At 45.3% G+C, this 288,358-nt stretch overlaps 1 protein-coding gene across 1 annotated transcript; it reads right to left on the bottom strand.

The window, feature by feature from the left end:
- Positions 1 to 115,419: 115,419 nt before the first annotated feature.
- On the bottom strand, positions 115,420 to 247,036 carry LOC122935373 (peptidase M20 domain-containing protein 2-like). Its single transcript, XM_044291137.1, has 9 exons — positions 246,979 to 247,036; positions 242,749 to 242,779; positions 242,005 to 242,443; positions 149,134 to 149,282; positions 127,912 to 128,054; positions 125,999 to 126,153; positions 118,464 to 118,599; positions 116,818 to 116,925; positions 115,420 to 115,592 (listed from the first exon to the last, which is right to left on the bottom strand). Exons 1-9 carry the CDS (start codon positions 247,034 to 247,036, stop codon positions 115,423 to 115,425), a joined length of 1,389 nt encoding a protein of 462 aa, XP_044147072.1. The 3' UTR covers positions 115,420 to 115,422.
- Positions 247,037 to 288,358: the final 41,322 nt, after the last annotated feature.

Below are 288,358 nucleotides of genomic sequence, written 5' to 3'. Positions count from 1 at the left end.
CAGGGGTTAATTCACCATATTTCTTGCAATGGTGCCGTTTTTTCATGCCCTTTGGAAGCAGGAAAACTCAAGAACACCCTCCCAGGAGCGCGAAAATTATATCTACACCCCCCCCTAGAAGCGGGAAAACTAAGGACTGCCCACCAAGAACTTTGCAATGTGAGCCAAGGGAGTGAAGACTCCTCCCCATGGGCTCCACCCTCACTTCCTGTACTCATCCTGAGAGAGGAGCCAAGCAAGATGGCGCAGCCCCCAAAGCCAAGATGAAGAGAGCCTGTTTATGAGGACCACCCGCCAGAGATTAAAGTTTCCCAGCTGGTAAAGAGAAGTGGCCCCTCCATCTTTGCCGCAATCCCGGAGGCAGTGGATCCCTCCGTGGCTGCCGAGCCCGCAGCTCAGATTGCCACCAGCGCTGAGGACAAGATGGCCAGCCCGCACTCCAGGCCGCTCCCGTGGAAGCAGCTGCCACCCCTGTGAAGACACTGGAGGAGACGACTGCACCAACCACCTTACCGTCTGTACCAGGAACTGACGTCCCAATCCAGAATCAAGCCGCGACTCCTGCAGAACGGACTACAGGGAGATGAACGCTTCCATTGTGGAAGTTCATCTCCATAGTCATCTGTATCGCCGTCGAGGCAGGGGAGGGTGAGGCGTGTCCCTTTCCCTTCCTCTGATAGGCTGCAGGCACTAGGCCGGCACAGGCAGGGCAATGACGTCATCACGCCGCCTGAGCCGTACAGCACGGAACACAGGCCGGAAGAGGCCTGCATCGCATCGCTGCCAAGGAGGTAAGTATTTTTTTTTTGTGTACAATACTGGTGGCTACTGGCACATAATGGGGGGCTCTGGCTACTGGCACATAATGGGGGGCTCTGGCTATTGGCACATAAGAGGGGGCTCTGGCTACTGGCACATAACAGGGGGCTGTCATTACTGGCACATAACGAGGGGCTGTCATTACTGGAACATAATGGGGGGCTGTCATTACTGGCACATAGGGGGGCTGTCATTACTGGCACATGGGGGGCTGTCATTACTGGCACATGGTGGGGGGGCTGTTATTACTGGCACATAGTGGGGGGGCTGTTATTACTGGCACATAATGGGGGGCTGTTATTACTGGCACATTATTGGGGGCACTATAGGGGCATCTACTGAGGCCACAAAGAAGGGGTGTTTTATATGGGGGGCTCTGTACAGTAGAATCTTATACTGGGACACATTATGGTGGGTACTATGAGAAAGGGGGGAGAGGAGTACTATGGAGTCATCTACAGGGGGCACTAAGATGGGGTATTTTATACTTGCAAATTGTGGGGGACACTGAGGGCATCTACTGGGGCATTTTATACTGGTACATTATGGGGGGCACTAGGAGGAAGGGGGAGAGGCGAACTATGGAGGCATTTACTGGGGGCACTATATAGGGGTATTTTATACTGGCACATTATGGGGGCACTATGGGTACATTAGCTCAACTGGGGGCATTACAAGGGGGTATTTTTTGCACTGTCACATTATAAGGAGAATTATTTCTACTGGGGGGGGGGGGGCATTATGGTGGGCTTTATTACTCCACCATGGAATGAGCCCCTAGTAGCAGCACCATCATCTCCCTGCTCTGCTATCCCTCTGCCCCTTCTCCAAATCCTTATTATGAAATCATTCTCATTAGTATAAAACACATCAGCTCCACCGAGCCCCCGGCCAAGAGTTGAAGTGGTGTCCGAGATCCCCAAGGGCCAAGCCAAGTAATTGTAAGTTTTCATGTCAAATATGTTTGTTATACACATATAGCATACACTGTGCCATACAATATACAGTATACCTCTACACTGTGTAGTCTGTTCTATAAGCACCATTGTTTTGTGGTGGCGGACAGAAAATAATCTGGAAGTGCCCCTCCCAAGACCAGGCTCTGGCTCCGCCACTGCATGGAACTATGGTTCTCATCATGCTGCTGTTTCATATGTGCTTTTATATAACATTTTATACCTCCTATTGGATTACAATTAACTTTATTGTTCCTGTTAATTACAATTGACTTTTACCTATTTCCAGAGGATTCTACATCAAGCACTTCAAGTAAAAGGACTCAAGTCATATTTGAGCGTATTATTGCACTAATAAATGCATAACGTTTTTGCACTGTTTTCCAACATGTTTACATTCAACATTACAAGCTTGCACCCAAATAAACAACTCAAACGTGTACCTGAGCTCTTTGTGATCGCTATGTGATATTTTTGCACTATGCTTTCGCACTCATGTTTACAGGTTATGCAATGTTCAAGTATCATATGCCCATTGCATGTACTCTTTTACAGATGCCGCAATGTGACCTTCATGCACTTATTGTGAAATTGCACTAACCTTTGCACTTGTATGTAACACCTTACTTCTGTGTGCATTGCTTTACAGCTCTTGTTCTCTCCCCCTTTATACGGACTGCCTCTGTGGATGCTTAATACTAATGGCCTAAAACTCAGTGTTATATATCCTAGGTACCCAGGGTTCAGGATTGCTCCCATCCTGAGGTGTCTTCCAGGAGTTCCATATATTTTTACTTTGGTGCAGGGAAGGGAATACACAATAAAGCCACCCTTCCATTTGCGGGCATTTCATTACATAATGGTGGGATTACAGAGTAAAGACACTTCCATGCTTTCTTTGGTATTCGGATCCAAAATACTTCAAAGTCAGTCAGTAGTGATTGCTTAGTGCAGACCTTTGGTTTACTGGTTATACTGAGAGGGAAACTGTTACTTAGGACACCCTACTCATGCGGGAAGGAACCTCAGGGTAGCCGTTTTGTGTTTGTCTTTGTATGTCTTTATATGTATTACATGCAGCTCTTTGTATTAAATTGGGTACCCCAGAGCTGGTTCCTCCCCTTCTAAGCATAAACCGAGGGCGGCTTAACTCAATGTAAGGGGGAATGTAACACCACAGAGTTGTGTTACTACATGCCTCTACCCCGCTTCTATCTTCTAAGAACCTTTACATTGTCATCTGATATGATTTTGCTCATGTCTTCACAACTTTGCATTTAAACACTGCATTAATATACAATTATTGTTGTAGTTTTCCAGGTTGATGAGCAGGTGGCAGCAATGCTTTGGTAAGGAACTAGTTACAGTTTAGTGTATCTAAGCTGGAATGGTTCATTCTAGCTTAGCTCCCCCTCTGTGGAGGTGTGGACTGTTCTCACATCCTTCACCTTGGGTGGAGAAGGAAGTTAGGTCAGTGTGCCAGTCACCCCCATTGGAGAAGGCTGTGTGATAGCCTTTAGGAGTCCCCCTGCTCAGGGAAGAAAGCCAGGATCTTGTCTCGGCTGAGACATTGATCACATACCCAGACTGAGCCCTGCAGCCTCAGCTGGATGACAAGAAAGCAGACAACCCCAGAGTTTCAGGACGAAAGCATTCCCTGAGAGCCTATTCGTGAGTAAAGTCCAGAGACCTAGGAAAAGCCATATCCCTCTTCAGCTAGTCAGTCCCCACAAAGCAGAAGATAGAGAGAAGCGCAGAAGATAAATTCCTGCCACAGTTTCAGAGCTACTAAGCAGATGTCTTATCCTGCAAGCTCCAGATTTATAGTGCAGAAGATTTATTCCTGCCAACCATTGCCAAAACCTGCTGGGACCAAAGACCAAAGCTGTATTCTGCTTGGATGAAAGTTATATTCAGTAAAGAAAAGTTTGAACTTCACCTAAAGGTCTAGATATCAATTTCTGCTGCAAAATCCCTCTATTACTCCTACTATCACTACACTTAATTTATTGCAAGTGAGCCAGGAGTCCAGCTGTACCCAGGTAGGAGACACAGTTGACACCATTATCATCACCATACATGGACATTATAGGGAATCACACCACTCTGGCATTCCTAACCTGGGACGTGCGTTATAACACCTTGGAAGGGCCCTGTGATAGTACCCTGCGCACGCTGCAATTGCCGTCATGACAAATAAAGAACATTAAACAACCCGTACCTGGCCACTGCACATACTAATGCAGTGTCCCAGGGGGTCAGTAGTGTATGCTGGGCTTTGTAGTGCAGATTGACCACTAACCTGGGATCCACTGTCGTCTTCAAATCGGGGCGAATGCTGGAACAGGCAGGTAGTTGATGAGTTCGTGACGCCAGTGTCCATTAAACGGTGACACGCCGTGTATGATGTTATAAAAGAATGAAGCAAGCATAGGGTAGCCAACAAAAACTGGAACATTTACTGAATATCAGTGAATACAGCTGGTTCTTGAAAGTACAGAATGGCCGGTCTTAGCAAGGCATTATACAGAGTGTTGATTACAGGAGATGCAGTACAGGCGGCTTACTCACTATTCCTGACTGGTCCTGCTACATGTGACTTTCTCTCCAAGGTCTAATGCCCTTTATCCGGCGTACCCTTGAAGCTGTCCTTATCTAGTACCTCCTCTGTTATCTTGAGTACCTCTTGCTTTATCTGATCGGCCTCTGTGGTAATCTGTGTCTTGGCTGGTTAGCTATGCCCTTCTGACTTCTATGCATGGACTCAGGAGGGAATCCTTTCTGCACTGAGTCTGGAAACTTCTAACTTCCTGAGCTAGGCCCTAGCCTATTTATACTGAACTGGGGGCTCCCTCTGCTGGCTGTGATAAGGATTGCCGGTAACCGGCCTGACTGGCTTAAAGGGAACTACACACTCAAATCTAGCAGTGTCGGGTAGCCTACCCGTATGCTGCACACCCCCAGACTTTAACGTGAGTAAGGCCTCGTACTCACACACATGCCTGAACCAACATAAGCTGATGCATAAGTTAAACATGGCATTATAAATATAATAAACAACTATTTCACACAAAAATATAACATTTGCAATAAATGACGCGAGAAAGAGGGGCGTCTTCTTTCTCCTTAGGCACGGCCGCTGACCTGGCACAGCGGACTTAAGGTGAACCAGGTTAGTCTATTTTTCTTGACTGAGGTATAATAAGGAACTACACAGGATTTCCCCGTGGGTGTAGAACAGGCAAGGGCTCACGTGGAGGAGTCCATTCTTGCGCACAAACATCAAGCAGGCTATTTCCGATAGTAACTGTTCGGGAGGAGACACCACCAGCATAGTCAAAGTCTCTTAAATGGACTGGCGGACGTCCCCTGGTCATCCGGGTGGACCTTCTCAACACAGGGGTTTCCTCTTCCCTTAGCACCGAGGTAGAAGAGGGAGTAGCAACAGGAGGATCTCCATCCGTGAGACCTTGGTCAGGAACAACGGGAACAACAGGAACAACAGGATCCACTGGAGGGGGAACTGGATCCGGGGCATCTTGAACCGGCTCTTCTGGAAGTAAAGGTACAGTAGGTGCCGGAGCGGGCACCAACAAGTTCAACCATGGTGTCAGAAGCCAATGCATGGGATCGGCGTCATACCTTAGATTTCGGACAGCCTGCATAGGATCCTCAGGCTGTATCGATGACTCTGACACAGGGGGTTCAGATATAGAACTCTCGGCACTGGGTCCTGGTGTCAGGCAGAGCTTTAACCGGTTTCGGTGTACAATTTGGGATCCCCTGCCCTCCCGGGTGATCTCATAAGTGTGAGTTCCAACATTTGGGATTGCAGTGACAACATAAGGACTTTGCTCCCATTTACTGTCTAGTTTACTGGTACGGCGGTTATTTTTTAACCATACCACAGCCCCTATTGTCAAGGGTTCTGCATGGGCTGCTTGGTCATAGTCTCTCTGCTGCCGGTCTCTAGCATAGTCCATACGTTCCTGAACAATAGCTTGGGCCGTATTCAATCGCCTTTGGTGTTCAGCAACCCAGTCGGTATTAGGGAATGGGTTGATGCAATCAGGTACGAGTACATCCAAGGAGTGGTCAGCAGGCAATAATCCTTGGCGCCCAAACATCAAATAAAAGGGGGTATACCCGGTGGAACAGTGTATGGTATGATTGTATGTGAACATGAGCTGTGGCAACAGATTAGGCCAATCTCCCCTGGTTTCAGGAGGCACGGTCCTCAGCATCTCTATCAAGGTCTGATTCATTTTTTCACATAATCCATTACCTTGCGGATGGTAGGCCGTCGTCCGGATCTTCTTACAGTTGTGCAGGCGGCACAGTTCATGGAACAGATGGGACTCAAAAGCAGGACCTTGATCGGTGAGGATCTTCTCTGGACAACCGTAGGGCAGGAGGAAGTGTTTCCAGAACAGTTCGGCTGTAGTCTTGGCCGTCTGGTCTCTCACAGGCACCGCTACAACAAACTTAGTGAAATGGTCAATAATAGTCATAGCGTACACATACCCTGAGCGACTAGGCTCCAGTTTCACATGGTCGATGGCGACAAGTTCAAGAGGACGAGTACTTACAATGGGTCTCAGTGGTGCCCTCTGATCATGGTGTTCACCTCGTTTCAAGGCACAGGCTACACACTCCCGACACCACTTCTCCATGTCTTCTCTCATGCCCACCCAGTAAAACCGCTGGCGGATATTTGCCTCAGTCTTTTGGACCCCAAAGTGACCGGATTGATTGTGGTACATCTCCAACACCATACCTGCATCTCGTCGGGGTATGAGAATTTGATGCACTCTTTCGTTGGACACTGGGTCTAGGCTTCTCCGTAGCAGCAGGCCCTTTTGTATGAAGAGTTGATGGCGCTGTCTCCACAGTTTGATGAGCTCAGGATCTGTACTCTTACGCCGAATCCTCTCAGGGGTTCTGCCACTGGTAATGAAGTCCAGCAATTCACCCAGCACTCTACTTTCAGACTGTAGTTTCACCCACCTTTCTTCTTTGAGTTCCGGCCTACTGGAGGGTGAAGGAACTGCAGCGCTGTTACTGGTAGCCCGAGCCTGATCCTGTTGAGCAAATTTATGGTAGAAGGCCGGCATTTCTACATCTTCCCAGGCATCTCGCACATCATCAGGAGCTGTCTCTGTGGGAAGTCTGGATAAAGCATCAGCATTGTCATTAGTACGTCCAGCACGATATTTTACAGAGAAATCATAGTTGGCGAGGCGAGAGGCCCATCTTTGCTCCAAAGCCCCCAATTTAGCTGTATTTAGATGTGCCAGAGGGTTATTATCAGTGAATGCAATGAATGGGGTAGCGGCTAGATAATCTTTGAATTTTTCCGTCACCGCCCACACTAATGCCAGGAACTCTAGTTTGAAGGAACTATAATTCTGGTCATTTTTCTCAGCTCCTTTCAGGGAGCGGCTTGCATAAGCTATCACTCTTTCTTTTCCCTCTTGAATCTGGGCTAACACAGCCCCCAGGCCTCGTTTGCTAGCATCAGTATACAGATGGAAGGGCTTGCTGTAATCTGGATAACCTAACACGGGAGGCTCGGTCAGTTTCTTTTTTAACAACTGGAACGCTATCTCTCTTTCTTCATTCCACTCAATGAGCACTGGAGTTCTAGGACTTTTCTTGGGCTGCCCCCTCAAGAGTTCCTGGATAGGATCGGCTATTTGAGCAAAATGGGGGATGAAACGTCTATAGTAGCCGGCAAAACCAAGGAAACCCCTCACCTCTTTGACGGTAGTGGGTACCGGCCAGTTACGGACAGCCGCTAACTTATCAGGGTCAGGTTGTACGCCCTCTCCGCTTACCACATGCCCCAGGTATTTTACCGCAGGTTTGAGCAAGTGGCATTTAGATGGCTTTACCTTCAGGCCATATTTGACAAGGATTTCAAAGACCTCTGCTAGGTGTTTCAGGTGGTCTTCATATGTTTTTGAGTACACAATGACGTCATCTAGATACAGCAGCACTGTTTCGAAGTTTTTGTGACCCAAACACCGCTCCATTAGTCTCTGGAAAGTTCCTGGGGCATTACATAACCCGAACGGCATACAATTAAATTCAAACAGGCCCATGGGAGTGGTGAAAGCAGTCTTTTCCCTATCTGCCGGGGCCATGGGTACTTGCCAGTAGCCACTGGTCAAGTCCAATGTGGAGAAATAGGCAGCGGAGCCCAGAGCAGTTAGTGACTCTTCAATGCGGGGCAGTGGGTACGCGTCTTTGTGGGTTATTTGGTTAATCTTCCTATAGTCCACGCAGAAACGGATACCACCATCCTTCTTCTTTACAAGGACCAGGGGTGCCGCCCACGGGCTACGACTGTCCCGGATTACATTAGAGTCTTTCATCTCTTGGATCATTTCTTTTACAGTCTGATATGAAGTAGGCGGTAAGGGTCGGTATCTCTCCTTGATAGGAGGATGAGAGCCAGTAGGTATGGTGTGTTGTATGGCACTAACCTCTCCATAATCAGCAGCATGTTTACTGAAGGCCTGGTGGTGCTCTTTGACAAGCCGTAGTATCCCTTCTTGTTGATGTTGGGGGGTAGTCTCGTCCCCGACATGTAGCTCTTCCCACCAGGGTACTTGTGACTGAGGCACCGGCGGACATCCGCTGACTGCAGCTGGCGGCTTTTCTGTCACCGGAAGACGGATGATGTCTTGGAAGAACACCTTAGAAAGAAGGGCAACAGGGTAATGCTTAGTAAGCGCAACAGGATGGTCACTCAGGTTAATCAGACGGACAGGTACTTTACCTTGGGAGACATTCACCAGGCACTTGGCAGCTCTCACATAAGGGTAGTTCTCCATCTGGATAGGTTCCACCAGGGCTGGATAATCTTGGCCTTGGACTCCCAGGACAGCACGACACCATAAGAGAGTTTGGGAATTAGGAGGCAAAGTCACAGGCTTATTATCACGAATCTTGGCAGTACAAATTTCTCCTTTCCCGTTAGCAAACCTCTGCTGGGCACTTAACACAGTGATAGTCTTTTGAATCACCCTCTTGGATGCAGAGGAAGCGGTGGGCAGAGTCTGGTGTAATACGGCAAGGATTTCTGCATAACAGTTTTTGAAGACATTGGTGCCTAGAATGACAGGATGTCCTCCTCTGTCGCCGGCCTGTACTACTATCACCCCCTGTTGAGGCAAGGTTACTTCTCCCACCTGCAGGGTGGGTTCCCAGTATCCATGGATCTTTACCGGTTTGCCATTGCTGGCGATAATCTCTACCCAGGATTCAGGCGGCTGGGTCAATTGGTTGGTGTCCCAGAATCTTTCAAAGGCGGGCAGCTGAATAGTAGTGACCTGAGACCCAGTATCTAATAGGGCTTCAAAGGGGACCCCGTTAATCTCCACATTGATTTTAGGATGGGATCCTACATACCGTGGCATCCAATTTGGATCTTTTGGACCTAGTGTTCTACCTCCCGAGGGGTGGTCCTCAGCCTCAGGGGTTGCCCGTTTAACTGCCAGCAAGTGGATTCTGTGTGTCCCATCTTTTTGCAGTATGTACACACGGGCCGCTTGCGACCCCTAGTGCGCCTCCCAGGATCCCTGGGGTGAGTCTCTTGGTATGGAGGTGGGAACGGCTTAGAGGGTGACAGGAACTCCTCTTCTGACATCATAGGTTTTTCCCATTCCTCCATTTTTCTGCACACTCTCTCTAGGCTTTTAGTGAGGTGATTTACTTGCTCTGTCAGCATGGCGATAGTATCGGTAGCTGTAGCTTGAACAGCTTGACCGGCCTCAGCTCGGTTAATGATAAGCGGTTTTGACCTGCAGGCTGATAACTCAGGTGGGGGGCTCAACTCTGTAGATACTGCTGACCCCAGAATTTTTATAGCCAGTTCTTTAAAGTCCAGAAAGGTACTGTTAGGGTGTTGGGCGGACAGCATCTTTAATTGGGTCCTTATTTGCTCACTAGACACTCCGGTAATAAATTGTTCCCTCAGGGTCTGATCCTGGTTATCAGCTTCCTTGGGATCTATCTGGATTACAGCCCCCAAAGCCTCCTGAAGTGATAGGGCATAGTCACGGAGGGACTCACCGGACTTCTGTTTCTTGCCAAAGAAGTGCATCTTTATCTCTGAGGCAGTCCTCGTTTCAAAAGTGGCCCTGAGGCGGGTGAATATCTGCTCTAGAGTACTCCTTTCAGCAGCAGGCCAGGATAATACCTCTCTGCGGGCAGCCCCCTCAAGTTGCGCTAGCAAGATTTCCATTTGCTGATCGGCATTTATGGGGTACAGTTTGAATAAGGCCAGCAACTTTTCTTTAAAGTCTCTTAGGGTATGGGCCTCTCCGTTATAGCGGGGAAACCATGGGGCCCCAAAATAGTAAGGCATGGTAAAGGGCATCATGCTGGGGGCTATAGGATGATTAGGAGCCGCAAGCTCTCCCGGGTCCGGCCGCTCGGCAACTCCCGGATCTGACATGTTAACTTATTACGAGGTGGCCGCTGGTGACTAAAGGGGCCGGAACAATCCCCTTCCCTCCGGATACAAGTTCTTACCGGTATCGGCGGGTTCGCGCAGGCCAAATCTCGTGAGACTCCGGACGTCCTGTGTACGCGGTGACGTTGCTGACGCAGGAAAAGCAGGGCCGCGGCGGTGCGATGATGAAGAGGGGCGGGATTCTCTGTGTCTTTGAAGGGATCCGCCCACGGAGGTCCTCAGCAGCGCGGGAAACTTTACTCCAGGCGGCCGGTGGCCATCTTGATCACGATTCCCTGACAGCAAGCAGGGTGTTGCAAAGTCCAATAAATCACAGTCCACAAATACGATTTTCTCTCTGGGGGTAGCGCAACACAGTACAGCGTCTCTGATTCCTCCCAGGCACAATTTCAATCCACCGGCTTGGAAATAAAGGGTGCAGTCCTCGCAATACGGTGGTGGAATAGTTAAAGCACACAGTTCACACTTCTCTGCACTGTCGAAGTATGCGGATCCTGTTCGTGACGCCAAAAAGAGCAATGCAGTGTCCCAGGGGGTCAGTAGTGTATGCTGGGCTTTGTAGTGCAGATTGACCACTAACCTGGGATCCACTGTCGTCTTCAAATCGGGGCGAATGCTGGAACAGGCAGGTAGTTGATGAGTTCGTGACGCCAGTGTCCATTAAACGGTGACACGCCGTGTATGATGTTATAAAAGAATGAAGCAAGCATAGGGTAGCCAACAAAAACTGGAACATTTACTGAATATCAGTGAATACAGCTGGTTCTTGAAAGTACAGAATGGCCGGTCTTAGCAAGGCATTATACAGAGTGTTGATTACAGGAGATGCAGTACAGGCGGCTTACTCACTATTCCTGACTGGTCCTGCTACATGTGACTTTCTCTCCAAGGTCTAATGCCCTTTATCCGGCGTACCCTTGAAGCTGTCCTTATCTAGTACCTCCTCTGTTATCTTGAGTACCTCTTGCTTTATCTGATCGGCCTCTGTGGTAATCTGTGTCTTGGCTGGTTAGCTATGCCCTTCTGACTTCTATGCATGGACTCAGGAGGGAATCCTTTCTGCACTGAGTCTGGAAACTTCTAACTTCCTGAGCTAGGCCCTAGCCTATTTATACTGAACTGGGGGCTCCCTCTGCTGGCTGTGATAAGGATTGCCGGTAACCGGCCTGACTGACTTAAAGGGAACTACACACTCAAATCTAGCAGTGTCGGGTAGCCTACCCGTATGCTGCACTAAACCAGACATATCAGAAGAGCTTACATGCCATCCTGTCGGGTAAACGCAAATTATATTCCTATGCAAGGTGTCCCCTAGTAGGTGAGCTTCTGGCTGCACACTAAAATGTTTCAGCTTTTAGGCCTCTTTCAGACAAGCAAGTTTTTCACGCGGGTGCAATTCGTGACATGAACACATTGCACCCGCACTTAATCCTGACCCATTCATTTCAATGGGTCTGTGTACATGAGCGTTTTTTTGAAAATCACATCATGTTCTATATTCTGCGACTTTCACGAAGCCCTGGCCCCATAGAAGTGAATGGGGCTGCGTGAATAACGCATTGCACCCGCAAGCAGGTGCGGATGCAATGCGTTTTTCACAAATGGTTGCTAAGAGATGTTTGTAAATCTTCAGTTTTTTTATCCCGCGCGTGAAAAACACATCAAAACGCATTACACTCCCGTGGAAAAAACTGAACTTGATTGCAGACAAAACTGACTGAACTTGCTTGCAAAATGGTGCGAGTTTCACTGAACGCACCCTAAACACATCCGGACCTAATCCGTCACGCTCGTGTGAAAGAGGCCTTATACTGTTTAAACAAAGAGCTTCATGCCCTAGTGGAATGTATCCAGTGCATGCGCTCTAAAATTGTCACTGTGTATGCGTTGTTTATCTCCTATCACCTCAGATCTTGGAGCAGCCAACCCGGGACCTACATGCGGCCATGGAGTGGAACCCAGCGGCAGAGACCAGGTAAGTATGAACCCCATTGCGGGTCTGACCACTCTGAAGGGGTCTGCTAAAAAAAAGTATAAACCTGTACAACCCTTTACAAACAAGCCTTTACTTTTATATTAGGGAATTAAACATACTTCAATTCCTTTATACCCTCCACTTACCCAAATCTCTCCCCATACATGTGAGATGGATTCAGTCATTAGGGGATAGATACCGGTGGGCAGGAATATATTGCACTCTCTATTGCTACTCTCTCTAATGCCTGCATTTTGTCAATGAAGATAGAAGGGGTGTTGTGATAGTTTCTTACACAGCATAACACTTTCTATCCTGTCTCTGTTCAGCTTGTATGGATATCAGTAACTATCAGCACAGCAACAGTCAACTTTCTGGACACACCTTTTTTTTTTTTTTTTTTTTACTTTCTACATTGTAGACTCATATTGAATATCAGAAAACAATGAAGTAGTGCATATGGAATTATGTAAGAAATACAAAATTGTTAAATCAAAATATGTTGTAGATTATGCATTCTTCAACAAAGCTCCCTTTTGCTATGTAAGAGCTATTTGACCAAGAAGGAAAGTAATGGAGTGTTGTGTCAGATGATATGGCTTCCACAATAGCTTGACCTTAACCCAGGCATGTCCAAACTGCGGCCCTCCAGCTGTTACAAAACTACAACTCCCAGCATGCCATAATAGCTGTAAGCTATCCAGGCATGCTGGGAGTTGTAGTTTTGCATCAGCTGGAGGGCCGCAGTTTGGACATGCTTGCCTTAACCCAATTAATATTGGGATGCGTTGGACCTCAGAGTAAAGAAAAAGCAGCCAACAAGTTAAAAAACTATTCCAGACTACTACCTCATGAAGCTGAGTGAGAGAATGCAGTTAATCACTGGTAATGAGATTGAGGGTTCTTCTCAACATCAGCCCTCGTTGCATGAAGAGCTGTTTCCACTGTCTCCAAAGCTTGAGTAACTTTGGGTCTGCATTTCTCTCTGACATTCTTCCACTGGTGAAGAAGTCTTGTATGGTGGTTCTCCTAACACTCAACTTTCAGCTTGAAGCTTGAACTACCTTTTTTCTCAAATTATGGTTTTGGAAGTTTCTGCTTTTGGGATTTGAAAGCTTCTTTACCTTTGCCATTGATGGTGGTGGCATCCTGCTTGGCAAATTGCTTGTAGAAAAAAACTGCATCTCTACTTCTTCCCAGATGTCTTTCTGCTCAGTAAGGTCTTCTCTAGTAGGCAGACACAGACAGGATAAAGCATTTGCATTCTCATTTGAATTGTCTGTTTTGTACTTGACCACAAAGTTGTAGTTTTCAAGACTTGAGGCCCATCTCTGTTCTAGAGCTCCTAATCTAGCTATGTTGAGGTGCGCCAGCAGGTTGTTATCAGCATAGGCTATGAATGGTGTTGCTGCAAGGTAGTCTTTGAATTTCTCAGTGACAGCCCATACAAGGAAGTGCAAGGAATTCCAGCTTAAAGGAGCTGTAGTTCTGGTAATTTCTTTCAGCTCCTCTAAGAGATCGGCTGGACTAGGCAATTACTCTTTCCTTACCATCTTGCCCTTGAGAAAGGACAGCTCCTAGACCTTTCCTGTGCGCGTCTGCCATATCAGTCAGTCTTGAGTGGGACTTGCAGACTCCTCCCTCCTCCCATTGCTAGCATGGCTACATGCTGGAGGTGAGTTGTCTATGAGTCAGACCTCACGCGCCTGTAATTCGCCCACTGGCCCCTGGTATCGCCCATACGGCACAGGCAGGTGAGTGTTAGGACCTGAGCTACTTGAGAAACCTTGGCGCGGTGCTCGGGCTCAAACATGTCCTACATAGTAGGACATGTTTGCTAATCTCTCAATTTTAACATCAGTTTGCAGGTTTAGTAAGACCGCAGTGTGCACCGGTCTTTGCAAATATTATTATATTGTTATATTGGTTATTACATCCACATAATCTTGTGCAGTATGTTTATTGTGGTACTTGTGGTACGCTGTGGGAATCCTCCACTGTATGCGAATCCTCCACTGTATGGGATCGTCATTAGCAACGGGCCACTAGTGATGGCCCGAACTATTTGCCGGCGAACATAGCTTGTTCTCGTTCGCCGCGGCGGGCGAACATATGCGATGTTCGGTCCGCCCCCTATACATCATCATTGAGTAAACTTTGACCCTGTACCTCACAGTCAGCAGACACATTCCAGACAATTAGCAGCAGACCCTCCCTCCCAGACCCTCCTACCTCCTGGACAGCATCCATTTTAGATTCATTCGGAAGCTGCATTCTCAGTGAGAGGGGGGACAGCGCTGCTGCTGCTGATTCAATGGGGAAAGCGTTGGGCATTGTTCTGTGTCCACAGACTCATCTGCTGTAAGGACAGCGTCCTGACAGCACCCCAAAAAGCCATTTTCAGGGCTGGTACATCAGTGTGCTTTTTTTTATATATATATATTGCAGTTGCCTGGCTGCCCGTGTGTGAGAGGCTGAAGGCTCAGTCACAGACAGCACGTGCACACCATTCATACAGGGTGTGACAGAAAATACCTCGCAGATAAAAAAAAAAAAAAGATATTTAATTGGCTAGGCCTCCACTCATACCGTTACAGGGTGTCATTCACTCAAATACCTTGCAGATAAAAAAAATTATATTTAAAATTTTTCTGTGCTATAATGACATTTGCAAGCCCCTGTGTGTCAGGCCCACACCACTCATACCGTTACAGGGTGTCATTCACTCAAATACCTTGCAGATAAAAAATATATATTTAAAATTTTTCTGTGATATAATCACATTTGCTAGCCCATGTGTGTCAGGCCCACACAGACTGTACTGTGGCCACTGGCTAGGCCTCCACTCATACCGTTACAGGGTGTCATTCACCTAAATACCTTGCAGATAAAACAAATTATATTTAAATTTTTTCTGTGATATAATCACATTTGCAAGCCCGTGTGTGTCAGGCCGACACAGACTGTACTATAGCCACTGGCTATGCCTCCACTCATACCGTTACAGGGTGTCATTCACTCAAATACCTTGCAGATAAAAAAAAATCTATTTACAATTTTTCTGTGATATAATCACATTTGTAAGCCCGTGCATGTCAGGCCCACACAGACTGTACTGTGGCCACTGGCTAGTGGCTAGGCCTCCACTCATACCGTTACAGGGTGTCATTCACTCAAATACCTTGCAGATTAAAAAAAATTATATTTAAAATGTGTCAGGCCCACACAGACTGTACTGTGCCCACCACTTATATAGGGTGGCAAAGTACCTTGCACGCATAGTACCACTTATCTAAAAAAAAATTACAGGCAGAGGCAGGCCACCCCGAAGGGGCCGTCGTGGTGCTGTGATTTCCACTGGCCCTGGAATGATGCCCAGTGTTCAGAGGCCACTTACCCTAAACCCAAAAAAATTGGAGAAAATAGTTAACTGGCTTACACAGGACACCCAATCTTCAACAGCTTCCGCTAAGAACCTTGACGCACCATCCTCCTCCAGCTCAGCTTTGGTCACCTGCTCTTAAGTTACCACTCTCCCGCCCGCAGCCACCACCACCACTACCACCACAGCCACCACAGCCGCTTCACTTGATCCCTCAGAGGAGTTCTTTACACATCAGTTGGATGAAATTAGTGATGCGCAACCATTATTGCCAGAGTATGTAGATAACAGGGATATGTCTCAGTCAGGCAGCATTACACACATGGACGTACAGTGTGATGATGATGATGATGATGTTGTACCCGCTGCTGCTTCCTTTGCTGAGGTGTCATATACAAGTGAAGTGGTTGATGATGACGATGTGTCCGTGGATGCCACGTGAGTGCGTGCTCAAAGAGAAGAAGAAGATGGGGAAAGTTAAGAAGGGGAGACAGAGAGAAGGAGGAGACGAGTTGGAAGCAGGGGGAGGTCATCGCAAGGAGCTAGTGGCACAGTCAGACAGCATGTATCGGCACCCAGGGTCAGCCAGACAGCACGCCAATCAACGCATGCTGTTGCCACCACCAGAATGCCGTCATTGCAAAGCTCAGCAGTGTGGCATTTCTTTTGTGTGTCTGCCTCTGACAACAGTGATGCCATTTGCAACCTGTGCCAAAAGAAACTGAGTCGTGGGAAATCCAACACCCACCTAGGTACAACTGCTTTGCAAAGGCACATGCTCGCACATAACAAACGCCTATGGGATCAACACATGATGATGAGTAGAAGCAGCACACAAGCTCAAAGCCACCATCCTCCTCCTGGTTAGCATCTTCAACCACCGCTGTCCTCCTTGCCCCCTCTCAACCACCCGCCACTCCGCCTCTCACCTTCAGCAGTTCCATCTCATCTGCCCACAGTCAGGTGTCTGTAAAATAAATGTTTGAGCGTAAGAAGCCAATGTCACAGAGTCACCCCCTTGCCCGGCGTCTGACAGCTGGCTTGACAGAACTCTAAGCCCGCCAGCTTTTACCATACCAGCTGGTGGAGTCTGAGACCTTCCAAAAATTTGTCGCTATTGGGACACCACAGTGGAAGGTACCCGGACTAATTATTTTTTTCTAATAAGGCAATTCCAACGCTCTACTCAGTGATTGAAAAGGAAGTCATGGCATCTCTGGCATACAGTGTTGGGGCAAGGGTCCATCTGACCACTGATACCTGGTCTGCAAAGCACGGTCAGGGCAGGTATATCACCTACACTGAGCATTGGGTCAATCTGCTGACGGCTGCCAAGCATGGAATGCGTGGCTCTGCAGCGGAGTTGGTGACACCGCCACGACTTTCAGGCAGGCCTACTGCCACCTCCTCTACTCCTACTACTCCATCCTCTTCCATAACCAACTCGGCTTAGTCCTCTTCTGCTGCGGCGTCTGGCTGCACATCAACTCAATCCCCCCAGCTCCCCAGGGGCTATTCCACATCCCGGATACGACAGTGTCACGCTGTCTTGGGGTTGACTTGCCTGAAAGCAGAGAGCCACACCGGACCAGCACTCCTGTCCGCCCTGAACGCACAGGTGGATCAGTGGCTGACCCCGTACCAACTGGAGATCGGCAAAATGGTGTGTGACAGTGGAAGCAATTTTTGGGCGGCATTGAATTTGGGCAAGTTGTCACATGTGCCGTGCATGGCACATGTGTTGAATCTCATTGTCCAACGCTTTGTGTCTAAGTACTCAGGTTTACAGGATGTCCTCAAGCAGGCCAGGAAGGTGTGTGGCCATTTCAGGCGTTCCTACACGGCCATGGCGCACTTTTCAGACATTCAGCGCTGAAACAACATGCCAGTGAGGCCGTTGATTTGCGACAGCCCGACACGTTGGAATTCAACACTCCTAATGTTCGACCGTCTGCTCCAACAAGAAAAAGCCATCAACCAGTATTTGCATGACCGGGGTGCTAGGACAGCCTCTGCGGAGCTTGGAATTTTTTTGCCACGTTACAGGACGCTCATGCGCAATGCCTGTAGGCTCATGCGTCCTTTTGAGGAGGTGACAAACCTAGTCAGTCGCACCAAAGGCACCATCAGCGACCTCATCCCATTTGTTTTCTTCCTGGAGCGTGCCCTGCGAAGAGTTCTGGATCAGGCTGTAGATGAGCGTGAAGAGGAAGAGGAAGAGTTGTGGTCACCATCACCACCAGAAACAGCCTTGTCATGATCGCTTTCCGGACCTGCGGCAACGCTGCAAGAGGAGTATGAGGAAGAGGAGTCAGAGGAGGAATGTGGCTTTGAGAAGGAGGAAGAACAACCACAGCAGGCATCCCAGGGTGCTCTTTGTTGTCACCTATCTGGGACCCGTGGTGTTGTATGTGGCTGGGGGGAAGAACAGACTGTCAATGACATCTGTGAGGGCGAGGAACAGGAAATGAGTAGCTCGGCATCCAACCTTGTGCAAATGGGGTCTTTTATGCTGTCATGTCTGTTGAGGAACCTTGTATAAAAAGGATGAAGGAGAACAACCTGTACTGGGTGGCCACGCTACTAGACCCCCGGTATAAGCAGAAAGTGGCGGAAATGTTACCAAATTACCGAAAGTCAGAAAGGATGCAGCAGTTCAAAACCAAACTAAAAAATATGCTTTACACAGCTTATAAGGGGGATGTCACAGCACAACGGAAATCTAACAGGGGAAGAGGTGAAAGTAATCCTCCTCCTACCACGACCACGGCGGCAAGGACAGGACGCTTTACAGATGTGTTGTTGATGGAGGACATGCAGAGCTTTTTCAGTCCTACAAATCGCCACAGCCCTTCGGGATCCAGCCTTAGAGAACGACTCGACCGACAGGTAGCAGACTACCTCGCCTTAACTGCAGATATTGACACTCTGAGGAGCGATGAACCCCTTGACTACTGGGTGTGCAGGCTTGACCCGTGACCTTAACTATCCCAGTTTGCGATAGAACTTCTGGCCTGCCCCGCTTCAAGTGTCCTGTCAGAAAGGACCTTCAGTGCAGCAGGAGGCATTGTCACTGACAAAAGAAGTCGCCTCAGTCAAAAAAGTGTTGATTACCTCACCTTCATTAAGATGAATGAGGCATGGATCCCGAAGGGACTGACAGTGGGGGATACGTTTGACTAACAAAAGGCCTGATGACATGCCTTGGCCTCAAAATGGTCCCCACGCTGCTGTATTTAATGTCTGCATACCAGATGACTTTCGTGAATTCTCCGCCACCAACTAGGGTTCAAGCCACAATGTTTTAGTCACCTTTCTGCCTGGAAAGCATCAATTTTTCTGGCCTCTAGTGCTGCACTGTGGCTGCAAAAACAAAACAAAAAAAAGGCACATACATGTGTCAATTCCCCTTCGTGATCGGTACCTTGTTGTGGTGAAGGGGCTTGCGTATCACAATGAAGCGATCATCACTTCTACGAGTGTGTTGGCAATGTTGCCACACCCCAGATAAGGCCGTTGCTTCATTATGATCAGACTAAAAGCGATCGGCTGGATAATTTTTCATAGAAAAAACTTTATTTTTCTTAATTTTTTTAAGTTGTATGGGTTTTTAATACATAAAATAAACTATTAAGAGACGTTATTATGATTTTTTTATTAGAAATAATGCAGACAATTTAAAAAATCCCCATCAATTCCAATACAAAGCAAGTACAGAGCTCAGGACAAAATTATTTCAGGATGTCGTTAATTTGACAATGATTAATCAATTCGACACACGTCCTCAGATAGGGGACGCAACAGGGATTAAACTGATGAGAATAGTACTACAGAAAATACCACTCATATCGGGTGTTACAGTAAATTACACGGCGCAGACGCAGTGACCGTGGCATGGATTCAAAGGGGAGGGAGCCAACGTTTTTTTTAACCATCTCTCCATTCGAAAAATCAATTCAATTCACCTTTCGGGGACCCTTGATGTTGTACGTGGCTGGGTGGAGGAAGAAACCTTCAATGACATTAACGGGACATGGCTAGCTTGGTATTCAGCCTTGTGCAAATGGGAAGTTTGCGGTTGGGCAAATGGACTGTTTGCGGTTGTTTGCAGTGCATTAAAAGGGGAGTTTGGTCTGTCAATGTCTGTGAAGCGGGCGTAACCCTTACACTTAAACAAGCAAGTGGAAGTAATGTATCAAAATATCAATTTATTATAAAATATAAATATGGGGAAAAGACAGGATGGTATACAGTATACAGAGAAGCAAAGGGCCATTAAACACTGTTGCATACACATATCTACCCATGCATCAAATAGGCACTAGATGGTTTAACAGGTAAGAAAGGGGGCTATAGCTCGGGGACAACCAAATCTGCATAACAGTAAATAATCGCCACAAATGGGCTGTATAATATTAATGCAGAGGAATAATGGCTGGGTGTCCGTGAGCTATCCCTCAACGTCCAGGGGTCATGGGCAACAAGACTGACAGGTATGATACAACAAAATATCTCAAGTCAAATCGGTACCCAGATCTCAAGGTATAGCGATGGTAAATCGAAAATATCGAAGGCACAATATGGATGTATATAAGTACCATATGTAGGTAACATGCTATACTAAACACAGGACGTACCTGAAGACATGGTGAATGCAAAAGGATGCTGGACCCTAAGCGCGAGACCTCGACGCGCGTTTCACCTCAGCGGCTTCGTCAGGAGGTACTAAGTGGTATGTAAGCAGGGTATATATAGTCTAAATAGAGGTGGGAGGGATTTACCTGGGTTATGAACACCTGCAGTCTACTCCAGCGGGCGCGGGAACATCATGATCCACGGAGCCATCTCTCAGCGCGTCTATGTCCGCGCGCCAGTCAGGGGAAGGGGGAGAGCTATCTATACATCGAAAACATCCATATTGGGCCTCGGACATTCACATATATCGCGATATCCACAGACAGGCTATAGATGTGCCTACATGCACAAATAAAATATAATGCATACATATGTGAATATGGATAGAACCACATTGCCAGTCCACATAGTGGTATGTCAATATGGTGCATAGTCCGCAGTAATGGAAATACCCAGATAAAAGGAGATTGCTCAGAAGCAAAAAACAAAAACAGTGAGAAAGTAAAATACAAAACCGAAGCACCATATAAAAAATTTAGAAGAGGTGCTGTAGTGATACATACGTAATAAGTACGTGATCAATGTAAATCAAAAATATTAAATAGATCATACATTTATAGTTTACAATAAGCGTATCATATAAACATCAAGTGAGTGTCAATAGAATTGTGATTATACGGTAAAAAATTGTCTGATATTAAAAAATTACTCCCAACTAAATAGTGAGAAAAACTCACTGGTGCTCTTAGTGGCAACATGGCCAATGCACCACGTAGGTGGTTGCAGTAGCCATGACGCTGTGACTGCATCAAAGGTTACACAGCCTCATAAATATCTAGGGCCACAGAAGTATAGGGCGAGAGTGACGGGGGCGGCCCCACCGGTGGCACTGGCCGCCAATGGGGTCGACCGAGACACTCCCGACCCACCACACATGAGAGAACCATAGAAAATGGTCCATATGGGCATCCTCCCCAACAATAAAAGACATCTTAAACTAACAGTACAAAGACTGCCCCCAACCGAATGGGCAAGAGTAACCCCAATCGATAATATGGGGAATATATACACTCAATACATATAGTTTTCCATATGATATATATTCTCCCATGTATATGTTATTTGATGTTCCTTTCAGGTCGTCTCCTTCATCCTGACCATATCTTCCCCTAGTTGGTTACTGGATCCATCACCACCATATCCCAGAAGTACAAGGATAATTAATCTCAAGAAAAGAAAGAAAGGACAAAATATTATAATAGAGAATACAAAAATGCTCAATATAAAAAAAGAGAAGAACTATACCCTGCAAATAAAATTTGCGCAATTCTTAAATGAAGGAGGAGAAGCTGTTAGACTCATTCAGGCCATACGGGGTGACAGTATCCAGGGTGACTATCCATCTAGTTTCTCTGCGAAGTAGGGCTACTTTGATGTTACCACCCCTAGATCCTAGATGGACTCTATCAATGCCTCTCACTGTCAATCCCCGTGGGTCAGACCCATGGAATCTACGGAAATGTTGTGGAACTGCTTATAATGTTTCCCAATCCCTCTCAGGTATCTCTGCAGCTGCACGGATCTTGCCAATGTGTTCTAATACCCAGACCTTGAGGGCCCTCATTGTCATGCCAATGTAAAAGAGATAACGTGGGCATGTAACCAGGTATACCACTCCCTCTGTGTTACAATTGATGTTATGTACGATCTTGAAATTCTTTTTACCAGAAGAATCACAGAAGGCAGATCCCCTCAGTTTGTAGGACTGGCCAGTGCCTGCGTAAAATATTTTGGATAAACCGCCACTTGTTGTTAAATGGGGTAATAAATCTCACCCCTGATTCCCTATTTTCTTTAGCTTTGATTCTACTTACCAGCAAGGAATCTCTTGTTGTTTTTTTTAGCTCTCTCATAGCCTTGCTGGATCGTATTAGGGTGGTATCCTCTTTCAAGGAATCGCTGTGTCAAAACAGATGCCTGCTGTTCAAAGTGCTCGTCATTGGAGCAGATCCTATGAGTTCTTAAAAATTGCCCTGTAGGTGTTGCCTGTATGGTTTTCGGATGATGTGCAGAGGAGGCGTGGAGAAGGGAATTGACAGCCGTGGACTTCCTAAAAAGGTTAGTAGACAAATATCCGTCAGGCTCCTTCGTGATCATGATGTCCAAGAACTCAACATTCGGGAGACTATACTTCCAAGTAAGTTTGATGTTACGTTTATTAGTATTCAGACAAGCCAAAAAGTCCTCCAGGGTAGGAACAGTGTCCTGCCACAGGAAAAACACATTGTCTATATACCTCGACCATAGGAGTGTGGCATCGTATCCAGGGGTATTATGAACAATCTCTCTTTCCCACAGCCCCAGGAACAAATTGGTATATGAGGGGGCGCAAGACGCCCCCATTGTTGTCCCCTGAAGCTGTAGGAAAAGACGGTCTTTAAAAAGAAAATAATTATGCGTCAACATAAATTCTAGTAACGCCATGATGAACTCGACCATATTGTTATCATAATCAGTCATGGATAGAAAGGATCTAGATGCCCGCACTCTCTGGTCGTGGTATATAGATGTGTATAAGATTCTATATCACATGTAACAAGAACCACCTCTTGATCAACGTGGATCCCATTAAGCTGTCTCAGCATGTCTGTAGTATTTTTCACGAAGGAGGGGAGAATCTCCACACTCTTTTGGAGAAAGAAGTCAATAAATCTCCCCACATTGGTGCACAAACCCCCAATCCTCGAAACAATCGGACGTCCGGGGGGATGGGTTTGACTTTTGTGCACCTTAGGAAGCAAATAGAGGGTTGGATTGACAGGAAAGTCAACTCGCAGGTCGTCCATCATTTTAAGGGTGATGATACCCTGATCACAGGCATCCATCAAGATGTCATCCAACTCTCTTTTATAAAGAGAGGTGGGGTCCCTATCGATTCTCCTATAACATTGTTTGTTATTAAGTTGCCGAAAGACCTCCTTCTCATACATCTGCACCGGCCATATCACAACATTACCCCCCTTATCGGCTGGTTTGATCACTACAGCTTTAAATTCCTGCAATTCACGCAGTGCCTGTCATTGCCAGCGGGTCAAATTGTCTCCCCTAATATATGGGTGCCCAATATTTAAATCTCGTTTGACCAGCTTGACAAAGACATCCACCGCGGGACATAGAGTTTTAGGGGGGAACGTACGTGAGCGCCGGTGCAGATGTATGGGAATTTTGCTCGTCCTTGCCTCCACCTGATCTTCTAGGAGGGATTCCAAGTCCCTAACCACTTGCCTCTCGGCTGGTGACATGAGAACAGTAGTCTCATGGCCACGACTAAAATATTTTTTGAAAAGCAACTTCTGGGCAAATAATTCAAGATCTTTGACCACTTCAAAGTAGTCAAATTTGCCAACCGGGGAAAATGATAGGCCCCTCTGCAGAACCTGCTGCTGTGATGGAGTAAGCTGAATGTCAGAGAGATTGATTACCTTTAGTTCTTTGCTTTCTTCCCTCGGCCATTCCCGTTCCAATATTTTCTCTTTTGTGCTGGAGTATGCAGGTTGTAGCCTGTCCTTTCGGGGTCCGGACCACGTCCGGTGGCCAAGCACCCATCTAAAAAAGACGCGCCACATTCCTCTTCGGATATGGAGGATGCTAGTGATTGAGATCTTGAACGTGGTTCGAACCTAGTGTTGGTTCTCTGCCACCTAAACACTTTGTTTTGCTGGTAATCCCCCAGATCCCTCTGAAATTTCTTGATTTTCATAGACTGTATTTCTCTCTCCCACTTAACAAGATCTTCTTCTAGACTTTTGTCAAAGCCATCCAGTTCCTCCTTAGTCAGGAGTTGCTGAATGCTTTCCTTGTGGCTTTCAATGTCCTTCTCCACGGTCTCCTATGATCTACGGTCTGCTCCAATTAACAATTAAATTAAGGTCTGTGAACACTTCGTAAGGGTCTCCTCCCATTTACTTATAAACGTGGGATCATCGCCCTCCAAGGTTGGAAATATCTGGACCCAAAGTCCCCGTGGCACAATATTCCAATTAAGATAATTCTCTAATGCGGCCTTGTTCCACCACAACTTCGTACGTTTTCTAAGTGCCTCTCTGATCTTATGTTTTAACTCCTTGCTATCACATTTCTCTGTATCTTGTGCCATGTTTTCACCAAAAACTGTTCCCAATTGTGACACCCAATCTTTGTCACATGATCGAAAATCCATATATGAGGTATTACCTAAGAATATATAGAATACTAGTTAACCTACAAAAACCTCTCTGTCAGACTAGACAGAAACAAATTCCACCTGTACGGCATCCAATATAGAATTAAACAAGCAAGTGGAAGTAATGTATCAAAATATCAATTTATTATAAAATATAAAATATGGGGAAAAGACAGGATGGTATACAGTATACAGAGAAGCAAAGGGCCATTAAACACCGTTGCATAGACATATCTACCCATGCATCAAATAAGCACTAGATGGTTTAACACTACCTGATCGATACAACATCATACCTGATCGTATACACACACTGGATGTTTTAAACCACGTTGTTCAAAAAAAATTAGGATTGTTAGGTGATTTATGTCCTTCATGGATTAAAATCCAACTCTGCTTCAACTATGTAATTTTCCATTGGAGTTTTGCCATGGATCCCCCTCCGGTATGCCACAGTCCAGGTGTTAGTCCCCTTGAAACAACTTTTCCATCACTACTGTGGATAGAAAGAGTCCCTGTGGGTTTTAAAATTCCCCTGCCTATTGAAGTCAATGGCGGTTTGCCCGGTTCACCCGTTTGCGAACATTTGGAGAAATTTGCGTTCGCCGTTCGCAAACGGAAAATTTTATGTTCGCGACATCTCTACTCCTGTGAACTAGGCAGACATAGCAGAGCTGGAGAGGGTCCAGAGGAGGGCAACTAAAGTAATAACTGGAATGGGACAACTACAGTGCCCTGAAAGATTATCAAAATTAGGGTTATTCACTTTAGAAAAAAGATGACTGAGAGGAGATCTAATTACTATGTATAAATATATCAGGGGTCAGTACAGAGATCTCTCCCATCATCTATTTATCCCCAGGACTGTGACTGTGATGAGGGGACATCCTCTGCGTCTGGAGGAAAGAAGGTTTGTACACAAACATAGAAAAGGATTCTTTACGGTAAGAGCAGTGAGACTATGGAACTCTCTGCCTGAGGAGGTGGTGATGGTGAGTACAATAAAGGAATTCAAGAGGGGCCTGGATGTATTTCTGGAGTGTAATAATATTACAGGCTATAGCTACTAGAGAGGGGTCATTGATCCAGGGATTTGTTCTGATTGCATGATTGGAGTCGGGAAGGAATTTTTTATTCCCCTAAAGTGGGGAAAATTGGCTTCTACCTGACAGTTTTTTTTGCCTTCCTCTGGATCAACTTGCAGGATGACAGGCCGAACTGGATGGACAAATGTCTTTTTTCGGCCTTATGTACTATGTTACTATGTTCCTTAAAATAAATTACGTAAAAAAAAAAATAAAAAAAAATTGATCTATAAGGTGGAGGTCCATATGGAGTAGAAGGTTGAGGCGGCGGTTGTAGGACGAGGTAGCCAACACTGGATTTTTTTTAATATATATTTTTTGTTTAAATTAGGTTACACCCCAAAAGAGTGGGAAATGTAAAAAATGTAACAATGAGCAATTGCGCTGTAGTATAACAATGGCTGGGCAAGGTCGGTATACATGTTTATTCTACACAAGGTACGGACAAGTCCTGTGGGATCCATGCCTGGTTCATTTTAATGAACGTGAGCTTGTCCACATTGGCTGTGGACGGGCGACTGCGTTTGTCTGTGATAATGCCCCCTGCCATGCTAAACACACGTTCAGATAATACACTGGCTGCAGGGCAGGCCAGCACCTCCAAGGCGTAAAGGGCAAGCTCAGGCCATGTGCCCAATTTGGAGACCCAGAAGTTGAAGGGGGCAGACCCATCAGTCAGTACGTGTAGGCGTGTGCACACATACTGCTCCACCATGTTGGTGAAATGCTGCCTCCTGCTAAGACATTACATATCAGCTGGTGGTGCTGGTTGTTGTGGTGTGCTGAAAAAGCTTTTCCACATTCCGGCCATGCTAACCCTGCCTTCTGAGGTGCTGGCGGAGCCCCAGCTGCGTTGGCGACCTCCTCCTCATCCTCTGCCTTTGCCTTGTGCTTCCACTGTGCCCCTGCTGTCAGGAGGGAATGCCACCAGCAGCGCGTCTACCAGCGTGCGCTTGCACTTGCACTCGTGCATCTTACGATCACGCTCCAGTGACGGAATTGAGGACGTTACGTTGTCCTTTTTACGAGGATCCAGCAGCGTGGCCACCCAGTAATCCGGCCGGGAGGAGACACACTTACACTCTGCCCTAACCCCTGAAGACGCCGGTACTCGGCGAAACATGTCGGGGGTAGCGTGAAGCTCTAGTTTTAATACAGCACATTGTTACAGCCAGCATTACAGGGATCAATGAAACACAGTGCCTATACTACACTGGCAGCGCACAGCCAGAAAGGCACTAGTGTGTCTCACCCTGGACAAGCAAATCTAGTTAGGAGACCCCTAATAGGAAATCAGGCATACGCCAATGGCTGCGATGTACTGAAATTTTAAATACTTAGTTAGTTATTAGAAACACTATTATGAGCATACCAATAAAGGTTAAGTTTTAGGAATAGACGTAGGTGTAGGATTAACAGGTGTAAGGCAGTCCTAGGGACATCAGTTTAATGTTTATTGTATAAAACACTGTATCCTAACACTTAAAGGGAAAGTCTAGTTTTTGAAGTCACCCAGTAATCGGCACAAGTTAGAATGTGGCCAACTCAGCGGTCGTTGCGGAGACACTTCAGCATGTAATCGCTCATGTGTGCCAGGCTGCCCAGAGGCAACGACAAGCTGTCCTCTGTGGTAGGTGTATTGTCTGTGTCCTCTGTAATCCCCCCCCAGCCACGCACCAGTGATGGCTATGAGCTGGTTTGGGTGCCACCCTGCTGTGAACACAGTTCATCCTCCTCCTCCGTCTACTCCTCCTCATCCTCTACCTCGTCATACTCCAAAACTGTGCCCTTGCTGGACAATTGTGTACCTGGCGCTTGTGGGTGCAGGAACCCACCCTCGGAGCCACTTGTGAATGACTGGCCTGAAACCCTTGGAAATGATCCCTCTTCCTACTCCTCCTCCTGTGCTACATCCTCTTCCATCATCATCTGAAGTGTTTTTTAACCACTTCGGTGTGTGAAGAGGTGAGGAACCGCACTCTATTCAAGTCTTGATACCGGTGCCGATCAAGGGCTTATTAGGCCGTATCCAGGTAATTAATTATTGAGGCACTCAGTCTGGAAGTTATGCAAATAAAGTGAATTTTATTCTTTCATTCTTTCTATGCCATCCATAGGCCCGTTATATGTTAAAGAATAACAGATTATTTTCTGACCAGACGTTTCGGTCACGGTGGACCTTCATCAGTGGTCATGTTATCTGGAACATTATCAAATACATATATATAAGGTACTTTTACATGGATGGCAGAGTATGAAATTACATAGATATGAACATAATAAAAATGAAACAATAAATAATGTACAAGTAATATTTGATAGGGTTATAGCAGCAGAGTAGATAGGAGCCCAGAGGTTATATATACATATAAAAATGCACATATAAATTCATATTTACGAACATGATTAAATGGGTATACTCAAGGAAAACATGATTCTATTGGGGTTCCATGAAAACATAGTTCAGAGAGTGGTTGCGTCGTCTATGTCCACTGCACTTGATGTCAATATAGAACATGACAAAAAATACACTTAATGTCAACACTTGATATCAACATAGAATATGGCAAAAATATGGATCAATTCATATTTATGAACATGATTGTATCGGTATACGCAAGAAAAACATGATTTTATTGGGATTCCATGAAAACATAGTTTAGAATGTGGTTGCGTCGTCTATGCCCACTACACTTGATGTCAACGTAGAATATGGCAATGTTTGTTGGGGTTTGCTAGTAAAAATTGTGTATATCAGACTCCATGGGTCCTTGTGTAGTTGGCATAGACGATTAACCACATGCTAACAATATTAAAGCTGATAGGAGGGGAGTAGAAAGGCAGAAAGATACTGAGTAAATCGATTGTCATATGGATATATAGGAATACATTGTTGTAGTATGTTGAAAACAAATACTCAAGCCTCATGTGGTATATTCTGCATATAGAAGTTGGCAGGCATGGGAATATCCCATGATACTATTGTGGCCGCATAGTTGATCAACATAATCAGAAGAGATGACATCATTATGGCAACCTGTGAGAAAAGGAGTAGAGGTGGTTAGTTACCTGTGTCTGGAATATGGGTTTGCCTGGGCGCTGGATGCAGAGGTGTATAAGGTCTGGGACGCTGTTTAAATAGCATGCTGGCCGGTGAGCAGGGTCATATGACAGGAAGTTGTGCGCTGTGTGGAACGCACGTATGCGTTCCACAGAGCGGAAGTACTGGCTGATGTAGTGGGACATAGTGATTCCGGTCACCTGGCCGGAAGTGGTGCGTGCTGTGTGGAACGCACGTATGCGTTCCACCGAGTGGAAGTGCTGGCTGATGTAGTGGGGCATGGTAATTCCGGTCACATGGCCGGAAGTGGTGTGGTCTGGAAGTGTTCATGCGTTCCATATGATGTCATATGGGTGGAGTCAGTGTAGTTTATGTGTTCCACTGTGGATAAAGTAGAATCTATGTGCATATATATGTATGTTCTAATTGATTATATGTTTATTAGGCTGTGTTATAACATCCAGGTTGGGAGATGAAATCTTAGTAAGATAATTGGATATAGCGAAAGGGAGATATGGGGAAATATGGCAGATGTGGTAAGATCTAGAGGAGGAAATGGCGTAAGTCCGGGATTGGATGTAAATATGGGTAAGGGTGAAAGTATAGATATAAACATAGACTGAAGAGGTTTATATTAGGGGGTGGGGGTGGTGATAAGTAGCTCACTTGGTTTTAATTATGTTGTTAGCTCCCTTGGCTCCTATAGAGGACAATATCATAGTACATTGTGAGACATAATGTTATCTAGGTGGGAAAGAGTTCCGAGGGAGAGCGGAGGGGGGGGGGGGTTGGGGGGGGTTTGGGGAGAAAGGAATGGAAGCGGGGGGGGAAAGGGGGAGGGGGAGGAGGGGGGGAAAGGGGGAGGGGGAGGAGGGGGGGAAAGGAAGGAAGGGGAGGGGGGGAAAAGAAGGAAGGGGGGGGGAGGGCTAAGGAAAAAAGGGGGGGGGAAAGGGAGAAGAAAAAAGGGGTCATTGGGAACAGGGGCCAATACATCACCCTCACCCGTTGTGGACAATTCAATGCGTCTGTAAAGAAAATGAGAGACCGATCCGGGCACTACGAACCACGTTTTTTAGGCAACGCCCCAAGGAGGGGCAGATCAAGACGAGGAGGACCAGGAGGGGCGGGAGGAAATCAAGAAGGACGCATCCAGACACGCTCCCAGGTAAGGAGGACAACCTAGTCATCAACATTTCATCCTCTAACCTATCACCGACACAAATCACAGTTCTACAGAAGGGTCTATCATTCTGTCCTACACCTATATTCAATACGTTCTCACTAGAACAAGAGTTGCAAAAGTTCTACCGAACTATAAGGCTAAAAGCCCATTTTCAAGAACTAAGACCAGAACAATCGACCCTCGACACCACATCAGGACCCCTTTCAATCAAAAACCTGGGACTCAGGAACAAAAGTTCCTTCATGCCCCCTAAGAACAAACATCCCATTGAGACATATATCTCTCTCTCCCAGAAACTAGTGGGTGACATTCTCACAGCAAACACGGAGGGTCACTTCAAACACACTAACAATTTGTCCCAAGAAGAGAAGATAGCATTAAACTCATTACAACAAAATAAGGACATAATTATTAAACCGGCAGATAAGGGTGGGGCCCTCGTTGTCATGGATAAAAAAGATTATCTTACAGAAATTCACAGACAACTGTCTGATACTGAGACATACGAAATACTGTCATATGACCCTGCTCACCGGCCAGCATGCTATTTAAACAGCGTCCCAGACCTTATACACCTCTGCATCCAGCGCCCAGGCAAACCCATATTCCAGACACAGGTAACTAACCACCTCTACTCCTTTTCTCACAGGTTGCCATAATGATGTCATCTCTTCTGATTATGTTGATCAACTATGCGGCCACAATAGTATCATGGGATATTCCCATGCCTGGCAAAAGACAACTTTTCCCATTTTTTTATACAAAGTTGGCATTTGACCAAGATATTTTTCTCACCCAGCATGGGTATATGTAAAATGACACCCCAAAACACATTCCCCAACTTCTCCTGAGTACGGCGATACCAGATGTGTGACACTTTTTTGCAGCCAAGGTGGGCAAAGGGGCACATATTCCAAAGTGCACCTTTCGGATTTCGCAGGCCATTTTTTACACATTTTGATTGCAAGGTACTTCTTACACATTTGGGCCCCTAAATTGCCAGGGCAGTATAACTACGCCACAAGTGACCCCATTTTGGAAAGAAGACACCCCAAGGTATTCCGTGAGGGGCACGGCGAGTTCCTAGAATTTTTAATTTTTTGTCGCAAGTTAGTGGAATATGAGACTTTGTAAGGAAAAAAGAAAAAAAAAGAAAAATCATCATTTTCCGCTAACTTGTGACAAAAAATAAAAAATTCTAGGTACTCGCCGTGCCCCTCACGGAATACCTTGGGGTGTCTTCTTTCCAAAATGGGGTCACTTGTGGCGTAGTTATACTGCCCTGGCAATTTAGGGGCCCAAATGTGTGAGAAGAACTTTGCAATCAAAATGTGTAAAAAATGCCCTGCAAAATCCGAAAGGTGCTCTTTGGAATATGTGCCCCTTTGCCCACCTTGGCTGCAAAAAAGTGTCACACATCTGGTATCGCCGTACTCAGGAGAAGTTGGGGAATGTGTTTTGGGGTGTCATTTTACATATAACCATGCTGGGTGAGAGAAATATCTTGGCAAAAGATAACTTTTCCCATTTTTTTATACAAAGTTGGCATTTGACCAAGATATTTTTCTCACCCAGCATGGGTATATGTAAAATGACACCCCAAAACACATTGCGCAGCTTCTCCTGAGTACGGCGATACCAGATGTGTCACACTTTTTTGCAGCCTAGATGCGCAAAGGGGCCCAAATTCCTTTTAGGAGGGCATTTTTAGACATTTGGATCCCAGACTTCTTCTCACACTTTCGGGCCCCTAAAAAGCCAGGGCAGTATAAATACCCCACATGTGACCCCACTTTGGAAAGAAGACACCCCAAGGTATTCAATGAGGGGCCTGGCGAGTTCCTAGAATTTTTTTTTTTTTGCACAAGTTAGCGGATATTGATTTTTTTTGTTTTTTTCTCACAAAGTCTCACTTTCCGCTAACTTAGGACAAAAATTTCAATCTTTCATGGACTCGCCATGCCCCTCACGGAATACCTTGGGGTGTCTTCTTTCCGAAATGGGGTCACATGTGGGGTATTTATACTGCCCTGGCTTTTTAGGGGCCCTAAAGCGTGAGAAGAAGTCTGGAATATAAATGTCTAAAAATGTTTACGCATTTGGATTCCGTGAGGGGTATGATGAGTTCATGTGAGATTTTATTTTTTGACACAAGTTAGTGGAATATGAGACTTAGTAGGAAAAAACAAAAACAAAAACAAACAAAAAATTTCCGCTAACTTGTGCCAAAAAAACGTCATGCGGACGTCTGAATGGAGCCTTACAGGGGGGTGATCAATGACAGGGGGGTGATCAATGACAGGGGGTGATCAGGGAGTGTATATGGGTGATCACCCGCCTGTCATTGATCACCCCCCTGTAAGGCTCCATTCAGACGTCCGCATGTGTTTTGCGGATCCGATCCATGTATCCATGGATCCGTAAAAATCATACGGACGTCTGAATGGAGCCTTACAGGGGGGTGATCAATGACAGGAGGGTGATCAATGACAGGGGGTGATCAGGGAGTGTATATGGGTGATCACCCGCCTGTCATTGATCACCCCCCTGTAAGGCTCCATTCAGACGTCCGCATGTGTGTTGCGGATCCGATCCATGTATCCGTGGATCCGTAAAAATCATACGGACGTCTGAACGGAGCCTAACAGGGGGGTGATCAATGACAGGGGGGTGATCAATGACAGGGGGTGATCAATGACAGGGGGGTGATCAGGGAGTTTATATGGGGTGATCATGGGTGATCAGGGGTTCATAAAGGGTTAATAAGTGACGGGGGGGGGGTGTAGTGTAGTGTAGTGTTTGGTGCGACTTTACTGACCTACCTGTGTCCTCTGGTGGTCGATCCTAACAAAAGGGACCACCAGAGGACCAGGTAGGAGGTATATTAGACGCTGTTATCAAAACAGCGTCTAATATACCTGTTAGGCTACTTTCACACTAGCGTTCGGCTAGCGTTCGATCGGATCCGTTCTGAACGGATCCGATCATAATAATGCAGACGGAGGCTCCGTTCAGTACGGATCCGTCTGCATTATTTTAGCAAAAAAAAGCTAAGTGTGAAAATAGCCTAGTACGGATCCGTCCAGACTTTCAATGTAAAGTCAATGGGGGACGGATCCGCTTGAAGATTGAGCCACATTGTGGCATCTTCAAACGGATCCGTCCCCATTGACTTACATTGAAAGTCTGGACGGATCCGCACGGATCCGCACGCCTCCGAACGGCCAGGCGGACACCCAAACGCTGCAAGCAGCGTTCAGCTGTCCGCCTGTCCGTGCGGAGGCGAGCGGAGCGGAGGCTGAACGCCGCCAGACTGATGCAGTCTGAGCGGATCCGCCTCCATTCAGACTGCATCAGGGCTGGACGGCTGCGTTCGGGTCCGCTCGTGAGCTCCTTCAAACGGAGCTCACGAACGGAAACCCGAACGCTAGTGTGAAAGTAGCCTTAGGGGTTAAAAAATTCTGATCTCCAGCCTGCCAGCGAGCGATCGCCGCTGGCAGGCTGGAGATCCACTTGCTTACCTTCCGTTCCAGTGAGCGCGCGCGCCTGTGTGCGCGCGTTCACAGGAAATCCCGGCCCTCGCGAGATGACGCATATATATGCGTGACTCTGCGCAGGGCTGCCACCTCCGGACCGCACATCTGCGTTAGGCGGTCCGGAGGTGGTTAAAGGAGGCAAAGAAGTGGGATAGTAATGCTGAGAATGGCGTCATCGGCACTGGCCATGTTGGTGGAGTGCTCAAAACAGCACAACAAGACACACAGGTCTCGCATGGAGGCCCACTCATTGGTGGTGAAGTGGTGCTGTTCCGCAGAGCGACTCACTTGGGCGTGCTGCAGCTGAAACTCCACTATCGCCTGCTGCTGCTCGCGCAGTCTGGCCAGCATGTGCAAGGTGGAGTTCCACCTTGTAGGCACGTTGCATATGAGGCAGTGAGCGGGAAGGCCGAAGTTACACTGCAGCGCTGACAGGCGAGCATCGGCAGGGTAAGAACGCCAAAAGCACGCACAGACGGCCCACACTTGCAGCTCTGACATATTGGGGTAATTTTTAAGGAACATCTGCACCACCAAATTCAGCACATGTGCCAGGCAAGGGATATGCATCAAACCGGCTAGTCCCAGAGCTGCTACGAGATTTAGCCCATTATCGCACACTACCAGGCCGGGCTTGAGGCTCACTGGCACCAACCACTCATCGGTCTGTTGTTCAAGGCCCGTCTACAGCTCCTGCACGGTGTGGGGTTTGTCCCCCAAACAGATACGTTTTATAACGGCCTGCTGTCGTTTACCCCTAGCTGTGCTGAAGTTAGTGGTGAAGGTGTTACACTGACCGGATGAGGAGGCGGTAGAGGATGAGGAAGCGGAGTAGGAGGAGGAAGCAACAAGAGGCAAAGAGAAGCACCCTGCAATCCTCGGTGGTGGAAGGACATGCTGCTAACCGCCTCAGGCTCTGCTGTCACTGCATTTACCCAGTGTGCTGTTAGGGAGATATAACGTCCCTGACCATGCTTACTGGTCCACATATCCATAGTTAGGTGGACCTTGCCACAAATGCCATTGAGCAGTGCACACATGATTTTGTCCCCCACTTGGTTGTGCAGGGAAGGGTAGGCTCGGCCTGGAAAAGTAGTGGCGGCTGGGCACGACGTACTGTGGGACAGCCACCGCCATAAGGCTTTTAAAACTCTCTGTCTCCACCAGATGGAATGAGAGCATTTCAAAGGCCAGTGATTGTGGGTGGGTAGAGGGGTACTTCCTCTTTCGCTCCAGTGTATGGGAGATAGAGAATTGAACGCTTCCATGGAACATTGTGGAGATGCTTGGTGACCCAGGTGGTGGCTTTGATGGCAGATCTTCTGTTTGTGGGGTGGCAAGTGCCACTGTCACTCCAGAGGTGGATGAAGAGGCCGAGACTGTAGCAGAAGAGGAAGCAGGAGGAGACAGAGACCTTTCTTGGTTTTTGAGGTGTCTACTCCTCTGCAGCTCATGCTTTGCACTTAGATGCTTGGTCATGCAGGTTGAGCTCAGGTTGAGAATTTTTATGCCTCGCTTCAGGCTCTTTGTCGTCAGCACATTGTCTGAAGAACTGCCACGCCAGGGAACTCCTTGGAGCTGACTTTGGTGTGCTCAGTCCTATGGTGTGGTGGGCAGTAGCAGGCATACTGTCTAGGGGACGGCCGCTCTGCTTTTGCATCCTGCTCCCTCTTCTGCTGTGCTGGTGGCTCTCACATGACCTTGATTCCATGTGAGGTTGAGGACCTCATCGTCCTTCACATCATCTTCCACCCAGTCTTCACCCCTCCCCTCCTTGTCGGTCTGCACACTGCAGAAAGCCCCAGCAGTTGGCACCTGTGTTTCGTCATTATCCGAGACGTGCTGCAGTGGTCCTCTCATGTACTTATCCTGAAACATAAGTGGTTGGGCATCGGTGCACTCAATCTCTTCCACCTCTGGGGCAGGGCTATGTAGATGGCCCTGGGAAACCCTGCTAGCAGAGTCATCAAAAAGCAGAAGAGACTACTCCATGACTTGGGACTTAGACTGCTTGGCTGATTTTCAAGGGGGTGAGGTGAAGGACTGATGGACATGGGCTGCAGGTGCCAACTCTGATCTTTCGGCAGGAGACTGGGTGGGAGACAATGTGAAGGAACTGGAGGCCTACTATCGCCTGTACTTGTTCTAGTCTTACCATTCAAAGAGCCGCATTCGGCCCTACCAAATAACGCTGAAGGTTCTGTCGCCTACTCGCACCTTCACTTGTGCATGTAGCTGACACAGATCGACCACGTCCTCTCCCTGCAACTGGAGCTCCACCAGCAGCACCACGATCTGGGCCACGTCCCTTATTGACTCCTCATTCTTTGCGTTCACCCACCAAACTAACAGATGGTTTATGTCAGGTGGCAATGTAACTGCCAATAGTCAACAATTAAGTTCACTGAGAGTAAGGCAGTGGCGGTGTCATAAAGAGTAAAAATTTATTGAGGTCACACAAGTGTGTGACAGGCGAATTTTATACAATTACTTCACGGTCCCAAAAAATTTTAATTTGTAACTGCAGTATTGACTGGTTGTATTTGACTGTGACAAATGCAGCAAAGGCCCCAAATGTAGCGTCTTGCCCAAAATGGGTGTTTTTTTTAAACCAGAATATATAACAGCAGTATCTAACGCTTGTATTGGACTGTCAGAAATGCAGCAAAGGCTGTAAATGTATTATCTTGCTCAAAATGGGTGTTTTTTTTTTTTTTAAACCGGAATATAACAGCAGTATCTAAAGCTTGTAATGGAGTGCCAGAAATGCAGCAGAGGCCGCAAATTTATTATCTTGCCCAAAATGGGTGTTTTTTTTAAACCCAATATATAATTGTAGTATTTAAAGCTTGTATTTCACTGTCAGAAATGCAGCAAAGGCCCCAGATGTAGGGTATTGCAAAAAATTGGTGTTTTTTTATACCCAGAATATAACTGCAGTATTTAAAGATTGTATTTGACTGTCAGAAATGCAGCAAAGGGGGGGGGGGGGGGGGGCGGAGCTAGCGCCGAATCGTGATGGTTGCATAGTCCGCTGCTCTCCTAGGAGAATCGACTATAACACCAGCCTACAGCAGCACACTCGGACGAGAATGGTGAAAATTGGCAACCAGAAACAAGGAGACCACCCCGCTAACTCTAAGGGTCAGATTCCTCCCGGCGATATGGAGAAATTCCTTAAAAAGGCTGCAGCTACGGTCGCAGCGAGGGAAACAAAGATGGCGCCGGCAGCACATCCTAAGGCGCCGAAGCGGGCCCCTACCCTCTCAGACGACGAGAGCGAAACGGAGGATGCACAGGTTAGCACTGATCTACCTCTAACTAGGAAATACCTGGATTGTGCCCTACATAGGGTTATGGAGCCCATCCTCTCCGAGCTCTCAGCCTTCAGGCAGGAGGTGCGGCAAATAGGAGACAGGGTAGAGACCCTAGAACTACATCAGGCAGCGTCCCTGAACCATCATTCAGCTGTGTCGGACGCCTTTCGCCGCTGCTCAAATTATCTCAACGAGATGCACAGCACTATCGAAGATCAAGAAAATAGAGGGCGCCGGAGCAACCTACGGTTTCGTGGGATCCCAGAGGCGGTTTTGCCCGGAGATATATCGGCGGCTGTTCTTGCTATCTGCAGCTCGCTACTAGGCCCCGACTTCCCGCAAGATGTGGTCATAGAACGGGCCCATAGAGCCCTCCGCCCTAAACCCAAGCCCTCCGACCCGCCCAGGGATGTTATATGCAAGTTCCTACACTTCCCGACGAAATCCGCCATCTTAGAAGCTGCCCGCAACAAAGCCGACCTGTCTTATGAAGATTCAAGGTTAGAGATCTACCAAGATCTGGCGCCTTCTACCTTAAAGAAACGCAGGGCGCTCAAACCCCTGACCGACTGGCTCCGATCCAATAAAATACCATATCGTTGGTCCTACCCTTTTGGACTTGCGTTTTCGGCTGCAGGGAACAAGTTCTTCATCAAGTCCTTCACTGACCTCCAAGCCACCTACAGCCTGCTGAAAGTAGACCCCTTGCCGATCGAGAATTGGGAACTTTTCCAGGACCTGCGCGATCTTCCGGACCTCCCCAAGTTGGTTCCGTTTGAAGTCCTTCGTACCCCGAAGTCCTCCAGATCCAAGAAGAGAAGCCTGCAACTAACTCCTAGAAGCCTCTCTCAGGAACATTAAGTAAACCATAGGAACTCTTTCCCTTCTATCGTTATAACTGTTTGAACTCCCTAACTTGATCTAGACTGCTAATTTCGTGCGATCAATCTGTCATAACGCTGGATTCCCACCGGTGTAAAGATGTCTGCTTTGTCGTTTAGACAGACCCATTCTCCCCAATAGTCCATTGGCCTCACTTGAGGTGTTACTCGACCTCCTCACTGGTCTCTAGACCATTCTATCCCCCCACATGTATGCAGCATGTTCATTAATGCTGATTTATTGTTTGTTTGTACTTTTATGTTTTGTTCTACGTTCTTACCCTGTTCTTCCCTCAAGGTATGTCGTACCCAAACTGGCTATAAGAGACCCCAACACCGCCCTGATCCGGATTGTGCACTTGGAGACAAGTCCGCACACTTCCTGCTATCTCTCTTGGAGGAGGCACTTCCAGCTCAGAGGTATCTCCACTCACACCTCACCAAATGGCTGATCTACACATTGCATCTTACAATGTTAAAGGCTTCCACTCCCCATCAAAAAGGAGCCAAGTCTTTACCATTCTAAGAAAAGCCAAAGTAGAGGTTGTGCTCCTCCAGGAGACCCACTACCGCTTTAATCACTATCCCAATATGCAGTTCTCCTACTTCTCAGACTGGTTTCACTGTGGAGGCAATTCGTCTGCATCTTGTGGGGTTAGCATAGGGTTCCACAAAAAAGTTCCATTTAAACTCATTGACCAAAAACTCGACCCAGACGGAAGGTTCATCCTCATAAAAGGCTCAATTGGCCAGCAAATATACACCTTTGCAAATTTATACGCCCCCAACTCCAACCAATCCCAGTGGTTGTCTAGCTTAATCCCAATTATTACCCCTTTTAAAGAGGGTATAGTGGTATTAGGAGGAGACCTAAATGTTGCACTTTTCCCACAATTAGACGTTTCATCCCACAAGACATCCCTCTCAGGCAGAGCCCTTAAATCCATTAGAAGTAACATTTGGAGCTTAAACCTGGTTGACTCCTGGCGTGCCCATCATCCTGATACTCTTGACTACACATTCTACTCTTCCACCCATGCCACCTACCATAGGTTGGATTACTTATTTATCTCCAAAGAACACCTTCATTTATGTAGTACATCCACGATAGGCTCTATACATTTATCGGACCATTCCCCTATTTTTATCCAGATACTAGCTCCTACAAAAAGCCCCTCCTGTTTTAGCTGGCGCCTAAATGAGTCTTTATTAGGCTTCCAGGACTCAACAGAACAGATCTCCAAGCATTTAATAGACTACTTCTCTCTAAACAAAAGCTCAGAGGTTTCTACCAACACTCTCTGGGACGCTCACAAACCGGTCGTCAGAGGCCATTTCATAAGCATTGGATCCTACAAAAAGAAACTTAATGACAAAGCCATAGATGAAACCCTCAAAAAAATTCAGTGTCTAGAAGCTCGCCATAAACTCTCCGCCTCAGACCCCCATTTTAAAGAGCTATCAGAAAATAGGGCGAAACTAAAATCCCTCCTTTCCTCCAAGGCAGCCAAATACTATATGAGCACTAAGCACAAGTTTTTTGCTCATGGTGACAAAGCTACAAAATTTCTGATGAGCAGGATTAAAGGGAGACGGTCCTCCAACTATATCCATCAACTAGCCACACCGGATGGTAAACCGATTTTCTCCCTATCCCAGATCACTGACCAGTTTCGGACCTTTTATAACACCCTCTACAATCTCCCCCCCCCCCCCTGAGATACCCGAGGAGAGAACGTCTGCTATAGGGAGCTTCTTGGATTCATCCAAAATACCTCACCTTTCCTCCGATCAAAAACTGAGTCTGGAAGCCCCTTTTACCATAACAGAACTCAAAACTGCCTTGTCACAAACTCCATCAGGAAAGAGCCCAGGCCCGGATGGCCTTCCCCTTTCATATTACAAAACCTTCGGGGAGATTCTCCTCCCCTACCTCCTAGATGTCTGTAACCAGTCACTGTTGGGCCACCCCCTTTCCAGAGACATGACCACGGCACATATCTCCCTCATACCAAAAGAAGGGAAGGATCCCGCACAATGCTCTAACTATAGACCCATATCCCTCCTAAACACAGACCTCAAACTCCTGGCCAAAATGCTAGCTAATAGATTAGCCCTTCTCCTCCCCTCCCTCATACACGGGGACCAGGTTGGCTTCATCCGCACCAGAGAGGGGAAAGATAACACAGCCAGGGTGATCAACATCATATGCCACGCCAAAAGAACTTAGTCCCCACTGCTTCTCCTTAGTACTGATGCGGAGAAAGCATTAGACAGGGTCAATTGGCAGTATCTAAAACACACCCTGGTGAGGTTTGGCCTACCTGGTCCCTTCGTACAAGCCACTTTTGCCATGTACGAACAGGCGTCAGCAAGGGTGCAAGTCAATGGAAATCTGTCCGCCCCATTCCCAATAAGCAATGGGACTCGACAAGGTTGTCCCCTTTCACCCCTCCTTTTCATCCTGGCACTCAAACCACTTCTTGCTAACGTACGATTGGACGGGGAGATTTCAGGTCTGTGTTTGGGAGGCAGGGAACAAAAAGTGGCAGCATTCGCCGACGACGTCCTAATGATGACCACTAACCCCAAAACTTCCTTACCTCGGATTCAGAGCTATCTCAACTGTTTTAGCTTAGCCTCCGATTTTAAAATAAATGCTGGCAAATCTCTGGTTTTGTGCATGGGAATTCCCGACCCCACAAAGAATCTTCTTATGGTAGATTCACCATTTAACTGGTCCTCGACAACAATCACTTACCTAGGAGTCAAATTGAGTCCAAACATACATGACCTCTTCTCTCTTAACTATACCCCTCTCAGGGAATCCATTTTTGAGGCTATTGATAATCTAGCTAGATCTAATCCAACCCTCTCGTGGTTTGGACGCAAGAACCTACTTACCTCCCTGATCCTTCCTCGCCTTACCTACCTCCAGCAGGTGCTACCTATCCCAGTTCCCAAACATTACTACGACCAAGTTTTTAAAAAATTCAGGTCATTTATCTGGAACGGCAAGAGAGCGAGACTCCCATTCTCTTTACTCACCAAACCTAGACACGCGGGGGGGATCGGGCTACCTAATCCCGAAATCTATGGCAGGGCCATCCTCCTGACTCGAGCAGTGGCCTGGTTGAGATCCACAACACCCTCCCTCCTAGTAGACATGGAGTTAGATATCTTGCAGAAATCCCCTAAAGCGCTGATGCTTGGTAACCAGACAGTTTTCCCGGGGCAATTTTCCCACTATCCATTAATAAAAGCTACATTAGAAGCTTGGAAATGGTTCTCCTCTTCACACTGCGCCATACCATACCCTTCTCCCCTCCTGACGGTAAGGGATATAGTTGACACAGCCCCCTTACCATTAAAATCCGCAACCTCCCAGGCTCTTAAGTCTTCACCCATTCAGATAAACACTCTGGCCCTCCCCTCGGGAGAATGGATCGAGCTACAAGCACTCAATTCTATCTTAAATCCGCATCCATGCGATATCATTACCATAACATATTTAAGAGCTTATTTGAAACAACACATTAATATAGGAGACTTAACTCGACCCATAGTCTGGTTCGAATCAATTATATCTCAAAAATCTACACCTAAGAAATTAATTTCACTTATTTATAGCAAGTTACGCCTACCACCTTTACTTGCCAAACCCTCATTCGTGAGTAGCTGGGAGAAAGACCTCAACATAGTCTTCTCGTTTGATAGTTTACATGGTCTCTTTAGTTACCCCCACGGTGCCTCACGCTGCGTTCGAATTCAGGAAAACTGTTATAAAATTCTCACCAGATGGTATAACACGCCCGATAAAACATCACTCTACTCTGACACCGCTTCGGACGCTTGCTGGAGGCACTGTGGGGATAAAGGCACTTTCCTACACATTTGGTGGACTTGTCCCAACATACACAGGTGGTGGATGGAGATCTTTGCATCATCTAATAAGATCTGTGGGTCTATTGTCCAACCCTCTCCACAGCTTGCCCTCCTATCCCTTCATACTGCAGACCAGAAGGTACAACCATCATATCTCTTTATGCAAATGTTAATAGCTGCTCGCCTATTGCTTCCCACTTACTGGCTTCAAGCCCAAGTCCCAACCTTGGAGGATTGGATCCAAAAAGTGGACCAACTCCACAGGTTTGAAGAACTTTCATCCTGGGAAAAGCGATCCCATAAGGAATTCCTCAAAAAATGGTCACCAAGGTGGAACTTCAGAAACCCAGACTAGAGAGTTGTAAGCACTACTGTCTGGTCTCTTGGCTCCCGAGCCAAAGACCTGCTTGTCCAGAAGAACCCACTCCTCTTGCAATGCTTCATTTGTTCCCATAACATTGTTCTTCACCTCTCTGTGTCGCCTAGATGATGTTATAAAATGCTCTATGTGTATTGTCTGGATCCTTGCTGTATCACCCATGCATCTGCATAATATCTGTCTCTTTAAATGCCCAGATATGTAAAGGCTTGCACGCCTATGCCTTGATACCTTGATTCTTGTAATCCCCTGTTTTATGTTGAAAAATAAAAAAATTTAAATAAAAAAAAAAAAAAAAAAGAAAAGAAATGCAGCAAAGGCCCTAGATGTAGGGTCTTGCCAAAAATGGATGTTTTTTTAAACCCAGGATATAATTGCAGTATTTAAAGCTTGTATTTCACTGTGACAAATGCAGCAAAGGCCCCAGATGTAGGGTATTGCAAAAAATTTGTGTTTTTTTATACCCAGAATATAACTGCAGTATTTAAAGATTGTATTTGACTGTCACAAATGCACATATGCTATGCTGGTGCACTGAACTTGCCCACCTAACTAACAGATGGATAACAGTTATTTTTCTGTGTCACTGGGCTCAGGGCAGGGTACAAAAAATGGTGCACTGCATCCACAAAACAAAATCGCTGTAGATCACTGAGTTAACAAGCACTTCTGATAACAGATTCTTTCCTATTCTCTCCCTCACAGTAGCAGCATCCTATCCCTACACTAGTAAGAGCAGAGTGATGTGCAGCGCTACGTGACTCCAGCTTATATAGATGCTGGGTCACATGCTGCACTGGCCAATCACAGCCATGCCATTAGTAGGCATGACTGTGATGGATTCTAAGGGCACACAAGCTCTGCAGCCTTTTAAAAAGCGCCATTAACTCGTCGAACACCGAACTCGAACCCAAACTTTTATAGAAAAGTTTGGGTTCGGGTCCGAGGTCCAAAACTCCTAAAGTTCTGTATTTGTATGCACCCGAACTTTACAGTTTGGGTTCGCTCAACCTTACAATAAAGTTAAGTGAATAAAAATAAACTAAAAAAAATAAATAAATGATAATCAAATAAAAAAAGTGTTTAAATTTAAAAAAATATATATATTTTTTAATATCCACACCCCTGCAGGAGGCTGTGTGGGGTCTATGGTGAGTTTTGCAGGTTTCATACTGGGCTGCTCCGACTCAGGTGGACTATAGGGGGGTCTATGGGTGGGCTATGTGGCATCTCAGTTGGCTGTGCAGGTTCTTTGGTGGGCTGTGCAGACTCTCAGGTGGGCTGTGCAGGTTGTATGGTGGGCTTTGTTGACACTCATGTGGGCTGTGCAGGTACTGTGGTGTGCTGTGTAGACTCTTGGGTGGGCTTTGCAGGTTCTGTGGTGGGCTGTGTGGCTCTCAGGTAGTTGTGCGAGCTCTATGCAGGGCAGGGTTAGTGGCAGGCTCTGCAGCCCTATGCTGGGCTTTGAGGTATCACTTGGGCTCCGGGCATTGGTGAATCTTTACTAACAGTATTAAGCATGGATATAAACATCAAAATATTGTAGATCTTTAATAATCAGTTCAAATTGAACATAGTCAACACAGTTGTAGTCATAATGGTTCATGGTCTACCTATCAGAGCTCATGTTTTCACAGGGTCTTATGGCACCAGTTACTCTCCATCTGTCAGATGCTTGGAGGCACCACCTTTGAAATTACTTTTTAGTAATGTATCAGTGTCAAATAAACACATGAAAACCGCTCTAATAAATGAAGACGCTGTACCACATTAATGAGCGGCAGTCCACTGTGGTGCAGACAAATACACCCCGGCACCAGGATGCAGCTCCATCTGCAACAAGATAAATTCCATATTAAGAATTAGATATCAAGCATAAGAATTTAAATAAAATTATTTTTAAACTTAGTTATTAACAGTTCTACTAACAATATTGAATGCTGTGTTAGCAATTATAGCAATACTGTGTTAGCAATTTTAAATAATAGATCTCTCTATGTTTCTACTGCTTAAATACCTATCTTGTAACATATGTAGTCAGACATATTAATCTGAGCCCTGAGCTGAGGTAGACTGAAAATGACTAACAAGACCATGTCTTTATACAATACTTCTCTACATGTTTCTTATTGAATACGTTGAAGTAACTTTAAACTTGCTAATTCAGTCCTGTGTGAATTTGTTATGTGCATTTTAAATGGCACTGAAAAGAAAATTCCCCAGGAAATTCAGGTGTAGGAAAAAAGCAAACCAACCTGTTTAGGCTTAGAGTATGCTGCTTGACTTTGAGAGGATGAGATGGATTCTGATGAAGAGGATGGTGTGGGGACAAAGACCCCGTACTCTAATTCATGCTGAGTTTCAAATTACTATTCACCATAAATTAATAATGAGTACCCATTTGGAGCATTGATTGACCGACACTCAGTGATCAAACAAGTCTATGTTTATTCAAAGCAAAATGCACATAATATTATACTGTCTTGGTGGGGGGTGGAAAAACCACCCACACACGTCTCATGAAGGTCATGACCATATTTGTATATATATGCTTACAGAAACAGAAAATATAAATGTCAATTAACCGCAGATGCATACAATTCAGAATAAAGGAAATAAGTGTTACAGCTAGCAGTTTCCATCTATCGAAAATAGCAAAGGTGGGGGCTAAGTTACTCTCTGCAGAAATGTTGACATTCAAGAAAAGTCCATGATCTATTAACTTCAAAAAGGTCATACAATGTAAAATGGCTGCTGCAGAAACCAAGATGGAGTCTCATCCCCCACATCTTCCCCATTTGAGACCATGGTGAGACGGTAGGATCCGGACAGACGGACCCCAGATGTTTCACCTCATGGATGGAATGAAAATCTGCCGGCAGCTGTGCAAAGGTCAGTTGCACCAGGGTTCCAAGCTCATCCATTGTCTCACTACGGAATTGGTAAAAAGTGACTTCTGTCTGCGGTTTTTTCAAGCAGCCTTCGAATACATGGCAGAATACAATATACCACTATTACAAGCAAGATTATAACAACAAGCAGTGATACAAATCAGTGGCGTTGCGAGGGGGGTGCGGGGGGTGCGGGCCGCACCGGGTGACACCAGTCTGATGGGAGGGAGGGGGCGGGGCGGGGGGGGCTCTCTCCCTCCCCCTGTGCTGCTGCTGCCGCTGCCTCCGCCAATGAGAAGAGGGATGGGAGGAGGAGGGGAGGGGCTGTGGCCACTGCGCCACCAATGAAGAAAACTGACCTGTAATACAAATACAGGAGGCGGGTGCCGGAATCAAATAGCCGGCACCCGACCTCTATGACAGTGAGCGGCACCTGAGGGGTTAACTGCCACTGATCGCAGCCCCCTATCATAGAGGTCGGGTGCCGGCTATTTCATTCCGGCACCCGCCTCCTGTATTTGTATTAACATTGAGTGCTCAGTATAATTAACATTTTGTGCACCCCCCCCAGTATAATAAAAATTTTGTGCACCCCCCCCCAGTATAATAAACATTGGTGGCGCAGTGGGAAGTGCCAATGAGGGTTAAAAAAATAAATAAAAAATGAACTCACCTCCTCCAGTTGATCGCATAGCTGCCGGTCTCCTGTTCTATCTTCAGGACCTGTGGTGACATCACTGAGCTAATCACATGGTCCATTACCATGGTGATGGATCATATGATGTACCATGTGATGACCACAGTGATGTCACCACAGGTCCTTTCACAGGTCCTGAAGATAGAACAGGAGACCGGCAGCTGCGCGATCAATTGGAGGAGGTGAGTTAATTTTTATTTATTTTTTTAACCCTCATTGGCACTTCCCACTGCACCACCAATGTTTATTATACTGGGGGGGGGGGGCGCTCTCAATGTATATTATACTGGGGGGGTGGCCGCACTCAATGTTTATTATACTGGGGGGGGGGGGCGCTCTCAATGTATATTATACTGGGGGGGGTGGCCGCACTCAATGTTTATTATACTGGGGGGGGGCGCTCTCAATGTATATTATACTGGGGGGGTGGCCGCACTCAATGTTTATTATACTGGGGGGGGCGCTCTCAATGTATATTATACTGGGGGGGGTGGCCGCACTCAATGTTTATTATACTGGGGGGGGCGCTCTCAATGTATATTATACTGGGGGGGTGGCCGCACTCAATGTTTATTATACTGGGGGGGGGCGCTCTCAATGTATATTATACTGGGGGGGTGGCCGCACTCAATGTTTATTATACTGGGGGGGCGCTCTCAATGTTATATTATACTGGGGGGGGCGCACTCAATGTTTGATATACTGGGGGGGCGCTCTCAATGTTTGATATACTGGGGGGGGCGCTCTCAATGTTTGATATACTGGGGGGGGCGCTCTCAATGTTATTATACTGGGGGGGGCGCTCTCAATGTTTGATTATACTGGGGGGGGCAGCTCTCAATGTTTATTATACTGGGGGGCGCTCTCAATGTTTATTATACTGGGGGGGCGCTCTCAATGTTTATTATACTGGGGGGGCGCTCTCAATGTTTATTATACTGGGGGGGTGGCCTCTCAATGTTATTATACTGGGGGGGCGCTACTCAATGTTATTATACTGGGGGGGGGCGCACTCAATGTTTATTATACTGGGGGGGGCGCTCTCAATGTTTATTATACTGGGGGGGGCGCCCTCAATGTTTGATATACTGGGGGGGGGCGCTCTCATGTATATTATACTGGGGGGGCGCTCTCAATGTTTATATACTGGGGGGGGCGCTCTCAATGTTTATTATACTGGGGGGGCGCTCTCAATGTTTATATACTGGGGGGCGCTCTCAATGTTTATTATACTGGGGGGGCGCTCTCAATGTTTATTATACTGGGGGGGCGCCTCAAGGTTTATTATACTGGTGGGTGCACCTCATTGTTATTATACTGGGGGGGGCGCTCTCAATGTTTATTATACTGGGGGCGCACTCAATGTTTATTATACTGGGGGGTGCTCTCAATGTTTATTATACTGGGGGGGCGCTCTCAATGTTTATTATCGGGGGGGGCGCACTCAATGTTTATTATACTGGGGGGGGCGCTCTCAATGTTTATTATACTGGGGGGTGCGCACTCAATGTTTATTATACTGGGGGGGCGCTCTCAATGTTTATTATACTGGGGGGGGCGCTCTCAATGTTTGATATACTGGGGGGGCCGCTCTCAATGTTTATTATACTGGGGGGGCGCTCTCAATGTTTGATTATACTGGGGGGGCGCTCTCAATGTTTATTATACTGGGGGGGCGCACTCTCAATGTTTATATTACTGGGGGGGCGCACTCAATGTTTATTATACTGGTGGGTGCTCTCAATGTTTATTATACTGGGGGGGGCGCTACTCAATGTTTATTATACTGGGGGGGGGCGCCTCAATGTCTATTATTACTGGGGGGTGCGCTCCTCAACTGTTTTATATACTGGGGGGGCGCTCTCAATGTATATTATACTGGGGGGGCGCTCTCAATGTTTATTATACTGGGGGGGCGCCTCTCAATGTTTATATACTGGGGTGGGGGGCGCTCTCAATGTTATTATACTGGGGGGGTGGCCGCTCTCAATGTTTATTATACTGTGGGGGGGCTGCTCTCATATGTTTATTATACTGGGGGGGCGCATCTCAATGTATATATACTGGGGGGGGCTGCTCTCAATGTTTGATTATACTGGGGGGGGCGGCACTCTCAATGGTTTATTATACTGGGGGGGGGCGGCTCTCAATTGTTTATTATACTGGGGGGGGCACTCTCACTGTTTATTATACTTGGGGGGGGCACTCTCAATGTATATTATACTGGGGGGCGCTCTCAATGTTTATTTCTACTGGGGGGGCGGCTCTCAATGTTTATGATACTGGGGGGGCGCATCTCATGTTTATTATACTGGGGGGGCTGCTACTCAATGTTTATTCTACTGGGGGGGCGCTCTCAATGTTTATTATACTGGGGGGGGTGCTCTCAATGTTTATTATACTGGGGGGGCGCTCTCAATGTTTATTATACTGGGGGGGCGCTCTCAATGTTTATTATACTGGGGGGGCGCTCTCAATGTTTATTACTGGGGGGGCGCTCTCAATGTTTATTAGTACTGGGGGGGCGCTCTCAATGTTTATTATACTGGGGGGGCGCTCTCAATGTTTATTATACTGGGGGGGCGCACTCAATGTTTATTATACTGGGGGGGCGCACTCAATGTTTATTATACTGGGGGGGCGCACTCAATGTTTATTATACTGGGGGGGCGCTCTCAATGTTTATTATACTGGGGGGGCGCTCTCAATGTTTATTATACTGGGGGGGCGCTCTCAATGTTTATTATACTGGGGGGGCGCTCTCAATGTTTGATTATACTGGGGGGGCGCTCTCAATGTTTATTATACTGGGGGGGCGCTCTCAATGTTTATTATACTGGGGGGGTGCTCTCAATGTTTATTATACTGGGGGGGCGCTCTCAATGTTTATTATACTGGGGGGGGCGCTCTCAATGTTTATTATACTGGGGGGGCGCTCTCAATGTTTATTATACTGGGGGGGCGCTCTCAATGTTTATTATACTGGGGGGGCGCTCTCAATGTTTATTATACTGGGGGGGCGCTCTCAATGTTTATTATACTGGGGGGGCGCTCTCAATGTTTATTATACTGGGGGGGCGCTCTCAATGTTTATTATACTGGGGGGGCGCTCTCAATGTTTATTATACTGGGGGGGCGCTCTCAATGTTTATTATACTGGGGGGGGCGCTCTCAATGTTTATTATACTGGGGGGGCGCTCTCAATGTTTATTATACTGGGGGGGCGCTCTCAATGTTTATTATACTGGGGGGGCGCTCTCAATGTTTATTATACTGGGGGGGCGCTCTCAATGTTTATTATACTGGGGGGGGCGCTCTCAATGTTTATTATACTGGGGGGGCGCTCTCAATGTTATTATACTGGGGGGGCGCTCTCAATGTTTATTATACTGGGGGGGCGCTCTCAATGTTTATTATACTGGGGGGGGCGCTCTCAATGTTATTATACTGGGGGGGCGCTCTCAATGTTTATTATACTGGGGGGGCGCTCTCAATGTTTATTATACTGGGGGGGCGCTCTCAATGTTTATTATACTGGGGGGCGCTCTCAATGTTTATTATACTGGGGGGGGCGCTCTCAATGTTTATTATACTGGGGGGGGCGCTCTCAATGTTTATTATACTGGGGGGGGCGCTCTCAATGTTTATTATACTGGGGGGGGCGCTCTCAATGTTTATTATACTGGGGGGGCGCTCTCAATGTTATTATACTGGGGGGGGCGCTCTCAATGTTTATTATACTGGGGGGGGCGCTCTCAATGTTTATTATACTGGGGGGGCGCTCTCAATGTTTATTATACTGGGGGGGCGCTCTCAATGTTTATTATACTGGGGGGGCGCTCTCAATGTTTATTATACTGGGGGGCGCTCTCAATGTTTATTATACTGGGGGGCGCTCTCAATGTTTATTATACTGGGGGGGCGCTCTCAATGTTTATTATACTGGGGGGGGCGCTCTCAATGTTTGATTATACTGGGGGGGGGCGCTCTCAATGTTTATTATACTGGGGGGGCGCTCTCAATGTTTATTATACTGGGGGGGCGCTCTCAATGTTTATTATACTGGGGGGGGCGCTCTCAATGTTTATTATACTGGGGGGGCGCTCTCAATGTTTATTATACTGGGGGGGCGCTCTCAATGTTTATTATACTGGGGGGGCGCTCTCAATGTTTATTATACTGGGGGGTGCACTCAATGTTTATTATACTGGGGGGGCGCACTCAATGTTTATTATACTGGGGGGTGCACTCAATGTTTATTATACTGGGGGGGGCACTCAATGTTTATTATATTGACCTTCTACTAAGCATTCTGTATTCAGAATGCTATTATTTTCCCTTATAACCATGTTATAAGGGAAAATAACACAGTGAATAGACTTTCATCTTAGCAACCAAGCGTGAAAATCGCACCGCATCCACACTTGCTTGCGGATACAATGCGATTTTCACGCAGCCCCATTAACTTCTATGGGGCCTGCGTTGCATGAAAACGCACAACATAAAGCATGTTGCGATTTTCACGCAGCGCACAAGTGATGCGTGAAAATCACCGCTCATCTGCACAGCCCCATAGAAGTGAATGGGTCCGGATTCAGTGCGGGTGCAATGCGTTCACCTCACGCATTGCACCCGCGCAGAAATCTCACCCATGTGAAAGGGGCCGTAAGGGTGAATAGGACAAGGGTTCCAGCCCCTAAGGGGGCTAATAGTAAGTGAAAATAAAACACTAAACACTAAGGCTACTTTCACACTTGCGGTAGTGTGATGCGGCAAGCAGTTCCGTTGTCAGAACTGCCTGCCAGATCCGCCGATCTTGATGTGACTGAAAGCATTTATGAGATGCATCCGGATGCGGATCCATCTCACAAATGCATTGCAAGAATGAATCCATGTCTCCGCTTGTCATGCAGACAGACGGATCCGTCTTGTATCTTTTTACACATTTTTACCGGCATGCGCAGACCGGAAGGACGGATCCTGCATTCCGGTATTTTGAATGCCGGATCCGGCACTAATACATTCCTATGGGGAAAAAATGCCAGGATCCGGCATTCAGGCAAATCTTCAGTTTTTTTCGCCGGAGATAAAACCGTAGCATGCTGCGGTTTTATCTTTTGCCTGATCAGTCAAAATGACTGAACTGAAGACATCCTGATGCATCCTGGACGGATTACTCTCCATTCAGAATGCATGGGGATATGCCTGATCAGTTCTTTTCCGGTATTGAGCCCCTAGGACGGAACTCTATGCCGAAAAAGAAAAACGCTAGTGTGAAAGTACTCTAAAATATTAAGTTTAAATCCCCCCTTTCCCAATTTTACATATAAAAAATATATACAATAAACATATTACATAGCGCTGCGTCCGAAAAGTCCAAACTATTAAATTATTAAAAAATATCTCCTATGCGGTGAGCATTTGCCATTTTTTAGTCACCTTGTCACCCCAAAAAATAGGATAGGACTGTTCTATTATGGGCCGAACGTTTCATAAAATGCGAAATGCACGTGGCTTTTTTGCTTGGTATCGAGTATCGCAATACTTTTTTATGGTGATGAAAGCGAATCAAAATTTTGGTATTGAAACAACCCTACGCCGATCTGATCGGCGTAGCGTTGTCACGATACCAAAATTTTCATTCGGTTTTGATTTGGCGACTAAAAATGTAATTTGGCTCCTAAATTTTTCAGTTCAGGAGCCAATGGCTACTAGGTATTTTTTATAGTTTGGAGCCCTGCTATCAGAGGCCGGCGCAGGCGGCGCGATGACGTCATCGCGCCGCCTAAGCCCTGAGCCGTACACAGCGCGGGACACAGGCCAGAAGAGGCCTGCATCGCATCGCTGCCAAAGAGGTAAGTGTTTTTTTCCTTTTTTTTTTTTTTTCTGTACAATACTGATGGCTAGTGGCACATGATAGGAGAGGCCCTATGGCTAGTGGCACATGATAGGGGGGGCCGCCTATGGCTACTGGCACATGATAGGTGGGCCTATGGCTACTGGCACATGATAGGGGGGCCCTATGGCTACTGGCACATGATAGGGGGCCCTATGGCTACTGGCACATGATAGAGGGGCCCTATGGCTACTGGCACATGATAGGGGGGCCCTATGGCTACTGGCACATGATAGGGGGGCCCTATGGCTACTGGCACATGATAGGGGGGCCCTATGGCTACTGGCACATGATAGGGGGCCCTATGGCTACTGGCACATGATAGAGGGGCCCTATGGCTACTGGCACATGATAGGGGGGGCGCCTATGGCTACTGGCACATGTTGATGGGGGGCTTAGGCTACTGGCACATGATTAAGGGGCATCTATGACGGCACATTTCACTGGCACATTATTGGGGGACATCTATGGGGGCACTTCTTACTGGCACATTATTGGTGGCACTATAGGGGCATCTACTGAGGCCACAAAGAACGGTTATTTTATATGGGGGCTCTGTATAGGGGCATTTTATACTGGGACACATTGTGTTGGGTACTATGGGGAAGGGGGGAGAGGACTACTACGGGGAACTGAGAAGGGGTATTTTATGCTTACAAATTATGGGGGACACTGAGGGCATCTACTGGCGCACTATATATCGGGCATTTTATACTGGTACATTATGGGGGCACTAGGGGGGAGAGGAGCACTATGGGGGCATTTACTGGGGTCACTATATAGGGGTATTTTATACTGGCACATTATGGAGGCACTATGGGGACATTAGCTCAACTGGGGACATTACAGGGGGGTATTTTTTGCACTGACACATTATAAGGAGAATTATTTCTACTGGGGGGGGGGGGCATTATGGTGGGCGTTATTACTCCCCATGGTATGACCCCCTAGTAGCAGCACCAGCCTCTCCCTGCTCTGCTATCCCTCTGCCCCTTCTCCAAATACTTATTATGAAATCTTTCTCATTAGGATAAAACACATCATCAGCTCCGCCGAGCCCCCGGCCAAAGTGTGGAAGTGGCGTCCGAGATCCCCAAGGGCCAAGCCAAGTAATTGTAAGTTTTCATATGAAATATGTTTGTTATATACATATAGCCTCCACTGTCGGGTGTCACCCAGGGGGGGTGACACCATTTTCTACCGCACCGGGTGACACCAGCCCTAGCAACGCCACTGATACAAATATTCAAGATGGGCCCTCCATCTTTGAGAAATCTGTGGACTGTCACCGCCCAGAAGTAGAGTTGAGCGGACATCTGGATGTTCAGGTTCAACGGGTTTGGCCGAACTTCAGAAAAAAGTTAGAGTTCGGGACCCTAACTTGACCCCGAGCCCGAACCCCATTGAAGTCAATGAGGGACCCCAACATTTTGAGCACTAAAATGGCTGTAAAAATAATATGGACAGGGCTAGAGGGCTGCAAATGTCGTCAAAATGTGGTTAAGAGCATGGCAAGTGCTCTGCAAACAAATGTGGATAGGAAAATGACTTAAAATAACATAAAATACATAAAAATATAAAATAATAATCTTGATTTAGGAGGACCAGGTCCATATGGAGTAGGAGGTTGAGAAGGCGGTGGATGTGGCGGTGTAGGTGGAAGTGGCGGTGGAGGAGGAGGAGGTAGCCTACACTGCTTTTTGTTTTAAAATTTATTTATCTTTTTTTAAATTAGGGTACACCCCAAAACATTGGGAAATATAACCCTCCAGTCGTGCTAAACACACGTTCAGATAATACACTGGCTGCAGGCCGAAGTTACGCTGAAGCACTGACAGGCGAGCAGCAGCAGGGTGAGAAGGAGTATATTCAGACCATGGTCTTGTTACCAGTGGGGTACCTCAGGGATCTGTTCTGGGACCCATATTGTTTAATATCTTTATCAGAGAAATTGCAGAAGGCCTCGATGGTAAGGCGTGTCTTTTTACTGATGACACAAAGATTTGTAACAGGGTTGATATTCCTGGATGGATACTCCAAATGGAAAAGGATTTAGGAAAACTAGAGGAATGGTAAAAAATCTGGCAACTAAAAGTTAATGTTAAGTGCAAGATAATGCACCTGGGGCGTAAAAACCCAAGAGCAAAATATAAAATCAGTGATACAGTCCTAACCTCAGTATCTAAGGAAAGGGATTTAGGGGTCATTATTTCAGAAGACTTAACGGTAGGCAGACAATGTCATAGAGCAGCAGGAAATGCTAGCAGAATGCTTGGGTGTATAGGGAGAGGCATTACCAGTAGAAAGAGGGAGGTGCTCATGCCGCTCTACAGAGCACTAGTGAGACCTCATTTGGAGTATTGTGCTCAGTTCTGGAGACCATATCTCCAGAAGGATATTGATACTTTGGAGAGAGTTCAGAGAAGAGCTACTAAACTGGTACATGGATTGCAGGATAAAACTTACCAGGAATGATTAAAGGACCTTAACATGTACAGGTCCTTCTAAAAAAATTAGCATATTGTGATAAAGTTCATTATTTTCTGTAATGTACTGATAAACATTAGACTTTCATATATATTAGATTCATTACACACCAACTGAAGTAGTTCAAGCCTTTTATTGTTTTAATATTGATGATTTTGGCATACAGCTCATGAAAACCCAAATTTCCTATCTAAAAAAATTAGCATATTTCATCCGACCAATAAAAGAAAAGTGTTTTTAATACAAAAAAAGTCAACCTTCAAATAATTATGTTCAGTTATGCACTCAATACTTGGTCGGGAATCCTTTTGCAGAAATGACTGCTTCAATGCGGCGTGGCATGGAGGCAATCAGCCTGTGGCACTGCTGAGGTGTTATGGAGGCCCAGGATGCTTCGATAGCGGCCTTAAGCTCATCCAGAGTGTTGGGTCTTGCGTCTCTCAACTTTCTCTTCCCAATATCCCACAGATTCTCTATGGGGTTCAGGTCAGGAGAGTTGGCAGGCCAATTGAGCACAGTAATACCATGGTCAGTAAACCATTTACCAGTGGTTTTGGCACTGTGAGCAGGTGCCAGGTCGTGCTGAAAAATGAAATCTTCATCTCCATAAAGCTTTTCAGCAGATGGAAGCATGAAGTGCTCCAAAATCTCCTGATAGCTAGCTGCATTGACCCTGCCCTTGATAAAACACAGTGGACCAACACCAGCAGCTGACATGGCACCCCAGACCATCACTGACTGTGGGTACTTGACACTGGACTTCAGGCATTTTGGCATTTCCCTCTCCCCAGTCTTCCTCCAGATTCTGGCACCTTGATTTCCGAATGACATGCAACAGTCCAGTGCTGCTTCTCTGTAGCCCAGGTCAGGCGCTTCTGCCTCTGTTTCTGGTTCAAAAGTGGCTTGACCTGGGGAATGCGGCACCTGTAGCCCATTTCCTGCACACGCCTGTACACAGTGGCTCTGGATGTTTCTACTCCAGACTCAGTCCACTGCTTCCGCAGGTCCCCCAAGGTCTGGAATCGGTCCTTCTCCACAATCTTCCTCAGGGTCCGGTCACCTCTTTTCGTTGTGCAGCGTTTTCTGCCACACTTTTTCCTTCCCACAGACTTCCCACTGAGATGCCTTGATACAGCACTCTGGGAACAGCCTATTCGTTCAGAAATTTCTTTCTGTGTCTTACCCTCTTGCTTGAGGGTGTCAATGATGGCCTTCTGGACAGCAGTCAGGTCGGCAGTCTTACCCATGATTGCGGTTTTGAGTAATGAACCAGGCTGGGAGTTTTTAAAAGCCTCAGGAATATTTTGCAGGTGTTTAGAGTTAATTAGTTGATTCAGATGATTAGATTAATAGCTCGTTTAGAGAACCTTTTCGTGATATGCTAATTTTTTGAGATAGGAATTTTGGGTTTTCATGAGCTGTATGCCAAAATCATCAATATTAAAACAATAAAAGGCTTGAACTACTTCAGTTGGTGTGTAATGAATCTAAAATATATGAAAGTCTAATGTTTATCAGTACATTACAGAAAATAATTAATTTTATTACAATATGCTATTTTTTTTAGAAGGACCTGTATAGCTTAGAAGAAAGACGAGACAGAGGGGATATGATAGAAACATTTAAATACATAAAGGGAATCAACAAGGTAAAAGAGGAAAGAATATTTAAAAGAAGAAAAACTGCTACAAGAGGACATAGTTTAAAATTAGAGGGGCTTAAAAGTAATATCAGGAAGTATTATTTTACTGAGAGAGTAGTGGATGCATAGAATAGCCTTCCTGCAGAAGTGGTAGCTGCAAATACAGTGAAGGAGTTCAAGCATGCATGGGATAGGCAAAAGGCCACCCTTCATATAAGATAGAGGCAAGGGCAAGGGCTCATAGTATTCATAGCTAATAGTATTCAGTATATTGGGCAGACTAGAGTGAGCCAAATGGTTCTTATCTGCCGACACATTCTATGTTTCTATGAGAACACCGAAAGTGCGCACAGACGGCCCGCACTTTATGCAGCAGCTCTGACATATTGGGGTAATTTTTAAGGAATCTCTGCACCACCAAATTCAGAACATGCGCCAGGCAAGGGATGTGCGTCAAACTGGCTAGTCCCAGAGCTGCTACGAGATTTCGCCCATTATCGCACACCACCAGGCCGGGCTTGAGGCTGACTGGCACAAACCACTCATCGGTCTGTTCAAGGTCCGTCCACAGCTCCTGCGCGGTGTGGGGTTTGTCCCCCAAAGAGATAAGTTTTAAAACTGCCTGCTGTCATTTACCCCTGGCTGTGCTGAAGTTGGTGGTGAAGGTGTTACGCTGACCGGATGAGGAGCTGGTAGAGGATGAGGAAGCAGAGTAGGAAGAAGAAGCAACAGGAGGCAAACTGAAGTGCCCTGCAATCCTTGGTGGTGGAAGGACATGCCCCAAACTGCTATCCGCCTCAGGCCCAGCCGCCACTGCATTTACCCAGTGTGCTGTTATGGAGATATAATGTCCCTGACCGTGCTTACTGGTCCACGTATCCGTAGTCAGGTGCACCTTGCCACAGATGGCGTTACGCAGTGCACACCTGATGCTTGGTGACCAAGGTGTTGGTGTTACTGGCAGATCCTCTGTTTGCGGGGTGGCAGGTGGTACTGTCATTCCAGAGGTGGATGAAGAGGCCGAGACTGCAGCAGAAGAGGAAGTAGGAGGAGCCAGAGACCTTTCTTGGTTTTTGAGGTGTCTACTCCACTGCAGCTCGTGCTTTGCACTTAGATGCCTGGTCATGCAGGTTGTGCTCAGGTTGAGAATGTTTATGCCTCGCTTCAGGCTCTGATTGCGCAGATTGCAAACCACTCGTGTCTTGTCATCAGCACATTGTCTGAAGAACTGCCACACCATGAAACTCTTTGGAGCTGGCTTTGGTGTGTTCGGTCCCTTGCTGCTGTGGGCAGTAGCAGGCATACTGTCTAGAGGACGGCCGTTCCTCTTCTGCTGTGCTGGTGGCTCTGTGCGACCACTGCCTCTTCCTCCGAACTACATAGGTCACTCGCATGTCCTTGATTCCATGTGAGGTCAAGGACCTCATCGTCCTCCACATCATCTTCCACCCAGTCTTCACCCCTGCCTTCCTAGTCGGTCTGCACACTTTCGAAAGCCCCAGCAGTTGGCACCTGTGTTTCGTCATCATCCGAGACGTGCTGCGATGGTCCTCCCATGTACTCATCTTGAAAGATAAGTGGTTGGGCATTGGTGCACTCAATCTCTTCCACTTCTGGGGCAGGGCTAGGTGGATGGCCCTGGGAAACCCTGGTAACAGAGTCATCAAAAAGCAGAAGAGACTGCTGCATGACTTGGGGCTCAGAATGCTTGGCTGATTTTTAATTAATAGAATAGAATGACGGTATGTAAAGGGTATATCTCACAAGGCCTGACCCACTGTAGGCCTTAATTAAAGATTTCTTTGCCCAAAATGGCTGTATATCAAATGCCTGAATCAAACCCCTGTATGTAAAGGGTGTATCTCACAGGGCCTGACCCACTGTAGGCCTGAATTAAATATTGGTGCACCAAATGGCGGTATTTCAAATCTCTGAATCTAACCCAAATGTATTAAGGGTGTATCTCACAAATGACATCTGTATCAAAGGCTGCCAACTAAATTTCTTTTGCCCAAACAAGTGTTTAACAACTGAATTTGACAGCAGTATATAAGCCTGTAATTTCACACGTGTTGATGCTGCAAGGCCTGAAAATAGTGTTTTTGGGCAAAAAAGGGTGTTTTTAAAACCACAGAAAATGATGGGTGTATTTCTAGCTTAAATTGCACACTGACTAATCCAGATGTTGTATATTGCCCCAAAAATATGGGATTTACACTAAACACAGCAGAGTGAGGTGCAGTGCTACGTGACTCCAGCTTATATAGAGGCTGGGTCACATGCCACACTGGCCAATCACAGCCATGCCATTAGTAGGCATGGCTGTGATGGCATCTAAGGTCAGACAGTTAACCGCTTGTGTAACATCCTGGAGTTATCTTACCATACTCTTTTTCCATGCCACCACATGTGAAGTGTAATTATATTGTCATTATTGCCATTATGTGCATTTTCTAGGCCTGTTTCATGTTTATGCTGTAATTTCCATGTGCACCAGCAGGTGGAAGCAGTATGTAGCAGGACCTTAGCCAGTTTAGTATTGCTAGACTGGAATAGTTCATTCCTGTTTAGTCTCCCCCCTTTGTGAGTAGAAGTGGGCCGGTCCCATGTCCTGTCTCATGGGGAGGAGAAGGAAGTTAGAGAGTGTAACAGCCACCCCAGCTAAGGGGAAGGTTGTGTTAATTGGAGCTCCTAGAAAATAGGGATCCCAAATCAGGACCCTGTCTCGGTTGAGACCAGAGAACTGTTCAAGCCTGAGCCATCAGCTTCAGCTGGTTGATAGGCAAGCAGCCACCTCCAGCCTCCAGGAAGAAGCATTCCCTGTGAGCCAAGCTGTGAGTACATATCCAGAGTCCAGGAGAAGCCCAAATACCTCCTCAGCTAGTCAGGCCCACACCAAGCAGAAGATAGATACCTGCCATATTCTCCGGGCATATGATCAGAAGCAGAAGAGATATTGATCCCTGCCACATATTGCCAATATCTATCTGCTGGGACCTAGATGACTACTGCTGTAACTCGTATGGATTTATGCTGCATTAAGTAAAGACAAGTTGGATTATATCACAAGTCTGGATCTCATTTACTGCTACTAAGTTCCTCAATTACTCCTACTAGCAAAGCACTCAATTTATTGCAAGTGAGCCAGGATCCAGGAGTCCAGCCGTACCAAGGTAGGAGACACCGTTGACACTATATCTACTGCTACACAGAGATGTTATCCCCCTCTGGCATTCCTCACCTGGTACGTGAGTAATTACATCTTAAAGGGCCCTGAGATTATAACCTGCGCATCCTGCAATTGGCGTCACAAACAAAAACTATTAACTATACCTACACCTGACTCAGTCAGCACTTAGTATTGCGCCAGTGTGCATTAGTCCCAATCCGGCTTATTGCATAAAATGACGTCACTGGAACAGGATTCGGATTGAATTGTGTGCCTACCCCTGTACAACAGAACCGGATCCAATTTTATGTTTAAACGGATCAAATCACATGTTTCACAGTATTGCAAGAGCTGCAGATTGTGCAAAAACGTTGAAAATGGTCTTTATTACTTTTATTGCTGGACTTGAAAACACTGCATTGTGTGTGTCAGCACTGCAAGGGTTAATCAGCCATATTTCCCTCATGGCGCAGCCATAACCTGTATGTGGGGGATCAGGTAGAGTACACCCCCATGCACTCCGTACAGGGCCCCTTTGCTGCTGGCGTAACCCTTTTGGACAAACCACTCACCCCTGCTGTCACCCCAGAGACCTGGCAGGAGGACCCAGGCTCTGCGGGCAAGGTGAAATGTCTACAAGAGACCCCGGATGGCAGAATGCGATTCAGAGAGTAGCCCCAGCCTGAACCTGCTCCACTTATACCTGACCTGGCCGCGCCACCAACCCTGCGGGTAGGCCAGATCAATAATTCTGTTCTAACATTCAATCCCAAGGTGCAGCCGTATATTCTGCCCTGGAAACAGGCCCAGGCACCTGCTGCATGCCTGCCAGAGCCCCTTCGGCCAGAGGTTCTGAGCCCCTCTGTACGGCTAGGGATTCCGGTTTACAGCAAGTCACTGCAGCATTTTCTAGGCTGTCAGCACAGCCAACTTCAGCCACCACTAGAGGTCAGTGGCGCACTACCACAGCTGCTACTATGAGCTACCAGAGGCAGGATCGTCCCCTGATGCGCTTTAGTAGCTCGAGCAGCGAGGAGGATATGGATGCCCTCCTCTAAACTGTGTCCTCTACAGAAAAAAAATATGACATTTGGGAGCCACGTCATGGACTACTCCTGACGGATGAGGACCTGTTGGCGGCTGTGTGTTGCTAATGTTTTTATGTTTCAGGTTGCCTAGTTAGTCCTCATCCTGATGGTCATGCTCTGTTAGGACTCCCCCCCTCAAACAGCATTTAACCCCCTAATTTCCAAGTTCATTGTTTTACCCCCTTTCTCAGGTTACTTGATAGCCTGGTGCTCTTATATGACATTTTATACCTTTTGGATTACAATTAACTTTTATCTTTGTAGATTACAATGGACTTTTATCAGTTTCCAGAGGATTCTACAACTTTAAACACTTCCAGGAAAAAGGACTCAAGTTATTGTTGAGCCTCATTTTGCATTAAAAATTTGCACTACTTTTATAAAATGTTTTATTGCAACATAAAAGCTTGCACCTAAAGAGAAGACTCAAATGATACATGAGCTCTTTGTGATTTCCATGTTATTTAATATTTTTGCACTTATTGTTCCAGTTACCTGTTATGCAACGTTCAAGATAACATGCCCATTGTGTGTATTCTCCTTCTAGATTCTGCAATGTGAATTTATGCACGGTTTATGATGATTGCACTTAACCATTGCACTTAACAAAATTGTAGCAAATTACTTAAGTGTGCCTTACCTTAACAGCACTTGTTCTCTCCCCTCTTTATACGGACTGTCTTCATGTGGACGTTGTATACTAATGGCCTACACCCGGTGATGTATAACCATAGGTACCCAGGGTAGGACCAAGTGGTAAATCCAGGAAGATCCAGTAACTACACAGGTACCCCTACTGATTCGGGAATCATTAGAAGTCCTAGACTGCTCCTTCCCGCTTTTAAATGTTCAGGATTGTTCCCATCCTGAGGTGTCTCATTTCCAGGAGAGCGACGGGATTATACTACCCTCCTCCTGCGACATTGCCAGAAGATACGGAGACAACAAATACCTCCCCCTCTAAGCCTTTTGCCTAAGGTAAGGCGCCTCAAGCCTTAGTGCCATATTTTAGTATCCCCCTCAGTCATCATAGTGATCGTGCTACAAGCCAAATTTCTCAGGCTATGGTGCAGGGAAGGGAATACAGGATAAAGCCACCCTTCCATTTGCGGGCATTTCATTGCACAATCGTGGGATTACGGAGTAAAGACACCCCCATGCTTTCTTTGATGTCTACAGCGCTTAGGACATACAAAGTCAGTCAGTGATGTTTTGCTTTGTGCAGTATTTAGGTTACCTGGTTATACCAAGAGAAGGAAACTGTGTGTTGGACACCTTACTCTAGCGGGCAGGAACCTGGGGAAAGCTGTTATATGTTTGTCTATGTATGTCTTTTTATGTATTTCATGCAGCACTTTGTATTTATTGGGTACCCAGAGCTGATTCCTTCACCCTCCTAAACATAAGCCGAGGGCGGCTTAACTTAAAGTAAGGGGGAATGTAACATCCCGGAGTTATGTTACCAAACTCTTTTTTCCCTGCTACCATATGTCAAGTGTAATTATATTGTCATTATTGTCATTATATGCATTTTCTAGGCCTGTTTTATGTTTTTGCTGTAATTTCCATGCGCACCAGCAGGTGGCAGCAGTATGTAGCAGGTCCTTAGCCAGTTTAGTATTGCTAGACTGGAATAGTTCATTCCAGTTTACTCTCCCCCCTCTGTGAGCAGAAGTGGGCCGGTCACATGTCCTGTCTCATGGGGAGGAAAAGGAAGTTAGAGAGTGTAACAGCCACCCCAGCTAGGGGAAGGTTGTGTTAGATGGAGCTACTAGAAAATAGGGATCCCAAATCAGGACCCTGTCTTGGTTGAGACCAGAGAACCGTCCCAGCCTGAGCCATCAGCGTCAGCGGGTTGATAGGCAAGCAGCCACCTCCAGGAAGAAGCATTCCCTGTGAGCCAAGCTGTGAGTACATATCCAGGGTCCAGGAGAAGCCCAAATACCTCCTCAGCTAGTCAGGCCCACACCAAGCAGAAGATAGAGCAGAAGATAGATACCTGCCATATTCTCCGGGCATATGATCAGAAGCAGAAGAGATATTGATCCTTGCCACATATTGCCAATACCTGCTGGGACCTAGATGACTACTGCGGTTACTCGTATGGATTTATGCTGCATTAAGTAAAGACAAGGTGGATTATATCACAAGTCTGGATCTCATTTACTGCTACTAAGTTCCTCAATTACTGCTGCTAGCAAAGCACTCAATTTATTGCAAGTGAGCCAGGATCCAGGAATCCAGCCGTACCAAGGTAGGAGACACCGTTGACACTATATCTACTGCTACAAAGAGATGTTATCCCCCTCTAGCATTCCTCACCTGATACGTGAGTTATTACATCTTAAAGGGCCCTGAGACTAAAACCTGCGCACCCTGCAATTGGTATCACGAACAAAAACTATTAACTATACCTACACCTGACCCAGTCAGCACTTAGTATTGCGCCAGTGTGGATTAATCCCAATCCTGCTTACAGCACTTGTTGATTGGCTGTTCTGCAGCCTTTCAAAAAGCGTCAAGAAAGCGCCGAACCCGAACTTTTACTGAAAAGTTCAGGTTCAGGTCTGGGGTCCGGAAAAAAAATCCTAAAGTTCGGTATGAACCCGAACTTTACAGTTCGGGTTCGCTCAACCCTAATTGTGACGGCTTTTTTGGGGTTATGACACTTAGTGTTAGTGAAGTTATTAATCTGTTCACTGTATGGATACTAGTATCAAATGTTCTTATATATTAAAATTATATTTATTTTATAGAAAATTTAATAAGCATGTTAATTTTGGGTGATGCACATAATAATATTTTTCTGTGAAAAAACATTTGGTATTAAACCTTGAACTTGGCACTATTCACTTTGGTCACTACTTGAGAAATGTCCCATTGTGTTGACGAAAAAGTTACTTACTGTTTAATAAACACACAATTTCAGTTTGAACTTACGGGGTATTTGGTTTATGTTATATTATTTATTGGACTATTTTATATTGGCCTTTACAATCTTAAACAAATACATTTTCATGTGAAAAATATTTTAGTTTTTATCCATGGGAGAACACTCCTGATGTAACCAAAGAACAAACATGCGGCTGTTGGGGTAGTATAATTTTTTATAGTTATGTACCTCGTCTGCCGGTGGCACATTCCTGAGAACACTTTCCTGCTGCAAAGTAATAACATGCTGCTGTCTGTTCCTGCTGACTTCAGCCGAGCTATGTGTAGGCCTTAAACTACGCTAAATAACTGTCACGGCCATGTTTATGGCCGTGACTCCTTGGGAGCCGCATACAGTTGCCCACAGTTTGGTTTGTTGTGTCAACCGCAGCTGGGGGCACTTTGCTGTCTGCCTCAAGTGCGGTTGCCGCGGACAACAGGTATGTGTGCGGTTGCCTTGGAGTTGTGTGTGTGTGTGTGTGTATGTATGCACTTTGAATGTCTGCTGTGCACTCTGTGTTATGTTTGGTGTGCACTGTGACATCTTCCCTTCACTGTAGCTGCCCATGGCAACGTTTGGTGTTTATACATGTGGTGGCAGTGTCTCAGCCTTTTGGCCGGCTCCCAGGACACGTTTGCCACACATGTCGTTGTCAACGGTAACAGCTGCAGTGAGTATTGGTGTGTATTTCCCTTTATGTGGTCTCCCTACACTTCCTGGTGTTGGAAGGGTTAATTCCCTTCTGTGTGTGTGATCACTGGGTGTGTCTGTGTGGGTGTGAATACTTGGGCCTATAAAGCCTCTGTGTTTATCTCCAGTCAGAGGGGGTACTTCAGCCATGGTTAGCTGGAGTAGCCTCCTGTCTTATATTACCTGCCAGTGGGGGCCACCCTTGTGGCCATAAACAAGTTTAAGTTTATGTGTGATGTTTAAGTTGATGTTTTACAGCTGTGATCTACAGCTGTGGATCATTGAACTGCTGCTATTCAATTGCTCACTGTTTTTAGGCTGCCCAGAGCGTTTTTCATTCACTTTTTTCTGGGGTGATCGGCGGCCATTTTGTGTCTTGTGGTGCGCCAGCACAAGCTGCCACCAAGTACATTTAACCATCAATAGTGTAGTTATTTTTTGGCTATATCCTATATCAGTGTCAAGCTGTCACCAAGTGCATTTAACCCTCAATAGTGTGGTTATTTTTTGGCTATATACTACATATGGGGAAAGCTGTCACCAAGTGCAATTAACCATCAATAGTGTGGTTATTTTTTGGCTATATCCTACATCAGGGTCAAGCTGTCACCAAGTGCATTTAACCATCAATAATGTGGTTATTTTTTGGCTATATCCTACATCAGGGTCAAGCTGTCACCAAGTGCATTTAACCATCAATAGTGTGGTTATTTTTTGGCTATATCCTACATCAGGGGCAAGCTGTCACCAAGTGCATTTAACCATCAATAGTGTGGTTATTTTTTGGCTATATCCCACATCAGGGGCAAGCTGTCACCAAGTGCATTTAACCATCAATAGTGTGGTTATTTTTTGGCTATATCCTACATCAGGGGCTTGGCTGTGCTTGCTATTTTATTGAGGGGTGAAAGACAATTGCCAAAATAGCAGTACCCTAAATCTGGTGTTTCAGCTGTGGCCAGCCAATTGTAATACTGTCTGCTGTCTGGCAAAGGAAATATTTTTGTTCAGGGTTGAAATACAATTCCCAACTTAGCAATTTCCTAAATTAGTGGTTTCTGCTGTATCAGGCCTACTTTAAATCTATCCCTAAAAGGGTATATTAGTTTCAAGGTGCAGATAGGGTCATTCTCAATAACTTCACACACACGCTACTGTGCAATTCCAAGTCTAATTCTGTGTGTAAACGTATACCTGTCACCCAGTGCCTAAAAAATAGGCCTCAAATTTATATTCATCTAAATCTGTCATTATTGCTGTGGCTGGTCAAGTTATTTAGTGTCCGTCAAAGCACAGTTTTTGTTCTGGGTTGAAATACAATTCCCAATTTTGCAATTCTCTAAATTAGTGGTTTCTGCTGTATCAGGCCTACTTTAAATCTATCCCTAAAAGGGTATATAAGATTCAAGGTGCAGATAGGGTTAATCTCAATAACTTCACACACACACGCTACTGTGCAATTCCAAGTCTAATTCTGTCCGTAAATGTATACCTGTCACCCAGCGCCTAAATACTAGGCCTCAAATTTATATTCAGCTAAATCTGTTGTTACCGCTGTGCCTTTATTAGTGTAATACGGTAACTAAATAGATAGCCAGATAGTGTTAGGTGTCTGTAAAAAAAAGCCTGAATTTGAATTCAATACATTGGGCCAAATAATATTTTTCTTATTGTGGTGAACGGTAACAATGAGGAAAACATCTAGTAAGGGACGCGGACATGGTCGTGGTGGTGTTAGTGGACCCTCTGGTGCTGGGAGAGGACGTGGCCGTTCTGCCACAGCCACACGTCCTAGTGTACCAACTACCTCAGGTCCCAGTAGCCGCCATAATTTACAGCGATATTTGGTGGGGCCCAATGCCGTTCTAAGGATGGTAAGGCCTGAGCAGGTACAGGCATTAGTCAATTGGGTGGACGACAGTGGATCCAGCACGTTCACATTATCTCCCACCCAGTCTTCTGCAGAAAGCGCACAGATGGCGCCTGAAAACCAAGCCCATCAGTCTGTCACATCACCCCCATGCATACCAGGGAAACTGTCTGAGCCTCAAGTTATGCAGCAGTCTCTTATGCTGTTTGAAGACTCCGCTCGCAGGGTTTCCCAAGGGCATCCACCTAGCCCTTCCCCAGCGGTGGAAGACATAGAATGCACAACCACTTATGTTTCCTGATGATGAGGACATGGGAATACCACCTCAGCATGTCTCTGATGATGACGAAACACAGGTGCCAACTGCTGCTTCTTTCTGCAGTGTGCAGACTGAACAGGAGGTCAGGGATCAAGACTGGGTGGAAGACGATGCAGGGGACGATGAGGTCCTAGACCCCACATGGAATGAAGGTCAGTGCCACTGACTTTCACAGTTCGGAGGAAGAGGCAGTGGTGAGACCGAGCCAACAGCGTAGCAAAAGAGGGAGCAGTGGGCAAAAGCAGAACACCCGCCGCCAAGAGACTCCGCCTGCTACTGACCGCCGCCATCTGGGACCGAGCACCCCAAAGGCAGCTTCAAGGAGTTCCCTGGCATGGCACTTCTTCAAACAATGTGCTGACGACAAGACCCGAGTGGTTTGCACACTGTGCCATCAGAGCCTGAAGCGAGGCATTAACGTTCTGAACCTTAGCACAACCTGCATGACCAGGCACCTGCATGCAAAGCATGAACTGCAGTGGAGTATACACCTTAAAAACAAGGAAGTCACTCAGGCTCCCCCTGCTACCTCTTCTGCTGCTGCTGCCTCGGCCTCTTCCTCCGCCTCTGGAGGAACGTTGGCACCTGCCGCCCAGCAAACAGAGGATGTACCACCAACACCACCACCTCTGTCACCAAGCATCTCAACGATGTCACACGGCAGCGTTCAGCTCTCCATCTCACAAACATTTGAGAGAAAGCGTAAATTCCCACCTAGCCACCCTCGATCCCTGGCCCTGAATGCCAGCATTTCTAAACTACTGGCCTATGAAATGCTGTCATTTAGGCTGGTGGACACAGACAGCTTCAAACAGTTCATGTCGCTTGCTGTCCCACAGTATGTTGTTCCCAGCCGGCACTACTTCTCCAAGAGAGCCGTGCCTTCCCTGCACAACCAAGTATCCAATAAAATCAAGTGTGCACTGCGCAACGCCATCTGTGGCAAGGTCCACCTAACCACAGATACATGGACCAGTAAGCACGGCCAGGGACGCTATATCTCCCTAACTGCACACTGGGTAAATGTAGTGGCGGCTGGGCCCCAGGCGGAGAGCTGTTTGGCGCACGTCCTTCCGCCGCCAAGGATCGCAGGGCAACATTCTTTGCCTCCTGTTGCCTCCTCCTCCTACTCGGCTTCCTCCTCCTCTTCTTCCACCTGCTCATCCAGTCAGCCACACACCTTCACCACCAACTTCAGCACAGCCCGGGGTAAACGTCAGCAGGCCATTCTGAAACTCATATGTTTGGGGGACAGGCCCCACACCGCACAGGAGTTGTGGCTGGGTATAGAACAACAGACCGACGAGTGGTTGCTGCCAGTGAGCCTCAAGCCCAGCCTGGTGGTGTGCGATAATGGGCGAAATCTCGTTGCAGCACTGGGACGAGCCGATTTGATGCACATCCCTTGCTTGGCGCATGTGCTGAATTTGGTGGTGCAGAAGTTCATTCACAACTACCCCGACATGTCAGAGCTGCTGCATAAAGTGCGGGCCGTCTGTTCACGCTTCCGGCGTTCACATCCTGCCGCTGCTCGCCTGTCTGCGCTACAGCGTAACTTCGGCCTTCCCGCTCACCGCCTCATATGCGACGTGCCCACCAGGTGGAACTCCACATTGCACATGCTGGACAGACTGTGCGCGCAGCAGCAGGCCATAGTGGAGTTTCAGCTGCAGCACGCACGGGTCAGTCGCACTGCGGAACAGCACCACTTCACCACCAATGACTGGGCCTCCATGCGAGACCTGTGTGCCCTGTTGCGCTGTTTCGAGTACTCCACCAACATGGCCAGTGGCGATGACGCCGTTATCAGCGTTACAATACCACTTCTATGTCTATGAGAAAACACTTAGGACGATGATGGAAGAGGAGGTGGCCCAGGAGGAGGAGGAGGAGGAGGAAGAGGGGTAATTTTTAGCACTTTCAGGCCAGTCTCTTCGAAGTGACTCAGAGGGAGGTTTTTTGCAACAGCAGAGGCCAGGTACAAATGTGGCCAGCCAGGGCCCACTACTGGAGGACGAGGAGGACGAGGATGAGGAGGAGGTGGAGGAGGATGAGGATGAAGCATGGTCACAGCGGGGTGGCACCCAACGCAGCTCGGGCCCATCACTGGTGCGTGGCTGGGGGGAAACGCAGGACGATGACGATACGCCTCCCACAGAGGACAGCTTGTCCTTACCTCTGGGCAGCCTGGCACACATGAGTGACTACATGCTGCAGTGCCTGCGCAACGACAGCAGAGTTGCCCACATTTTAACGTGTGTGGACTACTGGGTTGCCACCCTGCTGGATCCACGGTACCCTGCTGCCCACCTTACTTCCTGCACTGGAGCGTGATAGGAAGATGCGCGAGTACAAGCGCACGTTGGTAGATGCGCTACTGAGAGCATTCCCAAATGTCACAGGGGAACAAGTGGAAGCCCAAAGCCAAGGCAGAGGAGGAGCAAGAGGTCGCCACCGCAGCTGTGTCACGGCCAGCTCCTCTGAGGCCAGGGTTAGCATGGCAGAGATGTGGAAAAGTTTTGTCAACACGCCACAGCTAACTGCACCACCACCTGATACGTAACGTGTTAGCAGGAGGCAACATTTCACTAACATGGTGGAACAGTACGTGTGCACACCCCTCCATGTACTGACTGATGGTTCGGCCCCATTCAACTTTTGGGTCTCTAAATTGTCCACGTGGCCAGAGCTAGCCTTTTATGCCTTGGAGGTGCTGGCCTGCCCGGCGGCCAGCGTTTTGTCTGAACGTGTATTCAGCACGGCAGGGGGCGTCATTACAGACAAACGCAGCTGCCTCTCTACAGCCAATGTAGACAAGCTGACGTTCATAAAAATGAACCAGGCATGGATCCCACAGGACCTGTCCATCCCTTGTGCCGATTAGACATTAACTACCTCCCCTTAACCATATATTATTGTACTCCAGGGCACTTCCTCATTCAATCCTACTTTTATTTTACTTTTACCATTATATTGCGGGGCAACCCAAAGTTGAATGAACCTCTCCTCTGTCTGGGTGCCGGGGCCTAAATATATGACAATGGACTGTTCCAATGTTGGGTGACGTGAAGCCTGATTCTCTGCTATGACATGCAGACTGATTCTCTGCTGACATGAAGCCAGATTCTCTGTTACGGGACCTCTCTCCTCTGCCTGGGTGCCGGGGCCTAAATATCTGACAATGGACTCTTCCAGTGTTGGGTGACGTGAAGCATGTTTCTCTGCTATGACATGAAGACTGATTCTCTGCTGACATGAAGCCAGATTCTCTGTTATGGGACCTCTCTCCTCTGCCTGGGTGCCGGGGCCTAAATATATGACAATGGACTGTTACAGTGGTGGGTGACGTGAAGCCTGATTCTCTGCTATGACATGCAGACTGATTCTCTGCTGACATGAAGCCATATTCTCTGTTATGGGACCTCTCTCCTCTGCCTGGGTGCCTGGGCCTAAATATATGACAATGGACTGTTACAGTGGTGGGTGACGTGAAGCCTGATTCTCTGCTATGACATGCAGACTGATTCTCTGCTGACATGAAGCCAGATTCTCTGTTACGGGACCTCTCTCCTCTGCCTGGGTGCCTGGGCCTAAATATCTGACAATGGACTGTTACAGTGGTGGGTGACGTGAAGCCTGATTCTCTGCTATGACATGCAGACTGATTCTCTGCTGACATGAAGCCAGATTCTCTGTTACAGGACCTCTCTCCTCTGCCTGGGTGCCTGGGCCTAAATATCTGACAATGGACTGTTCCAGTGTTGGGTGACGTGAAGCATGATTCTCTGTTATGACATGCAGACTGATTCTCTGCTGACATGAAGCCAGATTCTCTGTTATGGGACCTCTCTACTCTTCCTGGGTGCCTGGGCCTAAATATCTGACAATGGACTGTTCCAGTGTTGCGTGACGTGAAGTCTGATTCTCTGCTATGACATGCAGACTGATTCTCTGCTGACATGAAGCCAGATTCTCTGTTACGGGACCTCTCTCCTCTGCCTGGGTGCCTGGGCCTAAATATCTGACAATGGTGTTCCAGTGTTGGGTGATGTGAAGCATGAATCTCTGCTATGACATGAAGACTGATTCTCTGCTGACATGAAGCCAGATTCTCTGTTACGGGACCTGTCTCCTCTGCCTGGGTGCCTGGGCCTAAATATCTGACAATGGACTCTTCCAGTGTTGGGTGACGTGAAGCATGATTCTCTGCTATGACTGAAGACTGATTCTCTGCTGACATGAAGCCAGATTCTCTGTTATGGGACCTCTCTCCTCTGCCTGGGTGCCGGGGCCTAAATATATGACAATGGATTGTTCCAGTGTTGGGTGACGTGAAGCCTGATTCTCTGCTATGACATGCAGACTGATTCTCTGCTGACATGAAGCCAGATTCTCTGTTAAGGGACCTCTCTCCTCTGCCTGGGTGGCGGGGCCTAAATATCTGACAATGGACTGTTACAGTGGTGGGTGGCGTGAAGCATGATTCTCTGCTATGACATTAAGACTGATTCTCTGCTGACATGAAGCCAGATTCTCTGTTACGGGACCTCTCTCCTCTGCCTGGGTGCCTGGGCCTAAATATCTGACAATGGACTGTTACAGTGGTGGGTGACGTGAAGCCAGATTCTCTGCTATGGGACCTCTCTCCAATTGATATTGGTTAATTTTTATTTATTTTATTTTTATTTTTATTAATTTCCCTATCCACATTTGTTTGCAGGGGATTTACCTACATGTTGCTGCCTTTTGCAGCCCTCTAGCTCTTTCCTTGGCTGTTTTACAGCCTTTTTAGTGCCGAAAAGTTCGGGTCCCCATTGACTTCAATGGGGTTCGCGTTCGGGACGAAGTTCGGATCAGGTTCGGATCCCGAACCCGAAAATTTCCGGGAAGTTTCCGGCCGAACTTCTCGAACCCGAACATCCAGGTGTTCGCTCAACTCTAGTAGAGACACCAGCAAATTATCAAACGCCTCTATGGACATACGGCAGTAATTCTGGAACTTTAAGGGGTCCTGACGCAGGTCGCTGTATATTGTGTGGAATTGTCCTTTCAGATGACGCTGAGCGACAATAGGATGAACCCAATGTCGCCTCCTCTTCTCTGGTTCTTCGTCCAGCATCACTGCTTGCTGTCCAAATCGGCGAGAAAGGAGCCAACGGAGGAGAACTACATTTAAATCTTTCGGCATGATATAGTTTCAGAGAATGCTAGAAAAAAATGCCTATATCAAGCAAAGTTTTCACACAGAGCTCTTAACGACACGATGAACCAAACAAAATGGCACCTGAGTTAAACCCAGTCATTACTTTTAATATTTTTTTTTTTAGATAAACCATTCCAACTTTATTAGCATTTTTAATTTACATCATGTTATCCGTTTTTGCAGATCCGCAAAAGCGGATAACATACGGAAACATTTTTGCCGAACAACGGATCCGCAAAAAATGGGCCGCAATTGCGGATATAAAAATGCGGACGTGTCAATGGACCCATATAGCCAGTCCCGACGAGTTTCCTCCTCCAGATGGACAGAGGATTCCTCAGGGGATTAGACCGAAAAGTTAAACAGCAAAAAACAATAAGACAATAAGATACAAATGATCCACAAATAGTTATTCATACCATGTGTCATTATAAGGCCACCATAGAGGATAACAGATAATAAAGTTATCCTACCATTATGCTGGGTGTTACCAGATGAGTCATATACTCGCAGACCCGCTATGTGGATCAGCAGATGTGGTTCCTGGGGCAGATGATAGCTCCAAACATATCAAAACTGAGACACAATTAAAGCGGAAGGGTGGGAACTTGTTTAGCATTCATCAGGGCCTGATAGGGGGAAAAAATCATCCATCAAAAATAAGGGTGCCTTCATAGGTGTACTGATATGTCAATCAAGAGCAATGCTTGTTTAGCATCTATCCAGGCACATAGGTGGACTCCACAAGATAAGAGTGGCCTCATAGGTGAGATAATATGTCCATCACAATCACAACCATTGCCTATTGCACACCTATCAGGGCCATTAACAGGGCTGCCAGATAGAGCAGACCCACCCCTCAGCACACCTTCACTTCCCAACAAACTTATTGCGTGCCAAGCCTCTGTTCAAGCGAGGCACATGGACAAGCAAGGGAGGAGGTGTCTCTAGACCCGAACAACAAGCAACACCCACTCCGCCGACACATACATAGCAGAGACAACGTGAAGCACATGCCACTGCAGAGTCAGAGGGCGTGTGCTCGATGGGCGGTTAAGCCCCCTCTCCTAGTCATTAGAAGGCACGCCAATCAAGTATTACAGGCGTGCGCTGCACAGCATGTGCTCAATGAGCGGTTAAGCCCCCTCTCCTAGTCATTAGAAGGCACGCCAATAAAGTATTACAGGCGTGTGCTGCACAGCGTGTGCTCGACGGACGGTTATGTCCCCTCTCCTAGTCATCGGAGCGCACGCCAATCAAGTATTACAGGCGTGCGCTGCACAGCTTAGACTATGGCATGGGAGGCGTGCCAGACCATACCCCAGAATAAATATGCATCCAGGGTGGAACACATAAATGTAATTGCTCCTACAGTTACTTCAGATAACACAAAATGCTCCCAGTAACACATAATACTATGAACTAATACTCAACTCATACAGGATACTAATGTGCAATTGGATAAAGTAGCGTACCTACATATTATAAGGTATAAAACATACTAGTAAGGCCTCATGCACACGACAGTATTTTTTCACTGTCCGCCAAACGGGGTTCCGTTGGTCCGTGATCCGTGACCGTTTTTTCATCCGTGGGTCTTCCTTGATTTTTGGAGGATCCACGGACATGAAAAAAAAGTCGTTTTGGTGTCCGCCTGGCCGTGCGGAGCCAAACGGATCCGTCCTGAATTACAATGCAAGTCAATGGGGACGGATCCGTTTGACGTTGACACAATATGGTGCAATTGCAAATGGATCCGTCCCCATTGACTTTCAATGTAAAGTCTGGAGTCTCTTTTATACCATCGGATCGGAGTTTTCTCCAATCCGATGGTATATTTTAACTTGAAGCGTCCCCATCACCATAGGAACGCCTCTATGTTAGAATATACTGTTGGATATGAGTTACATCGTGAAAACTCATATCTGACAGTATATTTTAACACAGAGGCGTTCCCATGGTGATGGTAACGCTTCTAGTTAGAATATACTACAAACTGTGTACATGACTGCCCCCTGCTGCCTGGCAGCACCCGATCTCTTACAGGGGGCCGTGATCAGCACAATTAACCCCTCAGGTGCCACACCTGAAGGGGTTAATTGTGCGTATCATAGCCCCCTGTAAGAGATCAGGGCTGCCAGGCAGCAGGGGGCAGTCATGTACACAGTTTGTAGTATATTCTAACTAGAAGCGTTCCCATCACCATGGGAACGCCTCTGTGTTAGAATATACTGTCGGATATGACCATTACGGCTTGAACCCTAGTTGGTGGCGGAGAATTCACGAAAGTCATCCAGTATGCAGACATTAAATACAGCAGCGTGGGGACCATTTTGAGGCCAAGGCATGTCATCAGGCCTTTTGTTAGTTAAACAAATCCCCTACTGTCAGTCCCTTCGGGATCCATGCCTCATTCATCTTAATGAAGGTGAGGTAATCAACACTTTTTTGACCAAGTCACTTCTTCTGTCAGTGACAATGCCTCCTGCTGCACTGAAGGTCCTTTCTGACAGGACACTTGAAGCGGGGCAGGCCAGAAGTTCTATCGCAAACTGGGATAGTTCAGGCCACAGGTCAAGCCTGCACACCCAGTAGTCAAGGGGTTCATCGCTCCTCAGAGTATCGATATCTGCAGTTAAGGCGAGGTAGTCTGCTACCTGTCGGTCGAGTCGTTCTCTAAGGCTGGATCCCGAAGGGCTGTGGCAATGTGTAGGACTGAAAAAGCTCTGCATGTCCTCCATCAACAACACATCTGTAAAGCGTCCTGTCCTTGCCGCCGTGGTCGTGGTAGGAGGAGTATTACTTTCCCCTCTTCCCCTGTTAGATTCCCGTTGTGCTGTGACATCCCCCTTATAAGCTGTGTAAAGCATATTTTTTAGTTTGGTTTTGAACTGCTGCATCCTTTCTGACTTCCGGTAATTTGGTAACATTTCCGCCACTTTCTGCTTATACCGGGGGTCTAGTAGCGTGGTCACCCAGTACAAGGAGTTCTCCTTCATCCTTTTTATATGAGGGTCCCTCAACAGACATGACAGCATGAAAGACCCCATTTGCACAAGGTTGGATGCCGAGCTACTCATTTCCCGTTCCTCCTCCTCACTGATGTCATTGACGGTCTGTTCTTCCCCCCAGCCACGTACAACACCACCGGTCCCAGATAGGTGACAACAACAAGCACCCTGGGATGCCTGCTGTGGTTGGTCTTCCTCATCCTCAAAGCCACATTCCTCCTCTGACTCCTGTTCCTCATCCTCCTCTTCCAGCGTTGCCGCAGGTCCGGCAAGCGATGATGACAAGGCTGTTTTTGGTGGTGATGGTGACCACAACTCTTCCTCTTCACGCTCATCTACAGCCTGATCCAGCACTCTTCGCAGGGCACGCTCCAGGAAGAAAACAAATGGGATGAGGTCGCTGATGGTGCCTTCGGTGCGACTGACTAGGTTTGTCACCTCCTCAAAAGGACGCATGAGCCTACAGGCATTGCGCATGAGCGTCCAGTAACGTGGCAAAAAAATTCCCAGCTCCGCAGAGGCTGTCCTAGCACCCCGGTCATACAAATACTCGTTGATGGCTTTTTATTGTTTGAGCAGGCGGTCGAACATTAGGAGTGTTGAATTCCAACGTGTCGGGCTGTAGCAAATCAAGCACCTCACTGGCATGTTGTTTCGGCGCTGAATGTCTGAAAAGTGCGCCATGGCCGTGTAGGAATGCCTGAAATGGCCACACACCTTCCTGGCCTGCTTGAGGACTGTCCTGTAAGCCTGGGTACTTAGACACAAAGCGTTGTACGATGAGATTAAACACATGTGCCATGCACGGCACATGTGACAACTTACCCAAATTCAATGCCGCCAACAAATTGCTTCCATTGTCACACACCAGTTTGCCGATCTCCAGTTGGTGCGGGGTCAGCCACTGATCCACCTATGCATTCAGGGCGGACAGGAGTGCTGATCCGGTGTGGCTCTCTGCTTTCAGGCAAGTCAACCCCAAGACAGCGTGACACTGTCGTATCCGGGATGTGGAATAGCCCCTGGGGAGCTGGGGGGATTCAGTTGATGTGCAGCCAGACGCCGCAGCAGAAGAGGACTAAGCCGAGGTGGTTATGGAAGAGGATGGAGTATGAGGAGTAGCGGAGGTGGCAGTAGGCCTGCCTGAAAGTCATGGCGGTGTCACCAACTCCGCTGCAGAGCCACGCATTCCATGCTTGGCCGCTGTCAGCAGGTTGACCCAATGCGCAGTGTAGGTGATATACCTGCCCTGACCGTGCTTTGCAGACCAGGTATCAGTGGTCAGATGGACCCTTGCCCCAACACTGTATGCCAGAGATGCCATGACTTCCTTTTCAATCACTGAGTAGAGATTTGGGATTGCCTTATTAGAAAAAAAAAATCGTCCGGGTACCTTCCACTGTGGTGTCCCAATAGCGACAAATTTTTTGAAGGCCTCAGACTCCACCATCTGGTATGGTAAAAGCTGGCAGGCTAAGAGTTCCGTCAAGCCAGCTGTCAGACGCCAGGCAAGGGAGTGACTCTGTGACATTGGCTTCTTACGCTCAAACTTTTTCTTTACAGACACCTGACTGTGGGCAGATGAGATGGAACTGCTGAAGGTGAGAGGCGGAGTGGCGGGTGATTGAGAGGGGGCAAGTAGGACAGCAGTGGTTGACGTGGCTGAAGATGCTGGACCAGGAGGAGGATGGTGGCTTTGAGCTTGTGTGCTGCTTCTACTCGTCATCATGTATTGATCCCATAGGCGTTTGTGATGTGCGATCATGTGCCTTCGCAAAGCAGTTGTACCTAGGTGGGTGTTGGATTTCCCACGACTCAGTTTCTTTTGGCACAGGTTGCAAATGGCATCGCTGTTGTCAGAGGCAGACACACAAAAAAAATGCCACACTGCTGAGCTTTGCAATATCGGCATTCTGGTGGTGGCAACAGCATGCGTTGATTGGCGTGCTGTCTGGCTGACCCCGGGTGTCGATACATGCTGTCTGTCTGTTCTTTTTTTTTTTTTTTTTTTGTATTTTATTGGTTTTTCCAACAATAACAGGGGGTAACAAGGTACCAAGGTAAGGCACGCAGGCCTGACACAAATCAATACAGAGTACAGTGCATTATATTTAGAAGCATAACATAGATTCATAGATTCATAGCATGCAATCTGGACTTGGACCCAGAGCATTACACAGTCAGGTAAAGTGAGATTTGATTTGATTTGAAGAGAGACAAGTATATGAGCAGACTTGAACAATAAATCATAAAATATATCCTAGGGCGAGGGGCAAACACATTTTCAGGCCTTAATACCGGCTTAACCCTAAGGCTACTTTCACACTAGCGTTCGGGTTTCCGTTCGTGAGCTCCGTTTGAAGGAGCTCACGAGCGGACCCGAACGCAGCCGTCCAGCCCTGATGCAGTCTGAATGGAGGCGGATCCGCTCAGACTGCATCAGTCTGGCGGCGTTCAGCCTCCGCTCCGCTCGCCTCCGCACGGACAGGCGGACAGCTGAACGCTGCTTGCAGCGTTCGGGTGTCCGCCTGGCCGTTCGGAGGCGTGCGGATCCGTGCGGATCCGTCCAGACTTTCAATGTAAGTCAATGGGGACGGATCCGTTTGAAGATGCCACAATGTGGCTCAATCTTCAAGCGGATCCGTCCCCCATTGACTTTACATTGAAAGTCTGGACGGATCCGTCCCAGGCTATTTTCACACTTAGCTTTTTTTTGCTAATATAATGCAGACGGATCCGTTCTGAACGGAGCCTCCGTCTGCATTATTATGAGCGGATCCGTTCAGAACGGATCCGCCCGAACGCTAGTGTGAAAGTAGCCTAAGCTGGGTATGGTATCAAAGAGGGGAAAGGTCCTAATTTCATGGATGGCCGGACAGCTCTCAGATCACATTTCCATCCCCAAGAGCTGCCAGGAAAGGAGGCTATCTAAGGGGTGGAAATCTGAGGTGGGGGTTATTCCCTTGGAGCAGGGGGCACAGTGACATTAGCAGGGTATATGGTTTACTTCTGGGAGTTCCTGAATACCGACCAAGGAAGCCACTTCTTGAGAAAAATGGCATGGGATCGCATTTCCCATGAGGAAAGTTCTTCGAACCTATGAATTTGGTCCATTTTTTGGATCCAATCATCTAAAGTTGGTATATGGGATTGCAGCCAGTGCTTGGGCAGCAAAAGGCGTGCGGCTATTAGCATTTGGGTGAACACATATGGCGGTTTTACAGTGTGATCCGATGGGGGGAGGGACAGGAGAGCAAGCTGCGGAGAAACTTGAAAGGAGGTCTTACAGATCCTATTTGCGGAAGCAAAAATCTCCGTCCACCACTTGTAAATGAGAGGACATGACCACCATATGTGGAAAAAGGTACCTTTCTCCCCATGGCACCTCCAGCAAACGTCAGAAGCTGACTCCGAATAAAATGAAGTCTTATCAGGCGTGTTGTACCATCTAGTGAGGATCTTGTAATTATTTTCCTGAATTCGTACGCAGCGGGAAGCCCCATGGGGAGAACTCAGGAGAGCAGGCAGGCAGTCAAACGGGACTACTATATTAAGATCCCTTTCCCAACTACTAACAAACGATGGCTTGGCCAGCATGGGAGGTGAGCGAAGTTTACTATAAATCAGTGATATAAGTTTTCTAGGGGTAGGATGAGTGGAGATAATCGACTCGAACCAACCCAAGGGGCGACACAAGTCTCCTATATTTATGTGCTGCTTCAAATACGCTCTAAGATATACAATAGTGAAGATGTCACATGGATGGGGGTTTAGGAGAGTGTTCGTCGTCTGGTGGTCCATCCACACTCCCGAGGATAGTGCTAAGGCGTGTACAGGTAACAGTGAGGACCTGAGCCCTTGTGAGGTCGCGGATCTTATGGGAGAAGGGGCTGTGTCAACAATATCTTTTACCGTCAAGAGGGGAGAGGGAAAGGGGATGGAGCAGTGCGAAGACGAAAAACCATTTCCAAGCCGCTAGTGTGGCTTTTATTATTGGGTAATCAGAGAAGTTTCCCGGAAAAACCACTTGGGAGCCTAGCAGAAGAGCCCTGGGGGATTCCTTAAGGATGTCCACCTCAATGTCCACTATGGGTGATTTCGGGGAGGGCCGCAACCAGGCAACCGCTCGGGTAAGGAGGATAGCCCTACCATAGGTTTCGGGGTTTGGCAAACCAATCCCTCCTGCCTGTCTAGGTCTAGTTAAAAGGGAGAACGACAGTCTCGCCTTTTTATTATTCCAGATGAATGCCCTGAACTTTTTAGATATTTGCTCGTAATACTGTTTGGGAACCGGTACAGGCAACACCTGTTGTAGGTAGGTAAGTCGTGGAAGGATTAACGATGTAAGGAGATTCTTACGGCCGAACCAGGAGAGGGTTGGATTAGATTGAGCTAGCTTGTCTATGGCCTCGAAAATGGATTCCCTAAGGGGGATATAGTTTATAGAAAAAAGGTCTTGTATGTTAGGGCTGAGTTTGACCCCTAAGTATGTGAGAGTTGGCGACGACCAATTAAAGGGTGAGTCCACCATCAACTGGCTCTTTGTAGATTGGGATATGCCTCTGCAAGGGACCAGAGATTTACCTGCGTTAATTTTAAAATCTGAAGCTAGGCTGAAACTATGTAGGTGTGTTTGAATTCGTGGTAATGAGGTTCGGGGATTAGTTGTCATCATAAGGACATCATCCGCAAAAGCCGCCACTTTCTGTTCCCTGCCTCCCAAACATAGACCTGAAATCTCCTCATCCCGCCTTATGGTAGCAAGGAGGGGTTCTAGTGCTAAGACAAATAGGAGAGGCGACAAGGGGCAGCCCTGTCTCGTCCCATTGCTTATCGGGAGGGGGGCAGATAGGCTTCCATTGACTTGTACCCTAGCTGACGCCTGCTCATACATTGCAAAAGTTGCTTTTACAAAAGGATCAGGAAGGCCGAATCTCTGCATAGTTTGTTTTAGGTATTGCCAATTGACCCTGTCAAACGCTTTCTCCGCATCGGTACTGAGGAGAAGCAAAGGGGAAGAAAGCTTTTTGGCATGGCAAAGGACATTGATCACTCTGGCAGTGTTATCCTTACCTTCCCTAGCTCGGACGAAGCCAACCTGATCTCCATGTATGAGAAGGGGGAGAAGAGCAGCCAGCCTGTTGGCTAACATTTTGGCCAGGAGCTTGAGGTCTATGTTTAGGAGGGATATGGGCCTATAGTTAGAGCATTGTTTGTGGTCCTTTCCCTCTTTTGGTATTAGGGAAATATGTGCCATAGTCATGTCTCTGGAAAGAGGGCAACCCAGCAGGGACTGGTTGCAAACCTTCAAGAGATGGGGGAGAAGGAGTTCTTGAAAGGTTTTATAGTATGAGAGTGGGAACCCGTCAGGGCCAGGGGTCTTCCCCATCGGCATTTGAAGCATAGCGGATCTGAGTTCCGAAATGGAGAATGGAGCCTCCAATTGTAGCTTCTGGTCCGGGGAGAGATGTGGCACTTTAGATGAATCTAGGAAATCTCTTATGGCTGACATTCTCTCATCAGTAGACTCAGGGGAGGTAAGGTTATAAAGGTTACTATAGAAGTCTCGGAAATGTGCAGCAATCTGTGAGATGGAGAAGATCGGATTGCCATCAGTTGAAGATAATTGGTGAACATAGTTAGAGGACCTCCTTCCCTTGATCCTACTCATCAGGAATTTAGTAGCCTTATCACCATGAGCAAAAAACTTATGTTGCATGCTCATGTAGAATTTAGCTGCTTTGGAAGAAAGCAGAGATTTGAGTTTCGCCCTATATTCAGAAAGTTCTTTTAATTGGTAGTCAGTGGAAGATGATTTATGGCAAGACTCAAGACCCTGTATCTTTTTGAGGATTTCATCTATGGCTTTCTCCTGCATTTTCTTTTTATATGACCCAATCTTGATAAAGTGGCCCCTAATAACTGGTTTATGGGCGTCCCAAAGTGTGTTAGAAGAGATGTCCGTACTTTTATTCAGAGAGAAATAGTCTGTTAGGTGTTTGGAAATTTGATCTACCAAGTCCTGGGAGCCTAATAGGGTCTCGTTTAAACGCCAGTTAAAACAGGTAGGGTTTTTTGCAGGGGCTAGCAGCCTGACAAATATAGGAGAGTGGTCTGACAAGTGAATGGAACCAATCGATGCCGAACCACATAAGTGGAGATGTTCCTTGGAAATAAAAAGGTAGTCCAGCCGGTGGTACGTGCCATGGACAGGAGAGTAGAAGGTGTAGTCTAGGGTATTGGGGTGAAGGGAACGCCAGGAGTCAACCAAGTGGAGGTCCCACAGTTTTTTCCTGATGAATTTAAGGGATTTGCCCGAGTGGGACGACTTATGTGAAGAGATGTCAAGCTGTGGGAATAGGGCAACGTTTAAATCTCCTCCCATTATCACTATTCCTTCCTTAAAAGGGCTGACAATTTGGACCATGTTGGCAATCCAATGTGACTGGTTGGAGTTGGGACCATATACGTTAATAAACGTGTATACTTGTTGGCCAATGGAGCCCTTAATTAGCATATACCTTCCCTCTGGGTCAAGGATTTGATCGCTAAGTTTAAATGGGATCTTTTTATGAAAACCAATGCTAACCCCACATGAAGCAGATGAATTGCCCCCACAATGATACCAATCTGAAAAATAAGAAAATTGCATGTTGGGGTAACGGTTAAAGCGATAATGTGTCTCTTGGAGGAACACCACTTCGGCCTTGGCTTTCCTCAAAATGGCAAAGACCTGACTCCTTTTGGAAGGGGAGTGAAAGCCCTTGACATTATAGGAAGCAATATGGAGATCAGCCATAATGTGGAGTATGAGTGGAGTTACCTTCAAGCCTATGATGTCTCCTCCAAGAGAGCAAGGGGATACCGTGCATGTCCATCTCTAGGTGTGCAAGTAAGGCCCAGATGCAGCAAAGATCGCGTACAGCGACTGGGGGTGTCTCATACCTTGGAGAAAAAATAGGGTGAGAATAGAAAACAGAACATAAAACATTGAACAAAAACAAAAAAGAACAAAGCATATGCGTATATGCGACATACATATGGGGGAAGTGTGGTCTTGTGACCAAAAGGGAGGTCGTGTAACACCTCAAATATAGCTATTAAGTTGAATTCTCAGGGAGAATGGATCTATCTGATCATAGAAACGGGAATATACAAATTATGTCAAAATCAGCAACAGCAGATTAGCAGACAAGAGGGACTATAACCTACTCAGGAAGGAAAAATGAGAACAGCAGGCCAATAGTCCCAATCATGTAGAGGGGAACTACTGGGGATTGGACTGATGATCCCGTGATAAGCTTCTAGGGGTGAACTGCAGGCCTCTTTTCCTAGATCTGGAGGTCTTCGGGGTCCGCATGACCTCAAAAGGTAGTACTTTGGGAATTTCTGGAAGGTCACCCAGGTCTTGATATAGCTCCCAGTTCTCGATTGGCAAGGGGTCAATATTTAAAGTTTCGTAGGTGGCATGCAGATCAGTAAAGGACGAGATGAGTAATCTTCTCCCCGCAAAAACAAACGAAAGTCCAAATGGGTAGGACCAGCGATACAGAACTTTATTGGACCGAAGCCAGTTGGTCAGAGGCTTCAGTGCTCTGCGCTTCTTCAAAGTGGATGGGGCCAGGTCCTGGTAGATTTCAAGCTTGCAGTCCTCATAGGAAAGGTCTTTATTGTTGCGGGCTGCCTCCAAGATGGCGGCCTTAATCGGAAAGTTCAGGAACTTGCAAATAACGTCCCTAGGTGGATCCGAAGGTTTAGGTTTCGGACGGAGGGCCCTGTGTGCCCGCTCAATGGTTACTTCTTGTGGAAAGTCGGGGCCCAGCAGTGAACCGCAGATAGCTATGACCGTTGCTGGTATGTCTTCCGGCAGTACTGTTTCAGGGATCCCGCGAAACCTTAAGTTATTGCGGCGCCCTCTATTTTCCTGGTCCTCAATCGCGTTGTGAAGCCCATTCAGGTAGGTGGAACATCGGCGCAGGGCATCCGACACCGCTGTATGATGGGATAGGGACGCTGTCTGGCGCGACTCCAAGGCCTCAACCCGGTCCCCAATGTGCCTCACCTCCTGTCTGAATGCCGAGAGTTCTGTAAAGATGGGTTCCATAACCCTATTCAGGGCTTGATCCAGGTACTTTCTGGTAAGGGGGAGGTCGGAGCAGGCTTGAGAGTCCTCCGCTTCGCTTTCCCCCTCCGAGATAGCTGGGGCGCGCTTCTGTGCTTTAGATTGTGGCGTCGGCGCCATCTTTACTTCTTTCAGCGCGACCGTTGTGGCTGCCTTTTTAAGGAATTTCTCCATTTCTCCTGGCGGAACTTGGCCTTTAGAGGAGGTGGAGTGATCACCCTGTCTCGGGTTGCCGATCTTGACCATTCTCACCCGATAGTGCTGCTGTAAGCTGGTGTTACAACGATCCTCTTAGGAGAGCAGTGAACTAAGCTGCCATCTCCGTCCGGCGCTAGCTCCGCCCCCTGTCTGTCTGTTCTTAGCAGAAGCTGTTGAAGATTGGGTGTCCTGTGTAAGCCAGTCAACTATTTTCTCAGTTTTTTTGGGGTTCAGGGTACGTGGCTTCTGAACACTAGGCATTATTCCAGGGCCAGTGGAAATCACAGCACCACGACCACGACGGCCACAGCGGGGTGGCCTGCCTCTGCCTGTCATATTTTTTTTTTTTTATGTGAAGTGGTACTATGTGTGCAAGGTACTGTGCCAACCTATATAAGTGGAGGGCACTGGGCAGTGGGCACAGTACAGTATGTGTGGGCCTGAGGCCTGACGCACACGGGCTTGCAAATGTGATTATATCACAGAAAAATTTTAAATAGATTTTTTTTTTATCTGCAAGGTATTTGAGTGAATGACACCCTGTAACGGTATGAGTGCATGCCTAGCCACTAGCAGTATACAGTATGTGTGGCCCTGACACACGGGCTTGCAAATGTGATTATATCACAGAAAAAAATTAATATAATTTTTTTATCTGCAAGGTATTTGAATGAATGACACCCTGTAACGGTATGAGTGCAGGCCTAGCCACTAGCCAGTGGCCAGTATACAGTATGTGTGGGCCCGACACACACGGGCTTGCAAATGTGATTATATCACAGAAAAATGTTAAATCAATTTTTTTTATCTGCAAGGTATTTGAGTGAATGACACCCTGTAACGGTATGAGTGCAGGCCTAGCCACTAGCCAGTGGCCACAATACAGCATGTGTGGGCACCTGACACACACGGGCTTGCATATGTGATTATATCACAGAAAAATTTTAAATATAATTTTTTTTATCTGCAAGGTATTTGAGTGAATGACACCCTGTAATGGTATGAGTGCAGGCCTAGCCACTAACAGTATACAGTATGTGTGGCCCTGACACACACGGGCTAGCAAATGTGATTATATCACAGAAAAAAATTAAATATAATTTTTTTTATCTGCAAGGTATTTGAGTGAATGACACCCTGTAACGGTATGAGTGCAGGCCTAGCCACTAGCCAGTGGCCACAGTACAGTATGTGTGGCCCTGACACACACGGGCTAGCAAATGTGATTATATCACAGAAAAAATGTAAATAGAATTTTTTTTATCTGCAAGGTATTTTTCAGTGAATGACACCCTGTAACGGTATGAGTGCAGGCCTAGCCACTAGCCAGTGGCCACAATACAGTATGTGTGGGCCTGACACACGGGCTTGCAAATGTGATTATGTCACAGAAAAATATTAAATATAATTTTTTTTTATCTGCAAGGTATTTTCTGTCACACCCTGTATGAATGGTGTGCTGTCTATGACTGAGCCTGCAGCCTCTCACACACGGGCAGCCAGGCAACTGCAATATATATATATATATATATATATATATAAAAAAAAAAAGCACACTGATGTACCAGCCCTGAACAGGGCTTTTTGGGGTCCTGACAGCAGATTAGTCTGTGAACACAGAACAATGCCCTAGCTAACGCTTTCCCTATTGAATCAGCAGCAGCAGTACTGTCCCTCCTCTCACTGTGAATTCAGCTCCGAATTGAATCTAAAATGGATGCTGTCCAGGAGGTGGGAGGGTCTGGGAGGGAGGGTCTGCTGCTGATTGGCTGGAATGTGTCTGCTGACTGTGAGGTACAGTGTCAAAGTTTACTCAATGATGATGTATAGGGGGCAGACCGAACATTGCATATGTTCGCCCGCAGCGGTGAACGCGAACAAGCTATGTTCGCCGGGAACTATTCGCCGGCCAATAGTTCTTGACATCACTACTAACCACGTCCCTGGCGGTGTTGGGCGTGTGAAATGGCTATGGACCAATCTATCTCTGAAGGACCTCCCCCGCCTAAATGTAATACCGGGCCTAGGAGGTAGAGCATCAGCCACATCCGGATCCATAAGTAGAATGGGCCAATATTTTGGAAGTATCTCTCTAATCCGATCGTTATTCACATCAAACGTGGAGATAATTCTGATAACCTCCTTTTCCGAGACGGATCTCTTTGGTACTAAGAGGGAACTTCTGTCGTAGTCCCTCGCTTTTTGAAATGCGTCTTTCAATACCTTTTGTGGGTACCCTCTAGACTTAAAATGATCCTGCAACCTCCTGGATTTATGATGGAAATGTTTCCACTCCGAACAATTTCTCCTGACTCTCAAAAACTGACCTCGGGTTATCCCCTTCTTTAGATTTCTTGGATGGAAGCTGTCTTAATGCAATAGGCTATTAGTTGCAGTGGACTTCCTATAGAGAGTAGTGGCCAATTTGTCCATTTGTTTGGTCACCTTCACATCCAAGAAAGTAAGTGTATCAGGATGAAATTCAAAGGTGAATGAAAGACCCACCTCATTTGAAATTGCATGAAAGATTTAAACTGGTCCAAATCACCATTCCACACCAAAAACACATCATCTATATATCTGGCCCAAAAGATGATTCTATCACACCACCAGGGTTGGCTATCTGGGAAGACTACTTTGTCCTCCAGCCAGACCAGGAGGAGATTTGCATAGGTCAGAGCATAGGGACTCCCCATAGTGGTCCCCCTGAGCTGGTGGAAGAACTTGGCATAAAAAAGGAAGTAGTTGTGCATTAGGACAAATTCTAACATTGTGAGAACAAACTCATTGTATGCATTAAAGCAAACCGCCTGAGTCTTTAGATATTCAGCCGTTGCCAGCAAGCCTTTCGAATGGGGAATGGAGCTATATAATGATTCAACATCTATACTAGCAAGGGAACACGATGGATCTATATTGATGGTCTCAATTTTTCTCAAGAAATCCATTGTGTCCCTTGTGTATGATGGTAATGCTGACAAAAACGGCTTCAAGATCTTGTCAATATAGATCCCACTGTTTTGTGTAATAGAATTGACCCCAGACACTATTGGGCAGCCTTTCAACAGTGAGGTCCCCTTATAGATTTTGGGGAGCCCATAAAATGTAGCAATCTGGGGTAATTTTGGTTTTAAAAAAGAGTATTCGGCTTTACCAATAATTTTATTAGTGAGTGCTGTATTAAGAATGCTCATCAGGTCTTTCAAAAACAAATCAGTGGGGTCTGAAGGTAACACATGATAGCACTTCCGATCACTCTGTAGCTGTTCACACATCAGCCTATACTGATCTACGTCCAATACCACCAAGTTCCCACCATTATCGGCAGGTTTTATCACTACTGACATATCCTGTTCCAGACTAAGTAAGGCTTTTACTTCTAAGCTAGATAAATAAAAACCTGAATCAACCTAATTGCAAACCGAATAAGCTGTAGTTTTATTCTTTACTAAAGATGGGGTTGGAAGCCCTACTTACAGCTCCTAACAGAGTGTGACAAAGATTTATCTGAGTATAGTGTGCATGTCATGTCTGAGTTTATTCTACCATGTATGAAAAAGACTCACCAATTTTGGCAAGACTGGCTGACCATCTAATAAGGGCTCATGCACATGACCTTATGTATTTTGCGGAACGGAACAGCTGGCCCCTGATAGAACAGTACTATCCTTGTACGTAATGCGGACAATAATAGGACATGTTTTTTTTTTTTGGTGGAACGGCAATATGGACATACGAAAACGGAATGCACGAATTTGAAATGAATGGTTCCGTATATAGTCCGCAAATAAAACAGAACGGACACAGAAAGAATATACGCTTGTCTGCATGAGCCCTAAGTATGGTGGCTTTCAGACTATTCATTAAAGACAGATGTTGGAACGTTTCAACCTGCCTGATCCTTTAGTTCTCAAGGGAGACAAAAGTGCCTGGCAGCAGTTTATTCCCTTCCCCCCTACTGAGAACAGTTGCACACACATGGCCAGGCTGAGCATTCACGTGCATGGGTGGATAGCTGTAGGCCAAACAAGCGAATGGGTGTGGCTAGTCTTAAAGTGGTTTTCCAGTTTGCATTAACATTCTTTACAACAGTCATGTATGAAGCTGTATTTTTGTAGTGTAATTCTGTTATCTTTATTGCTCCTATCTTCTGTTCTATTTTGCATTGAGTTTGGTTGGCTGCACAAAGTGCTACATACAGAAAGGAAACATGCGAGAGTTATTTGCTAACATAGAAAAAACAGTTCAGGAGAGTCCAGACTGAATAGAAGTATGGTGAAGATTTACCTGAGATAAGTAACTACATAAACATATCTGTTAAAAGCCATAGTGATCCTGGAAATCCCCTTTAAAACGGACATGTATATGAGTTTCCATTTATAAGTCAGGTATTGTATGGTTTGCCTTTTTAAAGTGTATGATCTAACAGAGAGATACCTTTATGCCGAAGTTTGTAATATTACCATTAGAGATGAGCGAATTTTTCAAAAATTCGATTCGCCGGTTTGGCAATTTTTTAAAATTTTTTTTGCTTCGATCTGAATTCATTCTCGGCGAATTACGTTAAAAAAACGGCTATTTTTGGGCTGCAAAGAGCCTTTATAGTGGTGTAGAACACTGTGCCTTGCAGTAACATGCATAGGGAGTCTGTTGTGGTAGTGAAAGAATACTGTGAGTCCGTATGACATGCAGATGACAGGGGTTGCTCTTAGAATCACTGCATACTTCACTTATTTGGGCAGTCACGAGGCCAGAATTGACCAAATAACTGAAGTATCAACTCAGCCTTACAGGTCGATGTTAGCGTCAAGAAGAAGCAGCAGTCCTTTTACACCGTCAGCAGCTGATTCCACATAGATGTCTACAGAATCTGTTCTATTAAACGCTTATACAAGTAGAGCCCCCCTAACAGAGTGGAGAGGGTGTCAGCAGTAAGTTTGTGTTGACATCACTGATTATTTTGCCCTTCCTCTGATCGATCAGAACAATAACCCACAAAAAACTGATCCTGTCTGTTGAGCATCCACCTTCACTCGGTCAGCATTTGCTCAATAATTCATCAGTATTGCTAATGCCAAAGAAAGCAGGTTTGGATCTAAGACAGAGATGACACGTAACTGGAATACTTGCATGTCTTCTGTGTTTTGTACCCACTCCTGCTTTTGGCTACCAAATAATACGCCAATTCTGATGGGACCATACAGGCCTTACAGCTGCTGCACAGACAGGATCCGTTGTGCGTCTCATTTTTCATTCCTTCTGACAGATTAGAAGAAAGGTCAAATAAATGTGGATGTCAGCCAGGCTGAAAGGCAAAATAGTGGCCCAGTCATGAAGTGGGGAGGGTGGTAACAGCATGAGAAGTCCACAGAGTAGACCTATGACATATCGATGAGGTGGAAGCAGCATGAGGAGACCAGAGTGGCCAAATAATCATGGGTGTGGAGGTGGCGGCAGCAGCATCAGGAGGATACCACAGAGTGGCAAGGTGAAATAGTGTGAAGATGGCAGTAGCAGCAGCATCAGGATACCACAGAGTGGCAAGGTGAAATAGTGTGGAGATGGCAGTAGCAGCAGCATCAGGAGACCACAGAGTGGCAAGGTGACATAGTGTGGAGATGGCAGTAGCAGCAGCATCAGGAGACCACAGAGTGGCAAGGTGACATAGTGTGGAGATGGCAGTAGCAGCAGCATCAGGAGACCACAGAGTGGCAAGGTGACATAGTGTGAAGATGGCAGCAGCAACAGCATCATCAGACCATAGAGTGGCAAGCTGACAATGTGGATATGGCAGCAGCAGTAGCAGCAGAAGTATACCATAGAGTGATAAGGAGACATAATGTGGATATGGCAACAGCAACAGGATACCACAGAGTGGCAATGTGACATAGTGTGGCGATGGCAGCAGCAATATCAGACCACAGAGTGGCAAGGTGACATAATGTGGAGATGGTAGCAGCAACATCAGACCACAGAGTGGCAAGGTGACATAATGTAGATATGGCAGCAGTAGCAGCAGGAGTACACCACAGAGTGGCAAGGTGACATAGTGTGGAGATCGCAGCAGCAGCATCAGGAGACCACAGAGTGGCAAGGTGACATAATGTGGATATGGCAGCAGCAGTAGCAGCAGGAGGATACCGCAGAGTCGCAAGGTGACATAATGTGGAGATGGCAGCAGCAGCAGTCTCATCAAACCACAGAGTGGCAAGGTGACATAATGTGGATATGGCATCAGCAGCAGGAGAATACCACAGAGTGACAAGGTGACATAGTGTGGAGATCGCAGCATCAGGAGACCACAGAGTGGCAAGGTGACATAGTTTAGAGATGGCAGCAGCAGCTGCATCAGGAGACCACAAAGTGAGCAGGTGACAGAGTGGGGAGGTGGCTGGCAATACCAGCACCCGCTGATGAAGGTGGCTGAAAGAAGAAGCACTTGGCATCAGATATTTGGCATCAGGCGGGTGGCAGCAACAGAGTAGTAGCTCAGGCAGGTAGTCAGAAGAAACATGTCTCTTTTATGAAAGTGTTGGTCTGGCACCATGGATGATCTAGTCTGATGCATCAGGAATTAGTGGTTTAAAATCCTGGCTAATTCATGCCTGATTCATCTTGACAAATGTCAGTCTCTCCACATTTTGGGTGGACAGTCGAGTTCTCCTTGCGGTAACGATGGCCCCCACCGCACTAAACATCCACTTTGATGCCACACTACTGGCCGAGCAGGACAGTTTTTCCAGGGCAAACTCTGCTAGTTTCGGCCACAAATCCAGTTTGGCTGCTGAGTAGTCCAGCGGATCTTCAATGAATGGCTGGCAGGGTGCACTCCAAGTATGCCACCACCTGCTGGTTCAGGTTCTATTTCTACCTGCTGGTGAGTAGCTTCTTCATTATGCGGGTGAAGAAATCTGCTCATCAGCGACTGTAGACTCAGGATGCTGGTGCTGCTGTCACTTGCAATGAAGTCGAAGATCGAGACAGCCAATCAAGAACAGCTGGGTTGCTGGTCAAGACACGACTGCTAGCTGACACTGGGAGCTCAGGCCTTTAGAATGCACTATTTCAGATGACCCACTCAACCCAGGAGGTCAAATCAATATTCCAATAGTCTGCTGACTATAATTTCCTGTTTCTGGTCTTATATTAAAATATAACTTTTATTTTCCTTTTATTAAACTCTATATTTCACACACAAAAAAACACTCTTGTTAAAATGTATATGGAGGGCTTGGACCTGTGGGCTCAGTATCCGTGTTTTCTGATTAATCAGGAGGACAGTCTCTCATAGACATCATATGTGGATTTCTCTATATTTAGTCTGTGTAATTACACTTCAGTGCCTGTAGGTGTCAGCCGACACCAGGCACATGTCGCACTTAGTAACAATGTTGCGTCCTAGGCTATGTCTTTATTGCATTGTCCCTCTCTGACAATTTCACAGTTCCTATATTACTTGTATACTTCTGATCTGGCCCTCACACAGGTTCGGCCTCTGCAGATCGCCTCTCCCTAGTCCATCCTCAGCCCTACCATTCTAAGTCTATATACACATAGAAAAATAAGAATATACTATGGATACATGACAATTGATCTGATAGATGTGGATATCTACCTATATAAGAATATCCTGGGACTTTGAAATAGCAATTAAAGTGTGTATTATCCCCATAGAATAAACTGTAAACTGCCGGAATGAAGATCTCTGGGGCTAAAGTCCGAATGTAGAAGCGTGATTAATATCAGGGGAATATAATCCTAGTTCCAACATATGTGAATGCGATTATGCTACTGGAAAGAAAAGTGAGAAAAAAATGAGTGTCATCACATGCGCTGTATAATGGAAGATCTGGTAAATTAAGAAATCGGATTCAACATGGGAAATTTAAAACACCAATATATGCGCATTAGAGGGATATACTGATATACCAAAGTATAAGTATTAACGCATTCGCGGATATAATGAAGAAGGAGGAAATAACCTCTAAGTCTGGACATAACCGATGGCAAGATAGGTGAAATCGCATGACTCGGCAGCTTCAAGTCTGATCGCAAGCGCAGAGGACATGGGGATAATCGAGTAATGTAGAAAAATTCAAAGTCTTGGAGCGTGCGCTCTGAACTTAGACTCTCTCCTGGTTGCATACCTATCTCCCGACGCATGCGCACAAACCCCCCACAGTTCTGTATGTAAAAGTTTCAAACACCACACGCAAGCGCAGAGCCCACCCTGAAAGTATGTGACTGGCCGCTAGTGGACATCAATCAACATGAGAGTGCAACGCAATAGGTGGCTTCTAAATGAGACCCACCCCTTTGACATAAAAGATCGCAGACAGGAAGCACTCGTGTTGATAGTAGCTCCATCCCCCTGAAGACGCCGCGTTTGCAGTGAAACATGTTGGGGGAGCTGTGTCTGTAACATTTTAATAATAATGGTAGGGCTGAGGATGGACTAGGGAGAGGCGATCTGCAGACGCCGAACCTGTGTGAGGGCCAGATCAGAAGTATACAAGTAATATAGCAACTGTGAGATTGTCAGAGAGGGACAATGCAATAAAGACATAGCCTAGGACGCAACATTGTTACTAAGTGCCGCATATGCCTGGTGTCGGCTGATACCTACAGGCACTGAAGTGTAATTACACAGACTAAATATAGAGAAATCCACACATGATGTCTATGAGAGACTGTCCTCCTGATTAATCAGAAAACACGGATACTGAGCCCACAGGTCCAAGCCCTCCATATACATTTTAACAAGAGTGTTTTTTTGTGTGTGAAATATAGAGTTTAATAAAAGGAAAATAAAAGTTATATTTTAATATAAGACCAGGCCTCTAGAAGTGACCCCTGCTGCCAAGCCCCCTTACTCTGCTGTGACCTCTGCTTGCGCCAGAAACATTCAGGCACTTCTCTGCCTGACATACTTGTAGCTGAACTAAACAAGTGAAATGGAAATTAAGACACCCCTTAAAGCGATGAATATATTTATCTTTTTATACTGAAATAGTCAACTAAACGCTTTCACCACAATTAACTTCAGAAATGCACTGAGAATATATTTTTGTTGTTGTACGGAAATAGGACCCTATACACTTTGACTAGAAAAAACTCAAAGAGTGAAGTGAGTATATATTTTTCTAGTAGTACTGAAATACGCCCCTATATGCTTTTACCAGAAATAACTGAAGCAGTGAACTGAGAATATATATTTCTTGTTGGACTGAAATACCGTAGGCCACTATATACTTTGACAACAAAAAAATTAAAGAGTGAGATGTGTATATATTTTTCTTGAAGTACAGAAATACACCCCTATACGTTTTCACCAGAAATAACTGCAGAAGTGACCTAAAAATATATTTTTCTTGTTAGACTGAAATAGGCCACCATACGCTTTGACCAGAAAAAAATTAAAGAGTGAAGTGCGTATATATTTTTATTTTTTTACTGAAATACTCCCCTATATGCTTTCACCGGAAATAACTGCAGAAGTAGTGACCTGAGAATATATTTTCCTTGTAGTACTAAAATACGCCCCTATACATTTTAACCCGAAATAACTACAGATGTGATCTGAGAATATATATTTTTTTGTTGGATTGAAATATTCTAGACCACTATATGCTTTCACCAGAAAACAATTAAAGAGTGAAGTGTGTATATATTTTTCTTATAGTACTGAAATACACCCCTAAATGCTTTCACCAGAAATAAACTGCAACAGTGCAGTGTGTATATATTTTTCTTTTTTTACTGAAATACACCCCTATATGCTTTTCAACAGAAATAACTAAATTTATTTTTCTTGTTGTACTGAACTACGCCCCTATACTCTTTCAACAGAAATAACGGCAACAGATCAGTGCGTAAATATTAATCTTTTTTTTTTTTACTGTAATATGCCCCTATATGCTTTCAACAGAAATAACTGCAGAAGTGTGTACTGTTTCTTTCAAATTTAATTCATGCACTGTATTATTATATCTTCTTTCACTATGTTGTTTCTATTTATTGTTCTCTGCTGCCATCTGCTGGCCGGAATTCGTATGCTGCACGCCTTGTTCTTGTTAAATAAAGTTTTTATCTGCTGGGCGTGGTTTTAGCAGCCTTTGTCCTTGTCACTTCCTGTAGCCATTTTTCAGTACTGCATTCCTTTGTGACTGGAGACTCACACCTTGGCTTGTGAAGGCATCAGTTTTTGACCAGCAGTTAGCCTCAGAAAAGACATCCATATGACAGCATCTACTCTGTTACTGTATCACTGTATTGCATCATCGTATGTCGCTGCTCTGGATCAAATAAACCCGCGTTTGATTGCATCCTCATGTCTACGTCTGGATCCATCTAACCTGAGCATCTGCCGGTCCGGTCTGTTCCACTGCTTGGATACGAAGGTAGGACAGTCACAAAGTCATTATCAGTTACACCTTCATTCGCCTTTATGTGGGGACAGGAACAGTCAAAAACTGCCTTAAAGCCTTATACCCTAGTCAATATCCGTCTCAAGTCCAATGCTCGGCTACAGATTCCCTCAGAGCCCAGTGCCACACTCAGCAACCTCCCTTGCAACAGGCCCACTCACAGCGAATCTGCCTGGCAACAGTGCACGTCCCACAAGCCCAAGGGGAAGCACGGCGTGTCCGCAGTAGATATATTCTTGCCTGGAAGTCCTCCACTACTCGCCAAGCCATTTTCTACATCCTATGTTAACCCTTGCCCGCATGATATAAGAGCTGTTCACGCACGCGGGGCCTCCCTCAAACCAAAACCCCGCAATTCACTCAAAACACTTTAGGAACCTCACCGGGGTGCCTCATCCGAGCCGCACTGCAATTTTCAGCCCCCGATTCAAAAGTTCATTTTCTTAAAGAGACAGTGCACCTTAAATCAAAATGTCCGAAAAGGACCTCCGTACAGTTCCCCAGTGATGAAACAAAGCAAATGCAACCTGATACTGATCATTATGAAGAGCTGGAGGTAGAACCCACACTTCCAGCAGACCAAGTCACGCGACCAAGGCACTCTCTCAAACCAACTATAAAGATCATGTAAAACAATCACACCAGGAAAGATGAGCTATGTGACAACCTGAAAGAGCTATGGGAACGAGTTTCCTCCTTGATATCAGGACTTAAGTCCTCCTCAGGCGATGCCACGAGCTTACAAGTTGCCGTCGGGCGGCTGAACGCAGCCCATGAAAGATACAAGAGACTGTCCACAAGGTATATAACCTTTCTAAAAGACTCTAATATTGAAGAAGCCCCGTCAGAATTGTGCAAGGCAGAATCAATAGACAGACAAAGAGACGCCATGGTGCTGGATGCTAAAGATAAAGTGGAACTCCGCATCTCTCATTTGCAAGAAACTAGCTCACACAGATCGCATTCATCCAAACATTCCTCGCAGTCCTACAGATCATTATGCTCTAGAAGCTCTGCCCTGAGCGACAGATTACTAGAGGCCCGCATAAAGGCAGAGCAATCCAAAGTGAGGCGTTCCTTCACCGAAAAAGAAGTCCATGCGAGGGCAGAAGCGGAGGCAGAAGCCAAGAGGGCAGAGGCAGAAGCCCAGAGGGCAGAAACAGAGGCTCGAATAAAGATCCTCAAATCAGAGATAGAGGAGGAAGTCGCATTAGCAAAAGTAAGACTACTTGAGCAAGTATTGAGCCAAGGCCTTGATTCAGCCTGCTTACCACCAGAGGAGATAGACGAACCAGTTGATCGCACCAGCGCTTATGTACTGAAACAGTTATCTGCAACACCTCCAGTGTGCAGTACCGTCCAAGCAAACAACACTGAAACCTCCAAGTCAGCTCTACCTGCAGTGCCAGCGATACCCACAGCACCCGAGCAATCCAATAACAGTCGCTCAGACGCGCCCTCTCAAGGGCAGTTATTTCAGCAAGATGGTTGCCAGGTGTTTCCTGGCCTACCTCCACAGCTCAAGCAGCAGTCATCAAAATCTACAGAGGCTAGACCACAGCTCAACCCTGCAGCAACATCATTCTACCCGGAAGCATCTCATCCTTTCACGCCACGCAGCCTATATGCCCCAGGGGCATCACAAGTTGTCATGGCAACAAGCAGTGAGAAATCAGATATGTCTGAGTTTGCCAGGTTTATGGTGCGCAGAGAGCTAATTAACACCAGTCTCTCAAAATTTGATGACCGTGCGGAGAGCTACAGAGCCTGGAAGGCAACCTTCAAAGCCGCCATCGCCAACCTCAACCCAACCGCAGAGCAGGAGCTTGATCTCTTGATCAACTGGCTGGGCCCAGGCTCCACAAATCGCATCAAGAGCCTTAGAACTGTCTATGTGGGACAAGCAGAAGCAGGTCTCGCTGCAGCCTGGCAGAGACTCGAACGCACCTTTGGCAGTGCAGAAGCAATAGAGAAGGCACTATTCAGGAGACTGCAGAACATTCCCAAGATCAGTCTCAAGGATGTCCATAAGCTTCAGAATTTAAGTGATTTGCTCATGGAACTGGAGCTCTCCAAAAGAGATCCTCGTCTGTCCGGGCTGTGCTACCTGGATACTGCCCATGGGGTGAACCCAATTGTCGTGAAGCTACTATACAGCCTGCAAGAGAAGTGGGCGGCATCAGTCTCAAGGTACAAAAGAGTGCATGACGTCACCTTTCCCCCATTTATTCATTTCTGTAGGTTCATCGATGAACAGTCCCAGATGAGGAATGACCCCAGCCTCGACTTCCTGGAGTTCAATACTACAGCTTCAGTGACACCATCATCAAGGTATGAAAGTATTGTGCATAAACACAGAGACTTTAAGAGCAGCGTGAATGTTAGAAAGACTAACCTACCATCATCTGCGGTACCCACTGGTAAACAGTACACTACCTCATCAGGAGACAAGGCCTTCAATCGTGAATGTCCCATTCATAAAAAAACACACTCACTGAACAAATGCAGAGGATTTAGATCCAAAACCATACAGGAGCGCAAGAAAGTCCTCACCGAGCTTGGGGTATGTTTCAGGTGCTACACCTCATTGGAGCACATGGCTAAGGACTGTAAATCCATTATCAAGTGTGAGGAGTGTCATAGTGAAAGACATGCCTCAGCTATGCACCCTACTCCACTCACAAGGGATTCACCGGCTGTTGTCACCACCAGTCCTGCTCCAAGTCATGGCGGGGAGCCCCAGAATCACGCTAACGCAGCCACTGCTGTTTCCTGCTCATGCTTGGACGTATGTGGGGAAGGCCAGAGTGAGAAATGTTGTACCCGCATATGCCCTATCAAGGTCTACCCGGAGGGGCTACCAGAAAAGGCAGTAAAAATGTATGCCATCATTGACGACCAAAGCAACCGCTCCCTAGCAGGACCTAAATTCTTTGAAGCCTTTGGAATAAAGGGACCGTCAGAACCCTACATCTTAAACACCTGCTCGGGTCGCATAGAGACTAGCGGCAGGAGGGCACAAGGATTCATCGCTTGTTCCGTCAGTGGGAATACATTAATGCCTCTACCGACGCTGATCGAATGCGATCAAATACCTAACCATAGGGATGAAATTCCTACCCCGGAAGCTGCATTTCACCAACCATACCTAAGGCACATAGCCAACGTTATCCCACCTATGGACAACAACGCCGAGATTCTACGCCTGCTTGGCAGAGACAATCTAAGGGTACACAAGGTGCATCATCAGTGTAATGGTCCCGACTATGCACCATACGCCCAGAGACTGGACTTGGGATGGGTAGTCATAGGAAATGTATGCTTGGATCAACCAAGAATCCGCTCTTTCAAAACGTACGTGCGTGGAAATGGACTCACAACTTGCATTAAGCCTTGCCCTCATCACTACTAGTGATGTCCCGAATTATTTGCCGCCCCCTATACATCATCATTGAGTAAACTTTGACCCTGTACCTCACAGTCAGCAGACACATTCCAGCCAATCAGCAGCAGACCCTCCCTCCCAGACCCTCCCACCTCCTGGACAGCATCCATTTGAGATTCATTTGGAAACTGTATTCACAGTGAGAGGAGGGAGAGTGTAGCTGCTGCTGATTCAATAGGAAAACTGTTAGCTAGGGCATTGTTCTGTGTCCACAGACTCATCTGCTGTAAGGACAGCATCCTGACAGCACCACAAAAAGCCCTTTTCAGGGCTAGTACATCAGTGTGCTTTTTTTATATTTATTTATATATATATATATATATATATATATATATATTTATATTGCAGTTGCCTGGCTGCCCTTGTGTGAGAGGCTGCAGGCTCAGTCATAGACAGCACTGTGTGCACAGTGCACACCATTCATACAGGGTGTGACAGAAAATACCTTGCAGAAAAAAATTCTATTTAGTATTTTTCCGTGACACAATCACATTTGCAAGCCCGTGTGTGTCAGGCCCACACATACTGTATACTGATAGTGGCTAGGCCTGCACTCATACCGTTACAGGGTGTTATTCACTCAAATACCTTGCAGAAAAAAAAAATTCTATTAAAATATTTTCTGTGATATAATCACATTTGCAAGCCAGTGTGTGTCAGGCCCACACATACTGTATTGTGCCCACTGGCTAGGCCTGCACTCATACCGTTACAGGGTGTCATTCACTCAAATACCTTGCAGAAAAAAAAATTTCTATTGAAAAATTTTCTGTAATCTAATCACATTTGCAAGCCCGTGTGCGTCAGGCCCACACATACTGTATTGTGCCCACTGGCTAGTGGCTAGGCCTGCATTCATACCGTTACAGGGTGTCATTCAATCAAATACCTTGCAGGAAAAAAAATCTATTTAAAATTTTTCTGTGATCTAATCACATTTGTAAGCCTGTGTGTGTTAGGCCAACACATACTGTATTGTGCCCACTGGCTAGTATTGTCATGGAACCATGAACCAGACGTACAACAAGAGATAAGTGGGAATAAGAAGGCTTTATTGAAAATCAAGCTGTAAGCAAAAGTCCAAACGGATGGCTAAACCGAAGCAGGGTCTTGCGTAGCCAGAGGTCAGGAACCAGAAGGGTAGTCAGACGAAGCCAGGATCAGGAACCAGCGGGGTAGTCAGACGAGGCCAGGATCAGGAACCAGAAGCAGCAGCAGTCTTAGAAGCATGTGAACACAGGAGGACCAAGCAAGGAACTGAAGCCACAGACCTCCTATATATATGAGCTAGGCATCCAGCTCCTCCCAGTGGGAAGGAGAAGCCGCAGGGTGGGAGCCTACAAGAAACCCAGAAACCAAGATGGCCGCCAGCACATGTCAAACGAAGGAGAACAGCAAGAAGGTAAGACCATGACAGTACCTCCCCCTCAAGGGCCCCTCCTCCGCGGAGTAAGGAACGGTTTCTGAGGGAAGCGTGCGTGGAAGGCTCGGAGCAAAGCAGGAGCATGGACATCTGCGGAGGGAACCCAGGAACGCTCCTCTGGACCATAACCACGCCAATGGACCAAAAACTGCAACCGACCGCGGACCAGGCGTGAGTCCAGGATATTGCTCACCTCATATTCCTCACGATTGCCCACTTGGACCAGACGGGGCCGAGGAACCGAGGAAGTGAAACGATTACACACCAATGGCTTCAACAGGGAGACATGAAACACGTTGGAGATCCGCATGCCAGGAGGAAGCGCAAGGGCATAGGCTACCGGGTTTACCCTGCGAAGCACTCGGAAGGGACCAACAAAGCGAGGCGCCAGCTTGGGAGTGGGCACTCGAAGGTTGAGGTTGCGGGTGGACAACCATACACGGTCTCCGACCTGGTAGGAAGGAGCGGGCGCTCGTCTGCGATCAGCCTGGAGTCTCTGGCGCTGCGCAGAGACCTCAAGGGACCTCTGGATCTGTACCCAAGAAGCACGTAGGACGGAAAGGTGATCCTCCACAGCCGGAATATCCTGGGGAGAGAATACCTCCGGTAACACGGCAGGTTGGAACCCATAATTGGCCATGAAGGGAGACGTCCCAGAGGAAGAGTTCACCGCCGTGTTCCTGGCAAACTCAGCCCAAGGCAGGAGGTCAACCCAATTGTCTTGGTGATCGGAGACATAGCAACGAAGGAATTGCTCCAAGGCCTGATTGGATCGTTCTGCGGCCCCATTGGACTGAGGGTGGTAGGCCGAGGAGAAAGAGAGATGAATCCCCAACTGGGAGCAAAAGGCGCGCCAGAACCTGGACACAAACTGACTCCCCCGATCCGACACAATCTCCTTGGGCAAACCGTGCAACCGGAAGACCTCCCTGGCGAAAATCGTGGCCAACTCTTGTGCAGAGGGTAACTTCTTGAGAGGAACACAGTGGCACATTTTGGAAAACCGATCCACAATCATGAGAATGACCGTATGGCCTCGGGATGCAGGGAGGTCCACAATGAAATCCATCCCCAGGTGTGACCATGGGCGCTCCCCGGTGGCTATGGGTTGCAAAAGGCCCAACGGAAGGTGCCGAGGGGACTTACTCTGGGCACAAACGGAGCATGCCGCTACATATGCGGCGATGTCGGAACGTAGAGAAGGCCACCAGAACAGACGTGAAACAGCCCAGGACAGCTGATTCTTTCCAGGATGCCCCGCGGCCTTGGAGTTATGGTAGGTTCGCAACAACCGAGTGCGCAACTCCTCAGGCACAAAACATCTGCCGTTGGGTCTCCCAGAGGGAGCACCAGATTGAGCCGCCAAAATCTGCTCACCCAGGGGAGAGGTCAGACTGGTGCGAATGGCGGCCAGGATCTGATTCGGAGGTATGACCGAAGTCGGAATCGACTCCTCCCTGGATAGCTCGGAGTACTGCCGTGATAAGGCATCCGCTCTGATGTTCTTGGAACCGGGTAGGTAGGAGACCACGTAATTAAAACGTGACAAGAACAGAGCCCATCTGGCCTGACGTGGTGTCAATCTCTTGGCCTCAGAAAGGTAGGTCAGATTCTTGTGGTCCGTCAGGATGAGAACCGGAACCACCGAACCCTCGAGCAAGTGCCTCCATTCTTTAAGGGCCTGCACGATGGCCAATAACTCCCTGTCACCAATCTGATAGTTGCACTCCGCGGAAGACAGTTTCCGGGAGTAAAACCCACAAGGAAGCAGAGGACCCTCTGGTGTTCTACGCTGAGACAGAAGGGCGCCTACTCCCGTCTCAGACGCGTCCACCTCGAGGACAAAGGGCAACCCAGGGTTGGGATGCGACAGAATCGGAGCCGACACAAAGGCGGACTTTAGAGCCTCAAAAGCTCGGATGGCCTCGAGCGGCCAGACCTGGAAATTACTGCCCTTCCTGGTCAGATCCGTGAGAGGCTTGGCTAGCATAGAAAAGTCCCTGATGAACTTCCGATAATAATTGGCGAAGCCCAAAAAGCGCTGCAGGGCACGGAGACCACTGGGCTGGGGCCACTGTAAGACAGCCGAAACCTTCTCAGGATCCATGGAGAACCCCTCAGCGGAAATGATGTAACCTAAGAAGGTTACCTGGGATCGGTGAAATTCGCATTTCTCAAGCTTACCGAACAGCCTGTTCTCTCGTAACCGTTGCAACACTCGTCTGACATCCATAATGTGGGCCTCCATGGATTCAGAATATACCAAGATGTCATCCAAATAGACCACCACACACTGCTGCAACAGGTCACAGAAAACATCGTTGATGAATTCCTGGAAGACTGCGGGCGCATTGCACAACCCAAAGGGCATAACCAAGGATTCATAATGACCGGTCCTGGTGTTAAACGCGGTCTTCCACTCATCGCCCGCCTTGATCCTTACCAGGTTATATGCCGCCCTCAGGTCGAGTTTGGTAAAGACTGTGGCCCCTTTGAGGCGATCGAACAACTCGGAAATCAAGGGTATCGGGTAAGCGTTCTTGATCGTGATGCGATTGAGACCCCTGTAATCGATGCAAGGCCTCAACTCACCGCCCTTCTTTTCCACAAAGAAAAATCCAGCCCCTGCCGGGGACGAGGATTTGCGAATGTGTCCGCGTGAAAGCGCCTCCCTCACGTACTCCTCCATGGCCTCATTCTCCGCTACCGACAGTGGATAGACTTTGCCACGAGGAGGAACGGCACCAGATTGTAACTCTATGGCACAATCGTATGGGCGGTGCGGAGGTAGGGCAACCGCGCGCACCTTATCGAATACATCCCGGTACTCTTCGTATTCAGGAGGCAACAGAGAGTCCGAGGAAGTACACAGCAACTTGACAGGCCCATGGATGCAACTAGCCCCACACTGCGGTGACCACGAGAGGATCTCGGCCGATCTCCAATCGAAAGTCGGATTATGCTTCTGGAGCCAGGGGTACCCCAAGACCACCGAGTAGTGTGGAGACGAAATCACCTGGAGACAGACCGACTCTCTGTGAACGGCACCAATGGCTATCCCCACTGGAAGGGTCTCATGAGTCACGTGTGGCGGCAGAAGGGGTCTGCCGTCTATCGCCTCAAGAGCCAGTGGGGAACCTCGAGGCTGCAGAGGAATGGAATTGGCGGCAGCGAACACTCTATCAATGAACAAACCACCAGCACCAGAGTCCACCAACGCCTGGGTCGTCACCGAGCCCCCGACCCAGGAGAGGACAACAGTGATCAGTGGTTTGTCAACACTGGAAACCGGGGACGAGGAGACTCCACCCAAGATCTGCCCCCGACAGGATCTCAGGTGCGAGCGTTTCCCGGACGGTTCGGACATGCCAACCGAAAATGCCCACCGAGACCACAGTACATGCATCGGCCCTCGCGTCTCCGGAGTACCCTCTCCCCCTCGGACAGGCGAGCAAACCCCAGCTGCATGGGTTCACCCCCAGACAAGTCATCCCCAGGAGGCGTGGGAGGAGAGGGAGGCACGGGTGGGACAGCAAACGTAGGCGCCAATCTGTTAGAAGGCCTCCGCAGGCTCTCCTTAAAGGAAGGTCTCTCCCTGAGTCTGGTGTCAATCAAAATCAGGAAAGAAATAAGAGACTCGAGCTCCACTGGTAGGTCCTTAGCTGCAACCTCATCCTTCAAGGCATCCGAGAGACCATGAGAGAAAGCAGCGACCAGAGCCTCATTATTCCAGCCCACCTCTGCTGCCAGGGTACGAAACTCAATGGCGTATTCAGCTACGGATCGTGAACCCTGTCTGATGGACATAAGGAGCTTCGCAGCAGAGGCAGCACGAGCCGGCACAACGAATACCTTCCGAAGAGAAGCAACAAAACCGGAAAACTCGGCAACCACCGGATTGTTGTTCTCCCATAAAGGGCTGGCCCAGGCCAAGGCCTTGTCCGAGAGCAGCGAGATCAAGAAGCCCACCTTTGATCTCTCAGTAGGAAAGGCATGTGGCAGCAACTCGAAATAAATGCCCACCTGGTTAAGGAAACCTCGGCACTGAGTTGGCTCTCCCCCAAAGCGCTGTGGAAGAGGGGCAGAACCGGTCATACCCCGAGACACCGCAGGCGCAGCAACAGGTGTCGGGGTAGACTCTGGCACAACAACCGGAGCGGCAGTAGGAGCGGGCCCAGGAGCGACAACCGACCCATCGGCAACGGAAGCGAAATGAGCCGTGCGTTCAAGCAGGGTTTGCAACGCCACAGCGAACCGACCCAACAGGTGATCCTGCTGATCAAGTCTGGCAATCAGCGTAGGTAGCGAGGATGGCCCTGTACCGTCAGAATTCATGGCTTGGTCCTAATGTCATGGAACCATGAACCAGACGTACAACAAGAGATAAGTGTGAATAAGAAGGCTTTATTGAAAATCAAGCTGTAAGCAAAAGTCCAAACGGATGGCTAAACCGAAGCAGGGTCTTGCGTAGCCAGAGGTCAGGAACCAGAAGGGTAGTCAGACGAAGCCAGGATCAGGAACCAGCGGGGTAGTCAGACGAGGCCAGGATCAGGAACCAGAAGCAGCAGCAGTCTTAGAAGCATGTGAACACAGGAGGACCAAGCAAGGAACTGAAGCCACAGACCTCCTATATATATGAGCTAGGCATCCAGCTCCTCCCAGTGGGAAGGAGAAGCCGCAGGGTGGGAGCCTACAAGAAACCCAGAAACCAAGATGGCCGCCAGCACATGTCAAACGAAGGAGAACAGCAAGAAGGTAAGACCATGACAAGTATCTAGGCCTGCACTCATACTGTTGCAGGGTGTCATTCACTCAAATAACTTGCCGGAAAAAAAATATATTTTTAAAATTTTTCTGTGATCTAATCACATTTGCAAGCTCGTGTGCGTCAGGCCCACACATACTGTATTGTGCCCACTGGCTAGTAGCTAGGCCTGCACTCATACCGTTACAGGGTGTCTTTCACTCAAATACCTTGCAGGAAAAAAAACCATTTTACAATTTTTCTGTGATCTAATCACATTTGCAAGCTCGTGTGCGTCAGGCCCACACATACTGTATTGTGCCCACTGGCTAGTAGCTAGGCCTGCACTCATACTGTTACAGGGTGTCTTTCACTCAAATACCTTGCAGGAAAAAAAATCTATTTAAAATTTTTCTGGGATCTAATCACATTTGCAAGCCTGTGTGCGTCAGGCCCACAAATAATGTATTGTGCCCACTGGCTAGTGGCTAGGCCTGCACTCATACCGTTACAGGGTATCATTCACCCAAATACCTTGCAGAAAAAAAAGAATTATATTTAAAAAATTTCTGTGATCTAATCACATTTGCAAGACCGTGTGTGTCAGGCCAACACGTACTGTATTGTGCCCACTAGCTAGTGGCTAGGCCTGCACTCATACCATTACAGGGTGTCATTCACTCAAATACCTTGCAGAAAAAAATAATTCAATTGAAAATTTTTCTGTGTTCTAATCACATTTGCAAGCCAGTGTGTGTCAGGCCCACACATACTGTATTGTGCCCACTGGCTAGTGGCTAGGCCTGCACTCATACCGTTACAGGGTATCATTCACCTAAATACCTTGCAGAAAAAAAAGAATTATATTTAAAAAATTTCTGTGATCTAATCACATTTGCAAGACCGTGTGTGTCAGGCCAACACATACTGTACTGTGCTCACTGGCTAGTGGCTAGGCCTGCACTCATACCGTTACAGGGTGTCATTCAACAGCTTCCGCTAAGAACCTTGACGCACCATTCTCCTCCAGCTCAGCTTTGGTCACCTGCTCTCAAGTTACCACTCCCCCCCCCCCCCCCCCGCCGCCACCACCACCACTTCCACCACAGCCACCACAGCCGCTTCACTTGTTCCCTCAGAGGAGTTATTTACACATCAGTTGGATGAAAATAGTGATGCGCAACCATTATTGCCAGGGGATGTAGATAACAGGGATATGTCTCAGTCAGGCAGCATTACACACATGGATGTACAGTGTGATGATGATGATGTTGTACCCACTGCTGCTTCCTTTGCTGAGGTGTCAGATACAAGTGAAGTGGTTGATGATGACGATGTGTCCGTGGATGCCACGTGGGTGCCTGCTCGAAGAGAAGAAGAAGAGGGGGAAATTTCAGAAGGGGAGACAGAGAGAAGGAGGAGATGAGTTGGAAGCAGGGGGAGGTCGTCGCAAGGAGCTAGTGGCACAGTCAGACAGCATGTATCGGCACCCGGGGTCAGCCAGACAGCACACCAATCAATGCATGCTGTTGCCACCACCAGAATGCTGTCATTGCAAAGCTCAGCAGTGTGACATTTTTTTTGTGTGTCTGCCTCTGACAACAGTGATGCCATTTGCAACCTGTGCCAAAAGAAACTGAGTCGTGGGAAATCCAACACCCACCTAGGTACAACTGCTTTGCAAAGGCACAGGATCGCACATCACAAACGCCTATGGGATCAACACATGATGACGAGTAGAAGCAGCACACAAGCTCAAAGCCACCATCCTCCTCCTGGTCCAGCATCTTCAGCCACGTCAACCACTGCTGTCCTCCTTGCCCCCTCTCAACCACCCACCACTCCGCCTCTCACCTTCAGCAGTTCCATCTCATCTGCCCACAGTCAGGTGTCTGTAAAGGAAATGTTTGAGCGTAAGAAGCCAATGTCACAGAGTCTCCCCCTTGCCTGGCATCTGACAGCTGGCTTGACGGAACTCTTAGCCCACCAGCTTTTACCATACCAGCTGGTGGAGTCTGAGGCCTTCAAAAAATTTGTCGCTATTGGCACACCACAGTGGAAGGTACCCGGATGAAATTTTTTTTCTAATAAGGCAATCCCAAACCTCTACTCAGTGATTGAAAAGGAAGTCATGGCATCTCTGGCATACAGTGTTGGGGCAAGGGTCCATCTGACCACTGATACCTGGTCTGCAAAGCACGGTCAGGGCAGGTATATCACCTACACTGCGCATTGGGTCAACCTGCTGACGGCTGCCAAGCATGGAATGCGTGGCTCTACAGCGGAGTTGGTGACACCGCCACGACTTGCAGGCAGGCCTACTGCCACCTCCTCTACTCCTCCTACTCCATCCTCTTCCATAACCTCCTCGGCTTAGTCCTCTTCTGCTGCGGCGTCTGGCTGCACATCAACTCTAATCCCCCCAGCTCCCCAGGGCCTATTCCACATCCCGGATAGGCCCAGTCTCACGCTGTCTTGGGGTTGACTTGCCTGAAAGCAGAGAGCCACACCGGACCAGCACTCCTGTCCGCCCTGAACAGGTGGATCAGTGGCTGACCCCGCACCAACTGGAGACCGGGAAAGTGGTGTGTGACAATGGAAGCAATTTGTTGGCGACAATGAATTTGGGCAAGTTGTCACATGTGCCGTGCATGGCACATGTGTTGAATCTCATCGTACAACGCTTTGTGTCTAAGTACCCAGGCTTACAGGACGTCCTCAAGCAGGCCAGGAAGGTGTTTGGCCATTTAAGGCGTTCCTACACGGCCATGGCGAAACATTCAGCGCCGAAACAACATGCCAGTGAGGCGCTTGATTTGCGACAGCCCGACACGTTGGAATTCAACACTCCTAATGTTCGACCGCCTGCTCCAACAAGAAAAAGCCGTCAACGAGTATTTGTATGACCGGGGTGCTAGGACAGCCTCTGTGGAGCTGGGAATTTTTTTGCCATGTTACTGGACGCTCATGCGCAATGCCTGTAGGCTCATGCGTCCTTTTGAGGAGGTGACAAGCCTAGTCAGTCGCACCAAAGGCACCATGAGTGACCTCATCCCATTTGTTTTCTTCCTGGAGTGTGCCCTGCGAAGAGTGCTGGATCAGGCTGTAGATGAGCGTGAAGAGGAAGAGTTGTGGTCACCATCACCACCAGAAACAGCCTTGTCATCATCACTTGCTGGACCTGCGGCAACGCTGCAAGAGGAGTATGAGGAAGAGGAGTCAGAGGAGGAATGTGGCTTTGAGGAGGAGGAAGACCAACCACAGCAGGCATCCGAGGGAGCTTGTTGTTGTCACCTATCTGGAACCCATGGCGTTGTACATGGCTGGGGGGAAGAACAGACCGTCAATGACATCAGTGACATCAGTGAGGAGGAGGAACGTGAAATGAGTAGCTCGGCATCCAACCTTGTGCAAATGGGGTCTTTCATGCTGTCATGTCTGTTGAGGGACCCTCGTATAAAAAGGATGAAGGAGAACAACCTGTACTGGGTGGCCACGCTACTAGACCCCCGGTATAAGCAGAAAGTGGCGGAAATGTTACCAAATTACCGGAAGTCAGAAAGGATGCAGCAGTTCAAAACCAAACTAAAAAATATGCTTTACACAGTTTATAAGGGTGATGTCACAGCACAACGGGAATCTAACAGGGGAAGAGGTGAAAGTAATCCTCCTCCTACCACGACCACGGCGGCAAGGACAGGACGCTTTACAGGTGTGTTGTTGATGGAGGACATGCAGAGCTTTTTCAGTCCTACACATGGCCACAGCCCTTCGGGATCCAGCCTTAGAGAACAACTCAACCGACAGGTGGCAGACTACCTCGCCTTAACTGCAGATATCAACACTCTGAGGAGTGATGAACCCCTTGACTACTGGGTGTGCAGGCTTGACCTGTGGCCTGAGCTATCCCAGTTTGCAATAGAACTTCTGGCCTGCCCCGCTTCAAGTGTCCTGTCAGAAAGGACCTTCAGTGCAGCAGGAGGCAGCCTTGGTCAAAAAAGTGTTGATTACCTCACCTTCATTAAGATGAATGAGGCATGGATCCCGAAGGGACTGACAGTAGGGGATTCGTTTAACTAACAAAAGGCCTGATGACATGCCTTGGCCTCAAAATGGTCCCCACGCTGCTGTATTTAATGTCTGCGTACCGGATGACTTTCGTGAATTCTCCGCCACCAACTAGGGTTCAAGCCGCAATGTTTTAGTCACCTTTCTGCTTTGAAAACATCAATTTTTCCGGCTGCTGCTACAACAGCGGCAACAATGACATTGTTTTTCAGGCATGTGTACATGCCTCTGGTGCTGCACTGTGGATGCAAAAACAAAACAACAACAAAAAAGGCACATACAAGTGTCAATTCCCCTTTCGTGATCGTTATCCTGTTGTGGTGAAGGGGCTTGCGTATCACAATGAAGCGATCATCACCTCTATGAGTGTGTTGGCAATGTTGCCACACCCCAGATGATAAGGCCGTTGCTTCATTATGATCAGACCAAAAGCGATCGGGATGGCTGGATGTTTTTTCATAGAAAAAATAAAAAAAATTATTTTTTTAAGTTGTATGGGTGGGTTTTTAATACATAAAATAAAAAAATCATAATAAAGTCTCTTAATAGTTTATTAGAAATCATGCAGACAATTTAAAAAATCCCCATCAATTCCAATACAAATCAAGTACAAAGCTCAGAACAAAATTATTCCAGGATGTCATAATGGTTCGTTAATTCGACAATGGTTAATCAATTCGACACACATCGCCGGATAGGGGACGTAACAGCGATTAAACTGATAGGAATAGTACTAGTTAAGACACCACTCCGTGCACGCGCAGTACCCCAACTTGGGAGTAAGAGGACCGACCAAGCTGCTTTTTCCATCCCCCGGTTCCTAAAATCAATTCAGTTTGGTGTATCAGAGTTTGCTCTGTCACTGTGAAGGCAGTCGAAGGTACCCGGCCTAAATGTTTTTTCAAAAAATGCAATCCCACCCTCATATGGGACGTAACAGGGAATAGTACTACAGAAAATAGCACTCATATCGGGTGTGACAATAAAATGGCACGGCGCAGACGCAGTGACCGTGGCGTGGATTCAAACAAAGGGGAGAGCGCCAACGTTTTTTTAACCACGTCCCCGTTCGAAAAATCTATTTAATAAATGGACCCCAGATTGGGGATGTCACGTAACAGGGATTAAACTGATGAGAATAGTACTACAGAAAATAGCACTCATATCAGGTCTGACAGTAAATTGCACGGCACAGACGCAGTGACCGTGGCGTGGATTTAAACAAAGGGGAGGGAGACAGCATTTTTTTAACCATCTCCCCGTTCGAAAAATCCATTTAATAAATGGACCCCAGATTGGGCACATAACAGGGATTAAACTGATGAGAAGAGAGAACTATAGAAAATAGCACTCATATCGTGTGGGACAGTAAATTGCACGGCACGTAACCCTTACATTACCTGATCGATACAACATCATACCTGATCGTATACACACACTGGATGTTTTAAACCACGTTGTTCAAAAAAATTGGGATTGTTAGGTGATTTATGCCCTTTATGGATTAAAATCCAACTCTGCGTCAACTATGTAATTTTCCATGGGAGTTTTGCCATGGATCCCCCTCCAGCATGCCACAGTCCAGGTGTTAGTCCCCTTGAAACAACTTTTTCATCACTATTGTGGCCAGAAAGAGTCCCTGTGGGTTTTAAAATTCGCCTGCCTAAAGATGTCAATGGCGGGTCGCACGTTCGCGAACATTTGTAGAAATTCGCTTTCACCGTTCGAGAACGGAAAATTTTATGTTCGCGACATCTCTAATCACTACGAGGGAAAGAGAAGCCTCCAGACCTCATACAACCACCTGACGACATTCCTCCCTTCTTTGCCGACAAATTGGGAAGATTAGTCTTTCACACAAGCAAGGACGATGATAAAGTAGCTTTGTCAGTAGAAGACAGAGAATTTATCAAGATAATGGACAACGAGTTCCTTAAAGACGAAACCAATCACTGGGTTTCTCCATTACCCTTCCGAGCTATCAGGGTGAGACTCCCGAACAATAGGGAACAAGCTCTGTCTAGATTTAACTCTCTTCAGCGTACCATGAACAGTAAGCCTGAGATGAGAGAACACATTGTTGCCTTTATCAACAAAATATTCCGCAAAAACCATGCAGAACCAGCTCCATCCTTAGGGAAGAACGACGAGTGCTTGTACTTGCCTTCATTTGGAGTGCATCACCCACGGAAACCTAATCAAATTAGGGTTGTTTTCGACTCAAGCGCCAAACATTGAGGTGTATCTCTTAATGATGTCCTTCTTACAGGTCCTAATCTGACGAATAACCTAGTTGGAGTGCTGATGAGGTTCAGAAAAGAGCTCATTGCCATCACCGCCGACATTGAACAGATGTTCCACTGTTTCGAAGTCAGAGAGGACCACCGGAATTTCCTCAGGTTTCTGTGGTACAAGAATAATGACACCAACGCAGAGATGGCAGAATATCGAATGAGGGTACAGGTATTTGGAAACAGCCCTTCACCCGCCGTGGCAACTTACGGCCTTTGGCACACTGCATTAGAGGGAGAATCCGAGTACGGTAAAGACGCCAGAGACTTTGTAGAAAAGGACTTCTACGTAGACGATGGACTCAAAACACTACCGACTGAAGAAGCGGCTATTGATCTGCTCAAAAAGACTCAAAGTATGTTGTACCAAGCTAAACTTAGACTACAAAAAATTGCTTCAAATAGTCTGGCCGCTCTGAGGGCCTTCGAATCAGGCGATCATGCACCAGGATTCAAGGACATTAACTTGGGACTGTACAGTCCACCTGTGCAGAGGAGCTTGGGCCTCAGATGGGATCTCTAGGCTGAATCCTTCGGTTTTCAGATAAGTTGTGCAGACAAGCCATTTACAAAACGAGGCGTCCTATCAGTGGTAAACAGCCTATTTGATCCGCTGGGATTTGTAGCGCCCATCACCATACAAGGTAAATCTCTACTGAGACAGTTTTCTGAAACAGTCAAGGATTAAGATACCCCACTTCCCTCCGAGAAAGAGCAAAAATGGGAAGCCTGGAAGTGATCCTTGTGTGCCTTGGATGAGATCCACATCCCAAGATGCTATGTTAAAACCTTACTTTCCTCTAGCATAAAGAAAGAACTCCACGTGTTCTCGGAAGCCTCCACGGAGGCCATCGCAGCGGTTGCCTATCTGAAGGTGACAGAACCCAACAACCAAAATCACGTTGGATTCGTCTTTGGTAAGGCTAAGTTAGCCCCCAAGCCCGATCATACTATTCCCAGACTGGAACTTTGTGGGACTGTGTTGGCAGTGGAGATTGCGGATTTTATACAAGAACTGGATGTCGACATAGCTGAAGTCCAGTAGGTTACATCCACTATCGGACGAAGCGATTTTATGTGTACGTTAGTAACCGCATAGAGAGAATCAGGAGGTCCTCCAAACCTGAACAATGGCACTACGTACCATCCGAACTTAATCCAGCAGATCATGCCACTAGGCCTATGTCTATAGGTTCCTTTACTAACTCAACTTGGCTTACAGGTCCAGAGTTTCTGCTTGGAGAGGCGGACGAATGTGTACAGGAAGTTTTCAGCATGCAGGATCCAGATAATGATCCAGAAATACGCGCTGAAGTTAGTGCGTTTGTCACTGGAACAAAGCAAACCACCAGCTTCGGTTGTCAGCGCTTTGAAAGTTTCTCCAGCTGGATGAGACTCGTCAGAACTATTGCAAGGTTAGTGCACATTGCAAAATGTTATCATAATACTCACCAAGATAAAGATTGTCATGGTTGGCACACCTGTCATAAACCCTTCTCTGCTGAGAACATCTCTCATAGTGAGTACCTCATAATACGTCACGTCCAGCAGGAAAATTTCAACATAGAATGGAAGTGCTTGTACAACAAACAGCAGATTCCTTTAAACAGTCCTCTCGCCAACTTAAATCCAGTTATCAACAGTTTTGGCTTGCTGAGAGTTGGTGGTCGTTTGAATCAAGCCCACCTGGGAATTGCAGAACAAAATCCTCTCATCATTCCCAGCAAACATCATATCACCGTCTTGCTAATCCGACACTACCACAAAAGGACCGAACACCAAGGCAGGCAAATTACTGAGGGCAAATTTCGGTCTGCAGGGCTTTGGATTATAGGTATGAAAAAACGTGTGGCCCAAGTACTGCATCAGTGTGTGCACTGTCGTAAAGCAAGAGGAAAACAACTACACCAACAAATGGCCGACTTGCCTGCAGATAGACTATGTACAGAGCCGCCTTGCATCTATGTTGGCCTAGATGTCTTTGGGCCATGGATGGTGTCCCCACGCAGGACCCGCGGCGGTCACGCAAACAGTGAGCGTTGGGCTGTACTATTTACTTGCATGAGTGTGCGAGCAGTTCACATAGAGGTGATAGAATCTATGGACACATCCAGCCTTATTAATGCCTTAAGACGGTTCTTCGCAATCAGAGGACCAGTAAAACAATTGAGGTCTGACCAGGGAAGCAACTTCATCGGAGCCTGTAGAGAACTCAACATCGACACCAAGTCCATTCAAGATCAGTTGGCGGAAAAAGGTTGCACCTGGATTTTCAACCCTCCTCATAGTTCCCACATGGGGGGCTCCTGGGAGAGAATGATCGACATCTCACGCAACATCTTAAATTCTATGTTGATGGATGTAAACTCGTCTAGACTCACACATGAGACTCTAGTTACCCTTCTCGCTGAAGTTTCGGCCATTATCAATTCAAGACCCCTTGTGTCAGTGTCTATGGATCCTGAAACACCAGCCATACTTACTCCGGCTATTCTACTTACCTAAAAAACTGAGAGTACGCTAATACCTAGTGGAGAATTTACTCATGCTAATATCTATCAAAAATACTGGAAACGTGTACAATATCTAGCAGATTACTTCTGGAACAGGTGGCGAAAGGAGTACCTCAGTATTCTTCAAGGAAGAAGAAAATGGTAACACCACTAACCAAACTTGAAGGAAGGAGACCTTGTATTGATGAAAGAGCAGCAACCCGTAAGGATTGACTGGCCTATCGGACTAATTTCAAAGGTTTTCCCTAGCAAGGATGGTAAGGTCTGGAAGGTGGAGTTGAAGATCTTCAGGAAAGGCGAGCTTAAAACGTTCAAGACCAATCAACAAACTCATCTTAATATTACCCATCGAGAACGTCCCTGCTGGGTGAATAGGACTGTATCTAGCTTCGCAGATCTTCTCCATTCCAAGTTGGAAAACAGGACTAATCTATGTTTTGCATTCTAACATGTTTTTTACAGGTTGTTTATATTTTATGGACATTCGTCATAGTGAAATTCCCGAAGTGAATTTCAGACGCGGAGTGTGCTGTTTCTTTCAAATTTAATTCAGGCACTGTATTATTATATCTTCTTTCACTATGTTGTTTCTATTTATTGTTCTCTGCTGTCATTTGCTGGCCAGAATTCGTATGCTGCATGCCTTGTTCTTGTCTATAAAGTTTTTCTCTGCTGGGCGTGGTTTTAGCAGCCTTGGTCCTTGTCACTTCCTGTAGCCATTTTTCAGTGCTGCATTCCTTTGTGACTGGAGACTCACACCTTGGCTTGTAAAGGCATCCGTTTTTGACCAGCAGTTAGCCTCAGAAAAGACATCCACATGACAGCATCTACTCTGTTACTGCATCACTGTATTGCATCATCGTATGTCGCTGCTCTGGATCAAATAAACCCACGTTTGATTGCATCCTCATGTCTACGTCTGGATCCATCTAACCTGAGCATCTGCCGGTTCGGTCTGCTCCACTGCTTGGATACGAAGGTAGGACAGTCACAAAGTCATTATCAGTTACACCTTCATTGACCTTCGTGTGGGGACAGAACAAAGTGAACTGAGAATATATTTTTCTTGTACTGAAATACGCCCCTATATGCTTTCAACAGAAATAACTGCAACAGTGCAGTGAGTAAATATATATTTTTTTTTTACTGTAATATGCCCCTATACGCTTTCAACAGGAATAATTACAGAAGTGAAATACGGATATATTTTTCTTGTAGTACGTATAAAAGATTCTAAAGATACTAAGATATAAGCCACTAAAGGCTTTTCAACATAACACTTACAGCCCAATAACAAAAAGCTGGAATGATAGAGCTGTCTAATGACTATTTGGATCCCCAAATAATTGTTCCCTGCACTTGTAAATCACTTTCCTATCAATGTCTCTAGGATGGCCTTCTGACGTCTCTCTCTGCACTAAGATGCTATGAAATGATTCCTCCCTATCCTTTCCCTGCACTTATAAATCGTTTTTCCTATTGCTGTCCCTAGGCTGCATGCAGGCATGTCAATCTGGGTGATCCCGCCTTCCAAGAGTTCCTTGCCCCATGTTCTCAGTACTCACAAGTGTAGCTGCCCTTTTAGCAAAATTGTGATTCGTTACCATGAAGCGCGAGGAAATTCGCATTCGTTGCGAATCAAATTTTTCCTGAAATTCTAAATGAATTCCACTTCATCAGCTTCGATTCACTCATTTCTAATTATCATGGTGTAGATACAATTATACTGCTAAGACATAAATGGCAATGAGTATTAGAAGGGTTGTGAATGTAAGCATTATACATTTATTTCACTGATTTGCTGATTGTTATAATTGTGTTATTTACATTCGTACATAGAAAGCCATAGTTGGAGCAAAACTAGTAAAATTATACCATTTAGATAGAAGAAAAGGTAGAAAGACATGAAAGTATACTAGGTATTGTTTAGATTAGTATCTAGCAAAAAAAATGTGCACTTGTCATAATTTTAAAAAATGTTTGTGCCACGGAGCTTACTACCAGGTTCTCCGTGAATTTTTTGATACTGTGATTGTAAACACAACAGAATCCACAAATATAACTTTTTGGGTTTCACCGTAAATACTATGGTAAAATGAGTGATGTCATTACAAGACTCTACAGACTCTAATATGCAAAGAGACAAGGCACTACAACGCCCAGTATGCAAAGGGACAAAGCACTACAACTATTGTTCCTTTGCATACATGTTTTGCTCCTGGACTTTAAATTATATACAATATATTACCAGGGCGGGCACTGAGGGCAGACAGGCACTGAAGAAACTTAGGCAGCAGGTGGAGTAACACAGGCCGGCGCTTGCTCCCTTGCATTAATCCCGCTGGGGGGGTCACGTGACAAAGCAGACTTGAGTCATGCATGTCCGCTACCCCGGCAGCCCCTGCCCTAGCCTTAAAGTACCCTGTCGCCCTGACCCTGCACTGGTGAATAAATTGTATCGGAGAATAAATTGCGCTTCCGCCGACGGGATGGAGGGGAATGGGGGCGTGGGGACTTGCAGCGCAGCGTGCCTGTAGTGGGTCAGCTTGGGTAGGGCCATCTTTAATATTGATTGGAACCTGGGCAAGAATTTACTTGGGCCCCCTGGATCCCCCCTTCCCACACCCTAGCAGGCAATCAGGCCCTCTACCACTATATATAATATAGCTTACAGTGAATAACTGTAATTACTTACAGTTCTGAAGACTCCAGCAGGCTCAGGATCAGTGCTCTGGGCAGCTGGGCTCAGGGCTGGAAGTGGGCACAGCTCTGCAGTTCAGGAAGGAGACTGGGGCTCGGCTCACCCTAGCGTTACAGTGCACCCCACAGTATGCAGTATAGCACTCTATAGCATATAGCACCCCACAGTATGCAGTACAGCACCCTATAGTATACAGCACCCCACAGTATGCAGTATAGCATCCTATAGCATACACTATAGCACCCCACAGTATACAGTAGAGCAGTATAGAATTCCACAATATACAGCACCACACAATATACAGTAGAGCAGTATAGCACCCAGTATACAGCACCCCACAATATACAGTAGAGCAGTATAGCACCCAGCATACAGCACCCCACAGTATACAGTAGAGCAGTATAGCACCCAGTATACAGCACCCCACAATATACAGTAACGCACAGTATACAGTAGAGCAGTAGGGCACCCGGTATGGAGCACCCCACAATATACAGCACACCACAGTATACATTAGAGCAGTATAGCACCCAGTATACAGCAACCCACAATATACAGCACCCACAGTATACAGTAAAGCAGTATAGCACCCAGTGTAAAGCATCCCACAGTATACAGTAGAGCAGTATAGCACCACACAGTATACAGCACCCCACAGTATACAGCAGCCCCCAGTATATAATTTCATACAGCAGCCCCCCAGTATATAATCTCATACAGCAGCCCCCAGTATATAATCTGATACAGCCACCCCAGTATATAATCTCATACAGCAGTCCCCCACTATATAATCTCATACAGAACTACCCCCAATATATAATCCCACACAGCAGCCCCCCAGTATATAATCCCACACAGCAGCCCGCCCCTGTATATAATCCCACACAGCAGCCCCCCCGGCCCCAGTATATAATCTCATACAGCAGCCCCCCCAGTATATAATCCCACACAGCAGCCCCCCAGTATATAATCCCACACAGCCTCCCCCTGCATTCAATCCTCAGACCCTCCCCAGTAGTCACATCCGCCTCTCCAGCGCTGACAGACTCTCTCCCCTCTACAGATGCTGCTCAGCAGCCATCCCTGATCTTCCTACTCTGCAGACAGTAGTCGGCCAGTATAGACGAGTAATAGTGGCTCTCCTGGATCTCACCCTGGGGTGGTGCTCTGTCTAAAGTGGTTCACCCAACCACTAGTAGGTAAAGGAATAGTAAAAGTAAAAAATAGGCAGGCACTTTATATCTGGTTTTTATAAGATATTTTATTTATTTATAGTTGATTATTACAGAGGTTTTAATTATTAAAAAATTATTAAATAATTATTAAAAAAATTATTACGATGGTTATTTTACTATTTTTAAAATATGTGAATTAGGGCGATAAAGTGTGGTTGGTGGCCTTAAAGGAGTCGGCCAGTGCCTGTGAAAGCAGAGCACTGCCAACCCACATGACCTACCCTTCTCCTGCAGGCTGCAGCAACACAAACTCCTGGAAGAAAGAAAGGACCTTTGATTACCTCATAGCCATGTGACCAGTAATATCGCTATGTTACTGGTCACATGGTGATAATGTCATGTAAGGTCCTTTCTCCCACAGCTCTTACTCTCTCACAGTTCGCTCTGGAGTGCCGATGTTCTGTAAGGGCATTAAAGGGGCAAGGGCAGAAGGGAGCAGGGGCTCAAGCCCCCTTTGAGCCCTGTGTGTGTATGTCCCTGATCTAGCGTATCTATAGTAAGTAATGCTACTAAATTACATGATGATATAATCAGTGTAGTTATATTCCCCAATTATTACACATTATTGTGTTGTGTTTTTAATATGAACTGAAGAGCACCCTGCCATTTCCTTCGCCATCTTCCACTCCTGGCGAATACTTTCTAGCAAATCCGGGTTAAAGATCACATCTAATGCAGTCATTGCCAATGATTTTGCAATCCGGAGTGTGTAATATTGAGCTTCTTCTGAGCCTGTTAAAATGGAAAATACAATAACTGAAAATGAATACAGAATAATTTACATGTTGAAGATTGGAAAGTTATTTAAATAGACTTATTGTAGAGACACTGATGTTGGCTTATCTTTATACTATTGAAATATCTATAGAACATTCTCTTAAACAGGTTGTCTGGCCTTGGAGCTGAATAAACCCCACTCGCCTGTCCAAATACCCGCTGCTGCTCCATTCCCACCCACTTCTTGTCCCCCCAGGACCAGGAAGTGGCTAAATCCCTTGGCTACTGCAGTCAATAGCAGGTCTCAGCAGTCATAGTGGCTTAAATGCTACTTCACAGCAGTGACGTACCATTCCAGCCACATGACTGCTGAGACCTGTGATATGCCAGGTCCTGTGGGAAGTCGGTTTTTTTTCATGTTCAGGTACACAAGTTACGACTGAAGCCCAGACAACCCCTTTAACCCCTTAAGGACTTGGCCCTATTTCATCATAAGGACTTGGCCATTTTTTTGCAAATCTGACCAGTGTCACTTTAAGTGCTGATAGCTTTAAAACTCTTTGACTTATCCAGGGCATTCTGAGACCGTTTTTTCATCACATATTGTACTTCATGACACTAGTAAAATGAAGTTAAAAAAAAAATCATTTTTATTTATAAAAAAATACCAAATTTACAAAAATATTTTTAAAAATACAAAATTTCCAAGTTTCAATTTCTCTACTTCTATAATACATAGTAATACGTCAAAATATTGGTTGCTATGACGCCGTGCGCCCCCTGCTGCCGGCACAGTACAGTAATACACTGGTATAGATCATACCAGTGTAGTACTGTATTGCGGCGGCAGCAGGGAGCGCACGGCGTCATAGCAACCAGTGACGCCGTGCGCTCCAGCTCACAGGAAGGGATCCAGGCCGCGGTTCCACGGCCCGCACACGGCCGTGAACAACGGCCGTGTGCATGGGGCCTTATAGGAATGAATCGAGAAGTAACTGACTTCCTGTCCTGTGTCAGTTGGAAATCAGAGAGTTGGTCAAATGACACAGCTGAAGATCAAAAGGGAGGGGATAACCCAGCATCGTGTAGACCTCAGAAGAAAAGAGCGAGATGAGGAGCCCCAATGCTGTGTAGATAAATAAATGAACCCACACAACAAAAATGACCCCACTATTACATACAAAGCAGGATTTTTCCAAATAATATACTTTTCCCTAACAGTCTTGATTTAAGTGCTTACCCGCAGCTTCAGTAAATTCTGCAGAATGATTAAAGGTATTCGAACCAATGCCAAAATAGGGATGAAGTCCGGGAACTACATAGGTCACATTTCCAAAATCCGTTGACCCTAGAAATACATTGGATGCAAAATAAAGGTTACACTTTCTAATGATAAATGTTTATGAAATCTGTTTGAATTCTACATCTTTGATTTTATTTAGTAATTTAAAAAGGTTTTCTGAGACTTTACAACTGATAGACTTTTACTCTGGAGAGGTCAACAATATGTGATCAGTGGGGGATTGATACACAAGACCCCTGTGGCTGTCTCCCTGCTTAAAATCATGTAAAAAAATATAAAACATCCTGCACCGCGGGTGACGCTAGGGAGGCTTGTCCCCGTCCCCACCTGCCATTAGCTGCCCCCGGCGGACACCCGATGTTTTCATCCGTGTATGGGTTGAAGCAGCAGCGGCGGTGCAGGGACCAGGAGCAGCGCAGTGAGCGGGACCCGGGTAAGTATATTCAGCGTGGGGGCCCAGCATATGGGGGGGTTAGGATTGGATAACCACTTTAAATGTCCTTCTTTTAGGTCTGAGATACAGATTTGTATTATTACATTTTCAATATTGAATGTGTTTTAATGTTTTCTAATTATATATTAAAGCCCGCCTTGCATGTTATTTCATTGTTTGATGCAATTTGGTTTTTAAAATATAAATATGCAGGGAAAGTGGATCTTTCACACAATAAACCATAAGTGTCCCTCTTTAGCTGTCCAAAAAGTTTGGCGGTATGCTTTCTTGAACTCCTATAAATATACTAGACACCACACAAAATAATAAACAAAAATCTTTATTGATGAACAAACATCAAAACAATTGTATAAATAATAAAAACATGTATTAGAGAAGCGTAAGAATGTGAGAAAAAGATCCCTCGAACCACAGGACTGAGTGCAAATCAATAATCCAGCTCAGCAGCTTTAGTGGTATAATACCACACGGCCATAATATTGGCAGTAAACGGTACCAACAGGCATCCATAACCTACATGTCACTAGGAACGACTGCAGCACTCAAAAGGAGCCGCAGAGTCCAACACATATGGCTGAGAGCTATGATAACATATATAGTACATACCCAGGTTCAAGGGAAAGCCCAATGTCCGTTTCGTCAAGGGCACCAACCAATTCTAATCGTGATCAACACTATTCGTGAATGCAAATATATAGAACTATATGCTAAATATTCGCAAATTCTCAAAGTAGCGATATTCACAATTAAAATTCACGATTCGAATATTCGCTCTCAACACTAGTGTTTAGCAGCAGCTTTCTTCCCTCTCCCTATTGAAAACACATATGTTCAGCAGAACCAAATGTGTATAGGGAAATCAGGAGAGATAGCTGTTGGCCATATGGGGGCCTTAAGGAAAGGCCTTAAATATTGTTATCATGGGAAACAATGGTGATACAGTTTTATATCTCCTCAACAAACAGATAAACCCACAGAACACACCTCATAAAAAATAATCCGTTTCTGGTTACAAAATTGTGCTGTTAAGACACTATATATATTAACGATAAATATGCTGGATTCCCTTCCCCTCCACATGAAATATTTGAAACTACTCACTAAAAGTTTACCCATACTCAAACTTTACCTGATATAGATTTTAACTCCAATTCTTCACTAGCAAAATGCATTCCCAGTTGCTTGCCATTCTCCTTGTATGTTTTTGAGAGAGTTTTGTTCAGAAGCACATCATAATAATCATGGTTAGAAGAGGACAGCTCCACCTGGAAGGGACGGGACAGCAGGAAGAAAATAATCAGTGGTAGCATTGTGTTAATTTACAGTTAAAACGTATTGGCGTCATAAATAAGTTAGAAACACTGGATTTTGTAGCATATTATTATTTTTTTGGTTATGCAAAGAATCAAAAGGGTGATATACAAATATACAAATAAATTGCCAGGATGATTTTCCCTCCTAAATAGTCACAACAAAATAAGGTTAGCAAACAAAATACCTATGTGAAAAAGAACAATGTATATACTGTATTTGACTAGGCTAAACTTCAACACCAGCCACTAAATGCATTCTTTTGCCAAAAGTATTTGGACACTCTTCCTAATCATTGGGTTCATATGTCGTGCACATTTCAAACAAGCATGAAGAACTTGGTAGCTTTAAATGTAGCATTGTTCTAGGATACCACTAGTGATGGACGAACATTGGCCGGGACGGTTCGCGAACGCGATCAAATGTTCGCGAACCGCAAGTTTGCAGAGGGCCCCATTCACTTTAATGGCAGGTGAACCTGAAAAACCTTCAGCTCATATTTGCAGCCAGCAAACACTTACTAGAAGTACACAAATAGTCCCATAACATGGACAGTATAATACCAGAGGGAGATCATTGGCAACAAATCCCACAAAAAATATGTATTTTATTCAGGGGCCATTTTTATGCGTCCTAAAAAGAAACTCTCAAAAATGTGCACTGCTGGAGCCTAGAAAATTTTTATTTCCTATCGGTTTGATGTATACAAATGTGCAGCACTTCACGTTTTTGTATCCTGCAGAGTCTATAAAAAATATGCATACGTTAATGTACATTTTTGGAACTGTATGGTGAATAGACGCCACTGTACGGCATCAGTCTGAGGCATCTGTTAACGCATACATTTTTGGTATGCATTAAATGGATGACAGAAATATGATGTGAACCCAGCCGTAGTGTCAGAGTAAGCACCAGTACACATCGGAGCAGCGTGGCGGATAGGGGAGGCTGCCATGTACTGACAGAGCGCTACCAGGTCCTGGTGGTCAGGGATGAGGACTGTGTTTCCCAAGGATCATTTTCTACTGGGAAATACAAGGCAAAGTATAATACACTAGAATCTATATAATATAAAGATATTAGCCCTTCCCCCCAAATGATGATACAATTAGGTGATAATTTATTATATAGAAATATGTCTATGTTGGGCGTATTTCTGACACTTGTGGCTCAAAGGTCCTTAGCACCGCAATCTGCATATTTTTCCCGTTCATGCCAGGTCTAAAAAAAGATGGCGTGGGCAGGAAAAGGGATACAGCTATGGCCATCCAGATATTGGATACCACTGCCATACATTGACCAGATAACACCTCTGCTCAGTGACCAGATAACACCGCCATACCATGACCGGATGTGGTAAGGGGCTGACTAGGGGCACTGCACAGGGTGTGGAGCTAGAGGAGTAAGACAAGAGTGTGATTCCCCAAAATGTAGGCAATAGGCGTTCACCTGTCAGCAAAGAACCTTGGATTCTGGGGCTTGAGGTACATTAGCCAGTCACAGGATAAAAATGTAACTGTCGGCCAGTACAGGCCCCAAAAATTAGCCAATAGGCATTCACCTGACAGCAAAGAACTTTGGATTCTATGGCTGGAGGTACATTAGGCGGTCACATGATAAATATGCAACTGACGGCCAGTACAGGCACCAAAAATTAGCCAATAGGCATTCACCTGACAGCAAAGAACTTTGGATTCTGTGGCTGGAGGTACATTAGGCGGTCACAGGATAAATATTTAACTGACGGCCAGTACAGACCCCAAAAATTAGCCAATTGGCATTCACCTGACAGCAAAGAACTTTTTATTCTGTGGCTGGAGGTACATTAGGTGGTCACAGGATACATATGTAACGGTCGGCCAGTCCAGGCCCCAAAAATTTGGCGATAGGCATTCACCTGACAGCAAAGAACTTTTGATTCTGTAGCTGGAGGTACATTAGGCGGTAACAGGATAAATATGTAACTGTTGGCCACTATAGGCCCCAAAAATTAGGAAATAGGCATTACCTGACAGAAAAGAACTTTAGATTCTGTGGCTGGAGGTTGTAGAACGGCACAAGGGACCATCATAGAAGGAAGATATGTGTCACCAAGGTTCCTGGCCTCGGTGAAGTAGGAGCCAGTAGTGTATTTGTCCTCGGACACTTTGATATTTAGCATAGCTGTGAAAAGCTAATCCGGGCAGGCTCTTACTGGGAGCAGCCAAAGTGCAGGGGGGGGGGGGGGGTTGGCTGTTCCCCATGGTCCAGGCCGGGTTTTGACGGGCTTACAAAAAGTCAGCCACTAAAAGGCTACTGTGTATTTATCTGAAGGCTACCATTTGGGAAATCCCTACAATTGGTGTCGGATGCGGGCACACCCAGGATTGCTTGAAGCAGCGACAAGTTAAATGTCAGAAGCAGTCTTTTTTCTCTGGTTGGACTCTTAAAGGGCCAGTAGCCTAAATTACTGAATGGATTTTTTTGTTGAAAGGAAGTTTTTCAATTGATGTCATGGGTTAAAGCAGCAGCGGAGATTCAACAAGAGTCAATGAAAATGGAGGATATTATCAAGGAGATGGTGCAGAGCAATCTACAGCAGCAACAGGCATTGGAGCAACAACGGCAGGCTAATGTCCTTCAGCAGGAGACGAACCGCCCACTAGCAAAGCAAATTGCAACCCTAAGAGAGAGGGTGGCAGCACAACCAGCGGGGTATGTGGCTGAACAGAATGTGGGCAGAAGAAAAAACGTGCAATCTGCCTTACAAAAAATTACCGCAGAGGATGACGTAGAAGCCTTCCTCACCGTCTTTGAGCGGGTCGCTGAGCTTGAGAGACTACCAGCTGAGCAATGGGCCGAGGTGCCAGCCCCCTTCCTCTCAGGTGAACCCCAGAAGGCGTATTATAACTTATCATTGCAGGATGCACGGGAATACTCCCGACTAACGGCAGAAATATTAGCACGTCTGGGGGTAACCATCACCGTCCGAGCTCAGAGGGTGCACCAGTGGGGGTTTCAGAGAGGCAAGCCTCCCAGGTCCCAAATGTTTGATCTACTGCACCTCGTCCAAAAATGGCTACAGCCGGATGTCTGTTCCCCAGCCAAAATGGTGGAGCGGGTCGTAATGGACCGATTCCTTCATGCTCTCTCTAAGCCGGTACAGTGCTGGGTTGCACAAGGAAATCCGCAGACTGCAGATGACTTAATAGGTTTGGTAGAGAGGTACTATGCCATAGAGCCAACCATAGCTGCCTCAGGATCCTTAAACTCCCCCTACTGGAAGGCACGGGTTGACACTGAAGTGCAGAAAAAGGGACTAAAACCCCCCCGGGGTGGACATTATGAGGCCAAGAGTCTATCAGAACCAACGCCACGACCGTCCTTAATAGAGGTCATCTGCTGGAGGTGCCGTGGCCTGGGACATATGGCAGCCCAATGTCCCATCAGCCCAGAACAAATGGACTGTTCTGTGGGGAGACGAACCTCACTGTTTGCGTGTAGTGCGGTTCCTAATGTTGAGGGAGGACTCCCCTTTTTGTAAAATTAATGTGAATGGCAACCCCACAAAGGGACTTCTGGACTCGCGGAGCCTGGTCACGCTCCTAATGGCCCGTATTCCTCATTAGTGGGTTCCTGGGAAGACCTTGGGATTCACCTGCATTCATGGCGATACCAAGGTCTACCCAATAGCCCAGGTGACCTTAAAAAACAGAAGAGTGTACGGTATACCACCAGGTAGGGGTAGTGCAGGGTTGATGCATGAGATGATCATGTCTCAATAAATTACATATATTTTATATGTGTGTCTCCCACTTTTCTTTGGGGTTATTGGTTCTGTTTTTGGGTTGGTTACAGAAAAAGGAAACACGAAAAAAAAAAAAGCAAAAATGCTTTATGTTAAACTGAAACAAAATAAAAATAAAAGTTGACATATTTGATATTGTCGCCTTCATAGCAACATGCTCTATAAAAATATCACATGATCTAACCTGTCAGTTGAACACCGTAAAAAGCAAAAAATAAAACTTTTAATAAAAATCTTGCCTCACAAAAAGCGGAATATAGAGCAATCAAAAGTCACAAAATAGTACCAATAAAAGTGTCACCTTATCCTATAATGGGTCCGCTTTTTTGGAGTTTCTACTCTAGGGGTGCATCAGGGGGTCTTTAAATGTCATATGGCAATTTAAAATTATCTCAGTCAAATCTGCCCTCCAAAATCCATATGGTGTTCCTTTTCTTCTGTGCCCTGCCGTGTGCCCGTACAACAGTTTACAACCACAAATGGGGTGTTTCTGTAAACTCAGCTTACAATCAGACTGTCTGAGGAGAGAATGAGACAGAGTGGCACTGCCTGTGAAGATATTTATTAAATACAGCACCTGCAATGTGATCACTATGATTCGTTCTCATGGTGATCACATGATCAGGGGACACTGCCAGTTGGTTCCCTGTCACTCCTGCCAGTATCTGGGATCTGAGCTCTTCATGGGACAGCTTTCCCTGATTGCTACTGCACATGCTTGCTCATGAAAGGGCTTTGTAGCAAGTGGCGCTTGCTCACAACCAGGTTAAGGTGCTATGCAAACAATAGAGTAAGTAAACCTAGCCCAATATTCAGACACTCACCCAGGTATACTGGTTTAAAGGTAATCTGAAGAAGCGGAAGTGAAATGTGAGTCAAGGTGCTTTCTATAATGGGAATTAGCTATGCTCAGTGGATTATTCCTGTTTTTATAGAATATTTTATCATAAACAATACTGGTTACAAGTGAGTCATTTTGGAGAAAAATCTTTACTATGTCTTATGGTTACTGGTGGATTAAAACAGTGGTGACACACTTTTTGAACAGCCATGTATGGGCATTAAATCAGCAGATGAAATCAAGCAGCCTGTAAAATTTTGTAGCGTCTACCCCGGGATAAGCTACTGTGATATCACTATAATGTTAGAATGATAGGCAGAGGTGTGTTTCCATGAGGTACTGTATGCTGATATGACATTACAATTGTTCTTCAAATAGCATGCTGAGACATCAGGAGTAGGTTTCAGGCAGGTACACTGATGTGACACCACAACTGTGTTTCTGTCAGGTAAACTAGTATGACTTCACAAGTAGGTTGCAGGAGGTAAAGGGCTACCAGCTTCTGTATATTAACATGAGGTAAACTGCTGTGACATCACAAGTGGGTTTTCAGTAGGTACTGTGAGCTGCTTTGACACCAAAGCTGTGTTTCTGTCAGGTGAAAAATTGTGACATCACAAGTAGAGATCAAGTTTCTCAAAAATTTGATTCGGACGGTTCGCCAAATTTCCCAAAAAGATTTGATCCAATTAAATTCAATCCAAATTTATTTGTGGTGATTTGCTTTAAATACAGCTATTTCCTGGCTGCAGAGAGCCTGTATAGTGGTGTAGAACACTGTGCCTTGCAGTAACACGCATAGGGAGTCTGCTGTGGTAGTGAAACAATACTGTAAGTCCGTATGACACGCAGATGACAGGTATCGCTCTTAGAATCACACTTCACTTATTTGGGCAGTCACGGGGCCAAAACTGACCCAAAAACTCAAGTATGAACTCAGCCTTACAGGTCAATGTTAGCTTCAAGAAGAAGCGCACTCCTTTTACACCGTTGTCAGCTGATTCCACACAGATGTCTACAGAACCTGTTCTGTTACACGCTATATACTTTTATATAAGAAATAAACACACCCCAAAACTGGTTGTATCAGATCGCACTTTCAACCCAAAAGCAAGGATGAATGGACGTACTTTTATATATGAAATAAACACACCCCAAAACTGGTTGTATTAGACCGCACTTTCAGCCCAATAAAAGATGTCAGGATTGCTGCAATTGCTCTGTAAAACAACCTAAAATCTGTAGTAATGGATCACCTTTAGTAACCCCAATTATTGCAGCAAAGAATCCCTCCTATTACCCAGGCTTTACACTGTCCTATTGGACCCTGCTCTCTCCCTACAGTGTGGATAATCCCTCCCTACTATATATACCCTTTCCTAATCACTGTCCCTAGTGCCCCTAACATCTCTCCCTGCACTAAGCGCACTGTAAAATGGCAGAGACAGAGTAGGCTGAGACTTTTTATAGGGCTGTGACATCACAGGGGATGGCTGTCTGCTGATTGGCTGTCTGCATGGCATTGTGGGTGCTGCCCTCGTTCCCGGACTTCTTACTTTCACTTTGTAACATGTGCAGCAGCCCTTTTAGAAAAAATTGCGATTCGTTACCATGAACCATGATAACCATGATATTCGGATTGAATTCTACTTCATCAACTTGGACTCGCTCATCTCTAATCACAAGTGGTTCAGCCAAATAAGCTCAATGGTGGATAAACCATGTTTACCGTCAAATAAGCAGTTGTAAACCAAGGAGTCCATACACTGTTCTTGAGTCCGCTGATGTTGTTGTTTTCCCTGGATCCATGAAGCAAAGTTTATTTTTCCCTTTCAGAAGCCGCTTTCTTGATTTACATTTTATGTTATCATCAGTTGCAGATGATAACATTTCTCCAACTATAAATTCAACAAATGTAGCCCCAGAAGAAGCTAGACGCAAAATGTGCATTGGGGTGTGATGTATAACTGGTCGGTATCTAACACTTGTTCCCCCTCTTTGTCCTGTACAGGTGAAACTCGAAAAATTAGAATATTGTGCAAAAGTCCATTAATTTCAGTCATTCAAATTAAAAGAAATTGCATAAATGCAGCTTAAAATTAGAATTTTTTGAAAAGGTTCAATATTCTAGGCTCAAAGTGTCACACTCTAGTCAGCTAATTAATCCATACCCCCTGAGCAAAGGGAACCTCAAAATTGTGAATTTGGGGTTTTCATAAGCTGTAAGCCATAATCATCCAAATTATAACAAATAAATGCTTGAAATATCTTGCTTTGCATGTAATGAGTCTATCTCATATATTAGTTTCACCTTTTAAGTTGCATTACTGAAATAAATGAACTTTGCATAATATTCTAATTGTTAGAGTTTCACCTATATTATACCTTTTGTCTGTACTGTGCCACTATGTATTTCTAGTGAATCTATTTGGTACATCGCCACTAGCAGGGTATGTAGAGAATGTGTGTATGGGGGTTAAATAATATCAGGTTAGTGTAACCACCATTAGTCTTCTATTATCTCTTCTGTGCCTGTCATTACGATTTTAATATGTATCACTGACTATTTATTATATACTGTATTAAGGATTTGTGATATTTATATGTTTCTTGTGTTATATTTGAGTTTGGTGGTGGTTCAAGCTTTTAGGTTGAGGCAAAGCATTTGAATTCCTCCAGTATCATGTTCCGAAATAAGGACAACTTAATATACAAACTGACCTACCTTACATCCAGTTGCTGTAGCTGCAGAATTAAAGCAGGCATGTGCCTTTTCCCGTAAATCAACAAGATCTTTGCGTGATGGTGCGCGCAGATAAAACTGTAGTTCAGTGTAATCTGGGATGATGTTAGGTTTCACTCCACCATTTTGTATTATTCCTGAAAGACAAAATATCTGTAGGTGAATCCGGGAAGTGTCGATCTGCAGGATACTAAAGTATTACATGAATGTGACAGAGCTCTATAGGCTAAACTTGTTATACTCTGTAATCTGCATCTGGGCTCTGTAAAAGTATATTATATACAAAATAACTTATTTATCTGATCATCTGGTTGTTCAAAAATCTGTAACAATACATTGTGATGGAATAATGTTTTCTCCGTGCACTGTTCTCAGTGTAATGGATCATGCAAACAACCGTACTGGCTCAGTGCCTATGCTTCAGACCGCAAATAGTGGTCCGCTATGCATCGGCACCAGCTGTGTGCACTCCGTATTTTGGTACGGACCCATTGTCTTGAATGGGTCAGCGATCCCCAAGATATGGCCAAAGGTAGAACATGTTCTCTTTTTGCGGTGCGGAGGCAAAGACACGAAAGCCCACTGAAGCGCTTCATAGTGCTTCCATAGGCTTCTGATCCGTGCCACCTCTCTGTAAAAGACAGGTGAAGTCTTATCTTCGGTTGTATATTGCAGATCAGGTATCTATTCAAGTCAATGGTTCAGCATCCGCAGCACGAAGTGCACACGGCTAATGCCCGTATATTGTAGACCCCCATTTACTGTCCACAATGCGGGCACTAAGCCCTCAAGTTCATGTGCATGAGCCCTTATACTGACCAGAGGCCATACATCAGACGTCTATTACAAATCTAAAATTAACATGCACATTTGGTCAGTGGGTTTTTCAGTTGTAAGCCTGTAAAGCATTTTCTATAGTCCTTTTTTCTATGTTACTGCCTTGTAAAAGGGATTTTCCAGGGTTTTAACATCTAACCAGTTATGTAATACACGCACCTCTGATCCCCCTTCTGTTATCCCTTCATGTGCACAGATGTCATTTTCCCTAGTGAAGACACATGAGGTCCTTATTGATGTCTCTGCTGTAGCCATTGATTGGTTGGTACATTGGCACAAGTTTTTTACTATAGCTATAGCTTTATAGTGTACATGTTTTCAGCAAAAGTGGGGACCAACTGGCCATGTGCATACATTTTTTTTCCAAACGCTTGTGAGTACTCTTGGCTGTAAATTATAGAAAGCCTTTGGCCAGATTAATGCGTTTCTATAGCATGACTCCTCAGTGAAGTGGTACAGAATTAGGCAGTAGGGGCAAGTTTATTGTTGGGGTACGATAACACAGTCAGGTGTCCAAATCAGAAGTGGATCATAAGGAGAGAACATATAAGGAACAGCTACAACTTCTCTTTTTTTTATTTAATTCCTGGTTTTGGCTTCCAAAACTGCATTAAGAAACCTGAATGTGTGGCCTTACAACTAATAGATAAATGTGAATAAAATATTGAAACATATAATATGCAGAAGTCCAATCTCTGCGGAATTCTTAACACTATTAGGCCTCATGCAAACGACCGTGACGTTTTTTGCAGTCCGCAAAAAACGAAAGGCGTCCGTGTTGCCTTCCGCAATTTGCGGAACGGAACGGGCGCCGGCAATATAAATGCCTATTCTTGTCTGCAAATCGCAGACAAGAATAGGACATGTTATATTTTTTTTTGCGGGGCTGCGGAACGGAGCCACGGATGCGGACAGCACATGGAGTGCTGTCCGCATCTTTTGCGGCCCCATTGAAATGAATGGGTCCGCATCCGAGCCGCCAAAACGGCGCTCGGATGCGGACCCAGACAACGGTCGTGTACATGAGGGCTTAGAAAGTTAGTCAGTTCACTTCTTACCATGAACTCTCCAGGTGGGTTTCATTTGCTGTCTTAAGACAGAGATATTGTTGTATGCAAGAATAGCAGCATCTAAAGCGTTAATTCCTTCCCATGGGTATGCAGAAGCATGAGACGCTTTTCCATAATACTTCACAGTCACTCTAGGAAATAAAAAAGACATTTTAGCAATTATTTCTCTTTTCTATGGAATATAACCAGTGCACAAGTTAAAAGGGATGAAGATATGAAGACAAGGCCTTTGTTAATTTTAAGTGGTATATATTTATATACATACTGTATGTGTGTGTGTGTGTGTGTGTGTGTGTTTGAGGTGTGTGTGTGTTTGGGGTGGGTGTGTGTGTGTAAATGTATTATGAATGATGTTTCTGCTTCATATTGCAGGGGTCATCAAATGCTGCAGAAGTGGAAATAAGAAAAAAAGGAAGGTTCCCAAATGTAAGTGCACTAATGGTGAATGCACGTGGCAGGTTTTACCTATTGTAGGAAGGCGCAAGGTTCCGTCATTGACGGAAGGTGTGTGTCACAGAGATTCCTGGCCTCGGTGACGTAAGAGCCGGTATTTTAAGTGTCAGCGGCAGTTAGTGCTGACTGACACTATTTGTTAGTTAGTAAGGCTGTAAAGCCGATCCGGACCGGCTCTTATTGGGAGCAACCAAAGAGCAGGGTGGGTGGCTTCTCCCCTCGCTCCAGGCCGGGTTTTGGCTGGGATAAAAACCCAGCCAGCAGTCTCAGCTGAGGGGATTATCTTCCACTTCACAGTGAAGCTGTGGAGACGCCTTGGTTTTGGGAGCTCTCTGCGCTGAGGTCTGAAGGCCGTGTGTCAGACGAGCAGGCCGCCTTACAGCCTGCACGTGAACTTTCTGAGGCTGAGCATTCAGCCGGGTGTGAACTGACACCCAGGATACCAGGTGAATGTTATTAAGTTTTTTCTGTGTGTGAACAAGCACCAAGCCTGAAAAGGGACTGTTCTGTTTGTTATGCGTGTGAATAAACACTGAAGATTGATTTAAAACCTGGTCCATTGCCTCTATTGCGTCCGCTAACCTGCCCACCAGAGCGAATCCCCACACTATGTATTTGTGCAGAAAAAAATCCACAGTGGATTAAAGTACAAGTAACTTCTGCAGTTTCTGCGCTGACATACTCTGCATGAAATTACATGCTTATTGAGGATTATCAAATCGTTCAAGGATTTTCACCATGGATCTCAACACTTTCAATGTAGAAAGGGTGAAATTCACAGTAAATCCAGAGCACAATCTGCAGCAGATTTGTGGCTATATTCACTGAACTTTTCTGCCACATGTGGAATTACCCCTTTTTACTGCGGCACTTCAGCCCAAGTGAGCACTAAAATTATGCGCTGTAGCTCCATGCCCGCAGCTACGGGAGGTAGCTGAGGACTTGGGGCAGTGATCAGAGACTGCAACAAGTGGTCATTGAAAATTCCGGCAGATCGGGACCCAGGGAAATCTGGGTCCCGATCCTCACCCCTCACCCTCAAAAAGATGGCGGAGGCGGCCCGGCACATGCACACACTGTAAGTCGGCCGCCGCCGCCGCCCCTGCACAGGTTCTCTATCCTCAGGAGAGGAGAGAGAGCAATTATTATGCCCTGATCGGGTCCCGCAGCAACCTGATCGGGGAAATATTGCCCCAGTGCAAATAAATAAAGGGCAGGAGCCCCCCCCAGTAAAAAGAAAATATATATATATACACACACACAAAATGGTGCACACATGTGCACTGGTTACTGTGCTGAAGATCTGCCTTCAGAACAGTAACCATCAAGGACCAATAATAATGGACCCTGATCATGTGGTCTCCATGATAAACGTATCAAGGAGGTTCACATCCATTATATTTACTAAACACAGCAAGGACATGGGCTGTGCTTCTCTCTCCCCTCAGTGCAGTTGTTCTTTGAGGAGAGATCAGACTTACTGTGCGATTTACTGTGAAAAAAAATATATTTATAAACTGTCCGTCAGTAACTGGCAGTCAGTAGGTGTCCGTCATTAGGAGTCCATCATTAGGCGTCCGTCAGTGACGGTCAATTGTTTTTATTAGGGACCCTGAGTCCGTCTGTTACTGGCGGTCAGTGGGTGTCCGTCACGAGTCTATTAGGGACGGTCAGTTATTTTCATTTCTTTCTGAGCTTTTTATTAAAAAAAAAATGGCTCAGAGATTATTCAGTGCAGAGCAGGCATATGAATTTCTCTGCTCTGACTACTATGAATCTAACACAGCTTCAGAGACGGAAATATTTTCAGATAGCAGCTACTCTATTTCCGCTTCCATCCCCAGACCCCATAGCCCTATGGTGGTAGAAGTCACCACCTCATCTCATCCTCCACCCAGCGGTCCCGTCCCTTCTACTACGTGGGTTTCTGCCACTTCATTTTCCCTCCCAAGTACCCCAATTTTTATCCACTCCCCAAATTAATGTGGACTTCACCAATTTTACCCCTTATGATTTTTTTCATTTATTTGTGGACCGTAAAGTCCTCGAGTTAATTGTGCAGCAAACTAATCTATACGCCACACAGTTTGCTGTACAAAAGTCCAGGTCTATCCATATAAGACGGTGGACTCCCACAAGTGTCCCTGAAACGAAAAAAAATTTGGGGCTTACCCTGGACATAGGCATTGTAAAAAAAAGCCATCTGTATGATGGTATTGGGCTGCGAGTACTATCCACTCAACCCCTGTGTTTGCAGCAGTTATGTCCCAAAACCGCTATGAAGCTCTAATGCGGTTTATGCATTTTTTCGGACAATTCCCAAGTCCCCCCCAGAACTGACCCAGCCTACGATCATCATAGAAAAATGATTAGGATTATAAAACCTGGTCAATTCACTGGAGACGTATTCTGTGATTACTCACGGTTTGCTGAGGTACTGGAGACGTATCCTATGGTTACTCACGGTTTGCTGAGATACCAGTGTATATGGTGCTTCACAGTTTGCTGAGATACCAATGGATGTGATACTTCATAGCCAGGTGGGGGTCCAATACTGGTGAAAGGAACAATCAGGCGATTATTTAGTACTGATGATATCCGACGTGGTCCGGAGGCCATGGTAGTGATGGTACAGTTCTGAGACGCAGTGTCCGATAATTAAAGACACTCCAATAGGAAGTAAATAAAGGAAACCTATCCTACACAGTTCCCTCCGCGACCCTCGTGGGGGTGGGGGAGCACCCACAAGTTTTTTAGGGAAGGGAGGGGAGGATCAAGTTGGTCCCCCCCTACCACCTGAGAGACAGAGATCCAATACAGAAAGAGGAAAAACGCAAGTGAATGAGAAATGTATCATCAACCTTACAGATAAGGTGTTGACAGCTTGTGAATTAGAGATCCTGTCAAAAGGTCTTTCCTTTGTACCAACGGTAACTTTTAATACATTCTCGTGGGTGAAGGATTTAAGTCTTTTTACACGCAAATTACGTTGGCACAAGTTTTATAAAAACAACGATAGGGAGGAATGCATAAAACTGGGCATCCCGTTAGATTGTCTAGTGGATGCTAGACTCCTCCTCTCCATCAATGATGGTCCTTACCAACAAGATGGTTTGGGCCCTTTCACCAAATTGCGTCCCAAAAGTAACAAAATGCCGCCCCCTCAAGAAAACTCAGCAATTGACATCTTTTCCAGACTGGTTATTCAGGATCTGGAAAAAATCAGACCGCAGCAAGTACCGCGGTCGAATCTTACCAAACGGGAAAGAGATGCCCTAATTGGACTACAAAAAAACAACAGCATCATTGTGAAACCCGCCGATAAGGGGGGGAATATCGTGATTATGGACCACACTATGTATAATGGGATGTGTGAAAGTCTTCTCAATGATAATGGGTGTTATGGTCGATTACGGGGCGATCCCTCTAATTTATTTATAGAAGAATTGGATCAGATCCTCCTGCAGGCATGACTCCTAAAAATCTGCAGATACCAACGTTCTATGCACTCCCGAAAATCTGGGGTGGCTCCGTTGAAAGGGAGACCAATAGTATCTGGGGTTGACTCCCTCTCTCAAAATACAAGTATCTATATTGACCAGGTTCTGAGACCATTTGTCTCAGCACTGCCCTCGTATATAAGGGATATGATCGATCTCCTTCTGCGCATTCAGGATACTGCTGTGGAGGAAAAGATCTTTTTGGCCTCTATTGATATTGAGGCCCTCTACAGCAGTATACCTCATGAATGGGGTGTCAAGGCAGTCGAGTCTTTTTTGATGACTAGGGGTGTTCAGTTAAGGGCCCACAATTCCTTTATGATCTCCATCCTTAGATTTGTTTTAACACACAACTTCTTCCTATTTAAGAATGTGTTCTACCGCCAGCTGGTGGGAGGACCAACTTGTATTCAGCGATGTGGAGGAACCCTGGACCACCCACATTACCTTCTGGGGAAGGTATATTGATGATATCTTTCTATTGTGGGATGGTCCAGAGGTTGCCTTCAAGTCCTTTGTCACATCGCTGAATAACAATCCTATAGGCTTGAGATTTACCTATGAAATTAATAACAGGGAGATCTCATTCCTAGATATTAATATTTCCAAAAGGGATGGAATGTTGTGTACCAAAACATTTAGGAAGCCAACGGCTACCAATAGCCTTCTACACTGGGCTAGCTTCCATCCAAACCCAGTAAAAAGAGGCATTGCGAAGGGCCAGTACATCCGTATTAGAAGGAATTGCACGGACACCCCTACATTCATGGCACAATCCAGGGACCTAAGGGATAGGTTCTTGAACAGAGGCTTTCCGGATGAGATATTAAAAAAGGCCTTTAGACATTCCCTTACTCATAATAGAGAAGAATTTTTGGACCCCCCAAAAATGGGCAAAATACAGGACAAGATCATAAGGGTTATCGGGACGTTCGATGATTCTCATGAAAGGATTTTCGAAATCCTGAGAAGACACTGGGATATTCTCCGTACAGATAGGGACCTTGCAGATGTACTCCCATCCAAACCAGGGATTACTTTCAGGAGGGGAAAATCGATAAGGGATCTCCTGGTACATAGTCTCTACACAACACGAAAAACCTCTGGAGCCTGGTTGGATAGGAGACCGTTGGGAACATTTAAATGCAGTGGCTGCATAGCATGTCCATTTATTACTACATCTAAAACTTTTAAAAGTGTCACAACAGGCAGAACCTTTGAGATAAGGGATTTTGGTAATTGTAAAAGTTGTGGAGTGGTTTACCTGATAACATGTTCATGTCCCTTGAATTATGTGGGCAAGACTAAATGGGAGCTGAGGAGGAGAGTAGGAGAGCACCTAGGAGATATCAGACATGGACAAGACAAACCCATGGCGAATCATGTACTTGAGTTCCATGGGGGCGATCCCAGATCCCTGGGCTTCCAAATTATTGACATCATTCCTCCCTCTCCACGTAAGGGAGATTGGGACAAAAAGATCTTACAGAAGGAATGCCAGTGGATATATAGATTAAAAACATATAGTCCATATGGTCTGAACGAACAATTATCATTTGGCTGTTTCTTGTGAATTGGGTGCTCTCCCATTCTCACTTTCACCTCCCCTGCAAGCTTCCTTACCATATCCCATATATGTTTCTATTTTGCCCACTCGGACACGACTACCAAGTTGGTTATATGTTTTATAGTGCCCACTTGACCACGATTATTAACTCTCTTATAATGATCGTATGTCTAGGGCCCACTTTTTTTGTCCCTTTCTCTGCCCACTTTGACACGACTATTAAATATGTCATAATTAGAGTTGAGCGAACACCTGGATGTTCGGGTTCGAGAAGTTCGGCCGAACATCCCGGAAATGTTCGGGTTCGGGATCCGAACCCGATCCGAACTTCGTCCCGAACCCGAACCCCATTGAAGTCAATGGGGACCCGAACTTTTCAGCACTAAAAAGGCTGTAAAACAGCCCAGGAAAGAGCTAGAGGGCTGCAAAAGGCAGCAACATGTAGGTAAATCCCCTGCAAACAAATGTGGATAGGGAAATGAATTAAAATAAAAATTTAATAAATAAAAATTAACCAAAATCAATTGGAGAGAGATCCCATTGCAGAGAATCTGGCTTCACATCACCCACCACTGTAAGAGTCCATTTTCATAAATTTAGGCCCAGCACCCAGGCAGAGGAGAGAGGTCCCGTAACAGAGAATCTGGCTTCATGTCAGCAGAGAATTAGTCTGCATGTCATAGCAGAGAATGAGGCTTCACGTCAGCCACCACTGCAACAGTCCATTGGCATATATTTAGGCCCAGCACCCAGGCAGAGGAGGGAGGTCCCGTAACAGAGAATCTGGCTTCATGTCAGCAGAGAATCAGTCTGCATGTCATAGCAGAGAATGAGGCTTCACGTCAGCCACCACTGCAACAGTCCATTGGCATATATTTAGGCCCAGCACCCAGGCAGAGGAGGGAGGTCCCGTAACAGAGAATCTGTCTTCATGTCAGCAGAGAATCAGTCTGCATGTCATAGCAGAGAATGAGGCTTCACGTCAGCCACCACTGCAACAGTCCATTGGCATATATTTAGGCCCAGCACACACAGGCAGAGGAGGGAGGTCCCGTAACAGAGAATCTGTCTTCATGTCAGCAGAGAATCAGTCTGCATGTCATAGCAGAGAATGAGGCTTCACGTCAGCCACCACTGCAACAGTCCATTGGCATATATTTAGGCCCAGCACCCAGGCAGAGGAGGGAGGTCCCGTAACAGAGAATCTGGCTTCATGTCAGCAGAGAATCAGTCTGCATGTCATAGCAGAGAATGAGGCTTCACGTCAGCCACCACTGCAACAGTCCATTGGCATATATTTAGGCCCAGCACACACACAGGCAGAGGAGAGAGGTCCCGTAACAGAGAATCTGTCTTCATGTCAGCAGAGAATCAGTCTGCATGTCATGGCAGAGAATGAGGCTTCACGTCAGCCACCACTGCAACAGTCCATTGGCATATATTTAGGCCCAGCACACACACAGGCAGAGGAGGGAGGTCCCGTAACAGAGAATCTGGCTTCATGTCAGCAGAGAATCAGTCTGCATGTCATAGCAGAGAATGAGGCTTCACGTCAGCCACCACTGCAACAGTCCATTGGCATATATTTAGGCCCAGCACCCAGGCAGAGGAGGGAGGTCTCGTAACAGAGAATCTGTCTTCATGTCAGCAGAGAATCAGTCTGCATGTCATAGCAGAGAATGAGGCTTCACATCAGCCACCACTGCAACAGTCCATTGGCATATATTTAGGCCCAGCACCCAGGCAGAGGAGGGAGGTCCCGTAACAGAGAATCTGTCTTCATGTCAGCAGAGAATCAGTCTGCATGTCATAGCAGAGAATGAGGCTTCACGTCAGCCACCACTGCAACAGTCCATTGGCATATATTTAGGCCCAGCACACACACAGGCAGAGGAGAGAGGTCCCGTAACAGAGAATCTGGCTTCATGTCAGCAGAGAATCATTCTGCATGTCATAGCAGAGAATCAGGCTTCACGTCACCCAACATTGGAACAGTCCATTGGCATATATTTAGGCCCCGGCACCCAGACACAGGAGAGGTTCATTCAACTTTGGGTAGCCTCGCAATATAATGGTAAAATGAAAATAAAAATAGGATTGAATGAGGAAGTGCCCTGGAGTCCAATAATATATGGTTAAGGGGAGGTAGTTAATGTCTAATCTGGACAAGGGACGGACAGATCCTGTGGGATCCATGCCTGGTTCATTTTTATGAACGTCAGCTTGTCCACATTGGCTGTAGACAGGCGGCTGCGTTTGTCTGTAATGACGCCCCCTGCCGTGCTGAATACACGTTCAGACAAAACGCTGGCCGCCAGGGCAGGCCAGCACCTCCAAGGCATAAAAGGCTAGCTCTGGCCACGTGGACAATTTAGAGACCCAGAAGTTGAATGGGGCCGAACCATCAGTCAGTACGTGGAGGGGTGTGCACACGTACTGTTCCACCATGTTAGTGAAATGTTGCCTCCTGCTAACACGTTGCGTATCAGGTGGTGGTGCAGTTAGCTGTGGCGTGTTGACAAAAGTTTTCCACATCTCTGCCATGCTAACCCTGCCCTCAAAGGAGCTGGCATTGACACAGCTGCCTTGGCGACCTCTTGCTCCTCCTCTGCCTTGGCCTTGGGCTTCCACTTGTTCCCCTGTGACATTTGGGAATGCTCTCAGTAGCGCGTCTACCAACGTGCGCTTGTACTCGCGCATCTTCCTATCACGCTCCAGTGCAGGAAGTAAGGTGGGCACATTGTCTTTGTAGCGTGGATCCAGCAGGGTGGCAACCCAGTAGTCCGCACAGGTTAAAATGTGGGCAACTCTGCTGTCGTTGCGCAGGCACTGCAGCATGTAGTCGCTCATGTGTGCCAGGCTGCCCAGGGGTAAGGACAAGCTGTCCTCTGTGGGAGGCGTATCGTCATCGTCCTGCCTTTCCCCCCAGCCACGCACCAGTGATGGACCCGAGCTGCGTTGGGTGCCACCCCGCTGTGACCATGCTTCATCCTCATCCTCCTCCACCTCCTCCTCATCCTCGTCCTCCTCGTCCTCCAGTAGTGGGCCCTGTCTGGCCACATTTGTACCTGGCCTCTGCTGTTGCCAAAAACCTCCCTCTGAGTCACTTCGAAGAGACTGGCCTGAAAGTGCTAAAAATGACCCCTCTTCCTCCTCCTCCTCCTCCTCCTCCTCCTCCTGGGCCACCTCCTCTTGCATCATCGCCCTAAGTGTTTTCTCAAGGAGACATAGAAGTGGTATTGTAACGCTGATAACGGCGTCATCGCCACTGGCCATGTTGGTGGAGTACTCGAAACAGCGCAACAGGGCACACAGGTCTCGCATGGAGGCCCAGTCATTGGTGGTGAAGTGGTGCTGTTCTGTAGTGCGACTGACCCGTGCGTGCTGCAGCTGAAACTCCACTATGGCCTGCTGCTGCTCGCACAGTCTGTCCAGCATGTGCAAGGTGGAGTTCCACCTGGTGGGCACGTCGCATATGAGGCGGTGAGCGGGAAGGCCGAAGTTACGCTGTAGCGCAGACAGGCGAGCAGCAGCAGGATGTGAACGCCGGAAGCGCGAACAGACGGCCCGCACTTTATGCAGCAGCTCTGACATGTCGGGGTAGTTGTGAATGAACTTCTGCACCACCAAATTCAGCACATGCGCCAAGCAAGGGATGTGCGTCAAATTGGCTAGTCCCAGAGCTGCAACGAGATTTCGCCCATTATCGCACACCACCAGGCCGGGCTTGAGGCTCACCGGCAGCAACCACTCGTCGGTCTGTTGTTCTATACCCCGCCACAACTCCTGTGCGGTGTGGGGCCTGTCCCCCAAACATATGAGTTTCAGAATGGCCTGCTGACGTTTACCCCGGGCTGTGCTGAAGTTGGTGGTGAAGGTGTGTGGCTGACTGGATGAGCAGGTGGAAGAAGAGGAGGAGGAAGCCGAGAAGGAGGAGGTGGCAACAGGAGGCAAAGAATGTTGCCCTGCGATCCTTGGCGGCGGAAGGACGTGCGCCAAACAGCTCTCCGCCTGGGGCCCAGCTGCCACTACATTTACCCAGTGTGCAGTTAGGGAGATATAGCGTCCCTGGCCGTGCTTACTGGTCCACGTATCTGTGGTTAGGTGGACCTTGCCACAGATGGCGTTGCGCAGTGCACACTTGATTTTATCGGATACTTGGTTGTGCAGGGAAGGCACGGCTCTCTTGGAGAAGTAGTGGCGGCTGGGAACAACATACTGTGGGACAGCAAGCGACATGAGCTGTTTGAAGCTGTCTGTGTCCACCAGCCTAAATGACAGCATTTCATAGGCCAGTAGTTTAGAAATGCTGGCATTCAGGGCCAGGGATCGAGGGTGGCTAGGTGGGAATTTACGCTTTCTCTCAAATGTTTGTGAGATGGAGAGCTGAACGCTGCCGTGTGACATGGTTGAGACGCTTGGTGACGGAGGTGGTGGTGGTGGTGTTGGTGGTACATCCCCTGTTTGCTGGGCGGCAGGTGCCAACGTTCCTCCAGAGGCGGAGGAAGAGGCCGAGGCGGCAGCAGCAGAAGAGGCCGAGGCGGCAGCAGCAGAAGAGGTAGCAGGGGGAGCCTGAGTGACTTCCTTGGTTTTAAGGTGTTTACTCCACTGCAGTTCATGCTTTGCATGCAGGTGCCTGGTCATGCAGGTTGTGCTCAGGTTCAGAACGTTAATGCCTCGCTTAAGGCTCTGATGGCACAGCGTGCAAACCACTCGGGTCTTGTCGTCAGCACATTGTTTGAAGAAGTGCCATGCCAGGGAACTCCTTGAAGCTGCCTTTTGGGGTGCTCGGTCCCAGATGGCGGCGGGCAGTAGCAGGCGGAGTCTCTTGGCGGCGGGTGTTCTGCTTTTGCCCACTGCTCCCTCTTTTGCTACGCTGTTGGCTCGGTCTCACCACTGCCTCTTCCTCCGAACTGTGAAAGTCAGTGGCACGACCTTCATTCCATGTGGGGTCTAGGACCTCATCATCCCCTGCATCGTCTTCCACCCAGTCTTGATCCCTGACCTCCTGTTCAGTCTGCACACTGCAGAAAGACGCAGCAGTTGGCACCTGTGTTTCGTCATCATCAGAGACATGCTGAGGTGGTATTCCCATGTCCTCATCATCAGGAAACATAAGTGGTTGTGCGTCAGTGCATTCTATATCTTTCACCGCTGGGGAAGGGCTAGGTGGATGCCCTTGGGAAACCCTGCCAGCGGAGTCTTCAAACAGCATAAGAGACTGCTGCATAACTTGAGGCTGAGACAGTTTCCCTGGTATGCATGGGGGTGATGTGACAGACTGATGGGGTTGGTTTTCAGGCGCCATCTGTGCGCTTTCTGCAGAAGACTGGGTGGGAGATAATGTGAACGTGCTGGATCCACTGTCGGCCACCCAATTGACTAATGCCTGTACCTTGCTCAGGCCTTACCATCCTTAGAACGGCATTGGGCCCCACCATATATCGCTGTAAATTCTGGCGGCTACTGGGACCTGAGGTAGTTGGTACACTAGGACGTGTGGATGTGGCAGAACGGCCACGTCCTCTCCCAGCACCAGAGGGTCCACTAACACCACCACGACCATGTCCACGTCCGCGTCCCTTACTAGATGTTTTTCTCATTGTTATGGTTCACCACAACAACAAAAATATTATTTGGCCCAATGTATTGTATTCAAATTCAGCGGGATATAAATTTGAGGCCTAGTATTTAGGCGCTGGGTGACCGGTATGGATTTACTAACAGAATTAGACTTGGAAATGCACAGTAGCGTGTGTGTGAAGTTATTCTGAATGACCCTATGTGCACCTTGAATATTATATACCCTTTTAGGGATAGATTTCAAATAGCTCTGATACAGCAGAAACCACTAAATTTTTAAATTGCTAAATTGGGAATTGTATTTCAACCCAGAACAAAAAATGTGCTTTGACGGACACTAAATAACTTTCCCAGCCACAACAGGACAGCGGTAACGAGAGATTTAGCGGGATATAAATTTGAGGCCTAGTATTTAGGCGCTGGGTGACAGGTATGGGTTTAGTGACAGAATTAGACTTGGAAATGCACAGTAGCGGGTGTGTGTGAAGTTATTCTGAATGACCCTATGTGCACCTTCAATATGATCTTACCCTTTTAGGGATAGATTTCAAATAGCTCTGATATAGCAGGAACCACTAAATTATGAAATTGCTAAATTGGGAATTGTACTTCAACCCAGAACAAAAAATGTGCTTTGACGGACACTAAATAACTTTCCCAGCCACAACAGGACAGCGGTAACGAGAGATTTAGCAGGATATAAATTTGAGGCCTAGTATTTAGGCGCTGGGTGACAGGTATGGGTTTAGTGACAGAATTAGACTTGGAAATACACAGTAGCGGGTGTGTGTGAAGTTATTCTGAATGACCCAATGTGCACCTTGAATATTATATACCCTTTTAGGGATAGATTTCAAATAGCTCTGATATAGCAGGAACCACTAAATTATGAAATTGCTAAATTGGGAATTGTATTTCAACCCAGAACAAAAAATGTGCTTTGACGGACACTAAATAACTTGCCCAGCAACAACAGTACAGCGGTAACGAGAGATTTAGCGGGATATAAATTTGAGGCCTAGTATTTAGGCGCTGGGTGACAGGTATGGATTTAGCTGACAGAATTAGACTTGGAATATGCACAGTAGCGTGTGTGTGTGAAGTTATTCTGAATGACCCTATGTGCACCTTGAATATTATATACCCTTTTAGGGATAGATTTCAAATAGCTCTGATATAGCAGAAACCACTAAATTATGAAATTGCTAAATTGGGAATTGTATTTCAACCCAGAACAAAAAATGTGCTTTGACGGACACTAAATAACTTTCCCAGCCACAACAGGACAGCGGTAACGAGAGATTTAGCAGGATATAAATTTGAGGCCTAGTATTTAGGCGCTGGGTGACAGGTATGGGTTTAGTGACAGAATTAGACTTGGAAATACACAGTAGCGGGTGTGTGTGAAGTTATTCTGAATGACCCAATGTGCACCTTGAATATTATATACCCTTTTAGGGATAGATTTCAAATAGCTCTGATATAGCAGAAACCACTAAATTATGAAATTGCTAAATTGGGAATTGTATTTCAACCCAGAACAAAAAATGTGCTTTGACGGACACTAAATAACTTTCCCAGCCACAACAGGACAGCGGTAACGAGAGATTTAGCGGGATATAAATTTGAGGCCTAGTATTTAGGCGCTGGGTGACAGGTATGGGTTTAGTGACAGAATTAGACTTGGAAATGCACAGTAGCGGGTGTGTGTGAAGTTATTCTGAATGACCCTATGTGCACCTTCAATATGATCTTACCCTTTTAGGGATAGATTTCAAATAGCTCTGATATAGCAGGAACCACTAAATTATGAAATTGCTAAATTGGGAATTGTACTTCAACCCAGAACAAAAAATGTGCTTTGACGGACACTAAATAACTTTCCCAGCCACAACAGGACAGCGGTAACGAGAGATTTAGCAGGATATAAATTTGAGGCCTAGTATTTAGGCGCTGGGTGACAGGTATGGGTTTAGTGACAGAATTAGACTTGGAAATACACAGTAGCGGGTGTGTGTGAAGTTATTCTGAATGACCCAATGTGCACCTTGAATATTATATACCCTTTTAGGGATAGATTTCAAATAGCTCTGATATAGCAGGAACCACTAAATTATGAAATTGCTAAATTGGGAATTGTATTTCAACCCAGAACAAAAAATGTGCTTTGACGGACACTAAATAACTTGCCCAGCAACAACAGTACAGCGGTAACGAGAGATTTAGCGGGATATAAATTTGAGGCCTAGTATTTAGGCGCTGGGTGACAGGTATGGATTTAGCGACAGAATTAGACTGGGAATATGCACAGTAGCGGTGTGTGTGAAGTTATTCTGAATGACCCTATGTGCACCTTGAATATTATATACCCTTTTAGGGATAGATTTCAAATAGCTCTGATATAGCAGAAACCACTAAATTATGAAATTGCTAAATTGGGAATTGTATTTCAACCCAGAACAAAAAATGTGCTTTGACGGACACTAAATAACTTTCCCAGCCACAACAGGACAGCGGTAACGAGAGATTTAGCAGGATATAAATTTGAGGCCTAGTATTTAGGCGCTGGGTGACAGGTATGGGTTTAGTGACAGAATTAGACTTGGAAATACACAGTAGCGGGTGTGTGTGAAGTTATTCTGAATGACCCAATGTGCACCTTGAATATTATATACCCTTTTAGGGATAGATTTCAAATAGCTCTGATATAGCAGAAACCACTAAATTATGAAATTGCTAAATTGGGAATTGTATTTCAACCCAGAACAAAAAATGTGCTTTGACGGACACTAAATAACTTTCCCAGCCACAACAGGACAGCGGTAACGAGAGATTTAGCGGGATATAAATTTGAGGCCTAGTATTTAGGCGCTGGGTGACAGGTATGGGTTTAGTGACAGAATTAGACTTGGAAATGCACAGTAGCGGGTGTGTGTGAAGTTATTCTGAATGACCCTATGTGCACCTTGAATATTATATACCCTTTTAGGGATAGATTTTAAATAGCTCTGATATAGCAGGAACCACTAAATTATGAAATTGCTAAATTGGGAATTGCACTTCAACCCAGAACAAAAAATGTGCTTTGACGGACACTAAATAACTTTCCCAGCCACAACAGGACAGCGGTAACGAGAGATTTAGCGGGATATAAATTTGAGGCCTAGTATTTAGGCGCTGGGTGACCGGTATGGATTTAGTGACAGAATTAGACTGGGATATGGCCAAAAAATAACCACACTATTGCTGGTTAAATGCACTTGGTGACGGGCGCAGCTTGCCCCTGATGTAGTATATGGCCAAAAAATGAACAGACTATTGCTGGTTAAATGCACTTGGTGTCACAGCTTGACCAACCACACTACTGAGGGTTAAATGCACTTGGTGACGGGCACAGCTTGCCCCTGATGTAGTATATGGCCAAAAAATAAACAGACTATTGCTGGTTAAATGCACTTGGTGTGACAGCTTCACCCTGATGTAGGCTTTAGCCAAAAAACAACCACACCATTGAGGGTTAAATGCACTTGGTGACAGGCGCAGCTTGCCCCTGATTTAGTATATGGCCAAAAAATGAACAGACTATTGCTGGTTAAATGCACTTGGTGTGACAGCTTCACCCTGATGTAGGCTTTAGCCAAAAAACAACCACACCATTGAGGGTTAAATGCACTTGGTGACAGGCGCAGCTTGCCCCTGATTTAGTATATGGCCAAAAAATGAACAGACTATTGCTGGTTAAATGCACTTGGTGTGACAGCTTCACCCTGATGTAGGCTTTAGCCAAAAAACAACCACACCATTGAGGGTTAAATGCACTTGGTGACAGGCGCAGCTTGCCCCTGATGTAGTATATGGCCAAAAAATGAACAGACTATTGCTGGTTAAATGCACTTGGTGTGACAGCTTCACCCTGATGTAGGCTTTAGCCAAAAAACAACCACACCATTGAGGGTTAAATGCACTTGGTCGCAGCTTGGATGCACTTGGTCGCAGCACCGCACAAGACACAAAATGGCCGCCGATCACCCCAGAAAAAAGTGACTGACAAACGGTCTAGGCAGCCTAAAAACAGTGAGTGAGCATTTGAATTTCAGCAGCTCAATGATGCACAGCTGCAGATCGATCGATTAATCAAGTGAAGTCCTTTGGAGGAGTTAATCTGCCTAATCTCGCCCTACTGTCGCATCCGCAACCTCTCCCTACGCTAATCAGAGCAGAGTGACGGGCGGCGCTATGTGACTCCAGCTTAAATAGAGGCTGGGTCACATGGTGCTCTGGCCAATCACAGCCATGCCAATAGTAGGCATGGCTGTGACGGCCTCTTGGGGCAAGTAGTATGACGCTTGTTGATTGGCTGCTTTGCAGCCTTTCAAAAAGCGCCAAGAAAGCGTCACAAAAGCGCCAAGAAAGCGACGAACACCGAACCCGAACCCGGACTTTTACGAAAATGTTCGGGTCCGTGTCACGGACACCCCAAAATTCGGTACGAACCCGAACTATACAGTTCGAGTTCGCTCATCCCTAGTCATAATGACCGCATGTCTGGGGCCCTCCTTATTGAGTTGGCCCCTCCCTCTTCTTCAAATTAACCAACCACCAATGGTGACCTAAATGGTATCATTAATCCTGTTATCAGTTAAAATATCGTATCAAAAGTGATCCTGTAATGTATATCTTGCTGCCGGAATGGGGTGTATTTTGTAATTTAAGTTTTCCCCATAGATGGCCTGAAAAAAAATTCTGCCCGGTGGAACCTAGTCAATGTGCGAATAATTGTTTAATCCTCATCATCTGTTAGTTATATTTATTCCCCCTATACCTCCACCGCTCCCCCCCCCCCTTTTTCGTCTCCTCTCCCCCTTTGCTAGTAGAATATACTTAAATTGGTGTCTCAATTTTTTTTCATTAATCGATTCCCATTTAGATATCCTGTAGAAAGGGAATATCATGCTATAAATATCGGTATATCTTATTATTAAAATATTGAGATAACTGTTAGCTGTATGTATCGCCTCCCTGCATCCTCTGAATCGCATGGTGGAACGCAATTTGCGTTCCAGAGTGATTTCCGGTTATCGGACTAGGAATACGTACGTCACTTCCGGTTTAATACGTCACGTCCGGTTTAATACGCCACTTTCGGTCTGTGGAACGCATATGCGTTCCAAATCGGTGTTTACATGCTGTATCAATGGGGCATTCGATTGCAAGGTGATTTATGATATAATCTTAAATACAGTATTATTATGCATATGGGGGACTATAATTGTATTAGAGGATAGCTGTTAGAATGTAGTTTTTTCATCTATAGTAGGAGAATCGTTTTCTAAAGGGGAGGGACCTTTTTTGGGGTGGATACTTTATAAGGCGCTGATTTTGATTAGGAATTGGGGACACCGGTCATCTATTTCTTGCCTATCTGGGCTCCTACTCCTGGAGGGTCTCGATTGAGGGACTCAATATCAGAAATCTCTATTATGAGACACTGCTGTTAGAGCATTGATCTCCACTTCCCCTGACGAACCAGTCAGAAGTCATACTGGCTGGGGAAACGTAACGTTGGGATCCGTGTTTTTTCTTTGTTTTCTATATTGTTTTTGTTATGTTATCTATTTTTGGTCATTGAGGACAGGGTAATACAGGGAGAGCCAGATTAGGCACGAGGACAGGGAACCTCTACCTCCAAGGGGTGAACCTGGGCTGAGTTCAGCTAGGGTAGCGGAGGGAACTGTGTAGGATAGGTTTCCTTTATTTACTTCCTATTGGAGTGTCTTTAATTATCGGACACTACGTCTCAGAACTGTACCATCACTACCACGGCCTCCGGACCACCCCGGATATCATCAGTACTAAATAATCGCCTGATTGTTCCTTTCACCAGTATTGGACCCCCACCTGGCTATGAAGTATCACATGCATTGGTATCTCAGCAAACTGTGAAGCACCATATACACTGGTATCTCAGCAAACCGTGAGTAACCACAGGATACGTCTCCAGTACCTCAGCAAACCGTGAGTAATCACAGAATACGTCTCCAGTGAATTGACCAGGTTTTATAATCCTAATCATTTTTCTATGATGGTCTTATCAAGATCAGGTCATCACTGAGCTGTAAACATCGTTTCATGTATTTTCGACTGGTTCCTCAGCTATCTTTGACATGTATACTGAGTAATCTCATGTGGGTGTAATTATATATACTGCCAGTATACCTCTTGACCAATTGATGACATAATTTGTATTGTTTGTATTCTCGACTCTCCTGTTACATGTAGTCCGGCTGTAGGCCAGATTTTAGTAGACGATTAATAAAAGGTATATTTTAATTGGGAAGGTGTTCCAGTGCATATTGATTTATTCTTCCCTTATATATATTTACTGCAAAGCGGTTTTTTGATGTGGTAGGATTTCTAAGACAGTAACAGGGTTACCCATCTAAAAATATATTTTCTCCAATTTCCTGTGGAAATTGTATTAACAATTTGAATTACAACATATACCTGCCAATAAGACGCAACTGGGTTTTTGAGGAGAAAATAAGAAAATAAATATTTTGAACCAAAAGGTGCGCTTTTGGTGGGTTTTGAACTAATGGTGGTCTGTGGATGACACTATTATGGGGGGATATGAGGATCTGTGGATTACACACTGTTATGGGGCTCTGTGGGTGACACTGTTATGGGGGATCTCTGGATGGCACTGTTATGGGGGATCTGTGGATGGCACTGTTATGGGGGATCTGTGGATGGCACTGTTATGGGGGCATCTGTGGATGACACATACCGTATATAGCATCTTATGCTATATATGTATCATCCACAGATATCCCCCCATAACAGCGGCCCTGCCGTGTGTCAAGACATGAGATTAGGGCTACAATGGGGATATTTCTGAAGACAGGAGAAATGAGGTGATACATTTTGGGGTGTACTTCTTCATTTTCATATGCTTTTGTGTCGCCTCCTTAGCATTATTTCTTTAAAAGGCTAGTGGGTCAAAAAACTCAGTACACCCATAGATGAATACGTTAAAGGGTCTAGTTTTCAAAATGGGGTCACTTTTGGGTGGGTTCTATTTTTCTGACACTTATAAGCCTCTGCAAACTTGGCTTGTTGCAGGAAAAAATATGTACTTCAAAAATTTTTACATTTACAGTACAGACCAAAAGTTTGGACACACTTTCTCATTCAAAGAGTTTTCTTTATTTTCATGACTATGAAGGCATCAAAACTATAAATTAACACAGTTTGGGCAACCTTGTTATTCATCATGATTTTCCTGTATAAATCGTTGGTTGTTACGATAAAAAATGTCAGTTAAATATATCATATAGGAGACACACACAGTGATATTTGAGAAGTGAAATGAAGTTTATTAGATTTACAGAAAGTGTGCTATAATTGTTTAAACAAAATTAGGCAGGTGCATAAATTTGGGCACCACAAAAAAGAAATAAAATCTATATTTAGTAGATCCTCCTTTTGCAGAAATTACAGCCTCTAAACGCTTCCTGTAGGTTCCATTGAGAGTCTGGATTCTGGTTGAAGGTATTTTGGACCATTCCTCTTTACAAAACATCTTTAGTTCATTCAGGTTTGATGGCTTCCAAGCATGGACAGCTCTCTTTAAGTCACACCACAGATTTTCAATCATATTCAGGTCTGGGGACTGAGGTGGCCATTCCAGAACGTTGTACTTGTTCCTCTGCATAAATGCCTTAGTGGATTTTGAGCAGTGTTTAGGGTCGTTGTCTTGTTGAAAGATCCAGCCCCGGCGCAGCTTTAGCTTTGTCACTGATTCCTGGACATTGGTCTCCAGAATCTGCTGATACTGAGTGGAATCCATGCGTCCCTCAACTTTGACAAGATTCCTAGTCCCTGCACTGGCCACACAGCCCCACAGCATGACGGAACCACCACCATATTTTACTGTAGGTAGCAGGTGTTTTTCTTGGAATGCTGTGTTCTTTTTCCTCCATGCATAACGCCCATTGTTATGGCCAAATAACTCCATTTTAGTTATTCCAAAAGGAAGCTGGCTTGTCCAAATGTGCCCACCTCAAGCGGCACTTTTTGTGCTGTGGGCGGAGAAAAGGCTTCCTCTGCATCACTCTTGCATACAGCATCTCCTTGTGTAAAGTGCGCCGAATGGTTGAACGATGCACAGTGACTCCATCTGCAGCAAGATGATGTTGTAGGTCTTTGGTGCTGGTCTGTGGGTTGACTCTGACTGTTCTCATCATTCGTCGCTTCTGTTTATCCGAGATTTTTCTTGATCTGCTACTTCAAGCCTTAACTTGAACTGAGCCTGTGGTCTTCCATTTCCTCAATATGTTCCTAACTGTGGAAACAGACAGCTGAAATCTATGAGACAGCTTTCTGTATCCTTCCCCTAAACCATGATGGTGAACAATCTTTTTATTTAGGTCATTTGAGAGTTGTTTTGAGACCCCCATGTTGCTACTCTTCAGAGAAAATTAAAAGAGGAGGGAAACTTACAATTGACCCCCTTAAATACTCTCTCATAATTGGATTCACCTGTGTATGTAGGTCAGGGGTCACTGAGCTTACCAAGCCAATTTGAGTTCCAATAATGATTCCAAAACCTTTAGAACTAAATAAAATGACAACAGTGCCCAAATTTATGCACCTGCCTAATTTTGTTTAAACAATTATAGCACACTTTCTGTAAATCCAATAAACTTCATTTCACTTCTCAAATATCACTGTGTGTGTCTCCTATATGATATATTTAACTGACATTTTTTATCGTAACAACCAACGATTTATACAGGAAAATCATGACGATTAACAAGGTTGCGCAAACTTTCGCATCCCACTGTACATAACAAACAAGTGTGAAACAACTGAAAATATGTCATATTCTAGGTTCTTACTGCTTTGCACACTCTTGGCATTCTCTTGATGAACTTCAAGAGGTAGTCACCTGAAATGGTCTTCCAACAGTCTTGAAGGAGTTCCCAGAGATGCTTAGCACTTGTTGGCCCTTTTGCCTTCACTCTGCGATCCAGCTCCCCCCAAACCATCTCGATTGGGTTCCAGTCCGGTGACTGTGGAGGCTAGGTCATCTAGGCAGCAACCCATCACTCTCCTTCATGGTCAAATAGCCCTTACTTTCAAAGTTTTCCCAATTTTTCGGCTGACTGACCTTCATTTCTTAAAGTAATGATGGCCACTCGTTTTTCTTTACTTAGCTGCTTTTTTCTTGCCATAATACAAATTCTAACAGTCTATTCAGTAGGACTATCAGCTGTGTATCCACCTGACTTCTCCTCAACGCAACTGATGGTCCCAACCCCATTTATAAGGCAAGAAATCCCACTTATTAAAGCTGACAGGGCACACCTGTGAAGTGAAAACCATTTCAGGTGACTACCTCTTGAAGCTCATCAAGAGAATGCCAAGAGTGTGCAAAGCAGTAATCAAAGCAAAAGGTGGCTACTTTGAAGAACCTAGAATATGACATATTTTCAGTTGTTTCACACTTTTTTGTTATGTATATAATTCCACACGTGTTAATTCATAGTTTTGATGCCTTCAGTGTGAATCTACAATTTTCATAGTCATGAAAATAAAGAAAACTCTTTGAATGAGAAGGTGTGTCCAAACTTTTGGTCTGTACTGTATGTTAAAATGGTGCGTCTCCTAAATAAAAAAAAGTTAAAATTATTTGTAAGTGCAGCCAAAATAAAGTAAAGATGTGGAAATATATTTCTGATAAAAATATTGAATAGTATTTATGTATGTATGTGAAATATTGCAGTTGAAAATAGAAAAATATGCCAATTTTTACAAATTTATATAGATTTTTTACGTTTATTTTTCATAAAGAAACGCATATTTTATTGGTAAAATTTTACCAGCTAAGTAAAGTATAATATGTGACGAGAAAACAATGTCAGAATTGCTTTGATGTCCAAAACCTTTACGAAGTTATACTCTGCTAAAGTGACACATGACAGATTTCCAAAATCTGGCTTGGTCATTAAGGGGTTAAGGTTATAACTAACAGGTTTTGCAATTGAAATGTTCTGATCTTTTTTACCATGTTAACACTGTCAATATCAATACTGTGTTACTCACTCATGCATGGCTTCAGCTGGAATATAACCTGTATCGCCTTGGGCAGGATGAGCCATAAGCACGACATCCATATCTGCAAAGGCTCCAGCCTTGATAAGATCAATTTTCCCTCCACCATCTTCCTCAGCAGGTGTTCCTAACACTGTGATCTAAGAAATGGCAAACATCTGCATAAATATAAACTTACAATTTAAATGTCTAATAGTAATAAAAATGTAATATGTGTGCAGCATTGGAATGGGGTGCCTTGGGTCCACCAGTAAAATTCGTTCTTGGGGCCCACTGTACTGCTACATGCAAATATTATCTGCTTACACCTCAGAAGACAGCTAGACCTTAAAGATGATTAATAAGAGGGGCCCCTGTAGAGTATTCCAAAAGGCAGGTCCCGGATGAAAGAGGATTCAGAATGTCCTGCTTCTGTATCTATGTCATCTGAGCCATCCAATGCATCTATACTAATAAACTGGGTAGCTCGTCAAATAAACTACCCAGTTTTTCATATAAACATAGGCTGGTTGAGATGTTATGTGCTGCTATCTAGCAAAGGTCACACCTTTGAAGACAGTCAAGTACGCGTTTTGGATAAGGAGGCCGATTGGTACAAACGAGGTGTGAAGGAGGCCATCTAAGTAAAAATTGAGAAGCCAAGCTTAAATAGAGGCGGGGGGGTTAGACATCTATTGTCTGCCACATACAATGCTGTCTTGACACCTTTTTCTGGGAAATCTTTAACATCTACTGACTCCAATTAGGATAATGGGATCAACACCTCTGACACCATGCTGGGTATAATTACCATATGTTGATTCAGTTACATATTTATTCCCAGAGAATTCTTGTACAGTCACTCAGAATTGAGAAAGCTCGTTGGAAGAACGAGTAAAACGTTTTCAAGAAATCTACAGTACGTCCAGTTGCCTTGATTTATTCTTTACAGATATTCCATACTAGCTGTTTATCTTAAGCCTCTTCCAATTCAGTTCTTTAAGATACATGTCCATAGGATTCTTTTCTATTTTTTTATATGTGCATTCATCATTTAATAACCTCATCCCCCATCTCCACATATGAGTCCCTGTCCATGATCACCACGTTGCCACCTTTGTTGGATGTTTTAATAATTATATTTTCATGTGCGGTTAGCTCTTCAAAGGGGTTGAGATTTAAGAGATATCAAAAAAAAGGAGAAGCCTTAAAGACATTGGAGGAATTGGCCAAAGAAAGCGAGGGAATCCTTGCCCAACATTTGGATATCTCATTATTTACTTTTGACACTGAACTAAATTTACTCCACAATTTTCCAATATTGAAATCTTTGTCACATTAATTGCAAAACATTTAAAAGAGATTAGAAATTCAAGAAATTAATCAGAGAGTAACCCAATGCAGGAAGAAAAACAGGCCATTAAAGAAGTTGTCCGGGTTCAGAGCTGAACCCAGACATATCCCCATCTTCACCCCTCCAGCCCCCCTGATATGAGCATTGGAGCATTTCATGCTCCGATGCTCTCCTTTGCCCTGCGCTGCATCGGGCAAATGTGCAGTGACCCAGTTTGGGGTTGCCCCAACACTACGCTTAGTCCTCCAAACACTGTTGAGGTGTCACCACAGGTTGCTGCTCTCCAAAAGAGATGGTAAGGCATAGTGCACCCCAATGGGAAATAAGTCTGTTTTTACTGAACTAATTCAGGTGCAAAACAATACAGGCAAGGCATAGGGCTGGCTTCTCCAGTCCCTGGCAGAAGAAGGGTTTAATGCTGAGAAAAGGCCTGAGCTAGCTGTCCCTCTCTCTCTCTCTTTCTCAGAAGGATGATACCCTGGTCAAAGGCTGGTGAACCAGGGTCTATGGCAGCGTATTCCTGTCTCATCATCTTCTTCTGGTCACAGTAGACTGGCAGAGTCTCCACTTCTAAGCACTGTTCCCTAGCTGCAGAACACTAGGGGCTCTGACTGCTTTCCTTATATACCATTTATGGCTATACTGGAACCTTATAGTGGGAGGGATGGAGTGGAGACACTCAGCTCTGAACCTCGACAACCCTTTTAAGGGTCTGTTTTTCTTCCTGCATCGGGTTACTCTCTGCTTCATTTCTTAAATTTCCAATTTATTTTAGATGTTTTGTAATTAATGTGACAAATATTTCAATATTGGAAAATGTGAGAAAGGTGGAGTAAATTTAGTTTGCAGTTTCAAAGTAAATAATGAGATATCCAAATGTTGGGCGGGGATTCCCTCACTTTCTTTGGCCAATTCCTCTAATGTCTTTAAGGCTTCTCCTTTTTTTTGATATCTCTTAAATCTCAACCCCTTTGAAGAGCTAACCATGTATTTTATGTAAAGCTAACTTCTGCGCATCTGTGAAAAAAATAAATACTGGATCCGTTTTTCCAGATGACACCGGAGAAAAGGATCCGGTATTGCAATGCATTTATCCGACAGATCCGCATAAGGACCTGGAAACAAATGATATCCGTTTGCATACGGATTTCCCGATCCGGCAGGAAGTTCCAGCAAAGGAACTGCCTGCCGGATTCTTCTTTATATCTAGTCTTTATATCTAGTCCATATCAAGTATCATTGTGTACCCAGCTTGTACTCAATTCTTATATATATTCAGCTTGCACATAGCCCTTTCATGTATTCAGTCTGCATTTAGCACTTTATTGTACTCAGCTCACAAAATTAAAGCTACACTCAATCTTTAACAACCTAACAAAGAAGGAAAGGGAGGCAATGAAACAATTGCAAACAATGGAAGAAATTACAATCAGACCAGTTGACAAAGGAGGGGCTATAGTGATATTAGATTCCAGCAATTACAATCAAACGTCAACTTACAGATAGTGAAACATATAAGAAATTAAAACATGATCCAACAGAGGAATACCAGGAAAAATGTATTGAATATTGCACTATAGGTCAAAATAAAGGCATCCTATTGGAAAGGGAATATAAATTCATCACATCCGCCCAAAAAAGATTACCAGCATTCTATTGTATACCAAAAATACATAAAAATCCAATCACACTGCCCGGGAGACAAATTATTTCAGGAATAGGATCAATAACATCAAATCTATCCCAATACATTGATAAAATTCTACAACCATACGTTAAAATCATTCCCTCATATATAAAAGACACCACAGATATCATTACTACTTTAGAAGCAATAGAATATCAAGAAAACTGGACCCTCGGCATACTAGATGTAAATTCCCTATATACCATAATAGACCATACACAGGGCACTAAAGCACTAAAAAAGCATTTAACAAATAAGTCACCATTAAAAGAGGTTCAAATTGATTTTATCATCGCTGGTGTCTATCATATACTCACACATAACTATTTCATATTTGACTTTGAATATTACCAACAACAAAGAGATACTGCTATGGGCACCAGATTCGCCCCAAGTTATGCTAACATCTTTATGTCCCAATGGGAGGAGGACATCATACAGCCTCTACTTGGGAGGAGTCTGGTGCTCTGGAGACGTTATATTGACGATGTCATTTTAATCTGTCAAGACACAGAAAACGCTTTACAATCGTTCTTAGCCAATATTAATATAAATGATCTAATTTTACAGTTCTCAACAAATATAACCAAAACACAGATAGAATTCTTAGACCTAATTATCCAAGTAAACAACAACCGACTAATATGCAGAACTTACCAGAAGCCAGTAATGAAGAATAGCCACATACTTTTTTCTAGTTGCCACCTCCCACAATGGCTAACCAATATTCCAACAAATCAGTTCAGAAGATTGAAAAGAAACTGCACTAACAATACTAAATTCGAATAAGAAGCCACAGAAATGAAAGAAAAATGTATAAACAAGATGTATCCAGATAAACTAAACTAAACTAAACTAAACTTCACTCAACAAAGTAAAAACAAATGGACAGATAAGAATTTTTTTAAAAAGAAAGAGAAAATTACCCAGCAAAATGATGAAACAAGACTGATCCTACCATATAATGCCCAACATAAAATCATCGCAAAAATCATTAATAAACACTGGCATAATCAATTAAACAATAAGATTATAGGTTCACTACGAAACACTACTCTGTTGATTGTATATACCAGAGCCCCCAATTTAGGCCTTAAAATAGCCCCCACAATAAAACAAAAAACAAAAGGGACACCCAAAAACTGGCTCTCATTAAAGGGTTTCTTCCGGTGTGGATGTTGCAGCAACTGCAAATCAACAAATTTCCCAAGAAAAACAACACAAGTCCGCTCCACACAGAATTCATTCAAATTACAAATTGATGAGTGTCTAACATTTAATACAACTGACGACATTTACATGTTAGAGTGCCCGTGTTCCAAACAATACATCGGTAGAACAAAAAGATAAATGAAAAAAAGAATATCTGAACACATGGCCAACATCAAAAAAGGATACAAACAACATACGGTATACAAACACTAAGACCCACCACAACAGTGACCCTTCATCATTAAAGTTCATAGCCCTCAAACCCTGGAGAGGAGGTAATCATATAGAAAACATGTCAAAAATAGAATCAAAATGAATATATGAATTTGACACTCTATTACGTACAGGCCTCAATGGCCAACTCAAAATTTTCGAATTTCTATAAATCTTTTGGGGGCGGGGGGTGCCTCTTGATGACAGAGAGATCGAGGTCAGGCTGTTTTACCAACACCTCTATCCCCTCTCCTCTCGAGGCCCCTCTCCCTCACTCTTCATTCCTCCCTACATATACAAGAATATTAGAAGAATAGATCACTACTTCATGAAAATACTAAACAAAACAAAATCGGAGAATATACCAATAATTGAAACATACCGAAAAACAAACTATAATCTAGATAATATATGTTGGAATGCATAAACCGATACCAACACTAAAATAATGAAAACGAAAAAGAAAAAAAAAAAACACACAAAAAACGCATACCAAATGCATCAATGTATTTTGCGATTTTAAATAAAAAATTATTATGGTTTTAGTCCATAGTATATACCAAATAAAATAAATTGAAGAACACACCACAAAGCAAAAAACACTGAGAAATGAATAAAAATTTAGACAATAGATGTTGGAACATATAAACAATTAGTAATATTGCAATGATCACAATGAGTAACAACCAAAAAAAACGCATCAATATTTTTTTTGTGATTTTAAATCATAAAACAATCATAGTTCCAGTCCAAAGTATATAACAACTTTCTGGAGTAAGATAATCCTCCAATACAATATACAGTTGCAAGAAAAAGTATACTACTATAAGAAAAAGGATGTGAACCCTTTGGAATTATATGGATTTCTGCACAAATTGGTCATAAAATGTGATCTGATCTTCATCTAAGTCACAACAATAGACAATCACAGTCTGTTTAACCCCTTAAGGACCGAGGACGTACCGGTACGCCCTATTTCCCGAGTCCTTAAGGACCGAGGACGTACCGGTACGTCCTGACTTAAAATCTGAATTCCGGCGCCGCGGGGGTTAATCGAAACGGGATTTCGGCTGAAATCATTCAGCCGGCATCCCGTAACAACGCAGGGGGGGGTCATTGGACCCCCCCGTATCGGCGATCGCAGAAAACCGCAGGTCAATTCAGACCTGCGGTTTTCTGCGTTTCCGGTCCATTCGGGTGTCCTGTGACCCGATGAACCGGAAAAAGACTGCGATCGGTGGCGTAATTTTACACCACCAATCGCAGTCCGAGGATTTGCAGAGGCGGAGCTGGCCCTGGTGCTGAACGCCGCTGTCCAGGGTGCTGATTGGTGCAGGGGAGAGAGGCGCGAGATTCAAACTTCCTGCGCTCCTCTCTCCCCTCCTCTTCCTGTCCAGCACCCTGACCGTGCAGCATCGTCCAGCACCAGCTCCTGTGTCCCCCTAAATCGGCATCCATCACCCTCCTGCACCCATCGCCACCCAGGTAGGTTAGGGTCAGTGAGGGAGAGGCACCTTTAGGCAGGGATAGAAGGGAAAAGTTAGAAAAAAAAAAAAAAAAAAAAAAAGCACATTTATTCCAAACTTTTTTTTTTCAACTTTCAGACCCCAGACCCCCCCTGCCACTTGCCCCCCCCGCATCCCCCCCACCACCAGCCATGATACGTCACCGGTTTGAGGCCATCCGGAAATGTCTGCATTATTCCGATAATGCAGCATGTCCACCCCGAGGTGATCCTGCCTATGACCGGCTGTACAAGATACGGCCGGTCATCGATCACTTTGGGGCCACATTTCAGCAGGCCTACGTACCTGGAAGGGAGGTCGCGGTTGATGAGTCTCTCGTTGCGTTCAAGGGGAGACTCAGTTTCCGCCAATACATTCCCACAAAGCGGGCGAGGTATGGCGTGAAGCTATACAAAATTTGTGAGAGTACCTCAGGGTACACTTACAAATTTCGTGTGTACGAGGGGCGAGATTCCCGGATTCAACCACCAGAATGTCCCCCCACTCTGGGTGTTACCGGGAAACTCGTGTGGGACCTTATGTACCCACTGCTGGATAAGGGTTACCACTTGTACGTGGACAACTTTTATACCAGCATTCCCTTGTTCAGGTCCCTTGCCGCCAGATCCACGTTCGCTTGTGGGACCGTGCGGAAAAATCAACGCGGCCTCCCTGCCTACCCCCTCCAGGTACCTATCCCCAGGGGTGAGACCCGTGCACTTACCAGTGGAAACCTGTTGCTGGTCAGGTATAAGGACAAGAGGGATGTCCTTATGCTGTCCACAATCCACGGTAACAGCACCACCCCAGTCCCTGTGCGAGGTACCGCGGCAACGGTCCTCAAGCCCGATTGTATCGTCGACTACAATCGGTATATGGGAGGAGTTGATCTCTCTGATCAAGTCCTCACGCCATATAACGCCATGCGCAAAACCCGGGCATGGTACAAAAAAGTTGCGGTCTACATGGTGCAGGTTGCCATGTACAACTCTTTTGTACTATCCCGAAGCGCTGGCAGCACAGGGACATTCCTCCAATTCTATGAGGCAGTCCTCAAAGACCTGATCTTTTCGGACCGGGAAAGAGCAGGCCGGAGTACCTCGGGAACTGGAGGCGCCCGGATCGTCCCTGGCCAACACTTTCCAGGTGTGGTCCCCCATACTGGAAAGAAGGGACGAACCCAAAAAAAGTGCAGAGTGTGTCACAAGAGGGGGATACGGAAGGACACCACAACTCAATGTGACACGTGCCCCGATCATCCGGGCCTCTGCATTATCGATTGCTTCAGGGAGTATCACACTTCCATGGAGTACTAAATTTTTATAATCCCCAACAGTTCACTAGAGAACATAAAACACTATGGCTCTCAGACTTTGGAGACACGAAAACAATTTTTCTTTCCCCAAAAAATATTAGTTTTAGTGCAGGCATCCTCAAACTGCGGCCCTCCAGATGTTGTAAAACTATAACTCCCAGCATGCCCAGACAACCTACAGCCATCATCAGGGCATGGTGGGAATTGTAGTTTTACAACATCTGGAGGGCCGCAGTTTTAGGATGCCTGCTTAGTGTCTCCAAAGTCTGAGAGCCATACATATTGGGCATCGTCGCGTGCGTAAAAGTCGTCGCTATAAAAATAACTTTTTACCAAACGCCTCGGATGAACGGTGTTAAAAATATAAAATAAAAATGGTGCCAAAACACCTATTTTTGGGCAAAATTTAAATTTAAATCCATTTCGCCGGTAATAAAGCAAGGGTTAACAGCCAAACAAAACTAAACATTTATTGCCCCAATTATGTAGTTTGCAGAAACACCCCATATGTGGTCGTAAATGGCTATATAGCCGCACGGCAGGGCATAGAACGAAGGGAACTCCATACGGTTTCTGGAAGGCAGATTTTGATGGACAGTTTTTTTTTTTTACACCATGTCCCATTAGAAGCCCCCCCTGATGTAGCCTAGACTAGAAACTCCAAAAAAGTGACCCCATCTAAGAAACTACACCCCTCAAGGTATTCAAAAATTACTTTACAAACTATGTTAACCCTTTAGGTGTTCCACAAAACTAAATAGCGAATGTAGAAACAATTTTAGAATTAAATTTTTTTGTTACATTGCCTCAAAAAAGAGTAATATAGAGCAACCAAAAATCTAATTTACCCCAAAAATTGTCCCAAAACAACAACCACCTTATCCCGTAGTTTCCTAGATGGGGTCACTTTTATGGAGTTTCTACTCTAGGGGTGCATCAGGGGGCTTGAAAGGGTACATGGTGTAAATAAACCAGTCCAGCAAAATCTGCCTTCCAAAAACCGTATGGCGTTCCCCTTCTTCTATGTCCTGCCGTTTAGCCAAACAGTAGTTTACGACCACATTTGGGGTGTTTTTGCAAACTACAGAATCAGGGCAACCCATTTTGAGTTTTGTTTGGCAGTTAACCCTTGTTTTACTCCTGGAAAAAACTGATTATATTGGAAAATTTTCCAAAAAATAGAAATTTCTAAATTGTTTCTCCATCTGCCATTAACTCTTGTGGAACACCTAAAGGGTTAACAAAGTTTGTAAACCCAGTTTTGAATACCTTGAGGGGTGTACTTTCTTAGATGGAGTCACTTTTTTGAAATTTCTATTCTAGGGGTGCAACAGGGGGCTTCAAATGGGACATGGTATAAACAAAACCAGTCCTGCAAAATCTGCCTTCCAAAACCCATATGGTGTTCCCCTCCTTCTATGTGCTACCGTTCGGCCAAACAGTAGTTTACGACCACATATGGGGTGTTTTTGCAAACTACAGAATCAGGGCAACCCATTTTGAGTGTTGTTTGGCAGTTAACCCTTGTTTTACTCCTGGAAAAAATTGATTATATTGGAAAATTTTCCAAAAAATAGAAATTTCTAAATTGTTTCTCCATCTGCCATTAACTCTTGTGGAACACCTAAAGGGTTAACAAAGTTTGTAAACCCAGTTTTGAATACCTTGAGGGGTGTACTTTCTTAGATGGAGTCACTTTTTTGAAATTTCTATTCTAGGGGTGCAACAGGGGGCTTCAAATGGGACATGGTATAAACAAAACCAGTCCTGCAAAATCTGCCTTCCAAAACCCATATGGTGTTCCCCTCCTTCTATGTGCTACCGTTCGGCCAAACAGTAGTTTACGACCACATATGGGGTGTTTTTGCAAACTACAGAATCAGGGCAACCCATTTTGAGTGTTGTTTGGCAGTTAACCCTTGTTTTACTCCTGGAAAAAATTGATTATATTGGAAAATTTTCCAAAAAATAGAAATTTCAAAATTGTTTCTCCATCTGCCATTAACTCTTGTGGAACACCTAAAGGGTTAACAAAGTTTGTAAACCCAGTTTTGAATACCTTGAGGGGTGTACTTTCTTAGATGGAGTCACTTTTTTGAAATTTCTATTCTAGGGGTGCAACAGGGGGCTTCAAATGGGACATGGTATAAACAAAACCAGTCCAGCAAAATCTGCCTTCCAAAACCCATATGGTGTTCCCCTCCTTCTATGTGCTCCCGTTCGGCCAAATAGTAGTTTACGACCACATATGGGGTGTTTCTGTAAACTACAGAATCAGGGCAACCCATTTTGAGTGTTGTTTGGCAGTTAACCCTTGTTTTACTCCTGGAAAAAATTGATTATATTGGAAAATTTTCCAAAAAATAGAAATTTCAAAATTGTTTCTCCATCTGCCATTAACTCTTGTGGAACACCTAAAGGGTTAACAAAGTTTGTAAACCCAGTTTTGAATACCTTGAGGGGTGTACTTTCTTAGATGGAGTCACTTTTTTGAAATTTCTATTCTAGGGGTGCAACAGGGGGCTTCAAATGGGACATGGTATAAACAAAACCAGTCCTGCAAAATCTGCCTTCCAAAACCCATATGGTGTTCCCCTCCTTCTATGTGCTACCGTTCGGCCAAACAGTAGTTTACAACCACATATGGGGTGTTTCTGCAAACTACAGAATCAGGGCAACCCATTTTGAGTGTTGTTTGGCAGTTAACCCTTGTTTTACTCCTGGAAAAAATTGATTATATTGGAAAATTTTCCAAAAAATAGAAATTTCAAAATTGTTTCTCCATCTGCCATCAACTCTTGTGGAAGACCTAAAGGGTTAATGAAGTTTGAAAAAACAGTTTTGAATACCTTGAGGGGTGTAGTTTCTAGAATGGGGTCATTTTTGGGAGGTTTCTATTATCTAAGCCTCACAATATGACTGCAAACCTGAACTGGTCCATAAAAAGTGGGATTTTGAAGATTTCTCAAAAATTTCAAAATTTGCTTCTAAACTTCTAAGCCTTGTAACATCCCCAAAAAATAAAATATCATTCCCAAAATGCTACAAACATGAAGTAGACATATGGGGAATGTAAAGTCATCACAATTTTTGGGGGTATTACTATGTATTACAGAAGTAGAGAAACTGAAACTTTGAAATTTGCTAATTTTTCAAAATTTTTGGTAAAAAATGTATTTTTTTATGCAAAAAAATTAACTTTTTTGACCCAATTTTAGCAGTGTCATGAAGTACAATATGTGACGAAAAAACAATCTCAGAACGGCCTGGGTAAGTCGAAGCGTTTTAAAGTTATGAGCACTTAAAGTGACACTGGTCAGATTTGCAAAAAATGGCCTGGTCCTTAAGGTGAAAATGAGCCTGGTCCTTAAGGGGTTAAACTAATAACACACAAAGAATTTAATGTTACCATGTTTTTATTGAACATACCATGTAAACATTCACAGTGCAGGCGGAAAAAGTATGTGAACCCTTGGATTTAATAACTGGCTGAACCTCCTTTGGCAGCAATAACTTCAACCAAATGTTTTCTGTAGTTGCAGATCAGACGTGCACAACGGTCAGGAGTAATTCTTGACCATTCCTCTTTACAGAACTGTTTCAGTTCAGCAATATTCTTGGGATGTCTGGTGTGAATCACTTTCTTGAGGTCATGCCACAGCAGCTCAATCGGGTTGAGGTCAGGACTCAGACTGGGCCACTCCAGAAGGCATATTTTCTTCTGTTTAAGCCATTCTTCTGTTGATTGACTTCTATGCTTTTGGGTTGTTGTCCTGTTGCAACACCCATCTTCTGTTGAGCTTCAGCTGGTGGACAGATTGCCTTAAGTTCTCTTGCAAAATGTCTTGATAAACTTGGGAATTCATTTTTCCTTTGATTATAGCAATCCGTCCAGGCCCTGATGCAGCAAAGCAGCCCCAAACCATGATGCCCCCACCACCATACTTCAGAGTTGGGATGAGGTTTTGATGTTGGTGTGCTGTGCCTCTTTTTCTCCACACATAGTGTTGTGTGTTTCTTTCAAACAACTCAACTTTGGTTTCATCTGTCCACAGAATATTTTGCCAGTACTGCCGTGGAACATCTAGGTGCTCTAGTGCAAAATATAAACGTGCAGCAATGTTTTTTTTTGGACAGCAGTGGCTTCCTCTGTGGTATCCTCCCATGAAATCCATTCTTGTTTAGTGTTTTACATATCGTAGATTCGCTAACAGGGATGTTAGCATATGCCAGAGACTTTTGTAAGTCTTTAGCTGACACGGATTCTTCATCATCTCATTGAGCAGTCTGCACTGTGCTCTTGCAGTCATATTTACAGGACGGCCACTCCTAGGGAGTGTAGCAGCAGTGCTGAACTTTCTCCATTTATAGACAATTTGTCTTACCATGGACTGATGAACAGAAAGGCTTTTGGAGATACTTTTATAACCCTTTCCATCTTTATGCAAGTCAACAATTCTTAATCGTAGGTCTTCTGAGAGCTCTTTTGTGCAAGGTATCATTCACATCAGTCAATGCTTCTTGCGAAAAGCAAACCCAGAACTGGTGTGTGTTTTTTACAGGGCAGGGCAGCTGTAACAAACACCTCCAATCTCATCTCATTGATTGAGGTGACACCTCACTCCAATTAGATCTTAGAGATGTCATTAGTCTAGGGGTTCACATACTTTTTCCACCTGCACTGTGAATGTTTACATGGTGTGTTCAATAAAAACATGGTAACATTTAATTTTTGTGTGTTATTAGTTTAAGCAGACTGTGATTGTCTATTGTTGTGACTTAGATGAAGATCAGATCACATTTTATGACCAATTTGTGCAAAAATCCATATCATTCCAAAGGGTTCACATACTTTTTCTTGCAACTGTATATACAGGTTAGAACAAACACTTTGTATCTCTTTTAAGTATAATCTTTTTTAAGTATAATTTCCTGTATATCCATTTTTTTATATTCGTATATATGCACATATACATTTCTCCTTTTTATATCGTCTTAAATTATTTATTAAAGCGAACACCTTTTTTAAATTGTTTTAAATTGTATATTAATTCGAATATTTACAAATATGTATCAACACTATATTATATGACGTATATTATATGATGTATCTAGTGATAATAACCAAGAATATTATCATCGGTCTCCAGGACTTAGAAATGACCTAATACAATTTGGGGAACACCGCTTTTGAAGAAGACTATATATAAAGCCTCACTTGTTCCCAGTATACAACTATTAACCACTGAGGAAGGGGCAGAAATTCACCCAGAAACGCGTTTGGAACAAAGAAACTGTGGGGATTATAAAGACAGGGACAACTACAAAACATTGAATTTATTCGCTAAACCAACTACATCACGCGAAAAATAACAATCACATTCCTTTTAAAACTTTGAAACAAAAAATAACCTATCAGGAATCCTGGATTGAGTGACACACCGCCCCGCCAGAATAACGTGGGACGCCACGTGATAAAGCAAGACACCATGTGGGACGCCGCGTAAGGTCCTTGCAGGACAAAGGAAAGCACAAATTGGCGTGGAGTGGTAACGCACTCCAATTTTTTTCTCAATTTTTCTCTATTATTTGCAGACTATTGATTTGAAATATATACAGACTTACATATCTGCAACCAAATTGTTCCCTCCTTACAAATTGGGAATTTTCAGGACTGGAACTCTTCTCAATTAATATACCATAACCAATCTGGTATCAACAGTAAACGTCCAATCTATGTGACATTATCGGTCCCCATTATATATTTTTTTATATTCTTTCTCTGGACACATCTTAGTGCACCGAATTTATACATGTACCACAACAAATTGTTTATATATATTTGCCTGCCGGATTTTTCTAACGCTAGTGTGAAAGTACCCTTACCTATGAGGCTATTTATCTGCTCCCTCCAGGGATTATTCTTGGAATACAGAAACCACCGCTGCTAATTTTAATACCAAGTATCTCAAAGTGATTATTTATTTCATATTTATAATATTTTTACAGTAGTAGTAGCTGCATACATGTACTGGATGGATGAATGAAATTGCATAGTTGGCATAGAGACTATTTACTGTAACCTCTATTGACATGACTGTTTTAGAAATTCTTCTATTCCCTAAGCAAGAACAATTGTGGAGTTTCATCTTTTACAACTCTAGGGTAAGTACAATCTGGTACAGTCCAATTAGTGCTGATACACAGAAGAACAACCTAACAGAGTTGTAAGGAAAAGTGCTACAGCATTGCTTTCTTATGGGGCATATAAATGTTTACTAAACCAGACAAGTCAGGAGAGCTTACATGCCATCCTTAAAGGGGATTAGTAAGTTTAAACTTTTTTCTATGAGCTGATGATGTGCATTTATATGGTCTCATAGAGGCATTGCCAAAGTCTTGCAAGATCATGCGACCCTCAGCCTAGCATACAATATCACCCAATTTTGTAAGACTTTGGTGATAATTCGCACTGAGGCTACTGGAGCATTGGGACTCAATGAAATAAATGATCTTAGTGTTTTCATATAATGACAGTCCATGCTCCACATAAGAGGAGCAAACAGTTAACTCGTGAATGCAATCACCTTTGTTTTTAATTGATGGGCGTCACATGTAGTCTCTGCAGATGATGCATAAAAGAGGCGCAGATACACTGCCCCTCTGTCAGTAGCCAGAAGAAGCGCACAAGCGCAAAACTGCCGTCGCTACCTCGGCGCTCTGTGATCTGGTGTCCTGTCTCAGCCCTTACTTTGTGTCCATGTGTGTTGGATGAATAAAGAAGCATTTTAACTGCAGTGGTGAGTGGCACCTGTCATTTCTTGTACCTGCAATCAAGTTTCATCTTGTGATTCCCTGAGCTGAGCACCATGTATACTGCATATTTAAAGTTTGCTGGATATTTGTTTGGCAGTAACAGGCCTTACGGTAAAATATGTATTTTAATCAGGGGTCAATTTTTATGCAACTTGATGGAAAACTCTCAAAAATGTGCCCTGCTGGAGGCTAAAATAATTTTATTTTAGGCCATGGGAGTTCAGGCCGCAAACATTAGGCATTCACCAGACAGAAAAGATCAAGTGATTATGTGGCTGGAGGTACATTAGGCGGTCACTATATAACAATTTTACTGTTGGCCAGTAAGATTACAGGCCTCAAAAATTATGCATTCACCGTACATAAAAGATCAAGTGATTATGTGGCTGAAGGTACATTAGATGGTTAATGGATATCAAAAACCAGTGGACTACAGGCCCCAAACATTTTATTACAGGCCCCAAAAATTATGCATTCATCGGACAGAAAACATCAAGTGATTATGTGGCTGGAGCTATATTTGATGGTCATTGGATATCAATTTTACTGCAGGCCAGTACAAATAAATGTCAAATACATATGTTTAAAAGAAATAAAAATATTAAATTGGATTAAAAACATAGCTAACGAAATCCCCCTCTTGAATAAACCCCAAATGATAATAGTTGAAATTCGAGAACACATGGTCGTCAAAGGTGTTGAATTCCTCCCAGGCCCCAAAAATTATGCATTCACCGTACGGAGAAGAACAAGTGATTGTGTGGCTGGAGGTATATTAGATGGTCATTGGATATCAATTTTACTGCAAGCCGGTGGAACACAGGTCCCAAACATTAGGCATTCACCGGACAGAAAACATCAAGTGATTATGTGGCTGGAGGTACACTAGGCGGTCACCATATAACAATTTTACTGTTGGCCAGTTACATTAAAGGCCCCAAAAATTATGCATTCAATGTACAGAAAATATCAAGTCATTATGTGGTGGGAGGTACATTAGGCAGTCACCGTATAACAATTTTACTGTTGGCCGGTTAGATTACAGGCCACAAAAATAATGCATTCACCATACAGAAAAGATCAAGTGATTATGTGGCGAGAGGTACATTAGGTGGTCAGCATAAAACAATTTTACTGTTGGTCAGTTAGATTACAGGTCCCAAAAATTATTCATTCACCATACAAACAAGAACAAGTGAGTATGTAGCTGGAGGTACATTAGACGGTCATTGAATATCAATTTTACTGCAGGCCAGTGGACTACAGGCCCCAAAATTATGCATTCACCGTACAGAAAAGAACAAGTGATTATGTGGCTGGAGGTATATTAGACGGTCATTGGATATCAATTTTACTGCAGGCCACCAGTGGACTACAGGCCCCAAACATTAGGCATTCACCGGACAGAAAACATCAAGTGATTATGTGGCTTGAGGTACATTAGGCGGTCAACGTATAACAATTTTACTGTTGGTCAGTTAGATTATATGCCCCAAAAATGATGCATTCCCCGTACAGAAAAGATCAAGTGATTATGTGTCTGGAGGTATATTAAACAGTCATTGGATATCAATTTTTCTGCAGGCCAGTACAAATACATTTCAAATACATATGTTTAAAAGAACTAAAAATATAAAATTGGATAAAAAGCATACAAAATCCCCCCTCTTGAAAAAATTAAATTACACGTGTTCATCACAGGTGTTGAATTCCTCTGAGATCCATGCCTCATTCATTTTAAAAAATGTGAGGTAGTCCACACTATTGTGAGCTAGGCGAGTGCGCTTATTGGTCACGATCCCCCCTGCTGCTCTGAATATCCTTTCGGATAGGACACTCGGTGAGAGGCAAGCTAAGAGTTCAATGGAAAATTGTGCCAGCTCTGGCTACAGGTCAAGCCTGTACACCCAGTAGTCCAGGGGTTCTTCGCTTCTCAGAGCATCCACATTGGACACCTGTCGGTCTAGGCGTTCCCTGAGTCTGGATCCGGAGGGCGGCTGTCAATGGTTTGGCTGCAAGAATTATCTCATATCCGAAGTGACCAACACATCTTTAAACCGCCCTCTTTTTGCATGCACGGTAGGATTGGTACCCGCAACTGTTTCTCTGTGGGTGGGAATTCCTCTGCCAGCGCCCGCAATTGCAGAATGCAGCATCTCTCAAAGCAAGGCCTTGAAATGCTGCATTCCTCTGTGATGCTGGTATCATGTCCGCCATTTTGTGTTTGTACCGGAGGTCTAAGTACGTTGCCACCCAGTACCGGTCCTTTTCCTTTATGCTTTTTATACAGGGATCCCTCTTCAAATGTTGGAGCCTGAAGGCCCCCATTTGCACTAACTTGGAAGAGGTGGAGTGGCCTGGCTCCTGCTTATTGCCCAGGAGAATGTCATCCTCGGTCTCCTCCCCCCATCCACAGACAACACCAGGGATCCCAGAAAAGTTTAAAGCCTGCTCTTTTTGCTCCTCCTACCCCCAGGCACCATCCTCCTCTGACTTCTTATCAGACTCCTGCTGACTTATCTCAGATGCAGTAGCCCCCCTGGGAATTAATTCAGCATTACGACTTCCTCATCTTCCTGCTCCTCGGCAGCTTGATCAATGACAAGACACAATGCACGCTCCAGATAGAAGGCGTAAGGTGCAATGTAACTGATGGCAACCTGGCTATGACTGACCAGTTTGGTGATCTCATCAAATGGTCTCAGAAGTCTGCATGCATCGTGCATGAGCAGCCACTGGCACAGTGGAAAAAAACAAACAAGCACCCAGAACCTGTCCTGCCACAGAGTTTGTACAGGTAGTCATTAACGGCATGTTTCTGCTGGAGCAGTTTATCAAGCATATACAGGGTGGAGTTCTAGTGCGTCTGGCTATCACAAATCAGACATCTGACGGGCAAGTGGTGTCGAATGCTGAACGTCAGCAAGACAAGCCATGGCCATGTAAGATCTTCTAAAATGATCAGAGATTTTTCTGGCCTGCCACAAGACGTCCTGGACCCTGGGGTATTTGGCAACGAATCACTGCACGACTAAGTTCAGGACGTGTGCCATGCACGGCACGTGTGTCATTTTGCCCTGTTTCAGCGCGCTCAGAAGATTAACACAGTTGTCGCACACCACTTTACCAACTGTCAAAAAGAGCGGGGTTAGCCTCTGATCGGCCTGTGACCGCAGAGCTGAAAGGAGTGCAGGACCGGTGTGGCTCTTGGCTTCCAGGCACAACAGCCACGACACAGCATGGCAACGTCTCACCTGGCACGTCGAATAGGTTCTGTGGAGCTGGGGGGGTGCATCGGAAGAGGTGGTAGCAGTGGAAAAGGAGGAATCATCCTAAGAGGAGATGGAGGATGGAATAGGAGGAGGAGAAGAAGAGGCAGGCCTGCATGCAATCCATGGAGGTAACACCAAATCCACATGGGTGCCACAGGTTGCATGCTTAACAGCTGTCATAAGGTTCACCCAGTGGGCAATAATAGTTATGTACCTTCCCTGCCTGTGTTTGCTAGACCACGTGTCTGTGGTCAGATGTATCTTGGCACCGACAGTGTGCCAGAGATACATTCACTTGACGCTGAACAGGCCATATAGCTTTGGGATGCCCTTCTGGGAGAAATATTTCCTTCCAGGGTCCTTTCATTGTGGTGTGCCAATGGCCAAAAATTTTCTACAGTCCTCCAAGTCCACCAGTTTATATGGCAGTAGTTGGCAGGTTAGCAGTTCCGACAAGCCGTCGGTCTGCCATTGGGCAAGAAGGTTATCCGGCGTCATCAACTTTTTACGTTCAAACATTTGGGCCACGGAATCCTGCCTTTTTACAGATGAACGTGATGAAGGCACAGTGGAAGTTGGAGTGGAGGACAAATGGGAGGAGAGAGGAAAAGTAGAAGGAGAAAAGGCAGGACGTGGAGTGCCGGGAGTGTAGTTTTGTGGGTTCTAACATTGTTGCTCCCACTGGGCTTGGTGAGGCCAGGTGCCTTCTTAAGGTGGTCGTCTCTAGGTGAGTGTTGGGCTTACCGCGTCATAAGCGTTGACAGCACAGGCTGCACATGGCAACACAATTGTCAGCAGCTGACGCGTTGAAAAAAAAACACACTGAGGAGTCATAGTTCTGCGTCCTGGGAGTGCCAGATGTGACCATGTATGGTGGATACATTAGCAGTCTGCTTTTTGCCTCCTGTGCACTGTAAGTTCTGCGTGCTTCTCCTCCTTCTACCCCCTATCTGCTGCTCCGTCTCTCCCTCTGAAGTCCTCTCCTCTTCCTCTCTTTTGGGCACCCACATGACGTCCATTGACACGTCATCATCGTCACCTTCCCCAACACTGACGTTAGAGATTTCAGAGTAGGCAGCAACAGCGGGGACCACTCTCCTTGGGCTGATCTGGGTACTGTCTTCAGACCGCTGGGTGATGGCCATTACTATCTCCTCTTCCTCATCAGATGCCAAGAATGGCTGCACATCGGTAAGGTCTGGGAATAGATGGCAAAATAATTCCTCTGACTCGAGTGGAGGGGCTATGATGGTGGTGTCTTTGGGGGTGCACACAGCAGAGAGTGAGGAGGGTGCAGATACAGAGGATGAGGGGGGTGCAGAAGCGGAAGGCTGAGTGAGCCACTCAAACAACTCTGGTGCAGCCTTTGACATAGTTGCACGCATCTTCTGTAACTTCCCACTTAGGCTCTGGCCTGGTGCACCTGCCTGCCCCTACCACCCCTGCGGAATGGCTTGCCTCTTCCTTTGCCTGTCATTTTCAAAATGACCCTGTGCCAAAATCCCTAGAGAAGAAGCAGTATTTGTAGAAGCTGATATATGACAGGCCTCAATCAGTTGTTAGTTGAAGCTGGTATATCACCCTCAAGCAGTAATTTTGTGGATATAGGTATATGGAAAACCTCTATCATTATTTTGTGGAAGCTGATATATGGCAGGCCTCAATCAGTTGTTAGTTGAAGCAGGTATGTCAAAACCCACAATCTATATTTTGTGGATGCAGGTATATGGAAAACCTCTATCACTATTTTGTGGAAGCTGATATATGGCAGGCCTCAATCAGTTGTTAGTTGAAGCTGGTATATCACCCTCAAGCAGTAATTTTGTGGATATAGGTATATGGAAAACCTCTATCATTATTTTGTGGAAGCTGATATATGGCAGGCCTGATTCAGTTGTTAGTTGAAGCTGGTATATCACCCTCAAGCAATAATTTTGTGGATGCAGGCAGGGGTAGACTCACCATTCAGGCACTCGGGCATGGGCCGAGGTCCCCCTACCTCCTTAAAAATGGGTACACGGTACACTTTCATTAGCGATTAAAAAAGATGTCCCCCATGGTTTAAATAATGCCCCCATAGTGTCCCGCAGCCAAAAACAAAAAAAATACTCACCTTTCTTCATTGAGCAGTTATCCTGGACCTCGGTGGGGCTGGACGCAGGTCAGTGGCACATCTAAATGTATCATTCTATCAGTGAACTATCCCACTAAAGGTATATATATATATTTTTTTATATTTTTTTCACCAGCCCCACTTTTATCTACAAACCCACTTTTTTGTTTTATGCAAGCACCCGTCTTTTGTACCCCCTGATGAACCTAACGAGTGGGGGAAATGCATCGGGGTGACGGGGTACTTTCTTCAGGGCTAACTAGGGTTATCCAGGATAGGTACGAGGAAGGGGGGTCACTACCATTAGGTGATACCGCTGGGCTGAGGATCAATCAGGAAAATAATAAGGATAGTAATGTCCCTTTAACGATTGATATTCTCGTGTTAACTCAATCCTGGACCCTTTATCATCCCATTTAGGGTATATGTGTATTGTTTGACCGGTCAAGGTCATTTTAAGTGTATTAATAAAATCTATAGTTTTAAGGGTTCTTTAGTTTATTCATATTGATTTCTTCATTGAGCAGGACCTGCAGAGGGACCTGCGATGTGTATGGTGATGTAACCACATGGGAGCGCGCAGTGATGTCATCGCGCACATCGCTAGTCCTGTTCAGTGAAGATAGAAGAGACTGCTGCAGCGCAAGCAAGTGGATAAGGTGAGAGTTTTTTTGTTTTGTTTTGTAAAATCAACAAAACAAAAACAGCGGTGGGCCATTATGGGGGCATTATTTAAACCATGGGGGAAATTATTTAAGCTGGGGTAATTAAAAAAATAATTACTACACTATGAGGGACAATATTTAATATGGGGACCTACATTGGGGGCATTATTAAAGCTGGGGACAGTAAAAAAAAATCCTACATCATGGGGGGCATTATTAAAGCTGGGGTCCTACATGGGGGCATTATTAAAGCAGGGGGCACTGTAAAAAAATGATTTACACTGTGGGAGACATTATTTTAACTGGGGCCAAAATAGGGAGCATTATGAAAGCTGGGAACAGCAAAAAAACAATTCCTACACTGTCCCTGTGTGTGTGTGTGTCTGTCCCCGTGTGTGTGTGTCTGTCCTTGTGTGTGTGTGTTCCTGTGTGTGTCATCATCACCATGCCCACAGTGTTCCTACACTCACCTAAAGAATTATTAGGAACACCATACTAATACGGTGTTGGACCCCCTTTTGCTTTCAGAACTGCCTTAATTCTACGTGGCATTGATTCAACAAGGTGCTGATAGCATTCTTTAGAAATGTTGGCCCATATTGATAGGATAGCATCTTGCAGTTGATGGAGATTTGAGGGATGCACATCCAGGGCACGAAGCTCCCGTTCCACCACATCCCAAAGATGCTCTATTGGGTTGAGATCTGGTGACTGTGGGGGCCATTTTAGTACAGTGAACTCATTGTCATGTTCAAGAAACCAATTTGAAATGATTCGAGCTTTGTGACATGGTGTATTATCCTGCTGGAAGTAGCAATCAGAGGATGGGTACATGGTGGTCATGAAGGGATGGACATGGTCAGAAACAATGCTCAGGTAGCCCGTGGCATTTAAATGATGGCCAATTGACACTAAGGGGCCTAAAGTGTTCCCAGAAAACATCCCCCACACCATTACACCACCACCACCAGCCTGCACAGTGGTAACAAAGCATGATGGATACATGTTCTCATTCTGTTTACGCCAAATTCGGACTCTACCATTTGAATGTCTCAACAGAAATCGAGACTCATCAGACCAGCCAACATTTTTCCAGTCTTCAACAGTCCAATTTTGGTGAGCATGTGCAAATTGTAGCCTCTTTTTCCTATTTGTAGTGGAGATGAGTGGTACCCGGTGGGGTCTTCTGCTGTTGTAGCCCATCCGCCTCAAGGTTGTGCGTGTTGTGGCTCCACAAATGCTTTGCTGCATACCTCGATTGTAACGAATGGTTATTTCAGTCAACGTTGCTCTTCTATCAGCTTGAATCAGTCGGTACATTCTCCTTTGACCTCTAGCATCAACAAGGCATTTTCACCCACAGGACTGCCGCATACTGGATGTTTTTCCCTTTTCACACCATTCTTTTTAAACCCTAGAAATGGTTGTGCGTGAAAATCCCAGTAACTGAGCAGATTGTGAAATACTCAGACCGGCCCGTCTGGCACCAACAACCATGCCACGCTCAAAATTGCTTAAATCACCTTTCTTTCCCATTCTGACATTCAGTTTGGAGTTCAGGGGATTGTATTGACCAGGACCACAATCATTGAAGCAACTGCCATGTGATTGGTTGACTAGATAATCACATTAATGAGAAATAGAACAGGTGTTCCTAATAATTCTTTAGGTGAGTGTATGTCTTTAAGCAGCTGCATCGGGACATTCTGTGTGGGGCAAAAAGAAGAAGATGGAAGAGGAGGCAGCGCCACCAACATGGAGTCCATGGGAGAGACACAGGAAGGCACACTAAGGACTTTGGTGACACTACCACATTATCAGCACAAGTGTTATCTGTGTTTTTACATAGAACCTGTCACGACTGAGGATGGGGGAAACCCTCAGCCGTGCGATGCTCTGAAGATGTCCGGTGACAGCGAGCACCTAGCAACCGCTCAGGCCGCTCCACTGCCAACAACCTTATGTTGCCAGCGGCAACCACACGTGAGGCAAGATACAGAGCCCACACCTGTGGAAGACAACATCAGACAAACCGCTGACAACAGTATGAGAACCAAGGAGTGGCTTTGAGGAATGGTCGTGACACTCCCACTCCTCAAAGCCCCCCACCAAAAAAAAAAGGGGAAAACTAGTGAGGGACCCAACAAGAAGATAGGAGAAGGGGAAACAGCGTCATAACATGCGCGTCTCCCCAGGAATGCTGCCGGCCCCTGGAGCAACACACAGGAACCAGGAGCCGACTGCCAAGCTCCGGAGCAACACACAGGAACTGGAGACCAGCAAAGAAACAGCCAAGGGAGACCCCACTAACACTGCGTCCACTCTCCACTGACGTCCCCACTCCAGTCGCTGCCAGCAGACACTCCTAACCAGCACGCAGCCGGAACACTAACGGAATGCTGCCAGCAGACGACCAGAGATAGGAACATGTAGAGGGACGAGGGATCACCAACACAGACACGGAAGGTAAGGTGGTGGGGAATAAGCCACCAACCGCGCCGTTAACGGTGATCCCCAAAACGCTCTCCCTCTGGAGAACGCGCTGGCACCTCAAAACAGATGAGGATGCATGCTGCACCCTCTTCCGAAAGCCGGATCCAAGCAAGGAGCCATTTTGGTCATACTGTCACGACTGAGGATGGGGGAAACCCTCAGCCGTGCGATGCTCTGAAGATGTCCGGTCGCTACCCGGCCAGGACGACAGAATTAGGGAGCAGGTCACCTCCTATTGCGTCCTTAACACTGACCCTGTCTCCTAGCCGTATGAGCCGACCCCGATGGTAGGAGGGCTCATACTCTGGAACCTAAAAGTCCCTAGAAGCCCTCAGGCTGGCCCTGAACTAGAAGGAGGGTAAGACTACCTATTCCTCCTAGGCATGGAGGAACAGGAGTCTCACTGGCCAAGCAGCAGGGAGAAGGCGAACATGAACAGACCTATGAATATGACAGGTGAACCAAACAGTTCCACACTAACCTGCCACAGCATTGCTGACTGGAACCCGTGCTCAGAAATGCTGTCCACACAAATATTAGACAAACAGCACACACATAAGAACACACAGGAACCAGGACATCGATAGCTGCAATAAAAACCAAAAGCATAGGACTTCAACTAAACATCAGGGATTTGGATTTATGACCGGAAGAGTGGCCCTTACTGGAAGGATGGTAAACAGGATACCAGGAGGCCGACTCAAGCAACATGCCTGGAGTACCCCTGAACTTCTGCCATCCAGCAGGAAGCTAAATAACCCAAGCGGCCACACCCCCACACACTAGGAAAGGAGCTTAACCCTTCCATCACCAAACCAGGTAAGTGTAACTTAAAGGGGAAGTGTACAGACATCAAACTCCCTTTCACCAAACATAAAAAGTGAACACTAAAACCACACGTTGCCAGAGGCAACCGCATGCCGTGACAGCGAGCGCCTAGCAACCACTTGGGCCGCTCCACTGCCAACAACCTTATGTTGCCAGCGGCAACCACACGTGAGGCAAGATACAGAGTCCACACCTGTGGAAGACAACATCAGACAAACCGCTGACAACAGCATGCGGACCAAGGAGTCACGACCACAACCAGAATCTGTGACCCTGATAAAGGGCTAGCAGATAAGCGCATGAGAGGTGGATGGATTTAAACCAGGATTTTAGCTGGTAATTGCTTGGGATGGTTCTGGGAGTAAGGCCTCTTGCACATGACCGTGTGGCTTTTTCAGTATTTTGTGATCCGCAAGAAACGGATCCGCAAAAAATACGAATGACGTTCACGTACATTCTGTTTTTTGCAGAACGGAACAGCTGGCCCCTGACAGAACAGTACTATCCTTGTCCATTATGCGGACAATAATAGGACATGTTCTATCTTTGAACGGAACGGAAATATGGAAATGCAGAAACAGAAGCCATTTGAAGTACCTTCTATTGTTTTGCAGATCCATTGAAATGAATGTTTCCATATACGGTCCGTATACGGAATGCAAAAGAGGAACGTAAACGGAAAAAAAAAAGTTTGTGTGCAAGAGGCCTAACTGTTTACGTATTTGTCATTGTTTATTGTGTGTGTAGAATCTGGCAGGAAGATAGGGGAAGGGACCAGAAGCTTAGAGAGGCTTAGGCTTTTACGCAGAAGGTACACCTGGAAGGATAGGGTGGGGAAGCCTTTTGTGGAGAAAGTTGATGTCTAAGGTTCCCCCTAGTAACCGCAGATTCAGGAATAGACAATGGGTAATCAGAACAGCGTTCCCGAAGAGTATGAGACAGCTACACAACTGGTAGGAAAGACAGGTAGCAAAGATGCGTTAAAGAAAACTAACAAAGTATTGGAAAAAGCAGGTATGAAACATGGAAACCTCGATTTAGAGGTTTGGGAAAGGTTCAAGCACACCCACAGTGGGTGGATTAAGGATCATGCATGTAAAGATGTAGTTAACATCTGGATTAAGGTAGCAAGGTTGTACTGCAAACCCCCTGAAAAAACTGAAAAGGTTAAATCTGGAGGTTCATCACCTTATAATCCTCCAAGGGTGCATGCCTCTCCCATGGCCCCTGCACAGGGACCGGAGGGATGTATATGCAGGACCTGAGGAAATCAGAATCCAGATTGGACGGAAACCTGCAGAGCGTGTGGTGCCCCCAGATACCGTACTGGATTATATCCAGTGCTATTGAGGACAGGGCTGATACCACAGGTCCCCCAGGTGCTGGTGGTGCAGATGGCCAAAACGGCCAACAGGCAGCACTACATCCTCAGGCTCCCCATTATTTTCAACAGCACTTTATACAGTATGTTACATGGAGTCCTAAGGACAAAGTGGGACTACTGTCAAAGATATCTGACCCACTGACGCAACCCATGCCCACATCCCGAATGTTACAACAGATACAGGCCACTTACAGAGCAACATGGGCAGACTTATTAAATGACTTGGTAGCCCTGAAGTTAGGGGAGGCACAGTATAACTCGGTTAAAAATACCCTAGAGGGCGACAGAGTGAAATATGTGGCCTGGAGGAATTGGGAGAACACAGAACAGTAAGGGACAGAGTACTGCAGGACTTTTGGTAGATGGGCCAGGACAAAAGGAGAAGGAGAGTTCCCTAATAACTGTCTGGACTGACATGGGGTGGGATGCCGCGGGGCAAATGGGAGAAAAACTTTGCACGTCTGCCTTCATGGAAGGACTGAGACCAGTCTTGCAGGCTAAACTCAAAGCCTGTAAGCCTGAGAGGAGGGTGACACCACTGCCTCAACTTGTTGCTGCTGCCAAGGATCTGGAATTGGACATGTCTAGCTCCAGACCAGCCAATGTAAACATGGTCCAAGGTCAACAGAAAACATGGCAAGGTCTGCAGGGACAGGGAAGGCAGAGGAGGAAGGATTTCAAATGTTATAGCTGTGGAAATCCACAGCCCATTAAAAACAAAGACTCGCTTGAATTGATGAACTCTTTACTGTTGCCAGAAGAAGTTGCTATTGTGAAAGTAAAGGCTCACACAAGGTGTACCACGGTAGAGGTAAAAGGCAATGGCAGAGCTGATAAGGCAGCCAAGCTAGCTGTGCTCTGGCTACCAAATGCTGATGCCACCCCAGAAAGAGCCTTAAAACCTGTGAATATATCCAAAGACACTGAACAAATTGTCTGAGCAGGCTCCACCTGAAGAAAAATAACTATGGACTAAACAAGGGGCTGGGCAAGATGACCAAGGACTATGGGGAAACAAAGACAGAATTTGTCTACCACGTCCTCTGTACCCTCCCCAGTAGATATAGGAGCCTCGAATGAGGTTCTGTGTCAAGTTATGGCTTTGTACCTAGAGCCCCAGACAGGATGCCAGTTACATTACAAGGATTGTGAGGAGTTACAGGTGGTCCTAAATAAGTTGTGGGCATCCACAAAGTTGGATATTGGGAAACTTAATGTTACCCTTTTCATGGTTCATCTCAAACCAGGTTGCCAACCACCCCGTGTTAAAAAGCACCCCTTGAGTCATGCCCAAGAACAAGCAGTGGCCTTACAGGTGAAGCAGTATGAGAGAATAGAGGTCTTAGTAAAGACCAGTTCACCAGCAAACACACCCCTGGTCCTAGTTAAGAAGAAGCCAGTAAAGGGACAACCAGTAACATACAGGATGGTTCATAATCTTGAGGAGGTCAATAAGGTCACGATGCTGCAGACTCCCATTGTGCCAAACCCACACACTTTGTTGTCCCGGGTGCCACCAACTTCCAAAAGTTTCACTGTGATAAACCTAGCAAATGCATTTTATTTTTGTGTGTCAATTACTGATGATGTTGTGTTACTTCAATATGTTGATGATCTACTCCTGTTTGCAGAAAACTGGAAAAGCTGTAGGGAAGCCACGCTGTCATTGTTCATATTTCTTGCAGAAAGTGGTTGCAAAGTTTCCCGAGACAAGCTGCAATATTGCTAATCAAGGGTCACATTTCTGGGACATTGTCGATCAGAGGGTGCAAGGCACCTTACTGAGGAGAGAAAACAAGCGGTGAAGGACATAAAACTCCCTCAGGGGTCAAAACCCATCAGGATGTTTTTGGGTCTGGTCTCGTACTGCAGACCTGGATAAGGTCTGCATCAATGCTTATGCAGCCTTTGTATGATTGCTTGTCATCAGAACCTTTTTGTTTGACGGAACATGCAATCGAGTCCATTTTCACTCTGAAATTGGCAATATTTTCTGCACCTGGCATTAGAAATTCCAAACTATGATTAACCATTTAGTCTGTTTTGTTCAGAACTCCAGGGACACAGCATAGCAGTGTTAACCCAGAAACATTAAGATAGGCAGAGACCAATAGCATACTTCTCTGCCAGACTAGATCCTATATCTTGAGGAGCTCCTTCATTTATTAGGACTGTGGTGGCTGTCCAGCTCATGGTGGAAAAAGCACCTGAGATAGTCCTCGACTATCCCCTAGTGGTACAAACACCACATGACATCCAGGGTATTCTTAGTAAAGTTCAGCCAAAACACATTTCCATGACTAGACAACTCAGACTGCAATGTGTCCTCTTCATGCCAGACAATATTTCTTTCAAAAGACGTGCTATTCTGAATCCTGCTACTTTGTTACCAATTACAGATTCAGAAATGGGGGAGGGTAGCACAGGTACCTTTTGTCTGATTTAGTTGAAAATGATCCTCATGATCGTATACAGTTGATGCAACAAGAAACTTCTGGATTTTATCATGTGCATGAAAAACCTCTTGATAACCCTGATGTTAAGTATTTTGTAGATGGAAGCAGGTTTATGGGAGAAGATAGCCGGTTCCACACTGGATATGCAGTGGTCACACAGCATGAGAAAGCCGTTGCTGAATCCCTCCCTCCGCCAATGTCTGCGCAAGAGTTGAAGGCCCTCACTGAGGCGTGTAAAATGGATGAAGGGAAGAAGGTGAACATCTACACGGACTCCAGGTATGCTTTTGGTATTGAACATGACTATGGACCCATATGGCAGGCTACAGACTTTTTGACTTCTGCAGGTCAGCCCATTAAAAACAAAGACTCGCTTGAATTGATGAACTCTTTACTGTTGCCAGAAGAAGTTGCTATTGTGAAAGTAAAGGCTCACACAAGGTGTACCAAGGTAGAGGTAAAAAGGCAATGACAGAGCTGATAAGGCAGCCAAGCTAGCTGTGCTCTGGCTACCAAATGCTGATGCCACCCCAGAAAGAGCCTTAAAACCTGTGAATATATCCAAAGACACTCTGAACAAATTGTCTGAGCAGGCCCCACCTGAAGAAAAAGAACTATGGACTAAACAAGGGGCTGGGCAAGATGACCAAGGACTATGGGGAAACAAAGACAGAATTTGTCTACCACGTCCTTTGTGCAAAGCTATGCCTCAGGAGGCCCATGGGCCTACACATCTGTCGAAAGGTGCCATGGTAAGTGTGGTAGATGAAGGGTGGATTGCTCCAGGGTTTTCTGCAGTAGCCGCTTGATTTGTAGAAGGGTGTATGGTCTGTGCATTGAACAAAACCCGGCCAAGTGGCGAAGACTCCAAGCAAGCACACTCCTAAGCCATTTTACCCGTTACAGAGACTTCAGATAGACTATATACAACTGCTTAATGTAGGAGTATATGAGTTTGTTCTTGCGTGTGTTGATCTCTTTTCAGGGTGGCCGGAAGCTTATCCCTTGTCTAAGCAAATGCTAAGAACACTGCAAAGAAACTGGTCAGTGAACTGATAGGCAGGTATGGTGTTCCTGAAGTTATTGAGTAAGATAGAGGTTCCCACTTTACAGGTGAAGTGATGACAGAGGTTATGCAAGCCTTAGGGGTGACCCAAGCCTTCCATACGGCATACCACCCACAAAACAAGAAGACAGGGTTGTCTCCCTTTAAGGTATTGTTTGGCAGTGCTCCAAGGTTAGGATTGTATTTTCTTCAACAGTTGCAGTTGCAGACTGATAGCATGGTCAGTTGCATGAAGGCCCTTACTGAAAGGTTAGATAACACTCATAAACAAGTGTTTGCTTCCATTCCAGACCCTGATTCAGTAGAAGGCACACACAGTCTTGAGCCTGGAGATTGGGTGGTGATAATGTCACCGCCAGACATCTGAGAATCTCTGACAGACGTTCTTCAGAACCTCCTGCTTGAGGTTCTTTTGTTTTGCTTTCGTTTTATCATCTCGTTTCCCTCTCTCAGCTGTTATCTAGTTGCACTGATTGCATCCCTTTAAATCCCCTCCCATACTGCATCACTTTGCAGTTTATACAACTTCCTGGAGTGTGTGCATGCTGGATGCTACAACTGATGCTTATACAGATAAGTCTGTTCATTTATTTGTGTTTTCCTGTTTACTTGATCCTAGGTGACCCTGACTCCCTCCGTATTAAGTGTAGGGAGCCGGTGGTCGTGTCCCCTCACTATTATAGGGTGTTCAGGTGTCATACAGTCGAGGAATGAGGGTATGCAATTATCTACCATAGAGATTTTTGCATAGGCTGAGCAGTAAGGAAGAGAGCTAGGGCTGTTACAGGCCTTACCCTTTGGTTCCTTAGTTTTGGATCAAGTCAGTCGGATCTTCATTTGTGCTTCTAGTTTTCTGTAACACCTTCCGTGACAGATAAAGAGGCATGTGAGGAAACCCCTTGAGCCCAGATTTGATGGTCCCTTTCAAGTCCTGTTGAAAACGGCAACCTCTGAAAAGGTGTAATGAAAGCCTAATTGGATTCACGCCTCACAGTGCAAAAAAGGTGTCAAACCCTGAGGATGGAGATCCTTGCACTGCTACTCCTGGGTCTGAGCATTCAAGCTCTACATGTGAACCTAAAAAGGGACTGGGACAATGCCCTTATTAGACATCATTAGGTCATGTTAAACAAATATATGACAGATGCAGACATTTTTTTAAAACTGTTGGATCTGTACTCACAGTCATGTGAGTTCAAAGACTATGCCTTATTTAGCAATTCCGGTACCGTGGTTAGAAGTTTCTGACATAAATTGTAGAGACTTCTTATCTATCTGAAGACCAGAAAATGAAAGTTTTAAGTTTAACTCCACTGACTACTTAGATGCCCAAATATGGGATGTGTTAGGCAAACTAATGATGTACAATCTCAGTTAATCATAGTTACTAACCAGCATACTCTAGTTTTAGACTATCTTGCTGCTAAGGAAGGAGGCATGTATCAAATAATAGGATCTGCTTGTTGTCATTATACAGATCCACAAGGTAACCTTCAAGTAAGAGCAGGTATCGAAAAGATGAAAGAAATTAGAGATAAATGGCTGGATGCACATAGTGCTGACAAGGACTCTTGGTAGTCTGATACCTTCTCTTTCTTAAATCCAGCAAACTGGTTTAAAAATGTTGGTGGGTGGCTTATAGAACAGTATATAGTACTGTATAGTACAGGGAATAATACAGATTTTGTTAATTGTTGCACTCATTTACATTGTAATTAAGCTCACATGGATGTGCTTGAGCAGAGTGTGTAACATTAACAAAGGTAGAAAAGACTATGAGACATGTTGAGATTATCCCTCACACAGGTGCAGATATGCAGAATCTGGGAAACCAGCAGCAAGGGGAATGAATTATGTGTATCTGACACCTGTGGTGAGTGAATATCTCAAAATGGGGGAATTGTGAGAGTTAAGACTCCATGTTGTGTCCTCAGCCTCCATGTTTGTATTTCATACTGCCATTTTTTGTCTAATGAACTGTGAGCTTCTTGTGGAAAGTTACTGTAACTTCAAGGTCACTCCTTGCCCCCACTAACGCTTGTTAGAAAGGAATCTTAACAAGCACTAGGAGTACTGGCATGTGGCTAGCACCCACAGTTAAGATTAAGGAGATGTTCTAGGCGTATAGCCAAGAAGATGCTCATTTCAGAATGTGTTTTTAATGAGTTAAAGGGTTTCTACCACTTCGGTTTCACATATTTAGCTGTCAGACACTAGCGATCCGCTAGTGTCTGCTCTGCCCAACCATCCTAATATAATTGCTTTTGGGGCAGCCGTTTTGCTAAAAAAAGAACTTTTATTAATATGCTAATGAGCCTCTAGGTGCTATGGGGGCGTCATTAGCACCTAGAGGCTCCGTCTACCTTCAGAAACTGCCGCCGCCCAGCGCGTCCCTCCAGCCCGCCCATCTCCTCCTGAATGCGATCCTCCTTGTGAGCGCCTGTATTCGGCGCATGTGCAGTGAATGTCTGACAGCTTCCCTGCTCAGACATCTCCACTGCGCCTGTTCCTCGGAGCACTATGGCGTCATCGCGCAGGCGCAGTGGAGATGTCTGAGCAAGGAAGCGGTCAGACATTCACTGCGCATGCGCCGAATACAGGCCCGCCCATCTCCGCCCCGGAGATGGGCGGGCTGGAGGGACGCGCTGGGCGGCGGCAGTTTCTGAAGGTAGACGGAGCCTCTAGGTGCTAATGACGCCCCCATAGCACCTAGAGGCTCATTAGCATATTAATAAAAGTTCTTTTTTTAGCAAAACGGCTGCCCCAAAAGCAATTATATTAGGATGGTTGGGCAGAGCAGACACTAGCGGATCGCTAGTGTCTGACAGCTAAATATGTGAAACCGAAGTGGTAGAAACCCTTTAATGACACAAATGTTTGACTACGTCTTCAGTTGGAAATAATCCAGAAATTCGCTTCATTAACCTCTGCTTTCTTTAACTACTTCACATCCGGGCCATTTGCCCCCTTCCTGACCAGGCCCACTTTTACATATCCAAGCCATTCAGAGATTGTTATCTCGTGACACATTGTACTTCATGACAGTCATAAATTTGAGTCAATATATTTCACCTTTATTTATGAAAAAATGCTTTTAAAACAGAAAGTGATACCTCATAAAATATTTATTACTTAACATTCCCCATATGTCTACTTTACGTTGGCATCATTTTGGAAATGTCATTTTAATTTTTTAGGACGTTGGAAGGCTTAGAATTTAAGCAATTCTTAAAGTTTTTAAGAAAATTGCCAAAACCCACTTTTTAAGGACCAGTTCGGGTCTGAAGTCACTTTGTGGGGCTTACATAGTGGATACCCCCATAAATGACCCCATTGTAGAAACTACACCCTCAAGTTACTTAAAACTGATTTTAAAAACTTTGTTAACCCTTTAGAAGTTCCACAAGAATTAAAGGAAAATGGAGATCAAATTTTAAAATTTCCCTTTTTTAGCAGATTTTCAATTTTAATTCATTTTTTTAACACATCGTGGGTTAACAGCCAAACAAAACTGAATATTTATTACCCTGATTCTGTGGTTTATAGAAACACCCCACATGTGGTCATAAAACTGCTGTATGGGCTCACGGCAGGGCGAAGAAGAAAAGGAGCGCCACATGGTTTTTGAAAGGCAGATTTTGCTGAACTGGTTTTTAGATGCCATGTCCCATTTGAAGCCCCCCGGATGCACCCTTACAGTAGAAACTCCCAAAAAGTGACCCCACGGGATAAGGTGCCAGTTTTTTTGGTACATATGATTTTTTGATCATTCTTTATAACACTTTATGTGGCAAGGTGACCCAAAAATTGGTTGTTTTAGCACAGTTTTTATTATTTTTTTATTTTTGCAGCATTCACCTGAGGGGTTAGGTTATGTGACATTTTTATAGAGCAGATCGTTACGGGCGTGGCGATTAGGGTTGAGCGAACCTGAACTGTAAAGTTCGGGTTCGTACCGAACTTTAGGATTTTTGGACCCCGGACCCTTACCCGAACTTTTCAGTAAAAGTTAGGGATCAACAAGCGTTTAACTTGTGTGCCCTTAGAAACAATGCCTTCTAATGGCATGGCTGTGATTGGCCAGTGCAGCATGTGACCCAGCCTCTAGGGATAGAATGCTGCTGCTGTGAGGGAGAGAATAGGAAAGAATCTTTAATCATAAGTGCTTGTTAACTTTTGTGGGTGCGGTGCACAATCTTACTACCTTGCCCTGAGCCCAGTGACATAGAAAAATAACTTTTATCCGTCTGTTAGTTAGGTCGGCGTTAGGTGACGTTCAGTGCACCAGCACAGTATATGTGCATTTGTGACTGTCAAATACAAGCTTAAAATACCAATTTTGACAATACCCTACATCTGGAGCCTATGCTGCATTTGTCAATGTGAAATACAAAGAAAACATATGGGGGATTCAGCCCGCACAACGCTATGCAGGTGCAGATTGCTATGGCGAAATACAGATACAAACGCAAAAACACAAATGCAATCGCACACTGCAACCAGCACTCTGCCCTGCCTTTATGCTGGATGTTGAATAAGGCATTGGTGTACATTTTGGCCAAAGCATAATAAGCCACTTACCACGTCAAAGTCGCCTTCATGAGTGGTCCCTAACACTAGTTCCTACCTGTTATGGGCCATGACAGCCACACAAAGTCCAGGGAGCGCAGGTACAGCATGCAGGCCAAGCACACTCTGCTTTTAACTGAGTCTGCTTATATAGCACCTACCAGTAGCCATTTGGCTCCAGGAGAAGTATATAGTGGGCTCAGCATGCATGTTGGTACTTGCATCCCTGGATCCGATGAAAGCTGTAATGGCACCGGACGGGGTTAAAAGCAGAGTGTGCTTGGCGTGCATGCTGTACCTACATTCCCTGGACTTTGTGTGGCTGTCATGGCCCATAACAGGTAGGAACTAGTGTTAGGGACCACTCATGAAGGCAACCTTGACGTGATGAGTGGCTTATTACGCTTTGGCCAAAATGTACACCAATGCCTTATTCAGCATCCAGCATAAAGGCAGGGCAGAGTGCTGGTTGCAGAGTGCAATGTGAAATACAAGCTTGAAATACTGCAATAATATTCTGGGTTTAAAAAAAAACTAAATTTGTTGGCAATATCCTACATCTGGTGCCTTTGCAGCATTTGTCAGTGTGAAATTCAAGCTTGAAATACTGAAATAGTTTTCTGGGTTTAAAAAAACACACATTTTTGCCAATATCCTACATCTGGGGCTATGCTGCATATGTTAGCTTGAAATACTGCAATAATATTCTGAGTTAAAAAAACACTATTTTTGCCAATATCCTACATCTGGTGCCTTTGCCCATTTTCACTGTGAAATACAAGCTTGAAATACTGCAATCATTTTATGGGTTGAAAGAAACACCCATTTTTGGCAATACCCTACATCTGGGGCCTATGCTGCATTTATTAGTGTGAAATACAAGCTTGAAATACTGCAATAATTTTCAGGTTTTAAAAAAAACACCCCTTTTTTTGCAATACCCTACATCTGGGGCCTTTGCTGCATTTTTCAGTGTCAAATACAAGTATGAAATACTGCAATAATATTCTGTTATTAAAAAATGCTCAATTTTGGCAATACCCTACATCAGGGGCATTTTCAGCATTTGTCAGTTTGAAATACAAGCTTGAAATACTGCAATAATATTCTGTTACTAAAAAAACACAAATTTTTCGCAATGCCCTACATCTGGGGCCTATGCTGCATTTGTTAGTGTGAAATACAAGCTTGAAATACTGCAATAATATTCTTTTATTAAAAAGAACACCCATTTTGGGCAAAATACTAAATTTGCAGCGTTTGCTACATTTGTCAGTGTGAAATAAAAGCGTTAGATACTGCTGTTATATTCTGTTATTTAAAAAACACCCATTTTAAGAAAAATAATAAATTTGCGGCCTTTGCTGCATCTGTCAGTGTGAAATACAAGCTTGAAATACTGCAATAAGATTCTGTGTTTTAAAAAACACCCATTTTTGGCAATACCATACATCAGGGTACTTTTCAGCATTTTTCAGTGTGAAATACATGCTTGAAATACTGCAAAAAATATTCTGTTATTTAAAAAAACTACCATTTTTGTCAATACCCTACATCTGGGGTCTAAGCATATTCTGTTATTAAAAAAAACACCCATTTTTGGCAATACCCTACATCAGGGGCCTTTTTAGCATTTGTTAGTGTGAAATAGAAGCTTGAAATACTGCAATAATATTCAGGGTTTTAAAAAACACCCATTTTTGGCAAAATACTACACCTGGTGCCTTTGCATCATTTGTCAGTGTGAAATTCAAGCTTGAAATACTGTAATAATATTCTGGGTTTTAAAAAACACCCATTTTGCCAATACCATGCATCTGGGGCCTTTGCTGCATCTGTCAGTGTGAAATACAAGCCTAAAATACTGCAATAATATTCTGTTATAAAAAAAACATCCATTTTTGGCAATACCCTACATCAGGGGCCTTTCCAGCATTTGTGAGTTTGAAATGCAAGCTTTAAATACTGCAAAAAATATTCTGTTATTAAAAAAAAAACATTTTGTGCAAAATACAAAATTTGCGGCCTTCGCTGCATCTGATACTGCTGTTATATTATATGATTAAAAACACACCCAGATCCTAAATTTGCAGAGAATGAGGAGAGCGTCAAATAAGGGACGTGACCCCTGGGGCGGGTGCTCTGTATAGATAGGCAGAATAGAAACAGTCCCCTTCCCCTTCTTATAGGGTCAGATAGGGCACAGCTCCAAATAGCCTCTACAGACACCACGCCACCACAGGACGACCTTCCAATCCGACGGATACCCAATTCAAGGGGATAGTCCCTCTGTGTCGATCCTAGTAGCCTGTTTGGTCTGGTAAGACTGCTTGCACCCTCACAGGTGGAGCAGATTTTCTTTATTTTACTACCAGAATTGGGGTACCAGGCTTGGACCCCCTTTTTATGTTTGTTATGTCGATGCATCTTAGTGGTGTATTTTAACTGCATATCAAATTAAAAGTTATATTTTAATACGCATATTCCCCCCTTCTCAGTGGGCCCTTTGGTGTTGAACCTTGGAATATTAATGAGGCTCCTACATTTTTTAGCCTCAATTGCATTTGCATTTTTGGCAATACCATAACATCTGGGGCCTTTGCTGCATCTGTCAGTGTGAAATACAAGCTTAAAATACTGCAATAATATTATGTTATTAAAAAAAATAACGTTTTTGGCAATACCCTACATCAAGGGGCCTTTTCAACGTTTGTCAGTTTGAAATACAAGCTTTAAATACTGCAAAAATATTCTGTTATTAAAAAAGCACAAATTTTTAGCGATATCCTACATCTGGGGCCTATGCTGCATTTGTTAGTGTGAAATGCAAGCTTGAAATACTGCAATAATATTCTGTGTTTTAAAAATCACCAATTTTTGACAATGCCCTACATCATGGGCCTTTACAGCACTTTTCAGTATGAAATACAAGCTTGAAATACTGCAAAAATATTCTGTTATTAAAAAAACACCCATTTTGTGCAAAATACTAAATTTGCGGCCTTCGCTGCACCTGTCAGTGTGAAATACACACGTTAGATACTGCTGTTATATTCTATGATTAAAAACACGCCCAGATCCTAAATTTGCTGAGAATGAGGAGAGCGTCAAATAAGGGACATGGCCCCGGTTGTGGTGCTGCTGGTGGAGCTCCTGAAAGGACGTGGTCAATCTGTGCCAGCTACATGCACAAGTGAAACACCTTCCTCAGGTGCGAGTAGGCGACAGAACCTTCAGCTGTATTTGGTCGGGCCTAATGCGGCTCTACGAATGGTGAGGCCAGAACAAGTACAGGCGATAGTAGTGTGGGTTGCTCACAGTGCCTCCAGTTCATTCACATTGTCTCCCACCCAGTCTCCTGCAGAAAGATCATAGTTGGCACCTGCAGCCGATGTCCATCAGTCTTTCACCTCACCCCCTTGCAAATCAGCCAAGCAGTCTGAGCCCCAAGTCATGCAGCAGTCTCTTCTGCTTTTTGATGACTCTGCTAGCAGGGTTTCCCAGGACCATCAACATAGCCGTGCCTCAGAAGGTGAAGAGATTGAGTGTACCAATACTCAACCACTTATGTTTCAGGATGAGTACATGGGAGGACCACCGCAGCACGTCTCGGATGATGACGAAACACAGGTGCCAACTGCTGTGGCTTTCGAAAGTGTGCAGACCGACAAGGAGGGCAGGAGTTAAGACTGGATGGAAGATGATGTGGAGGACGATGAGGTCCTCGACCCCACATGGAATCAAGATCATGCGAGTGACCTATGTAGTTCTGAGGAAGAGGCGGTGGTCGCACAGAGCCACCAGCACAGCAGAAGAGGGAGCAGGGTGCAAAAGCGGAGAGGCCTCTCCTAGACAGTACGCCTCCTACTGCCCACCACAGCAAGGGACCGAGCACACCAAAGCCAGCTCCAAGGAGTTCCCTGGCGTGGCAGTTCTTCAGACAATGTGCTGACGACAAGACACGAGTGGTTTGCACGCTGTGCAATCAGAGCCTGGGGCGAGGCATAAACGTTTTCAACCTGAGCACAACCTGCATGACCAGGCATCTAAGTGCAAAGCACGATCTGCAGTGAAGTAGACAGCTCAAAAACTAAAGGTCTCTGCCTCCTCCTGCTTCCTCTTCTGCTGCAGTCTCTGCCTCTTCATCCACCTCTGGAGTGACAGTGGCACCTGCCACCCCACAAACAGAGGATCTGCCAGCAACGCCACCACCTGGGTCACCAAGCATCTCCACAATGTCCTATGGAAGCATTCAGCTCTCTATCTCCCAAACACTGGAGCGGAAGAGGAAGTACCCCCCTACCCACCCACGATCCCTGAATACCAGCATTTAAAAAATACTGTACTTTGAAATGCTGTAATTCCGTCTGGTGGAGACAGAGAGTTTTAAAAGCCTTATGGCTGTGGCTGTCCCACAGTACATCATGCCCAGAAGCCACTACTTTTCCAGGTGAGCCATCCTTTCCCTGCACAACCAAGTGGGGGACAAAATCAGGTGTGCACTGCGCAACACCATCTGTGGCAAGGTCCACCTAACTACAGATAGGTGGACCAGTAGCACGGTCAGGGAAGTTATATCTCCCTAACAGCACACTGGGTAAATGCAGTGGCGGCAGGGCCTGAGGCGGATAGCAGTTTGGTGCATGTCCTTCCACCACCGAGGATTGCAGGGCGCTTCAGTTTTTCCTCCTGTTGCTTCATCCTCCTACTCTGCTTCCTCATCCTCTACCGCCTCCTCATCCGGTCAGCATAACACCTTCACCACCAGCTTCAGCACAGCCAGGGGTAAACGACAGCAGGCAGTTTTAAAACTTATGTGTTTGGGGGACAAACCCCACACCGCGCAGGAGCTGTGGACGGTCATGAAACAACAGACCGATGAGTGGTTGGTGCCAGTAAGCCTCAAGCCCACCCTGGTGGTGTGCGATAATGGGCGAAATCTCATAGCAGCTCTGGGACTAGCCGGTTTGACGCACATCCCTTGCCTGGCCCATGTGCTGAATTTGGTGGTGCAGAGGTTCTTTAAAAATTACCCCGATATGTCAGAGTTGCTGCAAAAAGTGCGGGCCGTCTGTGTGTAGAGATGGCCTTGCGGTTCGTCCGGCGGTCGTTTCTCGATATATCTGAGGGTGCTCCCATTTTACATTTGTGTTTGTCATGAGGAAGGACCCATATGTCTTAGAGGTCTGAAACGCATAACTTTACACTTCTTGTTATACGGAAATTTGAATCGCTGGAATAAAGTCAATATTACTTTACCCGAACTGAGGGTAACGTCAGACGGTCGTTTTGCGGCAAACTTTGCGTGTTCGCGATTCACCGAACATGCGAACATATGAAGAAATTCGCGCCCGCCATATTCTTTTTACATTATGAAGAACTTTGACCCATGACACATCCATCAGGTGGTACAGGACAGCCAATTGAGACATTTCAGCACATGGACATACCCCCTACCTTATAAATAAACCTGATCTGGCCACCATTTTACATTCAGTGTTTTGCCAGTGTAGGAAGAAGTTGCTGTGTGGAGCAGGGACAGGATGTTAGGTACACCAAACGCTAGCTAATAGGGCCACAAAAGTCATTTTAAGGAGTGGTATAGGTGTGCTATCTATATGTGTGATACACAGAGGGGTGCGATATACTTCTAATATACTTTTATAATGAGTCAAAAATACATATATCTACTGTATATAGTGATCACCTGGAAGTCTAGGGGCTAGGGGCTTACTAGGGCCATTTTTATATAGGGTAAGGTTCCGGACGGGGTCGCTCTTATCAGGGCAGGTGGTCTGTGGTTAGGCTATCAGGGCCAGAATAGCACCCCCCTGTAGGGCAATATCAGGGACAGTTATTTGCCCACCCTGTCCTTCAATACCACATCATCATCTAGCCCAGGGATAGATGGTTTTTGCTTTCCCTCTGGGATTCATGGATGTGCACTGGAAACCCCCGGATTGTGGTAGGACATATGGTTTCTGATCTGGTGACGCCAAGCACCTGATTTAATGCCGTTGAGCACTTGTTATTGCCTACCACATCTATGCTTTTTGCTTAAAGGGGTTCTGCACTTTGTTTTAACTGATGATCTATCCTCTGGATAGATCATCAGCATCTGATCGGCGGGGGTCTGACACCCGGGACCCCGGCCGATGAGCTGTTTGAGAAGGCAGCGGCCTTCTCGTTGTTTACCGCTGGCCCAGTGACATCACGACTAGTAGTCAATAGCGTGGGCGGAGCTAAGCTCTGTTCACTTGAATGGAGCTTAGCCCCTCCCACGCTAGGTGATACTAGTCGTGACGTCACTGGGCTGGTGGTAAACAGTCAGAAGGCCGCGCCGCTGCTGGAGCGCCGCTGCCTTCTCAAACAGCTGATCAGCGGGGCTCCTGGGTGTCGGACCCCCGACGATCAGATGCTGATGATCTATCCAGAGGATAGATCATCAGTTAAAACAAAATGCAGAACCCCTTTAACTTTAAACATAATATTTTTTTTCATTTTGGGGGATATCATTTCCATTCACACGTCCGCAAAATGGGTCCGCATCTGTTCCGCAATTTTGCGGAATGGGTGCAGACGCATTCATGTTCAATGGGGCCGGAATGTGCTGTCCGCATCCGCATTTGCAGATCCGCACTTCCACATCTGTGCTTCCGTTTCCGCAAAAAAATAGAACATGTCCTATTCTTCTCCGCAATTGCAGACAAAATTAGGCATTTTCTATTATAGCGCCGGCTTTATGTATAGTCTAATGGATTGCCTTCCCTGTACAATGTTATAATATACTTTCTATGTTAGAAAGTATATTATAGTGCATTTAGATCAAATGTAAGGCAGCTCTCACCTGTGGTTGTCTAATCACCCTCTGGGCACGGATGCCGCACCTGGATGCGGGAAGATAGAGTCCAGCAAAAAAAGAGGATAATCCAGCTCAGTTCAGGTAAAGTAATATTGACTTTATTCCAGCGAATTTCCGTATAACAAGAAGTGTAAAGTTACGCGTTTCAGACCTCTAAGACATATGGGTCCTTCCTCATGAAAAACACAAATGTGAAATGGGAGCACCCTCAGATATTTCCCCTACTAACCCCAGGTTAATAGGCATCACCTGGGAGGGGGAGACATCGGAGGGCGGTCCCATACTAGCTTTAATTAAAATACCTGCAAGCCAAAAAACAAATGAAAGAAAGCTGTGGTATAAGTTTTAACAATAAAAAAATATTGGGTAGAATCAAGTGTTCAAAAATAATCAGGGCAGATGTATATACAAATAGAGAACAGCAGCATACATACATATTTAGTATTGCAGGATGAGATCGTGCTGTTTGTTTAATCCCTCTGGTTGACGGGATCCAAGTTGGAAGATCCAGAAGGCTTCTCTATTGAGAAGTTTCCTTCTGTGATCCCCCCTCGGTGGTATGAAAACCCTTTCTATGCCCTGCACTTTTAAACCTGAGACATCTCCCGCATGTAAAACCGTAAAATGAAGACTGGCTGCAGAGACATTGCGGTATCTGTAGTGCGGTACGTCAGATATATGTTTACGTATTAGATTTTTTTATGGATTTACAGTACAGCCTACATATTGCAGAGAGCATGTTTCACAGGTGATGAAATACACTACATATCTGGTGTCAATTAATGTAAGAGTGTATTTTAAACTCTCTTTTTTGTTTGTAGTGGTTCGGAAGATTTTGTCAGTAGTTGTATGTTCCAAGCAAATGCATTTTTTATGTCTACATTTGAAACTGCCCTTATAATGGAGCAATGCTGGTTGCGAGATTTTTTTATCTGAAAAAAAGCTTGGGCTATTTAGATTACCAAGGGTGGGTGCTCTCTTAGCCACACATCTCATTCCATCAGATATACTGTAATTCCAGACCGATGTTCATCAAAATTCAGGGCATGACGATATTTTTTCATAATTTTGAAAATGGCAGGGAATTCTTGACTGTATTGTGTGACAAAGTAGGTGGCATGGTTTTTATACGTATTGTCAGGATGTCCGTGTTCCAGGAAGGGTTTAGGGAAAACTAGAGAGTGTCTATTCATATCAGAGACTACTTTTTTAGCCCACTCTATGTTGTTATGTTGGTATGCCCTACGCAATAATCAATTTCGTATATTAGAAGCTTCCTTCTCAAAGGCTTCATGGTCAGAACAATTGCGACGGGCACGGATTAGTTCTCCCTTGGGGATATTGCGGATAGTGTGGGGAGGATGGCATGAATGGGCCAATAATGTGGTATTGCCGGCCAGTTCTTTGCGATAGGTGGATGTGTTTACCCTGTGGGTGAAAATATTCCCTCTCAGGCACAGATCCTAAAACTGTATTTCAATAGCATCAAAATGAAAAACAAATTGTATGGAGTCCACACTGGAGTTAAAGTATGTTGTAAGCTCCGGTATGGATGCACCCCATCAGACCACACCATTAATAGGTCGTCGATATACCATCCATACCAGAGCAAACGATCCAAAAAGGGAGAGGTGTCGATGAGGAGAAAGTGACCCTCCCACCATGCCATAAACATATTAGCAATGGAGGGAGAGAACCTTGCCCCCATCGACACCCCTGACACCTGTAAATAAAATGTATCATCAAACAGAAAATAGTTGTGCCTGAGAAGGAAATCCACCACCAGGGCAACATATTCCCTAAGTTCCACTGTATAATCGCTATAGTGGTCTAGGAACCAACACAATGATGTGATTGCCAAATTTTGGGGAATGTTGGTGTATAGGGATGTAATATCCGCTGTAACCCATGAATATCCCTCTTTCCATTCAAAACCAGAAAAAACCTGGAGTATGGACCTTGTATCCTTTAAGAATCCAGGGATCAATGGCACTAGGGGTTGTAGGAGGGAATCCACCCACTCAGAAAAACGTTCAGAGTATGAATCGATTCCAGCCACAATGGGTCTGAGAGGGGGAGGAAAAACATTATTGTGGATTTTGGGCAGCATGTGGAAAATAGGGGCTACCAGATGCTCCACAAAAATGTAATCCTTTTCTCTGATACCGAGACAGCCAGCGGATATCCCCAACTCCAAGATATTCCTCATTTCAGACTGAAAAGACAGAAGAGGGTCACCGGACAAACAAGTGTAAACCCGAGTGTCATGTAGCATGGTAGTCACGAGGTGTTTATATAGTCCCCTTTCCAAAATGACCACCGACCCACCCTTATCTGCCTCCCTAATTATAATGTCTTCTCTACCCTTTAAGTCCCGGAGGGCAACTTTCTCTGCTGGAGTCATAGTAGAGTGGCTCCGTGACCTGGTGGTATCGTATAAAAGACATAAGTCTTTTCCCACCAATTCCTGGTATATATCCAGTGCTGTCAAGTGGGACTGAATGGGATAGAAATCCCTGTTGTATCTTCTGAAATGTAAGGAAGAGTTGACATGACCTACATCATTTTGTGAGATGGTTTGAAGGGAATTACAGTGAACCATTTCAATAAAATTCATCCCATTATACTCATTACTGTGCGATGATGGTATTGCATTATCATTATCAAAATCATTGTGACTATTGCATATAGGTATAGTTGAAGAAAATGCATTAGTCAACCCTTCTTTCACATTAGAATTAGATGTTAATAACGGGAGTGAGGAGGCAGTATAATCAGATGCACCCTCAAGAGATTCCTCTTGGAAGTGCTTTCTCAAAGTGAGGTTCCGGGCAAATCTGTTAATGTCCAATATGGTACGGTAAAGATCGAAATGATGTGTGGGTAAGAATGATAGTCCTTTTTTGAGGACTTCCACCTGTTCCAGTGTAATAATGGATGCCGACATATTGAGAACTTGGATGTCCATGGTTATCTCCTCTGTCAGGATGGATAGCGGTGAGTTTTTCCTGTGCCGCTGCCTGCCCTTCGTTTTTTGATTGCCTTTTATGTTGAGCCATAGATACTGTGTGGAGATCCAAACTTTTCTCCACATTACTAGCAGAGAGGACATCGGCTTCAGGTGAGGAATCCATTGAATCACGTTCCGTGGAGCTGAATGATACCCTGGTTTCTCGTTTTTGTCTTGAGCGGGATTTCCGTAGAATGAAGCGCGGTGTATTAGCTCGAGATTCAGCCCAGGTGTAGACTGCATTGTTGCTGTAATCTAATAGGTCCCAGTTGAACTTATTTTGTTTGAACAACATTAGATCCTCTTCTACTTTCTCAAGATTGTCCTTTAGGTGATTATCCGATTCCACAAAAAACGGCATATTAGAATGTGCTGATAGTAAATTTTGTGCTTTCTTTATTTCTTCTCTGAGATTAGAAAGAGTATCTTGTTCATGTTGCAATATCAATTCCATTAGCTTCAAGGAACAATCCGATAAAATAGCTTTCCATTGTGAGACGAAGGAATTGGAGTAAATGGTGGTTGGCTTTTTCTTAATCCGCAGGCCACGGCAAATAATTTTTTTGTCAATATATTTTTGCAATGATGTGGCGTCCCACCAGGTCCGTAATTCCTTCAGTAACAGCTTTTCAAGAGATGACATTTGCATTTTCACATTCAACACATCTTGTAATTCCTGTTTAGGAACATCAAAAATGGCATTCATTTTTCTCACCCTATCATCATCATTGTCCACAGGGCGTAATGAGATATGTGCCATGTTCCAGCAGGAAAAATCAGAAAAACCGCTGTGTCTGTATTCAGTCCACACAGGGAGTGCACGCCACCAGGTAACAGAAGATAGATCAAATGTAAGGCAGCTCTCACCTGTGGTTGTCTAATCACCCTCTGGGCACGGATGCCGCACCTGGATGCGGGAAGATAGAGTCCAGCAAAAAAAAGAGGATAATCCAGCTCAGTTCGGGTGAAGTAATATTGACTTTATTCCAGCGATTGAAATTTCCGTATAACAAGAAGTGTAAAGTTACGTGTTTCAGACCTCTAAGACATATGGGTCCTTCCTCATGACAAACACAAATGTGAAATGGGAGCACCCTCAGATATATCCCCTACTAACCCCAGGTTAATAGGTATCACCTGGGAGGAGGAGACATCGGAGGGCGGTCCCATACTAGCTTTAATTAAAATACCTGCAAGCCAAAAAACAAATTAAAGAAAGCTGTGGTATAAGTTTTAACAATAAAATAATATTATAGAGCATTTGTATTGTGCAGCAGTTGTGTGCGGTTCTGCTGTGATACTGCAGGTATATAGAGGGACAAGCGTTATTGGAACAAATAATTTCTACTGGTGTGATATACCAGTTGTCCCCCCAAAAAACTGATTGAAGAGGGTGTTATATACCAATATACTTTCTTTATAGTGCATTTGGGTACTGTATAGTGCATTTGCGCATGCGCATACGTGAAAATTATATTGCCGATATTTTGCATTAAAAAAATAATAAATGGTGATCGCAAATTTGAATAATACATCTGGTTTGTCACTGTCCATGTTGTGGGACTATTTATACGCTTCTAGTAATTATTTCTTGGCTGCAAATATGAGCTAAAGGTTTTTCAGGTTCGCCTGCCATTAAAATGAATGGGACCTGCAGCAAACTTGCGGTTCTCAAACATTTGATCGCGTTCGTGTTCGCGAACCATCCCGGCAGATGTTCGTCCATCACTACCCACCGCCTCATATGCGACGTGCCCACAAGGTGGAACTCCACCTTGCACATGCTGGACAGACTCTGCGAGCAGCAGCAGGCGATAGTGGAGTTTCAGCTGCAGCACGCATGGGTGAGTCGCTCTGCGGAACAGTACCACTTCACTGCAAATGACTGGGCCTCCATGTGAGACCTGTGTTCCTTGTTGCGCTATTTTGAGTACTCCACCAACATGGCCAGTGCCGATAATGCCGTTCTCAGCATTACTATTCCACTTCTATGCCTCCTTGAAAAAACGCTGCTGGCAATGATGGAAGAGGATGTGGCACAGAAGGAGGAAGAGGGATCATTTCATAGGGTTTCTGGACAATAATTCACAAGTGGCTCCAAGGGTGGGTTCCTGCACTCACAAACGCCAGGTACACAGTTGTCCAGCCAAGGCACAGTTCTGGAGGATGACGAGGTGGAGGAGGAGGAGATGGAGGAGGAGGAACTGTGTACACAGCAGGGTGGCACCCAAACCAGCTCATGGCCATCACTGATGCGTGGCTGGGGGGATACAGAGGACACAGATGATACACCTCCCACAGAGGAGAGCTTTACGTTGCCTCTGGGCAGCCTGGCACACATGAGCGATTACATGCTGCAGTGTTTCCAGAACGAGTTGGCCACATTCTAACTTGTGCTGATTACTGGGTGGCAGCTGGATCCCTGTTACAAGGACAACGTACCGTCCTTAATTCCATCACTGGAGCGTGATCGTAAGATGCGTGAGTACAATCGCACGCTGGTAGATGCGCTGCTGGTGGCATTCCCACCTGACAGCGGGGGCACAGTGGAAGCACAAGGCGAAGGCAGAGGAGGAGTAAGAGGTCACCAACGCAGCTAGGCACCACCATTACCTCAGAAGACAGGGTTAGCATGACGAAATGTGGAAAAGCCACAACAACCAGCACCACCAGCTGATATGGAACGTCTTAGCAGGAGGCAGCATTTCACCAACATGGTGGAGCAGTATGTGTGCACACGCCTACACCTACTGAATGACAGGTCTGCCCCCTTCAACTTCTGGGTATCCAAATTGGGCACATGCCTTGCATGAGTGCATGAGCTTGCCCTTTACGCCTTGGAGGTGCTGGCCTGCCCTGCAGCCAGTGTATTGTCTGAACGTGTGTTTAGTACGACTGGAGGGGGTTATCACAGGTTATATTTCCCAATGTTTTGGGGTGTATTCTAATTAAAAAAATAAAAATAAAAATTTCAACCAAAAAACAGCGTAGGCTACATCCTCCTCCTCCACCGCCGCTTCTACCTACACCGCCACATCCACTGCCTCTTCAACCTCCTACTCCATATGGACCTTGTCCTCCTAGATCAAGATTATAATTTTTTATTTTTACGTAATTTATGGTATTTAAAGTCATTTCCCTATCCACATTTGTTTGCAGAGCACTTGCCGTGCTCTTAACCACATTTTTATGCCATTTGCAGCCCTCTAGCCCTTTCCATTACATTTTTAGAGCCATTTTAGTGCTCAAAAGTTCGGGTCCCCATTGACTTCAATGGGGTTCGGGTTCGGGATCAAGTTCGGGTCCTGAACTCAAACTTTTTTGTGAAGTTCGGCCGAACCCATCGAACCCGAACATCCAGGTGTCCGCTCAACTCTCGTCAACATCCCTCCCTGTTTCTTGATTGTGTCCCAAAATTCCTAAGGCTCCAATCTTACTTACATTGACGAGTAAGTGATTGAAGCGTAAATCGTCGTAACGTGAATATATTTGCTATGTGAATATTGGCACTTATACCAGAAGAAATGGCCAAAGAGCTTAGCATTTATAGCACCATTTTTGCGAATATGTAGAATATCGAAATATCCGTATTTACGAATATTCGATTTTTTTTATATATTTTTTTCCCACAGTACACATTACGAATATTCAAAAAAACGAATATATAGCACTATATTTACTGCTATATATTCTTTTTTGATCAACTTCACATTATGCGATTTTTACATTTAAGATTAATCGCAATTGCGAAAATAATCTCAAATACGAATATTTGAGAATATGAAATAAATATTCTAGCGAATATTCGCTAAATATCGCAAATTCGAATATGGGACCTGCCGCTCATCACTATATATATGGCAGGCCTCAATCAGTTGTAAGTTGAAGTTGGTATATCACCCTCAAGCAGTAATTTTGTGGACGCCGGAATATGGAAAACCTCTATCACTATTTTATGGAAGCTGATCTATGGCAGGCCTCAATCAGTTGTTAGTTGTAGCAGGTATATAAAAACCCGCAATCTGTATTTTGTGGAAGCTGATATATGGAAGGCCTCAATCAGTTGTTAGTTGAAGCTCGTATATCACCCTCAAGCAGTGCTGGTGCAAGGATTTTTGCCTCCCTAGGCACACACACACACACTGACAGACAGACACGCACTCAGACACTCACTAAATGACGTACACAGAAACTCACTGACAGACACACATACATTCACTTACAGACAGACATACACTCACTGACAGACAGACACACTCACTGACAGACAGACACGCACTCAGACATTCACTGAATGATGTACACAGAAACTCACTGACAGACATACTGACTGACACTCACTGACAGACATACACCTATTCACTGAAAAACACACACACACACACAGAAACTCACTGTCAGACACTCACTCACTGGCAGACAAACACACACACATATACTCACTGACAAACATACACATACACTTACTGACCAACAGACATCCACACTCACTGACATACACACACAGACACTCAATGACAGACACACACACATTTACTGACAGAAAGACAGACATACATTCACTCACTGACTGACAAATACACAGGCAGACACTCACTCAGTCAAACACTTAAACACTCACCTCCCTGGGGTCCAGTGTGGTGCAGCTCCTCAGTCCTCCAGCGCGCCATTTAGTATGCCGGGGCCGGAATGACATCATATTCCGGCATCACAAAGGGTACACGAGGGAGGAGTGGGGAAATGCTAGAACAGCCTCCCTTGCCGCCCGCCTCCTCTCCTCCGGCAATTTACTGGCAGAGCAAGCACCTGCCATCAGGGTAAGCAGATGCCTGCTTTGCCATATTTAAGAAGGACCTCCACATCCTGGCCCCCCTGTAACGGCGCTCGCCCAGGGCTGCATCCCCTGTCAGGGGGAGCCCACCAGGGCGCCCCCAGCAGGCCGACGCCCTAGGCGAATGCCTAGTTCACCTATATGGTTGCGCCTAACAGCCTGTCCCTGCTCCAGAATGCAACCTCTCCCTACATTGGCAAAGCACATCATGTAAAATGGCTGCCAGATCAGGTTCCGTTATAGGGTTGGGGGTGTGTCCATGTGCTGAAACTTCTCAATTGGCTGTCCTGTCCCACATGATGTCATGAGTCAAAGATCGGCACAATGCAAAAGAATATGGCACGCGCGGACATCTCCATATGTTCGCATGTTCGGCGGATCACGAACAAGCAAAGTTCGCCGCAAACTGACCGCTGGGTGAACGCAAGGCCATCACTAGCAGACAGTACTCGATGATGATGTAGCTGATCGCACTTGGGAGCCGGGTGACGAAGGGGATTCATCATCATCGGGAGAAGAGGGTGGCAGCTTGCCCGTGAGCCAGCAAGTCACTACCTTGGGCGGGAGTCAGCAGGGAGGCAGCAGTGGGAGGTCGGTAGCCAAATGCGCCTGGGGTAGACGACCCACTTCACGGGAGCCTACCTGCCTGGGAAGTAGAAGTGTTGGGGGTAAAATTCACATACTCTGCGGTGTAGCAATTTTTTTGTTCTTAAGCCGATGGAGGAGGTGAACGTGGCCATTTGTAGAATCTGTGGGCAGAGGGTTAACTGTGGCCAGGGTTCAAATGTTGGCACTATGGTGCTGGGTCAACATATGCAGCATCACTATAAAGTGGCCTGGAAGAACCGTGGTTCCGATATGATGGTCCAGCCTGCCGCAGCAACCGATGCATCACCCAGTTGCATGCACCCAGTTTCAGCCAGTCAAGGCTCCCCCACCTCAGCCGAAGGGAGCAGTCTGTCCTTCCCATCATCTGCTGGTCCTGATGCTCCTGCTCCTTCTCCTCTTCATAGCTAATTCCGTCAGCAATCGATTACCGAAGCGATTGCCAAGAGACAACAGTATGCGTGCACCCATCCAATGGCGCAGAAGCTTAACGTGCTCCTGTCCAAGTTGCTGGTGCTGCAGTCCATCCCTTTCCAATTGGTGGACTCTGCACCTTTCAGAGAATTTATGGCTTGTGCCAAGCCAAGGTGGAGAGTCCCAAGCCATCATTTCTTTGCCAAAAAGGCAGTACCAGCCTTGCACACACAAGTAGACAGATGGTGAGCCAGTCCTTGAGCCTGTCTGTGTCTGCCATAGTGCACGTCAGCGCCGACGTGTGGAGCTGTAACTACGGTCAGGGACAGTACAAGTCCTTTACTGCCCACTGGGTGAATGTGGTTCCTGCACAGCCACACCAGCAACTTGGCCAGGTGATGCCACTTCTGCCTCCACGTTGCCACTCCGTTGGTCCAGCGACAATGTCCGCCTCCTCATCCTCCACCTTGTACTCAGCCTCCACTGCAGGGACAATGCACAATGCTCCTCCAGCATCTCACATGTGCAGGGCACGGCGCTGTCACTCTGTTCTGCATCTAGTTTGCCTGGGCAAACGGAGTCACACAGGGGAGGAACTGCTCCATGTCCTTCAGCAAGAAATCAAATTTTGGCTTTCTCCAAGACAACTCAAAATCAAAACCATGGTGACCGACAACGGGAAAAACATTGTGTCAGCGCTGCGTCAAGGAGGGCTAAGCCATACGCCTGTGATGGAATGCACCTGCCGCTGGGCTGTCTAATGGCGCCGCCCACTCACGCTCCGGCCAATAAATAGGAGTCAGGGGCTGTACAGGGTGTTCCACTAATGGAGTGCGCACCCTGTCAGCTCCATTTGCACAAGAGGACAGAATCGTTGATGCGGGTCTGGAACCCTGCAGCTCAGGGAGGACTCACCACCATCTGCTACGGACTTCCACACTGCTGCCTTCCTCTTGGAGGATTCACCACCATCTGCTACGGCTCCCCCACTGCTGGTTCCCTCTCGGAGGACTCCTAAACCGCAAGTACATGCCTGCTAACAGGCTCCGCTGGTTATGTGGAAGTTAATCTGAAGAATTGCTGCCACACGGTGGTGAGAGTTGATATTGCAGTTACATACTAATCTGAAGAATTGCTGCCACACAGTGGTGAGAGTTGATATTGCAGTTACATACTAATCTGAAGAATTGCTGCCACACAGTGGTGAGAGTTGATATTGCAGTTACATACTAACCTGTAGAATTGCTGCCACCCGGTGGTGAGAGTTGATATTGCAGTTATATATATTCCTGAGGAATTGCGGTGTTTTGCGGTACATGATTTTGGTAACCCCAACCTCTCCGCCTAAGACTGAGAGAGCCGCCTGGGGTTCAAATTGAGCAGCCGCAAAACACACAGCCAGCACTTAGGCAGTGTGGTAAATAGTTGATGTCCATTGACTCTGCAGTTGAGATCCTAACTAATCAACTTGGTGCGTTACATATTAGTGGAACCCTAATGGATCCAGCAGAGCTCGCTGGACACCTGGTCGCCCTCACAGAGAGAGTGGGGACCCTCAATGAGACCGTACAAACCCTCCAGTTGGAAAATCAGACCCTACGGGAACTCGTCACTCATGGCACGGGTCACCCCCGAGATGGACCAGAACCCAAGGTCAGCCCACCTGAAATATTCTCGGGAGACCGGAAGCAGTTCCGTGATTTCCTAAATGCGTGCAAACTAATGTTTGAATTACGGCCCCGGACTTATTCAACAGACAGAACAAAAGTACTTACAATGATCTCGTACCTCAGGGGGGAGCCCAGAGTATGGGCCAATACATATTTAGAAAAAGAAGACCCGGTCCTGGATTCCTTTCCCCAGTTCCTTGAAACAATGGCCCTCCTCTACGAGGACCATAGCAAACAGCTGACTGCAGAGACCGCCATCCGCAGTCTAAAGCAAGGAAGACGACCCGTAGAAGACTTCATTGCGGAATACACTCGTTGGGCCCGAGAGACTGAATGGAATGATCTCACTCTTAGGAATCAGTTTAGTCTCGGTTTCTCTGAGGCCCTGAAGGACGAATTAGCCCGAGGAGAGTTACCACATACTCTTGACGCCTTGATGCGTAAGGCCACCACCATTGACAGACGTTTGAGGGAACGCAGGGCCGAGAGACTCTCAGGGTTCATACCCACCCCGAGACAGTCCAGTCCGGGTCCTGCAGCAGAGATGATGGAGATCAGGGCGATTCGGGGTCCTCTGACTGAGAGGGAGAAAGCCAGGAGACGTAACCTCAACCTCTGTTTATACTGTGCGTCTGCCGACCATACAGTTGATGGATGTCCCCTCATACGAAAGAAACACGAAGGTAAGAGGATGACGTCTTGTACCTTAGGCAATAGGAATAATAGTACAGGTGGTTACATCTACACGTCTCTCACCTTACAGTGGGACCAAAACCGAATTATCGTTGAAGCCATGGTGGACAAGGGAGCTTGTGGGAATTTTATCGATATGCATCTGATAGAGCGAAATAAAATTCCCCACACGAGAAAAAACGTTCCGATATCCGTGAGTTTCATTGACTGTACCACTTCTAGACCTGTCCACAGTCAGACTCAACCCCTCCTGGTGACATGCGAAAATAACCACACAGAATTCTTATCCTTTGATATCATACACTCTCCTTTGTTCCCCGTGATTTTAGGGTTGCCATGGCTGCGGTTACATCAGCCGGCCATCTTGTGGGAACAGGGGAGAGTTGGGTTTACCTCACCCTATTGCGTGGAGACCTGCTTCCCTCTCAAGACCCTCATGCATGTGGGAGTGAATCAGGTCCCCACCCAATACGCAGAGTTTGCGGAGGTATTTTGTGCAAAGAAGGCGGAATCCCTTCCGCCCCATAGATCTTACGATTGCCCCATTGACTTGTTGCCGGGCAGCGAGATACCCACAGGAAGAATCTACCCCTTGGCACAACCAGAACTTGTTCACCTCAAACAGTACCTGGAAGAAAACTTACGGAAGGGTTTCATTCGGCCTTCAACCTCCCCGGCAGCCGCAGGGATGTTCTTCGTAAGAAACAAAGATTCAAGCCTAAGGCCCATCATCGATTACAGAGTGTTGAACAAAGTAACAATCAAAAATCGGTACCCCCTGCCGCTAATATCCGAACTCATAGAAAGACTTCAAACATCCACAATCTACACCAAGTTGGACCTAAGAGGTGCATACAACTTGATTAGGATCAGGAAGGACGACGAATGGAAGACAGCTTTCCGCACCCGGTACGGACTCTTCGAGTATACTGTGATGCCCTTCGGATTGTGCAACGCTCCTGCCACATTCCAAAACTTTATAAATGACATCTTTAGGGACCTACTGGACGTATGCGTAATCATCTATCTAGATGATATACTAGTGTATTCCGACACCTTATACGACCACCGGAGACATGTCCGTTGGGTACTTGCACGATTAAGCGCTCATCGCTTATACGTCAAACCGGAAAAATGCATATTTGAGACTACTTCCCTTCCGTTCCTTGGATACATAATCTCTCCTCAGGGTATCCAGATGGATCACTCAAAGATCACTTGCATTCAAAACTGGCCGATCCCGACCTCCAGGAAAGCCCTTCAGCGATTCACAATCGAGGCACAATCAGCGTTTGATTTACTAAAGAACAGATTTACTACGGCACAGATACTGACCCTTCCGAATCCGAACCATCATTACGTGCTGGAAGTAGACGCTTCCCAGGCTGCCATAGGAGCGGTCCTGTCCCAGCGAAGCTCCTTCTCATCCCCATTACATCCTATCGGGTTCTACTCCCGGATGCTAAATAACGCCGAACTTAACTACCCCATAGGGGAAAAGGAACTCCTCGCCATAAAATGTTCTCTGGAAAACTGGAGGCATTTACTTGAAGGTTCAACACACCCCATCACAATATACACGGATCACCGTAACTTACAGTATCTGAAAACCAGTAAAACACTGTCAGGCCGTCAAGTACGGTGGAGTTTCTTTTTTGACAGATTCAATTTTCAAATTACATACCGACCAGGCTCAAAAAATAGGAAGGCCGACGCCCTATCACGCCTAGCTGAATTCTTCGCCGCGGACACGGCCCCCACATGGATCATACCACCAAAGAAACTCGTCCTCGCCACTGTCGGGTTGGAAACCCAGCTTAACCACTTCAACCCCGCTAGCTGAAACCCCCTTAATGACCAGACCACTTTTTACACTTCTGCACTACACTACTTTCACCGTTTATTGCTCAGTCATGCAACTTACCACCCAAATGAATTTTACCTCCTTTTCTTCTCACTAATAGAGCTTTCATTTGGTGGTATTTCATTGCTGCTGACATTTTTACTTTTTTTGTTATTAATCAAAATTTAACGATTTTTTTGCAAAAAAATGACATTTTTCACTTTCAGTTGTAAAATTTTGCAAAAAAAACCCGACATCCATATATAAATTTTTCGCTAAATTTATTGTTCTACATGTCTTTGATAAAAAAAAAATGTTTTGGCAAAAAAAAATGGTTTGGGTAAAAGTTATAGCATTTACAAACTATGGTACAAAAATTAGAATTTCCGCTTTTTGAAGCAGCTCTGACTTTCTGAGCACCTGTCATGTTTCCTGAGGTTCTACAATGCCCAGACAGTACAAACACCCCACAAATGACCCCATTTCGGAAAGTAGACCCCCTAAGGTAGTCACTGATGGGCATAGTGAGTTCATAGAACTTTTTATTTTTTGTCACAAGTTAGCGGAAAATTATTATTTATTTATTTATTTTTCTTACAAAGTCTCATATTCCACTAACTTGTGACAAAAAATAAAAACTTCCATGAACTCACTATGCCCATCACAAAATACCTTGGGGTGTCTTCTTTCCAAAATGGGGTCACTTGTGGGGTAGTTATACTGCCCTGGCATTCTAGGGGCCCAGATGTGTGAGAAGAAGTTAGCAATCAAAATCTGTAAAAAATGACCGGTGAAATCCGAAAGGTGCTCTTTGGAATGTGTGCCCCTTTGCCCACCTAGGCTGCAAAAAAGTGTCACACGTGTGGTATCGCCGTACTCAGGAGAAGTTGGGGAATGTGTTTTGGGGTGTCATTTTACATATACCCATGCTGGGTGAGATAAATATATTGGTCAATGCCAACTTTGCATAAAAAAATGGGGAAAGTTGTCTTTTGCCAAGATATTTCTCTCACCCAGCATGGGTATATGTAAAATGATACCCCAAAACACATTCCCCAACTTCTCCTGAGTACGGCGATACCAGATGTGTGACACTTTTTTGCAGCCAAGGTAGGCAAAGGGGCACACATTCCAGAGAGCACCTTTCGGATTTCACAGGCCATTTTTTACACATTTTGATTGCAAACTACTTACCACACATTTGGGCCCCTAGAATGCCAGGGCAGTATAACTACCCCACAAGTGACCCCATTTTGGAAAGAAGACACCCCAAGGTATTCCGTGAGGGGCATGGCGAGTTCCTAGAATTTTTTAGTTTTTGTCACAAGTTAGCGGAAAATGATGATTTTTTTTTTCTTACAAAGTCTCATATTCCACTAACTTGTGACAAAAAATAAAAACTTCCATGAACTCACTATGCCCAGCACAGAATACCTTGGGGTGTCTTCTTTCCAAAATGGGGTCACTTGTGGGGTAGTTATACTGCCCTGGCATTCTAGGGGCCCTAATGTGTGAGAAGAAGTTTGCAATCAAAATCTGTAAAAAATGACCGGTGCACTTTGGAATGTGTGCCCCTTTGCCCACCTTGGCTGCAAAAAAGTGTCACACATCTGGTATCGCCGTACTCAGGAGAAGTTGGGGAATGTGTTTTGGGGTGTCATTTTACATATACCCATGCTGGGTGAGAGAAATATCTTGGCAAAAGACAACTTTTCCCATTTTTTTTATACAAAGTTGGCATTTGACCAATATATTTATCTCACCCAGCATGGGTATATGTAAAATGACACCCCAAAACACATTCCCCAACTTCTCCTGAGTACGGCGATACCACATGTGTGACACTTTTTTGCAGCCTAGATGCGCAAAGCGGCCCAAATTCCTTTTAGGAGGGCATTTTTAGACATTTGGATCCCAGACTTCTTCTCACGCTTTAGGGCCCCTAAAAAGCCAGGGCAGTATAAATACCCCACATGTGACCCCACTTTGGAAAGAAGACACCCCAAGGTATTCAATGAGGGGCATGCGAGTTCATAGATTTTTATTTTATTTTTTTGCATAAGTTAGCGGAAATTGATTTTTTAAATTTATTTTCTTCTCACAAAGTCTCACTTTCCGCTAACTTGGGACAAAAATTTCAATCTTTCATGGACTCAATATGCCCCTCACGGAATACCTTGGGGTGTCTTCTTTCCGAAATGGGGTCACATGTGGGGTATTTATACTGCCCTGGCATTTTAGGGGCCCTAAAGCGTGAGAAGAAGTCTGGAATATAAATGTCTAAAAATTTTTACGCATTTGGATTCCGTGAGGGGTATGGTGAGTTCATGTGAGATTTTATTTTTTGACACAAGTTAGTGGAATATGAGACTTTGTAGGAAAAAACAAACAAAAATAAAATAAAATATTTCCGCTAACTTGGGCCAAAAAAATGTCTGAATGGAGCCTTACAGGGGGTGATCAATGACAGGGGGGTGATCACCTATATAGACTCCCTGATCACCCCCCTGTCATTGATCACCCCGCCGTAAGGCTCCATTCAGACGTCCGTATGATTTTTACGGATCCACGGATACATGGATCGGATCCGCAAAACACATACGGACATCTGAATGGAGCCTTACAGGGGGGTGATCACCTCATATACACTCCCTGATCACCCCCTGTCATTGATCACCCCCGTCATTGATCACCCCCCTGTAAGGCTCCATTCAGACGTCCGTATGTGTTTTGTGGATCCGATCCATGTATCCATGGATCCGTAAAAATCATACGGACGTCTGAATGGAGCCTTACAGGGGGGTGATCAATGACAGGGGGGTGATCAGGAAGTCTATATGCGTGATCACCCCCTTGTCATTGATCACCCCCCTGTAAGGCTCCATTCAGACGTCCGTATGTGTTTTGCGGATCCGATCTATGTATCCGTAAAAATCATACGGACGTCTGAATGGAGCCTTACAGGGGGGTGATCAATGACAGGGGGGTGATCAGGGAGTCTGTATGGGGTGATCAGGGGTGATCAGTGGTTCATAAAGGGTTAGTAAGTGACAGGGGGGGTGTAGTGTAGTGTAGTGTAGTGGTGTTTGGTGCTACTTTACTGAGCTGCCTGTGTCCTCTGGTGGTCGATCCAAACAAAAGGGACCACCAGAGGACCAGGTAGCAGGTATATTAGACGCTGTTATCAAAACAGCGTCTAATATACCTGTTAGGGGTTAAAAAAAATCACATCTCCAGTCTGCCAACGAGCGATCGCCGCTGGCAGGCTGGAGATCCACTCGCTTACCTTCCGTTCCTGTGAGCGCGCGCGCCTGTGTGCGCGCGTTCACAGGAAATCTCGGCTATCGCGGGAGGACGCGTATATGCGTCCACCCAGAAGAGCAGGGCCGCCGCCAGGACGCAATCCTGCGTACGGCGGTCCTGTAGCGGTTAAGGATGCTTTGAATATGGACCATGCCAACACACCCCCAGGTCTTCTACAGAACCAACAAGGTTTCCTCTACAAGGATAACCAACTGTACATACAACCCTCCCTCACCACCCAGGTGATCAAACTCTACCATGACTCACCCCTCGCGTGGCACCCTGGCATAGCCAAAACCATAAACTTGATACGCAGGAACTTCTGGTGGCCAAAAATGTCCAAAGAGATTGAGGTATACGTTTCCACCTGCGAGACCTGTGCCTCATGCAAAAGTGACAGGAATCGACCATATGGTCTACTAATGAGTCTTCCCATCGCCAACAGACCCTGGGAATGGGTTTCGATGGACTTCATCGTAGAACTCCCCCTTTCCAGAGGAAACAACACCATCATGGTGGTAGTAGATATGCTGACTAAGATGGCACACTTCGTGGCCCTCAAAAAGTTACCCTCCTCCAGGGAAACAGCCGATGCCTTCCTGTCCAATATCATAAAGTTACATGGAGTTCCTTGCCAGGTCATATCAGACAGGGGTTCGCAATTTATATCCAAATTCTGGAGAGCGCTCTGTTCCAGACTCCAAATTGACCACAGGATGTCTAGCGCCTATCATCCCCAAACTAACGGGCAGACAAAAAGGGTGAATCAGTGCCTGGAACAGTTCCTCAGATGTCACTGCTCATTTCTCCAAGATGACTGGGAAGGCCTACTTCCCCTCGCCGAATTCGCCTATAACAATTCCACGAATTCCTCCACTTTACATAGTCCATTTTTTGCTAATTATGGATTCCACCCCAGGTCTCTTCCTCAAACCAGTCTTCCCACAAATGTTCCAGCCACAGACGATTATCTAACTACTCTGCAAACTACCCTCAAGACGCTGAAAGACAACCTCCAACGGGCAAAGGAAAGACAAAAGACCTACTACGACCGCCGCAGAAGAGGAAATCCTTCCTACCAGGTCGGGGACTCGGTATGGCTGTCGACGAGAAACCTTCGGTTGGGGGTACCTTCCAAGAAATTGGAAAAACAATTCTTGGGTCCCTTTCCGATTGAAAGGGTTATCAACCCCAACACGGTGAGACTCACCCTTCCCCCTTGACTACAGGTACATCCCACATTCCATGTGTCACTGTTGAAGCCGTTTAGACCTAGCCCGTTCCCATCACGGGATCCTCGCCCCTCGCCCCCGATAGACGTCCAAGGTGAAGAGGAATTTGAAGTCGAACAGCTCCTCGATTCCAGGAGAAGACGGGGGAGGATCCAGTACCTCGTTAGATGGAAGGGGTATGGCTTCCAGGATGACTCTTGGGAAGATGTGCAAGACGTTCATGCTCCCAGGCTCCAAAAGTTGTTCCACCGGAGGTTCCCCAACCGACCCTCCCCTATTGGGGTACCCCGGAGGGGTCCCCTTAGGGGGGGGTACTGTGATGGAACGCACCTGCCGCTGGGCTGTCTAATGGCGCCGCCCACTCACGCGCCGGCCAATAAATAGGAGTCAGGGGCTGTACAGGGTGTTCCACTAATGGAGTGCGCACCCTGTCAGCTCCATTTGCACAAGAGGACAGAATCGTTGATGCGGGTCTGGAACCCTGCAGCTCAGGGAGGACTCACCACCATCTGCTACGGACTTCCACACTGCTGCCTTCCTCTTGGAGGATTCACCACCATCTGCTACGGCTCCCCCACTGCTGGTTCCCTCTCGGAGGACTCCTAAACCGCAAGTACATGCCTGCTAACAGGCTCCGCTGGTTATGTGGAAGTTAATCTGAAGAATTGCTGCCACACGGTGGTGAGAGTTGATATTGCAGTTACATACTAATCTGAAGAATTGCTGCCACACAGTGGTGAGAGTTGATATTGCAGTTACATACTAATCTGAAGAATTGCTGCCACACAGTGGTGAGAGTTGATATTGCAGTTACATACTAACCTATAGAATTGCTGCCACCCGGTGGTGAGAGTTGATATTGCAGTTATATATATTCCTGAGGAATTGCTATAAAAATACCTCCTGACCTTCGCAACTAAGAGGAGATCTTCCTCCCCATTAATTAATCTGTTTATGTGTATTGCGGTACATGATTTTGGTAACCCCAACCTCTCCGCCTAAGACTGAGAGAGCCGCCTGGGGTTCAAATTGAGCAGCCGCAAAACACACAGCCAGCACTTAGGCAGTGTGGTAAATAGTTGATGTCCATTGACTCTGCAGTTGAGATCCTAACTAATCAACTTGGTGCGTTACAACGCCCTGCATGGCACACATGTTCAATCTGGTTGTCAAGCGGTTCCTGAAGTTTTCCACCCATCTGCAAGACATCCTAAAAATGGCCAGGAAACTTTGCATGCACTTCAGCCACTCGTACACCACAAACACACCATCCTCGAGCTGCAGCGGCAGAACGGCACCCCTCGACATATGTTATGTTATGTTACTAAGTCCTTGTATAGTGCTCTAGAGGAACTCAATCCGATCGAAGCGCTTGTCGACGGCTATATTGGTGGGCCCCTACGTCATCCTACACAAAAAGCCAGGTCTTAACCAACTTCCTAAATTCCAGGTAGTTTGATGTTGTTCTAATGTGTTCTGGGAGGGAGTTCCACATAGGCTGATATGCAACGTTTCCACCCATTGGAATTCCACCCTCCATAAGTTGGACTGAATGTACGAACAGAGAAAGGCCATAAACGATTTCCTGATGATCCAAGCGGACAGGAGTACTCCCCTGTGTAACTTCGATGTCAGCCAGTGGCAGCTCATGCGTAACACCTGCCGTTTTCTCAAGCCCTTTGAGGAGGCCACATTATTTGTCAGTCACCAGGAAAATATGGCTGGTCAGGGGACTGGAGACAGTGGGGCCTAGATCTCATGGCCACATGAGCCATGTGGGCGCTGACCTGGAGTATGAGGAGGACATTGGAGCACAAGCAATGTGTAGCGAAATGGGTGGTTTTTCTAAATAAGTGACAGGAGAGGAGGAGCAGGAGCAGACAGAGAAGCTATAGGGCGATGCGGAAGATGAGGAAGAGGACCCAGACACACCATGGCAGTATGCAGTGGAGATGGAGGCAGGGAGTCCCTCTGAGTCACTTGCTCAAATGACCCACTGCATGCTCACTTGCTTGGGTAGCCGAATTGTCACCATTCAGTAGAGGGATGACTTCTGGCTCTCCACCTTGTTGGACCCTTGCTACCGTTCCAAAATGGGGTCCTTTTTTACACCTGCTGAGAGGGAAGACAAACTAAACTACTATAGAGACATCCTATGTAGTCAGTTGGCCGCTGCCTATCTGCACCATCGTCCATCCTCTCGCAGGTCTTACTAGGGGGGCCCTCTGTGCTCACATTATACTTCCATGGCTGCGGCTGCTAGGGAGGGGTGGGTGGCAGGAGCGGTACCAGCTCCATCAGCAGCAGCCTGAATCTAGAGTAGCTGATGAGCAGCTATCTTAACCCTCATAGTGAAGAAGCTACTCACCAGCAGCTAGACGTAGAGCAGAACCTGAACCAGCAGGTGGTGGCATACTTGGAATGCACCCTGCCAGCCGTCATTGAAGATTTGCTGGACTACTGGGCAGCGGATCTTTAATGACGGCTGGCAGGGTGCACTACATCACTGAGTCTGCCCTGGAAAAGCTGTCCTGCCCGGTCAGTAGTGTGGCATCAGAGTGGGTGTTTAGTGCAGCGGGGGCCATAGATACCACAAGAAGAACCCGCCTTTCCAACAAAAATGTGAAGAGACTGACTTTAGTCAAGATGAATCAGACGTGGATCAGCCAGGATTTCCACCCACCAATTCCTGATGCATCAGACTAGATCATCCATGGTGCCACACCAACACTTTGACAAAACCTGCCTCAGCTACTATTCTGATGCTGCCACCCACCTGATGCCACACACCTGATGTCAAGTGCTCCTTCTTTCACCCACCATCTTCGAGTACTGGTATTGCCACCTACCTACACACTATGTCACCTTGCCACTCTGTGGTGTTCTGATACTGCTGCCACCTCCACACTATGTCACCTTGCCACACTGTGGCCTCCTGATGCTGCTACCACGTCCACACTATGTCACCTTGCCGCTCTGTGGTCTCCTCATGCTGTTCCCACCCTCCGCACTTCATGACTGGGCCACTATTTAGCCTTTTTGGCTTGGCTGACATAATCATTTATTTGACCATTCTTCTGATCAGTCAGAAGGAAGATAAAATGAGACACAAAACGGATCCTGTCTATGTAGCAGCTGTAAGGCCTGTATGGTCCCATCAGAATCGGCTTATGATTTGGTAGCCAATATCAGAAGTGGGTACAAAACACAGAAGACTTGCAAATATTCCATTCACATGTCATCTCTGTTTTGAATTCACTCCTGTTTCTTTTGGCATTAGCAATACTGATGGATTACTGACCAAATGCTGATCGAGTGAAGGCAGATGCCCCACAGACAGAATCCATTTTTTGGGGGTTATTGTTCTGACAGATCAGAGGAAAGGCAAAATAATCAGTGACGTCGACACAAACTTACTGCTGACACCCTTTCCACTCTGTCGGGGGAGCTATACTTGTATAAGCGTTTAATAGAACAGGTTCTGTTGACATCTATGTGGAATCAGCTGACGACTGTGTAAAAGGAGTGCAATTCTTCTTGGCGCTAACAACGACCTGTAAGGCTGAGTTCATACTTGAGTTATTTGGTCAGTTTTGGCCCCATGACTGCCCAAATTATGGGAAGTCATCTGCATGTCATACGGACTTACAGTATTATTTCACTCCCTATGCGTTTTACTGCAAGGCACAGTGTTCTACACCACTATAAAGGCTATCTGTAGCCAGGAAAGAGTAGTTTTTTAACGAAATTCGCTACAAATATTTCGGATCGAATGGATTTTTCCCCAAAAAATTGGACAAAGCGGCGAATCAAATTTTTGAAAATTCGCTAATTTCTAGTCATAACTATCCAGAGGGTTTTGAATTAAAATGTTCTGATGTTTTTTGCCATATTAACAATGTCAATGTCACAACTGTGTTACTCACTCATGTTTAACAACATCTGGAAGATAAGCAGCATTGCCTTGGGCAGGATAAGCCATAAACATGACATTCATATTTTAAAGGCTCCAGCCTTGATAAGATCTATTTTCCCTCCACCATCTTCTTCAGCAGGAGTTCCTAACACTGTGATCTAAGAAATGGCAAATAGTATTGATCGCAAATATTCTAATTGCTAATTTTTATCGCAAATATTGGCACTTTGAGAATTTGCAAATATCTAGAATATAGTGCTATACAGTGGCATAGCTATCAGGGAAGAAGGGGAAACGACTTCGGGCCCCCAGAGCAGTACTGAATGTTTTCATTAGATCTAGGGCTGCCCGTACTCACAACTGCTGCACTTTATAGAAGCAGATGCCACTTACAGCAGCAGTGCTAGAGCTCCTCCCACTGAAGGTCCTTACTCAGTGAGGAGCAATACAGTTTAATTGCCGTCTTCTCCTCCTCCTATGGCCGTTCTCAGGCTGGGATCCGCAATACTGGCACACCACTTGCAACTACTGCTTTCAGTTTTCTATTGGCTGGCAGCTTACTATGACATCAGCTTCCAGCCAATAGCAGAACTTTATGTGATCAAGCCCCACCCGCCAGTGTGAAGCTACTGTAGAGCAGGCTGGATGCCCCCCCCCCCCATATGTCTTGTTCTCTGAGCCCCCCTAGTAGGTTACTGATTAGAGTTGAGCGAACACCTGGATGTTCGGGTTCGAGAAGTTCGGCCGAACATCCCGGAAATGTTCGGGTTCGGGATCCGAACCCGATCCGAACTTCGTCCCGAACCCGAACCCCATTGAAGTCAATGGGGACCCGAACTTTTCGGCACTAAAACGGCTGTAAAACAGCCCAGGAAAGGGCTAGAGGGCTGCAAAAGGCAGCAACATGTAGGTAAATCCCCTGCAAACAAATGTGGATAGGGAAATTAATTAAAATAAAAATTAAATAAATAAAAATTAACCAAAATCAATTGGAGAGAGGTTCCATAGCAGAGAATCTGGCTTCCCGTCACCCACCACTGGAACAGTCCATTCTCAGATATTTAGGCCCCGGCACCCAGGCAGAGGAGAGAGGTCCCGTAACAGAGAATCTGTCTTCATGTCAGCAGAGAATTAGTCTGCATGTCATAGCAGAGAATGAGGCTTCACGTCAGCCACCACTGCAACAGTCCATTGGCATATATTTAGGCCTAGCACACAGGCAGAGGAGAGAGGTCCCGTAACAGAGAATCTGGCTTCATGTCAGCAGAGAATCAGTCTGCATGTCATAGCAGAGAATGAGGCTTCACGTCAGCCACCACTGCAACAGTCCATTGGCATATATTTAGGCCCAGCACACACACAGGCAGAGGAGAGAGGTCCCGTAACAGAGAATCTGTCTTCATGTCAGCAGAGAATTAGTCTGCATGTCATAGCAGAGAATGAGGCTTCACGTCACCCACCACTGCAACAGTCCATTGGCATATATTTAGGCCTAGCACACAGGCAGAGCAGAGAGGTCCCGTAACAGACAATCTGGCTTCATGACAGCAGAGAATCAGTCTGCATGTCATAGCAGAGAATGAGGCTTCACGTCACCCACCACTGCAACAGTCCATTGGCATATATTTAGGCCTAGCACACAGGCAGAGGAGAGAGGTCCCGTAACAGAGAATCTGTCTTCATGTCAGCAGAGAATCAGTCTGCATGTCATAGCAGAGAATGAGGCTTCACGTCAGCCACCACTGCAACAGTCCATTGGCATATATTTAGGCCCAGCACCCAGGCAGAGGAGGGAGGTCCCGTAACAGAGAATCTGTCTTCATGTCAGCAGAGAATTAGTCTGCATGTCATAGCAGAGAATGAGGCTTCACGTCAGCCACCACTGCAACAGTCCATTGGCATATATTTAGGCCCAGCACACACACAGGCAGAGGAGAGAGGTCCCGTAACAGAGAATCTGGCTTCATGTCAGCAGAGAATCAGTCTGCATGTCATAGCAGAGAATGAGGCTTCACGTCAGCCACCACTGCAACAGTCCATTGGCATATATTTAGGCCCAGCACACACACAGGCAGAGGAGAGAGGTCCCGTAACAGAGAATCTGGCTTCATGTCAGCAGAGAATCAGTCTGCATGTCATAGCAGAGAATGAGGCTTCACGTCAGCCACCACTGCAACAGTCCATTGGCATATATTTAGGCCCAGCACCCAGGCAGAGGAGGGAGGTCCCGTAACAGAGAATCTGTCTTCATGTCAGCAGAGAATTAGTCTGCATGTCATAGCAGAGAATGAGGCTTCACGTCAGCCACCACTGCAACAGTCCATTGGCATATATTTAGGCCCAGCACACACACAGGCAGAGGAGAGAGGTCCCGTAACAGAGAATCTGGCTTCATGTCAGCAGAGAATCAGTCTGCATGTCATAGCAGAGAATGAGGCTTCACGTCAGCCACCACTGCAACAGTCCATTGGCATATATTTAGGCCCAGCACACACACAGGCAGAGGAGAGAGGTCCCGTAACAGAGAATCTGGCTTCATGTCAGCAGAGAATCAGTCTGCATGTCATAGCAGAGAATGAGGCTTCACGTCAGCCACCACTGCAACAGTCCATTGGCATATATTTAGGCCCAGCACCCAGGCAGAGGAGGGAAGTCCCGTAACAGAGAATCTGTCTTCATGTCAGCAGAGAATTAGTCTGCATGTCATAGCAGAGAATGAGGCTTCACGTCAGCCACCACTGCAACAGTCCATTGGCATATATTTAGGCCCAGCACACACACAGGCAGAGGAGAGAGGTCCCGTAACAGAGAATCTGGCTTCATGTCAGCAGAGAATCAGTCTGCATGTCATAGCAGAGAATGAGGCTTCACGTCACCCACCACTGCAACAGTCCATTGGCATATATTTAGGCCCAGCACACACACAGGCAGAGGAGAGAGGTCCCGTAACAGAGAATCTGGCTTCATGTCAGCAGAGAATCAGTCTGCATGTCATAGCAGAGAATGAGGCTTCACGTCAGCCACCACTGCAACAGTCCATTGGCATATATTTAGGCCCAGCACACACACAGGCAGAGGAGAGAGGTCCCGTAACAGAGAATCTGGCTTCATGTCAGCAGAGAATCAGTCTGCATGTCATAGCAGAGAATGAGGCTTCACGTCAGCCACCACTGCAACAGTCCATTGGCATATATTTAGGCCCAGCACACACACAGGCAGAGGAGAGAGGTCCCGTAACAGAGAATCTGTCTTCATGTCAGCAGAGAATTAGTCTGCATGTCATAGCAGAGAATGAGGCTTCACGTCACCCACCACTGCAACAGTCCATTGGCATATATTTAGGCCTAGCACACAGGCAGAGCAGAGAGGTCCCGTAACAGACAATCTGGCTTCATGACAGCAGAGAATCAGTCTGCATGTCATAGCAGAGAATGAGGCTTCACGTCACCCACCACTGCAACAGTCCATTGGCATATATTTAGGCCTAGCACACAGGCAGAGCAGAGAGGTCCCGTAACAGACAATCTGGCTTCATGTCAGCAGAGAATCAGTCTGCATGTCATAGCAGAGAATGAGGCTTCACGTCACCCACCACTGCAACAGTCCATTGGCATATATTTAGGCCTAGCACACAGGCAGAGCAGAGAGGTCCCGTAACAGACAATCTGGCTTCATGACAGCAGAGAATCAGTTTGCATGTCATAGCAGAGAATGAGGCTTCACGTCACCCACCACTGCAACAGTCCATTGGCATATATTTAGGCCTAGCACACAGGCAGAGCAGAGAGGTCCCGTAACAGACAATCTGGCTTCATGTCAGCAGAGAATCAGTCTGCATGTCATAGCAGAGAATGAGGCTTCACGTCACCCACCACTGCAACAGTCCATTGGCATATATTTAGGCCTAGCACACAGGCAGAGCAGAGAGGTCCCGTAACAGACAATCTGGCTTCATGACAGCAGAGAATCAGTCTGCATGTCATAGCAGAGAATGAGGCTTCACGTCACCCACCACTGCAACAGTCCATTGGCATATATTTAGGCCTAGCACACAGGCAGAGCAGAGAGGTCCCGTAACAGACAATCTGGCTTCATGTCAGCAGAGAATCAGTCTGCATGTCATAGCAGAGAATGAGGCTTCACGTCACCCACCACTGCAACAGTCCATTGGCATATATTTAGGCCTAGCACACAGGCAGAGCAGAGAGGTCCCGTAACAGACGATCTGGCTTCATGTCAGCAGAGAATCAGTCTGCATGTCATAGCAGAGAATCAGGCTTCACGTCAGCCACCACTGCAACAGTCCATTGTCATAAATTTAGGCCCAGCACCCAGGCAGAGGAGAGAGGTCCCGTAACAGACAATCTGGCTTCATGTCAGCAGAGAATTAGTCTGCATGTCATAGCAGAGAATCAGGCTTCATGTCAGCCACCACTGCAACAGTCCATTGGCATATATTTAGGCCTAGCACACAGGCAGAGGAGAGGTTCATTCAACTTTGGGTAGCATCGCAATATAATGGTAAAATGAAAATAAAAATAGGATTGAATGAGGAAGTGCCCTGGAGTCCAATAATATATGGTTATGGGGAGGTAGTTAATGTCTAATCTGGACAAGGGACGGACAGGTCCTGTGGGATCCATGCCTGGTTCATTTTTATGAACGTCAGCTTGTCCACATTGGCTGTAGACAGGCGGCTGCGTTTGTCTGTAATGACGCCCCCTGCCGTGCTGAATACACGTTCAGACAAAACGCTGGCTGCCGGGCAGGCCAGCACCTCCAAGGCATAAAAGGCTAGCTCTGGCCACGTGGACAATTTAGAGACCCAGAAGTTGAATGGGGCCGAACCATCAGTCAGTACGTGGAGGGGTGTGCACACGTACTGTTCCACCATGTTAGTGAAATGTTGCCTCCTGCTAACACGTTGCGTATCAGGTGGTGGTGCAGTTAGCTGTGGCGTGTTGACAAAAGTTTTCCACATCTCTGCCATGCTAACCCTGCCCTCAGAGGAGCTGGCCGTGACACAGCTGCCTTGGCGACCTCTTGCTCCTCCTCTGCCTTGGCCTTGGGCTTCCACTTGTTCCCCTGTGACATTTGGGAATGCTCTCAGTAGCGCGTCTACCAACGTGCGCTTGTACTCGCGCATCTTCCTATCACGCTCCAGTGCAGGAAGTAAGGTGGGCACATTGTCTTTGTAGCGTGGATCCAGCAGGGTGGCAACCCAGTAGTCCGCACAGGTTAAAATGTGGGCAACTCTGCTGTCGTTGCGCAGGCACTGCAGCATGTAGTCGCTCATGTGTGCCAGGCTGCCCAGGGGTAAGGACAAGCTGTCCTCTGTGGGAGGCGTATCGTCATCGTCCTGCCTTTCCCCCCAGCCACGCACCAGTGATGGACCCGAGCTGCGTTGGGTGCCACCCCGCTGTGACCATGCTTCATCCTCATCCTCCTCCACCTCCTCCTCATCCTCGTCCTCCTCGTCCTCCAGTAGTGGGCCCTGGCTGGCCACATTTGTACCTGGCCTCTGCTGTTGCAAAAAACCTCCCTCTGAGTCACTTCGAAGAGACTGGCCTGAAAGTGCTAAAAATGACCCCTCTTCCTCATCCTCCTCCTCCTCCTCCTGGGCCACCTCCTGTTCCATCATCGCCCTAAGTGTTTTCTCAAGGAGACATAGAAGTGGTATTGTAACGCTGATAACGGTGTCATCGCCACTGGCCATGTTGGTGGAGTACTCGAAACAGCGCAACAGGGCACACAGGTCTCGCATGGAGGCCCAGTCATTGGTGGTGAAGTGGTGCTGTTCTGTAGTGCGACTGACCCGTGCGTGCTGCAGCTGAAACTCCACTATGGCCTGCTGCTGCTCGCACAGTCTGTCCAGCATGTGCAAGGTGGAGTTCCACCTGGTGGGCACGTCGCATATGAGGCGGTGAGCGGGAAGGCCGAAGTTACGCTGTAGCGCAGACAGGCGAGCAGCGGCAGGATGTGAACGCCGGAAGCGCGAACAGACGGCCCGCACTTTATGCAGCAGCTCTGACATGTCGGGGTAGTTGTGAATGAACTTCTGCACCACCAAATTCAGCACATGCGCCAAGCAAGGGATGTGCGTCAAATTGGCTAGTCCCAGAGCTGCAACGAGATTTCGCCCATTATCACACACCACCAGGCCGGGCTTGAGGCTCACCGGCAGCAACCACTCGTCGGTCTGTTGTTCAATACCCCGCCACAACTCCTGTGCGGTGTGGGGCCTGTCCCCCAAACATATGAGTTTCAGAATGGCCTGCTGACGTTTACCCCGGGCTGTGCTGAAGTTGGTGGTGAAGGTGTGTGGCTGACTGGATGAGCAGGTGGAAGAAGAGGAGGAGGAAGCCGAGAAGGAGGAGGTGGCAACAGGAGGCAAAGAATGTTGCCCTGCGATCCTTGGCGGCGGCAGGACGTGCGCCAAACAGCTCTCCGCCTGGGGCCCAGCTGCCACTACATTTACCCAGTGTGCAGTTAGGGAGATATAGCGTCCCTGGCCGTGCTTACTGGTCCACGTATCTGTGGTTAGGTGGACCTTGCTACAGATGGCGTTGCGCAGTGCACACTTGATTTTATCGGATACTTGGTTGTGCAGGGAAGGCACGGCTCTCTTGGAGAAGTAGTGCCGGCTGGGAACAACATACTGTGGGACAGCAAGCGACATGAGCTGTTTGAAGCTGTCTGTGTCCACCAGCCTAAATGACAGCATTTCATAGGCCAGTAGTTTAGAAATGCTGGCATTCAGGGCCAGGGATCGAGGGTGGCTAGGTGGGAATTTACGCTTTCTATCAAATGTTTGTGAGATGGAGAGCTGAACGCTGGCGTGTGACATGGTTGAGACGCTTGGTGACGGAGGTGGTGGTGGTGGTGTTGGTGGTACATCCCCTGTTTGCTGGGCGGCAGGTGCCAACGTTCCTCCAGAGGCGGAGGAAGAGGCCGAGGCGGCAGCAGCAGAATAGGCCGAGGCGGCAGCAGCAGAAGAGGTAGCAGGGGGAGCCTGAGTGACTTCCTTGGTTTTAAGGTGTTTACTCCACTGCAGTTCATGCTTTGCATGCAGGTGCCTGGTCATGCAGGTTGTGCTCAGGTTCAGAACGTTAATGCCTCGCTTCAGGCTCTGATGGCACAGCGTGCAAACCACTCGGGTCTTGTCGTCAGCACATTGTTTGAAGAAGTGCCATGCCAGGGAACTCCTTGAAGCTGCCTTTGGGGTGCTCGGTCCCAGATGGCGGCGGTCAGTAGCAGGCGGAGTCTCTTGGCGGCGGGTGTTCTGCTTTTGCCCACTGCTCCCTCTTTTGCTACGCTGTTGGCTCGGTCTCACCACTGCCTCTTCCTCCGAACTGTGAAAGTCAGTGGCACGACCTTCATTCCATGTGGGGTCTAGGACCTCATCGTCCCCTGCATCGTCTTCCACCCAGTCTTGATCCCTGACCTCCTGTTCAGTCTGCACACTGCAGAAAGACGCAGCAGTTGGCACCTGTGTTTCGTCATCATCAGAGACATGCTGAGGTGGTATTCCCATGTCCTCATCATCAGGAAACATAAGTGGTTGTGCGTCAGTGCATTCTATGTCTTTCACCGCTGGGGAAGGGCTAGGTGGATGCCCTTGGGAAACCCTGCCAGCGGAGTCTTCAAACAGCATAAGAGACTGCTGCATAACTTGAGGCTGAGACAGTTTCCCTGGTATGCATGGGGGTGATGTGACAGACTGATGGGGTTGGTTTTCAGGCGCCATCTGTGCGCTTTCTGCAGAAGACTGGGTGGGAGATAATGTGAACGTGCTGGATCCACTGTCGGCCACCCAATTGACTAATGCCTGTACCTGCTCAGGCCTTACCATCCTTAGAACGGCATTGGGCCCCACCATATATCGCTGTAAATTCTGGCGGCTACTGGGACCTGAGGTAGTTGGTACACTAGGACGTGTGGATGTGGCAGAACGGCCACGTCCTCTCCCAGCACCAGAGGGTCCACTAACACCACCACGACCATGTCCACGTCCGCGTCCCTTACTAGATGTTTTTCTCATTGTTATGGTTCACCACAACAACAAATATATTATTTGGCCCAATGTATTGTATTCAAATTCAGCGGGATATAAATTTGAGGCCTAGTATTTAGGCGCTGGGTGACCGGTATGGATTTAGTGACAGAATTAGACTTGGAAATGCACAGAAGCGTGTGTGTGAAGTTATTCTGAATGACCCAATGTGCACCTTGAATATTATATACCCTTTTTGGGATAGATTTCAAATAGCTCTGATATAGCAGGAACCACTAAATTATGAAATTGCTAAATTGGGAATTGTACTTCAACCCAGAACAAAAAATGTGCTTTGACGGGCACTAAATAACTTTCCCAGCTACAACAGTACAGCGGTAACGAGAGATTTAGAGGGATTTAAATTTGAGGCCTAGTATTTAGGCGCTGGGTGACAGGTATGGGTTTAGTGACAGAATTAGACTTGGAAATACACAGTAGCGGGTGTGTGTGAAGTTATTCTGAATGACCCAATGTGCACCTTCAATATTATATACCCTTTTTGGGATAGATTTCAAATAGCTCTGATATAGCAGGAACCACTAAATTATGAAATTGCTAAATTGGGAATTGTACTTCAACCCAGAACAAAAAATGTGCTTTGACGGACACTAAATATCTTGCCCAGCAACAACAGTACAGCGGTGGGTAACGAGAGATTTAGAGGGATTTAAATTTGAGGCCTAGTATTTAGGCGCTGGGTCACCGGTATGGATTTAGTGACAGAATTAGACTTGGAAATGCACAGAAGCGTGTGTGTGAAGTTATTCTGAATGACCCTATGTGCACCTTCAATATTATATACCCTTTTAGGGATAGATTTCAAATAGCTCTGATATAGCAGAAACCACTAAATTATGAAATTGCTAAATTGGGAATTGTACTTCAACCCAGAACAAAAAATGTGCTTTGACGGACACTAAATATCTTGCCCAGCAACAACAGTACAGCGGTGGGTAACGAGAGATTTAGAGGGATTTAAATTTGAGGCCTAGTATTTAGGCGCTGGGTCACCGGTATGGATTTAGTGACAGAATTAGACTTGGAAATGCACAGAAGCGTGTGTGTGAAGTTATTCTGAATGACCCTATGTGCACCTTCAATATTATATACCCTTTTAGGGATAGATTTCAAATAGCTCTGATATAGCAGAAACCACTAAATTATGAAATTGCTAAATTGGGAATTGTACTTCAACCCAGAACAAAAAATGTGCTTTGACGGACACTAAATATCTTGCCCAGCAACAACAGTACAGCGGTGGGTAACGAGAGATTTAGAGGGATTTAAATTTGAGGCCTAGTATTTAGGCGCTGGGTGACAGGTATGGGTTTAGTGACAGAATTAGACTTGGAAATACACAGTAGCGGGTGTGTGTGAAGTTATTCTGAATGACCCAATGTGCACCTTCAATATTATATACCCTTTTTGGGATAGATTTCAAATAGCTCTGATATAGCAGGAACCACTAAATTATGAAATTGCTAAATTGGGAATTGTACTTCAACCCAGAACAAAAAATGTGCTTTGACGGACACTAAATATCTTGCCCAGCAACAACAGTACAGTGGTGGGTAACGAGAGATTTAGAGGGATTTAAATTTGAGGCCTAGTATTTAGGCGCTGGGTCACCGGTATGGATTTAGTGACAGAATTAGACTTGGAAATGCACAGAAGCGTGTGTGTGAAGTTATTCTGAATGACCCTATGTGCACCTTCAATATTATATACCCTTTTAGGGATAGATTTCAAATAGCTCTGATATAGCAGAAACCACTAAATTATGAAATTGCTAAATTGGGAATTGTACTTCAACCCAGAACAAAAATGTGCTTTGACGGACACTAAATATCTTGCCCAGCAACAACAGTACAGCGGTGGGTAACGAGAGATTTAGAGGGATTTAAATTTGAGGCCTAGTATTTAGGCGCTGGGTCACCGGTATGGATTTAGTGACAGAATTAGACTTGGAAATGCACAGAAGCGTGTGTGTGAAGTTATTCTGAATGACCCTATGTGCACCTTCAATATTATATACCCTTTTAGGGATAGATTTCAAATAGCTCTGATATAGCAGAAACCACTAAATTATGAAATTGCTAAATTGGGAATTGTACTTCAACCCAGAACAAAAAATGTGCTTTGACGGACACTAAATATCTTGCCCAGCAACAACAGTACAGCGGTGGGTAACGAGAGATTTAGAGGGATTTAAATTTGAGGCCTAGTATTTAGGCGCTGGGTGACAGGTATGGGTTTAGTGACAGAATTAGACTTGGAAATACACAGTAGCGGGTGTGTGTGAAGTTATTCTGAATGACCCAATGTGCACCTTCAATATTATATACCCTTTTTGGGATAGATTTCAAATAGCTCTGATATAGCAGGAACCACTAAATTATGAAATTGCTAAATTGGGAATTGTACTTCAACCCAGAACAAAAAATGTGCTTTGACGGACACTAAATATCTTGCCCAGCAACAACAGTACAGCGGTGGGTAACGAGAGATTTAGAGGGATTTAAATTTGAGGCCTAGTATTTAGGCGCTGGGTCACCGGTATGGATTTAGTGACAGAATTAGACTTGGAAATGCACAGAAGCGTGTGTGTGAAGTTATTCTGAATGACCCTATGTGCACCTTCAATATTATATACCCTTTTTGGGATAGATTTCAAATAGCTCTGATATAGCAGAAACCACTAAATTATGAAATTGCTAAATTGGGAATTGTACTTCAACCCAGAACAAAAAATGTGCTTTGACGGACACTAAATATCTTGCCCAGCAACAACAGTACAGCGGTGGGTAACGAGAGATTTAGAGGGATTTAAATTTGAGGCCTAGTATTTAGGCGCTGGGTCACCGGTATGGATTTAGTGACAGAATTAGACTTGGAAATGCACAGAAGCGTGTGTGTGAAGTTATTCTGAATGACCCTATGTGCACCTTCAATATTATATACCCTTTTAGGGATAGATTTCAAATAGCTCTGATATAGCAGAAACCACTAAATTATGAAATTGCTAAATTGGGAATTGTACTTCAACCCAGAACAAAAAATGTGCTTTGACGGACACTAAATATCTTGCCCAGCAACAACAGTACAGTGGTGGGTAACGAGAGATTTAGAGGGATTTAAATTTGAGGCCTAGTATTTAGGCGCTGGGTCACCGGTATGGATTTAGTGACAGAATTAGACTTGGAAATGCACAGAAGCGTGTGTGTGAAGTTATTCTGAATGACCCTATGTGCACCTTCAATATTATATACCCTTTTAGGGATAGATTTCAAATAGCTCTGATATAGCAGAAACCACTAAATTATGAAATTGCTAAATTGGGAATTGTACTTCAACCCAGAACAAAAAATGTGCTTTGACGGACACTAAATATCTTGCCCAGCAACAACAGTACAGCGGTGGGTAACGAGAGATTTAGAGGGATTTAAATTTGAGGCCTAGTATTTAGGCGCTGGGTGACAGGTATGGGTTTAGTGACAGAATTAGACTTGGAAATACACAGTAGCGGGTGTGTGTGAAGTTATTCTGAATGACCCAATGTGCACCTTCAATATTATATACCCTTTTTGGGATAGATTTCAAATAGCTCTGATATAGCAGGAACCACTAAATTATGAAATTGCTAAATTGGGAATTGTATTTCAACCCAGAACAAGAAATGTGCTTGAACGGACACTAAATAACTCGCCCAGCTACAGCACTAGGGACAGATTTAGCTGGATATAAATTTGAGGCCTAGTATTTAGGCGCTGGGTGACCGGTATGGATTTAGTGACAGAATTAGACTGGGATATGGCCAAAAAATGAACAGACTATTGCTGGTTAAATGCACTTGGTGTGACAGCTTCACCCTGATGTAGGCTTTAGCCAAAAAACAACCACACCATTGAGGGTTAAATGCACTTGGTGACAGGCGCAGCTTGCCCCTGATTTTGTATATGGCCAAAAAATGAACAGACTATTGCTGGTTAAATGCACTTGGTGTGACAGCTTCACCCTGATGTAGGCTTTAGCCAAAAAACAACCACACCATTGAGGGTTAAATGCACTTGGTGACAGGCGCAGCTTGCCCCTGATTTTGTATATGGCCAAAAAATGAACAGACTATTGCTGGTTAAATGCACTTGGTGTGACAGCTTCACCCTGATGTAGGCTTTAGCCAAAAAACAACCACACCATTGAGGGTTAAATGCACTTGGTGACAGGCGCAGCTTGCCCCTGATTTTGTATATGGCCAAAAAATGAACAGACTATTGCTGGTTAAATGCACTTGGTGTGACAGCTTCACCCTGATGTAGGCTTTAGCCAAAAAACAACCACACCATTGAGGGTTAAATGCACTTGGTCGCAGCTTGTGCTGGCGCACCACAAGACACAAAATGGCCGCCGATCACCCCAGAAAAATGAGACTGACAAACGGTCTGTGCAGCCTAAAAACAGTGAGCAATTGAGGATCAGCAGCTCAATGATCCACAGCTGCAGATCGATCAGTTAATCAAGTCCTTTGGAGGAGTTAATCTGCCTAATCTCGCCCTACTGTCGCAGCCGCAACCTCTCCCTACGCTAATCAGAGCAGAGTGACGGGCGGCGCTATGTGACTCCAGCTTAAATAAAGGCTGGGTCACATGGTGCTCTGGCCAATCACAGCCATGCCAATAGTAGGCATGGCTGTGATGGCCTCTTGGGGCAAGTAGTATGACGCTTGTTGATTGGCTGCTTTGCAGCCTTTCAAAAAGCGCCAAGAAAGCGTCACAAAAGCGCGAAGAAAGCGACGAACACCGAACCCGAACCCGGACTTTTACGAAAATGTCCGGGTTCGGGTCCGTGTCACGGACACCCCAAAATTCGGTACGAACCCGAACTATACAGTTCGAGTTCGCTCATCCCTATTACTGATTAACCCCTCCACTGCTGTCCCTGGATGGCACAGAGGGGTCATGGCACCTACTTCTCCAGGCTGCCTATGAGGACCAGACATCAGCTGTCTACATGAAAGGTAAGTGTCTGTGTTTCGAAATAGGTGTATAACCACTTGTATGTTCGTGTGTGTGTGTGTATATATATATATATATATATATATATATATATATATAGCAAACAAATAAAGCAGCAGCACACCACTAAATGCACTAAGACTGAGTGAACAGGTGAATGTGTGAACAGGGTCAAATACATGACACCAATACTTACTGATAAGCAGTGAAGAAGCTATTAGTGCATATTATTGTTGAAAAATATGTCGGGCCCACCTACCAGATGACAAGGTAGCTTCTTATCAGGTGGGACCTACTCTAACACGGAGGGTCCAGCTCCATTGTTACTCTGATTAAAAACACCAAGGGATGGGGGATGGGCGGGGAGTGCTAAGTTCCAAAGAGGATGCCTAGTCCTCTATAATATACATATAAGCAAAAAATGGAACAGCACCTCCTGAGACAAATCGCAGGTGCAAGCTACCCGGCAATAATACAGCAAACAATTAAAGTAGCAGCACACCACTAAATGCACTAAGACTGAGTGAACAGATGAATGTGTGAACAGGGTCAAATACATGACGCCAATACTTACTGATAAGCAGTGAAGAAGCTCTTAGAGCATATTATTGATCAAAAATATATCGGGCCCACCTACCAGACGACAAGGTAGCTTCTTATCAGGTGGGACCTACTCTAACACGGAGGGTCCAGCTCCTTTGTTACTCTGATTTTCGCAATCAAGAAAATAATGACGAGATAACGAATTCTCGAATTCACGAATATATGACGAATATTCGCCCAAATATTTGTGAAATATCGCGAATTCGAATATTGCCCCTGCCACTCCTCACTGATGGCAAAAATCTGCATAAATATAAACCTAGAATTATAAGTTGCAATAGTAATGAAAGAGCTAATATATGTGCATATAACTGGTAACCACATACTGTAGTAATGTCTTTAATAGAGCAGAATATGGAATTAGTATAAGTAGTCAGAATCTTTAACCGCTTCCAGGCCGGGTCATTTACCCCCTTCCTGGCCAGGCCTAATTTTGTCACTTTATGTGCTAAATAACTTTGGAATGTTTTTAATTATCCAAGCCATTCAGAGATTGTTTTCTTGTGACACATTGTACTTCATGTTATGGTAAATTTGAGTCAATATGTTTTACCTTTATTTATTTTAAAAAATCCAAAAGTTAACGAATTTGTTTTAACAATTAAAAAAATTCACTATTTTCAAAATTTGAATCTCTCTGCTTTTAAAACAGAAAGTGATACCTCATAAAATATTTATTACTTAACATTCCCCATATGTCTACTTTATGTTGACATCATCTTGTAAATGTCATTTTATTTTTTAAGACATTAGAAGGCTTAGAATTTTAGAAGCAATTCTTAAAATTTTTAAGAAAATTTCCAAAACCTACTTTTTAACCACTTCAACCCCGCTAGCTGAAACCCCCTTAATGACCAGGCCACTTTTTACACTTCTGCACTACACTACTTTCACCGTTTATTGCTCGGTCATGCAACTTACCACCCAAATGAATTTTACCTCCTTTTCTTCTCACTAATAGAGCTTTCATTTGGTGGTATTTCACTGCTGCTGACATTTTTACTTTTTTTGTTATTAATCGAAATTTAACGATTTTTTAGCAAAAAAATGAAATTTTTCACTTTCAGCTGTAAGATTTTGCAAAAAAAACAACATCCATATATAAATTTTTCGCTAAATTTATTGTTCTACATGTCTTTGATTAAAAAAAAAATGTTTGGGCAAAAAAAATGGTTTGGGTAAAAGTTATAGCGTTTACAAACTATGGTACAAAAATGTGAATTTCCGCTTTTTGAAGCAGCTCTGACTTTCTGAGCACCTGTCATGTTTCCTGAGGTTCTACAATGCCCAGGCAGTAGAAAACCCCCACAAATGACCCCATTTCGGAAAATAGACACCCTAAGGTATTCGCTGATGGGCATAGTGAGTTCCTAGAATTTTTTATTTTTTGTCACAAGTTAGCGGAAAATGATGATTTATTTATTTTTATTTTTTCCTTGCAAAGTCTCATATTCCACTAACTTGCGACAAAAAATAAAAAATTCTAGGAACTCGCCATGCCCCTCATTGAATACCTTGGGGTGTCTTCTTTCCAAAATGGGGTCACTTGTGGGGTAGTTATACTGCCCTAGCATTTTAGGGGCCCATATGCGTGAGAAGTAGTTTGCAATCAAAATCTGTAAAAAATGACCGGTGAAATCCGAAAGGTGCTCTTTGGAATGTGTGCCCCTTTGCCCACCTAGGCTGCAATAAAGTATCACACATCTGGTATCGTCGTACTCAGGAGAAGTTGGGGAATGTGTTTTGGGGTGTCATTTTACATATACCCATGCTGGGTGAGAGAAATATCTTGGCAAAAGACAACTTTTCCCAATTTTTTATACAAAGTTGGCATTTGACCAAGATATTTATCTCACCCAGCATGGGTATATGTAAAATGACACCCCAAAACACATTCCCCAACTTCTCCTGAGTACGGCGATACCACATGTGTGACACTTTTTTGCAGCCTAGATGCGCAAAGGTGCCCAAATTTCCTTTTAGGAGGGCATTTTTAGACATTTGGATCCCAGACTTCTTCTCACGCTTTAGGGCCCCTAAAAATCCAGGGCAGTATAAATACCCCACATGTGACCCCACTTTGGAAAGAAGACACCCCAAGGTATTCAATGAGGGGCCTGGCGAGTTCATAGAATTATTCTTTTTTTTGCATAAGTTAGCGGAAATTGTTTTTTTTTGTTGTTTTTTCTCACAAAGTCTCACTTTCCGCTAACTTGGGACAAAAATTTCAATCTTTCATGGACTCAATATGCCCCTCAGCGAATACCTTGGGGTGTCTTCTTTCCAAAATGGGGTCAGTTGTGGGGTGTTTGTACTGCCCTGGCATTTGAGGGTCTCCGCAATCATTACATGTATGGCCAGCATTAGGAGTTTCTGCTATTCTCCTTATATTGAGAATACAGGTAATGAGATTTTTTTTTTCCGTTCAGCCTCTGGGCTGAAAGAAAAAAATGAACGGCACAGATTTCTTCATTCGCATCGATCAATGTGGATGAAAAAATCTCTGCCAAAAAAAAAAGAGGGAAAGGCGTCTGCCAGGACATAGGAGCTCCGCCCAACATCCATACCCACTTAGCTCGTATGCCCTGGCAAACCAGATTTATCCATTCACATCAATCGATGTGGATGAATAAATCATTGCCGGGATTTATTTTTTTATATACAAAGTGTTTGCCAAAGCATAGGAACACCGCCTCCTCCTCAGCTCATATGCCTCGGCAAACGTATCTTTTACTGCAGAGGAGAAATCTCGTCTTGCAGCGCCGCATACACCGACTTGTGTGTAATCTGACAGCAGCGCAATGCTTCTGTCAGAATGCACATCAGTGCTGCAGCTAGTCGATCGGTTGGTCCACCTGGAAGGTAAAAAAAAAAAAGAAAAAACCAGGCCGCAACGCAATAATTTTATTAACTTTGGAACAGAACATATAAACTTTAACTTTTTGAACTGAACATTAACCTTTTTTTTTTTTTACCTTTATAGAACAAACCTCTCCTTCCCCATGGGACAATGTGCAAAGCGCAAATCGCCCAAAGATGTGGCGAAGTGCGTTATGCACTTTGTCCCAGGTGAAAGGAGAGGTTTGCAGCAGCTCTGTGTGAATGGGCCCTAATAGCCCTGTGTGCCTGTCCTGGTGAGATGTGATCCCTATGCTAGGTGTACCTGTGGGCAGTCAGGACAGAAATAGCGGGTGTCACGCCTTATTCCACTCCTGCTACAGACACAACATCTTTTTCGGGGCGACGGTTGGGTTGAGGTACCGGCAACGACATTGGGGAAATGTCGCTCGTGTAGACGGCTAACTACACTGGTGGATGGGGCCACGGAACCTCCTGGGTACAGGAGGTTCTCGATGATCTCTTCCTGAAATTTGAGGAAGGATCGTGTTCTCCCAGCCTTACTGTAGAGAACAAAACTATTATACAGAGCCAATTGAATCAAATATACAGACACCTTCTTATACCAGCATCTGGTTCTGCGGGAAACTAAATACGGAGACAACATCTGGTCATTGAAGTCCACCCCTCCCATGTGAAGGTTATAGTCATGGACTGAGAGGGGCTTTTCAATGACACGGGTTGCTCGCTCAATTTGTATTGTCGTGTCTGCGTGAATGGAGGAGAGCATGTAAACGTCAACCCTCCATAAATGACCCCATTGTAGAAACTACACCCCTCAAGTTACTCAAAACTGATTTTACGATGACTTCCGGTTCTGGCGCTGGGATGTAAGGTGGTGTAGTGAGAAGCTCCACTTCAACCTCTCCCCAGAACATCACATAACTGCATATAAAGCTGTCAGCTGGCACTCGCGAGCAGTGGCTTCACGTTCTCTACTTGCCCCAGACGTTCCTTCATGGAGAGATATCTGCGTTGGTGCAGCGGTAAGCCGGCGCACATGCAAGAGTGCCCAGAAGGAGGTGAAGGCAACATGGTGCCGGAAGAATGCGAACACCAAGAAAATCGGAACATCACGAAAATCGTGAGCATCGAGAAAATCGAAAACATCACGAAAATCGCGCAAGTCAAGAAAAGTGGGGACATCAAGAAAATCAAGAACATTACAAAAATCGTGAACGATGCGAAAATTCACAAAATAACGTGAATATACAGTATATGAGAAGGAAGCCCATTCCCCAGACTTGTTTGTGGAAGAGCAGGGACTGATATCTACTGGCAGCCTGGGGACCCTGTTGAACTATGATAAATTAGCAATTGAAGTACATTAGCTAAACATGTGGCCCCGGACATCAAAGACTCACTCATTATGGTGGTGTCAGCCTCACTTCAGAAGATACGTGCTGAAGTTGAATCTTATTCTCCCAGACTGGAAGAAATGGCGCAAAGAATTGTAGCTCTGGAAGAAGAAGCCACATGGACATACCATAAATTGGGAGTGATCTCGCGCGAAAACACTATACTGTGTGATTGCATGGAAGACCAGGAACAACTTGCGAATCTTAGGGGTTCCTGAAACCATGAAACCTTCGCAACTACAGGACTTCTGTGAAGCAGAGATCCCAGCGGCCCTAGGTCTGACGGGCCTTAAGAGAGTGGAAAGAGCTCACTGTGTGGGACCTGCCCAATTTGTACTTCCAAAGCAATCAAGTATGCCATCAGCTCAGGGGAATAGTCAAGTTATAGTTAAGTTTCTTGACTTCAAACATAAAGAAAAAATCCTGAGAGCATTTAGTTCCAGAAAATCTCCCCGGTACTACATGGGGAAAAGCAGTTGATTTTTGCAGACTACTCCACAGAGGTGGCAAAACAAAGAAGAGAATACAGCATGATTTGCTCTACGCTATACGCAAAGAGGAAAAAATTCCAACTACAGTATCCTGTGACATTGAGGATACAAATTGCAGGTGAAGCTCCGTGTATCTTCAAATGACCAGTGGAAGCGCGGAAGTATGACGAGGCCCAAGGCTGGATATCTGGGAAAGAGTCCGACACGACCAGCAACTTAAACAAGGGACACTCGCCAACCCTACGCCAGGATAGGGACAGGGGTAGTCCTCATCATGCCACTCAGACACCTATTGCTGCGGAGAGTAGATGGACTGAATGAAGAAAAATTCTGTAGAAGGGACCGCAAGCCGCAGAAGCCAGATCATCCCCTACAGAGAGAGAAATCTCATAGGCCGAACTGCTATGCTACCCTAACAGTGGACTGATAAGTATTGGGGGCATTATGGCTATACATTTTACTACCAGTATATATACACGTTTTTTAGAGTGTAAGCTTTGATAATGCAGTAAGCGATTGGGAGGGGGGAGGAGTGGAGTAATATAGAACCTTAATTCCAGAAAAAAGTGAAGTCCAGAGATAGACATAGGATGTGTACTAGGAGGAAAGGAAAAAGGAGACTAATACAAAGGAAGGCCCTTTCCGTTGATATACTGTTTCAGTTTATGTTATTGCATTTATTTTTTGGCTGTTTACTTCTATAATTTATGGATCTGGTTATCAACTTAAATGCCTATGGAGCTAGAGACAGATTTTACGTTAGGGATTACACAAGAGGGAAGTGCTATATATCTAAGATTTCTCTGCTTATATATATATCTTTGTCTGGATAACTAATAATGCGTATAGTCACTTGGAACGTTAAGGGACTCCGCTCCCCAGAGAAGCGGATGATGGTTCTCCACCATTTGAAGAGATTAAGAGCAGATGTTGCATTGTTACAGGAATCTCATCTAGGAGAAGAGGAATGGAAATATATGTGTAAGCTATGGGTGGGTTCTGTTTATGGCTCTCCAGCGCAGGGTAGATGTGCTGGTGTGCTTATCTTAATCCACAAATCTCTTCCACATAAGGTATTGGTTGTAACACTGTGGCAAAACCAACCTCGCCACGGTGTTTTGGAGGGGCTGTTTGCCAACCTCTTGCCTCAGGATTATGGCCCATAAATTGTATGTTATGTGAGGGTACCCAGATAGCTAATAGTATTGTATTTGTGTATTCTGAGTGTCATTCACCTTATGATATGCACTCAGACTTGAGCTATCTGGGGATATGTTAAATGTATATTGGGCAGACTAGATGGGCCAAATGGTTCTTATCTGCCAACACATTCTATGTTTCTATGTTTCTATGTCTGTGTTTGCTGTGGGGGTGTGACATTGTGTGTTTGGGTGGTGATTCCTGTCCTGTTGGCGATTTCCCTTTGTCCTGAGAGATAATTGGATTGCTCCTCGGGTGTCGCCAGGGCAGAGAGGAGGAAACCATGATGCATTGTGGGGATGTGTTGTGTCTGTGTATCCTGAATTGCTGCATATCTGTCCTGTGTCACAGTCTCCATTCTGGTCCCCTAGGGGCGTGTCCACCAGATGGGGACCTGCATAAATACGGGCGGGTAGCCCTCAATAAAGAGTTCCTGTTTTATCCTTCATCATGTTGAGACTGGTGTTTGGATAACTGATCAAAACTGGGGGATTGCTATACGCTGAAGATTTGCTATACTCCCCTGGCATAACTACTAGCTCTTGTAAGAGCTGTTCCTGCTCTCTGGCTGTAGGAGAGGTTCACCCACTGGAGCCTGGAGCCTTGTCGTAGGTCCAGCGTGGGTGGAGGACGGGGAGACCCCAACCAAGCTGCGGCGGTTCGTGGGGTCTGCAGTGCGTACGGTGTCAAGTGGAGTGCTTGGAGTCCTCAGAAAGCACTAGGAGCATCTAGCAACGGAGGTACTCAGTCGGGGTGCCAGGTGATCCGTTACAAACACCTGATGGGGATGGCCGCTTACTACACATGACCATTGAAACACCATGTGGCCTATTAGAATTGTTTAATGTCTATGGGCCAAATGGCGACAATAAGGAATTCTTTCTTAAACTAGAAACTCATCTGACCACTCAGACAGCAGGAATAAAATTAATTGGTGGGGGTTTTAACTCCGTAGTGAATCAGGACATTGACAGGACCTGAGACCCTTTGTCGCATAAACATATTAGCAAGATCATACACAAAAATATACTGGGCACATTTATAGAATCCACAGGGCTGGTAGACACATGGAGGAGATACCTTCATCCGGAGGGAAGGGAATACTCATTTCTCTCACATGCTCATGGCACCTGGTCCAGGATTGACTATATGCTGGTACAAAACACCCTTCTATCCAGGGTCATCTCATCAGAGCTGAAAGATATAGTTATTTCTGATCATGCCCCTGTCACGGACGGTGTACAGGAAACAAGACAAAGCAACATGCATATATGACTGAGTGGATCCAAAGCTAAGGAACCAAAAGGGAGACCCCTGCACAAGACCTGAGACTATCCCTGGCTGCTCAGCCTATGCAAAGATCCGAAAGGTGGAGGTTTGCATATCCACATACCTCGACTATATAACCCCTGAACACCCTACAATAGTGAGGGGACACGACCACCGGCTCCCTACTCCAGACACGGAGGGAGTTAGGGTCACCTGGGATCCAGCAAACAGAAAATAACAGATAAATGTTCAGCACTTAACTTTGTAGCAGACAGGAAAACAAGATCAGCATGCACACACACTCCAGGAGGAAGTATAAGCCGCCCAGCAATGCACCATGGGGAGGGATTTAAAGGGAAGCAATCAGTCCAACTCCATGACAGCTGAGAGAGGCTAACGAGATGAGGAACTGAACAGCACAACAAAGAGAACTCAAGGAGGAGGTTCTGAAAGGCCTCTGTCAGAGCTTCTCAGCTGTCTGGTTGTGACAGCCCCATTAGTATTGACAATGGCAGAGACTCAAAGAAAGGGCAGTGATATTTTATGGAGGTTTCCATCTCATTTAGCCAGAGATGAGGATTCTGCCTCACTTTTGAGAGGATGGTGGGGGGAATACGACATGGACAATATGGGTCATAGAGAAAATGTTAACTTATTGCGGTCCTAAGGGGCAAAATCATTTCTTATGTAGCGGGCAGGAAAATAGAAATGTGGACTAGGTACAAACAGACTAGCCAGAAATTAGGTTGCGCATATGCCAATTATGTGAGATCTCCTTTAGCTTTTTAACTTTTGTACCCCTTACAAACAATACCAGTATTGATTAAACACAAAGATATTACCGTACTAAACTCACATTTTGTCTCGATCTCGGCTCCGGCTCCTACACTCAGCTGGCTTCAGTTTCGCTACTGCGCATGCGCCCAGCATCTTTTGTAACAGCGCTAGTATGTAAGGCTGCCGGGCGCATGCGCAGTATCGAAACTGAAGCCGGCTGAGTGTACGAGCCGGAGGCAGGATCGCGGTACAGCAGCCCTTTACTGCTCATGCGGGCTGGGAGCGCGGTCCTGGCACTGAGATCCGGCGTGTCAATAAAGGCGGCGGGAGGCGGGGAGAGCAGGATTCGAGACGCCTAGGCCGCTGCCCCCTTGACTTCAAACCTGACTTGAAGCAGGGGGCAGCGGCTGAATAAAACATCATTTTCTCCAGGAGGCTAGATGCGGCTAAATAATCAAAAAGTGCATTAGGAAACTACTCTGCAGCACTAAAAGGTACTATTAACAGTTTAGTATCCGTTTTTTGGGTGACAGGTTCCCTTTAATCTTTTTTATTCATGTTCTAAACATCTCCCCTTGTGGGGTTCGCCAGAATTCCAGGAGGGAAATCCGAGTCACTTGTTCCAAAGCTGGAAAGAAAAGGGAATAAACAAAGTAGGGAACTTGATTCATGATAAGGAACCAAGATAACTAACACTAGAAGAAATAAGTGCAAAATTTTATCTTTAGGGACCCCAATACTTCCCTTACTGGAAAATAACGCACTACTGTAGGACAAAATTGTTAGATATTGCCAGAGAAGCCCCTTACTGCTTTTGATAGTCTCCTTGCTTCCAATAATAAATACTCCATCTCAGATTTATTTTCCTTCGTTAGATCCAAGCTGCTTTCGGGACCATCCACTCCATATATAAAAGCTGGGCAAAGCAGTTGGATGAAGATGTGGGAAGAGACATAGTAGATGGGTGGATGGACTTTAGAAAGCATGTCATATCTGAAAATTGGAGGGAAAACCAATAAAAAATCATGCATAGGGCAATTTATGCATTCAATTTGCCACCATCAATCCATATGCCATACTGGTAGACGCAGTGCCCAAAATGTCAAGAACAAAGGTCTGATTTGTACCATGGGTTGTGGAGCTGCAGGCCTTTTGGGTCGACATTCATGCAATCATTAAAAGATCAAGCAATTTTATGTGTCCCATAGACTGCAAAATGGCATTGTTACATTCATGCAGAGGGGGGCCTAGCTCGGCTACAGGCGGAGCCAAACATCTACCTCCCATAGCACATATCATTATCATGGCGGCAAAGAAATGCATATTAGGTAATTGGCTACTCCCACACCTCCCGAATTCTAACCAAGTAGTTTTCACCGTAAAAAAATACTATGGATAGAACAGTTGCTAGCGACCAAGGATAAAGAAAAACAGACAAAGCGTTTAAAAAAAAAATGGAAATCTTTTATTATATGTTATTGCACAGACAGCGAGAGGGAACAGCTGGCGGATCCCCTTAGACTCACTGAATGGTATTTGTTCGAAGAACTTAAAGGCACCTTAGGAAAATTAAAGAGGGAAGCTTCTAGGCAGCAGGCAGTTGGTATGAATAGTAATATTCTGAAAAGTTTGTTACTTGACTACTTGATTACATATTGCTTTCTGTATTTTAAAGTAACAGACTCATAAAGAAATTTCAGTCATTAGAAACGTATATATTGTTTCATATAAAGCTGAATTGTTAACTCACAGTTACCATTTAAACCTATAGCGTTGTTAAACAAACAACAAAAGAATGCCCGAAGTATTCCAAAAATATATTTTATTTAATTGTAATAAACATATCATGATTTATAAAATATTCAAGATAGCAAAAAAGTATGAATAGTCAACAGGAAACCGTATGCTGCAATCCACTGGCCAGTGTCGCTGCTACCCGCCAGAAGATGGAAAACATGTCAAGTATGCCAGTAGTATGTACCTGGGTGATTCACAGCATAATAGCCCAAATAGTGTGACTATTCTAGTAATACATATGATCATCACCCTGGTGCATAACCACCAGATGAATCTCAGCTCAAAAATAATAAAACAACCAATAGAGGGGAAAAATGAAGCCCTCCCATAAATGTTGCCATTGTTTGTTATGTAAAAATGTAAAATCCAATAAAATATTTTGGGGAAAAAACCTGATTTTACAAACTTTGTTAACCCTTTAGGTGTACCACAAGAATTATAGGAAAATGGAGATTACATTTTTAAATTTCACTTTTTTGGCAGAATTTCCATTTTAATCCATTTCTTTCTTTAACACATTGAGGGTTAACAGCCAAACAAAACTTAATAACCCTGATTCTGCAGTTTACATAAACCCTGATTCTGCAGTGTTGATCGAGCATGCTCGGCCGCACACCAGTTTGGCACAGCCAATAAACGTGCAGGTAAGTACTGCTCTTCACTGTAACGCCATAGCCATGTTGGTTACTGGCATTACAGTGATTGGCTGTCTGGAACGAGTCATTGGGTGCTATAAAGCACCCGATGACATGTGTTCGGCTCAGTGTTAGTCAGGAAAAGATAGTGTAGGGAGTAAAAAAAAAAAAAATTTAAGTTGAAAAACTTGTCAGAGACCCAAAAGTCCTTTTAAGGACTATTGTTGTGGGTGGCAGCAGCAATATTTTTTGTGCAACCTGCGCTAAATTGCTAAAACTTTATAGACCAAAATGTCCTTATTGTGTGTGGCAGCAATATGTGTTTTTAGTGCATCCTACGCTAAATAGAGTGCAATAGTTAGGCCACTGCAGACAGCGACATTATCTGTGCTACATCTCCTGTGTAACGTGTGCGCATCCCAAAAATATCTGTGACATCCAGTGTACTTTTTCCGTAGACGGTGTCCGCTGCGGACAGTGACATTACCTGTGGTATATCTAATTTGTAGCGTTTCCACATCCCAAATACCTGTGACATTCCCTGTAATTTTTTATTAGCCGCTAGGGAGTTCAGCAACATTATCTGCGGTATTTCTCCTGTGTAACGTTTCCACATCCCCAAAAAAAAATCATCCACGATACCTAGCTTCATGTCCCAGTTTGCAGGGCGGCGCAGGACAACGCTCTCGACCGAGCAGGAGGAACAGACTTAGTCTCAGGACTCTCAGGAGCGCAGCTCCGCTGAGGTAGTGTCATTGTAAAACAGTAAATACGGGAACCGTGCTATGTATTGGTGGTTTATGTCAGTCGTTCAAACAGAATCCTGTAAAGTTGGAGACCTGAATTCACATCCAGCTTTCGGAAGTAGCAGTCACAGGTACGTTATTCACATACAGGGAAGCTGCTATACACCTTCAGCAGGTCCTCAGGTCCCGCCGTGAGCCACCGACCGCTGATTACAACACTGGGTCAAAATACCTTCACAAAAGGACAGAAAGATGGTGCAGTACCCTCAATATCAAAAGGTAACAAATGTTTCATTGTACTCACAAATTCAAAGTGGTTAACATGCACATAAGGATGCCCCCTCTAAAAATGTGCATGTTAACCACTTTGAATTTGTGAGTACAATAAAACCTTTGTTACCTTTTGATATCGAGGGTACTGCACCATCTTTCTGTCCTTTTGGGAAGGTATTTTGCGGTAGTTATTAACCCCTTTCAGCAATACCCCATTCATAGTATTTATTAACCCCTCGGGGGACTGCTGAAAGGGCTTAATAAATACTGTGTGAAGGGGGGACTGTCTGACTTCAGTTCACCCCCGGCCCCTCCACAAGTTCTTCTCTTTCCTCCCCCCGTCCCCACCTCCCCATAACAGAGTCATCCACTGATGCCCATAACAGTGCCATCCCCACAGATGCCCCAAATGTCTCCAAAACTGTTAAATAATAAAGTTATATGTGTTTAAATGTCACCTATTTGTTTGTAATTTTTTTAAATCCGTAATTTGGAAAGACAAATGTGACTGTTTTTAAATAAGGTTTGAGCTGTACGATAGGTTAAATAAAATAGTCTGTTCTATAAGCACCACATTATTTTCTGTCCGCCGCCACAAAACAATCTGGAAGTGCCCCTCCCGAGACCAGGCTCTGGATCCGTCACTGCTCCAGAGAGACCTTCAGTATTCAGAACACTGCTCCCAGAGAGTATCAGTGTGAAAAGACAGCAGAGTGATCAGTGAAATGATAACTATGCAGACACTGCAGGTCACTGCAAGAACACTGCAAGGTTAGGGACTATGGCTCAAACACCCATCACCCAAACCACATCCAGGCCAGACTAACTCCAAACCTGTGTCATAGTGGACACCTATATCCACAAGTGCCTGCTAGTTCTATTAAACTGCCACACAACCAGTCACCCTGCCTACTCATCTGGTGCCAAAATCTGCACTTTGTGCTTACTAAGTAAAAGAGACCTTTATATGTTTACTTCTAGCCTGATTCTTCAAACTACTTTTCCACTGCACCTATCCCCAGGGACCAATGGTCTGAGGGAGTAAACCGTGTCACAACACAGTCATAACGGCCACTACCACTCCCATCTTTTACACCAGCTCTTCAGAGTATTGCTGCACATCTATCTCATTGTTAAAATTAAACTTGTATTTCAACAATTAAAACCTTTGGCTTGTAAATTAAAAACCCAGCTTGCTATTATTGCTCTTTTGTATTACCTAACTTTAGCAAAAGAGGATGAGCAGAAGGTGTGCACTGCCTTAATTCTTCCCATTTCTATTGTAGGTATTTCTCCCTCTATTTCAAATCTACATAATGGCGAGTATCTACTATGCTAACGAAAGCTTGCAATTAAGACTGCCAAAACACTGCCCCTGCTGCTCAACCCCTGTGGCTACAGTTAGGTGATGCAAAAGAACAGTGACAACAATCTGAGTTTTTAACACTTTCTGGACTTCTGCCATACATTTACAGCGTGCGTTTAGTCTTTAAAAATGGCGGCCACCGCGTTTTTAAAAGCAGACACCTGGGGGTGATGTCTAAGTTTGGCGATAATGCTGATAGCAGACATAAAGCCCTCAGCTACCATGGTCAAATGTGACCATGGCATCTAAAGCAGCTTTCCCCTGGAGCTCTGTGCTCCCTGGGCTTCAATGGCTCCCCAGCCTGACGATTAGGGAAGTTGTTAGTTGTCTCTTAAAGCCCTGGTCTCTCTGAAGAAAACAGGGCTTTTAGAGCTGTAGTTCCCATGAAGCCCTGCAAAACTCAGAAAACTGTGGTGAAATTGTGTGTTTTTTTTAAATTTCCCCCTATTTAGAATTTTTCCAGCTTCCCACTACATTGTATGCAATATTGAATGGTGCCATTAGAAAGTACAAATTTGCCTACCAAAAACATTATGGCTCCAGGAAGGTTGGGAAAATGGAAAATCAGTGCATCATCAAGAGGTTAACTTGAACCACAAAGGTTTCAATTGTTGAAATAAACATTTTATTTTGCCAACACACAATAATTAGATAGATGTAAAGATGGGTCAGTTTTTCTTACAAAGCCCCTGAGAAGCAGTCACTGTACCACTGGTAGAAGCCATGGCTCCTATCTATAAATGCACATGTAGTCCATAAAAGTAAAAGACTTTTACATTTACATATGTTCTGGTATTCAAAAAGGATATATAGATGAGTCTAATTAAAGAAGTAATTAATCCACAGAATTCTATATAAGACCCTTAAAACTGTTATGTTTTATATATCAATCTAAAACCTATTACCCAAACTATGATTGGATTACGGTGCCAATCAATCACCCTGATAGTTCAAAGACACAAAAAATAAAGATAAAAATGAGATGAACATACAGAAAGGAGCGGGCTGGGGTCCCAGGGGAGGGAGATAAACTTACCCTGTATAACCCTACTGTACCCCTCAGCCCAGAGAAGAATCCCAATGGTAGAGACTCTCTGTCCACGTTCCTCGGCTAGATAGCCCTAAATTACCCTAATGGTGTTTGGGGGGTGAAACCCCCAAGACCCCAATTCGTTTCCCCCAACAAAGTGGGTTCCTCAGGGGGTCAGGATGTTGGTTATAATCAAATAGTTAACACATAATAGCCAAAAAGACGAATAAATAACGATTAAGAAATAATGAATAGTACAGGAGGGTGGCAAAAATAGACAGAAAAATGTATATAGACAGATGTAAATAAAGAAGATTTCAATATCTGTCTCACTGTTTGGAAGTCTACCAGAATTAGGCATCTACAGGGGGTGGCACGCGTCTGGTGTTTGGAGGTCAAGTATCAGGCAGCCAGTATCATTCTGGTCGACTTCCAAACAGTGAGACAGATATTGAAATCTTCCTATATTTAGATCATTTTTCTGTCTATTTTTGTCACCCTCCTGTACTATTCATTATATTTTTATCATTATTTATTCGTCTTTTTGGCTATCATGTGTTAACTATTTGATTATACCCAATATCCTGACCCCCTGAGGAACCCACTTTGTTTGGAGAAACGCGTCGGGTTCTTGGGGGTTTCACCCCCAAACACCATTAGGGTAATTTAGGGCTATCTAGCCAAGGAACGTGGACAGAGAGTCTCCACCATTGGAATTCTTCTCTGGGCTGAGGGGTACAGTAGGGTTTTACAGGGTAAGTTTATCTCCCTCCCCAGGACCTTGGCCCGCTCCTCTCTGTATGTTCATATAATTTCTATCTTTATTTTTTGTATCTTTGAACTATCAGGGTGATTGATTGGCACCATAATCCATTCATAGTTTGGGTAAAAGGTTTTAGATTGATATATTAAAGGGTTTCTACCACTTGCTTTGCACACATTTCGTTTTCAGACACTAGCGATCCGCGATTCTGTGGCGTCTGAAATCTCACGCCTGCGCCGTTCGTCTCTGCATTCAACGGCATTCGGCGCAGGCGCAGTCAATGTCTGACCGCTCCCTGCTCAGACATTTCCACTGCGCATGCGCCGAATGCCACCGAATGCAGAGACGAACAATTTCAGACGCCAGAAGCAGGGGGAGGATCGAATTCACTAGGAGATGGGCGTGCTGGAGCGACGAGCTGGGCGGCAGTTTATGAAGGTAGACGGAGCCTCTAGGTGCTGAAAAGACACCCACATAGCACCTAGAGGCTCATTTGCATAAATATAAAATTGCTTTTTTAAACCAAACGGCCGAACAGAAGAATATAATACTTAGCTTGTATTGTACATCAGACACTAGCTAGTGTCTGAAAACGAAATGTGTGCAAAGCAAGTGGTAGAAACCCTTTAAACATAACAGATTAAAGGGTCTTATATAGAATTCTGTGGATTAGTTAAAATACTTTTTACCAGTGACATTCACTATTTTGATGATGGAGAAGCTTAGGTGTAAGTTACTGTGATTGTAATTAACATTTTACATAAAATAATAATTGAATAACATCAAAGCAGTGTCAATAGAAGCCCCGATAGCTGCATACAATGTGCCAGGAATGAGTAATTTTTCTCACATAAAGGCAGTTGCTGACTAACATGAGATAAAGTTGTATTGCCTCAAGCAAGACAAATATGAAATAACATTAGGGCGCAATGAACAGCGCAGAGTTGTGGAAAGCAGCCTATAGTTGACTTTATGACTGGCCACAGTCCACACTTTATTACTTTTGCTGTGACTCACTCTTGTGGTGGTGTCAGATATTTATCTGCTCTGCCTGGGCTCCAGGCAATACCCCCCAACATTTTTGGGGAAATTCGCATACAAACTGAGAGAGTAGGCAAGCGTGAATTACAGAAATACAGGTCCTTCTAAAAAATTAGCATATTGTGATGAAGTTCATTATTTTCTGTAATGTACTGATAAACATTAGACTTTCATATATTTTAGATTCATTACACACAACTGAAGTAGTTCAAGCCTTTTATTGTTTTAATATTGATGATTTTGGCATACAGCTCATGAAAACCCCAAATTCCTATCTAAAAAGATTAGCATATCATGAAAAGGTTCTCTAAACGAGCTATTAATCTAATCATCTGATTCAACTAATTAACTCTAAACACCTGCAAAAGATTCCTGAGGCTTTTAAAAACTCCCAGCCTGGTTCATTACTCAAAACCGCAATCATGGGTAAGACTGCCGACCTGACTGCTGTCCAGAAGGCCATCATTGACACCCTCAAGCAAGAGGGTAAGACACAGAAAGAAATTTCTGAACGAATAGGCTGTTCCCAGAGTGCTGTATCAAGGCACCTCAGTGGGAAGTCTGTGGGAAGGAAAAAGTGTGGCAGAAAACGCTGCACAACGAGAAGAGGTGACCGGACCCTGAGGAAGATTGTGGAGAAGGACCGATTCCAGACCTTGGGGGACCTGCGGAAGCAGTGGACTGAGTCTGGAGTAGAAACATCCAGAGCCACCGTGTACAGGCGTGTGCAGGAAATGGGCTACATTCCCCAGGTCAAGCCACTTTTGAACCAGAAACAGCGGCAGAAGCGCCTGACCTGGGCTACAGAGAAGCAGCACTGGACTGTTGCTCAGTGGTCCAAAGTACTTTTTTCGGATGAAAGCAAATTTTGCATGTCATTCGGAAATCAAGGTGCCATGGTCTGGAGGAAGACTGGGGAGAGGGAAATGCCAAAATGCCTGAAGTCCAGTGTCAAGTACCCACAGTCAGTGATAGTCTGGGGTGCCATGTCAGCTGCGGGTGTTGGTCCACTGTGTTTTATCAAGAGCAGGGTCAATGCAGCTAGCTATCAGGAGATTTTGGAGCACTTCATGCTTCCATCCGCTGAAAAGCTTTATGGAGATGAAGATTTCATTTTTCAGCACGACCTGGCACCTGCTCACAGTGCCAAAACCACTGGTAAATGGTTTACTGACCATGGTATTACTGTGCTCAATTGGCCTGCCAACTCTCCTGACCTGAAACCCATAGAGAATCTGTGGGATATTGGGAAGAGAAAGTTGAGAGACGCAAGAACCAACACTCTGGATGAGCTTAAGGCCGCTATCGAAGCATCCTGGGCCTCCATAACACCTCAGCAGTGCCACAGGCTGATTGCCTCCATGCCACGCCGCATTGAAGCAGTCATTTCTGCAAAAGGATTCCCGACCAAGTATTGAGTGCATAACTGAACATAATTATTTGAAGGTTGACTTTTTTTGTATTAAAGGGGTTGTCCAGGTTCAGAGCTGAACCTGGACATATCCCCATTTTCACCCCGGCAGCCCCCCTGACATGAGCATCGGAGCAGTTCATGCTCCGATGCTCTCCTTTGCCCTGCGCTAAATCGCGCAGGGCAAAGGCATTTTTCTGAGTTCCGGTGACATACCGGGCTCTCTATGGGGCTGACAGGCAGCCCGGTGACGTCACCGGCACTGATGGGCGGGATTTGGCTCTGCCCTAGCCAGTAAAACGGCTAGGGCAGAGCTAAAGACCGCCCCTCAGAGCCGGTGACGTCACCGAACACACTGCTGGGCGGAAGTTACCGCCCGGCAGTGTGTTATTGAAAACACAAGAGCCCGTGCCCTGCGCGATCTAGCGCAGGGCACGGGAGCGCATCGGAGCATGAGATGCTCCGATGCCAGGCTCAGGGGGGCTGCCGGGGTGAAAATAAGGATATGTCCGGGTTCAGCTCTGAACCCGGACAACCCCTTTAAAAACACTTTTCTTTTATTGGTCGGATGAAATATGCAAATTTTTTTAGATAGGACTTTTGGGTTTTCATGAGCTGTATGCCAAAATCATCAATATTAAAACAATAAAAGGCTTGAACTACTTCAGTTGTGTGTAATGAATCTAAAATATATGGAAGTCTAATGTTTATCAGTACATTACAGAAAATAATGAACTTTATCACAATATGCTAATTTTTTTAGAAGGACCTGTATGTATGCTTTTTTTAACTGTACTAAACTATGTATATGTAACATCAGACCCTTTACCTGGACCTGCCGTGGTGGTTGCACACTCTCCAGAGCTCCTCTCAGTCCAAGTGCAGCAGCAGCCCCGACTTCAGCAATCAGGTTGTGCCCACAGGCATGCCCTATCCCAGGCAGAGCATCATACTCGCACAGGAAGCCTACATGCAGACAAGGGCTGTCAGTGGCTTCAGAGATCCACTGTGCTCGAAATGCAGTATCTAAATGGTAGTGGGCTTGTACCTCCCATGCCCGGCTGGAGAAGAAGCTTGTAAGGAGTTGATGAGCTGTGTGTTCCTTATAAGCCAGCTCTGGAGTCTTCCATATGTCCTGGCTCAGGGCATGTAACTTCTCTGACTCTTGCTCTATCACATCACACACTTGCTGCTTGCACTGCTTTAGAAGAGCCATCTCAGATCTATCTCTGCCTCTCGTACGCTGCTCTCTGTCACAAATGTTAGTTCTGTTGTAAGTTAATGATGAGGACTGCCTGAGGGTGACAGCATTCTACAGCTACAGTTTGTCATGTTATATACGGTACAGTGAAAATCTAAACTCCACCCACACCACTCTCCCTGCCTACTTAATCAATCCGCCCTAAACTACTGCCCCCAACTAGGTGATAGTCCCTAGCATGCACAGGATCTAACCTCGGAGAAAGGGTAGGAAACACAAAACTGTGACAGTGCCAAAGAGTGACAAACCAAAAAGTCAAAAACACAGCATGGTCAGATACCAGGAGGTAACATGAAAGAAAGTGTCAAATACACAGCAGAGTCAACAATCAGAGGCAAAGTCACTACAGGCAGAAGATCAGTCAACTAGGAATCAAGGAAGTGGCACAAGAGCGCCTATGAGACAGAAAGACCAATCACAGGCAACTGTGGCCAGAAGTTGCTTGTTTAAATACCCTGATGGCATGAGTCGACCCAGCTCTCTGATAGGCTGACCTGCCCTACTGTAAGCGGGCTGGTTGCCACAGTATTGATTGGCACTGGCGGCATCGCATTAGAGAGGCCAGACTCACTTTAGGAACACAGATAGATAAGTACATGACACAGTGAACCTGAAATCTGGCTCTGTGCCAAAGCATGCTGTATATTACAACTGCTTCCTTCTGGGAACTGTGGTCAGTCAAGAAAACACTATGCTTGGCATTAGCATCCCACGGACTTCAATTCCCAGAATTACCTAGGAGGTTATTTATCTTCTCTCTCTCTAGAGATCATTCTTGGAATACACATGCTACCACTGCTATCTTAATAAATACCTAGTGATTATGTATTTTATTTTTATTATATGTTTACAGTAGTAGTAGCTGCACAGATGTACTGGAATGATGAATGAAAATGGATAGTTGGAATAGAGACTATTTACTGTAACCTCTACTGACATGTCTGTTTTATAAATCCTTTATTACCTAAGCAAGAACAATTGTAGAGCATCATCGTTTGTGCTGGGGTAAGTCTGTACACTATGGTACAGTCCATTTAGTGCTGACAACCTGCTGACAAGAGGAAATTGTAATCACGGATATCAAATTATTCATACACTTCCAAGGAAGAACAACAGAGGAACAGCATATCAAAGTTTTAAAAAAAAGTGTGCTGCAGCATTGAATTTTTTATGGGGAATATACACTCACCTAAAGAATTATTAGGAACACCTGTTCTCTCTCTCATTAATGCGATTATCTAGTCAACCAATCACATGGCAGTTGCTTCAATGCATGTAGGGTTGTGGTCCTGGTCAAGACAATCTCCTGAACTCCAAACTGAATGTCAGAATGGTTGTTGGTGCCAGACGGGCCGGAGTATTTCACAATCTGCTCAGTTACTGGTATTTTCACGCACAACCATTTCTAGGGTTTACAAAGAATTGTGTGAAAAGGGAAAAACATCCAGTATGCGGCAGTCCTGTGGGCGAAAATGCCTTGTTGATGCTAGAGGTCAGAGGAGAATAGGCCGACTGATTTAAGCTGATAGAAAAGCAACGTTGACTGAAATACCCACTCGTTACAACCGAGGTATGCAGCAAAGTATTTGTGAAGCCACAACACGCACAACCTTGAGGCAGATGGGCTACATCAGCAGAAGACCCCACCGGGTACCACTCATCTCCACTACAAATAGGAAAAAGAGGCTACAATTTGCATGAGCTCACCAAAATTTGACTGTTGAAGACTGGAAAAATGTTGCCTGGTCTGATGAGTCTCGATTTCTGTTGAGACATTCAAATGGTAGAGTCCGAATTTGGCGTAAACAGAATGAGAACATGTATACATCATGCCTTGTTACCACTGTGCAGGCTGGTGTTATGGTGTGGGGGATGTTTTCTGGGAACACTTTAGGCCCCTTAGTGCCAATTCGCCATCGTTTAAATGCCACGGGCTACCTGAGCATTGTTTCTAACCATGTCCATCCCTTCATGACTACCATGTACCCATCCTCTGATGGCTACTTCCAGCAGGATAATACACCATGTCACAAAGATTAAATCATTTCAAATTGGTTTCTTAAACATGACAATGAGTTCACTGTACTAAAATTGCCCCACAGTCACCAGATCTCAACCCAATAGAACATCTTTGGTATGTGGTGGAACGGGAGCTTCGTGCCCTGGATGTGCATCCCTCAAATCTCCATCAACTGCAAGATGCTATCCTATCAATATGGGCCAACATTTCTAAAGAATGCTATCAGCACCTTGTTGAATCAATGCCATGTAGAAATAAGGCAGTTCTGAAGGCAAAAGTGGGTCCAACACGGTATTAGTATGGTGTTCCTAATAATTCTTTAGGTGAGTGTAAATGCATACTAAACCAGACATATCAGAAGAGCTTACATGCCATCCTGTTGGGAAAACAGGTGTCCCCTAGTATGTGAGCTTCTGGCTGCACACTGAAAAGTTCCAGTTTTTAGGCCTCTTTCAGACGAGTGAGTTTTTCACACGGGTGCAATGTGTGACATGAACACATTCACCCGCACTTTATCCTAACCCATTCATTTCAATGGGTCTGTGTACATGAGCGTTTTATTTCACGCATCACTTCTGTGTTGTGTGAAAATCACAGCATGTTCTATATTCTGCATTTTTCACACATCCCTGGCCCCATAGAAGTGAATGGGGCTGCGTGAAAATCATTGCATCTGCAAGCAGATGCGGATGCAATGCGTTTTTCACTAATGGTTGCTAAGCGATGTTGTTTGTAAACCTTCAGTTTTTTTTATCATGCGCGTGAAAAACGCATCAAAACGCATTACACCCGCGTAGAAAAAATTGAACACAATCGCAGACAAAACTGACTAAACTTGCTTGCAAAATGGTGCGAGTTTTACTGAACGCACCCTGAACGCATCCGGACCTAATCCGTCACGCTCGTGTGAAAGAGGCCTTATACTGTTTAAACAAAGAGCTTCATGCCCTAGTGGAATGTATCCAGTGCATGCGCTCTAAAATTGTCACTGTGTATGCATTGTTTATCTCCTATCACCTCAGATCTTGGATCAGCCAATTCCCAGAACCGCAATGAATCAGAATCTCAAAACAACGCTGACAAAATATGCATCCAAAGCCTAACTCCCAAGCACAAACAATTCCAAACAAATCTTCAGTTCATTCACAAGTCATGATGGTTCTGAGAGACAAAATGGAGTCAAAATGATCTGAAACTAGATCTTCACACTTTAAAGGGTTGTGCAATTTAGTGGGGTTCATACTTATTTGGTCCTTGTCACTGGGTTTTGGCTCAATTACTTCATGGCCGCATCCACAGGTCCCGGGTCACTGGGAATCAACATCCTGTTAATGGTTGTCACGGGACCTCTGCAACCAATCACTGGCTGCAGTAGTTAACTGTCACCTGTGCAGCATGTGACCCAGTGACATACCGCATGGGGGACATGTTAGGGATTAGCTGCAGTAGTCACTTGACGATCCTCAACAGGATGATGATTTCCAGAGACCCGGGACCTACATGCGGCCATGGAGTGGAACCCAGCGGCAGAGACCAGGTAAGTATGAACCCCATCGCGTGTCTGACGACTCTGAAGGGGTCTGCTAAAGAAAAAGTATAAACCTGTGCAACCCTTTACAAACAAGCCTTTACTTTTATATTAGGGAATTACACATACTTCAATTCCTTTATACCCTCCACTTACCCAAATCTCTCCCCATACATGTGAGAAGGATTCAGTCATTAGGGGAAAGTTACCGGTGGGCAGGGATATATTGCTCTCTCTATTGCTACTCTCTCTAATGCCTGCATTTTGTCAATGAAGATAGAAGGGGTGTTGTGATAGTTTCTTACACATCATAACACTTTCTATCCTGTCTCTGTTCAGCTTGTATGGATATCAGTAACTATCAGCACAGCACCAGTCAAATGTCTAGACACACAATTTTTTTTTTACTTTCTACATTGTAGACTCATATTGAATATCAGAAAATGATGAAGGAGTGCATATGGAATTATGTAATAAATAAAAAAGTGTTAAACCAAAATATGTTGTAGAATTTTCATTGTTCAACAAAGCTTCCTTTTGCTATGTAAGGGCTATTTGACTAAAAAGGAAAGTAATGGAGTGTTGTGTCAGATGATATGGCTTCCACAATCCCTTGACCTTAGCCCAATTAATATCGGGATGCGTTGGACCTCAGAGTAAAGGAAAGCAGCCAACAAGCGCTTGGCCTCTTTCGGAAATCCTTCAGGACTGTTAAAAAACTATTCCAGACTACTACCTCATGAAGCTGAGTGAGAGAATACAGTTAATCACTGGCAATGGGATCTAGGATTCTTCTCAACATTAGCCCTTGTTGCATGAAGAGCTGTTTCCGCTGTGAGTAGCTTTGGGTCTGCATTTCTCTCTGGCATTCTTCCACTGGTGAAGAAGTCTTGTTCTCCTAACACTCGACTTTCTGCTTGAAGCTTGACCCACCTTTTTTTCTCAAATTATGGTTTTGGAAGTTTCTGCTGTTGGGATTTGAAAGCTTCTTTACCTTTGCCTTTGATGGTGATGGCATCCTGCTTGGCAAATTGCTCGTAGAAAACCAGCATCTCTACTTCTTCCTAGATGTCTTCCTGCTCAGTAAGATCTTCTCTAATAGGCAGACAGGATAATGCATTTGCATTCTCATTTGAATTGTCTGTTCTGTACTTGAGTCAGGGCGGTAGTGGAATACCAGCTGCAACATGAATGTCGCCTTTCCAGTCAGCTTCCGCTATTCAGAAGCGAGGAGTGGGCATGGATGTCTGACCTCTGTGAGGTTTTAAGAAACTTTGAGGAATCAACACAGATGGTGAGCAGCGATAACGCTTTTATCAACGTAACCATCCCACTTCTGTGTCTACTCAAACGCTCGCTGCTCACAATTTAGGACAATGCTTTGCACGTGGAAGAGGTGGAAATGGGGAAGGACATTACACAGGGTGATAGCCAGACCACCCTCAGTTGGTCTTCTCAGCGCAAATTGGACAATGAAGAGGAGGAGGAGCAGGAGACGGTTGCCTCCGCTACAGAGGGTAGTACCCATGGAAGTTTAATTCCATCTGTTCTGTGTGGGTAGGCAGAAGAGGAGGAAGAGGATGAGGAGATTGAGAGTCATTTTCCTGATGAGGACAGTGAAGTCTTGACTGTTGGTACTCTGGCACACATGGCTGACTTCATGGTAGGCTGCCTTTACCAAGCGTTATACGCATTTTAGACAACACGTATTACTGGTTGTTCACCCTTCTCGACCCCCGCTACAAAGAGAACTTCTCATCTCTTATTCCTCTGGTGGAGAGGACGAGCAAAATGGTGCAATACCAGAAGGTCCTTGTTGAAAAATTGCTCCAAAAATTTCCATCTGAAAATGCTGGCGGCAGAGTCCTTAGTTTCTTGGGAAACCGAGGAGGGGGGACAAGGGGAACACACAGCAGTTCCAACAGAGGCAGGGAAACACTCTCCAAAGCCTGGGACAGTTTCATGACACCCCACCAGCACCCTTACTCTGATGCGTGGCCTACATTCACAAAGAGGGAAACATTTTGGAAGATGGTGAAGGAGTACATAGCAGACCATGTCAGCGTCCTCAATGATCCATCAGTGCCTTACAACTACTGGTTGTCCAAGCTGGACACGTGGCACAAACTGGCGCTCTACACCTGTGAACTGAAAATGCTGACAGGTTGACTCTTATAAAAATGAACAAGGCATGGATTGACCATGACTTCCCGACTTCACCAGAGGAAAGCGGCTGAACATAAAGGTACTTTAAATGTGTTGTTTATAATGTACTGAATACACTGTATTCACATGCACCGCTTCCACCACAAACAAGGGTATATGGTTGAATCTTCCTTTTCTCATCCTTCTCCTCCTCTCCCATCGTATCAACATGCTTATTCATCACATATAATGCCCTTGCATATATGCCCTTCGCATATAATGTTTTACAGGGTCAGCTCACATGGAGGCCCTCGCATATATATTTTTTGAGAGTCAGCTCAGTTGCAGGCCCTCGCATATAATTTTTTAGAGGGTCAGCTCAGCTTCAGGCCCTCGCATATATTTTTTTAGAGGGTCAGCTCACCAGCAGGCCTTCACCTACAATCTTTTACAGGGTCAGCTCACCAGCAGGCCCGCACTTCAAATCTTTTATAGGGTCAGCTCACCTGAAGGCCCACAAATAAAATCTTTTACATGGTCAGCTCACCAGCAGGCCCACACCTCAAATATTTTACAGGGTCAGCTCACTAGCAAGCCCGCACCTCAAATCTTTTACAGGGTTAGCTCACTTGAAGGCCCTTGCATATATAATTTTTACAGGGTCAGCTCACCAGCAGGCCTTCACCTAAAATCTTTTAGTGGGTCAGCTCACCAGCAGACCCACACCTAAAATCTTTTACAGGGTTAGCTCACCAGCAGGCCCTCGCATATATAATTTTTACAGGGTCAGCTCACCAGCAGGCCTTCACCTAAAATATTTTATTGGGTCAGCTCACCTGCAGGCCCACACCTAAAATCTTTTACAGGGTCAGCTCACCTGCTGCAGGCCCATACCTAAAATCTTTTACACTGGTCAGCTCACCTGCAGGCCCTCACCTAATTATACCTAATAGGTAATTTGCGCGCATGCTGCCTTGCTTGGATGTGGTAGCTGTAGCTGTTTCTCAGGCTCCCTCTCCATAATCAAACCATAATTCACCCGTTACCCATGGTCTGCATGGTTTGGTCTAAAAATAACATCGAAAGTTGATAGGACAGACATCCGAATGGATTGTCGCCATCACGGGGACGTGCAATCGTCCCCAGGTTATCTAGAGTCACTAAAGCGGCAGTAGGCCCTCACCCATAATCTTTTAGATGGTCAGATCAGCAGGCTCTTGCTCCAAATGTTTTTGAGGGTCACCAGCAGGCAATCAATCATAATTTTTCAAGGCTGTGTATGATGCCCTCCTTTATGTGTAACAAAGGGTGTATTGGAGTGCCGGTTCCTTGTAATTTTTTGGCAGCCCGTTCACTTAGTGCATAGGCTTTATGAGTGTAGGAGTCTCTTCGGTTTTGTGCGTATTATTGTCAGTCTGTAAAAGTGGCGTACTACTTGGACATCATTCCCAGTAGTGACCTGGGAGTCCAAGATGCTTCCAGACATCTTCCCCATGCTGTTCCAGAACCATTTCGGTGGTGTTTCCATCAATTTCTGACCTTTTCCTATGAACCAGGCACCCTCCCCTCTTCAGAGCAGGGGGTACCTGGTTTAATGCCCGGGTTCTCCCATTGACTTTCATTATACTCGGGTGCTCGGTCGAGCACCCGAACATGCCGATGTGTTCGGCCCGAGCACCCGGGCACTACGGTGCTCGATCAACACAAATGATTATTGGTAAGGGCACTATGGGAGCATTATTACTTCTGGGGCACAGTGGGGACATGTAGGAGCACTATTACTACCATGTGTACTATAGCAGAGAATTATTCCTATTGGTGGTGTAGTGTTCCACTAAGTAAATGTGGGCACTACACAAGGGTCAATTGGGCCACGTTGTCCTCTTACTCCTAAGGGACAGTGGCAGTGTATTTCTCAGTCCATATTAATGCATTTGTATATGTATTTATGTGTATTCTCCCCTGTTAGCTGTGCAGCAGGCCTATTAGGGTGTAGTTTATAATCCTAGACACTAGAGGGAGATAGGGAGCCCATAGTATAAAAATTCAGGCCCAGACAGGGAGGAGTTAGTCTGTGTAGTCAGGAGTCTGTGGAGAGACAGAAGTGAGAGGGCACCAGCCAGAGACAAGCTGAGGGCCTCCTCCTGACATGCAGCTAGACAGCCCAGGCTTCTAGTTGCCACCAGGAGGCTAGTGAAGGAGTCTAGCCTGCCTGAAGTTCCTGAGGGTCAGTTAGCTCAGAAGATTCACCCCAAGAGAAGAGTTTACCTCCTGGGAGAAACCTGCAGTTCCCACAGAGCAAAGAGCAGAGCAGAAGAGTATTCCAGCTAGACAAGTAAGCTGAAGGGCAGAAGGCGTATTAACTCAAAGCAAGCGATATATACCTGAGGAGGATTGTTACCAAGGATAAAAGCCAGCATTAGGGAAAACGGGCCTTGGGATACAGACAGCCAGGATATCTGAGGAATAGTGCAGCCTGGTCTGTGAGTGTTGTGTTTACTCTCTGAGTATATGGCAAAGAACATTACCTGCCATTGATGTAAAAGCCTGCTATTGATTGCTGCTGCAAAGTAGAACTGAACTCAAACTGTATAAAGTTGAACTGTTTCCAGTAAAGAAAGTTTGGTTCACCACAACACAGTGTTCCTCACTTATTATTACTATAAATCGGTGTGCCTCCGTTACAGGCACTGGCGTCACGAACCTTAAAGGGACCTTGCCCCAGGCACATTAAACACCTGCAACATCCAGGGCACCTCATCCACCATCAGGCCTGGTCCCTAAATACAAAGAGTGCCCCAGAGGACCCCTGTGCCAGTCTCTCTATCACTGCTGTACGCCTGCCCAGGGTTTCCTACAAACTGTGAGTAACCCTCGCTTGCCCATTAACCGTGACCTCACATCGCAATATCCTGCAGGGCGGCGTACTGCAGTGGGACTTTTGGGGGCACTATTACAGTGGGGGCACCATGGCACAATATCATCTTACCACAATTATTTTTGGGGGATGTTATGTTTACACTATTAGTGTCAGGGGCACTATTTGCTGGGCGCAGTTTTTTTAGGGCACTGTGTGCCAATAATTATTGATGTAAAAGAAAGGAGGTTCTGCTTCGGTGCAAGTCCACAATGCAGACAGTCTCTATGGAATAGATTCTTCCTCTTTAATGGAACAGTTTCCATTAAAGAGTAAGAATCTATTCCATTGAGACTGTTTCCATTGTGGACTTGCGTCGAAGCAGAACCTCCTTTCTTTTATTGCAACTTTTCCTTTTGGGGGACTGGACATCCCATCCAAAAAGAATACATAGTCTGCAGCTGCAGTTCCCGTAGATAAGTCTCATCAATACAAGCCATTAATAGGGTTGTGCCGATTTTAGCACAACCCCAAAAGGTGGGCCTTCACAATCCTCACTATATCATTTTATCTGTATATACATACTATCCTATTGTGCGCCCCTTTCTCTTCCATTCTCTATTCCCCTCATTCGCTTGAGAGGAATTTTGATTTGTCCAATACACAAATAATTATTGAAGGGCACTATCTGCATGGTATTACTATTATCAGGGGGTTTATCTGTTTCTGCAGTATAGTATTGGGGAGCACAGCGGCACAGTATTGGGGGTGGTAGGATGATTGGTCCAGAAGATGAGAGGATGATAGAAAAGTAGTAAACTAAGATTTTGTTTGTCAAACTGCAAAGACGAGAAATGGCTGAAAAATGGTGGTCTGGTCTGAAGGTCTGAAAGGAGAAGATGAGGAAAGAGGGAAGGAACATTTACATCAAAGAGACTTCACTGGAAGTAAGAGGTATGTGGCACTGTATTACCCTGTATGTAGGGGTAGATGGAGGTGTTAGTAGTACAGTACTATCTGCACATTGTAAAAAAAAAAGTAATCTGCAAAATACTATATATTTGTCTCAGAAGTTGTGCTTTTTTTAATTTTTAGAATAATGATACAGCCATTTTATTTGATACTTTTGTGCAGATTTTTTTCCCCTCTATTTTAAGGGACACTATAGTCACCAGAACAACAACAGCTAAACATAGTAGTTCTGGTGTCTATAGCATGTCTCTGCAAGCTGTTTAATGTAAACACTGCCTTTCTACTCTATGAGGTGTGTTGATTAGTTTTTTGTGTGTGTGTTGTGGTGTAGGGCGTGATTGCATGCTAGGGTGTGGGAAGGCAGAATCCAGGGGGCCCAAGTAAATTCTTGCCCAGGGTGCAATCAATACTGTGGTGAAAGTGTATGGAGAGTGGAAAAATAGCACTATTGTGAATAAGCAATGTGGAAACTGCAGAGCAAAACAGTACTGGGAATGTCCACTATGAAGATGCACAAGGGCGGACTGATACACTGCAGTGGATTAGTTTACCACCAAAATGAATCAGAGGCTACTAGACCAGTATCTGAAACTACAGTTCATCACACCCTACTGCGTATAGGGTCAGTGCACCTCTGTTAACGAAGTTGCATTGGCAGAAAAGGCTTACATTATTGCAGCAGTATCAGAATTTGATATCCGCCCATTGGCAATGGGTTCACTTCTCTGATGAGTCACAAGTTCTGCTTCATTGAATGGATAGACGTTGGCATATCAGATGAGGAACATCAGTGAACAAACACCCTGCAACAATATGTAGAAGAAAAAAAGATGGTGAAGGCAGATTTTGGTCTGGGCAATGTTTTCATGGCACTCTCCGGGCCCACTCATTCATGTGGAAGGAACTCTTAATCTCAAATGACTTGGATATGAATCCATCCTTGCAGATCACATACACTCATACATGCTGAATGTATTTCCTGAGATGGATGGGATCTCCCAGCAAGACAATACAATATATCCCATAGCTAAAAATCTCCAACATTGGTTGGAAAAGCATGACCAAGACTTTCAAGTACTCTCCTGGCTACCTAATTCGCCAGACTTAAATCCAATTGAGCATCTTTGGGACAATATTGATTGTCTTGTTCGCTTTACGGATCCTGTCACACACCCTCTCCAGCAGCTGTGAGATGCAATGCAGTCAGCATAGCTCCAGATTCCTGTGACAACCTACCAGAACCTTATTGAGTCACTCCCAGCCTGTCTAGATGCTCTCCATGCTGTATGAATATTAGTGGGTGATCATAATAATGTGAATCGATTGTGTACGGTATGTAGAGTGCACGCCCTCTTATAACTGGGGATGTAGCTGTGTTCAGAATTAAGCAATCACATTCCAAATCATGTTAAAAAGGAGTCAGCATACACCTGCCATCATTTAAAGTGCCTCTGATTAACCCCAAATAAAGTTCAGCTGCTTTAGTTGTTCTTTCCTGAAATTTTCTTAGTCGCATCCCACAGCAAAAGCCATGGTCCACAGAGAGCTTCCAAAGCATCAGAAGGATCTCATTGTTTCAAGGTATCAGTCAGGAGAAGGGTACAAAAGAATTTCCAAGGCATTAGGTATACGATGGAACACAGTGAAGACAGTCATCATCAATTGGAGAAAATATGGCACAACAGTGAGATTACCAAGAACTGGACATCCCTCCAAAATGTATGAAAAGACGAGAAGAAAACTGGTCTGGGAGGCTGGCAAGCGCCCGACTTTTTATGGAGGGTGCTTAGGGACTGGTGGTCCCCCTTCCCCTTCCCAGCCTTGGGTCATGTGTAGCACCTTGCCCTGTGGTTGTTGGTACCTAAAGGGTTAAGGGATTGTGGAAGATACGTCACTATAGGGGCGTAGGGTTTGTCTCCTCCCTCTAACCAGGTTATATAACCCCCTCCTCTGCTGCTGCACTTCCTCTTTGTCAGCGGAAGCCGAGTTGCCCACCCTCCCGCCCTTGAATGGGTAGTTTCGGCATGGAGTTGCCTTGGGGATTCTGGTTTTCTCCAGGGGTGTTATTATATAAAAAAAAAAATAAAAAAAAAAAAAAAAACAATGGAAGATGAGAAATACAGTTGGAAAGAAGGGTGTGGGAACATGTACAACTGTTGTTTTGGAGATATTTATGTTGTATTCTTCTTTTAAGAATGGCGGTATGATTTGAGATATGAAGTCACAGCTGGCGGCATTTGATACAGCGGAGTGTTGGAGATGGCTGATGGCGTACTTGCCCGCCGGGAGACCGGCGGTTGGCATACCACTCCAAGATGATGTTCTTTGGTTTTGCCGTTTAAAATAAATAAGCTGTGGCCGATCATCACCCAGCTAAAGGTTACCTGTTGTCTCGAGTGTTTATTAACTGGTTCAGTTTTCAGTTAGGGGAGCTACAGGTAGGCAGAGGTGCCGGCCCGGTTCCTATCTCCCCTCCGCCCTCTCCTGATTACCAACAGTCTACCAAGAGGCCTACAGCAACATTAAAGGAGCTGCAGGAAAATCTGTCAAGTACTGGCTGTGTGGTACATGTGACAACAATCTCCCGTATTCTTCATGTGTCTGGGCTATGGGGTAGAGTGGCAAGACGAAAGCCTTTTCTTAGGAAGAAAAACATCCAAGCCAGGCTACATTTTGCAAAAACATATCTGAAGTGTCCCAAAAGAATGTGGGAAAAGGTGTTATGGTCTGATCAGGGGCGGACACAGGCAGCAAAGGGCCCCTGTGCAAAGGATGTACCTGCCCCTTCCCCCCAAACCACACATACAAATATAAACATATATGTGCAAATAAAAAACATCTAGTGAATATGTTTAAAATATGTATATATATTATTTTCATACTTGGCCACGCCTCTAACTCTGCCCAAAGCATAACTATGCACACCCAGTCCCCTTAATGCCCCCACATAGTAATTATTCCCCCTTTGTGCCAGTACATAGTAGTAATGCCCAGATATGTGCCCCCTCACAGAAGTAATGTTCAGATATGTGCCCCCTTCACAGGAAGTTAAAAAAACATCTACTCACCTAGTTCCTCATGATCACAGTTCAGCTGCTGGCGCTCCACAGCAGTAGCAGGATATAGTGCCACACATTGCTCTGCTGGTCTGTGTAGGAGGAGGCGCGCAGCAGATTCCCGGCCACACCGCTCCTCCTCATACACAGACCAGCAGTGTGATGTGTGACACTACATCCTGCTACTGATGTGGAGCCAGGTACATATTTAGCTTTAATGCTGCCCTAGGCACTTTAGCGCCAGCTTTCTACCCCCAATGAAGTCCATAGCTGATGGTAAAATGCTCCCTAGGCCTTCAGCTATCCCTCAGGACTCTCTCATACACTTGGACAATTAAAGGACTGACCTGTTACGTGTGCGCTTGGCAGCTGAAGGCATCTGTGTTGGTACCATGTTCTTATGTGCCTGCATTGCTGAGAAAAGTGATGTTTTATTATATACAAGCGGGGGCGATACCATTACACCTAGAGGCTCCGCTCTCCCTGTAACTGCTGTGCCCTCTGCACTTTAACATGGCCCGGTGGGATGACATTTTTTGCCCTGTCAAAGTAGACGCAGAGACAGCAGAGCCTCTAGGTGAAATGGTAACGCCCACGTTGCTCCTAGGGGATCATTTGCATATATTTAAATATTCATTTTTTTTCTCAATAATGCAGGTATATATGGCCCCAACACAGACCAGCACTGACAGGTGACTTTAGCGCTGCCCTAGCCATTTTACAGGCTAAGGAAGCACTAAAGCATGTCCATTACTGCCAGTGACATCACCAGGCTCACTTCCAGGCTGAAGTCTCCCCAAACAGTGCCCCAGTGCTAATAAGGCTCCCTACAGTGCCCTCAGTACTAATAAGGCCTTCCTATAGGGCACCTCTTATAATCTATAAGGCACTTCTATAGATCCGTCAGTAGTAGTAATGCCCTCCACCACTGCCCACAGTATTTATAATGTTCCCTGCAGTGCCCCCCCTGTAATTATAATACCTCCTGCCGTACCCCCTGGAGTTATAATCATCTCTGTAGGGCCCCCATAAATTATAATGCCCGTCCTCTCCCTCTAGTCTTCTATACCATGCAGTCCCATATAAATAACACCAGTCGGCTCCCACCAGTCTTCTATATGATACAGTCCCATGTAAATAACCTATCTTCCTTACAGTCTTCTATACCATGTAGTCTCGTGTAAATAACACCAGTCTTCTCCCTACAGTCCCATGTAAATAACTTCTCTTCCTTACAGTTCTCTATAGTATACACTCCTATGTAAATAACTTAAACCCCCCTATGACACATAGTCCTATATAAATAACATCACTCCTCATCCTCCAGTTACATAGTTACATAGTTAATACGGTTGAAAAAAGACAAACGTCCATCAAGTTCAACCAAGGGGTAGGTGGGACACGAATCGCAGAAGGAAGTTAGACTCCGATTTCTACACATTTTCATAAGCATTTATGTTTTTTACTTTTAAGAATTCGTCTAAAGCCTTTTTGAAACTGTCCACTGTTCCTGCTGTGACCACGTCCTGAGGAAGTCTATTCCACAGATTCACAGTTCTTATAGTAAAGAAGCTTTGACGCTTCTGGAGACTGAACTTTTTCTTCTTTAGTCGGAGGCAGTGTCCCCTTGTCTTTTGAGCACATTTTACATGGAACAGCTTTTCACCGTATTTTTTGCATGGCCCATTTATATACTTGTACAGGTTAATCATGTCCCCCTTAGACGTCTCTTCTCAAGACTAAATTAATTCAATTCTTTTAATCTTTCTTTATAACTAAGGGCTCTTTCACACTTGCGTTGTCCGGATCCAGCACAGAGTTCCGTCGTCGGGGCTCTATGCCGGAAGAATCCTGATCAGTTTTATCCTAATGCATTCTGAATGGAGTGAAATCCGTTCAGGATGCATCAGGATGTCTTCAGTTCCATAACGGAAAGTTTTTTGGCCGGAGAAAATACCGCAGCATGCTGCACTTTTTGCTCCGGCCAAAAATCCTGAAGACTTGCCGCAAGGCCGGATCCAGAATTAATGCCCATTGAAAGGCATTGATCCGGATCTGGCCTTAAGCTAAACGTTGTTTCGGCGCATTGCCGGATCCGACGTTTAGCTTTTTCTGAATGGTTACCATGGCTGCTGGGACGCTAAAGTCCTGGCAGCCATGGTAAAGTGTAGCGGGGAGCAGGGGAGCAGCATACTTACCGTCCGTGCGGCTCCCAGGGCACTCCAGAGTGACGTCAGGGCGCCCCAAGCGCATGGATCACGTGATCGCATGGCACGCCATCCATGCGCATGGGGCGCTTTGACGTCACTCTGGAGCGCCCCGGGAGCCGCGCAGACTGTAAGTATGCCGCTCCCCCGCTCCCCGCTCCTACTATGGCAACCAGGACTTTAATAGCGTCCTGGGTGCCATAGTAACACTGAAAGCATTTTGAAGACGGATCCGTCTTCAAATGCTTTCAGTACACTTGCGTTTTTCCGGATCCGACGTGTAATTCCGGCAAGTGGAGTACACGCCGGATCCGGAGAATGCAAGTGTGAAAGAGGCCTAAGACTCTCTATGCCCCTTATCATTTTAGTCGCTCTCCTCTGAACTTTTTCCAGGTGCAGTGCATCCTTTTTATGTACTGGTGCCCAGAACTGGACTGCATATTCCAGATGAGGCTGCACCAGCGCTTTGTAAAGTGGTAGTATTACATCCCTGCCCCGCGAGTCCATGCCTCGTTTAATGCATGACAATATCCTGGTGGCCTTAGAAGCAGCTGATTGACATTGTATACTATAATTTAATCGACCATCCACAAGGACACCCAAATCCTTCTCTATAACTGACTCTCCCAGTGCTACATCACCTAGGACATATGAAGCACAGAGATTATTACTACCAAGATGCATAACTTTACATTTGTCCACATTGAACCTCATTTGCCAAGTTGATGCCCAATCACTTAGAGTGTTCAATCTTCCATATACTTTACAGTTCTACACATTTTAGTATCATCTGCAAAAATGTCTTCTAAAATATCCAGTCCCATGTAAATAACACCAGTCATCTCCCTTCAATCTTCAATAACATACAGTCCCATGTAAAAAAAAATCCTTCTTATAGTTTTCTATAACATACAGTCCTATGTAACTGACACCCATCCCTCCAGCCCCTCTAAAATACAGTCCCGGTTAAATAACATATTTCCCTCCCAATAAGCAGGGAGAAGGTATAATGGGGAGAACCACATCTCCCAGCATTTCTCTGGCACTTTCATTCCATGGCATCACAGGTCTCCACTGCTAAGCTGCCTCTTTCTGCACTGGTCACATGACGGTGTACTTGTCCACTTCCACTGCTGAAAAGATCACATGACTATGATGTCATTGAAGGTCCTTCAGCTATGGAGTATAGACACAAACCGGCAGCAGATTTTCAGTAAGTGCTAATCAGACCCCTCAAAAAAACTTTGCCCCCTCCCGACGTCCACACCAAGGGGCCCAGGTTACCCTGCTGGCATAGGTAGGGAATGATAAATATGATAAGAAAAAAATAAATGCTTCTGCTGGCACTGGGATGGGCACCCTCCCTTGCTGGGCCCACAAAACCTTCAGCTGAACATGAAGCGGAAATTCATCTTTCAGCATGACAACGACTCAAAGCATACATCCAAATCAACAAGATTAAAGTTCTGGAATGGCCCAGCCAGAGCCCAGACCTGAATCCGATTGAAAATCTGTGGAGTGATCTGAAGAGGACTGTGCACAGGAGATGCCCTCGTAATCTGACAGATTTGGAGTGTTTTTGCAAAGAAGAGTAAGTCAAAATGTGCCATGCTGATAGACTCATACCCAAAAAGACTGAGTGCTGTAATAAAATCAAAAGGTGCTTCAACAAAGTATTAGTTTAAGGTTGTGCACACTTATGCAACCATATTATTTTATTCCCTCTACCTAAAAGATTTCAGTTTTTTTTTTCAATTGAGTTGTACAGTTTATAGGTCACATTAAAGGTGGAAAAAGTTCTGAAATGATTTATCTTTGTCTCATTTTTTTACATCACAGAAACCTGACATTTTAACAGGGTCTGTAGATTTTTTATATCCATTGTAGATATATACATGATGCCCTCACATTACACCCTAACAGGATGCAATAGCATGATGTCTTTTGCAAATAACAGAAGAACAATGCCCAAAGAGCTTCTCTAAATTTTGTACCTATAAGTACTAATCTGTATATATAAATATAATTGAATGTGATAACCAATGTGACACCCTAACAGGATGCAATAACAGGATGTGATATATTCAGATACTGCGCTAAGGGACATATATTGTTGCAAGTTAGTGTACAGGTATTGCAGATATACGGTGACTGGCACATGAAAGTGTATCAATATACAGGCGCTTAGCTGGTTTTAAACAGTGTACCTGAAATGACGGCTTCAGTATGTGTGCCTTTGTCCGTATCCCCGTACTTGATGTCGAAGTTTATTTCCTTCTATTTTCCTTCTTTGCTTTTATTTCTGTATCTGTTTTTAATTTTGCTGGTGGTCAGGAATAGTCCAGGTGTATTTTGGATTAGCGTGCTTCCTTGTGCCCCGGCCGGTGGCACGTTGCTGCCGCAAGTGGAGGTGTGTATGGAGGAGTGGTTCGCGCTCACTTGGAGCTTGTGAGTGACGTCACTTACAGCGGTCATGCATTGACCACCAGTACCAGGTATCTCTTACTCCGACGCGTTTCGAACAGACGCTGTTCTTCCTCAGGGAGTGTTACCTGGCTGCTCACGCTCCCTTTTTATGGGCGCTTCTCCAGAATTTTAACCCCTTCCCTGCCGATCCTGCATGTAATTATCACTAGTCATTTATTCAAACGCGAACAGTTCTATCTCTGCATTTAAACCACTGGGTATTAGGGTGTCCATATTGAATATCCATTTAGATTCTCTTCTGGACATTTCTTTAATGTAATCTCCTCCCCTATTATTTGGTTGTATTATTTCAACCCCACAAAAATGGGACCCAGCAAATTTGCCACCATGCTTTACACTGTAGTGGCGTGATAATGGATGACCTTCATATTTTCTATTTATATTGTATATATGTTCACCTATTCTTTTCTTTAGAGTTCTCTTGGTGCGGCCCACGTAGATTTTGTTGCAGGGGCATGTTAAAGTGTAGATGACTCCTTTGCTGTTGCAGGTGATAAATTGTTTGATAGTTTGTTTGTAGGTTCCCTCCGTGTTATTTATTTGTGTTATTGTTTTCGTATTTCTTGATATCTTGCATCCTCTGCACATTTTGCACGGATGGAAACCGCCTTTTTTCCCACTCTTGTTGTTTTTGTTTTTTTGCCTCTGTCTTTGTTTCTGTACATTTAGCTGTGGATGCAATTATATTGCCCACATTTTGTGCCCTTCGGAAAACAAATTTAGGGTCTTTGGGGATGAATTCTCCTATTATTTTGTCCTCCTTGAGGGTGTCCCAGTGTTTTTTTATTATTTTTTTGAATAGTGGTACCTGGTTGCTGTATGGTGTAATGATGGGTGGTATTTTTGTATTGCCTTTCCCTTTGCGGCAGATCTTTGTGGTTCTGTCGCGATACCGCTGCTCTCATACATAGCATCCACTGAGCGCCACCTTAGCAATTCTTCTTTTTGCAATAACAGGATGCCTTTTACAAATAACAGAAGAACAATGCCCAAAGAGCTTTTCTAAATTGCGTATCTATAAGAACTAATCTGTAGTTGGCCAGGACAATTCACGAATGCGATCGCTATCAAATGTTCGCGAACCGCAAGTTCATGGCTGGCCCCATTCACTTTAATGGCAGGCGAACCTGAAAAACCTTCAGGTCATTATTGCAGCCACCAAATACTTACAAAAAGTGCTTAAATCATCCCACAACAGGGACAGTAACATACCAGAGGGGGATCAATGACAAAAATTCCCACAAAATATATGTATTTTATTCAGGGGCCATTTTTATGCGTCTTAAAGGGAAACTGTCAAAAATGTGGCCTGATGGAGCCTAGAAAGAATTTATTTTATGCCGCGGGAGTACAGGTCCCAAAAATTAGGCATTCACCTGACAGAAAACATCAAGTGATTATGTGGCTGGAGGTATATTAGACGGTCATTGGATATCAATTTTACTGCAGGCCAGTACAAATATATGTCAAATACATATGTTTAAAAGAACAAAAAATATTAAATTGGATTAAAAACATGGCTAATTTAATCCCCCCTCTTGAAAACCCCCCAAATAATAATAATTGAAATTCGATGACACGTGGTCGTCGTCTACAGGAATTCTTCTGTGGTCCCAAACATTAGGCATTCATCGGACAGAAACGGACAAGTAATTATGTGGCTGGAGGTATATTAGAAGGTCATTCAATATAAATTTTACTGCAGGCCAGTGTAGTACAGGCCCCAAACATTAGGCATTCACCAGACAGAAAAGAACGATTGATAATGTTGCTGGAGGTACATTAGGCGGTCACCGTATAACAATTTTGCTGTTGGCCAGTTAGATTACAGGGTCCAAAAATTATGTATTCAACGTACATAAATGATTAAGTGATTATGTGGCCGGAGGTATATTAGACGGTTAATGGATATCAATTTTACTGCAAGCCAGTGGACTACAGGCCCCAAAAATTATTTATTCACCATACTTAAAAGAACAATTGATAATGTGGCAGGAGGTACATTAGGTGGTCACTGTATAACAGTTTTACTGTTGGCCAGTTAGATTACAGGCCCCAAAAATTATGCATTCACCGTATATAAATGATCAAGTGATTATGTGGCTGGAGGTATATTAGATGGCCATTCAATATCAATTTTACTGCAGGCCAGTGTAGTACTAGCCCCAAACATTAGGTATTCACCGGACAGAAAAGAACAAGTAATTATGTGGCTGGAGATATATAAGACAGTCATCAGATATCAATTTTACTGCAGGCCAGTACAATGTATGTCAAATACATATGTTTAAAAGAACATAAAATATAAAATTGGATTAAAAACATGGCTAACAAAATCCCCCCTCTTGAAAAAAATAAATAATGATAATAGTTGAAATTCGATAACACGTGGTTGTCACAGGTAGAGTTGAGCGAACACCTGGATGTTCGGGTTCGAGAAGTTCGGCCGAACTTCCCGAAAATGTTCGGATTCGGGATCCGAACCTGATCCGAACTTCGTCCCGAACCCGAACCCCATTGAAGTCAATGGGGACCCGAACTTTTCAGCACTAAAACGGCTGTAAAACAGCCCAGGAAAGGGCTAGAGGGCTGCAAAAGGCAGCAACATGTAGGTAAATCCCCTGCAAACAAATGTGGATAGGGAAATAAATTAAAATTAAAATTAAATAAATAAAAATTAACCAAAATCAATTGGAGAGAGGTCCCATAGCAGAGAATCTGGCTTCCCGTCACCCACTACTGGAACAGTCCATTCTCAGATATTTAGGCCCCGGCACCCAGGCAGAGGAGAGAGGTCCCGTAACAGAGAATCTGGCTTCATGTCAGCAGAGAATCAGTCTTCATATCATAGCAGAGAATCAGGCTTCACGTCACCCACCACTGCAACAGTCCATTTTCATAAATTTAGGCCCAGCCCCCAGGCAGAGGAGAGAGGTCCCGTAACAGAGGATCTGGCTTCATGTCAGCAGAGAATCAGTCTTCATATCATAGCAGAGAATCAGGCTTCACGTCACCCACCACTGCAACAGTCCATTTTCATAAATTTAGGCCCAGCACCCAGGCAGAGGAGAGAGGTCCCGTAACAGACAATCTGGCTTCATGTCAGCAGAGAATCAGTCTTCATATCATAGCAGAGAATCAGGCTTCACGTCACCCACCACTGCAACAGTCCATTTTCATAAATTTAGGCCCAGCAACCAGGCAGAGGAGAGAGGTCCCGTAACAGACAATCTGGCTTCATGTCAGCAGAGAATCAGTCTTCATGTCATAGCAAAGAATCAGGCTTCACGTCACCCACCACTGTAAGAGTCCATTTTCATAAATTTAGGCCCAGCACCCAGGCAGAGGAGAGAGGTCCCGTAACAGAGGATCTGGCTTCATGTCAGCAGAGAATCAGTCTTCATATCATAGCAGAGAATCAGGCTTAGGTCAGCCACCACTGCAACAGTCCATTTTCATAAATTTAGGCCCAGCACCCAGGCAGAGGAGAGAGGTCCCGTAACAGACAATCTGGCTTCATGTCAGCAGAGAATCAGTCTTCATGTCATAGCAGAGAATCAGGCTTCACGTCACCCACCACTGTAAGAGTCCATTTTTATTAATTTAGGCCCAGCACCCAGGCAGAGGAGAGAGGTCCCGTAACAGACAATCTGGCTTCATGTCAGCAGAGAATCAGTCTTCATGTTATAGCAGAGAATCAGGCTTCACGTCACCCACCACTGCAATAGTCCATTTTCATAAATTTAGGCCCAGCACCCAGGCAGAGGAGAGAGGTCCCGTAACAGACAATCTGGCTTCATGTCAGCAGAGAATCAGTCTTCATATCATAGCAGAGAATCAGGCTTCACGTCAGCCACCAATGCAACAGTCCATTGTCAGATATTTAGGCCCATATAAATTTGAGGCCTAGTATTTAGGCGCTGGGTGACCGGTATGGATTTAGTGACAGAATTAGACTTGGAAATGCACAGTAGCGTGTGTGTGAAGTTATTCTGAATGACCCTATGTGCACCTTGAATATTATATACCTTTTTAGGGATAGATTTCAAATAGCTCTGATATAGCAGAAACCACTAAATTATGAAATTGCTAAATTGGGAATTGTATTTCAACCCAGAACAAAAAATGTGCTTTGACGGACACTAAATAACTTGCCCATCCACAACAGGACAGCGGTAACGACAGATTTAGCGGGATATAAATTTGAGGCCTAGTATTTAGGCGCTGGGTGACCGGTATGGATTTAGTGACAGAATTAGACTTGGAAATGCACAGTAGCGTGTGTGTGAAGTTATTCTGAATGACACAATGTGCACCTTGAATATTATATACCCTTTTAGGGATAGATTTCAAATAGCTCTGATATAGCAGAAACCACTAAATTATGAAATTGCTAAATTGGGAATTGTATTTCAACCCTGAACAAAAAATGTGCTTTAACGGACACTAAATAACTTGCCCAGCCACAACAGTACAGCGGTAACGACAGATTTAGCGGGATATAAATTTGAGGCCTAGTATTTAGGCGCTGGGTGACCGGTATGGATTTAGTGACAGAATTAAACTTGGAAATGCACAGTAGCGTGTGTGTGAAGTTATTCTGAATGACCCTATGTGCACCTTGAATATTATATACCTTTTTAGGGATAGATTTCAAATAGCTCTGATATAGCAGAAACCACTAAATTATGAAATTGCTAAATTGGGAATTGTATTTCAACCCAGAACAAAAAATGTGCTTTGACGGACACTAAATAACTTGCCCATCCACAACAGGACAGCGGTAACGACAGATTTAGCGGGATATAAATTTGAGGCCTAGTATTTAGGCGCTGGGTGACCGGTATGGATTTAGTGACAGAATTAGACTTGGAAATGCACAGTAGCGTGTGTGTGAAGTTATTCTGAATGACCCTATGTGCACCTTGAATATTATATACCCTTTTAGGGATAGATTTCAAATAGCTCTGATATAGCAGAAACCACTAAATTATGAAATTGCTAAATTGGGAATTGTATTTCAACCCTGAACAAAAAATGTGCTTTAACGGACACTAAATAACTTGCCCAGCCACAACAGTACAGCGGTAACGACAGATTTAGCGGGATATAAATTTGAGGCCTAGTATTTAGGCGCTGGGTGACCGGTATGGATTTACTAACAGAATTAGACTTGGAAATGCACAGTAGCATGTGTGTGAAGTTATTCTGAATGACCCTATGTGCACCTTGAATATTATATACCCTTTTAGGGATAGATTTCAAATAGCTCTGATATAGCAGAAACCACTAAATTATGAAATTGCTAAATTGGGAATTGTATTTCAACCCAGAACAAAAAATGTGCTTTGACGGACACTAAATAACTTGCCCATCCACAACAGGACAGCGGTAATGACAGATTTAGCGGGATATAAATTTGAGGCCTAGTATTTAGGCGCTGGGTGACCGGTATGGATTTAGTGACAGAATTAGACTTGGAAATGCACAGTAGCGTGTGTGTGAAGTTATTCTGAATGACCCTATGTGCACCTTGAATATTATATACCCTTTTAGGGATAGATTTCAAATAGCTCTGATATAGCAGAAACCGCTAAATTATGAAATTGCTAAATTGGGAATTGTATTTCAACCCTGAACAAAAAATGTGCTTTAACGGACACTAAATAACTTGCCCAGCCACAACAGTACAGCGGTAACGACAGATTTAGCGGGATATAAATTTGAGGCCTAGTATTTAGGCGCTGGGTGACCGGTATGGATTTACTAACAGAATTAGACTTGGAAATGCACAGTAGCGTGTGTGTGAAGTTATTCTGAATGACCCTATGTGCACCTTGAATATTATATACCCTTTTAGGGATAGATTTCAAATAGCTCTGATATAGCAGAAACCACTAAATTATGAAATTGCTAAATTGGGAATTGTATTTCAACCCTGAACAAAAAATGTGCTTTGACAGACACTAAATAACTTGCCCAGCCACAACAGTACAGCGGTAACGACAGATTTAGCGGGATATAAATTTGAGGCCTAGTATTTAGGCGCTGGGTGACCGGTATGGATTTAGTGACAGAATTAGACTGGGATATGGCCAAAAAATAACCACACTATTGCTGGTTAAATGCACTTGGTGTGACAGCTTGACCAACCACACTACTGAGGGTTAAATGCACTTGGTGACGGGCGCAGCTTGCCCCTGATGTAGTATATGGTCAAAAAATGAACAGACTATTGCTGGTTAAATGCACTTGGTGTGACAGCTTTACCCTGATGTAGGCTTTAGCCAAAAAACAACCACACCATTGAGGGTTAAATGCACTTGGTGACAGGCGCAGCTTGCCCCTGATGTAGTATATGGCCAAAAAATGAACAGACTATTGCTGGTTAAATGCACTTGGTGTGACAGCTTGACCAACCACACTACTGAGGGTTAAATGCACTTGGTGACGGGCGCAGCTTGCCCCTGATGTAGTATATGGCCAAAAAATGAACAGACTATTGCTGGTTAAATGCACTTGGTGTGACAGCTTGACCAACCACACTACTGAGGGTTAAATGCACTTGGTGACGGGCGTAGCTTGCCCCTGATGTAGTATATGGCCAAAAAATGAACAGACTATTGCTGGTTAAATGCACTTGGTGTGACAGCTTGACCAACCACACTACTGAGGGTTAAATGCACTTGGTGACGGGCGCAGCTTGCCCCTGATTTAGTATATGGCCAAAAAATTAACAGACTATTGCTGGTTAAATGCACTTGGTGTGACAGCTTCACCCTGATGTAGGCTTTAGCCAAAAAACAACCACACCATTGAGGGTTAAATGCACTTGGTGACAGGCGCAGCTTGCCCCTGATGTAGTATATGGCCAAAAAATAAACAGACTATTGCTGGTTAAATGCACTTGGTGTGACAGCTTCACCCTGATGTAGGCTTTAGCCAAAAAACAACCACACCATTGAAGGTTAAATGCACTTGGTGACAGGCGCAGCTTGCCCCTGATGTAGTATATGGCCAAAAAATGAACAGACTATTGCTGGTTAAATGCACTTGGTGTGACAGCTTGACCAACCACACTACTGAGGGTTAAATGCACTTGGTGACGGGCGCAGCTTGCCCCTGATGTAGTATATGGCCAAAAAATGAACAGACTATTGCTGGTTAAATGCACTTGGTGTGACAGCTTGACCAACCACACTACTGAGGGTTAAATGCACTTGGTGACGGGCGCAGCTTGCCCCTGATGTAGTATATGGCCAAAAAATGAACAGACTATTGCTGGTTAAATGCACTTGGTGTGACAGCTTGACCAACCACACTACTGAGGGTTAAATGCACTTGGTGACGGGCGCAGCTTGCCCCTGATTTAGTATATGGCCAAAAAATTAACAGACTATTGCTGGTTAAATGCACTTGGTGTGACAGCTTCACCCTGATGTAGGCTTTAGCCAAAAAACAACCACACCATTGAGGGTTAAATGCACTTGGTGACAGGCGCAGCTTGCCCCTGATGTAGTATATGGCCAAAAAATAAACAGACTATTGCTGGTTAAATGCACTTGGTGTGACAGCTTCACCCTGATGTAGGCTTTAGCCAAAAAACAACCACACCATTGAGGGTTAAATGCACTTGGTCGCAGCTTGGATGCACTTGGTCGCAGCACCGCACAAGACACAAAATGGCCGCCGATCACCCCAGAAAAAAGTGACTGACAAACGGTCTGGGCAGCCTAAAAACAGTGAGCAATTGAATTTCAGCAGCTCAATGATGCACAGCTGCAGATCGATCGATTAATCAAGTCCTTTGGAGGAGTTAATCTGCCTTATCTCGCCCTACTGTCGCAGCCGCAACCTCTCCCTACGCTAATCAGAGCAGAGTGACGGGCGGCGCTATGTGACTCCAGCTTAAATAGAGGCTGGGTCACATGGTGCTCTGGCCAATCACAGCCATGCCAATAGTAGGCATGGCTGTGACGGCCTCTTGGGGAAAGTAGTATGACGCTTGTTGATTGGCTGCTTTGCAGCCTTTCAAAAAGCGCCAAGAAAGCGTCACAAAAGCGCCAAGAAAGCGACGAACACCGAACCCGAACCCAGACTTTTACGAAAATGTCCGGGTTCGGGTCCGTGTCACGGACACCCCAAAATTCGGTACGAACCCGAACTATACAGTTCGAGTTCGCTCATCCCTAGTCACAGGTGTTGAATTCCTCCAAGGTCCCAAACATTAGGCATTCACCGGACAGAAAAGGCCTTTTATGCTCCTGTATTTACCTAAAAAGGCACCATTATTTGTTCTGGGTAGTGGCAGATATTTGTGGGCTGTCATGAGGAAATTCAATTACACGTGGCAGTCACAGGTGTTGAATTCCTCCCAGATCCATGCCTCATTCATTTTTATAAATGTATGGTAGTGTCACGAGGGTATCGAGAACGACGCCTGACTCTGTTATACCCGGGGTCAGGAAGTCGCAGCGGTTGGCTGCACGCTCTATTTAAGATAGGGCTGTTTTCCTTATGGTGGCTTTCTGGGTTTGCTTTGCAAACCCTTTTGGCTCACTCAGGGATCCGTAGCGCCTTCTCCTCAGCTGTTCCTTGTCCAGCACTCCCAAACCTCCTTATATTCCTCTCTCACACTTCTCTGGTTGCCAGAGATAGAGCTTCCTGCCTGGACATCTATTCTGACCTTCTGGAGCTGTGTTGCTGCGTTCTCTGGTAGTTGATCCAGAACGCTACCCTCCGGATCCCTGTTGGACCTTTTTGGTCTATTGTGGTCGCCCACCTGGGTGTATGTGTTTGTCTGTTTTGTCTGTCCTCTCCCTGGTGTTTCCCTCTTAGTGATAGTGGTGTGGACTAGCGATCCCCCCGGCCCGTTCACTATCTAGGGCTCATATTAGGGAAAGCCAGGGTTTAGGCACGTGATCGCCGCACGGGTGAGGAACCCATCTAGGGACGTCAGGGCAGTCAGGTGCCAGCTGCAAGGTGAGTTAGGGGTCACCACCTTTCCCTCTCCCTTGGGCAGGGCTTTCCCTGTTTTCCTCCCTGTGCGTGACGTCGGTCATTACATTATCTCTGGCCCTTATTTTGTGTAGGTAAAAAAAAAAAAAAAAAATGTGTTTTTTTTACCTACTTAGAATCCAGTATGGATCAAATTGCTGCTCTGTCCAAAAAATTTCATGGCCTGTCTTTGGAGGTGGCAGGATTGAAGGCGTCGGTCCTCCAGCAACAGCAGCAATTACAACTGACCGCAAGCCCAGCGGTTGCTACTGGTAACCAGGTTGTTGCGGAACCCAAGGTCCCTCTCCCTGACAGATTTTCTGGGGGAAGGGACAAGTTTTTGACATTCCGTGAGGCTTGTAAGTTATATTTTAAACTGCGCCCTTACTCCTCTGGTAATGAAGATCAGCGGGTGGGGGTTGTTATTTCCCTGCTGCAGGGGGACCCGCAGTCCTGGGCGTTCTCTTTACCTACTGATTCCCAGGATCTTCGGTCAGTGGATGAGTTTTTCGGGGCCTTGGGTCTCATATATGACGACCCTGACCGAGTCGCACTGGCTGAATCAAGATTACGGAGACTCTTACAAGGAGAGCGGCCGGTAGAGGAGTATTGCTCTGAATTCTGTAGGTGGGCTACGGATACCCAATGGAACGACCCGGCTCTCAGGAGTCAGTTCTGCTCTGGGTTATCCAAAAGGGTTAAGGATGCGCTTGCATTATATGAGACCCCCTTTTCCCTTGATGCCGTTATGTCCCTTTCTATCCGTATAGAGAGACGCCTTAGGGACAGGTTGAAAGAACCGGAGAAATTGGTAACCCCTCCCAAGCAGCAGTTAGTCTGTATGGACTTAGACGAGCCTATGCAGCTAGGAGGAACTACTCGCCAGGTCTGTCCTCCTGAGTCTCGCCGTAGGCGTGGGGTTTGTTTTTTTTGTGGGGAGAGGGGTCATTTCATTAATGTCTGTCCTTCTTTCCTCAGAAACAAAAGACCGTCGGAAAAACTACTAACCCCAGGCTGTGTGGAGGATGTCAGCCGGGGGGTATACGTTTCCTCCATACGTACATTGCAATTTGTGTTGCCAGCGGTTATTATTTTTGGTGATAAGACGGAGACTATTTCTTTCTTTCTAGACAGTGGAGCAGGGGTAAATTTGATAGATGCCCATTTTGCCCGCACTATGGGTTTGTCTCTCTGTACGTTACAGAGACCCATTCCCATATTCGCTCCTTATATTCCTCTCTCACACTTCTCTGGTTGCCAGAGATAGAGCTTCCTGCCTGGACATCTATTCTGACCTTCTGGAGCTGTGTTGCTGCGTTCTCTGGTAGTTGATCCAGAACGCTACCCTCCGGATCCCTGTTGGACCTTTTTGGTCTATTGTGGTCGCCCACCTGGGTGTATGTGTTTGTCTGTTTTGTCTGTCCTCTCCCTGGTGTTTCCCTCTTAGTGATAGTGGTGTGGACTAGCGATCCCCCCGGCCCGTTCACTATCTAGGGCTCATATTAGGGAAAGCCAGGGTTTAGGCACGTGATCGCCGCACGGGTGAGGAACCTGTCTAGGGACGTCAGGGCAGTCAGGTGCCAGCCGCAAGGTGAGTTAGGGGTCACCACCTTTCCCTCTCCCTTGGGCAGGGCTTTCCCTGTTTTCCTCCATGTGCGTGACGTCGGTCATTACAGGTAGTCCACACTGTCATGAGCTAGGTGAGTGCGCTTATTAGTCACGATCCCCCCTGCTGCGCTGAACATCCTTTCGGACAGGACACTCAACGAGGGGAACGCCAAGAGTTCCATGGCAAATTGTGCCAGCTATGGCCACAGGTCAAGCCTGCACACCCAATTCTCCAGGGGTTACTCGCTTCTCAGAGCATCCACAACGGCCGTTAACCCTATGTAGTCGGACACCTGTCGGTCTAGGCTTTCCCAGAGGCTAGATCCAGAGGGCGGATGTTGATGGGTTGGCTGAAAGAATGATATCACATTCGAAGTGACCAACACATCTTCAAACCGCCCTTTTCTTGCATGCACTGTAGGATTGGTACTTGCAACTGTTTCTTTGTGGGTGGAAATTCCTTTGCCAGCGCCCACAACAGCAGAATGCAGCATCTATCACAGCAAGGCCTGGAAATGCTGCATTCTGACAGCCCTCTGTGATGCTGGTAACATGTCTGCCATTTTGTGTTTGTACTGGGCTTCTAAGTAAATGGCCACCCAGGACTGGTCCTTTCCCTTTCCGATTTTTATACAGGAGTCCCTCTTCAAACACTGGGGCATTAAGGCCCCCATTTGCACTAAATTGGAAGTGGTGGAGCGGCCTGGCTCCTTCTTATCTCCCAGGAGAAAGTAGTCCTCGGTCTCCACCTCCCATCCACGGACAACACCAGGGATCCCAGAAAAATGTAAAGCCTGCTCTTCTTGCTCCTCCTCTTTTCCCCAGGCACCATCCTCCCCTGACTCCTCTTCAGACTCCTGCTGACTTGTCTCAGATGGAGTAGCCCCCCCCCCCGGGAATTCATTTAGCATTGCAACTTCCTCATCTTCCGGCTCCTGCTCCTCGAGGGCTTGATCAATGACACAATGCAATGCATGCTCCAGAAAGAAGGCATAACGTACGATGTCACTGATGGCACCCTGATTGCGACTGACCAGTTTGGTGATCTCATCAAATGGTCACAGAAGTCTGCATGCATCCTGTATGAGCAGCCACTGGCGCAGTGAAAAAAAACAAGCTCCCCAGAACCTGTCCTGCTGCAGACAGGTAGTAATTAACGACACGTTTCTGCTGGAGAAGTCTATCAAGCATATACAAGGTGGAGTTCCAGCGCGTCGGACAGTCACAAATCAGATGTCTGACAGGCAAGTGGTGTCGCCGCTGAACATCAGCAAGGCGAGCCACGGCCGTGTAAGATCTTCTAAAATGGCCAGAAATTTTACTGGCCTGCCGCAAGATGTCCTGGACCCCAGGGTATTTGGCAACCAATCGCTGCATGACTAAGTTTGGGACTTGTGCCATGTGTAATTTTTCCCTGTTTCAGCGCGCTCAGCAGATTGGCACTGTTGTTGCACACCACTTTACCAACTGTCAAAATGAGCTGGGTTAACCTCTGATCTGCCTGTGACCACAGAGCTAAAAGCAGTGCAGGACCGGGGTGGCTCTTGGCTTCCAGGCACAACAGCCGCAGTACAGCATGGCAACGTCTCACCTGGCACCTCGAATAGCTTCTTGGGAGCTGGGGGGTGCAGAGGGAGAGGCGGTAGCAGTGGAAAAGGAGGAGTCAGCTGAGGAGGAGACAGAGGATGTAATAGGAGGTGGAGAGAAGAAGAAGCAGGCCTGTATGCAATCCGTGGCAGTAACACCAAATCCACACGGGTGCAATGGGTTACATGCTTGACGGCCATCATCAGAAGGTTCACCCAGTGGGCAGTAAAAGATATGTACCTTCCCTTCCCATGTTTGCTAGACCACGTGTCTGTGGTCAGATGTATCTTGGCACTGACACTGTGTGCCAGAGATACATTCACTTGCCTTTGAACGTGGCCAATGGCCATATAGCTCTGGGGTGACCTTCTGGGAGAAATATTTCATTCCGGGTACCTTCCATTGCGGTGTGCCAATGGCCACAAATTTTCTAAAGGACTCTGAGTCCATAAATTGATATGGCAGTAGTTGGCGGGTTAGCAGTTCCAACAAGCCAGTGGTCAGCCGTTGGGCAAGAGGATTATCCGGCATCATAATTTTTTTACGCTCGAACATTTGGGTCACGGAAGCCTTCCTTGTGCCAGATAAACGTGATGATGGCACAGTGGAAGGTGGATTGGAGGACAAATGGGAGGAGAGAGGAGAAGGAGAAGAGGCAGGACGTGGAGCACTAGGAGTGTGGGTTCTGACGGCGTTGCTCCCACTGGGCTCGGTGATGGAGGCCAGGTGCCTTCTTGAGGCGGTCGTCCCTAGGTGAGTGTTGGGCTTACTGTGACTTATGCGTTGACAGCACAGGCTGCAGATGGCAACACTATTATCAGCAGCTGACACGTTAAAAAAAAAAGCACACACTGCGGAGCCATGTGCCTGCGTCCTGGGAGCGCAAGATGTGACCTTGCATGTTGGATGGCTCGCCCCAGATACATTTGCAGTCTGCTTTTTGCCTCCTGTGCACTGCAAGTTCTGCCTGCTTCTCTTTCTCCTCCCTATCTGCTGCTCCATCTCTCCCTCTGATCTCCCCTCCTTTTCCTGTCTTGACGTCCATAGACACGTCATCATCATCACTTTCACCACCACTGACATTAGAGATCTCAGAGCAGGCAGCAACAGCGGGGACCACCGTCCTTGGGCTGATCTGGGTACTGTCATCAGACCGCTGGGTGGCATTGGTAAGGTCTGGGAATCGATGGGAAAATAATTCCTCTGACTCGAGTGGAGGGGCTATGGAGGTGCTGGTGGTGTCTTTGGGGGTGCACACAGCAGAGAGTGAGGAGGGTGCAGAAGCGGAAGGCTGAGTGAGCCACTCAACCAACTCTGGTGCGTCCTTTGTGAGAGGTGGGAGAACAGCTTGAGAAGTCCACAGACAATAGCACGCACCTTCTCCAAATTCTCTCTTAGGCTCCAGCCTGGAGCACCTGCTCAACCTCTACCACCCCTGAGGAACGGCCGGCCTCTTCCTCTGCCTGTCATTTTCAAAATGACCCTGTGACAATGTCCCTATAGAAAAGCAGTGTTTGTGAAAGCAGGTATATAGAACCACTTAATGATTATTTGCTGGAAGCAGGTATATCAAAACCCTTAATCATTTTTTTGGGGGGGCAACTGGTATTGTACACCATGGGGTATCTCAGCAGAACCGCACACAACTCCTGCAAATTACAAATGTATTGTAGGGAAATTATATTCTAGGTATGTCACACCCTTGCCTCAATCAGTTTTTTGGGGGGGCAACTGGTATAATAACACCAGTTGAAACTATTTGTTCCAATAGCGTTTGTCCCTCTTTATAGCTGTGGTATCACAGCAGAACCGCACACAACTGCTGCACAAGAACCGCACACAATTGCGCTTCGCGATGAAGTAATTCGTCCCAAACAAAAAAATATATATGAAATTCGGCGAATCAGCCGAATCAAACTTTTGAGAAATTCTCTTATCTCTAGTAATGTCATCCAGGCCAAAAAGGCAAAATAGTGGCCCAGTCATGGAGTGGGGAGGGTAGGAGAACAGCTTGATAAGTCCACAGAGTGGCCCAATGACATAGTGGTGAGGTGGAAGCAGTATGAGGAGACCACAGAGTGGACCAGTGACATAGTGGTGAGGTGGCAGCATGAGGAGGCCACAGAGTGGCACAATTACAGAGTGCGGGGGTTGCAGCAGCAGAAAGAGGAGACCACAGAGTGGCCCAATGACATAGTGTTGGGGTAGCAGCAGCAGCACAGTAGCACAATGATAGAGTGTGGAGGTGACAGCAGCAGTACCATGAGGAGACCACAGTGTGGTGGGGAGGTGGGTGGTAATAACAGTACCCGCTGATGATGGTGGGTGTAAGAAGGATCACTTGGCATCAGGCGGGTTGCAGCATCAAAGTAGTAGCTGAGGCAGATAGCCAGAAGAAACCGGTCTCTTTTGTCAAGGTTTGGGTGAGGCAGAATAGATGATCTAATCTATTGCATTAGGCATTGGTGGGTGGAAATCCTGGCTGATTCATGCCTGGTTCATCTTGACAAATGTCAGTCTCTCCACATTTTGGACAGGCGAGTTCTCCTTGGGGTAACTATGGCCCCCGCCGCACTAAAAACCCGCTCAGATGCCACACTACTGGCCGGGAAGGACAGCTTTTCCAGGGCAAACTCGGCCATTTGCAGCCACAAATCCAGTTTGGCTGCCCAGTAGTCCAGCGGATCTTCAATTTGGGGTGGCAGGGTGCACTCCAAGTATTACACAACTTGCTGGTTCAGGTTCGCCCACATGGAAGAAAAATATATATTAAATATATGTTTAAAAAACATTCTTAATATTTTTTTCCCAAATATATTGACATATATTTGAAATACTACAATTTTGGCCATATTCAATATATTTAAAAAATATATGGCAATATATTTGTGAATATATTATTCAATGCATGTCCCAATGCATGCTAAAATATATTTTGGAATGCATTGTGAAATATGCTGTGAATAAATTATAGAATATACACTCACCTAAAGAATTATTAGGCACACCTGTTCTACAGGGTGGGCCATTTATATGGATACACCTTAATAAAATGGGAATGGTTGGTGATATTAACTTCCTGTTTGTGGCACATTAGTATATGTGAGGGGGGAAACTTTTCAAGATGGGTGGTGACCATGGCGGCCATTTTGAAGTTGGCTATTTTGAATCCAACTTTTGTTTATTCAATAGGAAGGGTCGTGTGACACATTAAACTTATTGGGAATTTCACAAGAAAAACAATGGTGTGCTTGGTTTTAACATAACTTTATTCTTTCATGAGTTATTTACAAGTTTCTGACCACTTATAAAATGTGTTCAATGTGCTGCCCATTGTGTTGGATTGTCAATGCAACCCTCTTCTCCCACTCTTCTCCCACTCATATATTACTTCTTGCGTTTTACAAGTGATCAATTGTCTGATCACATATTCTTTTTTGTCATCAGGGTTCATGAATTTTTTAATCTGCGGGATGTATTTACAAAAAGAGCAATCTCCACATGGAGTTGATCCACAGTATTTTTCTCTAATTGGAATCTTTTCTGTTCCTTTCTCTTTCAGATAGCTATGCACAAGTTGGTCTTTCAAATTTGGGCCTCTCCTATAGGTGACACTTGCATTAACGGTAAGCACTTTTTGGAGATCTTTCCCTCTATTATACCCGTCAAAAGTTCCTATACATCGTATAGTCTCATCCTTTTTGGGAGGCATCATTTTCAGTAGGTCATCCCTATTTGTCGTTTTCAGCTCTTTTATAAGCTCTTTTTAAGGGGGCTACAGTAATATATATAGCATCCTGCCCATGCCCCAAACTTTACGTGGGCAAAACTATACAGGAACTTAGACGCCGTATATCAGGCCATATAAGTTAAATTCAAACTGGTAAGGATACACCAATAGCCAGACATATTAAATATGTTCATGGAAACAATACAACAGTCTTACGTTTTTGGGGCATAGAGAAGCTTAATATGGGGCCTAGAGGAGGTAACCTTGACAGGAAGTTATTACAGAGTGAGGCACGGTGGATCCAGAGATTGAACACTATGAGCCCAAACGGTCTGAATGAATGGTTCACCTTCACAGCATTTATATAAAAATCAAAAATAATAATAAAAAATTAAAAAGAGGGACCTTCTCATTTTCTTTTGGGTTCATAGGATTTCTCGGTGATCCCTGGGTAAAACTGAATATTACCTCTTCTCTCTCCATTAAATGAAATGTATATGATGTATTATTAACATAATGAAAGCTCAAAAGCATGAAAATAAAATGTAGGGTAGCCTTATCCAGACCAAGAGAATATACGGGCATAATATGACAAATACAGAAATAGGTATAAAATTAATTATATGAAGGACAGTAGGTGTTATTCCATTGTAGTCACCATAGTGTGATTTTATTCTAGAAATATTGGATATAATTATATATAGAATAGTAAAAAGTATGATTTTATTTTATGTCCTGAATAAGAATAATTGAATAATCCACTGACCTACGCTCACATCAACTATTAGGCCTAGTACCTGATGTGACCTTTCTGTTATTTGTAATGTGAGAGCTATTTAAAGCGCATATATTTGTACTTATTACAGCGAAATACATACATGGACATCTCTAGTCATTCTATATATATATTAATAGTGTCCTCCTTTGGAATAACATTACCAGCATAAATGTGATCTGGGATCTCAAAGGAATGTATGTGGAGATAGATCGCCTAAGTCCCGACGCATGCGCATTTAATAGTCGAATTTAAATGACTAAGTTCTAGCGCAAGCGTCTAGTGCTACAAGACCTGAATGCAATTTTCAAAGTTCTGACGCATACGTGGCTACCTCTTGTAGTAAGGTTCCAGCCTCTGTGCTGGATAAGAATTTTCTATGTTCTAACGTGTGCGCACTTGTAATCTTCGGATAGAGACGCGAAAAATTCAAAGTATTGACTCATGCGCCTTTGAACCTTCTTGTAGCTGAAAAGATATAAGTATCGGACGCAAGCACGGAAGTAATAGGTTGATTGGCCCGAAATCAGTATAGAGTCACTTAAGAGACGGACTGGATTGGCCCCTTAATCTTTTTGTCAACACATGATGAAATCCTACAGGTTACGAATGGGTAAGACCCGCCTTACAGATATAAAGTACCTCTCAAATAAAATAATCGTGTTGATAATAGGTCCTTCCCCCCCCCCCCCCCCTGAAGACGCCGCAGTTAGCAGTGAAACATGTCGGGGGAGCTGCATTCTTCTTGTTTTTAAAAATTATGTCAGGGCAAAGAAATAATTAGATGCACGGCAAACTGCAGACGCCGAGCACACATTACAACATAGGGGCAGTGCCGGAAAATTAAAGTGCCAGTAGCAGAGGTACTAAGTGTATCTTGGCAGATGCTAGATATCACGCTAACAGCACTCCAGGCAGGGTAATTAGCTAATAGAGAGCAGTATAGACAAAGCTACAAAGTGTCTGATGTCGGCTGACATTACAGACATAAAGTATATGATATTGTCTGCACTCTATTATCAGAGAGATATGCATTAATATCATCTGATTTATCTAATTAGTAGAGACAGTATACCCCAAAGCCCCCATATATACAGCCCTCCATATGTAGTTTTAAATTCTCACTTATATGTTTTTGTGCCAATGTTCGTTTAATAAAGTCAAATAAAAGTTATATTTTAAAATTTGACCGAAAACAGGAATTATAGTTGTTGACTATTGGATTTGTGAATTTCTACCATCAGACATCAGTTTTTTTTTTTTATATATTTAGCCCTGCTGCAGGCTAACAGGGCTAAATGTTTAGCAAGCAGCAGCCAACGCTATCCCCCCCCCCCCACCACCACCACGGTTTTCGAGGTCCATGCTCCTCTGGAGGACCTGCGAGCATGGCAAACATTTCAGGATGTAGAGCGGCAGGCAGAGCGGAGAATGTTTGTTCTCCTTACTGCTCTCTGTGATCAGTGAGTGCTGTGCTCACAGCGCCAACTCAGCTGTCGCAAACTGAACAGAAGATCGAGCTTGGGAATTACCTCGATCTTCTGTGTTGGAGGGTAGATTCTATAAAGAGAACCTGTCAACTCCAAACACTATCATGTAGGGGCTTGTTAGCCTCTGTATGATAGCAATAAAGTTAAGTGAATAAAAAAAACTAAAAAAAAACTAACAATAATCAAATTAAAAAAGTGTTTAAAGTAAAAAATATTAAACCAACCTCCCCACCCCCGCCATCTTGATTTGATTAAGCAATGTTTACTATCATGCATAATGCAAATTTAAGGGTAACTTAACTTTTTTTCTTAAGGCATTTAGGAAAATTGAAAAACCAGTTCAAATCTGGCCCTTCTCCCCATTCCCCCCTCCCCAGTGCCAATACCTTTCAGTGAACCGTCCTCTCTACTGGTATGGATGTACTATTTGTACCACATACAGTGCAGCCCTGATTTTGACTTTTGCTTGTAAATTGCAAGCATTCATTTGTTAGCACAGTCAGGTGGCGATGCTGACCAATGAGAAGTGCTTTATGACTAGGGATGAGCGAACCCGAACTGTATAGTTCGGGTTCGTACCGAATTTTGGGGTGTCCGTGACAAGAGGCCATCACAGCCATGCCTACTATTGGCATGGCTGTGATTGGCCAGTGCATCTTTAAGTACAATCCTGTCATTAACTGGAGTTCGGGCGAGTTAGAGAGATGGGGGCCTAACTGTAGTTCTTGCTTAACCGTAGTTCAAGCTGGGGTTTCATCAGATATTTTTCCTCATTTTATTCCTGATTATTCAGATGTTTCTTTCCACCACTGAAAGATACTATCCCTCCCCATAGGTCTTTTGACTGTTATCAACTTGGTAACCAAGTCAAAATTTCCTAAAGGACGGATTTGTAATCTTTCTGGTCCTGAGCGCAAGGCCATAAAAGACTATATCCAGGAGAGTCTCAAGAAGGGACATATTAGGCTCTCCACCAAGAAGCATGGTGGTCTCAGGCCCTGCATTGACTATAGAAATTTGAATAAAATCACTATTAGGAATCAGTATTCCATCCCGTTAATTCCTGATTTGTTTAACCAGATTTTAGGTGCTTCGTGGTTTTCTAAATTTGATTTGAGAGGAGTGTATAACCTAGTTGGTATTAAGGAGGGAGATGAGTGGAAAACTGCTTTTATTACTCCAGATGGACACTTTGAGTATCTCGTTATGCCATTCGGTCTTTGCAATGCCCCAGCTGTGTTTCAGAATTTCATGAACAAGATTTTTAGAGAACTCATCGGCAAAGTTATGATTGTTTATCTCGATGATATTCTTGTCTTTTCATCTAACTGGGATTCTCATGTGTCTCACATCAGATTGGTTCTTAAAATCCTCAGGGAGAATCATCTATCCGTTAAAATTTGAGAAATGTTTGTTTGGAGTTCAAGAGATTCCTTATCTCGGCTATATTCTTACTCCTCATTCATTTAAAATGGATCCCAGTAAGGTTCAGGCTATCCAAGACTGGGTAAGACCATCCTCCTAAAAGAGACTCCAACGCTTTTTAGGATTCGCCAATTTTTACAGTAAATTCATAAAGAATTTTTCTGTTATTGCCAAGCCCCTTACTGAATTAACTAAAAAAGGTTCTGATCTGGTTTAACTGGTCGTTGGAGGCCTGTTGGGCCTATGATGCCCTTAAAAATTGTTTTCAGATGGCTCCAGTCTTGGTTCAGCCCGATACCGAGGAACCTTTTGTGGTGGAGGTTGATGCCTCAGAGAATGGTGTGAGGGCCATCCTTTCTCATGGGTCTTATAACCTCACTAATTTAAGGCCATGAGTCTTCTTCTCTCATAAGTTCTTTCCTTAGGAGAGAAATTACGATATTGGAAACCGTGAATTACTGGCCATTAAATGGGCATTTGAGGAATGGAGGCATTTTTTTGAAGGGGCTAGACACCGTATTACTGTCCTCACCGATTATAAGAACTTAGTGTTTCTTGAGGCGGCCAAACGCCTTAATCCTAGACAAGCCAGATTCTGTTATTTTCAGACCAGGTAGTAAAAATATTAAGGCAGATGCCTTATCCCGGAGTTTTAATGCCGTCCAACCTCCTGACACCCCCAGGAACCCATCCTTAATTCCGTCACTGGAGCATGAACGTAAGATGCACGAGTACAAGCGCACGCTGGTAGACGCGCTTCTGGTGGCATTCCCACCTGACAGCGGGGGCACAGTGGAAGCACAAGTTGAAGGCAGAGGAGGAGGAAGAGGTCGCCAACGCAGCTGGGGCTCTGTCAGCACCTCAGAAGGCAGGGTTAGCATGGCCGAAATGTGGAAAAGCTTTGTCAGCACGCCACAACAACCAGCACCACCAGCTGATATGGAACGTCTTAGCAGGAGGCAGCAGTTCAGCAACATGGTGGAGCAGTACGTGTGCACATGCCTACACGTACTGACTAATGAGTCTGTCCCCTTCAACTTTTGGGTCTCCAAATTGGGCACATGGTCTGAGCTTGCCCTTTACGCCTTGGAGGTGCTGGCCTGCCCTATTGTCTGAACGTGTGTTTAGCATGGCAAGGGACCTTATCACAGACAAGCCCAGCCGCCTGTCCACTGCCAATGTGGACAAGCTCACATTCATTAAAATGAACCAGGCATGGATCCCACAGGACTTGTCCGCACCTTGCACAGAATAGACATGTACACCAGCCTTACCCAGCCATTGTTACACTACAGCGCAATTGCTCATTGTTGTATTTTTGACATGTTCCACTCTTTTAGGGTGTACCCTAATTGAAGCAAAAAATATATATAAAAAATAATCCAGTGTTGGCTACCACATCCTCCTCCACCACCGTTTCCACCTTCACTGCTACGTCCACCGCCTCCTCAACCTCCTACTCCATATGGACCTCCACCTCATAGATCAAGATTTATTTTTTATTTTTTTACATATTTTATTTTGTCATTTCACTGATACATTGTTGGGTTACATATCCCAAATTTTGGGCTGTGATATACCCCTGCTCTACCTAGTAGACAGGTAAATAAATTTCACTAATTTGTCTGTTACATTGTCGGGTGAAATTCAACAATTTTTGTCTGTGATATACCCCTGCTCTACCTAGTAGATAGGGAAATACATTTCACTAATTTGTCTGTTACATTGTTGGGTGACAAATGTTAATCTTTTGCGCTAGAAAGTACATTTGCGGCCTACATTGCATTTAGGACAGTACGAATCAGGTGAAGCCAGAACACGTACAGACTATAGTAGATTTGGGGGGCTGACAGTGCCTACAGTTCCTTTGCATTGTCTCCCACCCAGTCCCAGGGCCATCTTTACCAAGGGGCAAAAGGGGCAGCTGCCCTGGGCCCAGTTGCTCCTGGGGGGCCCAAGACAGCTGCCTCTTGAGCCCTGCTAGCTACTGCCCCGGGTGTCAGGCTGTCGGCTACACAGGCATCATGATCGTACTGTGTTAATGATCTTAATTCTAGGACCTTAATTAGTTTTGCTCTAGGACCTTAATGACATCATTACCATGTGACCAGTAACCTAGCAATTACTGGTCACATGGCTATGAGGTCATCACAGGTCCTACAGAAGTTAACTGTGGAGCTTTTTTGTGTAAAGATTACATCAGAAAAAGGTGACAGGGGCTGTTATGTTAATATACTGTAAACTACTGTATAGTGGGGTGCTGTATACTGTGTGGTGGGCTGTATATTGTGTGGTGGGCTGTATATTGTGTGGTGGGCTATATATTGTGTAATGGGCTGTATATTGTGTGGTGGGCTGTATACTGTGTGGGGGGGGGGGGCGTGGCCTGTATACTGTGTGGGGGCCTGTATACTGTGTGGTGGGCTGTATACTGTGGGGGCCTGTATAGTGTGGGGGGGCCTGTATAGTGGGGAGGCTGTATCGTGTATAGTTTGGGGTGCTGTATACAGTGAGGTAGTGAGGTGTTGTATACCGTGAGGTGCTGTATACTGTGGGCTGCTATACTGCTCTACTATATACTGTGGGGTACTGTATAGTGTGGGGTGCTAAACTGCATACTGTGTGGTGCTGTATACTATAGGGTGCTATACTGCATACTGTGGGGTGCTGGGGTGCACTGTAACACTAGGGTGAGCCGAGCCCTGGTCTCCTTCCTGCAGAGCGGTGCCCACTTCCAGCCCAGAGCACTGATCCTGAGCCGCTGGAGTCTTCAGAACTGGAAGTATTTACAGTCATTCACTGGACTCTACCAGATATGTGGATTTTTTGTGTGTGTGTTGTGGTGGAGAGCGTGATTGCATGCTAAGGTGTGGGAAGGCGGGATCCAGGGGGCCCAAGTAAATTTTTGCCCGGGGTCCAATCAATATTAAAGACGGCCCTGCCCAGTCCCCTGCTGAAAGATCAGAGTTGGAACCTACAACCCATGGCCATTTGTCTTTCAACTCACCCCCTTGCAAATCAGGCAAACAGTCTGAGACCCAAGTTATGCAGCAATCTGTTATGCTTTTTGATGACTCTGCTGGCAGGGTTTCTGTGGGCCATCCACATAGCCCTGCACCAGAAGTAGAAAATGATGCCCAACCACTTATGTTTAAGGATGAGGACATTGGAAGACCACCACAGCACGTCTCTGATGACAAAACACAGGGGCCAACTGGTGCGGCTTTCTGCTTTATGCTTGACAGCGGTGAATCAATGGATGTCGTATATCTGGACTTCTCCAAAGCATTTGACACTGTACCACATAAAAGGTTAGTCTATAAAATGAGAATGCTCGGACTGGGAGAAAACGTCTGTATGTGAGTAAGTAACTGGCTGAGGGATAGAAAACAAAGGATGGTTATTAGTGGTACACACTCAGATTGGGTCACTGTCACTAGTGGAGTACCGCAGGGGTCAGTATTGGGCCCAATTCTCTTCAATATATTTATTAATGATCTTGTAGAAGGCTTGCATAGTAAAATATAAATTTTCGCAGATGACACTAAACTGTGTAAAGTAATTTACACTGATGAGGACAGTATACTGCTACAGAGGGATCTGGATAGACTGTAGGCTTGGGCAGATAAGTGGCAGATGAGGTTTAACACTGACAAATGTAAAGTTATGCACATGGGAAGGAATAATGTAAGTCACCTGTACATACTAAATGGTAAAACACTCGGTAACACTGATATGGAAAAGTATCTAGGAATTTTAATACACAGCAAACTAAGCTGCAAAAAACAGTGTCAGGCAGCTGCTGCCAAGGCCAATAAGATAATGGGTTGCATCAAAAGGGGCATAGATGCCCGTGATGAGAACATAGTCCTACCACTTTACAAATCATTAGTTAGACCACACATGGAGTACTGTGTACAGTTCTGGGCTTCTGTGAACAAGGCAGACATAGCAGAGCTGGAGAGGGTCCAGAGGAGGGCAACTAAAGTAATAACTGGAATGGAGCAACTACAGTACCCTGAAAGATTATCAAATTAGGGTTATTCACTTTAGAAAAAAGACGACTGAGAGGAGATCTAATTACTATGTATAAATATATCATGGGTCAGTACAGAGATCTATCCCATCATCTATTTATCCCCAGGACTGTAACTGTGACGAGGGGACATCCTCTGCGTCTGGAGGAAAGAAGGTTTGTACACAAACATAGAAGAGGATTCTTTACGGTAAGAGCAGTGAGACTATGGAACTCTCTGCCTGAGGAGGGGGTGATGGTGAGTTCACTAAAAGAGTTCCAGAGGGGCCTGGACGTATTTCTGGAGTGTAATAATATTACAGGCTATAGCTACTAGAGAGGGGTCGTTGATCCAGGGAGTTATTCTGATTGCCTGATTGGAGTCGGGAAGGAATTTTTTATTCCCCTAAAGTGGGGAAAATTGGCTTCTACCTCACAGGTTTTTTTTTCCTTCCTCTGGATCAACTAGCAGGATGACAGGCCGAACTGGATGGACAAATGTCTTTTTTTTGGCCTTATCTACTATGTTACTATGTAAATGTGTAAATCAACAAGCAATGGTAAATACCCTAAAAGTGTGCGCCGATCCCTCAGTCGCCTACTCCCAATGTCGTATCGTTTACAGTCCACTGGCGGAACGACGTTGGGAGGAGGCAACTGAGGGATCGGCGCGCACTTTTGGGGTATTTACCATTGCTTGTTGATTTCCACATTTAGTATACCAACATCCTTATCGGACCTTCACGTCCGGGGGCTACTTGTTCCTTGTTGGTTCTATGTGCGGCTTTTTCTTTTGAATCTGGATGTCCTTATGTGTCGATTCCCCCAATCCCCTTAGTATTTTTTTTTATTCCTCACCGAAGTATGTCTTTTTACTGCTGATTTTCCATATCATAATGTCTGTCTAATGTTTATTGGCCAGTGCAGCATGTGACCCAGCTTCTATTTAAGCTGGAGTCACGTAGCGCCGCACGTCACTCTGCTCTGATCAGTGTAGGGAGAGGTTGCGGCTGCGACTGTTAGGGTGAGATTAGGCAGTGATTAACTCCTCCAAAAGACTTAATTCAGTGATCGATCTACAGCTGTGGATCATTGAACTGCTGCTATTCAATTGCTCACTGTTTTTAGGCTGCCCAGAGCGTTTTTCAGTCACTTTTTTCTGGGGTGATCGGCGGCCATTTTGTGTCTTGTGGTGCGCCAGCACAAGCTGACACCAAGTCCATTTAACCATCAATAGTGTGGTTATTTTTTTGCTATATCCTACATAAGGGGCTTGGCTGTGCTTGCTATTTTATTGAGGGGTAAAATACAATTGCCAAAATAGCAGTACCCTAAATCTGGTGTTTCAGCTGTGGTCAGCCAATTGTAATACTGTCTGCTGTCTGGCAAAGGATATATTTTTGTTCTGGGTTGAATTACAATTCCCAACTTAGCAATTCCCTAAATCAGTGGTCTCTGCTGTATCAGGCCTACTTTAAATCTATCCATAAAAGAGTATATAAGGCTACTTTCACACTTGCGTTCGGGGCTCCGCTTGTGAGTTCCGTTTGAAGGCTCTCACAAGCGGCCCCGAACGGATCCGTCCAGCCCTAATGCATTCTGAGTGGATGCGGATCCGCTAAGAATGCATCAGTATGGCTCCGTCTGTCCTCCGCTCCGCTCAGCAGGCGGACACCTGAACGCTGCTTGCAGCGTTCGGATGTCCGCCTGGCCGTGCGGAGGCAAACGGATCCGTCCAGACTAACATAGAAACATAGAAACATAGAATGTGTCGGCAGATAAGAACCATTTGGCCCATCTAGTCTGCCCAATATACTAAATACTATGGATAGCCCCTGGCCCTATCTTATATGAAGGATGGCCTTATGCCTATCCCATGCATGCTTAAACTCCTTCACTGTATTTGCAGCTGCCACTTCTGCAGGAAGGCTATTCCATGCATCCACTACTCTCTCAGTAAAGTAATACTTCCTGATATTACTTTTAAACCTTTGCCCCTCTAATTTAAAACTATGTCCTCTTGTAGCAGTTTTTCTTCTTTTAAATATTCTCTCCTCTTTTACCTTGTTGATTCCCTTTATGTATTTAAAAGTTTCTATCATATCCCCTCTGTCTCGTCTTTCTTCCAAGCTATACATGTTAAGTTCCTTTAATCTTTCCTGGTAAGTTTTATCAATGTAAGTCAATGGGGACGGATCCGTTTGAAGTTGACACAGTATGGCTCAATTTTCAAACGGATCCGTCCCCCATTGACTTTCAATGTAAAGTCAAAACGGATCCGTTTGCACTATCATGAACAAAAACAAAAATGGTAATGCAAACGGATCCGTTCTGAACGGATCTAAGCGTTTGCATTATAGGTGCGGATCCGTCTGTGCAGATACCAGACGGATCCGCACCTAAACGCAGGTGTGAAAGTAGCCTTAGATTGAAGGTGCAGATAGGGTCAGTCTCAATTACTTCACACACACGCTACTGTGCATTTCAAAGTTTAATTCTGTCCGTAAACGTATACCTGTCACCCAGCGCCTAAATAATAGGCCTCAAATTTATATTCAGCTAAATCTGTGGTTATTGCTGTAGCTGGTCAAGTTATTTAGTGTCCGTCAAAGCACAGTTTTTGTTCTGGGTTGAAATATACAATTCACAACTTAGCAATTCCCTAAATCAGTGGTTTCTGCTGTATCAGGCCTACTTTAAATCTATCCTTAAAGGGCTTCTGTCACCCCACTAAACCTTTTTTTTTTGCTTACTTATAATCCCTACACTGCGATTTATGGCTACATTATCAAATTAATCATTTTGGTCCTGTAGATTTAGTTTAAAACAAGCTTTTAAAATATGCTAATTACCTTGCTACTAGCAAGTAGGGCGGCTACTTGCTGGTAGCAGCCACATCCTCCGATCGTAAAGACGCCCCCTCCACATTGCGATTGACAGGGCCAGGGAACGGGATCGTTCTCTGCTGGCCCTGCCTGTTTGCATTTAAAATCTTGCGCCGCAGCCGTACCTGTCTTAAATTGGCGCAGGCGCACTGAGAGGCGGCCGATCGCTCGGACGCTCTATCCTCAATGCGCCTGCGCCGATGACGTCACATCTACACCCGGCGCAGGCGCATTGAGGATGGAGCGGCCGCCTCTCAGTGCGCCTGCGCCAATTGAAGACAGGTATGGCCGCGGCGCAGGCGTAAGATTTTAAATGCAAACAGGCAGGGCCAGCAGAGAACGATCCCATTCCCTGGCCCTGTCAATCACAATATGGAGGGGGCATCTTTACGATCGGAGGATGCGGCTGCTACCAGCAAGTAGCCGCCCTACTTGCTGGTAGCAAGGTAATTAGCATATTTTAAAAGCTTGTTTTAAACTAAATCTACAGGACCAAAATGATTAATTTGATCATGTAGCCATAAATCGCAGTGTAGGGATTATAAGAAAGCAAAAAAAAAGGTTTAGTGGGGTGACAGAAGCCCTTTAAAAGGGTATATTCGATTGAAGGTGCAGATAGGGTCATTCTCAATTACTTCACACACACGCTACCGTGCATTTCCAAGTGTAATTCTGTCCGTAAACGTATACCTGTCACCCAGCGCCTAAATAATAGGCCTTAAATTTATATTCAGCTAAATCTGTGGTTATTGCTGTAGCTGGTCAAGTTATTTATTGTCCGTCAAAGCACAGTTTTTGTTCTGGGTTGAAATACAATTCCCAACTTATCAATTCCCTAAATCAGTGGTTTCTGCTGTATCAGGCCTACTTTAAATCTATCCATAAAAGGGTATATTAGATTGAAGGTGCAGATAGGGTCATCCTCAATAACTTCACACGCTACCGTACATTTCCAAGTCTAATTCTGTCCGTAAACGTATACCTGTCACCCAGTGCCTAAATAATAGGCCTCAAATTTATAGTCCGCTAAATCTGTGGTTATTGCTGTAGCTGGTCAAGTTATTTAGTGTTCGTCAAAGCACAATTTTTGTTCTGGTTTGAAATACAATTCCCAACTTCGCAATTCCCTAAATCAGTGGTTTCTGCTGTATCAGGCCTACTTTAAATCTATCCTTAAAAGGGTATATTAGATTGAAGGTGCAGATAGTGTCATTCTCAATAACTTCACACACACGCTACTGTGCATTTCCAAGTCTAATTCTGTCCGTAAACGTATACCTGTCACCCAGCGCCTAAATAATAGGCCTCAAATTTATATTCAGCTAAATCTGTGGTTATTGCTGTAGCTGGTCAAGTTATTTATTGTCCGTCAAAGCACAGTATTTGTTCTGGGTTGAAATACAATTCCCAACTTAGCAATTCCCTAAATCTGTGGTTTCTGCTGTATCAGGCCTACTTTAAATCTATCCATAAAAGGGTATATTAGATTTCAAGGTGCAGATAGGGTCATTCTCAATAACTTCACACGCTACCGTGCATTTCCAAGTCTAATTCTGTCCGTAAACGTATACCTGTCACCCAGCGCCTAAATAATAGGCCTCAAATTTATAGTCAGCTAAATCTGTCATTACTGCTGTGCCTCTATTAGTGTAATACGGTACCTAAATAGATAGCCAGATAGTGTTAGGTATCTGTAAAAAAAAGGCCTGAATTTGAATTCAATACATTGGGCCAAATAATATTTTTCTTATTGTGGTGAACGGTAACAATGAGGAAAATATCTAGTAAGGGACACGGACATGGTCGTGGGGGTGTTAGTGGACCCTCTGGTGCTGGGAGAGGACGTGGCCGTTCTGCCACAGGCACACGTCCTAGTGTACCAACTACCTCAGGTCCCAGTAGCCGCCATAATTTACAGCGATATTCGGTGGGGCCCAATGCCATTCTAAGGATGGTAAGGCCTGAGCAGGTACAGGCATTAGTCAATTGGGTGGCCGACAGTGGATCCAGCATGTTCACATTATCTCCCACCCAGTCTTCTGCAGAAAGCGCACAGATGGTGCCTGAAAACCAACCCCATCAGTCTGTCACATCACCCCCATGCATATCAGGGAAACTGTCTGAGCCTCAAGTTATGC

This window comes from Bufo gargarizans, chromosome 4 (genome assembly GCF_014858855.1).
Source record: "Bufo gargarizans isolate SCDJY-AF-19 chromosome 4, ASM1485885v1, whole genome shotgun sequence".
NCBI lineage: Eukaryota > Metazoa > Chordata > Amphibia > Anura > Bufonidae > Bufo > Bufo gargarizans.
The sequence above is the reverse complement of the archived record's forward strand: the minus strand, read 5'-3'. Positions and strand labels throughout refer to the sequence as shown.

Excerpts from the sequence above, each read along its gene's own strand:
- LOC122935373 (XM_044291137.1), bottom strand. The coding sequence starts at position 247,036 with ATGCTGGTTTTCTACGAGCAATTTGCCAAGCAGGATGCCATCACCATC. Across the intron at positions 126,154-127,911 it reads ACCCACCTGGAGAGTTCATG|GAATAATACAAAATGGTGGA; the intron begins GTAAGAAGTGAA and ends TTTGTCTTTCAG. Across the intron at positions 115,593-116,817 it reads AGAATTTACTGAAGCTGCGG|GCTCAGAAGAAGCTCAATAT; the intron begins GTAAGCACTTAA and ends CCATTTTAACAG.